At 38.1% G+C, this 283,419-nt stretch overlaps 7 protein-coding genes and 1 non-coding gene across 20 annotated transcripts; 1 reads left to right on the forward strand and 7 right to left on the reverse strand.

Annotated features, from left to right (window-relative positions):
- Positions 1-5,755: 5,755 nt before the first annotated feature.
- On the reverse strand, positions 5,756-19,840 carry LOC127439865 (protein phosphatase 1D-like). Its single transcript, XM_051696134.1, has 6 exons — positions 19,224-19,840; positions 17,144-17,372; positions 16,872-16,996; positions 15,762-15,943; positions 15,379-15,603; positions 5,756-8,057 (listed from the first exon to the last, which is right to left on the reverse strand). Exons 1-6 carry the CDS (start codon positions 19,690-19,692, stop codon positions 7,686-7,688), a joined length of 1,602 nt encoding a protein of 533 aa, XP_051552094.1. The 5' UTR covers positions 19,693-19,840; the 3' UTR covers positions 5,756-7,685.
- A 4,821-nt stretch (positions 19,841-24,661) lies between these two features.
- On the reverse strand, positions 24,662-38,739 carry c4h2orf42 (chromosome 4 C2orf42 homolog). Its single transcript, XM_051696114.1, has 9 exons — positions 38,597-38,739; positions 35,398-36,436; positions 33,612-33,725; positions 33,114-33,230; positions 30,782-30,886; positions 30,222-30,329; positions 28,040-28,140; positions 27,770-27,938; positions 24,662-25,040 (listed from the first exon to the last, which is right to left on the reverse strand). The coding sequence occupies exons 2-9, from the start codon at positions 36,416-36,418 to the stop codon at positions 24,841-24,843; spliced, it is 1,935 nt and encodes a 644-aa protein (XP_051552074.1). The 5' UTR covers positions 36,419-36,436; positions 38,597-38,739; the 3' UTR covers positions 24,662-24,840.
- A 1,797-nt stretch (positions 38,740-40,536) lies between these two features.
- On the reverse strand, positions 40,537-55,404 carry tia1 (TIA1 cytotoxic granule-associated RNA binding protein). Of its 3 annotated transcripts, none has more exons than XM_051696167.1 (12): positions 55,171-55,404; positions 52,954-53,050; positions 48,723-48,821; positions 47,777-47,831; positions 47,528-47,615; positions 46,920-46,995; positions 46,654-46,762; positions 46,395-46,493; positions 44,301-44,385; positions 44,079-44,217; positions 43,750-43,895; positions 40,537-42,089 (listed from the first exon to the last, which is right to left on the reverse strand). In XM_051696167.1, exons 1-12 carry the CDS (start codon positions 55,197-55,199, stop codon positions 41,927-41,929), a joined length of 1,185 nt encoding a protein of 394 aa, XP_051552127.1. In that variant the 5' UTR covers positions 55,200-55,404; the 3' UTR covers positions 40,537-41,926. The 3 variants fall into 3 exon arrangements, with proteins under 3 accessions (XP_051552127.1, XP_051552128.1, XP_051552126.1); XM_051696168.1 differs by having other exon boundaries at positions 40,537-42,065; positions 43,750-43,898; XM_051696166.1 differs by having other exon boundaries at positions 43,750-43,898.
- A 191-nt stretch (positions 55,405-55,595) lies between these two features.
- On the reverse strand, positions 55,596-55,666 carry trnag-ccc (transfer RNA glycine (anticodon CCC)). Its single transcript has one exon. It is a non-coding gene; the product is annotated as a tRNA-Gly (tRNA).
- Positions 55,667-70,960: 15,294 nt separating this feature from the next.
- Positions 70,961-152,154, reverse strand: man2a1 (mannosidase, alpha, class 2A, member 1). The gene is made up of 22 exons (XM_051696068.1): positions 151,509-152,154; positions 148,790-149,047; positions 146,551-146,695; positions 142,851-143,022; positions 133,838-133,965; positions 125,498-125,671; positions 116,727-116,913; positions 113,678-113,855; positions 113,222-113,433; positions 108,036-108,221; positions 103,139-103,253; positions 102,968-103,035; positions 102,608-102,773; positions 95,656-95,886; positions 95,444-95,566; positions 93,060-93,174; positions 89,056-89,189; positions 86,209-86,350; positions 84,472-84,605; positions 81,860-82,057; positions 76,610-76,723; positions 70,961-73,636 (listed from the first exon to the last, which is right to left on the reverse strand). The coding sequence occupies exons 1-22, from the start codon at positions 151,632-151,634 to the stop codon at positions 73,484-73,486; spliced, it is 3,459 nt and encodes a 1,152-aa protein (XP_051552028.1). The 5' UTR covers positions 151,635-152,154; the 3' UTR covers positions 70,961-73,483.
- A 5,294-nt stretch (positions 152,155-157,448) lies between these two features.
- LOC127439850 (E3 ubiquitin-protein ligase Praja-2-like) lies at positions 157,449-187,488 on the forward strand. 7 transcript variants are annotated; one of them, XM_051696104.1, is made up of 10 exons: positions 157,449-157,597; positions 159,725-159,916; positions 163,307-164,291; positions 165,617-165,799; positions 169,587-169,772; positions 174,712-174,826; positions 179,573-179,716; positions 182,406-182,520; positions 184,451-184,566; positions 186,501-187,480. In XM_051696104.1, exons 1-10 carry the CDS (start codon positions 157,531-157,533, stop codon positions 186,618-186,620), a joined length of 2,223 nt encoding a protein of 740 aa, XP_051552064.1. In that variant the 5' UTR covers positions 157,449-157,530; the 3' UTR covers positions 186,621-187,480. The 7 variants fall into 7 exon arrangements, with proteins under 7 accessions (XP_051552064.1, XP_051552068.1, XP_051552069.1 ...); XM_051696105.1 differs by having other exon boundaries at positions 157,450-157,597; positions 165,620-165,799; positions 186,501-187,474; XM_051696108.1 differs by lacking the exon at positions 169,587-169,772 and having other exon boundaries at positions 186,501-187,488.
- Positions 187,489-189,811: 2,323 nt separating this feature from the next.
- Positions 189,812-251,780, reverse strand: LOC127439847 (tyrosine-protein kinase Fer-like). 5 transcript variants are annotated; one of them, XM_051696097.1, is made up of 19 exons: positions 251,447-251,780; positions 237,478-237,760; positions 236,162-236,335; positions 235,970-236,069; positions 234,607-234,790; positions 232,287-232,424; positions 232,021-232,140; positions 231,259-231,381; positions 228,956-229,145; positions 225,257-225,352; positions 224,947-225,150; positions 224,327-224,449; positions 218,859-218,915; positions 218,514-218,629; positions 217,266-217,360; positions 217,014-217,137; positions 209,658-209,812; positions 201,149-201,271; positions 189,812-198,162 (listed from the first exon to the last, which is right to left on the reverse strand). In XM_051696097.1, exons 2-19 carry the CDS (start codon positions 237,685-237,687, stop codon positions 198,026-198,028), a joined length of 2,469 nt encoding a protein of 822 aa, XP_051552057.1. In that variant the 5' UTR covers positions 237,688-237,760; positions 251,447-251,780; the 3' UTR covers positions 189,812-198,025. The 5 variants fall into 5 exon arrangements, with proteins under 5 accessions (XP_051552057.1, XP_051552060.1, XP_051552058.1 ...); XM_051696100.1 differs by lacking the exon at positions 251,447-251,780 and adding an exon at positions 237,238-237,305 and having other exon boundaries at positions 237,478-237,616; XM_051696099.1 differs by lacking the exon at positions 189,812-198,162 and adding an exon at positions 198,176-200,571.
- A 15,522-nt stretch (positions 251,781-267,302) lies between these two features.
- Positions 267,303-280,790, reverse strand: rangrf (RAN guanine nucleotide release factor). Its single transcript, XM_051696209.1, has 6 exons — positions 280,676-280,790; positions 280,387-280,465; positions 273,415-273,531; positions 271,843-272,005; positions 268,667-268,761; positions 267,303-268,441 (listed from the first exon to the last, which is right to left on the reverse strand). The coding sequence occupies exons 2-6, from the start codon at positions 280,449-280,451 to the stop codon at positions 268,330-268,332; spliced, it is 552 nt and encodes a 183-aa protein (XP_051552169.1). The 5' UTR covers positions 280,452-280,465; positions 280,676-280,790; the 3' UTR covers positions 267,303-268,329.
- Between the last annotated feature and the right edge of the window lie 2,629 nt (positions 280,791-283,419).

Here is a 283,419-nt window from a genome sequence, read left to right on the forward strand (position 1 = left end):
GTGTGAAATTAAACTTTTGCTCTACAAATCCAGTGTAAAATTAAGCTACTACTATTCACATCCAGTGTGAACTTAAATTTACGCTGTTCGAATCAAATGAATTCCACTCTCAAACTGAATGTGAACATAACTTCTGCTCTTCAAATCTAGTGTGAACTTAAACGACCGCTCTTCAAATTCATTGTGAACCTTTAACTGCTCTTCAAATCCAGTTTTTACTTAGACATATTCATTCTGACTCATGTTGTTGTGCAGAGGTTGCAGGGGTAGTGATAACATTTTCCAAAGGCAAACTGATCCAACTGCATCTGCATAAGATTTACAACTCATACATTTTAGAATGGAAACATCTGGCCTAACACTAATGCTTAAAATAATAGCACATTCACCATGCCGAAAGGCCATTATCTTCACATTTTATGGTGTTTTTCCCATCATGCAAGCAGAGGTCTCTCTCCTGTGAAGTTTCCTGTCTAAGGGCAGCTACACACTACAGTTTACACTGTCAGAGAATGCTGCAAATGCATTGATTTCAGAGGGGAAATGCAAGGGTTGGCTATAGTGACGCTCCTTCATGCGACCAAAAGCATTACAAATTTTGCTGCAATGCACTCTGACGTAGGCATGCAGAATCTTGGCTTCTGGACCGTATTTTCGGATTCAGGACTAGTTGCACTGTGAAATCGAAAAAAACAAAACAAAAAAACATGCCAGACAAAATCATACATGCAGTGTTTTCATTTTCTGTCCTTTATTTCGATTTCTCTGCCAGGCCAAAAACACAATAATTGTAGAGAGAGAGCCATGAGAAGTGTTTCAGTGTTTACTGAAACATTATCATAGTTATATTTTAAATAGCCATCTGTATCTGCGATTGCCACTTGTTTTCAAACTGAACCACTTCCTCTCTCAAGTACACGCAGGGCCGTAGCTAAAGGTGGTAATGATTCTAGGGGCCCAAAGGTCCAGGGGGGCCCACAACAAATTCAAAACTGTATTTTTAATAGGTAAAGGGCCCAGAGCAATATACAGTCAGAAAGCCCAGAAATCTTTGCTACGGCCCTGAGTACACACTTTCCAAACGGACCTCCTACGCATCAAACGCTCCGTCAGAGCTTTCCCTAGTGTGTAAGTGCCCTAAGGAATTAAGGCAGTAAGGTTTGGCCTGTCAGCATTTATTGAATGGGTAGAGTATTGATTCAACATTGATACACAAGGGCAGAGCATGAGCGAAGCTTCAGGGAAGTCGTTAAATGTCATTTTATCCAAGTCCAATACTTAACAAATATATTTTACCATATGGACCAATTTAAACCTCATTCAGGCTTCCATTTTTGTAATCAGCACATGCTATTTTTGGTTTTTTTCTAGTTCACTACAATTACTTCTTCACAAATCATGCATACATTTAAGTGTGTGAATACTGTTTGTTTTGGATTTTATCATTAGATTTTTTTTTTATTAAAATTGTATTCCTCAGAGGTTCCTCTTTGAAATCTCAAAAAGTCGTAGTTATGTAACATTTTGTCGCAGATGTTTCTTTAGAAGAAATCATATCAGAAACAAATGAGACAATTGTTGACATACAGTAAGAGTATAGAGCTACAAAATGAATGTGCATTGCATGGTCCAAATAATTTAGTCTTTGATGAATTTGAAGAGAAATATTTAAGTTATATAGAAATCTTTTACTTTTGATTGTAGACTTTGGTATCCTGGCAAATCTGAGTGCAGTTTGTGACTTTGTTAAGATCTCGTCTGAAACACTTTTGAAACTCTCCATTTAATGTCATTGCTGACCAGGAGAAACAACTGAGGCATAAGATTTTTTTTTTGCTATTGTTTTTTTCTATGAGCATTTACAGTGGAGTCTCTTAGAAGGCTGTTCATTGCATTTACGTAGTGAAGTACTGAAAAGGTTTGAAGTTTTGAAAGCGGATCATGAATATTGATGTTTATATAAAAGGAAAACAGGACATGTACTACTTGAAAGCATTTAACCCTCAGAAATCCATAAGTCTGAAAAAAATCCATCTAGGAGAGATTGACAGCTATCCAGTCATTTTCATTAAGATGAGCATACTCATGTTGTGATAATGACTGTAAAAGCTCGACACAGAGGATGAGCCAAGGCCACTGAAAGCGAGCAACTATACAAACAGGTGCCGATAGTGCTCCCCATGCTCTCTAAACTGATTTTCAATGGGATGGCAATAGTTATCAGTACTTTAATGGAGAGTGGTTTGGATTAGAGAGATGTTTGATTGTACAGATTTTCCTTTACCGTTTATGGAGATTAACCAGCATACAAATAAGCCACTATTCTGTGACACTGCTTACAAATACTTTGAATGTTTCCAGTTGTGTACCCTCAACATTAAAGCCGGTCGCTCAACTCTCAAATAACATCAGAAGTTCTTAGCAAGCACGATAGGAAATGCAAAGGCTTACAGTTGCCTTATGCATAGTGAGAGTGCACCAGTGACAGGTGTGAGGCCAGTCTCTTGCCCCGGAGCACAGTAATGTAATGTGGGCTTCAGATACAAGTGCTTTACAATGCAGGATTGTTTTTTCTGGGTTAATCCCTTCACTTTGCACCATTGTCCATCAAGTCAGCTGATACAAATCTGATAACCATTAGACACTGAGACTTGATCCTGTGAGGCAATGCTGTAATATGGAGGGAAAGAGTGATATAAAGAGCACTGAAGTGTTTTGAATGATACACACACACACACACACACACAAACACACACACACACACACACAAATCATACATTTTATCTCAATGTAAGTACTTAAGAATTTGTGTAATATCAAGACAGATTGGTGGTGTGAACTCCATTCCTTGCTCTTCACAAAAGCATCATTATACATGTAATTCATCATCGTTATTTTCCAACAGGTTAATGGTGTACTATTGCATGATATTTTATTTTATTTCCTTTGAAGATGTTCAGGATTGGCCAGATTTAGCTAACTCCTGAATTAAATTTTGCCCCTAAAGTCCAACTAAACATTTATATTATTTTATATAAAGCTAATACATACCCAAACACAACATTTAGATCATAAATTATTTCCCTTTGCTTTATTTTTGTCAGATTTTTTAAACTTTTGGGGGAATTTTCCTAAATGTTGTCTCCTATGTATAAAGTGAGTTAAAACAAAGTTACACAAATGCATACTGCATTCAAGAGGAGCAGAAGCCGAGAAGTGTTTTCTAGTCACTTTAGCACCATTATGGAGGGTGTGGGTTTAGCTGCAGTCAGGAACATGTCAGATTCACTCTCAGATTAGCATGCTAGAAAAGGCCAAAAGAAAACTATCTGGCGGCTGATGCGCTGTAATGCTGAACTGTCGGTCTACTTCTTAGTATTGAGTGCCAACTAGTGGCTGATAATGGCAGTACCGTTTAAAAGTGAACGTACTCCTTTGAATGGCGCCAAAAAGTATTTTAGAAACACTCAACACACTTAAATTGTACGAATTATATTGTATTAGATAACACAATTTCAAACCAAGTAGCATTTTTTTAAAATCAAATAAAAAACACTAAAAAGGCCTTGGGACCAACTGGTTAAAAATAATTCCAAAAATTGAGGGCAATTATCTCATGGCGTTATTATTTTGCAGTAGCCACTTTCTGTTATCTAATCCTTTCAAGTGTGATTTAAAGAAACAGTTCACCACAAAATTAAAATTCTCTCAACATTTACTCACCCTCATGCCACCCCAGATGTGTATGACTTTCTTTCTTCTGCAGAACACAAATTAAGATTTGTAGAAGAATATTTCAGCTCTGTAGGTCCATACAATGCAAGTGAATGGTGACCAAAACTTTGAAACTCAAAAAAGCACATAAAGGCAGCATAAAATTAATCCATAAGACTCCAGTTGTTTATTTCATGTCTTCTGAAGTTATCTAATTGGCTTTGAGTGAGGAAAAAAAACTAAATGTAACTCCTTTTCCACTATAAATTTTGACATCAGCAGTCTCTTTGGTGATCATGATTTCAAGCTCGATAACACTTCCTAGTGCCATCTAGTGCTCTGCACATGCGTCAAGCACTAGGAAGTGTAATCAGCTTGAAAACTTGATCGTGCCTAGAGACTGCAATGGCAAGATGTGCAGTGTAAAAGGAGTTATATTTTGGTTTGTTCTCATCTAAAACAGATTAGAATGTGTTAGAAGACATGGAATAAACCACTGGAGTCGTATAGCATACTTTTATGCTGCTTTATGTGCCTTTTGGAGCTTCAAAGTTTTGGTCACACTTCACTTGCATTGTATGGACCTACAGAGCTGAAATCTTCTTCTAAAAATCTTAATTTGTGTTCTGCTGAAGAAAGAAAGTCATATACATCTGGGATGGCATGAGGGTGAGTAAAAAATTAGAGAATTTTCATTTTTGGGTGAACTATCCCTTTAAGTTTCCAGATATTTTCTGGGGCCACTGCAATATACATTTCAGTAAAAGTTATACGTTTGAATACTGTCTCATTCAATGATATAAGGATTACCTTGCATTCATGATATGTTTAAACATTTCTGACTACCTTGTTGACTAATACTGTGTCTTGGTAAAGGGATAGTTTAGCCAAAAATATAATCATTCTGTCATAATTTACTCACTCTCATGTTGTTCAAAACTCATATGACTTCCTTACTTCTGTGGAACACATGAATGAAGATGTGAAGTTGGTAGGGTGACCATTCACTTTCAATGTATGAAAAAAAGATTAACTGAATGTGAATGGTGACTGAGCTATCAGTCCCTAACATTCTGCCAAACATCTTTTGTGTTCCACAGAAGTCATACAGATCAGCAGTTGCAGAAATACTCAAACCAGCCCATCTGGCACCAACAATCATCCATGTGATTATCTAATCAGCCAATCGTGCAGAGCATAAAATCATGCAGATACGGGTCAGGAGCTTCAGTTAATGTTCACATCAACCATCAGAATGGGGAAAAAATATGATCTCAGTGATTTCGACCGTGGCATGATTGTTGGTGCCAGATGGGCTGGTTTGAGTATTTCTGTAACTGCTGATCTCCTGGGATTTTCACACACAACAGTCTCTAGAATTTACTCCGAATGGTGCCAAAAACAAAAACATCCGGTGAGCGGCAGTTCTGTGAATGGAAATGCCTTGTTGATGAGAGAGGACAACATAGAATGGCCAGACTGGTTTGAACTGACAAAGTCTACGGTAACTCATAACCACTCTGTACAATTGTGGTGAGAAGAGTAGTATCACAGAATGCTATTCTGAGATGTGGACTGTCGCTGTTTTGGCAGCACGAGAGGGACCTACACAATATTAGGCAGGTGGTTTTAATGTTGTGGCTGATCGGTATATGTGTAAATTCTGTTGCATATGTATTTGTGTAAAATATATGTTGTTACATTCCCTACTACCCAGTACTTATTTAATTACACTTTTAACAAGGACTCTGTAAATAAAGTGTTACTGGATATTCTGTTTATCTCATTTAGGGCCTTAGTAGAGAAGCCCTAATACATTTGATTAATGTCCTTTTTTCTTCTTCTTTCTTTCTTTCTTTCTTTGGGATCTTTTAATTTATTTGGGTAAAATCCAGTAAATGCACTGGTGCCATTGTCATTTAAGGCAACACCACAAGAATTACTTGAACCAAGACATCCACCACAGCAAAAAAGAAAGGGTTCACGTCTAGGGATAAAAAAAATAAAATAAAAAAAAACTATGGTAAAGTTTAATACCATTTATTCCATATTTAACATTAACCCTGACAAATTATTAGAAAATCTCCATCCAAAGACAATGTCTCAAACATGGGGCAACAAACAACCTGGTAAAAATGTGCTGTACAGTCCGACAAACACCATCTAAATATAAGTATATAACCACACATTACTTTACTTTAGCTCTGTAACTGGTGTTGGAAGATGTTATCAGCATTACATTGATATAAAAGGATATTAAATAATCAAACAATATTGAAATACATAAGAAATTTTGGATCCCATCATACAACAGTTACCAAACAAAAAGGCAGCTTTAAAGGGATAGTTCACCCAAAAATGAAAATTCTCATTAACTCACCCTCATGCCATCCAAGATGTGACTTTTTTTTCTGCAGAACACAAATAAAGATATTTAGAAGATCTTAGCTCTGTAATGCAAGTGAACGGTGGCCAGAACACTGAAGCCCCAAAAAGCAAATAAAGGCAGCATAAAAGTAATCCACATGACTCCAGTGGTTAAATCCATATCTTCAGAAGTGATATGATAGGTGTGTGTGTGAGAAACAGATCAATATTAAGATAACAGAACTGATAACAAATCAATATCCCTTTTTACAATAAATCTCCACCTTTGACCAGCCCTGACAAGTAGGTGACGAACAATGCAATTCACCAAAAAACAAAAGAAGAATGTGGAAGTGAAAGTGGAGATTTAAAGTAAAAAATGAATTACATTTTGACCTTTTTCTCACCCACACTTATCATATTGCTTCAGAAGACATGGATTAAATCACTGGAGTCGTATGGATTACTTTTATGTTGCCTTTATGTGCTTGTTGGAGCTTCAGAGTTCTAGTCACCATTCACTTGCATTGTATGGACCTACAGAGCTGAAATATTTTAATTTGTGATCAGCAGAAGAAAGTAAGTCATTCACATCTGGGATGGCATGAGGGTGAGAAAATGATGAGGTTTCATTTTTAGGTAAACTATCCCTTTAATGGATATGACTGGCCTTCATTCATATGGTAATATGAACATGCAATCCCTACCCCTTTTTACATTTTTTGCAAATAAATAAATACATTTGCTTTGCAATCTGAGATTTGATACTGATTATGTCATTATCAAGTTTCATGTCATGCTCTTTGAAAATGAAAAATGGAGCAACTAAAAATTAGAAAAGCATTTTAACACGACAATGCTAATAAATACATTTGAAATACTAATCGAAATAATTAATGCACAAAGAATGTATATTAACAGGCAATTGTGCACACCAGCATCATGGGACAAGAAAATAAATTGGGTATCTTGAAAATGTTAAAAAAATATAACAAGTACAAAAATATATATTGTTATACCTCCAACAATTTGGTCTTTTTCAGAAAATCTGTACATCTCTTAAGCAATTCATGAATGTAAAAGATGTACTTGAATAATGCTGTTCTTTAATTTAAAGGGAGGTTCAAATATTTCATTTAGGAGTGATATGCAGTCTTTGTTTTTATAAAATACCCTCTAAAAGCTAAAAAGGAAGATTGATTTTCTTATATTCAACCCATTAAAAATGAAAAGAAGAAAATAAAATATGCTAACAAAACTGGACTACAAAATCATAGAATAATGCAGCTTTCACATTGTGACGGATTGCTGTAATTACACGATGATAACTCAAAGATTCTTCTCAGAGCCGTTTATGTTCTCAGAGAAATTATTATTTTATATGGAAACGCTCTTAACGCCAGAATAGATCCATGAACGGCAAAATGTTTAAGAACAAAGAAAGCGCTCCAAAAAGACGATACAGAAACTGTGGCACATCCTCAAAACATGGACACAAGCAATAGCGGTTATTTATTCTAGAGACAATGCAGCATATCAGAGACCATGACGTAGGTAGGTTGGCCATCTGTACACATCTCCGAGTCTGTGTCCAATGGAGGATTTTAGCACGCACAGAGAGTTGCTTTGCGATGCTGTAGTATAGGGACATTGGGTGTGTGCTTGGGACTCTTGGTGCTGTTGCGTTTGGGTACGGAGCGTTCAGTTCTTCGGCGGGAGCTGCTGGGGGTGAGCGGGCTGCGTCGGAGCCTCTTCCCCATCGGACAGGACACATCCTGGGGGGACAGGGGTATCTCTGGGGTCCGGTTGCCCTCGTTGGGGCACACAGTCAAGGCAGCTCTGTCACTGAGCTCAACATAAGGGAGGTTTTCCTCTAAAAGGGGCTCTGCACTGAGACTGACTCCTGATAGACCGTTCCTCCTCTCCAGGGCCGGCAAAGACTCGCTGCTGGCTGAGGACAGGTCTGAATCCGGAGCCTGTAAAGGGGAAAAGACATAGTCATTTTATGTTTTATCAGTTTCTCATTATTATATAAAAACTTCTTATAAGCAGTGTTGAGGAAGATAATCCAAAGCAATTGACCCTTTGTTAAGATCCGCCTCTCTTGAATACAGTTGCTCGCTTTGATAAGCTCTGCAGAACTCCCAATAGGAATGAATGAGAGATTGCCGTGAACAATGTGGTTTTTGGCAAAATATTCTCCTAAACGGAATGGATCATATTTTTTAGGTGGGCTGGTACTGTATGAAGAGTGACATTTTAATGCGTATTTATAAGAAGTTTTTTATAAAATAAATTGTTAAATTGCACATTAATTTGATTGAAAAACTGTGGAGACTGTGAATCAGAATCAAGGCAAATGATTATTAATCACTTGAAAGAGAAAAACTACATTTAATAGCGATTACACATCTAATAACATTAGCATAAGTGAACAGAGCTGTTTACAGTTTTTGGATTATTTTGATAATTAATAGTACTCAAACACACATTACTCCCATAGGTGTCATTGTAAAATAGCAAACGCGTGTCAGATTAATGGCAGCAGGGCAACAGTTGCTAAGACAGGATTGGTCAGAAGCGCTTATAAGGCGGGGCTTTGCGCAGGGTCAGTTGAATTATAGTCAAGCTACCCTTTTTTAAAAAGGTAGTTAGCTAAACTACAAGTTACACAAAAAAATTTAGTTATCAATACTCTCTAATACTGATAGTTACCATAGGACAGAAATAAAGGCAATTCTTTATTGAAATTCCTACTTTACAAACAACATTTTTTGAAGAATATCTCAGTTCTGTGGGTCCTCACAATGCCAGTGAATTGTGGCCAGAACTTTGAAGCTCCAAAAAGCACATAAAGGCAGCATAAAATTAATCCATACGACTCCAATGATTTAATCCATGTCTTCAGAAGTGATATGATAGGTGTGTGACAGACAAAGATCAATATTTAAGTCCCTTTTTACAATAAATCTCCACTTTCACTTCCTGAATGTACCACGTTACTTTTTTGTTAGTAAAGTTAATGTTCTTATCACAGGGTTCGTACAGATGCTTCAAAGTTGAATTCAAGGACTTTTCAAGCACATTTTTATTTGTTTTCAATGACTATGCTTGTGATGTCATTAAAACAATTTATTTGTTCATTTTAAATAAAAATATTTTATTCATTCAGTTAATATATTTTTTATAAAACACCACTTATCACAAGTACAACATATCTCAATGTGCATCTTTAACTACATATTCTCACAGTAACAATTCTTGGTTCATTCATGACGAAATTGATGTGTTATTGTAGTGTGCTCCCTTAAAACGCACTTCGCTTTCCAACAAAAGTGAATAACCGGGTCCTTAAACAGTAGTCCATATGACTCGTGCTATGTTCCATGTTTTCTAGTCACACAACAGATTTAAATGAGAACTGACCAAATGGGTCATTCTCAAAAAATGTTGACTTTCCAAATTTTCCATTCATTTCAGTTCTTGCCTATAAACAGAGAGTAAACATTCTGTAACATGTTGACATTTTTTTTATTCATATAAGACAACTTGGCTGTTGTTCTTTTATTATTTAATTTTGTTTCACAAAGTTAACACTATGTTAACACTAATGAGGGTTAAATGGGTTACAACAAAAACATTTGTGTGAAAATATTGCAGTTAAAATGTGAATTAATAACTTTGTAACATGCTGGGAAAAATCACTATATGCATATTTAAGCAGCCTCTACAGCTCATTCGAATCTACAGCACGACCAGTGTTGTGCGGTTCCCAAACGAATGAATATTTAGGGCTTTAACCCTCCTCAAATTCATCTCAGCCCCCATAAAAATCTGTGACTTTACAAACAAGCAGTTTTAAACAACTATAGCTGCAAACAGAATTTTATTTTTATTTGTTAATGTAACAGGGTGGGCAAGAAGGCGGCGGGAACCGGCTGAACAGTCAACGTAAATTTTAATGATATAAATGAACTTAAAACAACATAAAACATAAAAGAAACACAGATGCACACAATGCGGCCGCGTACGTCTCTCTCTCTCTCTCTCTCTGGAACTGGCACCTCTGGCTCGTCTTTATCCCCCTCCCGGCTGATTAGCCCGATTCAGGGCCGGCCGTGTGTCCTCACGGCCCCACCCCGCCCTCCTCCTCGTCACACTCCTCCATCGCCTGACTCAGGTCGGGGAAACCCCCGGCATGATGCACTCCCCTCCCTTCCCTTCCTGGGGGGGGGGGGGCAGCGTTGCCCTTCCAGCCGTCCTTCTGCCGGCAGGTCTTCCCCGCCTTTCTGGAGCCCTGGGAGAGACGAGGTGAGGAAAAGGGGACAGGGAAAGAGCTAGGCGGAGCGACAGAGAGAGAGAGAGAGATGAGATTGAGAGAAAACTTGCTCGCTGGTTCTCGGACATGCTGTCGCCCGATCCTCAACCACTCCTCCGCCCTCTGGTGGACAACAGCTCACTCCTCCCCCGACGGACGGCAGCGAGCCCTCCGACCCTTGACAGATGGAACCGCTCCTCCCCTTCTCGGCAGATGGCAGCATTTCCTCCGGCTGTCGGCGGCCGGCAGCAACCCCTCCGTCCCCAGGCAGACGGCCGTGACTGCTCCTTTGGCGGACAGCAGCAGCGAGGACTCCGCGAGTCCACTTTATAAGTGTTTTATATAGAAAATTACAATATTCTGAATGTACAGTATATTAGCTGGCTATCTTAATGTAAACACAGTAAAAAACCAAACAAAACACTATCTATGCTAAAGAGTGCCGTGCATTAAATGTGCACATCTAATAGTGTCACTGGGGGCTGGGGCCCCCTAAGATCGAAATCCTAGAATCGCTTTTGGTTGAAATCTTAAATTAATTCATTATTTTGCAACAAAATGCGGAGGGCAATAAATGTAATAAAATTGCATTTATTTCCAAACATATCTTCCTTTAAATAAGAATCGTTAATAGCACAATTAAGGAACTGGAATTGTTAAGAAGAATCAGAACCAGAATAATTCAATTCCTTACGATTCCCATCTCTAGTTAAAAGTAAGAGAAAGTAACGGGCATGGAAAGATTCAAACTGCAAACAAAAGGACAACAACCCCCCAAAACGACAAAATACAAATAAACCGAGCCTAATGTCTGGTCTTCATCACAACTTTACAATAGTGTAAACGTGTCATGGTGCTCTTCTGCATTCTCTTGCCCTGTTCTTTATGTTTCACTTCCCCTCTATCAAAATCATAACAGCACCAGTGGGGCAAACAGGAACAAAAGATCAAAGCAGCCTCCCTAAACCTCAAATCCACTCAACTTAAAAGGATTAAAAACACAAACATCTGTCCACTCTCCAACCCAAAGCAAAAACAGCCGAAAGCAGCTGGAGGATTCATGCTTCAAACACGCTGGAGCCAAACAAACACGGAGACATGGCTTCCATCGGAACCGCTCTGACAATGGAGGCCTCGATAGGGAGGCGAAGAAAGAGAGAAAAAAAAAGAGTGAGAAGATAAAGGCGCTTGAAGGAAGGCAAGCAGGGCCAATGAACAGCATGTCCGAGTCTCTTTTTGTGGGCACAGAGCCAAAGAGTGGCTAATGTGAAGATGAACTCTGTCGAAGGTCTTATCTGAAAAGTTCTGATTAGTTGTGCGTTCTGGACAGTGTAAAAACATCTTTTGAAGTTCAGGCTTTTCATGAACTCCTGTTTTTGTCCGTGCAAGTACAAGTTTAAAGGTTTTCATACTAGTAAATAAACTCTTTCGGAGCTGTGGCCTAGTGGTTAGCATGTGTTCCACAGCTTGAGCGGTGTAGTGCGTAGTATGAGTCTGGCTCATGTCACTTACTGAACTTTGTCACATTTGGCTGAATGAAGAATGAGTACGTGTGACTACAATTTTGACTGGTACTGTATATAGGACTGTTGTGATTATTAAATATCGCCAGAACAATGATTATTGTGCACTTCAAATTACAATTACATTTTACTATCCAAATAAGGGAATTTTAAGTTAAAATAAAAATGTTTTTGTGTCTCATTTTCCAGTATTATTGCATTATGTGAGCACTACAAATGTACTCCGACCGTCTCACTGACCCAAACCATGGACTACGCTCAGAGCAGCTCCTGAAGAGCGTGTGAAGATTAGCCGCTTCGCTTCTTTTGCGCCAAACTCCTTTCACTTTAATTTTACATTCACGTAAGGCAAATGTTCTTGGTCGCTGCTGGTTTATACACGCGGTGTTAATGACAAGCAGTGAAACAGAGGAGGAAACACCTGCTTATTCTGTTTCTGTGGAGATGATAGAATGAAGAAACATGTTTAAAAACAGAATCTCAAAGATCTTCCTTCATGCAAAATAAGGGCTCGTAGATTTAATCAGAGAGCCTTAAATTAACGTGTGAAAGTGCAGATTTTAGGACAAGAATATTTTACTATTGTGTAATATAATATATAGTTGAAGAAAAAAAGTTTACATATACCTTAGCCAAATACATTTAAACTCAGTTTTTCACAATTCCTGACATTTAATCATAGAAAACATTCACTGTCTTAGGTCAGTTAGGATCACTACTTTATTTTAAGAATGTGAAATGTCAGAATAATAGTAGAGAGAATGATTTATTTCAGCTTTTATTTATTTCATCACATTCCCGGTGAGTCAGAAGTTTATATGCACTTTGTTAGTATTTGGTAGCATTGCCTATAAATTGTTTAACTTGGGTCAAACATTTTGGGTAGCCTTCCACAAGCTTCTCACAATAAGTTGCTGGAATTTTGGCCCATTCCTCCAGACAGAACTGGTGTAACTGAGTCAGGTTTGTAGGCCTCCTTGTTCGAACACGCTTTCTCAGTTCTGCCCACAAATTTTATATCAGATTGAGGTCAGGGCTTTGTGATGGTCACTCCAATACCTTGAATTTTTTGTCCTTAAGCCATTTTGCCACAATTTTGGAGGTATGCTTGGGGTCATTGTCCATTTGGAAGACCCATTTGCAACCGAACTTTAACTTCCTGGCTGATGTCTTGAGATGTTGCATCAATATATCCACATATTTTCCTTCCTCATGATGTCATCTATTTTGTGAAGTCCACCAGTCCGTCCTGCAGCAAAGCACCCCCACAACATGATGCTGCCACCCCCATGCTAAACGGTTGGGATGGTGTTCTTCGGCTTGCAAGCCTCACCCTTTTTCCTCCAAACATAACAATGGTCATTATGGCCAAACAGTTCAAATTTTGTTTCATCAGACCAGAGGACATTTCTCGAAAAAGTAAGATCTTTGTCCCCATGTGCACTTGCAAACTGTAGTCTGGCTTTTTTACTGCAGTTTTGGAGCACTGGTTTCTTCCTTGCTGAGCAGCCTTTCAGATTATGTCTATATAGGACTCGTTTTACTGTAGATATAGATACTTGTCTACCTGTTTCCTCCAGCATCTTCACAAGGTCCATTGCTGTTGTTCTGGGATTGATTTGCACTTTTCACACCAAACTACATTAATCTCCAGGAGACAGAATGCATCTCCTTCCTGAGTGGTATGATGGCTGCATGGACCCATGGTGTTTATACTTGCGTTTATATTAACGTGGTACCTTCAGGCATTTGGAAATTGCTCCCAAGGATGAACCAGGGGTCTTGGCTGATTTCTTATGATTTTCCCATGATGTCAAGCAAAGAAGCACTGAGTTTGAAGGCAGGCATTAAAATACATCCACAGGTACACCTCCAATTCAATACACATCCTATCAGAAGCTAACTGGTTAATTCTCTAAAAGCTTGAAATAATTTTCTGGAATTTTCCAAGCTGCTTAAAGGCATAGTTAACTTAATGTATGTAAACTTCTGACCCACTGGAATTCTGATATAGTCAAATAAAAGTGAAACAGCCTGTCTGTAAACAATTGTTGGGAAAATTACTTGTGTCATGTACAAAGTAGATGTCCTAAACGACTTGCCAAAACTATAGTTTGCTCATATTAAATCTGTGGAGTGGTTAAAAAATGAGTTTTAATGACTTCAACCTAAGTGTATGTAAACTTCTGATTTCAACTGTAATTAGGGCTGTCACTCGCTTAAAATCTGTAATCAAATTAATTACATGATATGCCAATTAATTAAATTAATCGCATGTGAAATTGCTGCAAAAGGCCATCAAATAACAATGATTCAATATGTAATTATTAAATGTAGTTATATTTAAATAATTATAAATATATTATAAATAAAATAATTCAGAACTTTAAAATACATTACATTATTGTGGCAGACGAGTAAAGCATTGATAAGACAACATAAAAATTGGTTTTGGAAAGCAAAATATTTATTTCCATATTATTGATCATAAGCATATTTTGGCCTAAGTCCACTGCAGTTCATTCAATTGCAATTGGTCAATCAGTCAGAGATTCATTATAAGGGCTTTTCTAAGGACGCATTAATGTAACATGTCAGATGGACATTTTTGGAGCATCTCACTTTGGTTGCGTCATGTTATGTCACAAACACAGGGTTTTTTTAAGTCACTGAGTCAAGATAAACGTAGTTTGAAACACACCTTGAGACTACTTGCGCTTAATCCAGCTGTGTTTGAAAGCAAGAATGCGCTCTCATCTTGTGCTGTTACTAGTGTCAAGCAAGCCTGAATGTGGTTTGTCTGTACAGCTAGAGTTTCGCTTACTGCCCCCTGCTGAAAGCAGGTGGTACTTCAAGCTTGAATTGATCTGATGGTAGGAATATTCCTTTTTACGGTCCAGGGACACATTTAATTGCATACATTTTTTTTAAACGTTATTTTTTGTAAAGTTAATCGCACTGAATTAACACGTTACATCGAGAGCCCTAAACATAACATATTGTAACATAATTTATGTTGCTTGGGTTCTGAATACAACAGTGTAAATGTAAAATGGACTAAGACTAAAGTTGACCAAAAAGAGAGACATATTTTAAGTATTCAGAAATATCTTGATATTTTAAATATTCTTTTTCATGTCATTCTACCCCAGTGCAATATAATCCAAGTTTTTAAAGCCTTAAAGAAAATCATATATTTTCCTATTTTATTACATAATCCTGGATAAATATGACTAAATGACTTCTTTATGTGTATAAAGAAAACATTTGTATAACAATTATCATCAAAATCGTGAAAGCCCTAAAACAGACAATTAATTGTCATAAATCGCAATTATTTGTATGACAATGAATCGTCAGTCAAATGTTATAATCTTGACAGCCCTAACTGTATATCTTTAGATCTATGTTGTCTCAGACTATCCGAGAATTGTGTTAACACGTTACTTCTTTTACCTTGATGAGAGGTGTGTTGGATCGGGACCCTGATGTTGGGTCGCAGTGCGGACCCTCTGCCAAGCTGAGTATCACCTCGTCTCTGTGCACAGATAGGTGGGGTTTGCCGGGCTCAGGCAGCGCAATAACTATGACGCTGGTGTTGTCTGCACGGAGCATCCGCTGACGCCATCGCATCAATGCATGGCAGCCTAACCGCCGCGCAACTGACATCCCGAAAGGTGCCTTGAGAGTATATAACACAAACACAAACACACACACACACTCTTTAAGCTGACCATCACCAACAGAGAGATGCCAGTCAATCAAATGCATAGATCTGTCAATAACAGAATATATGGAGGTAGAAATGACAGAGGTATACAGTTAAAAGTAGCACGTACCACAGCTTCATCATGGCTCTGGCACACAGTGACCGCCTCCTGGGGTGGCACCATATTCCAAAGCCCATCACTGCCAACGATGATGTACCGATGCCGTCTAAGGTCAAGGGTCACCACACTGGTGTCAGGCTCTGGAGATACCACAAACTCTCCACTGTAAAAGTCATAACTCCATAGATCACCTGCACAGACACATTTACAGAGATACTTGCAATAAAGATCCCCAAGCTTCATGAAAAATCTCTAAATTGTGATAAAGGAAAAGTTCACCCAAAAATATAAATTCTCTCATCCTTTACTCACCCTTATGCCATCCCAGATGTGTATGACTTTCTTTCTTCTGCTGAACTCATATAAAGATTTTATAAGAATATCTCGGTTCTGTAGGTCCATACAATGCAAGTGAATAGGTGCAAAAATGTTGAAGCTCCATAAAAGCACATAAAGGCAACATACAAACAATCCATAAGACTCCAGTGGTTAAATCCATGTTTTCAGAAGCTATATGATAGGTGTGGGTGAGAAAAAGATCAATATTTAAGCCCTTTACTATAAAATTTCCTCCCTGCTCAGTCAATCTCCACTTTAACTTCACACATTCATCTTCCTTTGTATTTGATGATTCACATTCTTCATGCATATCGCCCCCTACTGGGCAAGGAGAAGAATTTCTAGCAAAATAAGGACTTAAATATTTATCTGTTTCTCACCCACACCTATCATATCACTTCTGAAGACATGGATTAAAACACGAGTCGTATGGATTACTTTTATGATGCCTTTATGTGCTTTTTGGAGCGTAAAAATTTTGGCACCCATTCACTTGCACTGTGTGGATCTACAGAGCTGAAATATTCTTCTAAAAATCTTAATTTGTGTTAAGTCATACGCATCTGGGATGGCATGAGGGTGAGTAAATGATAAGATAATTCTCATTTTTGGGTGAACTATCCCTTTAAGGGCCTATATTAATATTGAGGAAGGAATGGGTATTGAATTTGATTGTGACTAAATTTTACAGGGAACAAAGTGTGCATAATATTTCGAAATACTATATTAAAGCAACAACTTGCACATTGTGACATTGTAATAAAGTGTTTTGATTTTTACCCAGAGCTCTGGCGACAGCGAGGAAGGGGATCTGGTCGATTGGGGTGCTCCTCCTTACAGGGCCATTGTGAGTTAATCTGGGTCTCTTCCACACCACACGGTTCACTCCAGACTTTTTCACAACACTAAACAATCAAAGAGGCAAATTAATAAGGACATTATGAAATGACTGTGTTGGTAAGTTGACCTGTTTGAAGACGGCATGTTATCCAAGAGACTTCTATGCTGAATTTAAAGTCACTGAGTGTGGCAGTGACTCGAGCGTGTCTCACCTGCCTCCCAGTCCCTCAATTCTCTGCTTCTCTTTCGGGAGCTCGGGCTTGTGGTCTTGTGTGACCTCCACAGCTTTTATGACTTTATCAGCGGGATCTTCCCTCACGCCGAGCACGACAGACGAGTCCCCGACATGAGCCACAAACATGAGGTCCCCTCTGATGACCACCACACTGGCTGTAGTGCCCGAAGTGCTGGGGAGGCCAGTTAATGTCTTTGGCCACTCAGCTAAAGAACAGATACAGGGTTAATTCAACCTGAAACTGTTTTTAACCAATCCACTTTCATTGTGTAGCAAGATGAAGTGGGGGAAAAAAGTAATGGATTACTTTTATGCTGCCTGTATGTGCTTTTTGAAGCTTGAAAGTTTTGGACCCCATTGACTTGCATTGTATGGACACACATCATACATCTATGAAAATATCTTAGTTTGTGTTATGCAGACAAAAGAAAGTCATACCAGTTCAAGGTGGCATAAAGTGCTGAAATCAATTATGGTGGCTACATCAATAATTTCAAACCTCACTGGCTGTCACTGCATCTCATGACCAAATGTCATTATGTCAATGAGGTTTGTTGTTATCAGCATAGCCACCGTTTTTATTTCAGCGCTTTATCAATGATTTGATTTGACAGTGAATAACGACTTAAATTTCAGTTTTCATACAAAGTGACCGTATGGCTTCAGTAGACTTGGAATGTAGTGCATGAGTTATATTGATTAGTCCTAATTTTACTATGGTCTTATGGTGTTTTTGTCCTTTTTAAAGCTTGACAGACCAGAGTCTCTATTAACTTAATGGCAAATAAACCCTGAGAATACTTTACGAAAAAGTCACCTTTTGTGTTCCATGAGCGAAAAAATAAAAACAAAAACATATGGGTTTAGAAAGACATTAGGCTCAGTAAATAATGACAGAATATTTATTTTTGGGTCAATATCTCTTTAAAGAAACACAAAGGAACCAAATGAATGCTTAAAGGTATATCTCGTGATGCAGCAGAGGGCAGGAATTTCAGCAAAATTACTTGAATTGTAGTGTTTCCCTTCACACAAAGCTGTTGTATAGCTTCAGACGTCTTGGAATATAGTGTGGGGTCGTATGGACTATTTGTGCTAATTTTATGGTGCTTTTTAAATCCTGGCAGTCCCAGTCTCCATTCACTTTGATTGTATTGAAAAGAGCAGCCTGCAAACATTCTGTAAAATATCTTTGTTTGTCTTCCACGGAAGAAAGAAAGTCATCCAAGTTTAAAACAGCATGAGGGTGCGTAAATGATGACAGAATTTTCATTTATAATCAACTATACTGATTCGCATGTTATTTTAGAGATCAATGGATACCAAAAGAAATACTTCTATTCACCGTAACCATACGAAACCAAAGTGAATTGGTTTTATCTATCAACTGTTCGTTAACCCAAAGCCATCACAAAAGAGAACTGTTTGACTACCTATATTTAATTAAAACCAAAGTCACTTTTAAGGCAAGTGAGTCCACTTGGCGGTCATCTTTGTAATGCACTTGGGCAGCATAAAAGTACAGCTCCTATCTACTTGATTGGGGAAAAACCAAATTCTCACTATTTTTTAGGTTGGCTCAGCTAATGCGCATGCTCGTTCTCGCGTTGATTGACAGGCGATGTGTGCATCTTAAAGCTGATTGGCTCTTTCACCTGTAAGGCGGGACTTCCTTTTCTATATCCGCCATATTGGGCGTTCCAGTTTCTCCCATTCATTTTAATGCAAGTGGTCAGTTTTAGGCTAAACAGTCTTTAGTAAAACTCTCTACAAATTGTGATCCTTCAAACCGATTTTCCCCCGCTTTTCAACAGTAAATGCATAGCGTGGCGCCCTATTTCTAAATGTGTATTAGCCCGACAACCAAACTGCATTGTCGCAGCCGCCGTGTTCATCTTTGTGTATCTTATAAACAGAATAACTCTAGCGAGATTAGTCGGATACCACATTGGTTAATCTAGGCTACATAGAGATCTTAAATTACTCAATGATTAATACAAATAACTAATCGGAGCTATAAAAACAACATGGGGAAAAATACACCTGACTGGACTCACGCAGCTTTTTCCACATTGCATGATGACAAGCGATGAAGCCCTTGCGAATTGCGGCGCTAACTTTCCTGTAATCCTTCGACCAAAAGCCCCTTTGTTTCTTGAGAAAGTCCCAGAGGTGATCTCGAGCGAACAGCGCGGCTTCTCGCCCGCCGTGGCCGTCAAACACGGCGAAGAAGGCGACCGATCTCCTGCTGTCCGGTGCTGCCGGTTCAGTCCCGGGCTCCTCCGTACCGTCACTCGATAGTGTGTTGCTCCACGTTACCGTGACGGGAAACGGCTTGTTTGTGCAGTCCGGCGGATCGCTTTCGGAGTCAGGCTCTTGGTCCGGCTTTGCACCGGTCTGTCCGGCCGCTCGCAGCTCGTCATCGGTAGGCTCGAGCTCCACGATCACCTCCGTTAAATCCTCCATGTATTTCCGTCCTCCTTGTTCAGAGAATACGCTCACGCGCAGCGATAGGTCGGGATTCATGGCCGATCTGAAAGTCTTCGTTAATAAATCAACCTAAAGAATGCGAAAGCATGCTTAAAATGTTTTTGTGAACATTGTAAACATTTATTGATCGGAGCTCGTCTTTTGTTTATTTTCTAAGCTGCCCGTCTTCTTCCTGTCCGCCTCAGTCTCGTAGGAAAGTACTGAGCGATAGAGCGCCATCTGTTGGACAGGACCAAACTCCTTTTCAAAGCCAACGGGATTAAAGGAATAATTCACCCAAAAATGAAGATTCTCTCATTATTTACTCACCCTCATGCCTTATTAGATGTGTATGACTTTATTTCTTCTGCTGAGCACAAATTAAGACTTTTAGAGGAATATTTCAGCTCTGTAGTACCACACAATGCAAGTGGATGGTGACCAGAACTTTAAAGCTCCAAAAAGCACATAAATGCAGCATACCCTCACACCATCCAAGATGTATCCGAGTTTCTTTCTTCATCAAAACAGAATTTAAGACTTTTAGGATTTCATTTCAGGCCTCCTCCTCTAAACAATGCAAGTGAATGTCCTCCATTTTTTGACAGTCCAAAATGCATATTTAGGGTGCATCAAAATAATCCACACGACTCTAGTCGACAAATAAAGTTCTTCTGAACGCAAATGATTGATTATTGTTAGAAACAAAAAAATACTTATATACTTTTTAACTTCAAATGTTCACTTCCGTACATATCTGTGACCCGTGCTCATGAGAGTTTCTATTGTAAACAATGACACGCTTCCTGACTCCTCCTCCACGTGACGTGTGACCTTACCAATGAGCTTGCGTCATCCCTCTCATGAGCACACCTCTCAGAGATGTATGGAAGCGAACATTTGTAGATAAAAAGTATATAAGTATTGTTTGTTTCTACACCCTAATGCACCCTAAATATGCATTTTGGACTGTCAAAAAATGGAGTACATTCACTTGCATTGCTTAAAGGAGGAGGCCTGAAATGAAATCCTAAAAGTCTTAAATTCTGTTTAGATGAAGAAAGAAACTCAGATACATCTTGGATGGCCTGAGGGTGAGTAAATTATCAGCAAATGTTCATTTTTGGGTGAACTATCCCTTTAAGATGCATTTTTGGTGATCGGATCACATGTGGTCAGCGCTAAATACAGGTCTAAACGGGGTCTAAAACGTTTTGTGATCGGATCACAAAAACCACATACAAATGTGGTCAAAAACATAAGTAACCGCATCACATTTGAGGTGTAAACACTAATCCGTCCTGTATGCGTCATGGCAGCAGCGAAGCGCCTCCCCTCACCTGTCAATCAACCATTGAAAACAAGAGTTTAAACTTTGCCAGTTACAAGCGGCTTTAAAAGGAAAAAAAGCTTCCGATCGGAAAATTTTAAACAGATATTTGTTAAGGGGGACTTTTGAGCTGTTGTTCAATAAAATAAAATAAAATGTATGCATTTTAAATAATTTTCAACACGGGTCAAAATTACCCGAAGGACAAAAGGAGGGTGCAGTTTCTTAAGACAATAGGAAGGTTAAAATCAGGGACTAAAAATGGTTCAAGGAACAAAAACCAAAAACGAACGAAATTTTTAGCAGAAGGTAACAAAGTGATTTTCAATTGTTCTGGAGTAAAAACTTTCTTTTTAAATGCTGGTAACCAGTTATAACTGGTTAACTACATTCCAATAATTTTTTCATGAAACCAAAGGCCCCCCCCAAAAAAAAGAAACATCTGCATGACAATCCATTTGATAGCATATACATGGTGAGATGATGATGATTATTAAAGCAACAGTTTACCCAAAAATTATAATTCTCTCATCATTTACTCACCTTTATGCCATCTCAAACTCATATGACCTTCTTTTTTCTGCGGAGTACAGACAACACAGATAAGATGTTTTGAAGTATATACGATGTGTTTATATCCATACAATGTAAGCCAGTGTCCAAAACTTCCAAGCTCCAAAAAGGGCATAAAGGCAGAATAAAGGTAATCAGTACAATTCCAGTGGTTTAATCCATGTCTTCTGAAGTGATCCGATCCAAAATACATCTCAAATCTGCACCAAATAACTTGTGTTCCACAGAAGAATGAAAGTCATATGTGTTTGAGACGACATAAGAGTGAGTAAATAATGAGAGATTTATCATTTCAGGGTGAACTATCCCTTAAAAGTATTATTTAACAGGAGTATATTACTGACATTTCTTGTAATTTAGTTTACCAAGTTTGGCTGCAAATGTGCAAACTCTGCCTTGTAAAACACATCACACTAATTATATTAGGAAGTAAACAGATTCACAGACAACCAAGCATAATTGTTCACTACTGCTGAGACTGCAGTGTTACACAGAGCTTTTGGGATCCTTTACAAAAGTATTGTGGCAATGCCAGTACAGTGACGATATCATCAGATAATAACACCATGGTAGTGAGTTTGCCGCAAAGCTCATTTGTATGTGAAAATTAATGAGTGGTGAATTTGCGTGAACTCTAGATATTTTGTAAGGGTCTACAAGGACAGGGGCTCTGTAGTATTGAGCCCTGTTAACCCTCAGGGGCTCCTTAGTAGCCAAAGCTTATTATTCCTACCCTTTTTACCTCTATATTTTAATATTCACTCTTTAAATATTTCCATTTACAGTCCTATACACAACTCATAAGAAAAGAAAATATAAAGAAACAAATAAGAGCAAAATGGCTATATAACATTTATAAATTTAACTTCACCCAAACAAATAAATTATTTGAATCAAACTTAAAATTTAGCATTTGCATTAACTGCTTAATTTCTACTTGACACATACATATTTAGACAAACATATATACATAATACAATGTTTCTATCAACCCATTCTTTCATACTTTTTAAACACTCTTAATTGTTTTACACAATTTGAATAATTTTCTTTTAGCTTAAATACCATTGTATTTGAAGTAAAACCATAACCACAAAATTATGATTTTTATAACCATAGTTTTAATTTTTCTGTATTATTACTATAACTTTACAATGAATATCAAGGTTAAAATATGGTCACTGTAGTAAAACCATGGTTAATTTACTGCGAAGGCACACAAAACTATTTCAGAAAAAAACATTCCTGCCCTGTCCTCAAAGGCAGTGGTTCTCAACCAGGTGGTCGGGACCCATTAGGGGGCCTCAGCACACTTCCAGGGGGTCCTCAAGATCTCTTAAAATGATTGAAAATATGATAATTATAATTTTTATATAATTATTATAATTCAACAGCTTGCTTTTTATGAAGAATATACAGTTCTAGACATTTCTGGAATCACAAGTTTAAAGGAAATATCTTATAATAGATATATCTTATAATATAAATATCTAATAGCCTACATGGGGGGCCTTTGAATATTTTCTCCAACAATGGGGGGGCCTTGGAGTCAAAAAGGTTGAGAACCACTGCTGTAAATGGCTCCGTACAGTACTGCATTCTCTCAATACGTTCTCATTTCTGAGCATTTAGACAAGAATGCAAAAGGCATCAAAAAAATTTCAGGATTTTTGATAACATGAACTTGTCATTAGCACAGTCCAATTGAACTAAACAACTGAACAGTTTCCCAATTAAACAACATTTCTACTGTACGAAGAGTGTGATGATAAAGGGAACATAAAGTCATGCTGAAATAAATAGTTGACTGTGGGAACAATAGTTATATCTGACAATTTCCTGTGTTTCTAGAAGTTCTAGAAATTATTAATTGGTTTTTATTGTATCGCACAAAGCATATATTAATACTGTATAATTTTGTTGTATATTTACATAAACATTTTACATCTGTGACTGTCACTGTCTGGCTTGTCAGATGCTCTATAAACCAAAACTAAACATGACAAATTAAAGTTTTCCTGAGTAGCGCCGAACAGTTTTCTCAATCTATTCAACAACAAAAGCGTGTCCTAACAAGACATGTTGCGATCAGATTCTAGCGACAAGCTATTTGTCTGTCCACACTAAACGTGATAATTCTGCGCGACGCAGCACAATCACAGGCAATTACAACTGATGTTCAATATACTGTTATGAGAATTTGGATTTTGGACCAATGAAAGTTCATGGTGGGCAGGACTACCTGGCGCAATGCCGCAGAAATAGAAACCAAGAGACTACGGCTGGTTAGGAGGACAAAAACTCCTACATATAGAAGAGATAACTTTTAACGATTTTTGCTTTATCGCTACACGTATAGTTAGGACACAGTGTAAGATTTGCACTAAACCTTTTTGGTAAACATCTGAAAATACTCTGTTAAAATTAAAGGGATAGTTCACCCAAAAATGAAAATTTTCTCATCATTTACTCACCCTCATGCCATCCCAGTTGTGTATTACTTTCTTTCTTCTGCAGAACACAAATGAAGATATTTAGAAGAATATTTCAGCTCTGTAGGTCCATACAATGCAAGTGAATAGTGACCAAAACTTTGAAGCTCCAAAAAGCACATAAAGGCAGCTTAAAAGTAATCCATAAAACTCCAGTGGTTTAATCAATATCTTCTGAAGCGATCCAGTTGGTTTAGGGTGAGAACAGACCAAACTATAACTCCTTTTTCACTATAAATCTTGCCATTGCAGTTTCTAGGCACGATCATGATTTCAAGCTCGATTACACTTCCTAGTGCTTGACGCATGTGCAGAGAGCTAGATGGCCCAAACGAAGTGTAAATAAGCTTGAAATCATGATCATGTTATACTTCAGTCTGTTCTCATCCAAAATCGACTGGATCACTTCAGAAGACATTGATTTAACCACTGGACTCTTATTGACTACTTTTATGCTGCCTTTATGTGCTTTCAGGAGCTTCAAAGTTCTGGACACCATTCACTTGCACTGTATAAACCTCCAGAGCTGAGATATTCTTCTAAAACTCTTCATCTGTGTTATGCAGAAGAAAGAAAGTCATACACATCTGGGATGGCATGAGGGTGAGTAAATGATGAGAGAATTTTCATTTTTGGGTGAACTATCCCTTTAATATTCCTTTAAAAACCATCAGATAAGTGCATTATGGAAGATGGAATTGACTTAGATCTTTCCTTATAAGATTCCTTATTGTAACTGATGGAGAATTGTAAATTAATTGTAAAAGTTTCTGATGATCCAGGGACTTGCATCACTTCTACAGCAGGTCTTCACTGGTTTGGGTTGGTCTCTGTAACTGTTTCTTCAGTTCTCTCTGTGCCAGAGCTCTTGCAGTGTTCAGGTTTACTGCCCAGCTGATGGCCATACTCAAACCGGATCCTCAATTCTCCCACCTGTGAGTGTGGAAGGATGTCTGGGATCCATTCGATCACAAAGGGCACCGGCTCCGTCTGCTCTGCAGAACATGTCCCTGAGAGACGATACCACAGTGTCTCAGTCATATAGTGTGGTGCACCATGTTATATTGATAATGCCCCTGGTGGAACTTCCTGAGGTTTAAGACCCCAGCACACTTCATAAGAAATTGACGAACGAATGGGTGTGATGTCATTTAGAACAAATTCTGGCCAAAATGAAGGTGTTTTTTAGTTTGTTTCGGTCGTTCATAACAGCTCACCACTTAAACTTCTTACTGGCTGCTAAGCACACTCTTACTGGCATTTGTCCACGTCATCGGTAGGTGTGACCTGCAGAGCCATCTACTTTGAGGCCGACAGCTCATTCCTGTTCAGTCAGTTAACATCAATCAACAAGAACACACCAGCTAGCTGGTGCAAATATACCTACATCTGTACGATCTTTCAACATAAAGCCACCTTTTCAACGTCTCAGACATTCACGTACGACTGTTGTATTTCTACCGCTAGTGGCAGTCATCATCTGTCCTCTGTCACATTGATCATAATGGATTTTATTCATTAAGGGAGAAGCTACCATAGGTTTACCTCAGAATGACATTACTGTGTGTGATTTTGTTGACAGATGAATGATTATTATTCACTCAGCATTTATTATTAATAATATTATTTATTATTAATACTGTTTTTATAGTTAGTATTATTTTATAGCAACAACAACCATAATTCAGCAGAAGCAGAAATTAATAGATGTGATTTTAAATATGCAAATACAGCATGTACTGTAGATTTTGCATGTGCAGAAATAAATTACACATTTACACTTTTAATCACACATTTACTGTAATAAAAAAGCTTTTTGTGAAATATTTGCAACGTAAACAATCATTTCTGACTTCTATGTTCACAACTGTCCAAAATTTAGAAGTAGCAGGCGTTTAGTATAAAGTTTAGATCTCTGACTTTACGCTGATAGCTTTGCATGAATACATCACATCTGGTCAGGCGGTCGCATACAGTCTAGTTTTACGAGTTGAAATATTTCAATGCAGCCGAAGCTCAAATCGGATCTGAAAATGTCACATTCGGAGATGGTCAGAACCCCACGCAGCCCCCGTACAACTCTCTCCACGGGAAATGACTGACTTCCGGTCTATCGTCTGTCATTGGTCGGATGCAGTGAAAAGGCGGCTTTAGAGACATTTTCCAAGACCATGTCATGCTATTTTTTTGGATTAATTAGTCCTCAAAAGGAATCAAATCTACTCAAATACTCTTAAGTGCCCATTCACTCTATGTTTGATATGCTGTTTCACTCATGTGCTTTGCAGCAAAATCCATTCACAAATCTGCCAAAAGATAAGCCTATAATCAATCTTTTGTGTGTATTCTACCCATTAACACTCTTTTATACACACATCTTGCAGTAGTATCAGTGTCATCATAAATACAATAACAGAGTGTATCGGCCCATAATATAGCCGCGTACAGCATGTTAGCATCATTAATTCAGAATGTAAACAAGACAAATTACGCATTTTCTACAGCATATATATTATTTTAAGTCATCATCAAGTGTTTAAAACAGCTTCTTTTACTGATCTTCTGTGAATTTTACTCATAGAATGAGGCATGAAGTCATTGATAACACATTTTAATGTCATATTAGTTACATGTAGTCTTGAGCGTCCTCGTATTGAAACAGCAGAGTGGCAGGTGTCTGGATGTTCGCAAAGAGTATGTCGTTGCTCAGCTGTTTCAAACTTCTTTTTGGCTCAGATGAAGAATGAAGAACTTATCCATGAGTGTGCTGGGGCCTTAAGTGGCATGTTCAAGGGCACAATGGTGAGGATTCATGTCACGTTCTTTACCAGAGTCATGCCAAATCCTATCTCCCTTTTGACCCTAAAAGGTTGCCTGATCAAAAATGTCTGTTGGGCCATCCTGTTATAGCTGATCACATTAATATGCTAATAACTTAACAGCACTTCAATGCAAATAATATACACTAGCAAAATGCAATATGAAAGGGATAATGTCCAGTCCACCTGTCATGATCAAGAAATAAGCCTTGAGAATAGGATGGCGGACGCTGCAAATAGGGCCCCCTTGGGAGTTGGGGGCCCTGGGCTTGAGACCAGATAATCTCGTGCATGAATGTGCCCATGTAGCTATGTAGGAAATTGTTTATCTGGGACAATAGTCAATTATACAGTTTAACAGTCATAACAAAAATATTTGACCGCGGTATGCCGCAACCAATCAGAATCAAGTATTTCTGAGAGCTGTGTAATAACATATTTCATATAGTTGGTATGGATAATGCATTGAATATTAAGTAATATCTTGTTGTGATGTATTGCTACTTTGACAGATTAGGAAAGTAAATGTTATATGTCACAAAGCACGCACAGCATGTAGCCTAAAACTCCTCCTCAAAACTGGTATGTTAAATTTATTACCCACAGTTGCTTAGACTTTGAATAAAAAAAAACTCAAAAAGATTAATAACAATATCTAAGTCTCAATATCTAGACTTATTGATATAAAAAAAAAATTCTGATAGTAGGTTTATCATTTAACACTACAAGCAACTCCTGAATAAATCATTGAATGCCCCATTCAGGTGTCTTTTATTGCTTAGTGATTTTTGAGTTTCTTGGCTATGGCAGTTGATCAGTTTACTTCCAGTCGCAATAGCTGTCCAGTCAGCAGCTGTTGCTTACTTCAATGAAGTGAACAGATGCACAAGCACTATGTGGATAGATGAACAAGCACTCACCCACTCTGAGGAAGGTGCGTAGCTCCAGTGGTCTGATGGCCAGAGGCTTATTGGAGCATGAATGGTTGCAGGCATCGGATCTAGGATCAGGAGGGTTCTCCCGAAAGCGGTATGGTGAATAAGAGCCATCACTGTTCTTCACAAAACTCTGAGTGAGTTCCAGAGGTAACTGTTCAAACAGAGCAACATAATTTAGAGAATACCAAACAAATTAGTTTGAATAACAGGGAGAAGAGCGGCAGTAAAATCAAATAGAAAATGAGCACACACCTCTGGTGTATCAAAGATACGTTTGACGTGTAATAAGTTGGTGATGTGCCAGGTGTATTTGGAGAAGGAGCCCAAAGGCAATGCGTCACTACGCACAAATACTAAAAATAACAAAAAATAACAAAGCTTAAAGTCAACATGAAATGACATTCGCAACCCACTTTATTTCTGTAATGTGATTTCAGAATGATTGTAATTGCATTTCAGAGTGAAACATAGGGAGCCCCATTTTTTTCTGAAACATTTTAGTGTGCCCTCGCAATAGTTTGCATTCCCTCACAATAGTTTGTTCCCTCGCAATAAGTTTAGCGTTCCCTCACAATAGTTTGCGTTCCCTCGCAATAAGTATAGCATTCCCTCGAGATAAGTTTTGTGCTCCCTCGCTATAATTTTTGTGTTCCCTCACAATAGTATGTGTTCCCTCGTGATGAGTTTAGCGTTCCCTCACAATAGTTTGCTTTCCCTCGCAATAAGTTTTGCATTCCCTTGCAATAAGTTTAGTGTTCCTTCGCAATAGTTTGTGTTCCCTTGCAATAAATTTAGCGTTCCCTCGCAATAAGTTTAGCGTTCCCTCAACAGTTTGCTTTCCCACACAATAAGTTTAGTGTTCCCTCGCAATAGTTTACTTTCCCTCGCAATAAGTTTAGCGTTTCCACACAATAAGTTTAACGTTCCCTTGCAAGTGTTTTGTGTTCCCTCACAATAAGTTTTGGGCTCCCTCGCAATAAGTTTAGTGTTCCTTCGCAATAGTTTGTGTTCCCTTGCAATAAATTTAGCGTTCCCTCGCAATAAGTTTTGTGTTCCCTCGCAATAAGTTTAGCGTTCCCTCAACAGTTTGCTTTCCCACACAATAAGTTTAGTGTTCCCTCGCAATAGTTTACTTTCCCTCGCAATAAGTTTAGCGTTTCCACACAATAAGTTTAACGTTCCCTTGCAAGTGTTTTGTGTTCCCTCACAATAAGTTTTGGGCTCCCTCGCAATAAGTTTTGTGTTCCCTCGCAATAAGTTTAGCATTCCCTCACAATAGTTTACTTTCCCTCACAATAAGTTTACTGTTCCCTCGCGATAAGTTTTGCACTCCCTCGCAATAAGTTTTGCTTTCCCTTGCATTAAGTTTTGCATTTCCTTGCAACAGTTGCAATCCCTCGGAATAAGTTTAGTGTTCCTGCACAATAGTTTGCGTTACCTCGCATTAATTTTAGCGTTCCCTCGAAATAAGTTTTGCATTCCCCTGCAATAGTTTGTGTTCCCTTGCGATAAGTTTAGCATTCCCTTGCAATAAGTTTTGCGCTCCCTCACAGTAAGTTTTGCGTTCCCTCGCGATAGTTTGCTTTCCATCTAAATAAGTTTAGCGTTCCCTCGTGATATCTTTTGCATTCCCTCACAATAGTTTGCATTCCCTTGCAATAAGTTTAGCGTTTCCTCGCAATAGTTTGCGTTCCCTTGCAATAGTTTGAATAAATTTCCTGTATAATTACTATGGTTTCACTACAAATATCATGGTTAAAATATGGTTACTGTAGTAAAACCATGGTAAATTTATAGCAAGGGAACACAAAACGTATTGCGAGGGCACGCAAATGTTCCCTTCCTGTCCTCTAAGGGAGTCTGTAGTAACAGGATAGTCAAAAAGAAAAAGAAAAAGGGCAACACTACAATTTATCCATCAGGAAATAGATTGTGAAAAGTGGTCTCTATTTAGCAGGTGGTTTATGAGGAGGGGTTGAACATCATATAAAAAGGAAAACTGTTTCAGAGGCAGAGCAAGTTGATACATTCTGATGAAAAATTACGAACAAAACTTTTTTTTCTTTAGAATATCATGCAAAGATGAATCTTTCACAATAAGCCTAGGAATGTGTATTAAGAAATTAAGTAGGGTACATTTTGAATTCAAGTTGACCACCAAATTATGGTAAAACAAATTCTGTAAAACACTTTTAATAAGGAGTGCAAGACCGATTTGATAAGTGAAGGGCACAGTATGGCATAGGCACTGACTATCTCCCAAATAAATGAAAACAGAGCATAGATGAACACAGAAAATGTATGAAACTTTAATGGTTAAAGTAATGGATGCTACACCCCTGATCTATTTATAATGATTAGATTGCTAGTACAAAATCGATATAAAATGCGAGGCTAATGGCTCCACATAATTATGTTTAAATTAAGAACTCACTGGTGGTATAGTTGGGCAGTCTTCTCTTCTTTGAGCCCAATGACAAACGCTGCTGTAGGGCATTAAAGAAAGCCTGTGGGATGTGGAACACAAGCGGCTCCGGCTTCCCTGTTCATATTATATTCTTCAACATCAGCATTAACTCAACATTTTAACAACATCTGAACCGAAGCTTCAATTGATGTGAGGAACGCTTAAAAGAATAGTTCACCCAAAAATTCATCATTTACTCACCCTCATATAGTGCTAAACTCCTATGATTTTCTGTCTTCTGTGGAACACAAAAAGAGACACTTTGCAGAATATACAGGCTGCTGCTTTCCATACAATGAAAGTGAATGTCAATAATACTAAAATGAATAATAAAATGAATCCATACAATAGTGTTGCTGGATTCATCATTGGTTCATGTCTCGTAACTGATCGTAATGCAATAAGTTTGAATTTGTTGCACCAGTAAGTGTGAATCAGTAAAAACATATAGTTTTGGAATGACATGGTGAATAGATAATGACATAATTTTCATTTTTGGGTGAACTATCTCTTTAATATTCTCTCACCGTCAAACTGGAAGTGCATTGTCTGATGGATCCTCTCGGTGATGCTGGCCAACCACTGCTGGAACCCCAATGACACATGTGCCTCATTCACTGGCTGGCTGCTTCCTGTTTCATTCACCCAATCACATATAAAACACTTAAAGGAATACTACGGGTTCAATAGAAGTGGAGCTCAATCGACAGCATTTGGTGGCATAATAATGATTACCACAAAAAATATTTCGTCTCGTACTTCCTTTTCATTAAAAAACTAGCTGAATGCACAGAATTACAGAGAGGCACTTACAATGGAAGTGAATGGGGCCAATTTTTGGAGGGTTTAAAGCAGTGTTCCTCAAAGTGTGTGGCCCGCCCCTTGGGGGGGGGGCGCGAAAGTATTGTAAGGGGGTGTGGAAGACTGACCCGTTCTCAAATCACTTTCACACATTCAGCAAAAACAGTGACAATACACGCAAAAACCAATGTGCGCAATTTCTTCACCTCTGCCTTTTCTCCTGCCTTGTTTAAACTATGGGCATGCAGTGCAAATGGCACAAAGCATGTAGCAGTGTCAGGCGCGCTCTCAGCTGTGCTTATGTAGATGTCTCGCGCGGCAGTTTCAAATGGGGGGGGAAACGATGAATTAACACTAATATTTTGGTCGGTCCCTCACACAACACTATCGAATGGCTTCAGAAGAATTGATATATAAGGCACAAGAGTTAAGGACAACTAGTATGGTGCTTTTGGAACTTGGACAGCCTATCTTCATCCTCTCATCCCTCAGTCTTATAACTTTTCTCAGCACTGGCTAAGCTTATTAATTTATAAAAGCACTTACATTAATTCTTCTGTTAAAACTTGTGTATTATTTGAGCTGTAAAGTTGTTTTAAATTGTAATTTTTACAGTCATATTAGGATTACAAGTTGTAAAATTGGAAATAACTTTACTCAGAAAAGGTTAGTAATTCACTTCCATTGTAAGTGCCTTGCTGTTAGCTCGATTTTTGCTCTCTTTTTTTAAAGGAAAAAAAAGGAGGGACAAGTAAAAATTTGTTTTTGTGGTTATAAACATTATGCCACAAATGCTGTCGATTGAGCTTAACTTGTCATCGTCAAACTATTATGAGGTATTGCAATCCATGTGTACATCATCGATTACATTGCATTTTCAAACTGAAAGATGAAAATCTCTCAAAATTAAAGGAATATTCCGAGTTCAATACAAATGAAACTCGACTGACAGCATTTGTGGCATAATGTTGATTACCACAAAAAAAAAAAAAAAAAAAAAAAACAAGGATTGAACTCCTCCCTTGTTTATTTTAAAAAAGCAAAAAGTGGGGGCCTGGGTAGCTCAGTGGTAAAAGACACTGGCTACCACCCCTGGAGTTTGCTAGTTCGCTAGTTCGAATGCCAGAGCGTGCTGAATGACTCCAGCCAGGTCTCCTAAGCAACCAAATTGGCCCTGTTGCTAGGGAGGATAGAGTCACATGGGGTAACCTCCTCATGGTCGCTATAATGTGGTTCGTTCTCGGTGGGGCGCGTGGTGAGTTGAGCGCGGATGCCGCAGTGGATGGCATGAAGCCTCCACACGCACTATGTCTCCGTGGCAACGCGCTCAACAAGCCACGAGATAAGATGCACGGATTGACGGTCTCAGACGCAGAGGCAACTGGGATTCATCATCCGCCACCCGGATTGAGGCGAATCACTACACAACCACAAGGACTTAAAAGCGCACTGGGAATTGGGCATTCCAAAATTGGGTGAAAAAAAATAAATAAATAAATAAAGCTAAAAGTGCGGTTACAGTAAGGCACTTACAATGGCAGTGAATGAGGCCAGTGCATAAACTTTACAGCATTTAATAGATTGAATTTACCAATGTTACATTGTAATGGCAACAAAGTTGAAATATTGGATATAACTTCACACAGATAAGGTTAGTAAGCAATTTTATTACACTACAATCACGTTAACATGTATAATGTTTACATCTTGTGGCTATACTTTTAAAATAGTGTGTATTTTAATGTTTATGGACTGGCCCAATTCAATTCCTTTATAAGTGCCTTACTGCGACCACGATTTTTGACAAGGGACGAGTCAACATTATTTTTTGCTGTAATCAACATTATACCACAAATGCTGTTAATTGAGCTAATTTGTATTGAAACCTGAACATTCTTTTAATCATCAACAGATGTTTATTATCTGTATGAGACATTGAACAGTGAAAAAGAAAAATGAGAGAAAAAAAAAACATGAGTGATGGACAAATGCAATCAGTAACAAAGTCAAAAGAAGACGATGGAAAGATCATTAGGTAGAGGAAGTATCTGGCAGCACCTGGGTTCTTAAGCCCAGTGAAACCGGAGTGTTTTCTGTGAGTGGGCTTGCGCTGGTTGAGGGTGGGAGCAGAATTGTCTTTGACAGCCAGAAGAGATGGAGAAGACACAGACGGAGCTGTGTGAAACAGTGATAAGTCCAGAAAGACAAAGAATAAAAGAGGAAAACAGATTACAGAGGAGGTGGTTAACAACTTCAGAACATTTCAGCAGGAGCTACACATTAACAACAGATTTTAGTGGGTGGGAAACAGAGGTAAGTATCCATTGCACCAGGAAGGATGCATTTTGAACCCAGTGAGCAGCAGCCCAAGTTGAATCAGTGCCCACACAACTCCTGAATTTCCAAAGAATCTGAAAGTTCTACACTTTTCCCACCCAAAACTTATGTTTGTTTATAAAATATTTCGGCTGACTTAATCATGATTTCAGCTATCAATAAGAGTGTAGTTCTGCAGGCACAGATTCTGTACAGACTTGCCCATGAGCTTAGGCTTACCAGTACAGGACTCCACAAGTTTGAGTCTCCTGGAGCGATGAGAGATATTAGGCTCAATGTGCTGATGAGATTCAGATATATTGAGTGCTGTGGTGTCTGCCCTCTCCTGCAATCCTGAACACACACACACACACACACACATATTATTCTGGCATCTCTGATGCAAAGGTAAACACTAAAATCTGTGTGGAATACCCATAAACCCTTGCGATAGACCCTCGCGCTTGAATAAATTATGTTTGGTCGGTCAAAACAAGGGAACTTATGTAGTAAAATAATAGTTTTTAATTTAAAAATGTATTTAGTCTGAATTCTTATGACTATTGTTGTTGTTTTGTTGTAGCTGGTTGATAATTGAGATTTTTGTGAAGTCACCATGAGGGTGATTAGTGTTGCCTCAGGTGAACTTGGAGCCTGTTAAGTTTAAGCCATTCTTCATTACTCAATTGTACTTTACAAAAGTGCAGATTTATGTGCACTAAGAAGTACTAAGTCGAGTCCAGTGTGCCATATGGCTAACCTAGAGTCTAGACATAATTTCCCTTATACTCTATAAGACATGTTATAACACAATTTAAATAATTAAATCAAAACAACAATACTTTAATCATAGATGAGTTAAGCTTACTTGAAACTAGTTATCATTACTTAAAAAAGTTCAGTTTACTTGAACCAAATAATTAAGTTTACTTAGAAAAAGCATTCAAACCGACTGCCTAAGTAAGGTCAACTAATAAGATTTTACAGTGCATGAGACTGACAGCAACAAGGGGTGCCTCGGTCAGAGTGTTGCCTAGGGCCTTGTAAATCGTAGCACAAACATCTCTTTTAAAGATAATTCAGTTTACCGCCTGCTTTCCACGGGCAGTAATAACAATGTTTATGGCGCCGGGTAAATAGTACAAAGTTCGTTGAATAACGTGCATCTATAATGAGCCTAATTTACATAGAAAGAACACGTGTTTGCACAGAAAGGAATGACAATGGCTTAATTTAAATACTGAAGATGCAGCGCAATTTAGGAGCACAAAGCACTTTATTGCTGGAGGTTAGTGAATAAGAAGCAGGTTTTTGTGCTGAAATACCATGCACAAAAGTGGCGCAACTGTTTGGTGAATTTGTCCTTAATGAGTGTACAATTACCTCTGTTCTATGTCTTAATGGGTTTACTGTTGTGTTTAGTATGTTGCAGGGTGTCCTCATGTCTATAGTTTCAAATGTAACTTTTGTCTTTACTGCAAATTATCTGTCTTACATATACTGTGTATACCTTTGTGGTATGTTGTATGGCATCCTTTTGTCCATTGTACTGTTATTTATTTATTTTTATTTTTTTGGTAAATGCAACTGGGAGACTTGTGTGAGTAACTCGGTTTCATTTCTTCGCATGAGAACACAGCAAAATGACAAAGTTGACTTTGACTTTGAAATACACTATGGCTCTGTTCTAAACCCCACATGCTGTTACGCCTTGCGCATGGTCGAGCGTTTTAGCGTTTCAAAATATACACTTCTGACTGCATCCATACTATGACTGCTTTGTGATACTCTTAAATACGGCCAACTCCAGATGCATGCACAGACGACGTGTACCGATGTGAACAGTCTGCTCATCTAGCAAACTGGGCTGATGCAGACAGTCCCCGGCCCACGCACAGACATTTGCCCACAGTGCGTGAGATGTAGCAGCACCGAAGTATACTTTGGCCTTTAGAAGGTATCAGCCTTCTTGGGTTTTGCAACAGAGCTCATGTGTAAGTGTAGACAACCTCAAATGTGGTCTTACCATTCAAACTGTAGTTCAGAAAAGCTGAAAACTCAGAGGCCAGCTTGTCATCACTTGTGAAGGCACAAACACAGGCATAGAAGTGAAGGCAATGTTCAGGTAAACTGTGCTGATGGGAATGTTCTCCTTCCGTGATGCTATGCTGACCCACACTGCTCGGCCCTAATGCCCTCTTGGCACTGGGATCGTGACATGAACAGTGAAAGGGAGCCGAACCCTCACTTTTCATTTTCGCTCCAGACAAGCACACCATCAGATGCAGCAGTCCCAAAGGGTGGGCAGCACTTGGCTGGCACTTCACTATAAGGGTCCCTTTGGAGACCCGCTGCACTAGGGGCCCAGGTGTCTCTGTAGCCAGCCTCCACAACTCTTCCTTAGCCTGGGAAGTGGCCACCAGGGACTCCAGCACAGAGCTCTTGAGTGGCAGTGGTGTCGCTTGGGTCTGACAATCCATGGCTTGCTTTACATGGGTGCAGGGACTCTTGGATGATTGCGACCCTTGTAGATGGCCACCTTCAACTATGGACTTGCTTTCGTTCTGCTGGCATGAGGGCATGTAACAGCGACCGAGATTGACTCGGGTTAGTAGGGTTCCATCTGCTGTAGAAATGGCTGTCTCCGTGAGGACCAACTCAACAAAGCCTCGCTGTTCAGAGCCACGACCCCGTTGACGCACCGAGAACACCTGGGGCCCCCCAGACTTGCTGCCTCCGCTGTCCGTCACAACTCGTACCACTTCAGATGACCACTTCTTTGAATGCTCCATTACATGGACTCCATCCCTGAAGATGGTTCCACAGGCTTTGTTTTTGCAGCTGAGGCCACGGGTGCCATTGTAAATGCCACATTTAGGGCACTTGCGGATGCCTCTTAAGGTAGCCTTGCCCAAGTTTGACAGAAACACAGGAGTCTTCCGTTTGTCCTGAGGTTTACCAGCCAAGTTGCTCGAGATTTGAGTGACAGGAGAAACCATGGTCTGTTTTGCCAGAGGTATTCCCGAGTTCACCAGAGGGCCATCCATTTTGGTTTCACATGTACACTAAGGCCGAAAGAGATAAAGGATAATTTTATTGTTTAGCAACTAAGGGAAGCACTAAGCTAAATTTTAATGTAATTTATCCTAACAAAAAGGCATCATAGGTAATACCATGGTAGAGTGATGGTATCAAATGGAAATACCATGGCACTGAATGATTACATGCTGGGAAAAAAAAAAACATTGTAGACAAGCCTAAAAGCCCCTGCACACTTTATCCGAAATCGAAGAACGAATGGGTGTGACGTCATTTAGAACAAAATCTGCCCTAAACGAAGGTGCTTTTGAGTTCAGTTTGGTGATTTGTAACAACTCGCTGGTGTGAACTTTCAGGAAAACTTCTTACACTTTCTTACACTTTCATACTGCCATTGGTCCACATCATCGGTAGGTGCGACCTGGAGTTCAATCGACATGAACACACTGGCGTGCAGAATTATTAGCGAACTGGTGCAGATTTACCTAGATATGTATGATCATTCGCTTATAGACATTTTCCAAGACCATGTCATGTGTTTTATTTTTTTGGTATAATTAATCAAAAAGAAATCAAATCTACTCAAATACTCTTAAGTGCCCATTCACTCATGTGCCTTCTGCAGCAAAATCCATTCACACATCTGCCCAAAGTATGATATGACAATCATCAATCTTTTGTGTGTATTCTACCCATTAAGACTCTTTTATACACCCATCTTTGCAGTAGTATCAGTGTCATAAATTACAATAACAGTGTAATCGGCACATATTATGGCCGCATATCACGTGTTAGCGCATTAGCGCCATAAATGCAAAAGGTAAATATTACAAATTACATATGAACTACTGCATATATATTATATATAGATACATTAAATCATTATTGATTGATTAAAACAGCTTCTTTTACTAATCTAATTTAAATTCTACTCATAGAATGAGGCATGAAGTCATTGATAAAATTTTTTAATGTCACATTAGTTAAGGTTAATGTAGTCTTTTTTTATTTATTTATTTTTTTATCCCCTTTTCTCCCCAATTTGGAATGCCCAATTCCCACTACTTAGTAGGTCCTCATGGTGGCGCGGTTACTCACCTCAATCCGGGTGGCGGAGGACAAGTCTCAGTTGCCTCCGTGTCTGAGACTGTCAGTCTGCACATCTTATTACGTGGCTCATTGTACATGATACCGCGGAGACTCCCAGCATGTGAAGGATCATGCTACTTACTGCAATCCACGCACAATTTACCACATGCCCCATTGAGAGTGAGAACCACTAATTGCAACCACGAGGAGGTTACCCCATGTGACTCTACCCTCCCTAGCAACCGGTCCAATTTGTTTGCTTAGGAGACCTGGCTGGAGTCACTCAGCACGCCCTGGATTCGAACTCGCGACTCCAGGGGTGGTAGTCAGCGTCAATACTTGCTGAGCTACCCAGGCCCCCAGGCTAATGTAGTCTTGAGCATCCTCAAATTTGTACTTCTAAACGCCTCCCCTCGTGGTATGGCGGGTGTCTGAATGTTCACAAACAATATGTTGTTGCTCAGCTGTTTCGAACTTCTTTTTACCTCTGAACGAAGAAGAACTTCTTAAGTGTGCTGGGGCCTTCAGCTGGTTTGCTGGTTAAATGGCCACCATGATAGTTTCCACTAGTCAGACAGGTCTGGTTTAATAGTTTTAGAGGAGTTTAGGGCACTTGTCAGAGCAGGCTTGAGGACAAGCTTAAACCAACAAAGACCAGCAAACCAACTTTGGTGGTTTTTAGTTTTTTTTTTTTTTTTTTTTTTTCAGAAATGGTAAAACAAGGTATTTTAAAGAATACCATGGTACTACTATGTTCAAGTACAAAGACCATGTTACTTGATATTAGTGTAATTTCTCATTTTAAAGGTTAGCCAACATAACCCATTTAGCATATGCAATGATAGAGGATAACTAAATAAATAAAAACTGATTATTAGGCTAAATAATTCATTCAAACCCCTCATCAGAAAGTAGAATAAATGTTGTAATTGTTTTAGTTCATACTTCAAACTGTAAACAGAAATAACCTAAACAGAAAAAACATGAATATTATACACAAGATTTTTGAAAATCAGTGAAATGCTGTTGCCATTGTACAGTAGTATAGTTTAACAAAGCATGAAAAAGACGTCGATTAGTGTGGGTTAAACATTCACCGTGTGATAATGAATTATGGAGTGAAGTGGATGATAAACGCGAAAACCTCAACAGCGGCGGATCGCGAGCGCTCAGTGGTCAGATCCCATGCAGGATTTCACTTCAGATCTTCAGCAGCCGTCGCCATTCCTCCTTACATACAGACACTCTGCTGCGGCTGTAACGAGCCACATGATTGGTCACACCGCGACCAATCAGAAGCGTCCTGGAAACTGAAGTCAGTAGCGTTTCTCAAGTTATTTACCAGCTAATTAACATTTTGGTGGATTAATTACTTCCTGGTTGTTTATTATCATTTTAAACTGAGATATTGATAATCATGTCACAAAAATTACAATGTATAATAATGCAATATAATTTTTGTATATAATTATATAAGAAACGTCCTCTCACTTTCAACTGCTTTTATTTTCAGCAAACTTAACATGTGCAAATATTTGTATGAACATAAGATTCAACAACTAAGACATAAACTGAACAAGTTTCACAGACATGTGACTAACAGAAATGGAATAATGTGTCCCTGAACAAAGGAGGGGTCAAAATCAAAAGTAACAGTCAGTATCTGGTGTGGCCACCAGCTGCATTAAGTACTTCAGTGCATCTCCTCCTCATGGACTGCACCAGATTTGCCAGTTCTTGCTGTGAGATGTTACTCCACTCTTCCACCAAGGCACTTGCAAGTTCACGCAGATGAACAGGGACCCTGGGCATCTTTCTTTTGGTGTTTTTCAGAGTCTGTAGAAAGGTCTCTTGAGTGTCCTAAGTTGTTATAACTGTTATAAAGCTGTTAGTGTCTTAACGACTGTTCCACGGGTGCATGTTCATTAATTGTTTATGGTTCATTGAACAAGCATGGAAAACATTGTTTAAACCCTTTACAATAAAGATCTGTAAAGTTATTTGGATTTTTACAAAATTATATTTAAAATACTGTGTAATGAAAAAGGGACGTTAAATATATATATATATAAATTTAACTTGTGCAATTAAACTTTGTGAAAATACTGCATGTTTTTGCACCCGTGCTAGTTTTTGTTGCTCTTCGCAGTCGCAGATACTGGACAACTGTGTCCCGTTATTATATCAAATGTCTTTTTTCGTGATATCAAATCATTTCAATTTATATTTCTAAGCAGGAAAACAATTTCACTATACACAGAAAAGCACATTATAGCACACAAATAACCATACATTTTTATGTAGGTTATACAAAATAATGTGTTAGTTAACATTACTACACTCATATTAGCTACAGTGCTTAACAGTTTATTGCGTAATATGAATTAGTTTGAGTAATAATAATGTATTAGCAATTTTAATAGTAGCCTAATAAGAGGAACATTGACACCTATTAATTTAAATACATATTTAACATCAAGTTACCACACCATGGTTTGTGTACTGTACACCAGGCCAAACTTACCCTGATATACATTTTGTAAGTTTATGTGGGACTATCATTATAACAGGCATTTTTTTTTTTTTTTTTTTTTAATGGAAAAAAATATATTTCTTACACATTTTAAATATGGACTTACATGTATAAAATGTATGGGGGCCGGGGTTGTTTAAAAATATTAACTTGTTTTCTTTGCATTATTCGAGGTCTGAAAACAGTGCATCTTTTCTGAAAATTAATGCTCTGAATGACAATAGTTGTATTTGGAATTTGGGAGAAATGTTGTCAGTACTTTATAGAATAAAACAAAAATGTTCATTTTACTCAAACATATACCTATAAATAGTAAATCCAGAGAAACTGATAATTTTGCAGTGTATAATCCATAAAGTGGATAATTATTTTCCAGAGCTGTCTGTGTATTAAATAGGCTATATAAAATGTACAAGTGAGGGCTAGCATTGCAACAAAGATGCTTTTCTGTCTACACAAGGTAAAATGTAGGAAAATAAAGTTCAAAGACTGGACAGACAGGAATTTTGGTTCTTATTTGCATTTTAATGGGACAAAGCAAGAACACGAAAAAAGTAGGATGAATATTATTTAGAAAAATCCTCAAAACATGAGATCTCAAATTATTTTTAGGCACTGCCTATGTTTTATGATCATCTGTTTATTCATCAAGTGAAATCAACGCAAAATAAGGCAACAAAATTGGTCTCGTCTATTAAAACTCCAATGGGCAACAGTGCAAAATTCTGATCCATTCAGGTTTCGGGTCTCAATACTAAACACTTCAATATTTAGATATTACACACAGATTTATTGTACTTCTAACAAAACGTTCAGACTGGATCTTTGCACTGTATTGCAATCCAGCAAGTTCTCCCACGAGACTTCTCAGGAAGAATCCATTAAACCGCTTGGATCAGCATTTAACAGAGCCGCTAATGCTGAAGTTCAGATGAAGCCCAAACCCGACCCTTCATCCCACCCACCCCACTACAAAAAAAAGCAAGCAAACAAGCAAGCATTCATAATCAACACTTGAAATTTCTTTATATAGCGTCCCTGTCCCACCAGTTGAACACGGTTGTTTGGTTATTTACATACAGAACGGTATACGGTACTTACAAGCCCTCAAAATAAGCGGAATGCAAAACAATTTAAAATACCTAAAATTTGCGTAACATCAAATTTGTGAAAACGTATTAATATTGTGCAATATTTATCTGCCGTCAAGAAAAAAAATGTGGCAGTCATCCCTGCAATTGGTTTAGTTTGAGAAAATTGAATGTCTAATTAAAAAAATACAACAGTTGACATCCATTTTATTCATTTTATAAACAAAAAACGGTTTGACATTAAACATGATTCGATGGTGTCATCGCTCCTTTCAAGAAAACAATTTTGCTTTTAAAATGGCAAGTCCAAAGAAAAAAAAAAAGGCAAAGCTTCATATATTACAAAATCAGCAGCTGAAATTGCTCTAAACAAACGAAAAATAAAACAAAAAAGCAAAATGGAAAACTTGCAGTTATAGCTGAATTTTATTTATAGTACTTTTGAGTTTAAAATGGCATAGTCCTCTCCGATTAAGTCAGTCGGACACCAGGCCGATGACCTATGGATTTATGGGGGTGTGCGTTAATGTGTCTGAATACATATTTGTGTATCATGGTGTTGTTTAATCCCAGTGTTGGGCAACTCAAGACCCCGCAATGACGAGCAAGAACGGCCTCATAGTCCACCTAAACTGAAGAAAAATTACAGGTGGAGGGTGGGGAGGGTCAAAAAAATTCTTTAAAAAAAAAATGGAACACCCCCTCCCTATGTCAGGCTTCTTGTTGGGTGGTTGAGAATGAGGGGGTTGTGTGTAAATCCCTGCTGCAGCCGCAGTGGAGTGCTAGAGTTGTCCATTGGCGCATCAGTGTGTGTGGTATCCTGCAGTGCCCATGCTGGACTGGTTGGCTAGCACGGTCCCATTGACTCCCTGTGCAGGCTCCACCACACCACCGTTACTCACTGCACTGACACCAGGCCACCCAGCCCCAGCCTGTAAATGACTACAACAAAGGGAAAAAAAATTGCTGCCAGTTAGTGGCAGAGAAAACCTAGTTAATATTTAGCAGGTACTTTACGTCATTATTAATTGCAAGGACAATTACCGAACTGATAAAAGCAGTGACAAACTTTGCAACAATATACTTAAAACAGTCCAAAAATTGACTATGGTAAATTGTTTTCTCTTTGAATACTTCATCATGACTGCAAACAAACACTGAACACTGTCTCACGTTTAACTAAAAACAAAATTGTTTGCTTGCGGTCAGAAGAGTCAAACTCTGAAAGGCAACTAAGTCGACTGGGTGCGATCCGAACCGGTACGCACAAAAACGAAATATACTTGGACCATAACACAAAAGTGTGTAACATTTTCTGTAAAAAAAAAAATCTCTTATCCCAGCTTAATATGCAGAGACAAAAGTCATTTGTGCTTGGGTAAATTCTCTCAAAAACTGTAAACACTGTTTCTGTGGCAATATAAAAATTCCTGTTTGTTTTGAGTGACCCATCTATACAGACACAATAGCACTGACTCAACCAATGTCGTGATTTGGGGGTTGGACTATTGATTTATTCAATCAACAGTAGATGGAGGGGGGAGTATTCAGAAAGCATATTGCAAGCATTGGACATTTGAAATCAATGCACATTTTCTACCAGTTTCATTGGTGTTGTTTATATAACCTTTCAGATTGGGTAGAAAGCGTTATGATGTGACTTTACGCTTAGTCACAAATTTGAGTCTGCAAGAACAGGTAATCTAATGGTTGAAATAAGTTCTTTACAAGACTTCATCCATACAAAGAGACAGGGTTCTCAAAGTACCTGTACTTCGGTACCAAGGCAGTACTATACTAATAATAAAAAAATGATGTCACGATACCAGTGTTTTTGCAGTACTGGTCGTACCGGCTCAATCCGATACCTGCGGTTTGGCTGACTGTCACACAACTGCTTTCAAATGCTCACACGATTATTTGTGTGTGCGCTCTGTTACTCCTTTTACACTGAAATCCAAAGTTAATCAAATTATAAATCACAATATATCCTAGTGTGATTTATCAAACGTGAAAGTCTGCAATCTTAGTCTGCATGAGCTGGGTGCTTTATATGAATGTGTGAAGCTGACCGCTCATACACTGGAATCTCCATAGACATTGAGAATAATTTGTGTTGTATGAGATGACAAAGCAGAGCACTAACCACCGTGAAGCGTGCAGCACACTCAGACTATATATCTGCACTTAAACGATCACACTGGGTCATGTAGCAAACTGTTTATCCATCAGAAGTAGTGAATCTTCCATCAAAATAAAAGCTCATGTCAAAATAAGTGTGATTCAAAATAATAGCTATACGTCTGAAAATTAATTGCAACAGAAATACATTGCAACTGTATAGTAAAATGTAAAATTTACTATAGTAATATCAAAATTGATAAAACAATGATTAATAATAATAAAAATTGTTGTGCTAAATAAGTTTTAAAAAATGCAATGGTATGTTGAAAAGTAATTGTTCTTTTTTCACTTGTTAAGTTTCACATTACCATGTTTTTGCAGTGGTATCGAAACTGGTATCGAGAACCATGAAATTTCACTGGTATCGGTACCGACTACTGAAATATTGGTATCGTGACAACATTACAAACAAATGGAGAATTGAGGCATGTAGAAGACTTACTTGAAGCCCTGTTGGTTCCAGGCCTGTCCGTACACGCCATAAGTGGGTACCTGCCAGCCATTATGGACATACTGACTAATTTGTTGTGCGTTGCCGTACCACTGTCCCCACTGACCATATGGCTGTGCGGCAAAGCCAACTTTGTTCTGCTATAAAATCAGAAAATGACAGAAAGGTGATTTATACATTTATGAACAGGAAACTTTGATGTTCAACATATTCCTTGGGCATTCCAACAACCAATTCTTTGTCTTAGTGACATTTAGCTGGAACATTTCTAATCCCTCTCTTCTGAGCAGAACATGGGCTGAAAACATACTCCTGCTCACCTGGGGTACCTGCACCTGCTGCATGGGGCTGACCATGTCGGTAGTCTCTTTTCCCCAGTAACATTTCACTACGTGACCTTCTACGGATGTGCCGTTAACAGACACTATTGCATGAGCCGCGCTTTCATGAGAGTTGAACCTGCAGAGGAGAAGAGAGTTTCATCAGCCCCTACAGTTACGACCTGTAAGCGTTGTGTCTTAGCTTGAATGATATGAACATACCTAACAAATGAGTAACCTTTGTCTGGGAACACTCGAACTTCCATTATTTGGCCAAAAGGAGAGAAGGTCTGTCTCATGAGTTGTTCTTTTAAAAAAAAAAAAAAAAAAAGAGGGCATGTTAGAAAACTAAAATTCAAAATATATTTTCATGGATAGATGAATGGGTTTCCTGCATGGTCACTTTTTAGCATGGCAAAATAAATAATATTTTAACCCAGTTGTTTGCAGTGCGATTGCTAAGTAATAAGAGACTGTGTACCACGAAATAACGGACAATAAATAGACAAATGCCTTTTATCATCACTATTTATAAAAAAATAAAATAAATAAATAAATAAAAAAGTGACCAGTAGAGGCCGACCGATATATAGGTTTACCGATATATCTGCACTAATTATTGCCTTTTGCAACTTTCAGTTATCGGCAAAAATCAGAGCCGATAGTTCCAGATAGTTTTATAAATTATTAAATTTTATGGTGTTTATATTGGTATACATTGTAGAGGATTGTAAGATTGCATGTTTTGTTTCCTTTAAGTGTTTGTGTGAGCTGGGAGCACAAACTTTTCAAAATAAGAGTCCCCAGTGTGTTTCGGGCTTGCTTGCAGTTAAAAGTCGTGCTGTATGGACCAAAATATTTTTTGTGTTTATGTTTATTAGAGGTGCACTGATACCAATTTTTTTTTTTTTTTTAAGGCCGATACAAGTAGTACCAAGTACCTAGATTTGGGTATCGGCCGATTAAGAGTACTGATACGAGTAGTTTTGTGTTTGTAAACATAAGCCATTCTATATGCATTTTCAGTAATTAAAAATGACAATTCAGGACCGTTTTAATAATGTGTAGCTTACCTTTAAAATTATCCCAGCTAACACATACACGTTATTCATGCTTATTTTATCTATATTGTTCTGTACATTCTCGGAGAGGACAGTACAGCTTTAGTATTCATTGATTGTTCTGGTTTTGTTGCATTAAGCCTGACTGAGTTCGACGTCTGTTCGATTGCTTTATACTGTGTTGCTATTGGGCTTAAGTGACAGATAGCAACTCCCATCACTTTTTCCAGCTTTGTCTTTACACGTAAGAAATTATTTTTGGAGTTGCGGTGTTTATGGCAACAATGGCCTTCTCACGCGAGCAGAGCCCTCTCTGGGGCGAGTCTGATCATAGCGCTCTTTTTTTCTTTACTTTTTTTTTTCTCCTTCAAACACAAATGTGCATAGAGAGGGAAGGCGAATGAAAACTCACAAGTTAAAAATGATTTCTTTCTATTCTTGCAGTCTTTTATCTGTCAAAATGACAAAACAAATGATGTCTGGCAATCTCTTGGGAACGTGAGCTCTCGTGCCACACACACGGGAGGGAGAGAGAAGGCACGTGCACGTGAGAGAATCCACTTACATCAGGTAAAGATGGATAAAAAAAAAAAAATAATGTGCTAGATTTAAATAGTTTAAACACATTAAAATATTTCTCATGTTTTAGAAGCACAATGCACACGTGCAACCACGTCATTATATTAATGTACTCGAACTTGCGTATTTATCCCCCAGTATCGGCCCGATACGAGTATTACAGAGTAGTATCGGTGCACCTCTAATGGTTATTATTGGGATTATGGTAGCAAAATAAACTGCATCTGGGGTTTCATTCAATTTGGACTCTTGTAGCATCTATGTCTGTCACATTAAGGAATGAAATTTTGACATTCAATACATCGATTTTAAAAATGATCGCCCGATTCATAGGTTTTAATTGGCCTTTACCACCAGCTTAGTTATCGGTATTGGCAAAATCCACTATCAGTAGACCTCTAACGACCAGTGTATTCTGATTCATGAACAAATTAATCTTATGAGCCAGTTCTTTGACTAAACTGGTCAAATTTACGAGTTATCGGTTTTAATGACAGCAGTTACTGTAACATTTGGTTTTCTTACAAAAAAGAGTCCCTTATGCATAATAAACAGATTTGTAAAACATTTATTCAAATAAGTTACCAAAAAAATAAAATCCATTGACAAAAGCAAAAATAAATCAAATCTGTATTGTTAGAAGCTTCCTTTTAATGTTAAATATGGTAATTCTCACCTGTAAGGCCTGTACTGACTCCACCGCAATAGACAGTGCAATTGCTAGGGCTGGACTGGTTCACTACCTCATCAAACGACAAGTGCTTGGTGCTCGATGCTAGAACAATCAAAATTAAATACTGATTAATCCTGATAGGTCTTTGGATGAGTTTATAGGTTACAAATTATATATTAACTCAAAGAGATAGGGAGGTTTCAATATAGCACCTAGATTACAGCTCTTTTCTAACTATAACTTTTCATGAATATGAACTTACTTTCATAAGTGGCTTTGGGCGCTGGGGGTTTTCTTGTAGCCCAGTTAGTCCTGATCTGCCTGCCGCCCAACCACTGGCCCCCCATCTGCTGAATGGCATTCTCTGCATCCTGCCAACAACCAGTGCAACAAGTACATCAGCACATGGCCACAACAGAGACTTCTGGGATTTGAAATTAGGCATTAGATTCACATGAAGATGTTCCACACCCTGACTCTGCTTAGGTAAAAAAATTGGCATTTCCTGATGTTGGGATTACGACTCACCCATTTGTTGAAGAATGAAACAAAACCATAGCCTTTAGACTTCCCCGTCGCCATGTCTTTCACAACACGGGCATCACTGTGAAGAGAGCAAATCCAATAAGAACAGACAACACGCAACAGGGTTCCCACACATTCTGACCCAATGAATTTCCATGACATTTCCTTGACCTTTTCATTTGTTTGTGAATGAAGACTGTTTGGACAAGACACTGATTCAGACTGATTCATTAATGAATCATTCAGATGATTTGTGCACCAGTTTAACCATTCATTTAATCAATGACTCAAGAATGACTCGCTCACAAATCTACACAAGAGTCACATTTAACCAATATATAGTAAAAGTATTTTACATCCACAAAATGAAGTGAAATGTATAAAACATAAAAAAATAAATAAATTTAAAAAAAGCCAGATGGGCTGGTTTGAGTATTTCTGTAACTGCTGATCTCCTGGGATTTTCACACACAACAGTCTCTAGAATTTACTCAGAATGGAGCCAAAAACATCCAGCGAGTGGCAGTTGATGAGAAAGATCAATGGAGAATGGCCAGACGGGTTCAAGTTCAAATTTCTTTATTTCAAAATACATCATTCTGTTCACTTACGATATCCTTCCAAATGGTGCAAAGGCAGCTCTGATGTCGTCAGTGGTGATTTCTGGGCTGAGGTCTCCGACAAAGACGTGAAAGTGATCTAAAAAACATCCAAGAATCAATTAAATTCTCACGTGTCTCTAAAAACATTACAGTTGCTGAACCAGAAAATTTAGTATACGTCGATCAACACTGGACTGCTTGTTCATTACATCTTACAGACATTTAGTGTGTATAAAGAAAACATAGACTGCAACTCACTGCTTGTGTCTTTTTTCTGGCTGCTTGGTGAAGTAGCCCAGTTGACTTTTACCTCCTAAGACAGACGGGTATCGGGAGGGCAGGGTAGAAAGTTTGAGAAGAATGTCAGAATGGATCAAGATTCTGCTTTACATCTAGCCGATAATATATCACTCCTTACACACAGTGAGTGTCTGAATGCACAGTTGAGAGGAGGGAGACCTGACAATACTCAATTCACACTTCACTGTCCTTTGGAGCACTTATTTGAATAGGCACAAAATCTTGGAAGTAAAAAGGTCCAAATAACAAGGGACTTACAAAACAAGTGAAATAACCAACTTGTATTACTCCTCAAATGGTCCTTCATTACCTGTTGAGGATAAAATATTTTGAACTGAATGGGCACAAGAAGCTTTCCTCTAATGTATAATTTATAAAGGACTTATTAAAAGGGGTGATGAGGGATGTTTACAAAAAAATCATGAAGCATTATATAAAAAGCTATGGCCAGAGGTGACATGACTATGAGTGAATGTGGCTGAAGTTGTATGCTTTTCTCATCATTTTGGCTAATACACAAGCCATTTCAATGTGTGTAAAATTCCCATTTCAAGGAAGCACTACATCCAACCAAGGATGTTGATAGGTTAAGTCCATGCCAAAAAGGTGGATCATGTACTATTTTTCACCAAACAACATTACAGGTTATCTGAAAAATAAATCATGATATGCACATGGGTTGAGAATGAAGATTAAGGAATCTCAGGTCAACATGACAAGCCTGTCAAAATCTCCCTCTGTTCACGTTGCACATCCAGGACACAGGCTGATGTTGACCTCAGAGTCACAGGTTTAAGTTAAATATACATTACATGAAACGTGTTATGTGCTTAGTCTGCAGATCATTGTAATCACCACACCCTCCCGTCCCAACCCAACTCACCCTGTAGATACGATAGCTTACCTTACCCATTATTTTACGCCCGTTCATGGCTGCGAGGGAGGCCGCTGCGTGCCTTTGTTCAAAGAACTCCACAAAGCAGTATGGATCGTTACCTGCCGTCTAAAGTGAAGTTATTGTTATTAGACTACACCAACTTCAAAGGAGCCATATTACTGGGGTGGGGGCAGACATTTTCCTTGATCTTTTTAAATAATAATTTGGATGCATCATATAGACATACACAACATATTTATAAACAGACACCTTAATGTATTTAATAAAAACACCTCATACCATCCCAGATGTGTATGACTTTTAATTCTGCTGAACACAAACTAAGATTTTTTTTTAAATATCTCAGTTCTGTAGGTCCATACGATGCAAGTAAATGGTGACAAAAAAAAAAACAACCGTTAAATCTCCAAAAAAGCACATAAAGGCAGCATAAAAGTAATGCATAAAACTCCAGTGGTTTATTCTGTCTTCTGAAGCGATCTAATTGGTTAAGTGAGAACAGACCAAAATATAACCCCTTTTCCACTATGAATCTTGCCATTGAAGTCTCAAAGCTCGATCATGATTTCAAGCTTGATTACACTTCTGAATGCATGACGCATGTGCAGAGCACTAGAAAGACTAATCGAATTTGAAATAATGATTGCCATGTTAATTTATAGTGAAAAATACGTTATTTTTTTAAATCTATTAGATCGCTTCAGAAGACACTGATTAAACCATTGGAGCCTTATAGATTACTTTTATGCTGCCTTTTTGCTTTTTGAAGCGTCAAAGCTTTGGTCACCATTCACTTGCAAATCGCCAAAAACAAAAGAATGTAGAAGTGAAAATGGAGAGTGATAGTAAAAAAGGACTTAAATATTGATCCGTTTCTCACCCACATCTATCAGATCACTTCTGAAGATATTGATTTAACCACTGGAGTCGTATGGGTTACCTTTATGCAGCCTTTGTGCTATTTGGAGCTTTAAAGTTTTGGTCACCATTTACTTGCATTGTATGGACCTTCAGATCTGAAATATTCTTCTAAAACTCTTCATTTGTGTTCAGCAGAAGAAAGTAAGTCAAACATCTGGTATGACATGAGGGTCAGAAAATGATGAATTTTTATTTTTGGGTGAACCATTCCTTTAACCTGGCAGCAAACCTGCAACCTGTAAATAAGCGTTTTACTAGTTTCACCTGTGATGATGTTTATGTAAAAAGTCTTAAAAGATACAGCAGCATGAAATACTTGTTTTATATATATATATATATATATATTGTTAAGTCAGAAGTTTACATATACCTTATCCAAATACATTTGAACTCAGTTTTTCACAATTCCTGACATTTTATCGTAGAAAACATTCCCTATCCTCAGGTCAGTTAGGATCACTACTTGATTTAAAGAATGTGAAATGTCAGAATAACAGTACAGAGAATTATTTATTTCAGCTTTTATTTCATCACATTCCCAGTGGCTCAGAAGTTCACATACACTTTGTTAGTATTTGGTAGCATTGCCTTTAATTGTTTAACTTGGGTCAAACTTTTTTGGGTAGCCTTCCACAAGCTTCTCACAATAAGTTGCTGGAATTTTGGCCCGTTCCTCCAGACAGAACTGGAGTAACTAAGTCAGGTTTGTAGGCCTCTTTGCACGCACACGCTTTCAGTTCTGACCACAAATTTTCTATCAGATTGAGGTCAGGGCTTTGTGATGGCCACTCAGATACCTTGACTTTGTTGTCCTTAAGCCATTTTGCCACAATTTTGGAGGTATGCTTGGGGTCATTGTCCATTTGGAAGAACCATTTGCGACCGAGCTTTAACTTCATGGCTGATATCTTGAGATGTTGCTTCAATATATCCATATCATTTTCCTTCCTCATGATGCCATCTATTTTGTGAAGTGCACCAGACCCTCCTGCAGCAAAGCACCCCCACAACATGATGCTGCTTCCCCCATGCTTCACGGTTGGGATGGTGTTCTTCGGTTTGCACGCCTCACCCTTTTTCCTCCAAACATAACAATGGTCATTATGGTCAAATAGTTCCATTTTTGTTTCATCAGACCAGAGGAAATTTCTCCAAAAAGTAAGACCTTTATCCCCATGTGCACTTGCAAACTGTAGTCTTGCTTTTTTATGGCAGTTTTGGAGCATTTGCTTCTTCCTTGCTGAGCAGCCTTTCAGGTTATGTCGATATAGGACTTGTTTTACTGTGGATATAGATACTCGTCTACCGGTTTCCTCCAGCATCTTCACAAGGTCCTTTGCTGTTGTTCTGGGATTGATTTGCACTTTTCGCACCAAACTACATTAATCTCTAGGAGACAGAATGTCACCTTCCTGAGTGGTATGATGGCTGCGTGGTCCCATGGTGTTTATACTTGCGTACTATTGTTTGTACAGATGAACGTGGTACCTTCAGGCGTTTGGAAATTGCTCTCAAGGATGAATCAGACTTGTGGAGGTCCATAATATTTTTCTGAGGTCTTGGCTGATTTCTTTTGATCTTCCCATGATGTCAAGAAAAGAGGCACTAAATCTGAAGGAAGGTCTTAAAATACATCCACAGGTACACATACAATTCGGTACACCTCGTATCAGAAGCTAATTGCCTAAAGGCTTGACATCATTTTCTGGAATTTTCCAAGCTGCTTAAAGGCACAGTTAACTTAGTGTATGTAAACTTCTGACCCACTGGAATTGTGATAGTCAATTCAAAGTGAAACAATCTGTCTGTAAACAATAGTAGAAAAAATTACTTGTGTCATGCACAAAGTAGATGTCTTAAACGACTTGCCAAAACTAGTTTGCTAACATTAAATCTGTGGAGTGGTTAAAAAATGAGTATTAATGACTAAAGTGTATGTAAACTTCTGACTTCAACTGTATATACATAACTGTATATACATATACACTGATCAGCCACAACATTAAAACAACTGATAGGTGAAGTGAATAACATTTATTTCATTACAATGGCACCTGTCAAGGGGTGGGATATATTAGGCAGCAAGTGAACAGTCAGTTCTTGAACTGCATGTTTTTGAAGCAGGAAAAATGGGCAAGCATAAGGATCTGAGCGACTTTGACCAAGGCCAAATTGTGATGGCTAGACGACTGGGTCACAGCATCTCCAAAATGGCAGGTATTGTGGGGTGTTCCCAGTATGCAGTGGTTAGTACCTACCAAAAGTGGTCCAAGAAAGGACAACCGGTGAACCGGTGACAGGGTCATGGGCACCCAAGGCTCGTTGATGCGCGTGGGGAGCAAAGGCTAGCCCGTCTGGCCTGATCCCACAGAAGAGCTACTGTAGCACAAATTGCTAAAAAAAAAAAAAAAAAAAAAAAACAATGCTGGCCATGACAGAAAGGTGTCAGAACACACAGTGCATCGCAGCTTGCTGCGTATGGGGCTGCGTAGCCGCAGACCAGTCAGAATGCCTATGCTGACCCCCGTCCACCGGTGAAAGCGCCTACAATAGGCACGCTAGTGTCAGAACTGGACCATGGAACAATGGAAGAAGGTGGCCTGGTCTGATGAATCACATTTTCTTTTAGATCATATGGATGGCTGGGTGCCTGTGTGTCGTTTACCTGGGGAAGAGATGGCAGCTGGATGCACCATGGGAAGAAGGCAGGCTGGCAGAGGAAGTGTGGTGTTCTGTGCAATGTTCTGCTGGGAAACCTTGGGTCCTGGCATTCATGTGGATGTTACTTTGACACATACCACCTACCTAAAGATTGTTGCAGACCACATACACCCTTTTATGGCAATGGTATTCCCTGATGACAGTGGCATCTTTCAGCAGGATAATGCGCCCTGCCACATTGCAAAAATTGTTCAGGAATGGTATGAGCAGCATGACAAAAAGTTCAAGGTGATGACTTGGCCTCCAAATTCCCCAGATCTCAATACGATTGAGCATCTTTTGGATGTGCTGGACCAACAAGTCCGATCCATGTAGGCCCCACCTCACAACTTACAGGACTTAAAGGATCTGATGCTAACGTCTTGGTGCCAGATACCACAGGACACCTTCAGAGGTCTTGTGGAGTCCATGCCTCAATGGGTCAGAGCTGTTTTGGCGGCACGAGGGGGGACCTACATGATATTAGGCAGGTGGTTTTAATGTTGTGGCTGATCGGTGTATATATGCCCTCTCTTGAAATCAACAAAACAAGCTGGTTCACATTCAACTAAGTTTGAGAATAGCAATTGACAGTCAAAACTGATGTACTACTCACGTCCATAATCATTTTACAGCTCTTGCAGGGGCCAATTTGACTGAAGAGCTGCATAATAAGGGCCTCGGTCACATCCCGTGACAGGTTTCCAACATACCTGCAAAAAAGGAGTACATAAAGTGACCGACAATGTGAATAACAAACATTCTTTGACATCAGTGATTTGAGTCACTCAAGTTAATTATGTGTTCAAGTGTGCAAACTGACCCCTCTCACACTATCTAAATCTACATTATAATGGAATTAGTAGGTAAGAAGACCCATGGATACAGAGGTCCAGGAGTGCACAACACAAAATTAGCAAAGCAAATAAAAGCCAAAAAAACAATTAAAATAAGCAACACAACTAAATCATCAGAAAAATAGGCTTCAAGTAATAAGTTTTCCCCAAATTGAACATTTTCTCATCATTTACTCACCCTCATGCCAACCCAGACGTGCATGACTTCCTTCTGCAGAACACAAAGGAAGATTTTTAGAAGAATATTTCAGATCTGTTGGTCCATACAATGCAAGTGAACGGTGACCAAAACTTTCAAGCTCAAAAAAGCACAAAGGCAGCACAGAAGTAATCCATGTGGTTTATTCCATGTCTTCTGAAGTTATCTAATTGGTTTTGAGAACAGACCAAAGAGTAACTCCTTTTTTCATGTAAATCTTGACATTCTCCTTGGCAATACATTTTCAAGCTTGATTACACTTCCTATAGCGCCATCTAGCGCTCTGCGCATACGCCAAGCAAGGATATAGCAAAATATTCAGAATTGTGTGTGGTGGGGGGGGGTACCAAATGTAATAATTTATAATCAACCATAGGAAAAAAAAAAAAAAAAAAACATAGACCACCGCTATGAATATTGGGGGGGGGGGGACATGTCCTTCTCAATGTCTATGGTGGTTACGGCCCTGACGTCAAGCACCAGGAAGTGTAATCAAGCTTGAAATCATGATCGTCAAGGAGACTGCTGATGTCAACATTTATAGTGAAAAATGAGTTACATTTTGGTCCATTCTCAACCCAAACTGATTGCATTGCTTCAAAAGACATCGATTTAATCACGGGAGTCATATGGATTTCTTTTAAGCTGCCATTGTGTGCTTTTTTGAGCTTCAGAATTTTGGTCACCATTCACTTGCATTGTATGGACCAACAAAGCTGATATTCTTCTTAAAATCTGTGTTCAGCAGAAGAAATAAAGGCACACACATCTGAGATGAGGGTGAGTAAATGATAATTTTCATTTTGGGTGAACCATCCCTTTGAGTTCGTTTTTTTGTGACTTAATACTGTTGAGCTAGGTCTTTCTTTGTTGTGTTGTGCCTCAATTTCATTATGTTGTGCATTCATTTTATTGTGTTGTGACTTTTCAGTTATGTTGTGGCTTATTTTCCTTGTGTTTCAGCTTTTATGTACTTTGCTAATTTTGTGCTGTGCACTCCTTAGCCACCGCACATTTCTTATCCTTAAGAAACCCCATTAGTCATCCAGCAATGAGCTGCTTGTACTCGTGTATTCAGATTTGAAACAAAGAGAAGACAGCACAAGCGCACAGGCCGCGCGAGCTACCAGCAACAAAAGCTCTTTTACTTTCACATAGGAGCTAATAAACAAGTCAGATACATCTCAACAAGCATGTTAGATTTTATTTATAATCTCTATTTATCATGCTATCTGCATGTAATTCGCGAGTGCATGTCACTGTATATACAAAAACACGCTGGAAACACGCCGGTGAATAAACTAGACTGGCTCTATTGTCTCAATGTAACGACAATGAGCTTTCAGTAAGTGCAGGAAACTTTACACACACGTACATAAACAGCACTGTGTGTGAGAAAGAGTGTGTGTGCGCGGCCCTTCTCCGGCCTGTAAAGGCCTGCAGCAATTATCCAAATAAACTCACTAACTAACACGTGGACTTTGCGATGCTTTGAAATCACACGACTGTGTGTGATCTGTGATGGTCTCGAGCGACAAAACTAGAGTGAATCTCTCAGACCAGCAATCAGAGCTTTTGTTTGAGAGGAACAGAATGTACACGTCCGCTTTGTAGGTGTACATCCATAGTCCTAACATTACACTCAGTGCTTTTAAAACAGAGGAACTATAAATGATGTGATTTAGACGAAAAGATGGCTGGACAGTGCTTCTTCTTCTTGAGCTGATGTGAAGTTGTTTGTCTAAAGTCTTGGCGTACAATGGGGATGAATACGTACAGGGTCTTGGGCTGCTCGTCGTCCATCATATTTCCCCGATTGAATTAAGACACCGAACCCTGAGAGAAAATCCTCTTGTGTCGATTTGGAGATGATCCCGAGTTCCGCGTGTCTCGGTCTTTCCCGTGTTGTTGCCCCCTCTGTTCTACACCAAACGAGTTGTAATGAGAGTAAACGTGAAATGCCGTCTCGGCTGACTCCAGTTATGAACAATGGAAAGGCGACATAAGATGGCGGAGGGACCGGAAATGGGAGTGCGCACGCGCGCAAGTACTATAAAGGGCACAAAATCATGATTTGAAGAGGCATTTGAGTTCTGTGAAGTATATTAAATAATCATTTGTATACATGATGTGAAAGTTTAAGAAGGTATAGCATTCCACAAAATTACCAGAAATGCATGTTTTGCTTCAGCGAAAAATTAGTGCGCCGCCCGGGAATCGAACCCGGGTCGCAAGAATGGGAATCTTGCATGATACCACTACACCAGCGGCGCCATGTTAGCAATAGTGAATATATATAATATATGTATTTTGTCTTACTGTACCGGCAGAGTTTTTATAATCAAAAAGTGAAAAAATCTACCAGTGCTGAAGAAGTAATCCAAAGTATTTACAATACGTTACTGACCTTGAGTAATCTAACAGAATACATTACAAATGACATTTTACAGCATGTATTCTGTAATCTGTAGTGGAATACATTTCAAAATATATATTTATAAAATAGTTGAAAAAATGCATTCTGATTTCTGAACGTGTGAAAGAATGTTTGAATGTGCCGCTTCTCTGTTGTTAAGGAAAATCTGGTTAAAAAAAAACTTTTACAAAGTTTTTAAAGTTAATTTCCGTTCAGTTTTGATTGAGATACATTATCATGCAGAAGTATGACAATCCTGAAAATTCCTGTAGAAGTTTCTCAGTTTCATCTAGTGGATTACAAATCAAGGTTCAGAAAAAACGCAAAAGAACCGAAACAGCAAGAAATGTCACAGGTGTCAGGAGGTATCTAAAAAGATTTGTTACAAATAATTTATTTAATGCCAAACTGAATGGAAGAAAGAATAACGCTGTTCTAAAAAAATCTTCTTCTAAACAAGAATAATTTACATCATCGTTTTCTGCCATATTGGCCAAAACATGCATATCAGTTAAAATGTGTTTTTGTGTTTCGTGAGTTTTGATATTTTACTCAGTAACAGATAAATAGCGAGTACAACACACAAATCATATACATTCTCAAATTCTTAATTAAGTAAGCTTTCATTATTTTAAATAAAATAAAAATTAAGCAGCATTATTTCAAATAGCATAGATTATCCTACTCAAATGCATGTGACATTAAAGGGATCTCATCATTTAATCACCCTCATGTCATCCCAGATGTGTACGAGGTCCGTGTACCTTCGGATATTCATTTTTGTCAAAACGGAATAACCAATAAATCAACCGTTTACTAATTTTTCATCTAGAAAGAAATGATCAAAATTGAGAAAACACTTTATTTTTCTTTAATTAAAAAAAATTAATATAAGAACTAGAAAAACAAGAATTCAGCTCGATTTCTAATTTTTTTCATTCAAGCGCTTAAAATAAGTGTACGAAGTACATGATTTGGCCACCGCAAGAAAGTAGTTGAAGAGCCCTGCCATAATACCTTTAAGTAACGAATCAAGAGAATCTCAGCAAGTTCATCAGAAGTATTTTCCATCTTCAATGCCTTCTGGTGAGATATAAAGTCATCAGCGAAGACTGTGCCAATCAAGTTCTGCATACAAGTGTTTGGTAGATTCTGGTTTGTAAAGCACTACTCAGCTAACACCTGAAACAGAGAGATAAGTAAGGCTAGTTACATTCACAATGGATTGAAAGACATCCCAACAAATGATCAAACTTGTGCATTTACACAACAGTTTTACCTGGACATTTTTATTTCTCTTCAACTTGCTTGGTGGTCAAACAATATCTAAGTCATATTAATTCCAACTAATTAATTCCAACGATGCCCATTTAGATCAAATAAATAAATATGGCTATTTTACAGTAAACACACACTTGTTACTTACTTCGGAGATTTGTACCATGAGAACAACAAAATACATCCACCTTGTTCAAACTAGGGCAGGAAACTAGTCCAAATAAGTCCTTTAAGCCCTCAATATTCTTTAGAATGGGGAGAAAAACAAATAGCATACAGTGCATCAGGAAAGTATTCACAGCGCTTCACTTTTTCCACATTTTGTTATGTTACAGCCTTATTCCAAAATGGATTAAATTCATTATTTTCCTCAAAATTCTACAAACAATACCCCATAATGACAACGTGAAAGAAGTTTGTTTGAAATCTTTGCAAATTTATAAAAAAAAAAACAAAACAAAAAAAAAACACAAAAAAAAAAAAAAAAAATCACATGTACATAAGTATTCACAGCCTTTGCTCAATACTTTGTTGAAGCACCTTTGGCACCAATTACAGCCTCAAGTCTTTTTGAGTATGATGCTACAAGCTTGGCACACCTATTTTTGGGCAGTTTCTCCCATTCTTCTTTGCAGGACCTCTCAAGCTCCATCAGGTTGGATGGGGAGCGTCGGTGCACAGCCATTTTCAGATCTCTCCAGAGATGTTCAATCGGGTTCAAGTCTGGGCTCTGGCTGGGCCACTCAAGGACATTCACAGAGTTGTCCCGTAGCCACTCCTTTGTTATCTTGGCTGTGTGCTTAGGGTCGTTGTCCTGTTGGAAGATGAACCTTCGCCCCAGTCTGAGGTCCAGAGCGCTCTGGAGCAGGTTTTCATCAAGGATGTCTCTGTACATTGCTGCATGCATCTTTCCCTCGATCCTGACTGGTCTCTCAGTTCCTGCTGCTGAAAAACATCCCCACAGCATGATGCTGCCACCACCATGCTTCACTGTAGGGATGGTATTGGCCAGGTGATGAGTGGTGCCTGGTTTCCTCCAGACATGACGCTTGCCATTCAGGCCAAAGAGTTCAATCTTTGTTTCATCAGACCAGAGAATTTTGTTTCTCATGGTCTGAGAGTCCTTCAGGTGCCTTTTGGCAAACTCCAGGCGGGCTGTCATGTGCCTTTTACTGAGGAGTGGCTTTCGTCTGGCCACTCTACCATACAGGCCTGATTGGTGGAGTGCTGCAGAGATGGTTGTTCTTCTGGAAGGTTCTCCTCTCTCCACAGAGAAATGCTGTAGCTCTGTCAGAGTGACCATCGGGTTCTTGGTCACCTCCCTGACTAAGGCCCTTCTCCCCCGATCGCTCAGTTTGGCCAGGCGGCCAGCTCTAGGAAGAGTCCTGGTGGTTCCAAACTTCTTCCATTTATGGATGATGGAGGCCACTGTGCTCATTGGGACCTTCAGTGCTGCAGAAATTTTTCTGTACCCTAACCCAGATCTGTGCCTCGATACAATCCTGTCTCAGAGGTCTACAGACAATTCCTTAGACTTCATGGCTTGGTTTGTACTCTGACATGCACTGTTAACTATGGGACCTTATATAGACAGGTGTGTGCCTTTCCAAATCATGTCCAATCAACTGAATTTACCACAGGTGGACTCCAATCAAGTTGTAGAAACATCTCAAGGATGATCAGTGGAAACAGGCTGCACCTGAGCTCAATTTTGAGTGTCATGGCAAAGGCTGCGAATACTTATGTACATGTGATTTTTTTTCCCGTTTTTTTATTTTTAATAAATTTGCAAAGATTTCAAACAAACTTCTTTCACGTTGTCATTATGGGGTATTGTTTGTAGAATTTTGAGGAAAATAATGAATTTAATCCATTTTGGAATAAGGCTGTAACATAACAAAATGTGGAAAAACTGAAGCATTGTGAATACTTTCCGGATGCACTGTATACTGTAAGTCTATCAGTTAAATTAAACAACAGTAACCTTAACAAAAAAAACGTAATTTAATCTAAAGAATCACAGGCTAACTCCACTGTAACAAGGTAAAGGATGGGCAAGGAGGAGGCGGGAACCGGCTAAACAGTCAATTTAAAGTTTAATGATAAAACTCAACATAAAACAAACATAAACAAACACAGAAACACATGCAACGCGGCAACATGTGTCTCACTCTCTCTCGAACTGGTGCCTCCGGCTAGTCTTTATCCCCCTCCCGGCTGATTAGCCCAATTCAGGGCCAGCCGTGTGTCCTCACGGCACGGCCCTGGCCTCCTCCTCGTCACACTCCTCCATCGCCTGACTCAGGCTAGGGAAACCCCCGGCATGACGCACTCCCCTCCCCTCCCTTCCTGGGACTTGCTGTATGTCTCCTTCCAACATTATGTACTGTTTGGGATATTTATGTAAATACATCTAAATTTAATATTTGTGTAGTTCCCGTATTACAAAAATAATAACAGAAGTTATGATTGAACTTGAGATTAACTTGAGCGAACATTTTGATGGAGGAAAAGTGCACGCTCAGAGACAGCATCCAATCATAAGCATGTGTTTGAACAGAAGTACTGTATATTCTTTCTCCAAAAGAAAACTCCTCTAATTAGAAGCTACATGCATGTAAACCTTAAATGCATGCAAACCGATTTTTTTGCATATGGTACAATAAATAAGTAGATATTATGTCCAAATTAATATGCACAACAATAAAGGTGTCTGTTCCAGTTCAATATTTTAAAGTTTTGAATGTACTTGCTTTGCTTTGCACAATTTTAATTCTTTCAATACACAGTAAGTTCATTTTGTTCATTCAGGCCAAATCCTTTTTAATTGGCATTATACATTGTATTTTGACAATATAGGGCAATGCAAGACAAACAACAGCATTAAAAAACAACAATAACCGTTGTTTGTACTTATTAAAGAAGGCAATCTGCAATCTGAATTGCTTAAAAACACTTTGTAAAAACTTTTGTGCAAACTAAAGGACATGCTACAGTTTCGCCTTACAATTTCAATACCTTTTTAGTGGTTGAACAGATTGCCCTTAAACAACTTTGACAATAAAAAGCACCCTCTAAAAGATGTACTAAACCTCATAGTTTGGGTATTGTCAAATCTACTGAGTTCTGTTGACTTTGTAATGCAGCAACATATTGAGCTCAATAGATTTTACATGGTGGAACAGATGGTTCCAGAATAAGTTAGATTAATTTACAGTATGTGAACTCTACTGAACACACTACACACTACAAGCTTTCATCTCATTTTGGCACTGTTCCTATTTATAAAGATATGTCTGCGCAGATGCAGCACCTCTAAATTTCAACACTATTTCAGTGGTTGCACACATTGCCCCAGGACAGCATTAACACTATCAAAATCACTCTTTTTGATATGACAATGTTTAGGGTTCAGTAGTTTTTGAATGTAGAGTACATTTCTATAAAATGAATTGAAATGCCTAATGTGAAATTTACATTAACAGCTCTAGTTGCATCACTCTCACCTCCAAATTTCAATACCTTTTTAAGTGGTGGCAAAGATTGCTCCAAAACAGCATTAACAATAACATTACTAAGCACCCTCTTAAAGTCATACTACACCTTACAGTTTGTCCATTGTCAACTGTACTCATTTCTGTTGACTTCCCATTGCGGCAACATAAAGAGCTCAATAAATTCTACATGGTGGCATAGATTACTCTAAAACAAGCTGGAAATCCATACATAAACCCTACTGAATATACTACACTTTAAAAACTTGAAGGTTTCACATGAGCTTAATATTAGTGATGTTCATTTTAATCAAGACATGTATGCACTAGGGGTGTAACGGTATGACATTTTCACGGTATGATAACTGTCACAAAAAATGCAACGGTATTACAGTATCACGGTATTGAGGTGCATTCATAATGTTTTTGCAGTTTAATATTTGGTTATAAAATATGTCTGATAAACACACAGAGAAATATTTCAGTTATAACCAATTCTTGAACTTTATTTTGGATGTCTTCAACTTTAATCCTTTAACTTTTGATCTTGAACATCAGGACACTCTCTTAATCTGACATGGTAAAACAAATAAAAGAAAAAAATCATATGTAAAACAATAATAATAAAAAATAAAAAATGCAACATGTACAGTAGTCAGATTAATATAACTAAAAAAATATTTTGTTGTTATTGTATGATTTATGAAACTGAATTGTAATAATTTGTAATGATTATTGCCCAGGTTAACACTTTCAGTAATTTGTTGCATTTGTGATGTAGTTTAATTCTAAACAATACCTACTTAAAAAAATATATTTATTTTTGCAGTTTATTTATTGGCATTTTGTCCAATACTGTCTATTTTCTGCCCCGGTTTCAATGACAATTTCCTGCACAGCAAAAGCCATGCACTTTGTAAACCCTATTTAGTACTATGTTTTATAAATAAGACATATTATTAGTAGTATCAAACACATTGTTGGCCTACCGTTGCGCTGCAGTTAGGCAAATGAACAAACAGTTGACACATCTCGTTAAACAATATACTGTATTTCCACTTACATTCATCTCCGCAAAAAAAAAAAAAAGAAAGAAAGTCATACACATCTGGGATGACATGAAGGTGAGTAAATAAGGAGAGAATTTTCAATTATTGGATGAACTATCCCTTTAAATAATCAAAAGTTATGTCAGAGCTGAGACAATTCAAAAGTAATCCAAAAAATAATCAGATTAGCTCATCTAAAAACATATAATCCAAGAGATTACATTACTCGTCAAAATGTTAGTAATGTAATTGGTAATCAGTAAAATTCAGAAGTAATCCACCCAGCACTATTCATACAATGATACAATCATTTAAATGCTTTTCTTTATACTTTTGTTCATAAAACTCAAAATGTGTTTCTGGGTCAAAGTAACCCAAAACGTTGGAAGCAGGTCACTTATGGTGTTGAATCCTCTATTCTGTACATACTGTACATTTAGCAAACATGTGATTTACCTCCAGTTAACTGGTGTCAAAGTAGAGTCTAGATCTCAAAACCACCTGACACCTGTACAGTAAATTCACTTTTGCCTTGTTAAATTCTATCCAGGAGAAACCCCTTTGAAATAACACACTGCTTCATTGAAAAATACAATGCACAAGGCTCCAAGGAGCAGGAACAGTACGAAAATCTTGCTCGGAAGCTTCTGAATTGATGCAAGGTGGCAAACAATGTTTCCACACCAGTATAAATCTAGTCAATTCCTAAAGTACATGGCCTAAGTAATAAAATGAAAATTGATGCAATTCTATGTGTTGCCACAAAGTGGAGACAAATGTCCATTGATGATAAGGACTATCTTTTATGTCCTCAGCGCCGTGCTTGATTCAGATCTATTGAAGTCAAACATGTTGATCTCATTGTAGCCTGGACACAGATTCTCCTGCTGAGCTTGTGCAATGGAAAATGAGCAATGGTTAGCCAGTGACTTGCAATGACTGCCAGTTTTTCTCTACTGTTACAATATCTTTATAGTGAGGGTCACAAAGTATGGCATGTGTTGACTTTATCATAGAGAGAACACATTGGCAGTGGGACAGTAATTGTATTAAAGGGATAGTTCACCCGAAAAATAAATTCTCTCATCATTTACTCACCCCCATGCCATCCCAGATGTCAGTGGCTTTCTTTCTTCTGCTAAACACAAATGAAGATTTTCAGAAGAATTTCAGCTCTGTAGGTCCATACAAAGCAAGTGAATGATGACCAGAACTTTGAAGGTCCAAAAGCACATAAAGGCAGCATAAAAGTAATCCATACAACTCCAGTTTAATCCATGTCTTCAGAAGTCATATGATAGGTGTGGGTGAGAAACAGATCAATATATAAGTCCTTTTGTACTATAAATCTCAGGAAACCCAAAGTCTTGTGAGATGAAGATGCTTCAGGTATAAACACATATAAACACAATACAAATATCGCTACATATAGGTAACTCTGTAACTACAGGCACTGTTGACCTGATTTATACTCCATAAAAATGGAATGCATTATTTAAGTGTGTAAAACTGATACATGGCACAATTAAAAAAAAAAACTGTTTGTAATGACATCTGGGGTCAGGTATAATTTTGGTGAAAATTAACATATTTGCATGTTAATTGGAATGTTTTTTTTTTTGTTTTTTTTAATAATGTTAATTGACTTTTTTATATTTAATAATAATAATAACAACATATTATTATCATAACGTAATTGGTATGTAAATCTATAACTGGGTCTATATTAACCATTGCAAAGGGGTTTTATTTTTATAAGAGAGAATATTAAGTTTACAGCTTAAGGGAAAGAGGGAGGTACGCTACCAAGATTTACCAAACATGTTATTTTGCTGTTCACTTTGCTGTGTGTTGCGGATGTAAGTGATCCCAAACTTTTGAAGGCCAATTCTGTGTAGATCAACTATTTCACTCTCAGTTTAATAATAATAATAAAAAAAAAATGTTGTGTCTTTGATTGACAGATCGTTGCAGAACAACAGAAGCATGGCTTTAACCAGGTACTATGGCACTGCCTTCTCAGTTCTTAGCTATCACTGTGTAAAACAATGCCAGCTCCCTCAAGTGATCAAACAACTCATGTTGCTGAGAGATACACTTCAACAAGACAACTGGTAAGTGAAGCATTTGAGTTTTTATGTTATATAAAATGCTTATAGGCAGAAATGTACAGTACAATCCTGAAAGAACTTTAGCTTTTTTTTCTGTATATCCTCTGTGGGTTAGGACTGATGATTATCGGGGAGGCTGCCAAATCTAGCATGCTGTGCCTGCGGAACCTAATGAACCTTCACATGCCCTGAAGACAAGAAAGCACTCAGCTGCATAAGAAGGTAAAAGGATGAAAGAAATACAACCAACTGATTTAAAGGAATATTTCACCCAAAAATGAATGGTCTTCTCACCCTCATGTAGCTCACAACCTGAATGATTTTCTTTCTACTGTGGAACACAAAAGATGTTTTGCAGAATGTCCAAGCTGATCTTTTCCATAAAATAAGTATAGACATTGAGCAGTCACTACCAAGCTCAGAAAAAAACACTCTAAATGTACTATAAATGTAGTGCATATCATACAATAGACTGAAATTTAAAGGAATAGTTCACCCAAAAATTACAATTCTGTCATTATTTACTCACCCTCATGTCCTTTCAAACCTGTATGACTTTCTTCTGTAGAACACAAAAGGAAGAATTCTAAAGCATTTCTCATTCGCTAAATTTCAATACAATGGCAGTTGATAGGGACTCACTTTAAAGCTTATTAAAGGACCCAGAAGTATCATGAAAGTAGTCCATGCGACTCATGCTTCATATTAAGTCCTCTGAAGGGATACGATAGGATTAGTTGAGAAAATCTTGAATTCTGCCACAAAAACTCTACTGTCTGAGATCCGCAGAGGAATGAAAATTAAATGGGTTTAGAACGACATGAGGGTGAGAAAATAATGACATTATTTACATTTTTTTGGGTGAACAATTTGCTAAAAATCACCCCTTCTGCAGTAGTTTCATATTTCATTCATACTTGCGAATATCCAAACTTGGTGCCTCAAGATGCATCCCATGTTTAATGACAATGACGTCAACTGGTTCTCGAGTGTCTTACGACCGTGATTTCCTTTAGTGTTCCACAGAAGAAAGAAAATCATACAAGTTTTGAATGATATGAGTGTGAGTAAATTATGATAGAATTTTCATGTTTGGGTGAACTATTATTTTAAGTAAAGTATGGGTTACACTTTCAAAAACATTCTGATAAAGCAATTATCTATTCACATGATTCATTAATTCTCATTTGCGTTAGTGTTTTTTTTTTTTTTTGCTTAAACAGGAAATTATTTTCCATTTTCCAGCTTAAATGGATAGTTCACTCAAAATGAAAATTCCCTCATCATTTACTCACCCTCATGCCATCACAGATGTGTATGACTTTCTTCAGCTGAACACAAACAAAGATTTTTAGATGAATATCTCTGCTCTGCAGGTTCATACAATGCAAGTGAATGGTGATCAGACCTTTGTAGCTCCATAAATCTCATAAAGGAAATATAGAAGTAATCTGTATGACTCCAGTATTTAAATCCATTTCTTCAGAAGTGATATAATAGGTGTGGGTGAGAAACAGAACCATATTTAAGTAATTTTTTTACTCTAAATCTCCACTTTCACTTTCAGATGTGAAACTAAACATGCACCATATGTGACATTCAGATGTAAAAGTGAAGAATAAAAAAAGGGCTTAAATATTGTTCTGTTTCTCACACACACACCTATCATATCACTTCTGAAGACATGGATTAAAACACTGGAGTCATATGGATTACTTTTATGGTGCCCTTATGTGCTTTTTGGAGCGCCAAAGGTCTGATCACCTTGCATTGTATGGACCTACAGAGCTGAAATATTCTTCAAAAAATCTTCGTTTGAGTTCTGCAGAAGAAAGAAAGTCATACACATCTGGGATGGCATGAGGGTGAGTAAATGGTGAGAGAATTGTAATTTTTGGGTGAACTATCCCTTTAAGAAGCACAGTCAATTGTGTTGTTCAGGTTGTATTCTAAATCCTGGAAGAGAATTAGCATTTTTGAGTCATGGGATCCTTCGGGATTTTCCCAGTTCCAGCCCTACTTATTAAACATCATAAGCTGCTGCATAGGGCCCCGCCCCCGCTACCACCAGGGGTCCCCCTATCATGGGCTCAGTGTAGCCAAATAATTATTTGCAGCAAGTGTAAATAGCAGTGGCCACACAGCTCAGCTATATGCACACCAGCAGTTCAATGGAACCTGTTAAAACAAACCAAAAAAATAAATAAATAAATAAAATGAAATACTGTAAGCTTTGAAGAAAAGGCTCAGAGACACAAGTATGTGAATTTGACCATCACACATTAAGGAAATGCCGTAGAGACATTAGTATGTCAATAGACTTGCGATACGACAACCCAAGTTTGATGTCCCCTTTTGCCAACTTTTCTCTTCTACCCAAATCTATCCCATGTAGGTGAAGACAGACAGCTGCTGTATGCTGTCAGCTGTTGGGGAGTCATTTATTTAAAATTTAAAAAAGAACACAAAAGATGTAAATAAGGGGAGTATAATATAACTGAAAGTAAACGCGTGTCGTCGCTGTGGTCGTATAGAGAAGGGGGACAGGTGGACGTGAACACTAACGTTCTAAACCGTTTATTTGTGTTGTTGGCAGTATTAGTGCAAGAACATGCAGCGCAAAATTGGAACGGAACACACGTTTACTGCTGGCACAACACAACGTGCCATAACAGTTGCTTCCAGTGTAGACAGCTTCATGGATTATAATGGGTTCTATTGCTTTTGACGTGACGCGCTGCTCACGTCCGGTGTTCACAGGGTGTTAGAATGTGTCCCTCCCAGTTTTCAGATCGTTCCTACGCCCCTGAATCTGAGTTATTAAATACTTTTTCAGATTACTTGATTGATCGTCAGAAAAATTGTTAGATTACTCAATTACCAAAATAACTGATAGTGTATTTATTTATTTGGTTAGTAGCCAATTTATTAGCGGAATAATGTAGAGTCAGCCGGTTGTTATCTCAAAATAAATCCCTTCAGGGTGAAGACTGATCTTGATCTTGATAACAACCAGCTGACTATACATGATCCTTAATTATTAATTTGAGCATGTGATTGGTGCGTTTTATTAGTTTAAAAATATATGTCCTTTCATTTTTGTACTTCTGAAGCAGTTATGCCTGTGCTAAAAAACTAATTAACATTTGTGCATATTGTACAGTACCTGTAGGTTTTTAGGGCTTATTTTGAAAATCTGCTTAGGGCCCCCAAAATGCTAGGGGTGGCCCTTGATTTTCCATTGTGTTTTTGTGATGGCAGTTTTGGATTTGTTAGTAAAATAAGGTCAATGGTTAACATTACTTTAAAATCCTTGGACATTTTGTTCTACAACATAAATGACTCACAGTCATACTCCAAATGTGAATTTTGAAGCCACTGTGTTTAAAAAAATATATATATTTTGCTAACAAGTTGCTAGATGGTTACCCATGGTGAACCCATTGCGAAATAGCCTTCCTGCGAATTTGCCTAGAAAGTGACGTCACGGCGGAACAGCTGTATCATAAATAAGCCACTGGTTGATTGATTTAGTCTAAAAGTGTAACACTGTGGCTCTGTGGCACTATCAAAACATTCCTCTGTTTGTTTGAGTGACCCATCCAGCCGGTCCCAGCAATATCGACTCAACCAATGGCATGAGTTTGAGGCGAGACTATCCATTTGTACAAACAATGGGAGACGGGGTAGTTTTCTGGAATCTGTTTGAAAACATTGTTTTTTGCAGTTCCGTTCTGTTGCTAGTGTTGCAGAAATGTCAAAATTCAGCTTAAAATGTGGCTTTTTGAGGTAATGTAAAGTAAACCAGACCTTTTGAATCCCAAATCCCCAGTTGTTCAGAATGGTTTCCTTCTATTTCAGAGGGATTTATCCATTCAAAGTGTGCAGACATTAGATACAAGTATTGACTTAATTGACTTGAAGGGATAGTTCACCCAAAAATACAAATTCTCTTATCATTTACTCACCCTCATGATATCCCAGATGTGTATGACTTCCTTTCTTCACCTGAATACATTTGAAGAAAAATAGAAAAATATCTTGGCTCAGTAGGTTCTTAAAATGCAAGTGGATGGTGATTCGACTTTTGAAGCTCCAAAAATCAGAGACAGTCAGCATAAATGTCATCCAAATGACTCCAGCTGTTAAATTAATGTCTCCTAAAGTGACACCATCGCCTTTGGTGCGAAAAAGATCAATATTTAAGTACTTTTTTTTAACTCTAAATCATTGCTTCTGGTCAGCAGCAGTATGTACGTGTGATGAAATCATGTTGGCATGTGAGACACGTGGGAACTGAGGCACGTACGTCACATACGGAAAAGCAGCGCTGTTCATGAGTAGGAGGAATGCTGTACAGTAGCTTCGTAGGTTTTGGTTTAGATCTGTATTTGTATCTGTTTCTTTACTCACAATGGTACTTTTCTGTGCTCATCCTGGATGTCTCAACCGAGAGAAAAATGTGAGATTACGTCCGTAACTTTCCAACGCGAATACGTCATACAAGAAACCATGTGAAGTTTTAAAGTTTTAAAATATATTGGATTGCAGAATAAACACTGTAAAATTTTATTTAAATTACTCAAAGTCTTTGGATTACTTCTTTAGCAATGGCATATTTTTCTTACTTCTTTTGTCTATGAACAAGTGAATAACAACTGAAAAAAATCTGCCAGTACAGAATACATTTATAATAAAAATACATTTTCTGAAAAAAGCCGAAAATATAATAGGATTTTTGCAGTAAAATTTTCCCCTAATATCAAATGTCTTACTAGAAAAATAAAATGATCTGGCTTCAATTTTCTTAATAAGAAATTAATAATTAATAATAAATTATAATCATGCCTGGTAACAGGTACATCTAAAAGAGCTTGAAATAGCATTTTAGCTTAGCATAAAGCGAAATGTTTTATTTCAGCTGCACCAACCTTACTTCAAAACCCCACAAAGTGTAATATAGTATCTTTTTCTGATCTTATTTGGATACTTTTCATAGAATTAGGGAGAAAATATATTAATTGTAGCTACTCAAACCAGCCCATCTGGCACCAACAAACATCCATGTGATTATCTAATCAGCCAATCGTGTGGCAGCAGTGCAGTGCATAAAATCATTCAGATACGGGTCAGGAGCTTCAGTTAATGTTCACATCAACCATCAGAATGGGGAAAAAATGTGATCTCAGTGATTTGGACCGTGGCATGATTGTTGGTGCCAGACGGGCTAGTTTGAGTATTTCTGTAACTGCTGATCTCCTGGGATTTTCACACACAACAGTCTCTAGAATTTACTCCGAATGGTGCCAAAAACATCCAGTAAGCGGCAGTTCTGCGGATGGAAACACCTTGTTGATGAGAGAGGTCAACAGAGAATAGCCAGACTGGTTCAAACTGACAAAGTCTACGGTAACTCAGATAACCACTCTGTACAATTGTGGTCTCAGAATGCTTTTCTGAGATGCGGGTTGGCGCTGTTTTGGCGGCACGAGGGGAACTACACAATATTAGGCAGGATATTTTAATGTTGTGACTGATCGGTGTGTGTGTGTATGTATATATATATATATATATATATATATATATTAAGCTTCTAGCTGAATAATGCATGAGCCTTATCAGGACTACATTTTTAAAATTATATCATACCTAATCCTGAGGTGGCATGGTAATAGCATGTTCATAAAACATCAGACAGGAAAATACATTTGAATGTATACAAAATTCTGAAGCACACCATTTGGCTTTAAACATTAATCTAGTGGAATGCACTCAAACAAGTCTAGAACCGTATCTTAATTCAAGTCTCAGCAACCCCGCTCCTATGCTATGTGTGTGCGTGCACAGAGCGAGCGGATCATTTGGCGGCTAGCACAGAGTGTTTCACACATCTGGCTCTAACCAGCACAGCTCACCACTCATTCTGCAAACCTCCAGCAGAGAATAAGAACCGCTGCTCCTGCCAAACCACAACTACGGTTAGGACATGCTTCCCCGGGATAAGTTTTTTGCAAAAACAACATTAATGCGTTTAATTCTGGTGACTTTGAGAGAAGCATTTTTACTTTTGTATTTGTAGCATTCATGTAACCATTGGCTACAAAGAATTTCTAAAAACTTGTTCAAATGACACAGCACTAGCTGAAGTTTTGAAAAAGAATCCTTTTGTTTTCATTGATTGTAGGTAAATATCCACTTCATCCAGCTCTCTGTTTATTCTCTGTGTTCTAAACTAAAGTATCCCGATACTGTTTTACTGCATGAGAATTGCGTAATGTCATGTAAAGCACACGAGTATGTACTGCATTTGATGAAGAACGCTTTTCTCAGCTGGCAAAACAATTCGTTAGCTGTGTCCAAAATGGCTCACTTGTTCACTCATTCACTCCAATGCATACTATATTGTAGTGACATATCTACTGTATATTCGGGTGCAGCCAATGATTCATTAGTGAATAAACAGGCATCATTTGTTCTGATTTTAAACTGCTGACAGAGATGCGGGACACACATCATGATTGCTGAAATTTTTACCAAGGAAATGTTTCTTAATTTCTTATATGTGTGTGGCGAGCAGGGCGGGGCCGAGTGGCGTCTCGGCAGAGCGACGCCGGGAAGATTAGTGGTGAATGAGTTCCACATGTGTGCCACAATGTGTGACAATGCTACCAAAATATTTGTGTTACTTTGTCAACGTACATAATGTGGGTGCAACATTCTTTCATCACAGTTATTGAATTTCTATTACCATTGCTCATTTAGAGATATGAACAAACCCCTAACCCTAATTATTAAGCGTATGCACATAACTCATCCACCAACACTTACTCTACGGACATGAATGATCCCTTAAATTGTATGGATTATTAGGAGAGATGTGTTAATACTTTTCTAAGTGACTGTATTTATGATTTTCACCTTGTGGACAATAAAAACAATCACAAAAATCCCATAAACTTGCATTGAAGTAAGGACCCAAGACTAGGGACCATGTCATAGAGACTTGGAGGTGGGCTCTCTTAAATTGGGCCAGTAAGCATCCACCTAGCAACCACCTCACAGCAACACCCTGGCATCAACTTTTGCCCAGGCTAGCAACACAATAAAAATCAATTCCTTTTTACAATAAGTGATGTTATTTTGTTTCATGGGCATTAGTTTTGACCTCATTATATTGGATTACATAGATATCTGTCAATCAAACAAAATCCAAACAAAATAAAACTACACAATTTTTATTTTCCTGACAGACAGACATTCGCTGATGAAGATGCACACTCTTCAGACATCTTTCAGTATATTAAAAAAGAGGAATGTTCTCACAGGGTACAAAAAGCATCGTTCATAGTCCTGATTCACTACAGTCACAGACCAATTTGGTCATAAAAGAGAAGAGTGAATTAAGCAGCTATGTTGGAATACAGTGATCAAAAAACATTTGGCTGACCAACAGAACGACATGCCAGTCAATATTTTAACAAACAGAAAAAGAACAACAGGCTGATTCAATTAACATTCTAAAAAAAAAATCACAGCAGCAAGTCAACAAATGATCATCCTTCATCACACTTAAGACAAGTGGTCAATGCTATTCACTGCTTAAAAGCTGATTAAAAGAATAAAAGAAAACAGAAAGAAAAAAGAAAAACAATACACCCCAAAAATAGAAGTTAGGACTTGCAATAATAATGCATGGCAAATTTGACTGATCTCCTACATATGAGAGTGTTACAAAAACTATGTCAGGTAAAAACTGTGATCGCTTGGACAATTTCTATCTACAGGAAGTCTATGATATAAAGGTAAAACTCCCACATAATGTGTGATCACTCAAACCTGCAGGTTAAAAAAAAATAAAAAAAGATCATTGTTGCATAAGATTAAAAAGTAGATTTGCATAGTGTGTAATTGTGTTATGTATACAACAGTTTCAGTTCTAAAAAAGATTATTTCCATTCTTAACTAAACTTCAACACAATCAAATGAAGTTTAGTTTTACAAATCCATAGTAATCGCGACCCCATTTTATAATCAAGCATCACTTCAGACTAAATCAAATCCCCATTGCTAGAGTTGTATTAATATTTGTATAAATACGTATTTATATTCAGATAGCCTAATATATTAAATAACACATTTAATATCCTCTCGGATATCTATCTTCTCTGGGTATAACAACTGATGCAAAAAAAAAAAAAAAGAAAAAAAAAAATCACTACACATCTTTTGTACACAATCATTCAACCACCTTTAGTGGACTTTTTTTAAACCCGAACCTATTTGCAATCCTTCAGACTGTGTAAAATAGACAAATTAGGGAAAAAAGGCTGACCAATATATACTAGGTATACACTGTAAAAACAGACAATAACAAGAATCCCTCAAAAAAAGACAAAAGATATTTGAAAGTACAATCTGACAAGTGTGAAAAAATAAAGTCATCTCCATTTCATCTTCTTGAGTTCTATTAAATGACCCATTTCAATTAATGTGATTAACACATGTAACTTGCAGTCATTTGCATTGCTAATAATGATCAAAGAACATTTAAAGTATGCATGGCTCGATATCTGCATTTGTAAATTGCAAAAAAAAAAAAAAAAAAAAAAGAAAAAACACTTCACAAATGTTTGATTGTGGAGATACATCGTTGTTTAAAGATCATAACCTAAAACCTGTGTGGCATTTTTCTATTTTAAAAGTAACGGTGAATGATTAAAACAAATGTAGTCTGTTATCATAAAAGCTTTCAGCATTACTTATTTGATCACTTTAAAGGCATAGTTTACCCAAAAATGAAAATTCTCTCATCATTTACTCACCCTCATGCTATCCCAGATGTGTAAGACTTATTTTCTTCTGCTGAACACAAATGAAGATTTTTAGAAGAATATCTCAGCTTTGTAGGTCCATACAATGCAAGTGACACCTATCATATCACTTCTGAAGACATGGATTTAACCACTAGAGTCTTATGGATTACTTTTATGCAGACTTATGTGATTTTTTTTTGAGCTTCAATTTTGGCACCCATTCACTTGTACTGTATGGACCAAAAGAGCTGGATAATTCTTCTAAAAATCTTAATGTGTTCAGCAGAAGAAAGAAAGTCATACACATCTGGGATGGCATGAGAGTGAGTAAATGACAGAATTTTCATTTTTGGGTGAACTATTTCTTTAAGACAGATCCCACCCTCTAAGACTAAGGCACAATTCTGAGTAAGAACTTTGGAATATCAAAAAAAAAAAACAAACAAACAAAAAAAAACAATTCTGCCAAGATTCCAATTGTTTTACAATTTAGATTTTAAAAAACTTTAATTCAGGAACCTTGAAAATAAAATGAACAGAGCATAAGCCCTCTGATCACACAGGCTAAACTTTTCTGGTAGTCGAGTAACATAAGCAAGAACAGCGATTTTGTGCACCAACCACTGTGGCAACGTTTTTAAAACGGTACAAGAAATTTGTATATTCCCAGTACAAAAGAAGTCAACTGCCAGCACAGTGAATCAGGCATAAGAATTTTCACGTTCTATGTTATTTTAAAATATCCTGAGAGAACTGGTTGGGAATTCTTTTAGATTTCATATTGCACTTTTACCGTGAAGCTTAAGGTTTATGTTGACAATCACTCAGAGTCCTTAACTGAAGGCAACAACTACAGAGTCATGTGTAAAATGCTGAGAACATGAGCCGAGTAATGACAAAAGAGGGAGCGACTGCGGCCGTTGCATGGCTCAGCTCAGCTGCAGGCGGTAAGTCCTGATTTCCATGGGTTTAAGGCTGATCTCCTGCTGGTCTGTCTCACTGTTGTGTGTGTGCATCAAAGACAGTGAGGCAGGAGTGATGCTTTTCACCTTAAGGTCTGTCAGGAACTTCTCTAAATGAATCTACACACACAGACACAGACAGCAAACACGGTGTATGTTGATTAGTGCTTTTCCATTGCAATAACATGCAACATTGCAATACCATCCAAACATGCATTAAGTAACAGCCTTAGAATTTTATATTTTACTTGTAAAACAGCTAAGCCTGCCAACAAATTAGAAAGTAAATCTCTAAATATTCTGTATCTACATGGTTTCGTCTGTGAATACCTTCTTTACTAATTTACATGAACATGTTAAAGGTGATGTGTGAATTTTTGGCATAATATATATTTATGAAATATGCATATTTGAACGCAACCTCTGTGATACTATCAAAACACTGATCTATTTGTTTGAGCATCCCAACCAGCTCATCATAGCAACATTGGATCAACCAATGGCATGAGTTTGGGGCGGGACTAACGATGTCAAAAGTATCAGTATTTCGATACCTAGTCGATACTGGTCGATACTGATACTGCAGTACATGTAGTACAGAGATCCGACTTAATTCGGTCCCAGCGTGCCATCTGACTGACACCAGGCCACTTTTAAATGCTCACACGCTCATTTGAGCATGTTTTCTGATACTCCTTTTACACAGAAATGCACGATTAATCAAATTAAAATTGTGACGTGTCCGAGTGTGATTATTAAACTGCGAAAGGCTGCAATCTTAGTCTGCGTGAGCGTGAGCTTTAAATGAATGTGTGAAGCAGACCGCTCATTCACTGGAAACTCTACAGACATTGAGAATCATTTGTGTTGTAATAAATATATAAAATATATTTATATAATTAAATCACCGGATTTGTGCTTTAACAATCACACTGGGCCATGTAGCGAACGGTTTATCCGGAGAAATGAAGCTTCAGTCAAATCATGCGTCAAAATAAAATCTAGACGCCCGAAATTGAAGAAATTGCAACAGAAATAATTACAACTGTAAAGTCAAATGTAACATGCACTACAGTAATACACAGTATGTGTGTGTGTGTGTGTGTATATATATATATATCATAAAGATATAATAAAGATTAATAAATAATAATAATAATAATAATAATAATAATCAATATATCACAAGTAAGATTGTTACTTGCACAACTAAAAAATGGTATGTTGAAAAAGAGTTGTTCCATTTTCACTTGTTAAACGTTTTAAGAATTATTTGATTAGACACCATTTTAATGATGAAATTAAATTAAACTTTTAATCATGGAATAAAAAAAAGGAAAACAGGATTTGGGAAAAAAATAAAGGCACTACTTAAAAACATTTAAGCAATTGTGACGACCCCTGCTGGGCTCATGGTTTTTCTTCTCCCTGGTGTTTGTGGGCTGTTGCTTCACTTTGAGTTGATGAGCCCTACTCATTAAGCCTACCCGGATTCACCTGTGCGAAGGGCGGTGAGGGCTTTTAAAAACCGGCTCTCATCATTCCTGGAGGGCCTCTCTCTGATCCAGATTTGTGTTGTTTGGTTTTATTATTGTTTTGTTATTATTTCATTTCCTGTACATATTCTTTCCCTTTATTATATTATATTCTTTGAGCCTGTATCCAACGTGTAGTCTCCCTTATTGTTGCGGCTTACGAGCCGGCCATGACACAATGCAGACTTAATCGAGAAACGCTTGAAGGAAACATTCATTTATTTTCATTTATTAATAACATTGAAATTTAACTTTAGGCTAAATAGGCTTTTCAGTTTGAAAGCTGTCATTATTTAGCAAATTGGTTTGGTAATACAAATCACTCACCTTTAAATCATTATACTATAAAATGGATAGTTTCAACCCATAAATTTGATTGGATGAGCAGTGTTCAATTCTGTTCCAAATCAACTGATCAGTTGCTAGGTAACCATATTAACAGTTTTATTATTAATAAAAAACGTATTTATTGAGCAATGGTATCTTTTATTATTTTGCTCAAGAAAATCTCTTACTTTAGGAAATATTGCTGTAACACATGGCATCTCGTGGATTACTGATTTGAGTGTTTCTATAGTACACTAGAATGTTTTTTTTCTCTATTAATTTATTGGCATGTATATTAATAACCACCTGTTACACTAGAATGGATCAAAATTTGCTATTGCACAAGTGAAGCTTCATTGGTTTTAACAAAAATACAAAAGTAAATGTATGTAGAAATGTACATGTATGAGAGAAAACAAAAGGCTTCATCGCTGTAACACATTAATTCAGTTTGATTAACTATATTAAAAAAAGTAACATATTAAAAAATTCACAATTAATCTTGCCCCATGACCGTACATACTGTAAGTTCCACAATAAGAAATGTTCCTACCAAAGGTGCAATTCAAGCTTTTAGTACCACCTTCATGTATTTTGCAGCTCGTAGTCAGCAGGGGGCAGTCAGCGCAACTGCAGCTGTACAGGCAACAGACAGACAGCTGGACAAAGCAGAGCACAGGGGTCTCGAGGTGCGTTTTTTTTAAGTTTCAAACTACATTTAACTTGACACATCCTCCTATAAATGCGCCGTTTATGCGCAAGGCACTGAAAACGCGAAGCAACCACAGTGAGATGCTCCAAAAGCGTCCATCTGATGCATGACAAACAAAAAGCGCATTCAGAACACAAATTTGATGTTAATTTATTGACAGCCCTAGTTCTATACCCATACCATGTTCTATCCCAGTAAGCCATTCTTAGGTTGATTTTCTTTGTTCGAGCAACCCGACAGCAACATTAGCTAAACCAATGGCATGAGTTCAGGGTGAGACTATCTGCTTGTCAGATCAATGGAAGATGTGGGGAGTGTTTGAGAAACCTGTTTTGGAAGCAGTAATTATTTTGCAGTTCTGTTTGAAGATGCTGGTAGCACAAAAATTACACACTGCACCTTTAAGAACACATACAAATTCTAAAATATGAACTCAAAACCAACAATTAATCAGCACTGATGAAAATCTCCTTTTGAACTTTTGTTGTGTGTGTGGGCCGCCGCATGATCTGTCTTTACCTTGCCACGTGTGGTGGTACACAGTAGACCAGTGTTCCGATTGGAGAAGCCACAGTCAAAGCCTTTTCTGTGCAGTATCAAAGCAGCTTCCTCGGATGGACCACCCCCTTCCTCCTGTAAGAGAAGCGAGACAGAGCCTCAGGCCCCATAAACACAACAATGTTTCTTCTCAACACACACACACTGGGCCAATTATGGAACGCTGCTTTTCACTCATCAGCTGCAGCTCAGCAGCAAATTGGCTGTGAGAGTCTCTCCCATCACAGAGCGAAGGCAACACACCTTGAAATAATCTCGCAGGACAAAAAGTCTGGATTCTGACTTAACTTTTGTCTGTCAGAGTTCATAATAAACCTGCATCTCATCAAGCTTGTCTGAGTTTAAATGTTTACTTGCCCTTTCATAAAAGTCAAAAGGGTCTTGACCTCCTCGACTGTATCCAACAATAAAAATCAAATGTCATAAATCTGACATCATCCGTTGAACCAGTATACAATTAATTATTGAAAACATTTTTTTTTTTACATTGCATGTAAACTTTGATCATTTTGATTTTAATAACCAAAAACGTAACATTTAGCTGTGCCCCACATTTTGCATGCAACCCTTTTATCTCATGATTTCCCTCTATAATAAAGGTAGCAATTTATGAAATGAACAGTGACATCACTGGAAGCCTTTCTAGAGCATGGTGAGAAGATCTCATTCCATTTTCTAAATTTTTACAATTTTTGATTTGATCCAGATTTCCAGATTTGATTAGATTCCGATTCACAAGCTCTTGATTGCGGTCGGCTAAGGAACGTCGCCTTGTTGTTCCAACACAAAGAGGCACCAAAACACTTTCCCGGACTTTCGGCTTCATCGTACCACATTGGTGGAATGACCTTCCCAACTCCATCCGTGAAGCTGACTCATTCTCTGTCTTCAAAAAATGGTTAAAAACACATCTTATCCATGAACACTTAACCAGTCACTAAAAAAAAAAAACATTCTTGTGCACTTTCATCTGTTTTGAATGCTATTCTGATGCTAGTGAAACTTTGTAATATAGCACTTTTTCGTACCACTGTCTCCTTATGATGATTCGCTTATGTTTTCCTCTTTTGTAAGTCGCAGTGGATAAATGCGTCAGCCAAATGAATAAATGTAAATGTAAATGAATAAATGATTGAATTTTTATATGATTTGATTAGATTCTGATTCATTTGGGTGTGTTTCATTGATAATGTCCATTTTGCTTACATATGAAATAAATTCTTTCTATACTAATTTTGTAAATTATATATGGAACCTTCTAACATTTTGCATTACAAAAATATTCATTTTAAAAATTAGCAACAATGTCCAAACTATGCAGTTCAATTGCTATTGATCTTACAGATGTAATAATCAACACAACCAAAACTGAAGTAAACTTAAAAGTAAAAGTTACGTAAAAGACCAATCTTGGTATTTTAAAAGATTTTAAAAGATCGATCCTGGGAAGTAAAGTAAAAGTAAAGGATCGATCTTGAGATTTTAAGAATTGTTATATGGGGCCTGGGTAGCTTAGCGAGTATTGATGCTGACTACCACCCCTGGAGTCACAAGTTCAAATCCAGGGCGAGCTGAGTGACTCCAGTCAGGTCTCCTAAGCAACCAAATTGGCCCAGTTGCTAGGGAGGGTAGAGTCACATGGGGTAACCTCCTCGTGGTCGCTATAATGTGGTTCTCGCTCTCGGTGGGGCGCGTGGTGTGTTGTGCGTGGATGCCACGGAGAATAGCGTGGGCCTCCACACGTGCTACGTTTCCACGGTAACGCACTCAACAAGCCACATTATAAGATGTGCGGATTGACGGTCTCAGATGCGGAGGCAACTGAGATTCGTCCTCCGCCACCCGGATTGAGGTGAGTCACTATGCCACCATGATGACTTAGAGCGCATTGGGAATTGGGTATTCCAAATTGGGGAGAAAAGAAGTGTCAAAAATCAAAAATGATATTGGGATCTTTCAAATAAAGGTCGTGATTAAATTTATATTTTTACCCAGCCCTTATTGTGGTGTAACAATGTTACTTGCAACCCAGTTACTGATTCTGGTATATTATTTATTGAAATATTTTGTTTACATTATTTATTATTTAGATGTTAAATGTTTATTGCTAGAAAAATAACAAAATCACATAAATCAGAGTTTTAAACTGTATTTATTTATGTCACAAAATTTGGTAATAAGGTTGCAAAAACAGCAAATCTCATATAAAATAAAAAGAAATACAAAACAGCTCATATAATGTGTTTTTCATATAATGTATAACTCGGAAGCTTAAGCACATCCTTTCACTGACCGTTTGTTGAAAAAGAAACAAAAATGTACTTAATTTAAATGTTCAAGCTCTGTTTTGTATCATATTTTTGGAAAGTGGCAAAACAGGAAAATATTTATTACGTCCAGACACCTCAGCATAGCAGAATCTCACTTTCATCACAGTAAAACCTACAGCACTAGATTAACCACAGAAACAGTAAATCACTCGGCACACTCGATAAAGCCCTCGCAACTAAGATGAGTTTTTCATCGTGCAAAAACATAAATGGAATGTAATCAATGTCCTCTATGCTTGAAAAACAAGTTTTTTTTTTTGTTTTGGTTTTTTTTTGCATTTGTATAAAGGGTGTCCTTGAATGGATACTGCCGCTAGACACAGAACAAAGAAACTTCCTGCTGTTGTTAAATGACTTTATTCCATTTTGGCTACTAAGTGTAATACTAGTCCTTCTGCTGTCCAGACAACTGCCCTATCCATTTGATTTAATAATTACAGAAATTGGAGTGAATTCATTACATCTTAGTAATTAAAAAGTTTTCTGTCTTTCTGAGTGTCTATAAATTATAAATGAGGCAAGAGACAATAACAATGATGATGTCATCATCGCTCAACCAAAACAAAAGATCAGATCAATGCTCAGATTTTTTTAGATCACTTTAAATCCTGTTGATTTACTCCTTTTGGACAAAATTGGATACCTAGTTTTGGCCTAATTCTGAGGCAGCATTGCATAGAGACTTTGCGACAAGTTTAGTTAAAATTTTCATCCAAGATAGCAGAAGGTAAATGAATAATATATGTAACTGTACTGTATATTTATTATAAATACATTTTATTCAGTTCAGAACAAGAATAAATTAAAAAACTGTTATAATAAAAATGGACAGTCAAAATTGTGTTTGCTATATATTCTTTGTACTTGTTAGAGCATTCAGTCGTTATATTAGCAACATGCTAACACCAAAGACCCAGTGGGCTTCATTTGAGGGGTGCTACTAGAGAAGCGTGCTTTTCATTTATGTGACTTAGGGGCCATTCACACAGAGTGCATTTTTGCTTGTCTTCACTGTTTTGTGATTGTTTTTCTATGTAAATAGCAGCAGACAGATGTCTTTAACCATTGTGCCGTTTCTGGCTACTTTTTCAGGGTCTCGTGCAGGATTGGCTCTTTTTAAAGAAGCCATTTCAAGATGAAAGAACTTCAACTTTTCAAGGGCTTGAGAATACTTTGGTAAACCTTTGTCGTACAACACCAAATCGCCACTGCATCCTCAGATACATGTTAAGGCTTCACTATGCAAAGCAGAAGCCATACATCAACACTGTCAAGAAGTGCCGCCAACTTCTCTGGGCTCAGTTTCATCTAAGATGGAAAGTAGAACAGTGGTATCGTGTTTTGTGGTCCAACGAGTCCACATTTCAAATAGTATTTGTAAAAAATTGCCATGGTGTTCTCAACTTAAGAAACTTGTGTCTTCAGTGCCCAAACTCTTAATAAGTGTTATTAGAAGAAATGGTGATGTTGCACAGTGGTAATCACTCGACTGTCCCAACTTTTTTGGAGCGTGTTTCAATCATGTGATTTGAAAATAGTGAATATATATAAATAAAAAATAAAAAAAATTATTTAAAAATTAAAACATCGAATAATATGTTGTTGTCGTGCTTTCAATATAGCACAGAGTGAATTGAATTTACAAATAACTTCTTTTTGTATTTATTGGCATTTTCCATACTGTTCAAACTCTTTTGGAACTGGGGTTCTACATTTAGCACGTTTACATAGACCAAAAATTAAAAAGCAATGCAATTGGATAAAACAATGTGTCCAGTGTAAATGACCCATTTAGAAGGCAGCCTTCTCAGAAGATTTCGAGGCAGCTGACTAGGTTTGGGACAGATGCATTATGCAGCCAAAACCAAATAATGCAAACAGCAAGGAGTGTTGTTTTGTGTCTTTATTACTTGTTATTACAGGGTTCCCACTCTTTTCAATGCACAAATTTCCAGGACATTTCCAGGACATTTTATGTGCCCAACAAGTGTAAAATTTAAGCAAAAACACATGCGTCCATTTAAATTGAGCTTTGTTTTTTGGCATTTCTGTGTGATTTTGACGGTAGTTTCTCACCTCCAGATAAGCAGTTTGCTCCATGGTCCAATGTGATTATTAATCCCCATAAAGCTGTGATTTAATTAAATAAATACATAGTCTGTATGTGCTGCACACTTCAGAGTGCTCACTGTCTCTATCATTTCACACACAAGAGTGAGCCTGATGATCATGATGAGGTGTTTTCAGTGTATGAGCAATGGTACACATTCATTTTGAAGCGCACATCACTTGCAGATTATTTATTTATTCAATTAAATCAGATACTTTTTTTAGTTCAATTATAACACTAGGACATATCACAATTTTAGTCGGTCAGTAAATGTACCAGATCAGTTTGTTTATTGAATGAGAAGTTTCACGAATGCTGCTTCTCACTATGCACGTGCCAAGCACCCAATTGGCTATAGCAGTAACCAATCAAGCGATCTGCCTCGGTTGGACTGCGAAAACCAAGCACACGATTGGCTTGGTATTCGCAGTCCAAGGTAGTATTTAAGTATCATTAATTATCATTAAGTATTTAAGTATGAATCACAGCCTCCCATCCTCTACTCCTGAAATCTATAGCAGTAAGATCCATACTTTCAAACTGTCCCCTAAGCCCAATTCTGAGCATTTCTACCTTTATCTTGTCATGTGTTAAAATATTTCTGCTCAGCCCAGGAAAATGGGACCCTGAGATATCAGTTGGAAGTTCAATGTACTTTATGGCCCTCTCAGGAACTGAGCCAGCAGTCCTCTGCTCCCTATTACGACCAAAACAGCTTTCTGCTTCCTCTTTTAGATCCTCTATCAGAAGACAGCATAACTGAAAACATACCTTAGACTGGATGGCACGTAGGTTGACCAGATGAATGTCGCAGGGGAAGGATGTACTCAGAGGATTGTAGGGGGTCAAGGACAGGGCAGCTGAGTCTAGACTGGTTGCCATTGAGATGAGGGGGTGGTTGAGATACATGTAAGACATGTGACTCAGCATAGATGGGTAGCTATATGGAGCAGTCTCCTCATTGTGGCCCTAAGAAAGACAAAGGATGGATACTGTCAGCAGAGCACACACAAGAGTACGTTTTCATGCGCAGTTATAATCCAGCTACAGTGGGGTTTTTCGTAGTCAAGCAAGAGTCTTCCATTTGTTTTTCAAAGTATACATGACACAATGCGTAATTGAATATTTGAAGGTAGGACATCAGCTGAGCAAGTGTTAAATATGAGTTGCATGTCACCTGTATTTTGGAACATGCATGCAGACAACGCTAAGGCCAGTTGAAGTCCGATTAATGTGTATGCATGCTGGACGAAGCCAAACTATAATCAAATTATTTAGGACAAATAGTTCGCAAAAATTTTAAAAAGACTAATTTTAGTTTTTGTCTGACAGAAATCAAACTTTTACAGTGCGTGTAAACGTACTGAGCTCACTTGATTGTTCTAAGGCACAAAATATACACGAACGCAAATGCTTCTAGCAACGTAAGTTTGATTTCACGCATCACTGCATTCTGAAATGTGTCAGAACAAAATTCGTAATACAACACAATTAAATGTTGCATTCTCAGCATTGCTACAAGGTACGCTAGAGTGTATATTGGTGTAAACTGTATCCTATGGTTTTCTCTTCCAGGTAAATAACAGATGGAGCAACAGTTTAAAGAGAATCATGATAAACAAGTTAGTTACACTTAGCTACTATAGATATGTTTATAGCTAACTACCTGACTAATAACAAGTGCTGTCAGTCGATTAAAATATTTATTCGTGATTAAATCACATGATTTTTCATAGTTAATTATTAGCAGATTATGAAAGTGCTGAAATCTTTCCTTCTTTGGAAAGAAAACAAAACTATATAATAATGTTTATTAACATTTAAATAAAAATTCTATAGTATAAAGATAGAAATGCACTAAAATAGCACCAATTCAAGTCACCAATTTCAATTCATTAAATGTTTCCCAAAGTCTAAGTGGGAGGTTGACTAATTGAAAGAACTATACCTATTAGTTGTGTATTCCCTGTAATGTAAAGAATTAAATCTCTTAAACCCTCATTCTACAAAGTATTCATCTGCCGGCAGGTTGTGGCTATCCACTTTGTTACAGCAATCGTGAAGCTGCATTCAAATTTGAGTGAAAAGCGCTGCAGAGAACGGCAGAGTTCAAGAATGTTACACTATCCATACTACTCATATTGCTTCTGCCATATCTATATGTATGGCAGAACTAGAAAGAGTAGTATGGAAGTATGCCACTCCAAACACAGCCAAAGTCATGTTCTACTTTTAACACTGGCACTATCCACGTAATGACACGTATTGTCTGGTAATCATTAGTTGACGCTTCGAAAGATCAGCTGAAACTGGGTCAAAATTTAAATAGTTTGAACTTTGAGCATAGCGTCGACAGACATTCAACGGGAGAACTCTAACAAGTTAGCCGGCCGTAGCTGTCCCTCATCAGTGCCATTTATCATGTGTTTAGCTAATAAGTGATGGTAAAGACATGACGTGTTTCTGTTGTAATTAACTTCCACCTTACAAAGGACACAAAGATCTTTATTTTTGTCAAGTCCCATCTGGATTTGTTTTGTATGAGGTCCTTTCTCGATCACTAGATCGTTGTGTGTTTTTATGGTGTGTGCTTCAGTGTAATGTCCCCGAACACGTCGCAAACACAACGCCTAATTCCAACCAGTGTGTAGAACTCAAAGGACGCTGAATAAAATGTCAGAATCTAATGTCGAAATTGGTAATCGGTTAATCGTGTTAGAAAACGTGTTAACCTTTTTTAATTAATCGCATGCGTTAACGCATTAACTTTGACAGCTCTACTAATAACACATCATGTTTATGACATTTGAAGCAAACTATCGCCCCCCTTGCGTACTGAGGTTTGTTTCCGCCCCAGTAATGCTTGCAATGCGATGGCACATACATCCACGTTAACAATGTTTCTTGCCTAAGCAGATGATAACCAATGTGGTCAAGCTTGTTTTAGGAACATGGTAGCCGTTGGTATTTTGTTGTTGGTTAAAAGTGGTCTACCAGCTCTAATTAGGTTAAACAAGATGGTCTACCAGGTTGAAACCAGGTCAACCAGGTGGTAGTTCAACTAATCCAACATTTAGACCACCTTTGACAAGCAAATGACCATAAATAGACAGCGTGGACCTTAGGCTGGTATTAGCTGGAGCATCAAGGAGGAACTTGTGTTTAAAGTCTAGAGACATCTGGTTATCAATCTCAAAGAGAGTGGTCACAGTTGGTTAGAACATGAACTCAGAATAACAGGGATCAATTATGAAGCAAATTATCTGAAATGCAACAGAATTTCAAAGTCCAAACACTGAGAGTAAACAGTCAATGCAACATTCAGGCTACATTCCCTAATGTTTGGTGTTTCTTTAGTTCAATAATTTCTCCATCCTGATTACCTCCTCCGCAGAGCTCCTCTTCTCCAGCAGTAGGCGGAAGGAGTTAGCAGTAATTTTATTGTCCAGCACTCCCTGACCTAAACCTCGATTATCATCCTGATTCAGTCTGCGGTCCAAAATCACCTCCAGCTGACCTGTGGAATCAACATCATTGAGCTTCTTAAGCATATCTCATACATTATAATTACTGCAGGCTAATGAACAATAGCTGGCAGAATTTTTTTATTGTTATTATAAATAAGAAAGTCAGTGCCTTTAATCATATTGTAGTTGCCGCGTAATCGAGATTACATGTGCACTCCAACAGAAATCCGCTTCTTAGGGTGAAGGTGAAGTGTGTAATTTTTACATCTATCCCAAAGACAACTATAGGCAAGCCATTTGTAGGTAGACTTCTCCAAAGAGTGTAAACACTGTGGCTCCTTCAAAGAATTGCTCAGGGCTGTGTTCTTAGAATTAAGGACCATTTCTCAAAAGCATTGTAACTTAGGTAGTACTTGGCAATCATTGTAGCTCTACAAGTGCTCTGGGGTAACTGTAGAGTGCGTAAGTGCATCAGTAAGCAGACGGACTCATGCAGTCACCTGCAGAACAATCACAAAATTACACCTAAACTTAATGCAGTCATTACTGTGATGCTGACTTTAATAATAGATATTTTATTTACTATTACTCTATATTATATTTAAAAATAAAATAATGTAATAAATGCATAAAATATATACATAAATGGACGAACAGGTAATGAATAATGAGTAAATAAAAAAAGATAAATAAATAATAATAAAAAAACAAACATTTACCAACTACCTGTGTACTAACATGCACCTCGACTTAAAAATGAATTAGTGAGTATTAAACTTTGCAAACACACCTCAGATGAACGAAAGAGAATGTGTATAAAGTGATTGTCTAAAAGTCATAAATCGTTCTGCACAAAATAATGTTTAATTCTGTAGATAATCAGGCTGAAGCATATTTAAGAAAATAACTTTAAATATTCCATTAGGTGACATTTCAATACTTCACTAACAGACAGCGACTCTTAAGTAGTACGTAAAGCGCATTCTTGCGCATTTGTGCTAAGTGCACCTTTGAGAAACGCATGTAGAAAAGTAATGAACGTTCGTAACTTTGCAAGTAGAGAACGCTCTTAAGAGTTAAGATCCATCGGTATCGGGAAAAGCTGCCCTGTTTGTTTGAGCGGTTCAACCTGTCAACTTCTGGCTCAACCAATGGTTTGAGTTTGGGGCGGGACTACCTGTTTGACCAAATAACAGCAGACACGGATTGGGGTTGAAGGGATGTTAGGAATGTTCAGGAAACCAGAAATTCACTTTTAAAGTTTTAAAGTGTAATTTCTGGCACCACTAGCGCCACCAACCACAACAGAAGAAATAAACATAGTTTTCAAACAGCTTTTTCAAACACTCCCTGTTTGCAGTTGGTTGAACAAACAGACAGTCCTGTCCCAAACTAACACCGCTAGCGAGTCAGACGGGACGGTTCACACAAACAAACCAAGCAATTTTTACAGAGCCAGAGAGTTTTCGAGGAAATCAACACAAGAATGGCTTGCTTATAATTGTGTCTGGATATAAGCTTAATAATACTGAAAAAGTTACACACTTCAGCTTTAAAGACAAGAAACTTTAAAAAGCTCATAGAGTTACAGCAGCATGTTGGCTTTTAAAAACTCCACTGAAGAACTTGAATGTGAATTTGAAAGAATCTGACCACTCTTGAGGCTGGCAGCTCCCAGTGACTGTGCGGTGAGCAGAGAGAGTCTGGCGCTGGAGTCTTGCAGGTAGGCCATGCTGGACATCGGGTAGAAGTTTGCCTGCAGGGGGAGTTTAGCCATAGTTTTTCTTGGTTGCACCTGTGAAAACAGCCCAAGGCATGTTTAGAGCACTGCAGGGAGGAAACGGTCCAAACTTCTCCTGTTCAGTGCCCTGATAACACAGAGTGTGGGCATGTGGAGACACTAATCTGAAGGTAAAACTTTATTGTTTTTGCGTATGTGCGTTGATGTGACTGGGAGGGAAAAGTTTTTGATAGTGCAATGTTTTTATTCATGAGGAATTTGTTTTGTGAATGCAATTAATTAGTTTAGATGGAAGAAAAGCACTTAATCTCGCCAAGGCTAGAGAGACATTATCGGCTAACTGAATGCAGCACTAATTCGCAAACATGCCAAAGAATATGACAGTTATATTGATTTGAATTGGCACTTTGCTTTGTTCAGTTTTTGATTAATATTTTGTCAAGAAAAATGACATTTTCATTATGCCTTTCAAAAACAACAACTAGCCGCTCTGAGTGCTATCAACTGAAATCAAACACAACTGTCAAAACAAATCACATTAACAAACTAACTGCTTTATTGATTAGTATTACATGTCAGTAAATAGAATTAGTCCAACTATCCGTCTTTATCCTAGACCATGAACTGGATTCATGTAACTACAGTACATGCCAACCATCAGTATTGACCGATAAATGACCAAAGTTCAGCCATGCAACTCTATGTGGCGCAAGCTGATAGGATCTTTGAACTTGTTATCTGTTAGCCATTGGCTCGCTCACATGTGAAATGTTAAGCCAATCGGCTCGCATGGTGTAAACTGATTGGTCCTTTGACCTGTAACCGGGTAGCCAATCAACTTGCGTCTCTGTTTGTCTTACTGTTCATTTAAATGACTCAGTTTTGCAGATAAGCCGGTTTCACTGCAGCATGCTACAAGAGTTTTTCTCTGAAACCCTCCTCCACCCCAGCTCCACAGTTCTAAATCTGCTACCTGGGGGTTGTTTGGGAATGTCTATTTGTGCAGCAGCATGTCATACATGCTTTGTGTAGCATGTCTTGCGTTTTTGTGTAATTGTGCAGAAGCAGCAGCATGCTGACTCAGGATGTCTGTGCATTTTCTAGCATTAGCAAGTCTCCGTACTTGCTCTGCAGCAGCAGCACCAGGAGTGCAGCAGATCTTGTCCACCAAGACCAGTATCCTAACAATATGTCTTACCTACATTAACATGCAAAATCTTTCAGAGAGTTGTCATGACTGCGATGCAATTATATGCACTATCGGAGATTAGATTGTTTGATTGATTAAAAACAGCCGATGATCAGAGCTGAATATTTTCTCTCAAAAGGGGATGGAAAAAAATGTCGAACAATTAGCCTACTCATGCTGTGTGAAAGAAAATGTCTTGTGTGGAATTACTTTAAATGGGTGACAATGACTGCACTTTGTAAGCTTTTCACTGCTAGAATTTCACGAGGTGGAACTACTGTTAAAACTTAAAACTTTTAACTAATTTGATTATTTAAAGCTTGACACAGCAAGAAATATGACGAGTTTGTTCAAGCTAAAGCTGAAGCTGCATCATCTAAAAAGTGACAAGCTTCAACATTCAGAGTTAAGAACAGTAAACTCCCACCCCCCCAAAAAACAAGAAATCTTACCAATTTAATGTGAGCCTAACAAGAGGCTATTCAGAATTTAGTTCATGTGAGTAAAGAATGTTAATGTGAGTTAATGTGTTTTTTGTTTCAGTGTTTTGTTTATAACTGAAATCAGTTACTCTGACACATGAAAGACATGTAGGGACATAAATAATAAAGTTTTAGTAAAATTTCGTTCAAAGTTGTGTAATTCATTCCCAGTGATTTGAAACAGGGTAGCATTAAAAAAGCAGAACCACCGAACTTTCAGTGTCGGCATTTGTTGTTCTAAGTAATTGTATATCGGTATTGGCACACAATTTTGTTTATCACCGCTTCCGTAATTATTAAATGTGTTATGAATGCATTCCACTTTCATTCAACCATGAAAACCTTTTTCAGAGATTTATGAAAATTAGCAACAAATAAGAAATCAAAACATCTGTGATTTTTGTTCGCAATTTGTTACAAATTTTTTGAAGCAGACTTTGTCGCAAATCCACTAAACAGATGTACCAGTTTAGCGTGTAATATTTCAGAGCAAAAATCCAGTTTAAGCAGGCAGGAAATGTGCTACAATAGTGCTACAAATGTTTAAATTAAATCATTGTCATTCTTTTCAGAGCAAACATGCCTCCTTTCAGTGCAAACGAGGCTTATTATAGAATGTGCCATATTCACAAAAGTCAATGCAATTTGCTAATGGTTTTTGGGCATAAAAAGTATTCATTCTCATACATTATTTATTTACTGTTGGGAAAAGAGTCCAAAAGTGGATTGCCTTTTTAATGCCAGGTGCAACACAACAAGTTACCAGTTATTTCAATTTGCAAGTACACACTGAAAGAGTAAATGGTGCGTGATGCCACACAATCCCAGCCAATCAGAACATTACTGATGCTTTAAGTACAGCTTTGTGAAGCAGGATTTTTAAATAATGAGATTTCACTGTGGGTGGGGCTACACGATGCAGAAATATATAACAAGTGACTGACGAAATTTCTAGGTTGCACGTTGTGATCGCAGGTGGTTAGGACATTAACTCAGATTAACTGGGAAGCAACGTGCCTGGTTTTGACACGTGTTAAAGTGTGTAAGTGTTTCAAGGAGAGAGAAAAAGAGATATATTGAGGCCCTACCTGGTAGCCATTGAGGTCGGTAAAGAATCGATCCTCACTATTCAGATCTGATGTTATCCTCATTGCAATTTCACGGTTGAATTCGCCCCTTATATCTACAGTGTTACAGATCTCAACAGACTGGCCCTCTACACCTGAGAAACAGAAAGAGAGAGAGAGAGGTCAAAAAAGAGCTTAAAAAGTAATGACAACAAAGGGAGGAAACTGGACATCTGTTTCCCATAATTTTGAAAGTTTTGCGTTTGCCTCGAGGTCAGCTGACTTCCCAAAAAATGCTGCCTTTTTACTTTTAAATAAACATTGTAAGTTGATGCCAGACTTTAAATACAATGTCACATGTCCTCAGTATTTGCAGGGAACCCCCTTTCAATAAAAAAAAAAATGTTTGTCTTAGTCCTGGATAATAATACCGATTTTCCGATGCATTGAGATCTTTGTTTGAAAGATCTCAATATCGATTCTTAAATCCTAAGGTTGATCTTTTACTGAATGCGCAACACACTACAATGAGAGTAAATCACTCACATATAAGACCAAATTTGGCGCTATGCGACTGAAAATGTCTGTGATTGGCTACTGGATGGAAAATGTTCAGTTTTCACTCAAAAGCGAGTAGTACATTGGTGAAGAAGTTCAGCATCCTTGCACTGCGTTTTGAGAGTAAAAGTTTGGTTTGACTCATTCTGTGTAATGCGTGTCCAAAGACAAGATCCACGCAATCCATTTGTCAATTAATAATGTTACTTTTAATACCCCCTCTGTTCTTTATAATCAGTTGTTATCAAAAACAACAAAACATAAACATTTCATTCTTATCACGAATAGCACGGTCCTTTCTCATTAATATGCGCTCATTTACAGACGCTCTTAAAAGATCTGCCGGTTTTCTTAAAGAGACAGTACCAATATCTAACTCATGTTCTACAAATTAATGAAAATACTTGTAAATAGGATAAATTATGCATTAAACAATAAAGATGTAACAAAATATAATATATGCAATATAATATTATATTTTTTGATGGAATACGTGGATTTGTACATTTTTAAAAAGTGAAAATGTGACTAAAAAGATGAAAAACTAATAAAATACAATTTTTAAAATGAATATTTATAAAAAGTACCTAGTTAAAAGGTCCCCTGAATAATTAACAGCATTAGCTGGTAGAGGTCTGTACAGGACTTAAAATGAAACCCGATCCCAACCCGTACCCGAGACCGTGTGGCCCGACCCTACCCGGCCCGAGCTGGGCGTGCGCGAAACAAGTTCGGTATATATATATATATATATATATATATATATATATATATATATATATATATATATATATATATATATATATATATATATACACACAGGTGCATCTCAATAAATTAGAATGTCGTGGAAAAGTTCATTTATTTCAGTAATTCAACTCAAATTGTGAAACTTGTGTATTAAATAAATTCAATGCACACAGACTGAAGTAGTTTAAGTCTTTGGTTCTTTTAATTGTGATGATTTTGGCTCACATTTAACAAAAACCCACCAATTCACTATCTCAAAAAATTAGAATATGGTGACATGCCAATCAGCTAATCAACTCAAAACACCTGCAAAGGTTTCCTGAGCCTTCAAAATGGTCTCTCAGTTTGGTTCACTAGGCTACACAATCATGGGGAAGACTGCTGATCTGACAGTTGTCCAGAAGACAATCATTGACACCCTTCACAAGGAGGGTAAGCCACAAACATTCATTGCCAAAGAAGCTGGCTGTTCACAGAGTGCTGCATCCAAGCATGTTAACAGAAAGTTGAGTGGAAGGAAAAAGTGTGGAAGAAAAAGATGCACAACCAACCGAGAGAACCGCAGCCTTATGATTGTCAAGCAAAATCGATTCAAGAATTTGGGTGAACTTCACAAGGAATGGACTGAGGCTGGGGTCAAGGCATCAAGAGCCACCACACACAGACATGTCAAGGAATTTGGCTACAGTTGTCGTATTCCTCTTGTTAAGTCACTCCTGAACCACAGACAATGTCAGAGGTGTCTTACCTGGGCTAAGGAGAAGAACTGGACTGTTGCCCAGTGTTCCAAAGTCCTCTTTTCAGATGAGAGCAAGTTTTGTATTTCATTTGGAAACCAAGGTCCTAGAGTCTGGAGGAAGGGTGGAGAAGCTCATAGCCCATGTTGCTTGAAGTCCAGTGTTAAGTTTGCACAGTCTGTGATGATTTGGGGTGCAATGTCATCTGCTGGTGTTGGTCCATTGTGTTTTTTGAAAACCAAAGTCACTGCACCCGTTTACCAAGAAATTTTGGAGCACTTCATGCTTCCTTCTGCTGACCAGCTTTTTAAAGATGCTGATTTCATTTTCCAGCAGGATTTGGCACCTGCCCACACTGCCAAAAGCACCAAAAGTTGGTTAAATGACCATGGTGTTGGTGTGCTTGACTGGCCAGCAAACTCACCAGACCTGAACCCCATAGAGAATCTATGGGGTATTGTCAAGAGGAAAATGAGAAACAAGAGACCAAAAAATGCAGATGAGCTGAAGGCCACTGTCAAAGAAACCTGGGCTTCCATACCACCTCGGCAGTGCCACAAACTGATCACCTCCATGCCACGCCGAATTGAGGCAGTAATTAAAGCAAAAGGAGCCCCTACCAAGTATTGAGTACATATACAGTAAATGAACATACTTTCCAGAAGGCCAACAATTCACTAAAAATGTTTTTTTTATTGGTCTTATGATGTATTCTAATTTTTTGAGATAGTGAATTGGTGGGTTTTTGTTAAATGTGAGCCAAAATCATCACAATTAAAAGAACCAAAAACTTAAACTACTTCAGTCTGTGTGCATTTAATTTATTTAATACACGAGTTTCACAATTTGAGCTGAATTACTGAAATAAATGAACTTTTCCACGACATTCTAATTTATTGAGATGCACCTGTACACACACACACACACACACACACACACACACATATGCAATAAAACATATTCAATTTCAAGACATATTTATTGATGGAATAATGGAAGACATGGACTTTGTATATTTTTTTACAAAGCTAAAATGTGACCAAAATAATGAAAATCTAATGATAACATAAATTTAATAATTCCGTAATTTAACAAGTTAGAAGGTCCACTGTATAATTAATAACAGCATTAGCTGAAAGAGAATTTCTTTCACACTGTCAGAAAAATGGACATTATAAATGAAACATACCCAAATGAATGGGAACTGAAAGCTTGTGAATGAGAATCGAATCATGATATCGTGATGTATTATGATATATTGAATTGTGACGTGTCGCAGTACGTGTCATTTCGTGAGGTGGCTGGTGATAGCAATCATACTTTTGATTTTTACCTATCAGACAATAAAAGGCAAAAAACACCCATAGATCCGAGCCATATCTAGGGACCTGACAATCACAGAGACTCGAAAAGGACATAAAGAGTTGAAAGAGCCCACGGTCAAGAAATGAGCCCACAATGATCAGCAGATCATTAACCTTTAACCGGACTGGCTTTTCTATAATATCAAACATGCTTTTTTGTCTGATTTTAATTAAAGGCATTTAATTAAAATAAAATTATTTATCATTATCATTATCTCACTCTGATTCTGTTTGGAACCTGTTAAACTTTAAGATACTTCTGGGACCTTTTTTAAGCTTTAAAGAGAGGCATTATCCAATCCTATTGTATTGAAAAGACGGACTGGAGTATTCGGACTGGAGCATAATGCATATGTTAAAATTTCTCCACTTGTGTTCTGCATAAGATAGTAAGTCATACGGGTTTGGAGCGACATGAGGGAGAGTAAATTATGACACAATTCAAATTTCTGGCTGAACTATTCCTTTAAGGGACCACTGAGTATTAGCAATAGTAATAGTTTTGCTTGCCTTAGCAAACACCACTAATGAATGATAGACTAAAGCTGACTGTAGATAGTGGTCACTGCAAAGTGAAACTGAGAGCAGAAGTAAAGGCGTTGCCCCTCACTCTTACCCTTAATGTTGTAGAGGCGGAGAGTGTGTGTGATGTGTGTAAAGGTAGTGGTGACTTCAGAAAACAGCGGCCCTTTAGTGACTCTTATCACAGCTGGCTGAGAGGGAGAGTAACTCTAAGTGAGAGAAAGAAAATCAATGAGAATCAAATCACATTCATAAAATCCCCACAGAGCAAAGTGATAGAGAGAGAGAGAGAGAGAGAGAGAGAGAGAGAGAGAGAGAGAGAGAGAGAGAGAGAGATTCCATGACAAAACTGCCTAATGTTCTGATGAAAGAGTTCTGCTCTTATGAGGTTTCACGGTTCCAGAGCGGGTCACAAATAGTGTCGTGAGCATTGACCAAATTGCAGTTACATTCATAACTTTGATCAGTGAATAGCTGAGTGACACACTTTGAGGTTGCAGGTTAGAATGAACCAGTGGTGTAGCCAAGGGTGGGCCGGGGTGGGCCTGGGCTCACCCAAATTAGACCCAGGCCCACCTACAATATTAAAGATTATTCTTTGACTTTAAATACATATTTATAAAATAGTTAAAAAAATTATAAATTCCGATTTCTGAAAGTGTGAAACTGTTTGAATGCGGCACTTCCCTGTTAAGGAAAATGTAGTAAAAAAAAAAAATTTTTGAGACCCAACCACAAGTAATTTCCTGGCTATGCCCTTTCAATGAACCCTTAGGAAAAACATACTGTTCTGTGGTCTGGCAATCAAAACGTTTGCCAAAATTTGCCACAAATTAATCACAAGTTTGCCACAAATAAACAGGTAGTTTTGCAGGTAGTTTCGTGATATAGGCCTAAGCAAAAATGTTTTCTTTTGTCAGTAACAATATTTTGTTTACTGTAAACATATTTTTATGGAAAAGTTATTGAAAACTTACTGAACAAATAATGAAAAGTCCTTTAGACTACCCCCCCAAAAAAGGCCTAATCACACATTTTAAGATTTCGTTTTTTCAATCAGTCTTGTAAATTGCAATGAAACAAATTTATAAAAAATAATAATTACTACTTTATCTGCTTAGCATTTTTCTTAATCCAAACAAACCTATGTAGCTGTTCTAAGCATTTGTTTTGATTCTTAAAGAAACAGTTCAGCCCAAAATAATTCTCTAATAATTTACTCACCCTTATACAGTCTCAAACTCGCATGACTTTTTATCTTCTGCGGAACACAAACAACAATATTTTGAAGGGGATATGATGTCTGTTTGTCCATACAGTGCAAGTCAATGGGGTCCAAAACTTTGAGGCTCCAAAAACCACATAAAGGTAGCATAAAGGTAATCCATATGATTTAAGTGGCTTAATCCATGTCTTCAGAAGTGATACAACTGGTTTATGGTGAGAAACAGACCAAAACAACAAAACACAAACAAACAAAAAAACTACTTGAAATCTGCAGTCTCCTTATATGAAGCTCAAATACATGTCCTCTCACTTGACATATGCGCAGAATGCTGTAAACAAATGTGTCAAGCATTACATTTTGGTCTGTTTCTCACCCAAAATCGATTATATCGCTTCAAAAAATGGATTAATGGATTAAACCACTCGAGTCGTATGGATATGCTGTCTTAATGTCCTTTTTGATGTTTTGGACCCCATTAACTTGCATTGTATGGACAAAGAGACATTACACATCATTCAAAATATCTTTGTTTGTGTCCCACAGATGAAAGAAAGTCATATGAGACAGCATAATGTTGGGTAAATGATGAGAGGATTATCATTTTTGGGTGAACTATTCCTTTAAGCAAACATCTCTATCACGCATTTCTTTGCCCAATTTCATGTTTTTGATGTAGCTTTCCATGGCACACTGGAGACTTATTTATATAGGTTATGATAACTACACATAAATGCACAGTTAATCATAGTATTATTTAATAATTCCAAGATAATTAAAGTGGGACCAGAACAAACTATCGAGCAGTATATTCAACCAGTATCGTCCATTTTTTAAATCAGTACACCGTAAAATGCAACAAAAAAATAAAATAAAATTAGATGCTTTAATTAGCCAGTAAAATGTTTGGACACACTTGACAGAATTCATGTTCTTCTTGGTCATAAAACCTTTTGTTTTAAATGCTTCCGTGCATGAATTAGTTTTGTCGACAAACGTTTATTTATTATTTTTTTTTTTTAACGAATGGACCAGAAAGTGAAGGAAAAGCATCCTTTGATAAAACAGTCCCAGGACTCACCACATGAAGTTTGTTGAGAGAATGCCCAGAATGTGCAGAACTGTAATCTAGGTAAAGGCTGAATACTTTGAAGAAGATAAAATACTGCATACTTCCATTTGTGTTATTTTGTGAGCAGAAACACCACTAATAAACAATGAGTAGGTGTGTCCATAATTATGGGTTCACTTACTGTAGCTTCTTTGTCTGGCAGGAACAGGTAAGCGCCGCTTTTGTCTTTGTTGCTGGTGGTGCCGTACCAAACAAACTCCACCCTGACCTGGTGCTCTGAGTCATCCTCCTTCAGCTTCATAGTCTGTTCATTAGAGACATTTTACATGACAAAGTAATTCCTAAACTCATCACCTAACAGCAAAGCCAAAGAGTAGTACTCTAGGGTCTCACCTCTAGAAGACCTGTCGCTGCAGAGATGGAGAGTTTCAGGTGTGGATTTTCAATCTGCACAGGAGCAGCATCGTCCTGGTAGGACAATCTGAAATGTTCCAGTCCGTTGACTGTAATGTGCTTGTCTTCTGTTAAGAACGTGTATTTGGCAGCTCCTGTCCTCGGCTCCATTCCTTCCGTCAGCTGGTATACGCTAAGACCCAGCGGAGCAGCGTGACCCACAAACGACAACTGTTGATATGTATACAAAAGCATTTAATATGTTGAGGTCATGGGAACATATCACTACATCAGTACAGTGTGCAAGAATTTTGTCTCAAGCACTCTTCTTTACTATTTTAACAAAGTGAGCAAGGCTGTCCTCACTTTACATATGCGCACTTGTAATTAACAAGATCTACAGTACTACAGAGCAAATGCCTCAAAAAACTTCCAAACCTCTCATCATGGGACATACAGACTAGCATTGGTTCTTACCAGTGTTGGGGAAGCTAACAAACAAAGCCAAACAAAGCTACAAATTCAAAGTAGTTAAACAACTGTGAAGCTAGCCTTTTAACCCTTTAATGGATACCGTCCTGGTTACTTGCGTAACCTCTGTTCCCTGATGGAGGGAACAAGACATTGTGTCGATGTAGTGACACTAGGGGTCACTCTTGGGAGCCCGAGACACCTCTGGTCTTTGATAAAAGGCCAATGAAAATTGGCGAGTGGTATTTGCATACCACTCCCCCGGACATACGGGTATAAAAGGAGCTGGTATGCAACCACTCATTCAGGTTTTATGCTGAGGAGCCGAGACAAGGTCCCGGCCATTTCAGAGGGTAGTTCAGCGTTGTGGCAGGAGGGACACAATTTCTCATTCCCTCCATCAGGGAACGGAGGTTACGCAAGTAACCAGGACATTCCCTATCTGTCACTCACTCGACGTTGTGTCGATGTAGTGACACTAGGGGTCCCTATACAAAACGCCGCAACTGGCTGAACTGTGTTATGTGAACTGGCGGTGTGTGACGGGCAGACCACTGTGTGCCTCGTAGCCAGCGTACCAGGCCGACACGTAACCTCCCCAACACTGTTTTGAGTGTCGAATGTGATGTGAGTGGCTCGCAGCAACTTGAGGTGCTGCTGACTCCAGAGGAGGAGACGGCGGACGAGTTGTGACATACAACGGGAGCGCAGACTGCCTTGACGGTTGACATATGCTACCGTTGCCGTGTTGTCTGTCCGAACTAACACGTGCTTGCCCTGGATCAACGGCCGGAACCTCCGCAGGGCGAGCAGAATTGCCAATCAACTATAGGCAGTACCTGTTGCAAACAGCGCCCCAGCCCGTCTTGGAGGCGTCTGTCGTGACCACGACACACCTGGAGACATGCTCTAGGGGAACGCCTGCCCGTAGAAACGCGAGGTCGTTCCAAGGGCTGAAGAGTCGGTGACAGATCGGCGTGATGACCACGCGATGTGTCCCGCGGCGCCATGCCCATCTCGGGACTCGAGTCTGAAACCAGTGCTGAAGCGGTCTCATATGCATCAATCCGAGCGGAGTGGCCACCGCTGAGGATGCCATATGCCCCAGGAGCCTCTGAAAGAGTTTCAGTGGAACCGCTGTTTTCTGTTTGAATGCCTTCAAACAGGTCAGCACCGACTGTGCATGCTCGTTCATGAGGCGCGCAGTCAACGAGACTGAGTCCAACTCCAAACTGAGAAAAGAGATGCTTTGAACCGGGAGGAGCTTGCTCTTTTCCCAGTTGACCCGAAGCCCTAGTCGGCTGAGGTGCGAGAGCACCAGGTCCCTGTGTGTACAACATATCCCAAGAGTGAGCTAGGATTAGCCAATCGTCAATGTAGTTGAGAATGTGAATGCCCACCTCCCTTAACGGGGCAAGAGCTGCCTCTGCGACCTTCGTGAAGACGCGAGGGGACAAGGACAGACCGAAAGGGAGGACCTTGTACTGATACGCCCGACCCTCGATTGCAAACCTCAGGAAGGGTCTGTGACGAGGTAGAATCGAGACGTGGAAGTACGCATCCTTCAGGTCTACCGCCGCGAACCAATCTTGATGCCGGACACTCACCAGAACGCGTTTTTGTGTCAGCATCTTGAACGGGAGTCTGTGTAAAGCCCGGTTCAATACTCGCAGGTCCAAGATTGGCCGCAACCCACCACCTTTTTTCAGTACAATGAAGTAGGGGCTGTAGGGAGGGAGGGACAGGTTCTATTGCATCCTTCCGTAGGAGGGTAGCGATCTCCGCACGCAAGGTAGCAGCTTTTCGTCCTTCACCGAACTGAATTGCGTAGCCGAGTCGGACGGTCCGGAGCCATCGCGACGGATTGGAAAGCGCAAGCCACGCATCCAAGCTCCGAGCGAGGGGGACCAAAGGGACAATCTCGTCTGACGTACTGGCAGGTGGGGCCTCGCGGCGGGGCCCGAGGTGCCACGCCATGTTGTGGCCGTGCTGAGTCCAGGGACATCAAAGCACTTACCTGGCTCCTTGTGACCACCCCAGGAACAGCCTGGGATGGGGGAGGAAGAGGCCTATCATCGCGACCCATGGAGACTGTCACATTGGGGGTGGATTTGTGCCACAGCTGGGCATGCAGGGGCGGGGAGACCGCCGCTGGAGCGCCAACCCTGCAAGAATGAAAAGGTGGACGGTGGTCGTGATGACGGCCGTTCACACCGGTTATGTGACCCAGGGAACAAGGAAACTGCTCTTTTGCTAAACTGTTGGGTACCGCAGCCACTTGAAATTAAATGAAAAGGCAACAAAAGATTCTCCTCCCGGCCCTCCACTGGGGGATGGAGTGGTCTGCTTACCAGCTCCAAGGTGGGTTTTGTCGTCCCTGGGTCGCCCGTCTCAGGGGCGCTTCATAGTCTTCCGTGGGTTCTTGGCAGCCGGCCTGGCCCCTGGCCGGGCTGAAGGGACGGACTGTGGCAGAGCTGGTGCAGTCACCGCAGGGGGACGCCATTGACGACGAGCAGGCGGGGTGCGGGATCTTGAGCCGCGCCGGGGCAGGATGTGCCGGATAGCCTCCGTCTGCTGCTTCACCGTCGAGAACTGCTGGGCAAAGTCCTCGACAGTGTCGCCGAATAGACCAACCTGGGAGATAGGGGCAGCAAGGAACCGTGCCTTGTCGGCCTCACCCATCTCGACCAGGCTGAGCCAAATGTGGCGCTCCTGGACCACTAAGGTGGACATCGCCTGCCCTAGAGACCGCGCCGTGACCATCGTCGCCCGGAGAGCGAGGTCAGTCACCGAGCACAGCTTCTGCATCAAATCTGGTGCAGAACTACTCACGTGCAGTTCTTTTAGCGCCTTGGCGGCACTGTAGGCTTTGGCCATCAGGGACGACATGAACCTACAGGCCTTGGATGGGAGCTTTGGGCATCTGCGCCAGGTAGCGGCGCTCAGCGGGCATAGGTGCACCGCGAGCGCCTTATCCACCGGGGGAATCGCTGAATAGCCCCTGGCCGCCCCGCCATCGAGGGCAGTGAGGGTGGGGGAGCTGAAAGGTCGGGACCAGGCAGTAAAAGGTGCCTCCCACGATTTTGTCAGCTCCTCGTACACTTCCAGGAAGAAAGGGACTGGATCGGGGCGTGGCTGCTTTGAGCGGCGCCGCGAGCCCAGGAACCAATCATCGAGCCGCGAGGGTTCAGGGGAGAGCGGAGGGTTCCACTCTAGCCCGACGCTCGCGACCGCCCGGGAAAGCATGTCCGTCATTTTTGCATCAGCCTGTGACTGGACAACCGTCCCCGAGGGGGGGAGCCCAGCTGAGGCTTCTGCGTCCGACTGGACGAGCCCACTCTCCGATGCTGCACTTGAGAGCTCATCAGCTTCACGGGCTCTGAACAAGAGGTCGAACTCGCCGTGAGACGAGCCGGTGGACTCCTCCGGAAGCCCGATCGGGGCAGACGAGCGTGCTGGGAAATGGGAGGTCCGTGGGGGGATACCCGGCAGAGGGTACGAAAGCAAGCCGCGACCGCAACATTGCCATGGTCATGTTCTCGCAGTGAGAACATGATCCATCCACGAACGCTGTCTCTGCGTGGGTCGCGCCCAGACACGAAAGACAGCAATCGTGACTGTCCGAAGTTGAGGTAACGACCGCAACCAGGAATAACACACAAACGGAAAGGCATCTTTAAAAAGACGCGTCTTTAAAAAGACGTTCCATGTGTGACGCTCTTTTAGAAAAATATACTCTCTTATTTCTGCTGAAGCGCCCAGGGGCGTTCTCTGCAGTGCACCAGTGCAGAGGAGGGAGAAGCCGCTGAAATGCGCCGTCAGATCCAGCAGAGGTGAATGAACAGTCAGCTCAGTAAACATCGAGCATTCAGCTCCGAAGAGAAAATCTGAATGAGTGGTTGCATACCAGCTCCTTTTATACCCGTTTGTCCGGGGAGTGGCATGCAAATACCACTTGCCAATTTTCAATGGCCTTTTATCAAAGACCAGAGGTGTCTCGGGCTCCCAAGAGTGACCTCTAGTGTTACTACATCGACACAATGTCGAGTGAGTGACAGAAAGGGAACTTGGATCTTTAGTGACCCGCTTCTTGGATCACTGTGTGATCTCTACAAGAAAGCTAATAAAATAATTTAAACTCAAATCAAAGTTTCATGTCCATTTATTTGGCGAGTAGTCTTTAAATGAGCTGGATAATGAATCGTCAGAAAGTCACAGAACTTGCAAATGAAGCAAACCGGAGGTGGATTTCAGCTGTTTAGTAACTAGTTTTTTCAATGCAAATCAATATTTAATGTCCATTTATTTATTAATTTTGTTAGTAGTCATGTAATAAGCTTTACGTCAGGGTCCTGAAATATAGTTCAAATAGGCAAATAGTTCACTGGAATATGTATATATTCTCATTCTCAGGAACGTGCAAAACAATAAATGCATCACCGACATTACACAGTCCATTCCGAATGGCATTAGAATTATTAATAATATTTTGTAGGGCCTGGGTAGCTCAGCGAGAATTGACGCTGACTACCACCCCTGGAGTCGCGAGTTCGAATCCAGGGTGTGCTGAGTGACTCCAGCCAGATCTCCTAAGCAACCAAATTGGCCCGGTTGCTAGGTAGGGTAGTCACATGGGGTAACTGCCTCGTGGTCGCAATTAGTGGTTCTTGCTCTCAATGGGGCATGTGGTAAGTTGTGTGTGGATCGCGAGAGTAGCTTGAGCCTCCACATGTTGTGAGTCTCCACGGTGTCATGCACAGCGAGCCACAAGATAAAATGCGCAGATTGACGGTCTCAGAAGCGGAGGCAACTGAGACTTGTCCTCCGCCACCCGGACTGAGGTAACTGCACCACCACGAGGACCTACTAAGTAGTGGGAATTGGGTATTCCGAATTGGGAGAAAATAATAATATTTTGTCAGTCTCTAGATTATAGCAGCTGCCTCACGAAACACCTGCTGACAGAGCTGAAATTTTTTGTTTTACAGAGAGCAGCACATCTACAGCTTATCTTGCAGCAAATGACACGCAAATCTCATCAATGCGCTAACTGTCACACGACACAAAGCTATTTTAGACATGTTTATTGTGACACAAGTATTTTGCCCCATGGATGTCTTTGCATTTACGGCAAACTTTTACTCGAATGGTGTTGTGAGATAATTTATTTCCACAGAGCTGCAATCATGCAGATTATGATTCATAGCGAAATAAAGTTTAATAGTAAATGTTTGTATAATTTAAGGAATTTAAGCGGATCATGTTAAAAGCTGCGCAGGCATACGGTGGCCATTCTGGTATACGGCCAGTCATTCCATTGGAAAATGAGCATCTACGTGAATGGCAACTTTACAAGACTGATAAACACAGCCAACAGAGAATTAAATTAAACCGTCATATTTCCAACATGTACTCATCCAAGGCTCTTCGAGTTGATTAATGTGAAGTAATGTTACGTCTTTGGGACTTTGCAGGATTTGTCTTTACATGAGGTCGTCTCCATTTCTACACACCAAGCTTTTATGTTACACATCTCACTAGAGCATGAATGGCTGTTACTTTTAATAAAATGCATTAATTCAAGTAATATAATGCAAAAGCAAGTTACTGTACCTGTGGACAATCCCCAGCATTGTTTCCTCTCACACGCACTGATGCAATTGCCTTATTGCATTCAATTTCAGAAACGACTGCCAGATAGCGGCAGTTAATGGTGGATCCGATATTACAAAAACTATATCTGATTAAACAAAAATGCTTGAATATCAGAAAAAATACCGGAAAATCCGATTATCGGTTGATCTCTAATTCAGACCAGAGCATGACATCATGTTGGTTCTTCATTACAAGAAGCTCACTGGTCACTTGACAAGACCACAAGTATCCGCTTTGGTGACTTTTTCTATCATGTTTGATCTGCTTTCCCAGTTGTCGGAGCCGTTAAATCAGAAGGGAGTCCTGTTGGTCAAGGAATTAATGACCTCCCGCTGGTAATGCTAATTAGAGCTCCATCTATCTCCTACTGGCTGGCAATTATGTAATGAAGGTTACGCCTGAAAATCATTGGAAAAATCGGCTAGTGTGACGCCGGCAAAACTAGAGGGAGAATTTATGCTGAAGTGGAATATTAATGTTTAATTAAAGACAATATACCAGGTTTTACATTCATGGCACACTTATTTTAACTCTAGTCTATACGAACGCACACTATAAGAAGTGCCCTACATCAACAAGTGCTCCATCAAATCACACAGGGGACCATATTTGGTAGATATTTTGGTAGACTGAAACTAGGTCAAGAATTGTATTTTGGATAAGAAATGAATGCATTGGGTTTTACTGTAGTAATCAGAATCTAGTAATAATTATTATATTCTGTAGATAAAATAATCTATGCACTGAATTTGCATTGTCAGTTTGATGCATTGCAATTTTTACTCACCTAAAATGTGATATAATGCAGCAGTCCAAAATATCTCACCTGGAAGACATCAGTGGCAGGGTGGGTGGCATCATTCCATACTGCACTGACCTGTGCGTGTACCACATGGCCAAGAGCATCGAGCACGCGCACGTGAAGAGTGTTCACGTACACCGAAACCATGGACGACCTGGCCTGCTCTGTGGGGTTGTAAATCACAACCAATCTGGGAACAAAAAGCATTTCTCTAGCATTCTTAATCATTATTTTTGCCTTGTTTTCCTGTTGAAAATACATAAATAAAACACGATAAATTTACATGAAGCAAAGTAGTTTTAAGAGAATATTACGGTTTCTCCACCAAAGCAACCAAGAGCAAACATGTTCCAAATAATAGACACCACATTTTCAAAGAGTTACCTCGGCTTATCATGAACCTCCAGAACAGTCTTGCGAGGTAAGGCATCTTGCACTGGCTGAACATCATCCTGTAATGTGTATTCAGGGAAAATTTGATATAATACAAGGATAACTGCCAAGTGTAGGAGGCGTGATGCCAACATATTGTGGATCTGCAGTGAGAACACTGACCATTTGAAGAAAGGGATTTGAAGCATCATGGCTGTATGTTTGTTTGTCCTTGAGCACCAGCCAATGGGCTGAACTGACAATCACTCGCTTCACATTCAGAATGGAGTGAAACAACCTTCAAAAAAACAAAGAATCATTTATTACAGTAGGAAAACATGCTCCAACTTGCCTGGGTTAATTAAACTGGTTCTAATAGCGCCAGTAATGGACCATATCGATATCAGAAAAAAAAAAAAAAAAGATTTTTAATTAATTTTTTGCCCGATATTGGAAACAGATAATATGGGTTCTAATTCAAGGTGTATACTAATTTTCTGTGCAAGGTTCAAAAGCATTAAATAGTTAACAAATGCAAAATTCCCCGTTGTCACTTTACTGTGATTTAAAAAACAAGAGAAAAACAAAATATATTTATGTTACTAAATAAAAAATTTGATTTTACTTTCAAGCTAATACATTTCTAGATTAGAGAAAAAACAACAGAAAAAAATGGTAAGTACAATAAGGTTCCATTTGTTAACATTAGTTAATGTGCTATGAACTAACATGAACTAAAAATGAACAACTGTATTTTTATTAACGTCCTGGTTACTTTCGTAACCTCCGTTCCCTGATGGAGGGAACGAGACGTTGTGTTAATGTAGTGACACTAGGGGTCACTCTTGGGAGCCCCAAACACCTCTGCTTTTTTTTTTAAAAAGGCCAGTGGAATTTGCATGCCACTCCCCCGGACATACGGGTATAAAAGAAGCTGATATGCAACCACTCATTCAGATTTTGTGCTGAGGAGCCGAGACAAGGTCCCGGCCATTTCAGTGGGTAGTTCAGCATTGTGGCAAGAGAGACACAACGTCTCGTTCCCTCCATCAGGGAACGGAGGTTACGAAAATAACCAGGACGTTCCCTATCTGTCACTCACTCGACATTGTGTCGATGTAGTGACACTAGGGGTCCCTATACAAAACGCCACAACTATCTGAACTGTGTTACTTGAACTGGTGGTGTGTGACGGGCAGACCGCTGTGTGCCTCTTAGCCAGCACAACACGCCGTCACGTAAACTACCCCAATGCTCTTATGAGCGTCGAACGGTCCCGGAACTTACCTGCTCGTGCCTGCCAATACACGGGACGAGACCGACTCAACCTGGAGATTGTCCGGTCTTCGCATCAGGAAGAACACCACTTAGCGAACAGACGCCACTTCAAGGCATATAGGCGCCTCGTAGAGGGCGCCCAGGCCTGAGTGATCATGTCGACCACCGCGGGTGGTAGGCCACTAAGGTCTTCTGCGTCCCGTCCAAGGGCCAGACGTGGAGATTCCAGAGGTCTGGTCGCGGGTGCCAGATGGTGCCCTGTCCCTGAGAAAGAAGGTCCTTCCTCAGGGGAATTCGCCGGGGGGGCTGTCGCAAGGAGCGTGAGATCCGAGAACCACGTCTGGCTGGTAGGGTGCTACTAGGATGATCTGCTCCTCGTCCTCCCTGACCTTGCACAGGGTCTGTGCAAGTAGGCTCACTGGTGGAAACGCGTATTTGCGTAGTCCAGGGGGCCAGCTGTGTGCCAGCGCATCTATACCGAGAGGTGCCTCGGTCAGGGCGTACCAATGCGGGCAGTGGGAGGATTCCCAAGAAGCAAACAGGTCTACCTGTGCTCGACCGAATCGACTCCAAATCAGCTGGGCCACCGGTGGAGTCTCCACTCTCCCCTGAGGGTAACCTGACGTGACAGCGTGTCCGCTGTGGTGTTGAGATCGCCCAGGATGTGAGTGGCTCGTAGCGACTTGATGCGCTGCTGACTCAAGAGGAGGAGACGGCGGGCGAGTAGTGACATGCAACAGGAGCGGAGACTGCCTTGACGGTTGATGTACGCTACCGTCGCTGTGTTGTCTGTCCGGACCAACACGTGCTTGCCCTGGATCAACAGCCGGAACCTCCGCAGGGCGAGCAGTACTGCCAACAAATCTAGGCAGTTGATGTGCCAACGCAGCCGTGGGCCAATCCAGGAGCCGGCGGCTGTGTGCCCATTGCATACGGTGCCCCAGCCCGTCTTGGAAGAGTCTGTTGTAACCACAACATGCCTGGAGACCTGCTCTAGGGGAACCCCTGCCCGTAGAAATACAAGGTCGGTCCAAGGACTGAAGAGGCGGCGACAGATCGGCGTTATGGCCATGCGATGCGTCCCATGGCACCATGTCCATCTCGGGACTCGAGTCTGAAGTCAGTGCTGAGGTGGTCTCATATGCATCAACCCGAGCGGTGTGGCCGCCGCTGAGAATGCCATATGCCCCAGGAGCCTCTGAAAAAGTTTCAGTGGAACCGCTGTCCTCCGTCTGAATGCCTTCAGACAGTTCAGCACCGACTGCACGCGCTCTTTCATGAGGCGTGCTGTCATTGAGACTGAGTCCAACTCCAAACCGAGAAAAGAAATGCTCTGAACCAGGGAGAGCTTGCTTGTTTCCCAGTTGACCCGAAGCCCCAGTCGGCTGAGGTGCCGGAGCACGAGGTCCCTGTGTGCGCACAGCAACTCTCGAGAGTGAGCTAGGATTAGCCAGTCATCGAGATAGTTGAGGATGCGGACGCCCACTTCCCTTAGTGGGGCAAGGGCTGCCTCTGCGACCTTTGTGAAGACACAAGGCGACAAGGACAGGCCGAAGGGGAGGACCTTGTACTGGTACGCCTGGCCTTCGAAGGCAAACTGCAGGAAGGGTCTGTCAAGGTAAGACCGAGACGTGGAAGTACGCATCCTTCGGGTCTACCGCCGCGAACCAATCTTGATGCCGGACGCTCGCTAGAATGCGTTTTTGCATCAGCATCTTGAACGGGAGACTGTGCAAAGCCGGGTTCAGTACTCGCAGGTCCAGGATTGGTCGCAACCCACCGCCTTTCTTCGGTACGATGAAGTAAGGGCTGTAGAACCCTTTCTTCATCTCGGCTGGAGGGACAGGCTCTATCGCACCCTTGCACAGAAGGGTAGCGATCGCCACACGCAAGGTAACGGCGTTCTCGCCCTTCACTGAGGTGAAGCGGATGCCGCTGAACCTGGGCGGGCGCCTGGCGAACTGAATCACGTAGCCAAGTCGAACGGTCCGGGTCAGCCATCGCAACGGGTTGGAAAGTGCGAGCCACGCACCCAAACTCCGGGCGAGGGGGACCAAGGGAATGATCACATCGGCGGGTGGGGCTGAGCTCGAGGTGCCACGTCGAGGGGATTCAAGCCCCGTGGCCGTGCTGAGTCCAGGGACATCGAAGCACTTACCTGGCTCCTGCCTCCCACCATAAGATTGGCCGAGGAGGGGGGAGGAGGAGTCTCGTCCCCGTAGTCCACCGAAACCAATCCCATGTGGGCGTGTTTGTGCTACAGCTGGGCGCACAGGGGCAGGGGGTCTGCCGCTGGAGTGTCATACCTGCAAAGATGGGACGGTGGACGGTGGTCGTGACGACGGCCATGCGCACTGGACATGTGACCCAGGGAACAAGAAAACGACTCTTTTGTTGAATTTTTGGGTATAGCAGCCTCTTGGACATGCACCGGCTCACCAGCTCCAGAGAAGTGGGTCTCCTCGCCCCTGGGTCGCCCGTCTCAGAGCCTTCCTCGTGTTCTTAGCGGCCGGCCGTGAGACGGGTGGCATCTGCTTCCTGCGTTGGGCTCCACGCCGGGGCCGGGCCACGGGGGCGGGCTATGGAGGAGCCGGTGTTGTTGCTGCAGGAGGACACCCTTGGCGACGAGCAGATGGGGTGTGGAGTCTTGAGCCACGCCGGGGCAGGATGTGTTGTATGGCCTCCGTCTGCTGCTTCACCGCCGAGAACTGCTGGGCAAAGTCCTCGATGGTGTCGCAGAACAGGCCAACCTGGGAGATGGGGCGTCAAGGAACCGTGCCTTGTCAGCCTCTCGCATCTCAACCAAGTTGAGCCAAAGGTGACGCTCCTGGACCACCAGGGTGGACATCGCCTGCCCGAGAGACCGCGCTGTGACCTTCGTCACCCGGAGAGCGAGGTCGGTCACCGAGCACAGTTCCTGCATCAATCCCGGGTCAGAACTACCCTCGTGCAGTTCTTTTAGCACCTTGGCTTGGTGTACTTGCAGGAGAGCCATGGTGTGCAGGGTGGAGGCGGCTTGTCCAGCGGCACCGTAGGCCTTAGCCATCAGGGACCACATAAACCTACAAAAATCTGAATGAGTGATTGCATACCAGCTCCTTTTATACCCGTATGTCCGGGGGAGTGGCATGCAAATTCCACTCGCCAATTCTCATTGGCCTTTTTTCAAAAAAGCAGAGGTGTTTGGGGCTCCCAAGAGTGACCCCTAGTGTCACTACATCGACACAACAGCGAGTGAGTGACAGATAGGGAACTAACATTAATAAGGATTAATAAATGCTGTAAAAATATATATTATTCATTGTTAGTTCATGATAAATAATGCATTAACTAATGTTAACAAATGGAACCTTATTGTAAAGTGTTACCAAAAAAATAAATAAATAAACAGATTTATAATTTTGCTATCCTCTCAGTTATTGGCCATAACATAAAAATAATTATTGGCTATCAGTATCTGCTAAATTTTCTATGCATCCCTATAGTATAAATTAAAATTACAGCCTTCTGTCATCCTGCAATTAAACCCCAAATTATGAACCATAAGGGTTAGAGATATTTAAGAGTTAAGATCATTTATTTTTACTTAAAATAATTCTTTTGTGGGTGGTATGGTTCACTGGTTAACAATCTGGGCTGGTAACCCGAAGGCTGAACGTTCGAAACCACAGAAGGAGAGATTGCTTAACTATTGGGACTTAGACCCAGTTTGCTATAAGGGAACAGATCCTTTACTAAGTGAATTGGATAAGAAAGCATCTTCTAAATAATAAATAATGTAACTTCTCTAATAATGTGCTACCTGGTTCCATAGTCCACAACCACCCAGTCTTTGCCTGTGCCCGTGATGGCATCATGGTGCTGGAAGAGACCCAGATTGCGTCTGGCTTCTGTCAGTAACCTATAATTATCTACCGCAGGGTAATCACCGGGTTTGCCAGTCTTCTGAATGTTGGCCAAGGTCAAAGAGTAGAGGATCTCAGCTGCCCTGCAGACAAGTTGAAAAGACATCTTAAACTTGATTTAAAGTTCTCTAGAACCATGCTGATACACAGAAGAATAAATCCATATTCTTTTATTATTCTTTTATTCTTTTTATATTCTTTTAAAAATCTTTGTTTGTGTTCAGCAGAAGAAAGTCACACATCTGGGAAGGCATGATGGTGAGTAAATGATGATAGATTTTAATTTTTGGGTGAACTATCCCTTTATCGTTTTGAGGTTTTAAATTGATAATTTTATTTTGAGATGTGTGGCAGAGCTCATTTCATGACCACTGGTGGGAAAAGCAATGGTAAAGAAAATGACAGAAGTTTGAGGTAAATCTTGTTATGGCTATAAAAAAGTAAAAGTGAACTTATGTACAAAAAGCGAAAAACTGGGTTACGGTGTGGCACTTACAATGGAAGTGAATGGAACCAATCTGTGTTGTTAAAATACTCATTGTCTCAAAAGTATAGCCACAAGACGTGAACAATATGCATGTGAAAATGATTTTAGTGTGATAAAATCACTCACTAACCTTTTCTGTGTAAAGTTATATACAATTTTAAAACTTTGTTACCATGATGACATAATTGCCTAAACCCTAAAATAAAACGTAAAAACTTTGATTTAAACAATTTTACAGTTCAAATAATACACAAATTTTAACAGAATTAATGTAAGTGCTTTTATAAAATTATAAGCTTCACATTTCTGCCTTTAAACCTTCCAAAAATTGGCCCCATTCACTTCCATTGTGCCTCACTCTAACCCAGATTTTTACTTTTTTTAAAGAAAAGAAGGGATGTGTCAAAATGTATTTTTGTGGTAATCATTATTATGCAACAAATGCTGTCGATTGAGCTTGACTTGTATTGAACCCGGAATATTCCTTTGTCATGAAAATACTGTCACAATGCAAAAACTCACAATGGTCCTAAAATAGAATCCATTTTCTTGAAGCAAAACATAATTTCCCATTTCTTTCTTTAATTTTTTGGGTAAAATTTGACCTTAAAATGTTTCTTGTGAGATTGTATTGATATTTCATTGACAATCAACAGCTGAACAGCAGTTTGAAGTTATTCAAAGTTTAAATAGACCTTTGAAATCAGACTCTTTAGCTGAGAACTTACAAAATCGTTCAATCCAAAAATAAAATTGTCTATCATTTACAGCTGGATACACACATAGCACATAGCAACATAACGAAAAACCAACATACCTCACACCAATTATACTGCTTTCCATTCCATCGTGAACAACCAAACACTGACTTAATAATTAATTAAACATTAAATGACCTTGGAAAAGATCTCTCATAAATCTGATGTGTATGTGTGTCAGAATGTATTTGCACATTTGTGCATGCAAATGTGTGTGTGAGTGTGTGTGTAACTGAGCAGAGCTGAACAAAGTCCTATTTGCAGTGTGAAAGAAGCCATCGTGTAGAACGGGGAATAGTTTAACAACTGCATACTGATGAACATTTAGACACCCATCAAAATGTAAATCGTGTGTTAAAGAGAGTTTGCAGCGCGCTGAAGGTGTACCTACTCTATTCACTTGTGTGATGAAGTGCGGCCACCTCTGAGGGAACGGAGTGCAGACTTACAATGCAGAAATTTATATCCATATCACGTTCCTATACTAAACAATGACAGTAGGCTAGCTGCTGGCATACACAAACAAATACGCACATATTTACAAAATATCTAAAGAATACATACAGCAAATCCCTTACAAAAAAAGTATTGTGTTGGTAAAATGGTACTTTGATGGTACCAGATGGTCACACCATGGTGCTGAATGACTACCATATTCATATGCCAGGGTGTTTACATGGTACTTCAAAAAATACATTGATACAATGATATGCTTCCTAAAATCATGGTATTACCATGGAAAATGTCCAACAATATGGCGTTACCATTGTACATGTACAAAAATCTATGGTATTACTATCAGGCATGCTCAACTAACCATGGCATTAAAATGGGACATGGCCAGAAACATGCTAATACTAGGACATGTAGATTTACCATGATATCACCATGGTACTACCATGGTACATGATAAAAAAAAAAGATATGGCAACAGCATGCACTTACAAAAAGTACCCTCAAAGTACAGAATCACCTTGGAAGTACCACAGTTTTTGTTTTTTGATGATGTCCATAACATTACCATGATACATGTCTATAAAACTATGGCAATACCATGGTACATGACCAAACAAACATGGTACTACCATGGGACATCTCCAAAAATACTTCAAAACAATGGTAAATCTACCAAAGACAAATTGCCAAACCATGGCAATACCATGGTACATGTCCAAAGAACCATGGTACTACCATGGAACAAATCTAAAAAGAACGCAACAGTGCCCGCCCACATTTTCAGTCATCTTGGTTCTGGAAGTATTTTTCCCATTAATTTTTTCCATACAGATTCCATAAAATCAAAAAAAGTATTTGAAAATCAGACAAAAAGACAAAGGTAAAAGAGTGTGTACTCACCATTTTTAATGAGGAAATGAACCACAAGCATTGCAAATGATGTAATCGAATTAAAAATTATGAAACAATATACAACTATTGATTCAAAGTTGCTGATTTTAAGTGTGTAAACAATATATTTAAATTGAATTGTAAAATATTCAGTTAAATACAAATTATATAAAGTACACTGAGAGTGTAGCGGGACCGATTCGAATGCGTCATTCACAGTGCGTCTTGGAAGTGGGCGGTCATTGCAGAGCTCTTTTGATGCAGTTTGTTTGCTGCAATTCTCTGATTGGTGGATCTTCTCTTCACGATCATGGATAGGCTCTTCACCAGGAATTCCGCTTAGTTGAATTAACGCATACTGATGTCTTCAACAGAAGCACATACCATTGATTAACAACCTCGGAACTCAGACTAGGTCTGCTTTAAAGGTTTATAAGTTATCGTTATAAATCAGTTCACCTATAGAGAAAATGAAGGGGATTTTTACTTCCAGAACCAGACTGCTGCACTCTATAGCACTGTACACGTCCAAAAATCATCATTCAAAAATGGACTACCAAGGTACTTTCTTGTTAGTTATATGGCTTTAAAGGTAAATTTCTATACAAAAGAGACCCTTATGGTCAACTTTCATCATTGTGAGTGAGCTGTAATAGGTGAGATGAAGTTAGCATGCAGTTAAGAGAGAAAAAGTCAGATATCCAACTTGTGTCTTTCACCGCACAGTATGTGATAGAGCACAATGCAGGCAATCAATATGTACCAGAACAACTTCTCAATCTCTACAACTGAGTCAATAAATAAACCTGCACAGACGTTTAACAATTTCTCGCAAGCAAGAACAAGCCATTTCCTTCAAAGTCCACATATTAGCATTACAAATTTTATAAAGGACATTTATGCGATGAGATTATTTTGTTATATTCTCTGACTGGGTCAGTGTCGTGTTAGAAATTATCCAAAGAGTAAAGTTTGTGAAGCGTACACAGATGTGAAGGTGCCATAGTCAAAGCTTATGGTCCAATAAATACTGCCACTGAGCCATTTGAGTGGCTGGCTCAACACTGGCTGCTTTAATTTGCTGTGACCTTGTCATTGGGCTTCAGTTTTATCGTGACAACACAGACAGTTCATCTGATCTACAGCTTCGTGTGTAAGTTAACAGCGTATACAGTGCTGAAAAAATAAGCACTTCGTTCCCTAGACAGAGACGTTTGAAGCTTTGTGTGTTTGTTAGTTTAAAAAAAGTCATCTTATGGTGACCTAGTTTTAACAAAAAAAGTACCCAAGTATAATTTATGGCACTACCATTGTTCTTTGGAAGTGTTATAATGGTAATGCCATGTTTTTTTGGACATGTCCGACAATCTTGCCCTTTTTTTTTTTTTTTTTTTTTTTTTTAAGTCTTTGAGGTACCATGGCGATGTCATGACTTTTTGGACTTATTTTAGTAAATATTTTTGGATATATTAGGACTGTCAATCCATTTAAGTTTTTAATAAAATTAATTACCTGATGTGCCGATTAATCACTTGAATTAATCACATAAGTCAAATTTATTCTGAGAAAGGCCATCAAATAAAGATAATTATATAATAATAATAAATATAATATGTAATAAATATTATAATTCACATAATTCAAATACATTATACCATATACATATATTGTGGCAGAAGACAAGTTAAGCATTTCTACAATACCAAAAAGTAGCTTAAGTGTCAAAATATTGTTTTCTTTATTTCCATATCATTGAACATAACGCTATTATTGGCGTATTTTCATCTGAGCTATTTTTAATTGTTGGTCTATGTACTCGTGTCTCACGGACGCTTTGAGCGTTTCACTCAAATTCCATCATTAGTTAACTAGTTTTCAGTGTCTATCGCCGTAAGCGCTGTGTTTTAGGACCTTGTGTCAAGTTAAATGTAGTTTGAAACGTTGAAAAAACACGTCTCTAGATACCTGCATTCTGTTGTGCTCGGTCCAGTTGTCTATGAGCGCAAAAGCATGACTGTGGAAGGCTGTGCTTCCTGTTGCTTTCGTTGGTTTGACAAAGAATGTTGCCTGTAAAGCTGGAGTTGCGCTGACTGCCCCCTACTGCCACAGAAGGTGGTACATCAAGCTTAAATTGCTCCGATGGAAGGAACATTCCCTATTACAGAATCTACGTACAGATTGGGGCCATGATTAATTGTGTACAATTTTTTAACGTGTTATTTTTCATATAATGCATTACACTAAATTAACACGTTAAATCGACGGCCCTAAAATATATTAATCATTCAGTACCATGGTGGATATCAAAGTACCAAGGTATTACCATTTTCTTTTTTTTTTAAATGTTCAATGGTATTGCCAAATGTACCACGTTTTTTTATTTTTTTTTAAATCAATAAAATGCCATGTTCTTTTGGATTTGTATCATGGTAAATAAAAAGTAAAAAGTCATTACGGAGACAGATGCAGTGGATTTGGTAACCTTGGTTACCTGAGGTGTGATTCCAGTACTCGGTCCAGCTGTTTATAGAACGGTCGTGAGGTGAAGTATCCGCTCCAGTAGTGGTCATCCCGATCTGCATAAGTAAAGAAGTCTCCACTTAACACGGGTAGAGCTGGCTCGCCAACATTCATGCCAACTGGATCCATGCCAGTGCTTTTACGCAAGGCCTCAAAATAATCTGAAATGGTGCCAAACTGGGCCTGCAAAGAAAACCCAAAAAAGTTATGCTGTACTTGAAAAACGTATACATAAATAATTGAAAATATAGTGTTGCTACATGAAAAGTGAGCATTTAAACACTCCATGAAATCAAAGTTGGAGTTTTGTGGCTTTTAGTCCATATGCATGAGCTTTGAGGCCATCTACATGCTATAATTGACATTAACATGTCTATTTCGTGGGTTCTTTAAGCAAGCTTTGCTGTCCTTTTTAAGGATGCAAGACCTTGACGTGGAGCTCAGGGTGAGAATTCATGTAGTCAAAAAGTTTCTGGTAGTTCTCAAACTGCTGGTCCCATTCCACAGCTTCAGTGTAGCGGAAGTCATCTCCAAGAGGAGCCAGCAGCACGTTGGTACGAAACAGCTTGGATTTTTTCCTGTACTGGTCCAACAGCACCTGAACTCTACAAATGGAGACACTGAACTAAGTGGAGGAAAATCTCAATCTGGTCAGTTTTGAGGGAATATGACTGCATTGACAATGTCAAATTTTTTTGGTTTTCTTGACTTGAAGGCTAAAAACTGTCATTCTTATGTTAAGTTTACATAGGAAGTAATGACTATATTGAAATACATGCTTCTGGCTGACTACAGTGTCCTCATTGTGAAGTGCTAGTTATATGAGCTAGTTGAAATTCGTTTACATGAACTGCTATGTATCTACGATAAGGAATTCGCTGTTTTAAAAAAGCACATCAAACAGACTTTTTCAAAGTTAGAAACATGCCTTATCTAACAAATCCAACAGCCATAACTAGATAGGTAAAGTTTTTTAAGACAAACATTGATGTTGGCTTGATAAAGCCTAGTCTGAAAGTTTAAACTAGTTTTAAAACTTTTAAGTTTGATGGTTATAAAGACATTACAGTAAGACAAACAGCCATCTGGCTAGCTAAATAGATAGATAGTCAGACAAACTGTGTCCAAAAACTGAAAAATGCTGTCTTCGGAGGCTGAATATAGAGGTAGAAAGGGATCAAGGGAGGTCCGAATCCAAAGTTTGCATCACATCCTGTCTACTGAGATACCTTCATCTGATCGATTTTTGAAGGCAGCATAGATGTATCCTTTGCTGCCTTTGAAATCCCAAAATCCTGTGTGTGCGGTTCCACAGCGGTTGAAGTGAAGAAAGAAAATGGCGGCTGAAGTGGCAGTTTATAGCCAGTTTGTGCACAAATAACATGTATATATATATATTTTTTTTTAAACTTTTTTACAACTTTTGATTTCTAGCGAGAAATTAGTAATGTAGTTATTAAAAATATGCTTGATCATCACCAAAACTCTCTTGATTTAGATTATTAGACCTTTGTGGTTCAATCGGTCTGAATGAATGCTGGTATCCTAGCAATGATGTGACGTAGCGCTGCCTCGGAAGCCTGTCCGAAACCAGATGTTCAGAGGTACCTTCATACGCAAACGCTGTCTGTTAAGTCACTGACTGATAGGTCAGCGAGGCAACAAGGCAGCTACCTTAGGATTCAGACGCAGCCACTGTCACATAGTCTGATAAATGATATCTATGAGACAGATAGATAGACAGACAGACAGAGAGAGAGAGAAAGAGAGAGCGAGAGTGAGAGAGAGAGAGAGCAACTTATCCATAGTTTTCCTGAGCAACCACTGTCCGGCGCCAAGATGATTCTAATTGTCCAAACTGACCGAAACTAGCGATCCAGAAGGAGAACAACAACCATTTAAGTGTTATTTGGAGTAAAAATGAATTTCAGGCTAAAATTGTGCACTTGTTGGCTGTCATAACTCAAGGTGAAGTGTGTAACTTTTTTTTTATGTCAAAATATGTTCTAATATCCCAGTTTATTGTTCACTGACAAATATAAGTAAGCCATTCGTGGGTTTACCTCCCCAAAAAGTATAAACACTGCGCCTCCCAGGCACTATCAAAACATTGATGTTTATATTTTGAGCGGCCCGCTCAGCTCCACCCATCCCTTTCTATCTAAACCTGTAGCATGAGTTTGGGGCGTGGCTACTTACAGTAAACTGTTCAACCAGGAGAATATGAACGTCCATGGCAGACGTGTTACAGAGGAAACTAAACTTAGCTTCGCCAAAATTTGAAGACTTGCTAAAAGACAAAGTGACAGAGAATGGAGGAAAACTTTAGGGGAATTTTTGGGGTTTGATTCTTGTGTTGCTTCTCGACAGGTAAGCAAGACTCTGGTGATGCCACACAAGTTAGCTCATTACTGTCGAGCTTCAGATAAATTCGTAAGATACTCTGAATTTTTTTTGTAATGCTGTGATACAGCAGTATTTTTTGTGAAGGTTATTGTACCATGAACATTTCACACTGTTACACCCCTAATTATGACATTAAATGTTTATCACCTTTTATTTAGTATGGCTTATTTGTTCATTGGGAATCAGAAAGGGCGAAAGGGCATGATGAGTCTGAAGGGTGTTGGCAAAGGTTGTTTGAAAACATACATTATTTTTGTAATTCCATTTGGTGCCACTAGTAGCACAGAAATTCCACACTTCACCTTTAATGATATCAACGTAACTAACCTTGGACTATCGCTTCAAGACATCTACCCACTCAGGTGAGCCACTGTCAAAAAAATGGTCACCTCGACTTTGTAAAAAGTATCGGCACTATAGGGCAAATGGTTTTTGTCCATTTTTCTGCAAGTAATATTTTAAACATCACATTTCCTGTTAAGAATATATGCTGATGCAAGTAAAAACCCTGGAGGCCGGAAATTGAAAACAGGAGGATCGTGGATCACTTCCGCATTCATAAAAAAGGTGGACAGCAGATTAAAGGCTTTTTTGTAGGTTAGTTTACATTTGAATTTTGACATTCGGTGTTTGAATTAATGAGCATTCCGTTGGCCCATTTAAACATTCCATCAATCTAAGTCTATGGGACTTCTGCGATTTTTTTTATCGTCCACTGTGCAATAATTGTATGTCCGATCAGTTCGAAAAGACAAAACACACTATTCCAGAATGGTCTGAAGGTATGCGCTGAGTTTGATGGATGCAGCTTGAAAGCTAAAGGAGGATTTAGCATTAGAATATTTGGTCTCAGTTTTGGGATTTTGGAAAACAAGTTTGTAGAATAACAATATGTTGGCTTCATCAAGCCAACATAATAATTCAAATGATTAAAGCCAAGGTCAATCATTATGAATTAACTAAAGAATTAACTAGCTAAATAACTAAAGAAATGTATTATCATTATTATTTGTATTTCGTCATGTGTAAACATGGTCACCAATGCCAATGACTGGCATGTAAAGTTGTACCTCTCCTGGACGTTGGTTTCTGTAATGGCTTGAGGTGGGATTCTCCAAGGACAACTGACTCTTCCACCCGGGAGTCTTTTGAAGTCAAACTGGCAGCAGATCTTTGGGTCAGGTCCGCACGTATGAGGAATATCATAGCTGTAGAACGGCATCATGTGACACAAAATGTCTGAACTAGAGTCCTGATCTGTTGGAATAAAAAAAGAAATGCAAATTTAAAAGGTAAAAAACAGAATCGACAAAGTAAGATTGTTTTTAAAAACTCCATTTTTCATTGGTCGATAAACAGATAGTGCTGCCCCAAATGTTACTGTATTGGGCTGGTTAAGATGCTCAAAAAAACAAAGCAAAGTTTTTAAGAAGTGCCAATATTACTGATACTTATCAGAGAAAATCAATCTTCCAGTGGCTTAAATATAGTTGATAGCACATTAAGCTAGGATAGGAGATCGTATTTGAACTTTAAAAAAAATTATATATTTAAAAACATTTTAAAGTCTGGCCCTATACCTTCCTTGTTAAATATCCTTTATAACTGATTACGGATATAAAATGGGTTAGAGCCATTTCATGTTGACTTTTCTTTCTTTCTTTATCAAACCGCTACTAGACCGGAACCAGGATAGCTTACACATTGCTTACACATAATCCCCAGTGCCAGTTTCATAAACAACGATGAGGTGTGTAATATCAGGGAAAAATCATCCAGTTTCAAAGCAGCAAATCATGAAATTATCCACTAATGTCAAAATCAAATCACATTTTATTTGCAAAAAAAAAAAATATTCAATTATCCATTCAGCACAGCAAATGCACCAGAGTGACCTTCATAAAAGCTGTGCAAATAAATAATGCACGATTTTCCTTTAAACAAGAGACCAGATGTGAAGCAGAGAGCAGGCTGCCTGTCTGTTTAATGGTGATATATGGAATTACATAAAGTAGGAAGCTAATTCAGCCTTGCACAGAGTGTACACTGCCGCAGCCAAATGAACTGTAATCATATTTGTCCTATGTTGCCTATGATCAGAGCTCTAAGTTACAAGTCCATTTTGCCAGTGATTTTTAGCACTAGGTCTGGGGAAAACAGTTGCATCCCAAACAGATGTATTACTTTGAACAGAAAGACAACGGAAAACAATAAGATGTGGATGTGGGAGGACACTTCCCCTGACCTCTCTTTTGTCTGCTGTTTTGAGAAAAGCTGGCTCCAGTTCAGCCCTTGTAATGTTCCACTCATTTCCCTCAACACTCTTTTTTTGTTGTTGTACAAATCATTCGAGAACAAGTGCCAAGAGATCAATACATCTTGAAATTTACCACTCAGCCCATTTACTCTTCAGCTCAAGCAGCTGAAGAAGTGTGAGATATTTGTTTATTGTGCAGAACACATCATTAAAGGTGAAGTGTGTAATTTCAAGTGGAACCAAACGGAATAGCAAAAATAGTATTTTATTAAAAAGGTTTCCAAAGCACTGCTCAATCTGCCATCGGTAGAGCAAAAAGATAATACCAAACTTACACCATTCACTTTTTCCATAGGGGAATTGATTTTTAATTACTTATAAGCCTTTAAAGACACACCTACAGTGAGCTCTGAGGTTGTTAATCGATAGTAAATTCTTATGTTGAAGCCATCAGTCTGTATATTTAATCTTTTTTAATTACAACTTAATTTTAAAAACACATTTAATGGGGGGCCTGGGTAGCTCAGCAAGCAAAGACGCTGACTACCACCCCTGGAGTCGCGAGTTCGAATCCAGTGTGTGCTGAGTGACTCCAGCCAGGTCTCCTAAGCAACCAAATTGGCCCGGTTGCTAGGGAGGGTAAAGTCACATGGGGTAACCTCCTTGCGGTCGCGATTAGGGGTTCTCGCTCTCAATGGGGTGCGTGGTAAGTTGTGCGTGGATCGCGGAGAATAGCATGAGCCTCCCATGCTGTGAGTCTCCGCGGTGTCATGCACAATGAGCCACTTCATAAGATGCACGGATTGACGGTCTCAGAAGTGGAGGCAACTGAGACTTGTCCTCCACCACCCGGATTGAGGTGAGTAACCGTGCCACCACGAGGACCTACTAAGTAGTGGGAACTGGGCATTCCAAATTGGGAGAAAATGGGATAAAAATAAATAAATAAATAAAAAATGTGTTTAATAGCAGAATTTGTGCTGAATAACTACACTACCCATAATCCTGCAAAGAATCCACCAATCAGAGAAACGCGGAAAACAAAGTGCGTCAAAAGAGCTCTGCAGCAATCACATACTTCAACAGCTATCTTGCAAATTTAGTTGCGAATTTAATTTATGCAAAACAACTAAAACAAACAAAAAACAAAAATAGTATTGTAAAAAAACAATGTGTTTTCATCCCATGTGTTCAAAGGAACAAAATCGTCACTTCTGGATAAATTGTATCCACTGTGCCTCTTTTCTTAATAAAATACCCGCGGTTTAAAACATGCAGACAAAATACTGTAAAGAACTTTTCTAGGAGCACTATGTGTTTGCTTTCCTCCATCTTTATTACTTTTCCGTGTGGATCTATAATATATTTTTTAAAAGTGTCAATAAACCTTCTCCTCGGCACAGTTCAAGTCTGTATTCGACTTATTTGCTCTACAAACTCTATGCAGGCTTTGGATTTTCGGGACACCATTATTTCAGGATGAACAGAGCAACTTTTCAGATGCGATGATTGGTCCGCTGGTTAGTCCAGTTATGAACGAATTATTCAGTCACATGACTTTTTTATTTCTTGTATTACTAATTAATTCAATATTATTCAGTAAATGTGTTTCCATCATAGTTTATGCGCATTTCTTCTAATTGAAAAAAAAAAAAATTATCCACCTCAGGCGAGTGTATGAATTTTTTTAGGCACATTTTGGAGATTTTATTCGCATGTTGGGGTTTCCATCCAGCAGTTTTTATGCGATATCCCAAAATGCACATACAAATATGTGGATGGAAACCCAGCTAATGACACACTGTGAATGACACAATCAAGTTGGTCTCCCTACACTCTCAAACTACTTACTGTTTTAATTTTATTGTAAACTATACAGATATATTTGTATATATATATGTTTATGAAGGATTTTATAAAATCCCCAAATGAAAAAACTGAATGGGAAAAATACTTCCATAACCAAGACTGCTGAAAAAGTGAGTGGGCATTGTCACAGTGTCCAAACATTGCTCTGCCATTCTTGTAAAGCTCCACTGACAACAGCATGCTTTAAATATTGGATAATTTGATGCACGTGTTGTGTGCACATTTTTACGTTTAATTTTTTTGTTGTCAAAATTAAATTAATTGTTAAATAAAATAATAATAATTATTTTATTTTTTTTGCATTCATAAATCAATAATATAAAAATAAATATCCTCATCAGATTTTTCAGGCTCTTCTCTGACCGCACACAACTCATGGTCTGCTACCCCCTTAAACTCGGAAATGTAATCCCGTGCCCACAATAAATCTGATCGGGTCCCGCGGGTCCTGTGGGAGTTCAGCGGGAATGCAGACCTCTACATTGTTGTGCTCAATAGAAAGGCGATTGTTTATTTATGCTTTTGTTTTATGTTGCAGTACCCTGTCATCTTATTACAGTTGATTCAGACTCAATTTTTTTCAGATGCAATTTCTTTTGCCCTGACACTTTAGATTTTGCAGCGTTTATTTTAACATAGCAAAAAAGTAAACTGAAGCAGAACACTACATGCAGGTTGGTATTGAAACAACAATTATCAAGCCATATTTCCTGAACACTGATGGCAGAGTCGAGATTGTGTGATGCTTTGGTGCACTGATGCAGCATCATTAATTTGACTCTAATATCCCAGCTTCCAGTGCGAAAGGCTGTGAGCTCCAGGCCATTCTGAAGAGTCTGATGAGCGCACAGATTTCTCCGTCAAGCAAAGCGAAGCACTGGACTCAATTCCAACTGAGCAGAATGTTCCCATGAATAACAAATTGAATAGGGTGCACATCAACTGGACAAGATATATCAACTCATCTCATACCCACAACATCCATCGTTTGATACTAAAAAGAGTTTCAAGCACATTCTGTTGAGGAAGGTCATTACGCCGCCTGTCAAATGCAGCATTTGTGCAGTTATCTTTCGGTGCAAGAGGCTGAATGACCTCCAGTGGTGGAGATGAATATCTGGAGCAGGAGAGAGCTTGGACTAGGCACACACAGTGTTGTGTCTGTTACCAACAGCTTCAGGTGCAGCTGCAGATGCTACATGAAAAACCTCTATTTCTCAATCATAAGGCTAAATGTAGAGAGCAGCCCACCTAGCCAGGTTTTAATCAACATAATTGCAAAATAAAGAGCATGAATGTTGGCACAGATCTGCACTAATAACTATCCGAGCAGCTCATGTGATTAGAAAAGACTCCCATAGAGGTTTCAAATCAAATGTGTGATTCTGACAATGAGCACTCTCATCAGCTTTGAGACTTAAAGGGATAGTGCACCCAAAAAAATTACAATTCTGTTATCATCTGCTATGACGGAATATTTGAAGCCAGATTTACAAGATGAACGCACATGTATTTACATGTTGGAAAATGGAAAAAGCTCTCACTTTGAGGTGGAGGACCATGTCACTCAAACAACTGTGGCAAAAATTTAGTCTATACACAATTTGAAAGGGAATAACGATAAACCTATAAATCATAAATCAATACCTATTTAACCAGAAAATACAACTTATTTAACCCATTAATGCCGTACCAGGTTTGTGCAACAAAACTACCAGGGTCCAAAATTAACACCCGGCAAGCGCAAAATGTGGGTATATTTTCTGTTTGGCCGGTGACTCACTGAAACTGAAAAGTGTAGAAATTAAACTCACGTTGGATTGTTTACCCAGCTCCCGCTTCCTCCTTCAGAAAGAACTCAAGAAAGTCAGAGACTTTGTCACAGTGGTGCCAAAACCCGACATTGTTTGGAGGAAGGATCCATCATTATGGAGTCCTCAGCGCTGGCCGAAATCTTCAAGACCCTCGCTGGCATCCACCAGGCTCAACATCAGGCCCTGCAGGTGTTACGGTGCTTAGTATTCCAGGAGGGATCTTCCACCACAACCCCAGCCGCGACTACGGCCACGCTCGCTAAGATGGGGCCGCAAGATGACCTGGAGGCTTACATCGAGCTGTCCGAGCGGATGGCCGAGGCGTGGAAGTGGCCGAGTTCCCAGTGGGCGGTCCGTCTACTGCCGCTGCTGACTGGGGAAGCCCAACTCGTGGTCCATCAACTTCTGGTCAGCAACCTCGTCAGCTCCACGTCAGTATGACGCAAGGGATGGTGGTTAAGGAGGGGGAGCAGCTCGGACCAGAGGTGAACTTAAAAGCCACCGAATGAGTCACAAGTCACGGAGGTTGCCAGGTTGCAAGGAGAATTCTCTGACGTGTTCTCGCCTCTTCCCGGTCGTACGAATCACATAGAGCACCATAACGAAACGACCCCAGGGGTAGTGGTACGCAGTCATCCCTACCGATTACCGGAGCACAAAAAAAAGAAGAGGTTCAGGAAGAATTAAAGGCCATGCTAGATATGGGGTTAATAGAAGAATCCCAAAGTGACTGGGCCAGCCCGGTGGTGTTGGTTCCGAAGAGTGGTGGCTCGGTCTGTTTCTGTGTGGATTATAGAAAAGTCAATGCGGTGTCTAAATTTGATGCGTACCCAATGCCTCGGATTGATGAACTGCTCAATCGGTTAGATGCAGCTTGCTTTTATTCGTCACTGGATTTAACAAAGGGATATTGGAAGATCCCCATAACTCCCATGTCCTGTGAAAAGACGGCATTTTCCACACCATTCGGATTACACCAATTCATGATGCTTCCGTTCAGTTGTTCGGGACTCCTGCTACGTTTTAGTGGCTTATGGACCAAATGCTCAGACTGCACGCTGCTTACGCCGCTGTCTATCTGGATGATTTCATTATTTACAGTAATGATTGGCAGCGTCACCTGCAGCCTCTGAGGGCTGTCCTGAGGTCGTTGAGATGAGCGGGACTCACGGCAATCCCAAAGAAAAGCGCAAGGTGGAAGTATGGTATCTGGACTTCCACTTGGGTCATGGGCAGGTGCGGCCCCAAATTGATAAAACCGCAGTGACTGCAGCCTGTCCGAGACCTAAGACCAAAAAGGAGGTGAGACAGTTCCTGGGGCTGGCTGGCTATTATCGTAGGTTTGTGCCTAATAATTCGACCGTCACCAGCCCGCTGACAGATCTCACTATAAAGGGGGCATCAGATCTGGTCCAGTGGGGGGTGGGGGGGGGGGGTGGAGTAAGTCACAGGCTGGATGGCTCCCCGGCCTGAGTCAGGTGATGGGGGTATGTGGTGATGTGGCCGTGGCCGAGCGACGTCTGTGGAGTGCGAGGCCAGGAGAAGGAGGACTGTAAGGATTGACACCTGTGGAAAATTATCTCTAACAGCTGTTTTATGTTTCAGAAGGATAAAAAGGGTGTCCAGACTGCCGGAGGGGAGAGAGAGAGACGCACAACGCTGACTGTGTGCTCATGCATTTTATGTTGTGCTGAAAAGCGGTTTGTTGATTGACGCTGAAAAGTGTAGACTTTGTCACAGACATCATTGCTTGTGTACTGAAAGCTAATAGTAGAAAATACACACCGGCTTTGCATATTATAAACTCTCCCTGAAGCGGCAGTTCTCTGGCATGGTGAGCGGGGCAGAGCGGATTTCTTCCACGCTAGTGGGCACGTACCATTAGCAGTACATCTCGATGCAAGATGAAAGTAATGTTCAGGAGCGTTCATGCCGTCAGGATGAAGGGAAGACCACTCTTGGATTTACAGTGGATGTGCGAGTACGTTTTAATTACCCACAACCACACACACACATTCTCTGGTAATGATTGCATTATAATAAAAACTGAATGATTTTCATGACATTCGGTTTCGTTAACGGTTCTTGAACGTGCATTATTCCGGTGATGCAGACAGAAAACCAGAATAAAATACACAGACAGTGTTTACTGTATTACTGTTAAGCGCCACAGCAACACTACTGAATCTACAGCATGAGACGAGGCATAAAGCACTACCAGTAGACAGATTCCTAAACAAAATACTCTTTTGAGCCAGTTCTTTTGAATCTACACCGCGAGACATAACAAGCGACAGTGTAATCGGATTCTCAAACAAATGACTCTTTTGATCCAGTTCTTTTTAGTGAATCAAAAACTGCTGTCCGATTCCCAGATGCACGACTCTATGAGGCGGCTCTTTTTAGTGAATCAAAAAGACTTATGAACCGTTGGAGCTAACTGAATTAATTGACTCACTCCAAGTAAACCAAGAACTGCTACTGTGTTGTGTTTAGGCTGATGAGAGTTACTAACTTGTCATTCATATAACAACATGTACTTTTTTGGGGGGGGGGGGGGTTTCTCCCCTTTTCTCCGCAATTTGGCATGCCCAATTCCCAATGTGCTCTAGGTCCTCATGGTGGTGTAGTGACTCGCCTCAATCCGGGTGGCGGAGGACGAATCTCAGTTGCCTGTGCACATCTTATCACATGGCTTGTTGAGCGCGTTATCGTGGAAATGTAGCGCGTGTGGAGGCTCACGATATTCTCTGCAGCATCCACGCACAACTCACCACGCGCCTCACCGAGAGCAAGAACCACATTATGGTGACCACGAGGAGGTTAACCCAACGTGACTCTACCCACCCTAGCAACCAGGCCAATTGGTTGCTTAGGAAGCCTGACTGGAGTCACTCAGCACACCCTGGATTCGAACTTGCAACTCCAGGTGTGGTAGTCAGTGTCTTTACTTGCTGAGCTACCCAGGCCCCCGACAACATGTACATTAAAATACAAATTCAGTTTTGTTTTAATAAGTGAATAATCTGAAAAATAATTCTAAACAGACTATCTGGCAATTACATATTTCATAAATAATAAAACAATACAATTCTTTAAAAAGCAGTTCACTTTTAAAAATACAGTATTGTTTATTTGTCTCATATGCCAGTAAAATCCACTTGTAAAATGCAATAAAAAAAAAAATTGGCTAAAAAGTTAATTTCACACCCTGAAAACTACCCAAATAAAATGTCCCATCATTCTCTTTGGCAGCATAAGAGTGATAAAATACACTGATACGCCGTCAATTACAAACCAAATTTACAACTATTGATCATCATTTTGCCGTAATAAAATGTTTCCAGTCTTTGTTGGGAAGTGAAAATTAGAAAGAAAATTACTCTGAAATTGACCAATAAGCCCATTTTATTCAAACCAAAATCATGTGAACTTCACACCACACAGTAATTACAACCTGCAAAGTAAGAAATTCCCAGAAGGCAGCAATACCTTTGTATGAAGAGTGCATAAATCATATGGACTACTTTTATGGAGCTTTTTTGTACTTTTTGGAGCTTGACAGTCTGAAATCATCAATCTACTTTCGTTGTATGGAAAAGACCAGCTTGGACAGTCTGCTAAATAACTCCTTTTGTGTTTCACAGAGGCAAACAAAATCATGCAGGTTTCGAAAGACATCAGGGTGAGTACATTACGATCAAATGTCATTCTTGGGTGAACTATCCCCTTTATGCTTATTTTGCCTCTGTCTGTTGTGTCAAGTTTAATTAGTAACCGGCAAACAAATATATAATAATTACTAGTTTACATTAATATGGCAATAACATAATAAATATGCTTTAATAATAAAGTATCCTTGTTTTATAACCCATCCTACATAGATCGATGGCAGGCTCACCCCAATTCTGCCTCCAGAAGAACTCCAGAGTCTTCTGAGAGGAGAAGTGTTTCTTCACTGAGTAGTGTACTCTCTGGATCAGCATGTTAGACAGACCGGCCTGTCTGAGCAGATAAGCCTGGGTAGGAGTGTGACCGAACGGATCCACAGCCCAGCCAGTCTTGGGCTTCACTCCTATTAACAACAGAAAGAAGAAGAATAGGCTTTAATGAATAAAGCTAAAATGAATGACCGTTTAAATATTTAATTGACTAATTAATTAATGAGCTTACTTTTCCCACAGTCATTAGCTGAAACTATCGTCTTAGGTCAAACATGGGACACATCTGACAAAGCAACAGCTGTGCACAAGTTAGAACTTAGCCTTGTTAAAGAGTAAAGTTTTAACGTACTTTACGCACTATTACGACTTACACACTATGTATTAATATTAGTTAAAGCTTAACCCTACATATAAACTAAATGCACAGCTTTTCAACACGAGTTCCCGCTTACAAATGTAACTTATTTCTGACTTTAAAGCTGAATCATCGATCCACACCGAGTGATCGTGTTCTGTGTTGTTGTGCAAACACAAAGTTCGTCGCTCTCCTCTTCAGGTGCAAAACTAGTTTCTCCACTGAATGATGATGTTTGTGAGGATCAGAGCTTATTGTGTTCACTGCCACTAATTGAAAAGATTCTACAAAACTACATTAGGTTACACCAGCATCATGTAAACAAGGTTTCAAGACAATAAAGTTAGACTTATCAATCGCCCACACCTGATAACCATTTTATAAGTTGTGATTATTAATAAAGGAAATACTCAACATAGTTACTCGATTCTTAAATCCCAAGATCGGTCTTTTACTCTATGTATGTGCAACCTTCCATTAAAATGAGAAAATCACTCACATTTGCAAACAAATTCCGTGCTATGCAAGTAAAAGTCTTTGATTAGCTACTGGCTGGTAAATGTTCAGATTTCACTCACCACTGATTGTGTACTAAAGTGGTGAAGAAGTTCAGCACCGTGTTGAGAGTAAAAGTTTGGTTTGACACGTTCCATGTGTGTCCAAAGACGAGATCTACGCAACCCATTTGTCATTTAAAGTCACTTTTAATACCCTTTCTGATCTTTATAGTCAGTTGATGATCAAAAACAACTAAAAATTAATATTTGATTTAATCGCGAATAGCACGAATGAGATAAAGCCATTTCAGTCCTTTCTTGTTCATTTGCGCTCATTTACAGACGCTCCCTCACATGTTGGACAAATCAATGTAAATACTTGTAAACAGTACAAATTATGCATGTAAACAATAAACATTTAACAAAATATAATATGATGCAATACAATACCATATTTATTAATGGAATACATGGATTTCTTCATTTTTAAAAAGCTAAAATGTGACCAAAATGATGAAAAACTAATAAAATACAATTAGTAAAATGTATATTTTCATAATGTACACAGTTAGAAGGTCCCCTGGATAATGAACAGCATTAGCTGCGTGAGAGTTGATTTGTAAACAATGTGGACATTATAATTGAAATATACCCATATGAATCAATATCGAATCGAAACTGAATTGAGAGCTTGTGAATCAGAATTGAATCAGAAAATTGGTATCAATTCCTAGCCCTAATAGTTACATACAGTTTATTTTCAGTACAGAGCCACGGCTGTAACGCTGTAAAAAAAATAAATAAAAAACCCCTCTAGCGAGCCTGCATTTGTAGTTACGATGTATTCACATACGCCTTACTCACGCTCGTGATGTGAAACAGGCATTATGATGCGATGCAACCAAAGTGAGACGCTCCAAAAAGTCTGTCTGACGCAGGTGCAAAATGGATTGCTGTGGACTGTAGGCCAATGATAGGCTTATGTTCAATAAAATGGAAAGAAACAATACACTGCCTTCTAAAGCCACGTTTTGTCTTATCAATGCATTACTTGTCTGCCACAATAATGTAATGCTATTTGGTTATCTGAATAATTTTTTTATTAATGTGGTCACGACACGCAGCGGAGTATGTGTATGTGTGTGCGAGCTTATGTGTGAGCGTATGTGTGTGTGCACATGTGTGTGTGTGAGCATATGTGTGTTTGTGTGAGCACGTGTGTGTGGGTGTGTGAGCATATGTGTGTGAGCATGTGTGTGTATGTGAGCGAGTGTGTGTGTGAGTGTATGTGTGTGTGTGAGCGTGTGTGCACGCACGTGCGTGTGAGCATGTGTGTGTGTGTGCGAGTGTATGTGAACGTGTGCGCGCACATGCATGTGTGTGTGTGAGCGTGTGTGTGTGTGAGCGTATGTGTGTGTGTATGACCGTATGTGTGTGTGAGACCCTATGTGTGTGTGAGTGTGTGCGCACACGTGCGTATGTGTGAGCGTGTGCGCACACGTGCATATGTGTGTGTGTGTGTGTGCGAGCGTATGTGTGTGTGCATGCCTATGTGTGTGTGTGAGCGTATGTGTGTGTTTGTGCGAGCGAGCATGTGTGAGCGAATGTGTGTGTGTGAGCGAATGTGTGTGAGCATGTGTGTGTGAGCGTGTGTGTGTCCCTATGTATGTGTGAGCGTGTGTGTGTGTGTGTGAGTGTGTGCACACACGTGCGTATGTGTGTGTGTGAGCGTGTGTGTGCGCGCACATGCGTGTGTGTGAGTGTGTGTAGGTGCGGGGGAGACAAGGGAGCGTGTCTCTTTTTAACCGAAATTGAAATAAATGTAGGATAATTTAGACACTGTTTTGACGTTCTTAACCGATTTACTTTAACCAATAACTTTTAATTAGTTATTTTGTTGTGGTAGCCTGTACGGCTTTTTGAAATAACTGAAATAATTCGGCGAAGTGACATGGAACCCTTATGCGTTCAAGACCTGGAACTACTTTATAGCCGTGTGTTTCCTTGAAAAATAACTGTACACCTTAGAACGTCCGTGAACCAATCAGAATCAAGCATTTAACAGACCCGTGGTATAACTATGTATTATTATAATTATTTATTACTTATATATTGAATTATATATTGAATTATTTTAATTATGTTATTTGAAGGGCTTTCTCAGCAAATATTTACTATATATGCGATTAATTGCGAATAACTGAATTAATCTGAATATCATGTAACTCATTTGATTGAAAAATGTAATCGATTGACAGCCCTAGTTACAAAAAAAAACTATTTAGAAGTTACAAAGCCCCCAGGAAATTAAAACTGAATTTTGCATTGTCGTTGTCTTCAGTTGTGCTGGTTTTGCCAGGCCGTACCATGAACTAAAGGCTATTAGCTATTTATGCACCAACACAAGAAAAAAAAATGCATCAAACCATTTCATGTGGTCTTTACATAAGAACTTATGAACAGTTGGTGCAACCCCAACCTGAAGCTAAAGTCCAGATCGGGCTGATTTCTGGAAGGGTCAGATTTTTGGGCATGGATAAAGAAAAAAAGGCTTAAAAATTCAGTTAGAATTCGGTAGAGTATTCAGAAAAGAAGTGATACACTGAACACGGAAGCGAGTGGAATAGAGAAGACACAAGTAATTTTGAAAAGCAAGTGCATCCTGAAGAGATCGGTGTCTATATTCATGACCACCTGAGCATGAGAAACCCTCAAAGCAGCACCATGGAATTCTGCTCAAAGTAATACAGGTAAATAAGGTTGTATGGCATCATCTGCAAAGTCAATGTGATTTGGAAGCCAAAGCCTCAATGTAGTACCTGACTCGCTAATCAATCTATATTTGACATCTGGTCCACTGTCACATGAGAGATCAGGACAGCAGATGGTAGAGTGGATGTTGGGTAATGAGAGCCAGGGCTTTGCTCCATGCTTTAATATACTAATAATGAATGGTTAAAAAAAAATCCTCCCAGAGCTCTTTGAGCCAATTTGGCTTGCATAAAAATGTAGAGAAGCTAAAATTCCTTATAGTATTGCAGTTAAGAGGTTTAAAATTCAGTTAGGGGTTACGCAAACCCACAACTCTGAGCTGAGGTTGATTCAGAATGTAAATGGGTTTGAAATAGATATTATTACACAGTTTAACCCCGCAAACTTCTTTTTCAGAAACTCAGCCTCTTCAAAGAGGAAACATTTTATAAATGTGGTTCTGAGTAGGGATGTGCATTTGGGTCACTTGAGTCCGCTTCAGATAACTCCGTTGAGCACTCGGGATGGGACAAGGGGCGATAGAATGAGTTTGCACTATAGTTTTTAATTGATTGTCAATGTACGTAAGTATCAGATGTATGTTATTTGCTGTTGTACTGCTCTATGCTCTTTAATTTTATTTATTTATTTTGCAATTTTAAGAGTTTTAAGTATATTGCACAAAAAACTAGAAAGCGCTTTCTCAATCTGTCAGGCTCTAATCTGCCTGGCTTACTGTACGCAACTTTCGGAATCAAATCGTTTTTTTATTCAGTTGTGTTTATAAGGTACCAAGTTGATACAATGAACGCTTCTAATCATGAAATAATCACTAGATTTGCCAGAGTTTGCCTGATTTGATAAAAATCTTTAAAACACTATGTGTTTTTTAAGGCACGTAGTTGTAGGGTAACTAGATATCCATGAGTCCAAACTATAGTCAACTTTGTTTTTTGAGTAATGTCTGTGAAATAATATCTGGAATACTCGATTCTGATGGGCTGATCCCGTTAGTCAGCACTCTGCTAAAGTGATATTGACCAATCATCCGGGTATTGCGAGTCATCTTTCCTTCTTCTTGAATAACTCTGGAATCTCTACAAGTTAGCTAATAAAATAATTTCAACTCTAATCAATATTTCATTTTCCATTTATTTATTTGGCAAGTAGTTGGGTAATAAATGAGATAATTGACTAAAGCACTGAACTGGTAAGCAGAAGATTGTTGGTTCAATCCCCACAGCCACCACCATTGTGTCCTTGAGCAAGGCACTTAACTCAAGGTTCCTCCAGGGGGATTGTCCCTGTGATAAGGGCACTGTAAGTCGCTTTGGATAAAAGCGTCTGCCAAATGCATAAATGTAAATGTAAATGTAACAAAACTTTGTTTTATTCACACTTCCTTTGTGTTTTCTGACTTTTTCAAAGTTTATTATCACGCGATGTCATCACACAATGACAGTAATCGATGTATGTCGTCATGAAATCAGAGACCCTCCTATCCGATCACAAGTGGTCACAGGAAACGCATTTAAGCGACCTGGTTTAAATAACGATGTGTCTCGCCTGACCAAATGTGATCAGATCACCCGAGACGCATCTTAATACCAGGTGTAAACGCGGTCATAAACGTACTTTTAAAATTATTATACAACTTTTAAAAATGCAACTCAAGACCACTGCATTCTGTTCCATTCTATTCAATCTTTGGTGCTCTGTCTAGCTGTTTTTGAATATAAGAATGTGCGCTGTGTGAATGCCCCCTGTTTTCAAGTACTCTGGTAATAAGGGCCATCCCTTGTTCTGAGGCTATTAGATTTATGGTGGAAATATAAACAACCATTTGCTAGTTAACCTCGTTAACCCAGGCGTTCTTATTCCTAAATGACAATGATTCAGCTATGCATGTTAACATTCCAGTGGCGTGCCTTTGTAAGGCGGTCAAATTGAATTTTGAAATTTGCTTCGAGACTCGTTTTTATGGGTGAAGTTTAAACTCCTAACTCCTCCTGAATAAACTAGGAAATGCAGTGGCCAAAGACGTTAGATTAGCGCAGTGTTTCCCAAACTGCAGGGTGCCACAGCGACTGGCTAAGGGTGGCAAGAAATCCCTGCTCATTTCTGTCATGATCCTGTTCTGTCTGCCCTTCGGTCTCTGCCTGTTTTCTGTTTGGGTGTGTTTGTCATGTGTATGTGTAATTGGCTCTGTCTGTGTTTCTGTTCGCCATGTGCTTCCCTATACCCTTGTCACTCTCCCTCATTTAGTCCTTGTTATGTTAATTGCCTTCACCTGTTCCTCATGTGCCTTGCCTATATATTGTGCCCTTTTCCCTCTTGTATTTGTCAGATCACTTTGTGAGTTTTGATAGTAGTCAGTCTGTTCCTGTCTTGTTCCCTGTTCCCGGTCGGTCTTAGTTATTATACTTTTTCCAGTTTAAGTTTTGTTTTCTTTCCCCGTGTGAGTTTTGTGTTACCTGCTCTGTTTTTAGTTGTTCTAATAAAAAATGTATTTTCACTCATTCCTGCATTTGGGTCCTCATTCCTGACCCATTCCTTGACATGGTCAATATTTTAATAGCTATGGATGCTAAACAAATATTGGCAGTATCGAGCTCAGACTCAATTCGGTCGTTTGATTTCAGCTGGCTACTTTCAAAAGCTCACATGCGTACTGTGTGTCTGCGTGCCCTTGTGTCCTGTGATGAATGCAGCTGCGTGCGTGAATAGCCAAATGGTCTTTTTTAGTCAAAATGCTTGACGGGATATTAATGTAAATAATGTAAACTGCAGTTAATATATAAGCAGATGGGACAAAAATCATATATTTGAAAATGCTGGATCTGTCTGATGTGTAAATGATTTAAGTGCTGCTCTCTGTTATAGACATTCAGACATTCTGACTGCATCAAGTAGTACTCATGTATATCTAATAATCACACAGTAATGACTGTCAATAATTTAAGTAGTTTTATTTTGCATTAGATTACTTGTTTGAATGTTTTTATATTATTTGTATATACATATACAGGGTTGGGGAGTAACGGAATACATGTAACAGGATTACGTATTTAAAATACAAAATATAAGTAACTGTATTCCACTACAGTTACAATTTAAATCATTGGTATTTAGAATACAGTTACATTCAAAAAGTATTTTGATTACTGAAGAGATTACTTTGCATTTTGTTGTCATTTGTTTCATTTAATATTTAGTCCTTTCAGATGGAAAACATTTATACATATAAATGATGTGATCCAAAGTGCATTTGAACAGCAGTGAAACACTTTCTTATGATGTGTTACATTCATACGAGCAGACAGAGAAGTAAGTTTGAAGTATGATTGGAGCAGAAGAAATAGAAATAAACCTTGCGTAAATTGTCAGCTTTACTCTAAGATAAAATGTTATTTCTAGCCATTTTACATGCACGTTACCAGGCACGATCATATTTTTTTATCAAGAAAATTCACATTGGATCATAATTTCTTTTTTTCTAGTAAGACCTTTGATATTAGAGCAAAAATCATATTCTTGATAATAATTTTTGTATTGTTTTCCAGTAAAAATATCTAAAAATCCTTAAAACAAGATCAATTAGATTTATCTTGTTTTAGAAACAACACTGCATAAGATATTTAGGTTTTTCAGAGAATGTATTTTTAACATGTGTATTTTGTCTTACTGTACTGGCAGAGTTTTTATAGTCAAAACAAGTGAAAAAAATCTACCAGTGCTGAAGAAGTAATCCAAAGTATTTAGAATACGTTACTGACCTTGAGTAATCTAACAGAATACATTACAAATGACATTTTACAGCATGTGTTCTGTAATCTGTAGTGGAATACATTTCAAAAGTAACCCTCCCAACCCTGTAAATACTGTATATATATTTTTTTAAATGTTTAATTGCTACTGTTACTGAAAACTTAAAGCACTGTTTACTCTGTTCTCCATTTAATTACTGGGTCTTGAATAATTCCTTTAAAAGCTGGAAGCAACGTTTTTAAAAGAAACACTGAAGGCTCCATCGTTTTACTTTAAAGAGTGTTTTTTAAAGCATATTTACTTATTTATTTACCAGTGCAAGACAATAATGCTCAGGTTTTGTAAATCACTGAAATAAAAAAATTGTTCAAAATTGTAAAAGAATCGTGATCTTTATTCCAAGCAAAAAAAATCCAGGATCGTGCAGCTCTACTATGCAGCCAAGTGAATTCACTTCTAAAATGAGGTTAGGAGTTTAATACTAGGCTGCAGATGACATTTTGCACAGATCAACATGATTGGCAGTCACTGGACTATGTTGACCATTAATTTGATTCAGAATTGGTGAAGCTCATTTCTGATTTTACAAATGTAATGTTACAGCACTGGCTACCACTTGTTTGTTTGACAATGTAGGAAGAGAAACATTGAGATTTATTTGCTAAAGTAGAGAAAACATTATTTAAAAAAGAAAATTGTATTGGTATTAATTAGAAATCCCATTACATAGAACCGCTGTCCCCAAAATGTTTAGGCAAACCATTTGTTTCTCTAAGAAACTGCTTTGTTTGTATGGTTATCAGGTGCTACAAGTTACAAATCATAAAGGGAAATGGTAAATGCACACAGCAATTTCACCCGGGTCTCAAGAGGTTAACATAAGCAGAAAGGAGGTAAAGGGGGCTTCAAGGAATGAATGTACATACCCAAATTTCTCTCAAGCCATTGGTGGCCTTCAATTAACTGATCTATCAATGCAAAGTAGTGCGTGTTGGCTTCATCAGGCATCACCCAGCCTCCTGTGGCCACCTCCAGCTGACCGTTGTCTACCAGTCTGCCGCATAGAGAGAAAGAGAGAGAAACATTTTATCATCTTAGATAGTTCACCCAATAAAAATATTTCCATCATAATTTACTCCACTTCCATTCATTTCAAACCTTTATGCTTTTCTCCATTCAAGAGCAAACAAAATGAGATGTTTTAGAGAATGTATGGTAAAGAAGGGTGTCATGGCACCATAACTACTGTTATGGTCGTTTTGCTTGTTGTCCTTCTTTATGTTTGACAGCCCCTGGTCACTGTATGCTTTAAATATATTGGAAAAAGAGCAGCTTGGGAGATTCTCCAAAATATCTTAAAGAAAGTCATTTTTGGTTGATCTGTGCCAGAGAAAAGAGAATCTTTGAGAAAGAGTGGAGCTAGAAAATGTTTCACCACTCACAGTCATCTTTTCTTTAAGGTTTTCACAGTAAAGCACTTCCCACATCTACAGCATTACAGTAACTAACATTTCAGTTTTTTCAGATTTATTGTGCTTTTCCGCTCCGTTTTTAGTAGCACAGCTGCAGAATAATTATTTCCTTCAGCAGACAGTAGACACTTGGGTAATGCCTTCCCTTATTAGGACAAGTGTTCTCGAGCCCTGATCGCCAGTCAGCAGCTTTTCTCTGTAATGCCGCCTATTTCAGTTGGTGAATCGTACAGCACAGCCCTCTGGAGGACGGTAATAAGAGCGACGGCAGCAAAATAAAGAGCACCAGCTCAGCATGTTATTGACAAAAATTTTCAAAATGACTCTTTATTTCCCTGTCTGAAATTATGATTTTATTCTCGAATCAATCATGGCGCTTTATTGGCCAAAAGGATGAGCCAATGGCCAGCTGTGGTAGGATTATTAACAACCTTTCCTTAACCGTAAGACTTCAAAATTTTGCCTACTATGACCTTTTCTTTGTCATATTTGATTCAAAACAGTACTTGCAAGAAGTGCTGTCTATTTTTGCTTTTTTATAAATTAGACTAATGTTTGAAAGTCTCCCATAAGAATGTTCACCATTTAAAAAAATCGAAATGACAGCAATGACGTCACTGTAATTAGGGTTAAAAATGTACAGGGGCTCAGGGCAAAATTGCCCCCAAAATTCAAAATGTGGGGGCCAAAAATGCCCTCATAATGGGTTCTGTGTTTTAATTGTAACATCTGATCAATTTCTTAATATTGTATTCTAGATCTAGTCCTAGATATACATATTACTGCATAAAACATAAGATATAATTATAGATAATTTATGTTAATATACTGGTTATATTTAAGTATTTGACATTTCTTTATATGATTAGAAAACACATGCCCATATAAAGGTAAACAAATGCCCATGAAAATCAAATTCAGGAGGAAAATATTGCCCCTCCATGCAAAAGTTAATTTCAGACACCGATTGTAATATTTGCATACTGAATTGCGATTTGTCTTCTTTCTTGTATTTATTGCGTATTGTATTGCGGGTGGTGATTGCATAGTCACAATGGCCACATACACACTGCAAAGTTTCAAGTGACAACTGCATTTAAATGCTGGAGTGAATCCCATAAATTACCGTTCTGTGTCCGTACGGAACACAGGAGCCACTTTCAAAATTACGATGATTGAAATTTGGCTTCTTGCAGCTGTAAACAAGAAACATGGATTCCAATAATTTAACTCATTTGGTGTTAGCTATTTTTTAATTTTAAATTAGTATTAGCTATCAGAGACATATTATCATCAGGCAATTGTTATTAGGGCTTTTGATTTAGCATGTTCATTTAGTGTGATTAAATATATAACAAAAGAAAATTAAAACCATAAAAAAAATCAATACAAAAATGTACGCAATTAATCATGCCCCCTGACCCGTACGTAATTCCGTAAGAAGGAATATTCCTACCATCTGAGGAACTTGACTAAAAAAGCTTTGAGTGCCACCTTCATGTTTTTGAAAGTTGCAGTCAACAGGGGGCAGTCAGCGCAACTCCAGCTGTACAGGAAACGTGCAGTTGTACATGCAAAAAACAACATTTGTTGAGGGCAGGCAACAAGATGAGCTTTTAAAAACATTTGGATACAGTGCAACAAAATGAAGGGGTCACGGGACATGCTTTTCAAAGTTTAAACAATTTTTAACTGGACACAACTTTAACTCCCCAAATTGGGAGAAAAAAAAGAAAGGGGAGTCCTAGGCTACACATTTCCTGTATCAAGTGTCTATGTCGGGAGGATGTGGAATTGATTTAAGTTATATCGGTTCAATGGCAGTTAGACCATTTCGAAAATATGTTGACAAATGATGTTCAACAACACATATTAGCATGGCAGGAAAATATAAAAAGTGTCATTCCCACTACCTAACATAAAAAATAAAAATAAAAAACTGTGCCAGCACAGATTGGAATTTATTGACTTATCTGCAGTTCCCACATTCCATAACGCACTGGGCAGCCTCTAGAGCACAGACAACTTGATTTATTCCGAAGATACACCTCTATGTATGTGGCAGAAAAAGAAATTGAATCATTATGCTAGACCTGATTCGGCTAAATAAAACCTGCTCATGCCTGCCAAAAAATCTTGATTCGGTGTCAGCCAAGGCCATCTTGGAAAAACACTTTTTCTACATGTCTAATCAATAGCGAATTAATCTTGGTGTTGGATTTTTAATTTGGCTTCAGCTTGAACCTAGAGCTGTTTTCAAAGATACTTTAATTGGAATTCTAACCCAAAGCACTAATGTATATTACATTCCCACATGCCACTTGCCAAGGTTAGCACTACATTCCTCAACAGTGAATGCTGCCTGTTCTGTATGTTTAACATATATTCCCAGCCCATCCCCTCCTGTTACTCTCAATGCGAGTGTTGACCTTGTAATTATATGTAATATTTACCAATGGCACAAAGTCATTTACTTCTTTGAACACGTAAGATTGATAATAAATTGAAAGATTGAAAATAACATGCTGCTATTTAATTAATTTCTAAATATTTACTAGTAGAGTGGTTCTCAAATAGTGGGTCACACAACTGAAAAATTGGTAACAGGTCTGTTCTAATAGAGGGAAAAAAACCAATGGTAAAGGCAAAAAAATAAAATGCAATGAACCATTTAATCACGCATTGTTAGGTTAATAACAGCAAAATAAATAGGAGAGATTATTTTTCCAATTTTAATTTAAATTTTTTTTTTTTTTTTTTTACGTCAAACGCAGTGCTTCCAGTAAAGCTCTATGGTATTTTGTGACTTGGTAGAAGCTAGCAAAGTCAGACAGATGCCAACATGCCCTCATTCTTGAAAACCATGAACAACACTACGCAAGATGAAAGAAAACATGACCCAATATACAGTATACAGGTTCACTTGCAACAAAGATTTACAGTTGAAGTCAGAAGTTTACATACACTTAGGTTGAAGTCATTAAATCTAATTTTTTAACCACTCCACAGATTTCATATTAGCAAATTATCGTTTTGGCAAGTCGTTTAGCACATCTACTTTGTGCATGACACGAGTAATTTTTCCAACAATTGTTTATAGACAGATTGTTTCACTTTTAATTGACTATATCACAATTCCAGTGGATCAGAAGTTTACATACACTAAGTTAACTGTGCCTTTAAGCAGCTTGGAAAATTCCAGAAAATGATGTCAAGCTTTTAGACAATTAGCCAATTAGCTTCTGATAGGAGGTGTACTGAATTGAATGTGTACCTGTGGATGTATTTTAAGGCCTACCTTCAAACTCAGTGCTTCTTTGCTTGACATCATGGGAAAATCAAAATAAATCAGCCAAGACCTCAGAAAAAAAATTGTGGATCTCCACAAGTCTGGTTCATCCTTGGGAACAATTTCCAAACACCTGAAGGTACCACATTCATCTGTACAAACAACAGTACGCAAGTATAAACACCATGGGACCACACAGCAATCATACCGCTCAGGAAGGAGATGCATTCTGTCTCCTAGAGATGAACGTATTTTGGTGCATAAAGTGCAAATCAATCCCAGAACAACAGCAAAGGACCTTGTGAAGATGCTGGAGGAAACAGGTAGACAAGTATCTATATCCACAGTAAAACAATTCCTATGTTGACATTACCTGAAAGGCTGCTCAGCAAGGAAGAAGCCAATGCTCCAAAACCGCCATAAAAAAGTCAGACTACAGTTTGCTAGTGCACATGGGGACAAAGATCTTACTTTTTGGAGAAATGTCCTCTAGTCTGATGAAACAAAAATTTAACTGTTTGGCTATAATGACCATTGTTATGTTTGGAGGAAAAAGGGTGAGGCGTGCAAGCCCAAGAACACCATCCCAACCGGGGTGGCAGTATCATGTTGTGGGGTGCATTACTGCAGAAGGGACTGGTGCACTTCACAAAATAGATCATGAGGAAGGAAAATTAAGTGGATATATTGAAGCAACATTTCAAGACATCAACAATGAAGTTAAATCTCGGTCACAAATGGGTCTTCCAAATGGACAATGACCCCCAAGCATACCTCTAATGTTGTGGGAAAATGGCTTAAGGACAACAAAGTCAAGGTATTGGAGTGGCCAAAACAAAGCTCTGACCTCAATCAGATTTTCTGGGCAAACATCTCAACCACAAATTTTCTGGGCAGATCTGAAAAAGCATGTTCTAACAAGGAGGCCTACAAACCTGACTCAGTTACACCAGTTCTGTCTGGAGGAATGGGCCAAAATTCCAGAAACTTATTGTGAGAAGTTTGTGGAAGGCTACCCAAAATGTTTGACCTAAGTTAAACAATTTAAAGGCAATGCTACCAAATACTAACAAAGTGTATGTGAACTTCTGACCCACTGGGAAAGTGATGAAAGAAATAAAAGCTAAAATAAATCATTCTCTCTACTATTATTCTGACATTTCACATTCTTAAAATAAAGTAGTGATCCTAACTGACCTAAAACAGGGAATGTTTTCTATGATTAAATGTCAGGAATTGTGAAAAACTGAGTTTAAATGTATTTGTCTAAGGTGTATGTAAACTTATGACATCAACTGTATGTGGTTTGTTTTGACCAAAATGTGTTTTAAGTAGTGAATTATTGGCAGCTGGGAATGTGAAACCATTGAAATTCAAGACACATTTCAAAACTAAATTTTCAAACTATAAAAAAAAAGCTTATGTCATGTTAACAATTTTGCATATTGTTGGGCCTCCGCAGCTCATGGTAACATTACTGTTACAGGTAAAGGTGGGCAAGGAGGAGGTGGGAACTGGCTGAACAGTCAACATAAAGTTTAATGGTAAACATAAACTTAAACCAGCATAAAACATAAAAACACACACACACACACACACACACACACACACACACACAACGCGGCCGCATGCATCTCTCTCTCTATCCCGAACTGGCGTCTCTGGCTCCCCTTTATCTCACTGGCCGTGCATCATCACGGCTCGTCCACGCCCTCCTCCTCTTCACAATTACATTTCAATGCTTCATTTTAAGGATACTTTTTTTACTTTTGTTTTGATCTTGATGTCCAATGTAAAACCTGAGCCCTGAAACAAAACCGGTTAAAGGAATATTCTGGGTTCAGTACAAGTTAAGCTCAATCAACAGTGTTTGTGGCATAATATTGATTACCACAAACATTTTTGACATTTTAAAAAAAGCTCAAATCTGGGTTAAAGTGAGGCACTTACAATGGAAGTGTGTCCAATTTTTTAACGTTAAAATACTTTTTCAAAAGTATAGCAACAAGACAAACAATATGCGTGTAAACCACTGATATATAAATAGAACTGGATCGCTGATGCAACGTTTAACTGCCAGCAGGAGGTGAAGCCACCAGAAGTGTTCGTGCTGCCATCTTAGTATGCCCAAACTCTCATAGAGCATCAATGACTGACAGGAGAAAACCCCATTTCACCATCTCTGACCTCTGGATACGACAGTTGCATTTTGCCTTCTAGTGACAATCATGTTTAATGTTTAATTTAGCTTGTTATGGATAATATTCGTTAGGAGGGAGAAGATATATGCAGATCGTGATGTCAGAGCATTCATCTGTTCAGTCATCAGTGCAGCACAACAATCACCAAAGGAAGTGGGAAAACTGTCCACAAGTTGTAATGCAAGTAGGAAAAGCTGTAATGTCTACTTGTTTAGGGTGACAATACGTCCTTACCCCCGAAAGGGACTTTAAAAAAGTCAGACCGAGATTTCTAAATCGCCTTACATGCCCGGGATTTGCCTGTTTTTACACTGAAGTGCTCTCTATAGTCAGTTTAATTCACTGTCCTCCAGTTGAACCCGTATCAGTTTCATTTTAATCAGCTTTGCTTTGCGTGCCTTCCACAATCTCAGCGCCCGCTGCGTGTGTGATAGAGGGAGAGAGCGCATGCGCTCTTATTCAAGTGACTGCGTGAACAATGCACTTTTTGATAAAAACATAAAACAAGTAACTCTGAACAAACACTTTGATTATCACAATAAATAAGTCTGAAAATGTCTGTTAGGGCATTTTCACACCTAGTTCGTTTGAGCACTCCAAGCGCTCTCAGAGCGGTACAATGTGTATATGTGAACAAACCAAATGGTCTCAGACCCCCCTAAAAGGACACCTCAGGAGGTTGTCCGAGTAAGGTCTGTTTGTGGGTCCTTTTGTGGTGCGATGTGAAAGCGAAGAGGTACCAGTCCGCTTTGCATTTTATAACATAAGTACCTCGTTGCTTGCCATATATAGCTGCAATACATAATTCATATTCCAGTCACAATTTACTGTCCACATATGGGAATTTTAAGCGATTATAGATATATCATGATTACCATGACGTGATTTTGTGTCTCATATTCCGTTCTTGTTGTATTATTTGAGCACCTAAAATGAACAGACCGGCTGCATTCAGAGCAGTACATTAAGATGAACCGCTTTAAAGTGCTCTGATGGGCGTACCGTCTACGGAGGTCCTGCCAAACTCCCACGAAAATACAAGCGAGGATTTTTATAGTTTCACTTTCATTTTATTTGCGCAATGGCAAATGTTCTTGGCTCATACACACAATGTAAATGACATGCAGGAGGAGATGCTTGCTCGCTCCATTACTCTCAAGATGATAAAGAAACATATTTTCAAATGCACATAGAATTTCAAATGTTTTCCTTCATGCAAAATAAGAGCTTGCAGGTTTTATCGTAGAGCCTTAACATAACGAGAGAGAGTGAAGAATTTAAGACAGAAATACAGCATAAATTATTACTATTGCATAATGTAATATAATTGGCAGTGTTGTCTGAGTTTCATAAATTATATAACATATAAAATATAACTTTTTATGTAATTCTATCCCTGTGCAATAATTTTTAAAGAAAAATTCTATATTCTTTAAAGCCTTAAACATAATCATATAGACCCATTTTATAATATGATTTCAAGTTAAACATCAATAAATTACTACTTAAGGTGTAGGCCTATCTGTAATAAGAAGTATGACAATTTGTATGAAAATTGCTTATCATAATACTCACAATTATTTATGAAAAATTATTGTCAGCCAAATTTCATAATCATGACAGCCCTAGCTGCAATGGAGTCTGAGTTCTTAAGGAGCTGTGGTGTGAACAACAAGGGGTTTGAGACCACATTAATGTAAAGAGGACCAAAAAAGAAACTTGGTCCTCTTTTAAGTCCACTTAAATTGTGAACACCAAAAGCACTGAGGTCATTTCCGTCTGGTTCCCTTTCTGGTTCACTTTAAACGAACTGGGTTTGGTTCACTTAAAATGTACTATATGTGAAACCACCCTTTGTACCTTACCTCAGTTTCAGTGAACTTGTTTACATTCAGCTGATCTGTTCGCTGATTAAGTTTGTTAGAGGTGGATACTGTTTGATATAGATATACATAACTCACTCGGGCGTTCAAGAAACAGGAACTTTAACTGTGGATATAGATACTCGTCTACCTGTTTTTATATCTGAAATCTGCATGTACATCCCTTCAACGCAAACGTCCTACACATGTAATTATTTATTATAAATAAACAATTACATGTGTAGGATGTTTGCGTTGAAGGGATGTACATGCAGATTTCAGATATAAAATCGGTGACTGAATGACTATTGTTTTCTTGCTGAAATGAGATGATTTCCTATTAAGTCAATAGGGATATTGGAATATTTGGGCATTACAATATGGCGGCACAGTGGCTTCACTGATATGACGTCATGAGCAATCCAGTTTTATATATATATATTTCAGTGGTGTAAACATGATTTTAGTTTGATAAAATCGCTTACTAACCTTTTCTGTGTAACTTTATAACCAATTTTACAATTAGGTTGCCATGATGATGTAATGTCAACAAACACCAAAACTCTAAAATGACTGTAAAAATTACGATTTGAACAACATTACAGCTCAAATAATACATAAGTTTTAACAGAAGAATTAATGTAAGTGCTTTTGTAAAATTATAAGCTTCACATTTCTGCTTTTAAACTCTCCAAACATTAGTCCCATTCACTTCCATTTTAAGTGCCTCAATGTTACCAATATTTTTAAAAGGAGGGATGAGTCGAAATAAATTGTGGCAATCAACGTTATGCCACAAATGCTGTCGATTGAGCTTTAAGTGTATTGAACCCCTATCATTCCTTTAAGAACCGCTGTACTAGAATGCCAATTTCTTATCATTATCACCATTAAAACATTGTTTTTTTTAAAGCCTCACAGAAACTGTCACCTGAGATGCAATAAAATCCAAAAACCTTATACTTAATTAAAATGTGAGCGAAAGCACAGTGGAGTTCTTCAGAACTCCTCAACATCTCCCAGTCTTGCTTACATCAGAGTGTGAACAAGGCAATTAATGAATCCATAAATTACACTGACACATGAGAATAAACGGATAAAGAGAAAAGCCTCACCTCCTGACAGTATCTCGTTTTTGCTCATCGATACTCTCCCACCATTTTGAGAAATAAGAAATCTCAGACCAGATCATTTTACGCCGGCTGTCCTCACTTAACTTGACCACCATGTTGTTGAGGATGTGCTGCGTCTGGTCTCGATAGTAGTCGTTGAATGTCTTCAGCCAGCCTGATCAGAACAACACACAAACTTGTCAGAAAGGTTGATGAGGAAGATCACAAACATACTAATCAACAGCAAATCTTTCAAATATTTTGGAAATATTTCAAATGTCTTTAACAAGAGTATGACTAACAATTACAAAAAAACTTTTTGGACATGTAATGTACACCCTAATGTTGTCATTACTGGAAAACTAAGCTGTCATAATTAAACATAACTTGAAATGTCAAGTTTTGGGCTCATAACTCAAATATCTATGCTCCTTGAACTGATTTATCTTAAAAATCCGTAGACTTGAGATTCTAAGTGTTAATAACTCAAACTATTGAGTATAAAATTGAGGCTATGGGGAAGTCAGGTTGGACCCTGTTAACTCTTTCTCAGGACTCCATGTGCATGTGCAACTGAACTACAGGTATTTATGCATTTCTACGATGCGTGGATGCCGCGGAGAATAGCGTGAAGCCTCCACACGCGCTGTCTCCGCGGTAACGCGCAATAAGTCACGTGATAAGATGCGCGGATTGACGGTCTCAGATGCGGAGGCAACTGAGATTCGTCCTCCGCCACCCGGATTGAGCTGAGTCACTAAGCCACCACGAGGACTTGAAGCACATTGGGAATTGGGCATTCCAAATTGGGGAGAAAAAGGGGAGAAAATACAAAAATACAAAAATACAAAATAAAAAAAATATAGTAATCTCTGCACATTTATTGGATAAGCGAAGGTATTTTAACAACAACAAATGACATGCTTCACCTTCAAGCAATCATTCTCCTGCATGTTTTAAAGGAGACAGAGTGAGCAGTGACACTGGCAACCATGACTTACAGGAATTACATGTACTTCATCTTGAGCATAACACATAACAACCGTTTCTATAGAAAAATAAAACACAACATGATCTCAGAAGAACCGGTTTTCCCAGTGAAATCCAGTTGCCCAGTATGTTAACCTGAGGGCACTAAATGACACCAAAGCTATTCATGCTCAGCTATTCTTATTTGGCTTTTTCTTTATAAGGTCTTATTGGAATGAGCTGATTTTGTCATAAAAGTGTTTTCCAGTTGTTACTAATGATTAAAAAGTTTGCAAAAACACTCGGATTGCCTACTGGAACATGCCAAGCTCAAAACTACGCAAAGACGGGTTTTTGGAGTTATTTTTATATCAACGACTGTCATTTGGTACAGATCCAATGGTGTAATCAAATAGGTCCAAATAATTGCTCTCCAGCTAAATTCTAGCCAATATAGTGAATTATCTATAGGAGTTGTGAATTGAAAGTGGCTGCACAACAACTTGTGTTTCCACATGCAATTTTCTAACTTGACATTTTTTAACAATTACAAAAACAACAAAAATTGCACAAGGAAATAAGAACATTTCAAAACAAGTCATATCAGGTTACAAGAGACATAAATAATGAAATCCAGCAACAAAGGGAAAAGACATGGCTAGTGGTTGTGTTTACGTGTATGTGAATGTGTGAAGAACAGCATGTTTATTTAGCTGGTAAGGTTTGCATTAAAGGAACATGCCGGGGTTTTTTTCAACATAAAAAACTAACTGCTTTGTAACTGCTTTACAAAACTAATATTGAAAACTCATTTCTGGTGATTTTGGACTGCTGATGGCTGTCTCTCAGACAATAATTTCCTTCCTGTCATTCCATCTGAATGTAGAATATAAATTGCACACTTGGCAATTCACACGGGAGGGTCAGGTAATAAACATCCTGTATTTGCAGGATGCTGTTTACAACATTAGCTCTGTAGCACTGAGTTCGACGACTGTAATAACCTGGTGAATGGAAGGGTTTGTCAAATCTTGTCTATCACAGCTAATGAAATACAGTGGTAAAAATGAAACACAGAATGGAAAGTCCATCCTATTAGCTGATTTATCTGCTAACGGTAAAGATGGCTGTGCATTTCAATAAAAGTTGGCAGTCTGAGGCGACGTGAGCAACAGTGGCTGTTGGCGACGTGACAAAGAATGCAAAAAAGCAGTGATGAAGCAGTCGAGTAGGAACGTCTACTAGCAACCAACAATACAGCAACTTGCGACTTCCAGTGATTTAATCGCTGTCAGTGTGAATGCCCCTTAAAGGTGAAGTGTGTAATTTTTTTTAAAAGGTAAAAGACTTTGTTCTATCAGGGCTTGATAGACTGAGACAACTATAAGCAAGCCACTTGTACGCTGATTTCACCTAAAAGTGTAAATACTGTGGCGCCTTCAAAACATTCCTTTGTTTGTTTGAGCATCCACAACTGCCCTACACAGCAACATTCATTCGACCACTGGTGTGAGTTTGGGGAGGACAATTTGTTTTTAAGTCAAATGGCAGATGGGGAGAGTGTTCAAAAATCCTGCTTGAAAACCAGTTTGAAAGTCATTATTTTTCCAGTTCTGATTGTTGACAATATTGGAAGAGAAATTACACATTTCAGCTTTAAAAAGTGCAATGAAGTCACTTCACTTCACTGCAAAAAATATATATATATATAAAAAAATAAAAAATTATATATATATATTATTTTGTTTTACTGAGAATTTTTTTATATATATATATATATATATATATATATATATATATATATATATATATATATATACACACACACACACACACATATACACACATATACACATACAGTATATATTTTCTTATTGAGTATTTCTGCCTTTCCAGTAAAAATATCTAAACATTCTTAAAACAAGATAAAAATACTTTAAGATATTTTGTCTGGTTTTCAGAGAAATCTAACAGAATTTAGTAACGTTTATACTTCTAACAAGAAAAAACTGTTTTCTTATTTTAATCATAAAGCCCACCAAATTTTGTTAGATTTTAAAAAAAAAATGTAAATAACAAGGCTTGATTTCTTACATCATTCTGCTTCCCAAGTATTTTTTTTTTTCGTGCTTTAAGAACTTTTAGATGTTTTGACTGGAAAATAAGACAAAAATACTTTTTTTTTTTTTTTTGCAGTGTTTGGATAAAAATGGATGCTAAATGTTTTCTTGCTTACAAAAATCCCAATGATTTTTGCAGTTTCTCTAAAAACACTAAAACTGATTCTTACAGAAGCATCTCCAGTATTACGAAACGAAACAACTCAGTCAGGGCATACAAGTTAACTGCAAATGAATGAGCTGCCAAACAAACAGAGTGGCATTCTGTGATGTGAAGACCACTGATCATAGAAGGTGACTGTTGATCTTGTATGTAATCAGGTCAACAACCTCAGATGTAATCACACATGGTGATGAAACTGCTTCCTGAACGATTTTACCCACACCAACAGTCCAAAGTGTCTGAAAACTGATCAAACACCCCCTTTATTTCAGCCATTATTTACAAATGTTCGAAATATCCAATGTATATAAACAGTGGGCCTATGCATCCTAGTCATAAACAACACAAGTCTATTCTTGATAAATAAATGGCAATTTTCAGCAGCTGAAGCACATCTGTGGTAATGATGCTGCCCATTATTACAAGATCAACAACCAACTTTATGACTCACCTGGGTCATTATGTGAATGGGGCACAACAAAGACTTGCAGTGGTTCATTGTCCCATTCATTCTCCTCATAAGAGATTTCAAAGCCTTGTTTCCATACTCCACCATCAGGGTTATCAAAGCTGAGCAGATCGTAAACATCCAGCATCTGAAATAAAGCAGGAATGAACACTGTTTTATTTAACTGTAACCTGCATTGAGTGAAAATATTTTTGATGTCCATGTTCCAACAAGTCAGTTTATAATGTTATATACACACACACACGTATTGTGTGTGTATATATATATGTGTGTGTGTGTGTGTGTGTGTGTGTGTGTATATATATATATATATATATATATATATGTACATATAGTGTATTGCACAATTACTTGAAGTCTGGGGAAATAATTAATAATAAAAATGAATTTATGATAATGAAAGAGGACAACAAAGACTGCCAAAAATTGCAGACAAACAATTCTCACACATGGTACATGCATTCAGTACTACGATACTGTATCTCGAAGTGCCACGGTACTATTACCAGCAGATGTTATTACTGTACCATTGTACCTTTACAATTTGTTTTTGTAACAGTAGAATAATCTATCCAGAAATGTTTACTGCAACATGGTTCAAGAAAACCTTCCTTTAAAAAACATATTGTGTATAAAACTGCACATGGTTTTCCACCTTTTAAGGTGACATGATAAATTGTTTGTCTATTGCCAAATGATTCTTCATAAAACTAGTGTCTTCTCTCTGCTTATCCCCCACACACACCTTTCATCTTGCTCAAAGAATGCCGGTGAATCTGTTTCTTACACAGATTAATGGAAACTTCACCTCTGTAAATGAAGTTAAGCACCCACACAAGACAGCAGACAGATAAAAACACATGCAGTGCAGTTGTGTCTATTTGTGATCAATGCGTTAATGGAATATTCCCGGTTCAGTACAAGTTAAGCTCAATCGACAGCATTTGTGGCATAATGTTGATACCACAAAAAAAAAAGTACAAATCAGGGTTACAGTGAGGCACTTACACATGGAAGTCAATGGGACCAGTCCATTCACGTTAAAATACTTGCTGTTTCAAAAGTCCACAAGACGTAAACCGTATGCATGTTAAAATGATTTTAGAGTGATAAATCGCTAAATAACCTTTTCTTTGTAAAGTTATATTCAATTTTTATGTCAAACTTCGTTGCCATAAGGACGGAATGCTGTAAATACGAAAACAACTGTAAAAACAATGATTTAACCAACTTTACAGCTCAAATAATACATGCGTTTTACAGAAGAATTAATGCAAGTGCTTTTATAAAATTATAAGCTGCAAAACTTGCCCCATTCACTTTCATTGTACGTGCCTCACTGTAACCTCGATTTATGCTTTTATTTTTTTTTTTAATCAAATGTATTTTCTGTGGAAACCAACATTATGCCACAAATGCTGTCGACTGAGCTTAACTTGAATTGAACGCAGAATATTCCTTTAACTCATCCGAGATAGTTACTACAGTATTTAAGTTTCTTTCCAGGTTAGAGAATGATAGTGATATTTTAAAATAATATGCAATATAATGAATCATATAAAATTTCAACAAATGAAAGACATTTGGCAACTTGCCCGACCAGACATGCATGTAAAAATACCCTTGTCCTGAGAACACAGTTTAACCTTTTAGTTCAAATCTACCTTATAACACAACTGAAACTGTCCTTATTAATGTATGTCAGCGACCATGTTTACATGAACATTCTGATTAATATTAGAGTTTAGTCATCTTCTGATTATGTACAGTATGTATCATGTAAACACATTAACGTGATTGCTGTTACCTGATTAAGACAACATTCTGGCTTCTAGATATCTGAATAAGACAGCTGGAATATGCCTGTTTAGTCAGAATTGTCTCATGTCATTTGGAATGGTTTAATAACTTCAATTGTATTTGTGAATCTGAGCATTATGAGTGCTATGAGACACAGTGAGTTGTGAAGAGGCATTTCTGTGTGGAGGATAGATTAAAACAAAAACACAATAAGAAAGTTTTAGTTTGAAACCAACATAGATAACGACTTCTAGAGAAAACAACCATGTATGCAAATGATTCTGAGATATAGCTCTCATGACAATTTCCCATGGGACAACTTGCCCCAGTAGCCCCTGTACAAACAACAGGTGGTGAATGGAACAATCAATCAATTGGTCCACTTGCTCTTTACAAGGCTTTAATATTTTTCCCATTATACCTGCACTCCATCCGCTGCCTTTGAGTATGTCCGGGCTGCAAACTGGCAGTCCTCGGAGTCGATGGGGAACAGCGCAGGGGTAGGGGGAAGCAATTCAGAGATCCCCTGACTGATGTTCCCTTCAGGAAACACTTTCCCCTCTTTCACATTTTCCCTGAGGTTAATCACAGAGTCCCTGATGTTGGCAATGATCTCATTGTTCTCTGCAAGCAGTCTTTCTAAGTGGTCTATTTTGTCCTGCAGAATACCAATCTGGCCCTGTAAAATATAGAGTAACATTGAGATGAAACCTTATCATGGAGCAGAACATTCTTAGTCACGATTATTTAGGCCTTTATCAAAATCTTCAGATAAGAGGTTATAAACAGTTTAAAGGGCTAGTTCACCACAAAAATGACAAATTTGTCCATACAACTTGTGCACTTTATTCCAAGTCTTCTGAAGCCATCCGATAACTTTGTGTGGTGAACAGACTGAAATTTAAGTTCTCATTCACTGAAAATCTTTCCCTCCACCAAAGCTCTCAAATCTTATTTGCACTTGTACACATATATGCCGCCTCAAGATGCTTCATGCCAAGTTTGATGTCAATGGCACATTTTGGTTGTGTATTCTCAAAACTCTAGTACATTTCGCTGCTACCAAGGTTATGGTTGCTTTGCGATCGCAACACGTTTGAAAGTTCTGAATTGCTTGCAACCATGTAAGAGATTTGATAGCTATTTTCCGTGAATAACAACTTACAGTTCAGTCTGTTCCTGAGACAAATCTATGGCATGTCTTCAGACGACTTGGAATATACACCGATTAGCCACAACATTAAAACCACCAGCCCGTGTCTGGCACCAACAATCACGCCACTGTCCAAATCACTGAGATCACATTTTTTCCCCATTCTGATGGTTGATGTGAACATTAACTGAATCTCCTGACCCATATCTGCATGATTTTATGCACTGCTGCCACATGACTGGCTGATTAGATAATCGCATTGATGATTGTTGGTGCCTGGTGGGCTAGTTTGAGTATTTCTGTAACTGCTGATCTCCTGGGATTTTCACACACAACAGTCTCTAGAATTTACTCAGAATGGTGCCAAAAACAAAAAACATCCAGTGACCAGCAGTTCTGTGGATGGAAACGCCTTGTTGATTAGAGAGGTCAACATAGAATGGCCAGACTGGTTTGAACTGACAAAGTCTACGGTAACTCAGATAACCACTCTGTACAATTGTGGTGAGAAGAATATAATCTCTGAATGCTATTCTGAGATGCGGGTTGGCGCTGTTTTGGCAGCACGAGGGGGACCTACACAATATTAGGCAGGAGATTTTAATGTTGTGGGTGATTGGTGTATAGTGCACAAGTTGTATGGACTATAGTACTTTTATGGTGTTTTTTCTGTCCTTTTTAGAGTTTAAACTTCACAAAATGACTTCTTTTGTTCCACAGAACAAAGAAAATGATATGAGTTTGGAATTACATAACAGTGATTAAACTATAAAATAATTTCCATTTTTGTTAAAATTACTTTAAAGTAAAATGTGTTTGTCTATTAGCAATTTCTGTGACTACTAAAGACCAAACAGAATTGCAAAATAATGCCTGTTTCCGTACAGGTTTCCCAAACACTACTCCTCATCTTTCATTGGTTTGACAAACAGGTAATCCCACCCCAAACTCACACCATTGGCAGAGAGTCCCCTACCAGTTTTCTGATTGGCTAGAGTCTTTTTCACTGTTTACAGAGACTGTTAGACAAGTATGATTTCTCAGGAACACCCATTTCAGATATATTTGTTAAGAAATAGGGACATTTGTGCATGATATTAAAAAAATGCTTTCAGCAGCTTTAAGAAATTGCTTCTTAATGGAGCTTGTGCGCATATTATTCCACACAAACTTTGAAGCTTAGGTAACGAAACAGGCTTATGGAATGAAATATGTGCCATTGGGACTTGAACTTGAATTTGTGTATAACATTTATTTAATGCATCTAACAGCCTGTTTACCAATCTAACTAATTACGTCTGGAGTTCAAATTCAATTTCAAATTCAAGTCCTCAAATTCAAGTTCAAGTCCAAATGGCACATATTTCATTCCATACAGGCCGTGTCTTAAAACTTTGTGGACTGCCTACCTAGTCAACATGTTTGGGCATCATAGAGACACACAGCACAGTGAGGGTGTTTGGTCATCACTGGCGAGTGTAGGATTTTGTTATTATGTTTTTAAATGGATACCTATGACGAACAAAAATGCTGCCTAGGTAGGCAATTCACAAGGTTTTGAGACACAGACATAATGACTGCGAGTCGTTGAACTTTGACAGCAGTTCATTGAACTTAACAAACAGCTCCTTCAGTTAAAAATGTTTTCTCAAAAGCTGTTTAATTCTTAGTGACTTCATAAACATTATGCGATAAAATACTTGAAAATCCGGAAATGTATTCGTTAAGTTCTACGGATTACAGTTGTACCACTACATTATTTTAACAGTGTAGGAATGTGACTTTAAAAGAAAGAAACTACTATAACAGTGTCTCGACTCCACCACATCACTGTAGTGTTAATATTATAAGTTCACTAGCCAGCCGTGTGATGCAAACTGTCGAGAAGCACACAGCAGCTGTCATTATCGCTGGGTCTTTCATTTCTCTCTGTGCAACATGTATTGATCCACTGCACACGATATGCAACAGTACAAGGAGTACTTACGTTTTGAACTCTCTCTCCATTTGGGTTTTTGCTGTGGTCTATGTGATCCAGCATCAGGTATAAGGAAAATACCACCACACAGAATATGGCACTGCCACAAACTGTGAACTGTCTGCTGAGCTTCATGTCTCTGATGAGTGTTGTCGAAGGATCCTCTACATTCACGTGAAATCCAAACTTTTAAGTGCGTGGATTGTCATAAGTCGAGCACGCGGAGGTCCCGTACGTGACAGAAGGCAAGAGTGAAAAAGAAATATCTATCCGAAACACACGAGGAAGTGCCACTTTTCGCCATGAAGTGTTCTCGGAAGTAGGATAAACCTTCTCTCTGTCTCTCTTTTACGGAGGAAAAATCCCTCTATCTATCCATGGAACTAATTCGTGCGCGATCTGTCTTCAAAGTTTTGACGATGCGGAAGAGTTTGTGTGATTCAGCAAATTGTGATGGGCAAACAGCGAAAGGAAAGCGACGCGTCAACCCTGCCCCCTTCCTGCGCTCACAAGCAGCTGAAAGTGTGTGTGGAGCTGCGCCACCTAACGAGTGAACATCTCCACACACACACACAAAGACACTCACTCACTCTCTCTCTCTCTCTCTCTCTCACACACACACACACACAAAGACACTCTCTCTCTCTCTCTCACACTCACACACACAAAGACACTCTCTCTCTCTCTCACACTCACACACTCACACACCTCCACACACACACACCCTCCACACACACACACCTCCACACACACACACAGACATTCACTCACTCACACACACACAAACATTCACTCACTCACACACACACACACACACACACACACACACACACAGACACTCACTCACACACACACACACACACAGACACTCACACACACACACACACAAAGACACTCACTCTCTCTCTCTCTCTCTACACACACACACACACAAAGACACTCTCTCTCTCTCTCACACTCACACACTCACACACCTCCACACACACACACCCTCCACACACACACCTCCACACACACAAAGAGACTCACTCTCTCTCTCTCTCTCACACACACACACACAAAGACACTCACTCTCTCTCTCACACACACACACACACACACACACACACAAAGACACTCACTCTCTCTCTCTCTCACACACACACACACACACACACACACAACGACACTCACTCTCTCTCTCACACACACACACACACAAAGACACTCTCTCTCTCTCTCACACTCACACACCTCCACACACAGACACAGTCTCTCACTCACACACACACCTCCACACACACATACACAGACACTCACTCACACACACACCTCACACACACACACATACACACACAGACACTCACTCACACACACACACACAGACATTCACTCACACACACACACACACACCCCTCCACACATACATATATGCTATATTTAACGACATTCAATTCACAAAAACCCCGAAATACTACTTTGTATAATAATTTTTGAGGAAACATGATAGATCTAATTCTTAATTTAAATTATTAGGGGCTAATGCCTTCAATTTACAGATCCAGAAGGCTTCACATTTTAACAACTCTACATTTCAATTTCCTCCTCTCCGGGATCCTTGAACAACCTCTGTGCCTATGCATTCTAACTGTTTTATATGATGACCTATTTCAATGAAATGTCTAGCCACTGGAGAAGTTATATGTTATCATATAATGGTCGATTTATGTTTGTTAATTTTTAGTTTTAATTGACGTGAACATTTACCAGTATATATCTTCTGGCATGGACATCTTAACATATAAATGACATTACGAGTTGTGCAGGTTATACATGTTCTTATAATATACAGGTGCATCTCAATAAATTAGAATGTCGTGGAAAAGTTCATTTATTTCAGTAATTCAACTCAAATTGTGAAACTCGTGTATTAAATAAATTCAATGCACACAGACTGAGGTAGTTTAAATCTTCGGTTCTTTTAATTGTGACGATTTTGGCTCACATTTAACAAAAACCCACCAATTCACTCTCAAAAAATTAGAATACATCATAAGACCAATAAAAAAAAAAAAAAACATTTTTAGTGAATTGTTGGCCTTCTGGAAAGTATGTTCATTTACTGTATATGTACTCAATACTTGGTAAGGGCTCCTTTTGCTTTAATTACTGCCTCAATTCAGCGTGGCATGGAGGTGATCAGTTTGTGGCACTGCTGAGGTGGTATGGAAGCCCAGGTTTCTTTGACAGTGGCCTTCAGCTCATCTGCATTTTTTGGTCTCTTGTTTCTCATTTTCCTCTTGACAATACCCCTTAGATTCTCTATGGGGTTCAGGTCTGGTGAGTTTGCTGGCCAGTCAAGCACACCAACACCATGGTCATTTAACCAATTTTTGGTGCTTTTGGCAGTGTGGGCAGGTGCCAAATCCTGCTGGAAAATGAAATCAGCATCTTTAAAAAGCTGGTCAGCAGAAGGAAGCATGAAGTGCTCCAAAATTTCTTGGTAAACGGGTGCAGTGACTTTGGTTTTCAAAAAACACAATGGACCAACACCAGCAGATGACATTGCACCCCAAATCATCACAGACTGTGGAAACTTAACACTGGACTTCAAGCAACTTGGGCTATGAGCTTCTCCAACCTTCCTCCAGACTCTAGGACCTTGGTTTCCAAATGAAATACAAAACTTGCTCTCATCTGAAAAGAGGACTTTGGAACACTGGGCAACAGTCCAGTTCTTCTTCTCCTTAGCCCAGGTAAGACGCCTCTGACGTTGTCTGTGGTTCAGGAGTGGCTTAACAAGAGGAATACGACAACTGTAGCCAAATTCCTTGACATGTCTGTGTGTGGTGGCTCTTGATGCCTTGACCCCAGCCTCAGTCCATTCCTTGTGAAGTTCACCCAAATTCTTGAATCGATTTTGCTTGACAATCATAAGGCTGCGGTTCTCTTGGTTGGTTGTGAATCTTTTTCTTCCACACTTTTTCCTTCCACTCAACTTTCTGTTAACATGCTTGGATACAGCACTCTGTGAACAGCCAGCTTCTTTGGCAATGAATGTTTGTGGCTTACCCTCCTTGTGAAGGGTGTCAATGATTGTCTTCTGGACAACTGTCAGATCAGCAGTCTTCCCCATGATTGTGTAGCCTAGTGAACCAAACTGAGAGACCATTTTGAAGGCTCAGGAAACCTTTGCAGGTGTTTTGAGTTGATTAGCTGATTGGCATGTCACCATATTCTAATTTATTGAGATAGTGAATTGGTGGGTTTTTGTTAAATGTGAGCCAAAATCATCACAATTAAAAGAACCAAAGACTTAAACTACTTCAGTCTGTGTGCATTGAGTTTATTTAATACACGAGTTTCACAATTTGAGTTGAATTACTGAAATAAATGAACTTTTCCACGACATTCTAATTTATTGAGATGCACCTGTATTATAATTTTTGACCCAGGACATGTGAACTCTTTGCATTTTTTAAAGTTCTGGCATGCAGCACAACTTCTGCAGGGATACAGCCTTGTTCGTGTTTGGATAAAGGCGGAAGCGGGAGCCAGTTTCCACAGTCCAAGTGAGCTGACCACACCCTCACCTCCACATAAAGAGCTCATAATTTATCAGACATATTGGTTAAATCAGATGTTGTTAACAAGTACAAACCTTCTTTCATACAAGGCTGTTGTTCTATCATGTTTCCTCTAAAATTATTATACAAAGTAGTATTTCTGGGTTTTTGTGAATTGAATGTCGTTAAATATAGCACAATAAAGAGTTAATTCTAAATATTTGATCATAGATATCTTCTGATATGTACATTGATGTGTATTTTCTAAAAGTTAAGATCTATGTTGATTTATGACCATTTATACCTGATGCTTCAATGTAGAGAGCTTACTTTTATTGATGATTCTTTTATTGATGATTCTTTCTTTTATTGATGATTCTTTTATTGATGATTCTTTCTTTTATTGATGATTCATTTATTGATGATTCTTTCTTTTATTTTGATTCTATTATTGATGATTCTTTATTTTATTATGATTATTTTATTGATGATTCTTTTATTGATGATTCTTTATTTTATTATGATTCTTTTATTGATGATTCTTACTTTTATTAATGATTATTTTATTGATGATTCTTTCTTTGATTGATGATTCTTTTATTGATGATTCTTTCTTTTATTGATGATTCATTTATTGATGATTCTTTCTTTTATTTTGATTCTATTATTGATGATTCTTTCTTTTATTGATGATTCTTTTATTGATGATTCTTTATTTTATTATGATTATTTTATTGATGATTCTTACTTTTATTAATGATTATTTTATTGATGATTCTTTCTTTGATTGATGATTCTTTCTTTTATTGATGATTCTTTTATTGATGATTCTTTCTTTTATTGATGATTCTTTTATTGATGATTCTTTTATTGATGATTCTTTATTTTATTATGATTCTTTTATTGATGATTCTTACTTTTATTGATGATTCTTTATTTTATTATGATTATTTTATTGATGATTCTTTTATTGATGATTCTTTATTTTATTATGATTCTTTTATTGATGATTCTTACTTTTATTAATGATTATTTTATTGATGATTCTTTCTTTGATTGATGATTCTTTTATTGATGATTCTTTCTTTTATTTTGATTCTTTTATTGATGATTCTTTTTTTTATTGATGATTCTTTTATTGATGATTCTTTCTTTTATTGATGATTCTTTTATTGATGATTCTTTTATTGATGATTCTTTCTTTTATTTTGATTCTTTTATTGATGATTCTTTTATTGATGATTCTTTTATTGATGATTCTTTCTTTTATTTTGATTCTTTTATTGATGATTCTTTTATTGATGATTCCTTCTTTTATTGATGATTCTTTTATTGATGATTTTTAATTTTATTGATGATTCTTTCTTTTATTGATGATTCTCACCTTCATTGAAGGTTTTGATTAAATGATAGAGAATACTTTATATTTGTATAAAAAATCTACTATGTCTATACGGATATCTTGTTGGGATTGGTATATACAGTATGTATATAGTTACTCATACCTTATTTAATATTATTGAATGTATTTTGTAACAAAACAAAAATGGCATTTCTAATTATGTGATGACGTCATGACATGTGGTTTATATAAGAAAATGGGTGGATAGATATTGTTGAACACGCTCAGGAAGGCCTAGTAGCCGAAACGTCTGTGTTTGTTCCCCCATGTGCATGAAAATAGAAGCAACAAAAAGCTTGGAGTGCGGATCATTATTTTAATGTTTTAAACTATAACCTGACCACTGAATATTTGCTTCAAAGTCAAAATGTGCATTTCCTGAAGAATGCGGGTGATTGCTGCTGCAGTATAGTTCAATTCAATTCAACAGGGCTTTATTGGAATGAAATTTTGGACAAACAATGTTGCCAAAGCATCACAATAAAATGTTGTCCAAATTTTGTTTAGTACACAATAACAGTAATATAAACATTAATATACTACTATATTACTATACTACGCTATATTATGCTATACTACACTATACTACTCTATTCTACGTTATATTATTCCGTACTATACTATACTATACGATACTATACTATAATATGCTATACTATACTATACTATACCATCCTATCTCATCCCATCCTATCCTATTCTATACTATACCATTCTATTCTATTCTATATCTCGTACTACTATACTATTCTATTCTATTCTATACTGTGCTATACTATACAAGTCCATTCCATTCTTTCCTATACTACTACATCTCTGCTCTCCTCTCCTATATCCTTTCATTTCATTTCATATCCTGTCCTATTCTATTCTATTCTATTCTATCTTGTGCTACTATACTGTTATATATGTGTACTGTTCTATAATATACATGTCCATTCCATACTACTGTCTATATCCTATCCTATTTTCCAGGTGGGCTTTAAATTGCACATGTGGTGTTGCAGTTGTCTAACAGCTGCCGAGCAGCAGCCGATTTAATCCTGCCCACTGTTGTCACCGCTAATTGGAGGAGACGTGTCACATGACCTTAAGTTTGGTGTTGACGTTAGCAGAGTTAGTTGTGACACGAGAGGCATCCAGGAACACAGGTACAGTCCTTTAACAGATGGTACATTTATTAAACGAAAACACTGTGTGAGGTTTCTTCATGAATATACAGCATTAATGGTGTTGAAATTAGACGCTAAATACACTTAGTAGAGTGAGCTGCGCTTTTCGACAGACATTAGTTAGCTTGTTAGCTGCATTGAACTTGTATCAGCTAGGGCCCGACATTTAGCTGATATAACTGATCGTATTTATTACACTGTTTATATAAATAATATTCAGTTCCGGCCCCTACATCTTGTATTAATTATAGGGAATTGTCTCCAGCTAAAGTGGCATTTATTGCAAGCGATGTCTTATGTCAAACACCAATAGCGTAATAATGCTGACAGTTGTGTTGATGTGTTTCCTGCAAACTACACAGACAACACAAACATGACAGTAGTGAGGTCTTGTGCTCAAGAAATGCTGTGATGTTACTCTATGGATCTGCATTAATGCGACCTGTCTCAAGTTTAGTAAGCGTTAAACCATTGCATCTCAATCCTGGCTCCTGAAAGAGCACAGCACTGCGCATTTTGGATGTCTCCCTCATTAAACTAAACACCCCTGATTCATTATTGAACTCCTCCTTAATCTGAACTGGGCCTGATTAATAAGGGAGACGTCCAAAATATGCAGCAGAACAGTGCTAATTTGTTTTGCTCTTCTCACATATTTTATTACCATAAACCCATCCACTTTGTTTGTTTTTATCCTAAAACTATCAAAACATTTACTTGAAAAGCTTGTTTGAGATGTTGCCTACATACGTTTAAAATGCATGAAAGCCATTGCATTAAAAGATAACAATTTTGTTTTTCATCACCTGTTTTAAAACATGAAATACTTTCTACTGTCTCAGCCCAGTGGTTATGACTGCTCTTTCATTTGTAAAGAATGACATGCTATTCAAAATCCAAAACAACAGCACTGTTTCCCAGCTGTCGGTGATATGAATGAGTGTGCACAGGTTAGGAATCGGCAACATGATTGTGAGTTACTCCATTAAAGGGATAGTTCACCCAAAACTGAAAATTCTCTCATCATTTATTCACCCTCATGCAATTCCAGATGTGTAAGACTTTTGTCATTTTGCTGAACACAAAGGAACATTTTTAGAAGAATTTTGCAGCTCTGTAGGTCTATACAATGCAAGTGAATGGTGACCAGAACTTTGAAGCTCAAAAGTAATCCATACGACTCCAGTGGTTAAATACATGTCTTCAGAAGGGATATGATAGGTGTGGGTGAGAAACAGATGAATATTTGTCATTTTTTATTAGAAATTCTCCTCCCTGCCCAGTAGGTGGCGATATGCACGAATATTGTGAATCGGCAAAAACAAAAGAACTCCTCTTAGGAGAGAAGAGTGCTTAGGATGGCTGTTTGAAAGTGGAGATTTATAGTAAAAAGGACTTAAGTATTGATCTGTTTCTCACCCATACCTATCATATCACTTCTGAAGACATGGATTTAACCACTGGAGTCTTATGGATTACATTTATGCTGCATTTATGTGCTTTTTGGAGCTTCAAAGTTCTGGTCACCATTCACTTGCATTGTATGGACCTACAGAGCTGAAATAATCTTCTAAAAATCTTCATTTGTGTTCTGCAGAAGAAAGAAAGGGATGTTTCCAATCTGGGATGCCATGAGGGTGAGTAAATGATGAGAGAATTTTCATTTTGGGTGAACTATTCCTTAAAACACCTCCATATTCATTTACTGCTGATAGAGTTCCCTCAAAGAATAAATTTATACACTTCACAAAAAGTTAGTTGGGGGATTAATTGGTCCCTTTCTGGTGGTCAAATGTTGGTGGAAAATGTCCACAATGAATGTGATGAACTGGACCTGTGGTTATTCTGCTGGGACATCTGTGTGAACTTGAGGGGAACTGACTTCATACATCTACTAAAAATGATCTTGGTACCAGTTTATTAAAATCTGTTGTAAAAATGGCTACAAAATGATGTTAGTTCTTTGAAATGTTCTAGCATCATCTAGTTTTCATATTTTGTTATCTAATGTAATGTCAGAAGTCTTCAAATACTTTTAAGACTTTAAAGCAGGTGTCAAGTAACTTGTTGGTACTTTACATTTAATTCCAGCTTTTTTTCCCATAGGAATGGGTCAAGAAACAGGCAAGTCTGCATGGCCCAAGCCAGCTGGAGGATACCAGACCATCTCAGGCAGGAGATACGGCCGGAGACACGCATACATTAGCTTCCGCCCGGTTACAGTCAAACGCAGAGCCACATCCACTGTGGACTGTCAGAGCATGAAGAGGACCAGTAGTCATAAGGACCATGCAGTGGGTATGTGCCAACTAATAATGGGGATCTTTTAAGGAATGTGTACTGAGTTGGGTGAAATATGCGATCAATAAATGTGGAAGAAAGAAATTTGATATTATAGTGTTTCTCATGGTGAACAAACAGCAATGTGAAGTGCAATAAGGATTTAGTAGAGCTGAAATACAGTATGCTTGTGTGGGTTGCTCTGTTTTAGAATGGGATATTTGTCACCTTTTGAAGGTGCAGAAAGAAACCCTGTAGGTGTTGCGAAGATCATTATACAAAATTGTAAGAAAATGATGAGGGTGGGTGGATAGTTGTTTTAAATTGTATGTGAAATAGTTATTTGTTTTATGTTTTCTGATGTGAAGTAGAATTATAGGGTGAATCTCATGAAAACCTGTCAGCAAATGTTGGGGTCATAATTTGTTCTAAAATCCTAAAGAAAAAAATAAGAAAATATATTCTGCACAAAGAAAATGAAGCCTTTTTTAGGGATATTAAAGGAATATATACGTGTTCAATACAAGTTAAGGTCAATCAACAGCTTTTGTGGCATAATGTTGATCGCTGCAAAAAATTATTTTGACTTGTCCCTTGTTTTTGTAATAAAAAGGCAAAAAAAGCAAAAATCAAGTTTAAAGTAAGGCACTTATTGTGGAAGTGAATGGGGCCATTCCATAAATATTAAAGGGAAAGTTCATCAAAAAATGAAAATTCTCTCATCATTTACCCACCCTCGTGCTATCCCAGATGTGTATGACTTTCTTTCCTTTGCAGAACTCAAATGAAGAATTTTAGAAGAATATTTCAGCTCTGTAGGTCCATACAGTGCAAGTAAATAGTGACCAAAACTTTGAAGCTCCAAAAATCATGTAAAGTCAGCATTATAGTGATCCATAAGACTCCAGTGGTTAAATCCGTGTCTCCAGAAGCAATATAATAGGTGTGGGTGAGAAACAGACCAATATTTAAGTCCATTATTACTATAAATTCTCCTCCCTGCTCAGTCAATCTCCACTTTAACTTTCACGTTCACATTCTTCTTCTTGTGTTTTTGGTGATTCACATTCTTCATGCATATGCCCCCTACTGGGCAGGAAGAAGAATTTCTAGCACAAATGGACATACAGTGCATCCGGAAAGTATTCACAGCGCTTCACTTTTTCCACATTTTGTTATGTTACAGCCTTATTCCAAAATGGATTAAATTCATTATTTTCCTCAAAATTCTACAAACAATACCCCATAATGACAACGTGAAAGAAGTTTGTTTGAAATCTTTGCAAATGTATTAAAAATAAAAAAAACGAAAAAAATCACATGTACATAAGTATTCACAGCCTTTGCCATGACACTCAAAATTGAGCTCAGGTGCATCCTGTTTCCACTGATCATCCTTGAGATGTTTCTACAACTTGACTGGAGTCCACCTGTGGTAAATTCAGTTGAGTGGACATGATTTGGAAAGGCACACACCTGTCTATATAAGGTCCCACAGTTAACAGTGCATGTCAGAGCACAAACCAAGCCATGAAGTCCAAGGAATTGTCTGTAGACCTCCGAGACAGGATTGTATCGAGGCACAGATCTGGGGAAGGGTACAGAAACATTTCTGCAGCATTGAAGGTCCCAATGAGCACAGTGGCCTCCATCATCCGTAAATGGAAGAAGTTTGGAACCACCATGACTCTTCCTAGAGCTGGCCACCCAGCCAAACTGATTGATCGAGGGAGAAAGGCCTTAGTCAGGGAGGTGACCAAGAACCCGATGGTCACTCTGACAGAGCTCCAGCGTTCCTCTGTGGAGAGAGGAGAACCTTCCAGAAGAACAACCATCTCTGCAGCACTCCACCAATCAGGCCTGTATGGTAGAGTGGCCAGATGGAAGCCACTCCTCAGTAAAAGGCACATGACAGCCCGCCTGGAGTTTGCCAAAAGGCACCTGAAGGACTCTCAGACCATGAGAAACAAAGATTGAACTCTTTGGCCTGAATGGCAAGCGTCATGTCTGGAGGAAACCAGGCACCGCTCATCACCTGGCCAATACCATCCCTACAGTGAAGCATGGTGGTGGCAGCATCATGCTGTGGGGATGTTTTTCAGCGGCAGGAACTGGGAGACTAGTCAGGATCGAGGGAAAGATGAATGCAGCAATGTACAGAGACATCCTTGATGAAAACCTGCTCCAGAGCGCTCTGGACCTCAGACTGGGGCGAAGGTTCATCTTCCAACAGGACAATGACCCTAAGTACACAGCCAAGATAACAAAGGAGTGGCTCTGGGACAACTCTGTGAATGTCCTTGAGTGGCCCAGCCAGAGCCCAGACTTGAACCCGATTGAACATCTCTGGAGAGATCTGAAAATGGCTGTGCACCGACGCTCCCCATCCAACCTGATGGAGCTTGAGAGGTCCTGCAAAGAAGAATGGGAGAAACTGCCCAAAAATAGGTGTGCTAAGCTTGTAGCATCATACTCAAAAAGACTTGAGGCTGTAATTGGTGCCAAAGGTGCTTCAACAAATTATTGATCAAAGGCTGTGAATACTTATGTACATGTGATTTTTTTTATTTTTTTTTTCCGTTTTTTATTTTTAATAAATTTGCAAAGATTTAAAAAAAACTTCTTTCACGTTGTCATTATGGGGTATTGTTTAGAATTTTGAGGAAAATAATGAATTTAATCCATTTTGGAATAAGGCTGTAACATAACAAAATGTGGAAAAAGTGAAGTGCTGTGAATACTTTCCGGATGCACTGTAAACATTGATCTGTTTCTCACCCACACCTATCATATCGCTTCTGAAGATATGGATTTAACCACTTGAGTCTTATGACTTTTATGCTGCTTTTATATGTTTTTTGGAGCTTCAAAGTTCTGGCCACCATTCACTTGCATTGTATGGACCTACAGAGCTGAGATAATCTTGTAAAAATCTTCATTTGTGTTCTGCAAAAGAAAGAAAGTCATACACATATGGGATGGCATGAGGGTGAGTAAATGATGAGAGAATGTTCATTTTTGGGTGAAATATCCCTTTAACTTGAATTGAACCTGGAACATTCCTTTTAAGATTTTTTTTGTTATTATTATTTTCATGAAAATTAAGCACCATTGCCCAAATTTCCAGTAGTCTACTGTAATGCAAAAAATATATATATATATATTTACACTTTTTAAAATACATTTGTAAAATATAATTGTATAGGTCATGGTAGCATCTGTTGTATTGAATTTTAATATGCAAATTTTTAAATACATTTTTGTATCCAGGCAGGATGATTTTCATTATAACTCAGAGAATGAGATATTTTTTCACTTACAGTTTTTCATGAGATTCAGCAATGAGTGCACAAGCACTTGATAACCAGTGAAGGGGAAATGACAATTATTGAACTCTCTTCCTTCTAGCCTCAAAGGGCAACATTTCTTCAGTGCTTCAGACCATCATCCCAATGGCATCCTCAAATTCACTGCGGCCTGATTTAAACGCAACATCAAATCGGGATGGCCATATCAGGAAACAGTCCTTGTTGTACAAAGCCCTAAAAGCCCCCTCGAACCATTTCAAGAGACCAAAAAGTGACCAAGTTGTGCCATATGAGAGTAACTATCATTCTGATATAGATAGAAATAATCAGACAAGAGTTTGGCCCCAACATGAAGAACCCAAGACCCTAACAAGCCCTGAAGTTCTGAGCTATATCAACATTGACGCCTATGAGCCTGACAGTAGTGGTGCTGAGGAGGAGGACTTGAGTTCAAACCCATCTCAGGCTGCTCAGGAGAAGAGACTTGATGGTTTGATTTGCGAACTGGGAGTAAATGTAGATTCCCTTGAAGATTCAGAACATTCACCACAAGTGGCACCTTCTAAAACATCAACAGAACTCAGTTGTGGGGAACCAGATTCACGCAGAACTGTAAAAGCAAACAGGAAAGTTGCTCAGTTGTTGGTTGGTGAAGACCATGTTCCGAAATGTCAAGGGGTGACAGCCAGCGCCGGCCCCGTTTCCTTCAAAAATGTAGGAAATACGGATCCTGAAGAAATATTTCAGTCAGAAATGGTCGTAAGGCCAAAGATCCGCAAACAGACGAGCGAGACACGCCTTGAAAGGAGGAAACGGCCTGAAAAAGAGGAAAAGGGTCATTTGTCAGGCTCGGTGGTCAGAAACAAATGTGGCTCGGCACCTCCGGGTTTCCTCGCACAAACAAGCCCTGAAAGGGAGTTCCTCTTTGATTTCCCACCCTTGACCCTGAACGACCTCAACCCTCTGCAGAGGACACGAGAGGATGGTTGCAACACTACAAAAGATGACGATGATGATGAGATCTGGGAAGATCTAAAGAACTTTGGAGAGAAAAGGGTGGACATATCTGAAAAGGGCCATGAAAGGTACAGTAGAATTACCTGGAATACTTGACTCCGACTGGTCAATCGCACCATTCAGCGGTCAAATATTTTTGTATAATACCTGCTAAACTGTGTAATTGACCTTCGTCCCAGGCAACCAATTTCCTGATGAGCTGTGCTATGCTATAATACTTTAAGAAAAACTTTACAAAGAATAATAACCTTATTGAAAATACTAAATGTGTATGGATATCTAATTGGCCAAATTTCTGCATTCATGGCAAAGGTTGCATTTGCAACATAATCAGTTTGTTAAAGGAATGTTCCGGGTTCAATACGTTAGGGCATAATGTTGATTACTACAAAAAGTAATTTAGACTCGTCCCTCCTTTTCTTTAAAAAAAAGTAAAAAACTGGGTTACAGTAAGGCACTTACAATGGAAGTGAATGGGGCAATCGGTAAATGTTTCAAAAGTATAGCCACAAGATGTAAATAATATGCATGTTAACATGATTTTAGTGTGATAAAATCACTTACTACCCTTTTCTGTGTAGAGTTTACAACTTTGTTGGCATGACGATGTAACGCCGTAAACCATAAAAGCCTAAAACGACTGTAAAAATGACAATTTAAACTACTTTACAGCTCAAAAAATACACGAAATTTAACAGGAGAATCAGTGTAAGTGCTTTTATAAAATTATAAGCTTCACATTTCTGCCTTTTTAAACCCTCCAGAAATTGGCCACATTCACTTCCACTGTAAGTGCCTCCCTGTAACCTCCATTTTTGATTTTGTTTAGAGAAAAGCTGGGACGAGTCCAAATCAATTTTTGTGGTAATCAGTATTATGCCACGAATGCATTTGACTGAGCTTAACTTGTATTGAACCCAGAAAATACCTTTTAACTTAAAGCAAAACATTTCGCAAAAAAAGGTTTGTTACATTTGTAAATTATTTATATATGTCTGTACTGTTCAAAATGAAGACAATGTATTTGGATACTTCCTGGTTGAGAGAAATGGTCTGAGAAAAGGTCTAGCATCATTTGTCCATGGTTGACATTTGGGTTGATATCTAGCTTTCTAATGCAATAGCATTCCTACATTTTAAGTCTATAAGTGTCAAAGTAGTTTTTGGGGCCACTGTACCACAATGCATGTGCCATTCATGCAAGATGAATTTGTGCATTTACTGTGAATGCTTGATAAGGTAAAACGGCCAGCAGCAAATGACTGAAGTGCCGAAGGTGCTCTCTGTGGGTGCTCATTCTGCATGCTAAGACGCTTCAGCTAAGAGGATTAGTTTGACTTTTACGAGGTGGGCTCACGTGTGTTTGTGTGTGTGTGCTGGTGTGTGTTCAAAGCAGCAGCGAAGAATGCAGCGAGGGCGAGTGGTCGGCCTCATGGACGTCTGACTCGGGGCTGGAAAAGGAGAGGTGCACCAGTGAAGAAAGCTGGGAGACTCTGCATGGCATGGATGAGCTGCCTGGTTGCAGCAGCAGTAGCAGCAGTCTGGAGGAAGTGCCTTCTCTCAACCTCGCTCTAGAGTAGGCACACATCCACTGACAGAACAAACTCTAAACACTGTAGTGAAACTTTGGATAACACTGAGTCGCATTCACTAATACTGCACATGTGTAAAAGTTACGTACTTGTGTGTGCTGAAAAAGTTATTCATAACAGGTGCGTATGCACATAACTTTGTTCTTACTCTCATTCTAATGTTGATGAATCCAGATTATTTCTAAATGAGGGAGCGTATGCTCGCAATAAGTAATCTGCATGAAACAGAGCCATTCATTGCTCATGCAAATGTACACTTAATATTTTGTCTGAAAGCATGCGCACCAAGATCATCGTGCAAAGCCAAAGTGTGCTATTCTCAAAAACAAAATACATAAATAATAAACATAATAAATACCTTTTTTAATAGACCTAGACTACACGTGAATGGCTGGATTTTTAGGATTTAAATGTATATACCTTTAACACCATAAAAACATACCAAATGTCTTAATCATAACACACCTCAAATTAATGCACACACTCACACAAACAAAATGAAAAATGAAACTTAACTAGTTTTAGTAGTAAAAGAAATTGTTCACCCAAAAATGAAAATTCTCTCATTTACTCACCCTCATGCCATTCCAGATGTGTATGACTTTCTTCTGCTGAACACAAATTAAGATTTTTAGAAGAATATTTCAGCTCTGTAGGTCCATACTGTGCAAGTGAATGGGTGCCAAAATTGTGACGCTCCAAAACGCACATAAAGGCAGCATAAAAGTAATCCAAATGACTCCAGTGGTTTAATCCATACCTTCAGAAGTGATATGATAAGTGTCTGTGAGAAACAGATCAATATTGAATTCCTTTTTAACTAGAAATTCTTCTCCTTCCCCAGTAGGGGGCGATATGCATGAAGAATGTGAATCACCAAAAACACAAGAAGTGAAAGTTAAAGTTGAGATTGACTGAGCAGGGAGGAGAATATAAAGTAATAATGGACATAAATTTTGATCTGTTTCTCACCCACACCTATCATATCGATTCTGAAGACATGGATTTAACTACTGGAGTCTTATGGATCACTTTAATGCTGACTTATGTGATTTTTGGAGCTTCAAAATTTTGCCACCTTTTTAATTGCATTGTATGGACCAAAAGAAAAAATCTTCATTTGTGTTCAGCAGAAGAAAGTAAGTCACATATCTGGGATGCCATAAGAGTGAGTAAATGATGAGAGAATTTTCATTTGTGGGTGATTCCTTTATTCCTTTTAAGTTCTAAGAATTTTTGCATAACAAATTCAATGTTTTTAGGGAGTCTCCTTGTGAGTCTGTTTTTACCATTGCCACATTCACATTAATAAGCCTTCATTTGAAAATGAAAACCTCTCCATAACAGTATATATTGGAAACTGAAAAAGGAGTTTTCAAATGAAAACTGATTAGTGTGGATGCGGCCTAAATTTGATCATAAATTTAGAATAAGTTTAAGTGCGAATGTATTGATCAATGTATTGATCATGTTTTTTTGTCATTTTTGTGTTAAAGCAACTCCAATATTTTGTGCATTTCTAATATAAAGGCACAGGCAGAACTCTCTGTCTGTGTCTCAAAACCAATTGAGTAATTGAGCTGTCTACCTGAACAGTACTTTTGGGCATCATGGAAATGTCCTGAGTCAGCTCGGATCACACACACATACAGCTCCGCTGACTTGAAACGCATTTATGGTGCAAGCACAATGCCGTCTAGGTAGGCAAACTCATTAGGTTTTGAGACATTGAATAAGGGTATTGCAGAATTTTTTTTATACAACTTTGCTTTCAAAAACTCTTTTGTACTGCTTCAGTGACTTTTTCATATAGACCCCGTTTTCTGGTATTAAGATGCGTCTCCGATCACATGTGGTCAGGTGAGACATGTCGCTGTTTACACCTGGTCGCTTAAATGCGTCTTCTGTGGCCACTTGTGATCAGATTTGGAGGGGAGGGATTCTGTTTCATGACGACATACATCAGTCACTATGTCAACGTGTTACACCATGATATTAAAGTACAACAATGTCAGAACAAACAAACAAAGCGTGAAAAAATAAATGGCTCGCTATTTCTCCCAGATGCAGCTGAAATTTAATCTAAGCACAAAAGCAACATTTCGAGCAGAAATGTCCATTGTTTTAGTGGATTGCCTGTATTAATGTTCGTGCTTCTCATAAGTGTCTCTGCATGTTGATTTCAGACACACTGAAGAAGATCAGTGAAGTTCCCATGCTTGTGTATACTGTATATCCGCTTTTTTAAATTTTCCAATCAAAAGTTTTTTTTTGTTTTGTTTAAAGCCACTCATAACCGGCAAAGTTTAAACTCTTGTTTTAGTGCAGTGGTTCATTGACAGGAGAGGGGAGGCGCTTCGCTGCTGCCGGGACGCAATCAGGACGGATTAGCGTTTACACCTCAAATGTGATGCGTTCAGATGCGTTTTTGACCACATTCATATGTGGTTTTTGTGATCCGATCACAAAACATTTCAGGCCCCGTTTACACCTGTATTTAGTGCTGAACACATGTGAACCGGTCACTGAAAACGCATCTTAATTCCAGGTGGAAACGGGGTCTTAGATGTTTTAGAACAAGCAAAAAAGGACATTATTGATATAGTACTTCCTTCATTACTGTTTAAACTGTTCTGCAATCAAACCTTTACTTGGTTGTCCAGGCTGTGTATTTGTTACCATGTTAAACTATTATGGCAGTCAGTAAAGTAATATTAATACTATATACTGTGTGTATATACTGTATATATTTTTTTCTGTTAAACTAAACGGGATTGATAAATTATAGTCTGGCTATAGGAATGCTAACACCTGTGCAACCTGTCTTTAGCAGTCAGATAGAAGAGAATGTAGCCGTTTTAATGTTATATTGGGTTAATGCATTAACTGTGTTAAATTTTACGGAGTTAAACCCATTAATTATTTAACCCATATTAAACGCATGGGTGTTTCATCAAACATTATTTCATACCTCGGGTGTTTTACGATCCAGCAAGTATATCAATCACTAACTGAACTACAAAATTCCCAAATGGCAATTGCCATATCGTACTGTTCATGTATTACACTTGCTATAGTTTAATTCTACGTTGCATTGTCATCAAACGGCAATGTCAAATATAAATCCAGTCAGTCACTGAAACAACAGTGCAGTGATAAGCAAAGAAGTGTGTTGTAGATATCCAGTGATAGTAAACTTATATAGATATGAAATAATCATAAAAATATGATTGATGGAAGTGCAAATATATTACATATCTTGGGTCACTAACGATCCTATATGCTTTTGGTGATTAAGCAAAAGGTTTTGCAACGTTGGCACTGTTTTAATTGTTACACTACTATTAAGAGAATAGTTGAGAAATATTATACAGGTTGGGGCATAACTCCAACAAATGGATGAGGTAAAGGGGGTGGAATGAGGTCCTGGGTCACATAGACCCGAGCTATGTACTTAAGGCATAAAGGTGCACTCATTTATATTTTTGTATATGTTTTATGTGTATGTATGTGGAATCGGTCCATTCCCAGTCAGCCATGATTCATTTATTCCACAAATGAAAGCCTCAGGGGATTATTGTAATATTTTTCAAAAACACTATTCATTTCATCCTGTTTAAAATTTAGCAATTGGCCAAAAAATAATAATAATAATAATAATAATTGACAGCAACTTTAATTAATTTCAAGGGTTAATGCTTTAACTTTGGCAGCCATAAAAACTATTGAACAAACTTGTTCTGCTCTGTTTTTGTGTGTGGTGTTGGTCAGGGAGCAGACCCCTCTGGAAGAGGGTGAGATCCCCTGGCTGATGTACAATGAGGACTCGGGCAGCAGCAGTGATGAGGATCCGGATGGTGTGAGTCAGTTTGTCCACCCTGGACTCTTTATCCTGGATGGCAACAACAATCTGGAAGACGACTCCAGCATGAGTGAAGATCTGGACACGGAGTGGAGGTCAACAAACCTAATATACAATATCAAATAATACAGATAATGACCCATTTTTTGGAATCATTACTCCCCAAAATAGTCATTAAAGGAATATTCCAGGTTCAAAACAAGTTAAGCTAAAACAACAGCATTTGTTGCATAATGTGGATTACCACCAAAAATTATTTTGACTTGTCAAAAGTTGTAATATTGGATATAGATTTACACAGATAAGTGGAGAAAGCGATTTTAGCACATTTAAATCATGGTAGCAGGTATAATGTCTTGTGGCTATACTTTTGAAAAAGTGTATTTGAATGTTTTTTACTGTAACCGTGATTTTTGTTTCTTTTTTTTTTTTTCATAAATGAGGGGCGAGTCTAATTTTTTTGTGATAATCAACACTGTTATACATAGTATGATACATAATTGTGTTTAACTTGTTTTGAACTCGGCAACAGTCCTTGAACCTACTGCGCAAAAATCTCATTCAAATAACTGTGATTTGAAACAAATTATATATTATTTTAATTGTAAAGGATTTCATACATCATGGTAGTATTTTTTGCACTGCCTTTAGTTTATGCTGATTTAAATGCAGTATATTTTATATTTTCTTTACTATTTAAGTAAAAAAAAATTATCATGCAGTAAGGAGACTAACAAGAATCACCTTTGAGAATAATGGGAGTTAAAAAAACTAAAAAGTGAAGAAGACAATATGTCAAAGAATTCAAAATCCTCGGGCTCTGGAGACATTAAAAGACACTTACATGCTCAAGCTGATTCCCCTCAGCGGCAGGCCGAAAGCCCCGGACTCAATTCAGACGGTGAACTGAAAGAAATCCGGCGTGAATTGATGAATGTGTCTGCAATGCTGACGAAGGTCGTTGCAGACTTGGAGGATCCTGCTGTAATACGTCGATTGATCACTTCCATGGAGAATTGTAGCCGGCAAAACAACGTCCGAATTGTTGGAATTCCTGAGCACAAAAAAGGCCGAGATATGGTGAAATTCCTGGACGGGTTCTTCCCGAGTTTGCTCGACATAATAGGCCATAAGCTGGAAATCGAGCGAGCTCAGAGATCCATGGAGGGAGACAGGCCCCGATCATTTCTGGACAAATTCCTGAGATGATCTGATAAAGATCTCGTGTTACGCGAGGCGAGGAGTAAAGGAAATCTTTCTTGGAAGAACTGCAGCATTTTCTTGTTCACAGACTTTGTGAATTCGACGAGAGAAATGTGATCAATTCAAGGAATGCAAGAAACTCTTACATCAATGGAAGATCGCTTTTGCTCTGATGTTTCCGGCCAAACTGAGAATAGATACTAAGGATGGCCGTAAAATATTTACATGCCCACAGCAAGCATTGGCCTACATAAAATCATTCGAGTGAGTAAGCCATTTGGTGATTTTCGTGTTGCCGCCTAGTGGACTTGTTTCGCTGAACATAGTTTCCCCGGACAGTCAAGTGTGAGTGCCTTTTTCGTATCTTTTTGTGCTGGTTCCACCTAGCCAACAAATGTTAAAGGCTGAAATCAATGTTTATATGGAGACCAACTGGTCCTCAGTATCCTCTGTAGGCGTGGCTTGGGAGGCACTTCAGGCGGTTCTTAGGGGTCAGATCATACAGTATGCCTCATTCATCAAAAAATCCAAAGCACGAGAACTCGTGGAGTTGGAAGAGAATATTAAAGCACTGAGGCAGAGCTGAAGTGCCGAATGTCATCTGATGGCCTCGGAGAATTGACCCGATTGAAATACAGATATAATACTATTTTGTCGCGGAAGGAGTTTTGGTTATTCAGGGCAAGACAGTCATACTTTGAGTCGGGGGACAAAGCAGGGAAGCTTTTCGCTAGATATATAAAGCAGAGAGTCTTTTTCTACCATTCCCTAAGTGAAATCTGCTGGTGGTGAAATTTTTACCTTGGCTATTGATATTAATAATGCTTTTAAAGAATTCTATCTTGATCTGGGGCCAGATGGCTTTGCCACTGAATTTTTTAGATCCTATGCTGCAGAACTGGCTCCACTTTTGTTAGAAGTTTATACAGAATCATTAAAGAATGGAAAGCTTCCGCCAACCATGACACAAGCCTGGATCAGTCTGATTCTTAAAAAGGACAAAGATCCAAGTGAGTGTAAGAGTTACCATCCAATTTCCCTGATCCAGCTAGACGTAAAATTATTGTCAAAAATTTTGGCCAACCGATTAAGTAAAGTTATGACATCACTTAAACCCTACCTGTATGTACTATATTCGGGGCCGTAGCTCTTCTGATAACATTAGGCATTTCATCAATATCATGTTGTCAGTGACGAATGATCAGACTCCGGTCACGGCCATCTCACTTGACGCCGAAAATGCATTCAATATGGTGGAATGGGATTATCTTTTTAAGGTTTTTGAAATATACGGGTTCGGGAATACTTTTATTGGGTGGATTAAGTAACTTTATAGACACCCGGTAGCGGCGGTACAAACAAATGGATTAATTTCAGATTATTTTACTCTGGATAGGGGCACCCGGCAGAGTTGCCCTCTTTCCCCATTATTGTTCTGTCTTTCCCTGGAATCATTAGCTGCCGCGATAAGAAAGGAGGATGATTTTCCAGGAGTGGTGGCGGGAGGTATGGTGCATAAGCTTGTGCTTTACGCAGATGATATTTTATTTTTTGTCTCTGAACCTACTAGATCTATGCCTTGCCTCCACAGAATTATTAATTCCTTTTCTAAATTCTCATGATACAGAGTTAATTGGTCTAAATCCAAAGCTTTTGCTCTGACAGCGTACTGCCCAGTAATGGCTTTTCAGCCGGGCGCCTTCCAGTGGCCCAAACAGGGCATTAAGTATTGGGCATCTTATTCCCAGCAAATTTGTGTGTTTTTTTTTTTTTTTTTTTTTTTTCATTTCGACCCATTAATAAAAAAAGATGTTCGAGCGATGTGGGCAGGTGGGCTTCATTACATTTATCTATGATTGGAAAGGTTAATGTTATTAAAATTAATTGTGTTCCAAAATTTAACTACCTGCTACAATCTCTCCCTATAGATATCCCCCTCTCTTATTTCAAGCAATTTGTTACCATAGCGAAGTTCCTCATTTGGAATGGTAAACATCCCAGATTACATTTCAGTAAGCTGCATAGGCCGATTGACAAAGGTGGGCTAGACCTACCCAAGATTTTGTTTTATTATTAAGCATTCGGTCTCAGACATTTGGCTCATTGGTTGCTTCCACCTGAGAGAGCCCCTCCCTGGTTTTGTATCGAACAGAAATCCTTGCCCCTATTTTGCCATTGCAAAGCCTTTCTATTAAACTAACTGGAGTTAAGTCACACCCTGTTATCTCCTATTTGCACGCGGTATGGACAAAAGTGTCCAGAGTGTTTAATTTGGACATTTATTTAAATGTTGTCTCGAGCATATGGCGGAACCCAAAATTACGTATTAATAAGTCCCCTTTCTGCTGGTCAGAATGGATTGTGAGGGAGGTTAAGACACTCTGTGACCTATATGAGATTGTAGTGCTGAGATCTTTTGAAAATATGGTTCAACATTTTAGGATTCCCAGATCTCAGTTCTTTAGGTATTTACAACTGCGCCACCTGCTCTGTACTATTTTTGGGAGTAGCATACCCCCCCCCCCAAAGTGGCAGATACTCTGGAAGTGGTGATTTACTGCTTTTGGAATAGGTCATGAGGCATCAGTGTATTACTCCCTGCTAATTCAGAGTCTTGGGGACGGAGCTTCAACTTCTCTCAAGAGATTATGGGAGAAAGATTTAAACTTGGTATTGGAGGAGGGAGTGTGGGCTAGGATTCTAAAAAACATCAAGTCTGCATCTAGAGATGCAAGGATGCGTCTGATGCAATTTAAGATTTTGTATCGATTCTATTGGACCCCTTCTAGATTGTATAGGCTTGGTCTTAAAGACACATCCACCTGCTGACGATGCCAGTCAGAAGACGGGGACACAACCCATGATTTTTGGGGATGTGTTAAGATCCAAGAGTTTTGGTTGAGGGATCAGAGCTTCGTGTGTGACGTGGTGGACACTCGGGTTTCCTTTTGCACCAGACTGTGTGTTTTGGGTGATGGGTCGGTCATGAATGTGGGTGATGGATATATGGAGAGCTGGTTCCTGACCGGCGTGATGATTGGCAGGCAGGTAATCCTCAGGGGATGAAGGTCATCTGGTGCGCCCTTATTTCGTGAGTGGTGCGTTGACTTGGGCATGGTTGCAGCGTTTGAGGAGATGGTATATAGAAGGCTGGGCAACCTGGATATATATACATCAGGAAGTGGGGTGGCTGTCTGGCCTTTTGGAGGGCTCTCTGGGAGGGGCAGCGGAGAGGGACTAGTTTTTTTTTTGTTTTTTTTTATGTCTCTAAATATTTCTGCTGATTTTTTTTATCTATTTGTGTGTCTTTGTCGTTTGGCTTTTGACCACAGGAGTGCTTGTTTATGTCGAGGGGGGTTAATGTTCGGGGGAAAAATTATGATTTCATGTGGTTTGATTTTGCATTTTCTGTTATGTCTGTTTGATTTGCTACATGGAATCAATGAAAAATTGTTAATAAAAAAAAAAAAAAAAATTGTGTAAAAGTAAAATGTGTAAATGCATTATGGTAATGAGAATATGGGGGTAAATGTGCATACTTGTCATGAAAATCATGTCACGATGTAAAAATAGGCTTATTACTTTGTGCAAAATATTTTTTTCTTTTGAACATGGACATGTTTTCATGATATTCACTCTAAAAACTGCATATCTCATATATATGAAAACACTAAAACAGTGATAATTTACAATTACCATTTACAGTCATGCAATAAGAAGAACATTGTTGCCTTATTGTAATTGTGTGTCAGCTGAAAAAGCTATGAAAATATTAGTTATTAATAGTTACTAAGAGCTGCTTAAACTCTTTTTTTTTTTTTTTTTTTTTAGGTTTCTTGATGAATTTAATGAGGGTTTTGGGATGGCTCAAGCAATCTCTTACGTGGATCATTCCCAGCTCCTCACTTACATGGCACTGGAGGAGCGTCTCGCTCAGGCTATGGAGGTGAGGTACCTCTGCCCTAATGTATTTATATTAACATTTTTAGCAAATCAAAGAGAGTCTATATCGCCACTTTAGGGTCGCAGTATTGCTGTTTGACTCAATGGACAGGCTGTATGTATGTGTGTGTGTGTATGTATATATGTGTGTGTGTGTATGTATATATGTGTGTGTGTGATGTATATATGTGTGTGTATGTATGTGTATGTGTGTGTATGTATATATGTGTGTGTGTGTATGTGTATGTGTATGTATATATATATATACATATATACACAGTACTGTGCAAAAGTTTTAGGCACTTGTGAAAAATGTTGCATAGTGAGGATGTCTTCAAAAATAATGCCATATATAGTTTTCCTTTATCAATTAACATCATACTAAGTCCAGTAAACATAAAAGATCTAAATCAATATTTGGTGTGGCCACCTTTGCCTTTAAAACAGCACCATTTCTCCTAGCTACACCTGGACACAGTTTTTCTTGGTTGTTGGCAGATAGGATGTTCAAAGCTTCTTGGAGATTTCACCACAGTTCTTCAGTCTATTTCAGCTGTCTCAGTTGCTTCTGTCTCTTTATTTAATCTCAAACTGACACGATGTTCAGTGGGGGACTTTGTGGGGGCCATGACATCTGTTGCAGGGCTCCCTGTTCTTCTATTCTAATCTTTTCTGTTTGCTTGGGAGTCTAAAATTTATTTTACCTATTGACACACTAAAGCTGAAGATATAAATAATCATCTTATGACAAATGTTTTTGTGAAACATCTTAAGTGCCTAAAACTTTTGCACAGTACTGTATACATACACGCATATATATATATATATATATATATATATATATATATATACACACACACACACACACACACACACATACACACACACACACACACACACACACACACTACCGGTCAAAAGTTTTGAAACACTTACTCATTCTTTATTCTATTTTTTTTATTTTATTTTATTTATTTATTTTCACATTTTAGAATAATAGTAAAGTCATCAAAACTATGGAATAACATAAATGAAACTATGGGAATTATGTTGTGATTAAACAAAATCCAAAATAAATCAAAACTGTGTTATATTTTAGCATCTTCAAAGTAGTCACCCTTTGCCTAGATTTTGCAGACATGTACTCTTGATATTTTCTCAACCAACTTCTTGAGGTATCACCCTGGGATGCTTTTTAAACAGTATTGAAGGAGTTCCCATCTATGTTGGCCACTTATTGGCTGCTTTTCTTTATTTGGTCCAAGTCATCAATTTCAAAATCATTTTTTTTTATTTTATTTTTTTTTATTAAATTTTAGATTTATAATGAAATAAATTAATATGGTGGCACAATTATATTTTTGTCTACAAATCTAATTTCAAACATTTAAGCATACGCCTTCAGATCAAAAGATTTTTAAGATCATGAGAAACATTTCAGGCAAGTGTTTCAAAACTCAGTATATATATATATACAGTATATCAGTGTATGTGTGTGTATATATATATATATATATGTGTGTGTGTGTGTGTATATATATATATATATATATATATATATATATATATATATATATATATATATATATATACATACATATATATATATACATATATACATACATATATATAGTGCATCCGGAAAGTATTCACAGCGCTTCACTTTTTCCACATTTTGTTATGTTACAGCCTTATTCCAAAATTGATTAAATTCATTATTTTCCTCAAAATTCTACAAACAATACCCCATAATGACAACGTGAAAGTAGTTTGTTTGAAATCTTTGCAAATTTATTAAAAATAAAAAGTGTAAAAAATCACATGTACATAAGTATTCACAGCCTTTGCCATGACACTCAAAATTGAGCTCAGGTGCATCCTGTTTCCACTGATCATCCTTGAGATGTTTCTACAACTTGATTGGAGTCCACCTGTGGTAAATTCAGTTGATTGGACAAGATTTGGAAAGGCACACACCTGTCTATATAAGGTCCCACAGTTAACAGTGCATGTCAGAGCACAAACCAAGCCATGAAGTCCAAGGAATTGTCTGTAGACCTCCGAGACAGGATTGTATCGAGGCACAGATCTGGGGAAGGGTACAGAAACATTTCTGCAGCATTGAAGGTCCCAATGAGCACAGTGGCCTCCATCATCCGTAAATGGAAGAAGTTTGGAACCACCGGGACTCTTCCTAGAGCTGGCTGCCTGGCCAACTGAGCGATCGGGGGAGAACGGCCTTAGTCAGGGAGGTGACCAAGAACCCGATGGTCACTCTGACAGAGCTCCAACGTTTCTCTGTGGAGAGAGGAGAACCTTCCAGAAGAACAACCATCTCTGCAGCACTCCACCAATCAGGCCTGTATGGTAGAGTGGCCAGACGGAAGCCACTCCTCAGTAAAAGGCATATGACAGCCCGCCTGGAGTTTGCCAAAAGGCACCTGAAGGACTCTCAGACCATGAGAAACAAAGATTGAACTCTTTGGCCTGAATGGTAAGCGTCATGTCTGGAGGAAACCAGGCACCACTCATCACCTGGCCAATACCATCCCTACAGTGAAGCATGGTGGTGGCAGCATCATGCTGTGGGGATGTTTTTCAGCGGCAGGAACTGGGAGACTAGTCAGGATCGAGGGAAAGATGAATGCAGCAATGTACAGAGACATCCTTGATGAAAACCTGCTCCAGAGCACTCTGGACCTCAGACTGGGGCGAAGGTTCATCTTCCAACAGGACAACGTCCCTAAGCACACAGCCAAGATAACAAAGGAGTGGCTCCGGGACAACTCTGTGAATGTCCTTGAGTGGCCCAGCCAGAGCCCAGACTTGAACCCGATTGAACATCTCTGGAGAAATCTGAAAATGGCTGTGCACCGACGCTCCCCATCCAACCTGATGGAGCTTGAGCGGTCCTGCAAAGAAGAATGGGAGAAACTGCCCAAAAATAGGTGTGCCAAGCTTGTAGCATCATACTCAAAAAGACTTGAGGCTGTAATTGGTGCCAAAGGTGCTTCAACAAAGTATTGAGCAAAGGCTGTGAATACTTATGTACATGTGTTTTCTTTTTTTTCTTTTTTCTTTTTTTTTTTTTTAATAAATTTGCGAAGATTTCAAACAAACTACTTTCACGTTGTCATTATGGGGTATTGTTTGTAGAATTTTGAGGAAAATAATGAATTTAATCCATTTTGGAATAAGTCTGTAACATAACAAAATGTGGAAAAAGTGAAGCGCTGTGAATACTTTCCGGGTGCACTGTATATATATATATATACACACACATACACTACCGGTCAAAAGTTTTGAAACACTTGACTGAAATGTTTCTCATGATCTTAAAAATCTTTTGTAGACAAAAATATAATTGTGCCACCATATTAATTTATTTCATTATAAAACTAAACTTAATTAAAAAATTAATTGATGGCTTGGACCAAATAATAAAGAAAAGCAGCCAATAAGTGCCCAACATAGATGGGAACTCCTTCAATACTGTTTAAAAAGCATCCCAGGGTGATACCTCAAGAAGTTGGCTGAGAAAATATCAAGAGTACATGTCTGCAAATTCTAGGCAAAGGGTGACTACTTTGAAGATGCTAAAATATAACACAGTTTTGATTTATTTTGGATTTTGTTTAGTCACAACATAATTCCCATAGTTCCATTTATGTTATTCCATAGTTTTGATGACTTTACTATTATTCTAAATGTGAAAAAAAATTATAATAAAGAATGAGTGTTTCAAAACTTTTGACCGGTAGTGTGTGTGTGTATATATATATATATATATATATATATATATATATATAATGTAATATACAGTTGAAGTCATAAGTTTACATCTTGGCCAAATACATTTAAACTCAGTTTTTAACTTGGGTCAAACGTTTTGGGTTGACTTCCACAAGCTTCTTACAATAAGTTGCTGGAATTTTGGCCCATTCCTCCAGACAGAACTGGAGTAACTGAGTCAGGTTTGTAGGCCTCCTTGCTCGCGAACCTTTTTTCAGTTCTGCCCACAAATTTTCTATCAGATTGAGGTCAGGGCTTTGTGATGGCCACTCCAATATCTTGACTTTGTTGTCCTTAAGCCATTTTGCCACAATTTTGGAGGTATGCTTGGGGTTATTGTCTATTTGGAAAACCCATTTGCGACCAAGCTTTAACTTCATGGTTGATGTCTTGAGATGTTGCTTCAATCAATCCACATAATTTTCCTTCCTCATGATGCCATCTATTTTGTGAAGTGCATCAGTCCCTCCTGCAGCAAAGCACCCCCACAACATGATGCTGCCACCCCCATGCTTCACGGTTGGGATGGTGTTCTTCGGCTTGCAAGCCTCACCCTTTTTCCTCCAAACATAACAATGATCATTATGGCCAAACAGTTACATTTTTGTTTCATCAGATCAGAGGACATTTCTCCAAAAAGTAAGATCTTTGTCCCCATGTGCACTTGCAAACTGTAGTCTGGCTTTTTGTATGGCAGTTTTGGAGCAGTGGCTTCCTCCTTGCTGAGCAGCCTTTCAGGTTATGTCGATATAGGGCTCGTTTTACTGTGGATATAGATACTTGTCTACCTGTTTCCTCCAGCGTCTTCACAGGGTCCTTTGCTGTTGTTCTGGGATTGATTTGCACTTTTCGCACCAAACTACGTTCATCTCTAGGAGACAGAATGTGTCTCCTTCCTGAGTGGTATGATTGCGCGTGGTCCCATGGTATTTATACTTGCGTACTATTGTTTGTACAGATGAACGTGGTACCTTCAGACATTTGGAAATCGCTCCCAAGGATGAACCAGACTTGTGCAGGTCCACAATTTTTTTTTCTGAGGTCTTTGCTGATTTCTTTTGATTTTCCCATGATGTCAAGCAAAGAGTCACTGAGTTTGAAGGTAGGCCTTAAAATACATCCACAGGTACACCTCCAATTCAGTACACCTCCTATCAGAAGCTAATTGGTTAATTGTCTAAAGGCTTGACATCATTTTCTGGAATTTTCCAAGCTGCTTAAAGGCACACTTAACTTAGTGTATGTAAACTTCTGACCCACTGGAATTGTGATATAGTCAATTAAAAGTGAAACAATCTGTCTATAAACAGTTGTTGGAAAAATTACTCGTGTCATGCACAAAGTAGATGTCCTATAGATAAACTATAGTTTGATAATATGAAATCTGTGGAGTGGTTAAAAAAAAAAGAGATTTAATGACTTCAATTTAAGTGTATGTAAACTTCTGACTTCAACTGTATACAGGTGCATCTCAATTAATTAGAATGTCATGGAAAAGTTCATTTATTTCAGTAATTCAACTCAAATTGTGAAACTTGTGTATTAAATAAATTCAATGCACACAGACTGAAGTAGTTTAAGTCTTTGGTTCTTTTAATTGTGATGATTTTGGCTCACATTTAACAAAAACCCACCAATTCACTATCTCAAAAAATTAGAATATGGTGACATGCCAATCAGCTAATCAACTCAAAACACCTGCAAAGGTTTCCTGAGCCTTCAAAATGGTCTCTCAGTTTGGTTCACTAGGCTACACAATCATGGGGAAGACTGCTGATCTGACAGGTCAATAATTGACACCCTTCACAAGGAGGGTAAGCCAGAAACATTCATTGCCAAAGAAGCTGGCTGTTCACAGAGTGCTGTATCCAAGCATGTTAACAGAAAGTTGAGTGGATGGAAAAAGTGTGGAAGAAAAAGATGCACAACCAACTGAGAGAACCGCAGCCTTATGAGGATTGTCAAGCAAAATCGATTCAAGTTTTTGGGTGAACTTCACAAGGAATGGACTGAGGCTGGGGTCAAGGCATCAAGAGCCACCACACACAGACGTGTCAAGGAATTTGGCTACAGTTGTCGTATTCCTCTTGTTAAGCCACTCCTGAACCACAGACAATGTCAGAGGCATCTTGCCTGGGCTAAGGAGAAGAAGAACTGGACTGCTGCCCAGTGGTCCAAAGTCCTCTTTTCAGATGAGAGCAAGTTTTGTATTTCATTTGGAAACCAAGGTCCTAGAGTCTGGAGGAAGGGTGGAGAAGCTCATAGCCCAAGTTGCTTGAAGTCCAGGGTTAAGTTTCCACAGTCTGTGATGATTTGGGGTGCAATGTCATCTGCTGGTGTTGGTCCATTGTGTTTTTTGAAAACCAAAGTCACTGCACCCGTTTACCAAGAAATTTTGGAGCACTTCATGCTTCCTTCTGCTGACCAGCTTTTTAAAGATGCTGATTTCATTTTCCAGCAGGATTTGGCACCTGCCCACACTGCCAAAAGCACCAAAAGTTGGTTAAATGACCATGGTGTTGGTGTGCTTGACTGGCCAGCAAACTCACCAGACCTGAACCCCATAGAAAATCTAAGGGGTATTGTCAAGAGGAAAATGAGAAACAAGAGACCAAAAAATGCAGATGAGCTGAAGGCCACTGTCAAAGAAACCTGGGCTTCCATACCACCTCAGCAGTGCCACAAACTGATCACCTCCATGCCACACCAAATTGAGGCAGTAATTAAAGCAAAAGGAGCCCCTACCAAGTATTGAGTACATATACAGTAAATGAACATACTTTCCAGAAGGCCAACAATTCACTAAAAATGTTTTTTTTATTGGTCTTATGATGTATTCTAATTTTTTGAGATAGTGAATTGGTGGGTTTTTGTTCAATGTGAGCCAAAATCATCACAATTAAAAGAACCAAAGACTTAAACTACTTCAGTCTGTGTGCATTGAATTTATTTAATACACGAGTTTCACAATTTGAGTTGAATTACTGAAATAAATGAACTTTTCCACGACATTCTAATTTATTGAGATGCACCTGTATATGTGTGTTAAAATTGTTAAAAACTGTTACATGTCAAAGTAAATTTTATACATGGCAAAAAAAAATTTGTTTTATGTCAAAGCAAATTTACCCAGATATTTACTGTACATGTTGGTGAATTGCCATTGTGTAAACCCAAGTAAATTGATTTGGGATCAGGAGATATTAAATGAAGCATTTTCTGCTAAAAGATAGCTGTGGGGTAAGCTGTGCCAGTGGCTCAATTAATGGTGATTAAAAGTGTAAACATTGCAGCCAATGCAGGAAATACTATTAAATAGATTTTGTTGAGAAACTTAAAGCGGGACCGAATTTTTGGTCAATTTGAGGGAGTGCTGGCAAAGAAACCCACCTTTCAGCATTTCATATTTCCCTGCAACCTCGATAGTTGAAATGTAGAATAGTAATGTTTTTTCAGTCCAATGAAGTATATATTTTACGTGCCCAACTTGAAAGAATTGTAATCTTTCAGAATGTGTGATGAAAGATTTTTTAGCATTAAAGTGTTTGCACAAACAGCTTGACTTTAATTCAACCTTATATTTAAGGCTTAGTTTTTTGATCGCCTTAATATTATTTTTTGGTCCAATTAAGCAGTTGGTCTTTGAAGTCTTTGACAACCCAATAAACTTCCATTGATTTCAGCCAATTGGAGAAGCCAGTTGAAATGTAAGGCTTAATGTATAATTAACTTGCTTCTATCTTTATCCAGAGGAAATTAAATATATGCTAATGTATTTTGTTGTGTTGCAGGCAGCACTGGCTCATCTGGAGTCTTTAGCTGTAGATGTGGAGCAGGCCCATCCCCCCGCCACCGAACAGATCATCAACTGCCTACCACAGATCACAGTGCAGGCCGACAACACTGGTACTACTGCCATTATTTGAAGCTATACAATCTAAAGTATAGTACAGTATAGTGTTTAAGCAAGAAAGTACAAGAGCCGAAGGCTAAATGCGTTTTTCGGCATGACATGTGGCAAAGTGCCTGCAACCCATTTAGCCATGACTATATTCACAATCTAGCATGGCTCCGAGTACCTTTTTGCTTTTATAAAATGGTCCGATTCTTTGTTTAGCCAATAAGAAGGATCATTTTCTGTGTTTACAAGGATATGGGTTTGGCGGAAGTTCCAGAAAAGCTAATATTGCTTACAGCACCTTTAAATTGAATAAAAAATGTATATATATATATATATATATATATATATATATATATATATATATATTATTTTTTTTTTAAATAAAATGTTTAAAAAATAGATATAAATATAAATATATAGATAAAATAAGTAGATAAAAATATATATGTAACATTTATAAAAAAAAGATATTTACAAAAAAATATGAAGAGTGGTGATATTTTATACAGCGAGTCATTAAATGTAGTCATGGATTTATATTTATAGTTTATATTTAATATTTTTAGTACTTATAAAATCTCATAGGGTAACTTATCCAAGTAAATAATTTAGATCATATATCAACCCTTGATATACCTGTATACATAGATAATTCTCACAAAACCTGTCAAGAAAATGTCCTGGTCATATTTAACCCTAAATAAAATAAAAAATAAAAAAAAGAAGAAGATGGAAAGAAAGAAAGAAATTTAGATTTTGCATAAAGAAACTGAAGCCTACATTTAGGACCATTCAGATTTTTTGCATTGTGACACTATTTCAGGACACTTCAGCACATTTTACCCCATAATCCTCATTACCTTAATGTGTCCGGACATTTTACTTATACTATTCCCATTGTTTTCAATGATAAATCTCATTAATGTAACACAGAAATTTTTCTTTTATTTTTTTTTTTTACTGTATTACAAAAATATATTGTTGTATAGTGATTTTGCAAACATTAAAGTCAGTACCAAGGGATTACTATTACTGTATGATCGCTAAATACTTCAGATGTAAACATTATAATTTTTGTCACATTGTGGAAATGAAAATGTCATACTGACCACTTTTTTCACATTACGGCAAAGAGAATCAGGGGGGTAAAATGAGCATAACTGTCGTAAAATAAAGCCCAAATGTAAAGCACCTTAATGGCTTTAAAAATAGGCCTAACTTTCTACATGCAAAATATAAGTTCTTAGTTTCTTTTAAGTTTTGCAGTAAAAAACGGACCAGGAAATTTTCTTGACCAGTTTTGTGAGAATCAACCACACGTAATATAGCAATTATACACCTATACACTTTCTCCAACAGACAGATTTTATGTGCTTTTCTGCTTTTATCTGCGATATTATGGACAAGAGCTGCATTACAGCTTCTATAGAAGTATTACGATTATGGCTGTGTGGTTACATAATTGCACATACAACTTGCTTTCTTGTTTCTTACTGCTGCCCATGTGAAGTGTTTTTCAGATGACAAATTGCATGAATGTTGCTGTTCCTGGTATTCAAGTATAGAAATTGAAAAGATTGAGTACACAAACCTTTCTGTAAAACACAAGTCAGAGCGATACGAGATGACCAGATGAGAGATGTGTTTTGCACAAAAAGCAACACCACGCAGGCGCAGATTGAGCGACAGGGAAAGCATGCAAGCACACTAATGTCATACTTCATCTTTATGGCACGAGTGCATTTGAGACTATAAACCTGCCACGGAGATCATAAAATGGCCTCGGTTTCACATCTGTTGACTAAAATGAACCATTTGATGTGTGCGTGACTCGACCGTGACGTGTTTGAATATTTGCTTTGGTCTCGTAGGTTTTATAATATGATGGAGAGATCCAAGTTGAGTATTTTACATGCACTCTGTTTGGTTTTGCAGAGCAGGAGCAGTGCTGTGCCATCTGCTGCAGTGAATATGTCAATGATGACATTGCCACTCTGCTGCCGTGCCGCCACATGTTCCATAAACTCTGTGTCACTCTCTGGCTCAGGAAGGTATTTGTGTTTTTCTTGGGAGCTTTTGAAAGGGAGAGCAAAATAAGGGGCACAATTTCATAACTGCATAGAATTGTTAATATTCTGCAGGAAGATAATAAAGCATACATTTCAAGAGAGAGTTCACACAAAAATGAAATTTCTCGCACTCATTTCGTTCCAAACCCACATGACTTTCTTTCTTCGTGGAACACGAAAGAGATGTTTTAATACATACAGTAGACCAGTCCATCTTTTCAAAACAATGGAAGTTGACGGCAACTTTAAAGCTGAAGCCCAAAGTTTACTTCAGTTGTGACGCAAACGCTAAAGCCTCGTTCACATTGTCAGAGATGTTGTCGCTAGTCTCTGTCGCTCTAACGTTATTGGTTGGCTGCTTAACTGGCCATAGCTTTAGAAAATCTGATCACAGATGAGCTAGATTGCCAGTAAAACAAATATATCATTTTTATTTCACTAGGAATCATTTGTTTCGCCTCTAATAATGAACATTCTGCAGGGGAAAGTGCTTTTATATAAACTGCAGCTGTGCTCAATGCATCCTATCATGAAGAAGACGAAAAATCTATTAATGTCGACAATATTGGACCTGGGTAGCTCAGTGGTAAAAGACGCTGGCTACCACCTCTGGATTCGCTAGTTCGAATCCCAGGGCATGCTGAGTGACTCCAGCCAGGTCTCCTAAGCAACCAAATTGGCCCGGTTGCTAGGGAGGGTAGAGTCGCATGGGGTAACCTCCTCGTGATCGCTATAATGTGGTTCGTTCTCGGTGGGGCTCGTGGCGAGTTGAGCGTGGTTGCCGCGGTGGATGGCGTGAAGCCTCCACATGCGCTATGTCTCCGTGGCAACGCGCTCAACAAGTCACGTGATAAGATGCGTGGGTTGACGATCTCAGACGCGGAGGCAACTGGGATTTGTCCTCCGCCACCTGGACTGAGGCGAATCACTGGACTGAGGCGACCACGAGGACTTAAAAAGCACATTGGGAATTGGGCATTCCAAATTGGGAAAGAAAAAAAAAAGAAAAAAATTCGACAATTTCTGGTATATTATCCAATTTGATAAGAAGTCAGTTTACTTGCTGCTAAAAATTAGCATTCTGGATGGGAAAGTGTTATAGACAGCAGCAATACTCAGTGCATTATATCGACACAAGGAACGATCTTTCAATGTATAGATGAAACACTCAGAATGCTGACAATTTCTGACACGGTTTTCCACGCATCGTTTTATCGCTGCACGATATTGCTCTGAATTTGCATACAGGTTGACGCATGCGTGCCACAACTGCTATGAGATACTGGACTTTTTCTCTTCAGGAGTTTAGACCCATAAAGAAATCATTTTATTCCTTCAGACTCGAGTTATACAAATGCAGGTATTTCCTGACCTCCTCATACACGCGCTCTTGACGTGCATATCTACTGTCGTTGTTTCCAACTTCGTCTCCTGTTGTTTAGTGGCGATTACATCTAGCGCTTCTTCATGACAACGGCTCAATTGTGAGTGTTGCCACCTTGTGGACACACTAATTAGTGTAAATAATTCCAGGTGCATGCGCATTCTGTGAAAAATTCGGAAGAAAAATTGGGTCGCACACATTCCGTGCTCGAGCCCTCTGCTGATGATGAAATTTGCGGCACGCATTCCTGTACGCAGACGCCTAGCATTCACATCAGACCGAAATGTACTTTGGGCTTTAAAAAAAATTGGAAAAGAACAGCGTAAACATTCAGCACAACTTCTCCTTTTGCGTTCTGCAAAAAATCATATGGATTTGGAACAATATGAGGGTGAGTAAATACTGACTCATTAAATAGGTTATTGGATAACTATCTTTGACTCATTTTATTTTTTTTTCATGATTTGACATCTGTCCCTTTATATTGAAAAGTCTTTTCTCCTTGTGATTATTATTCTTATTTTTGTTTTAGTCTGGTACGTGTCCTGTGTGTCGGCATGTTCTGACCTCTGCTGAGACCGAATCACCGTCTTTAAATTCTGAACAAGACACGTCACCGTCCAATCACAGCACACCTGGAGGAACATGCTGATCTCTTCGCACCCATCAATCTAAACATCCCGCAGAGTAATATTCCAATAATAATAAAAAAAAGTAATCATAGTTCAACAAAAGAGATTTCCATCTGATATTTCTTTGCAGTCAGGCTACAGGCCTAGTGTTAATAAGCATCGCTTTTATCAATTCAACGTCAAATCTTTAAGTGCTCTGACAAAGCAGCTTCCCAAGAAGGTTGCTACCCTGAACTCTCTCGATAACAATTCAGCTATCCATTCAGAGGTAATTCAGTTGGCTGAGGTGCATTGTAACTTCCTGATTAAAGCGTACATACCTGGAAAATAAATGATAATGGCTGTGCAATATATTTCATTGCGGTTCATAAACACATTTGTATAAATCATTGAAATGATGGCCACTGATTAGGTAGCTTTCACAAAAGCACCTTCAGGAGCAATATCATTTCCAAAAGAATGTGTGAGAGTCTGAGAGTCTGAACTGGAAAATATGATGGTGCACGACTATAAATATGAGACGGCTTTGTGCCGTTTTTTTTGCAAAGGCAATTGGCATGTATTCAGTGTCATGTTATTTAGAGGGGCAGCTCGTATCAGCTCAGAATAATACACAAAGAAAGGCACAGGTGGGTAGCTCACCCAAATCACTTTCTTTTTTATTTATTTTTTTTTTATTGAAGATTTCAATGAATTATATATAGGAATCATACAAGCCAAAGAGTTTCTCTGTATATGTGAAAGACACTATCAACGACTATGACTATTATCAGTTACACTTAAAATGTATGTGTATAAACCATTCAGCAGTTATAAATGGTTAGTGAGATATAGAAGGTATTGAGAACCAGTCACCCATACACCGATCAGCAATATAATATAATATTGTGTAGGTCCCCGTCATGCCACCAAAACAGCGCCAGCCCAGATCTCAGAACAGCATTCTGAGATGATATTCTTCTCACTACAATTGTACAGAGCGGTTATCTGAGTTACCGTAGACTTTGTCAGTTCAAACCAGTCTGGTCAATCTCTGCTGACCTCTCTCATCAACAAGGCATTTCCATCCACAGAACTGCTGCTCTCTGGATGTTTTTTTGTTTTTGGCACCATTCTGAGTAAATTCTAGAGACTGTTGTGCTTGAAAATCCCAGGGGATCAGCAGTTACAGAAATACTCAAACCAGCCCATCTGGCATCAACGATCATGCCACGCTCCAAATCACTGAGATCACATTTTTTCCCCATTCTGATGGTTGATGTGAAAATGAACTGAAGCTCTTGACCCGTATCTGCATGATTTTATGCACAGCACTGCTGCCACATGATTGGCTGATTGGATAATTGAATGGATGATTGTTGGTGCCAGATGGGCTGGTTTGAGTATTTCTGTAACTGTAACAAAGTCTACAGTAACTCAAATAACCACTCTGTACAATTGTGGTGAGAAGAATAGTATCTCAGAATGCTATTCTGAGATGCGGGTTGGCGCTGATTTGGTGGCATGAAGGGGACCTACACAATATTAGGCAGGAGATTTTAATGTTGTGGCTGATTGGTGTATGATCAGTGTTTAACCATCACTGACCCCATTTGATTTCTTAATGCACATTTCTGGTCTTCTTGCATATGATTTATCAGTGCACGTTAATCCAAAGAAAAAAAAAGTTCGTCTTTGAAAACTTTCATCAAAATGTAATAATTGCTCAGCCTCTGAAACGACTTTCCTTTTTGGCTGACATCCCCAAGGCCGAATCTCATAATTATGACTTGTAATCTCATTATGACTTACTATCTCATAATTTTGACATTTTATCTCTAAATTTTTACTTTTTATCTCATAATGATAACGATCTCATTTTTTCAACTGTTCATATAATTTGACTATTAATCACAGTTATTACGTAATTATCTCATAATTTTGATTTATCTTAAGACTTAGTATCTCAATTATGACTTACTATGTAATATTTTAAACTTTTTTTTTACAATCTCATAATTTTGACTCATCACATTTTCAACTTTTATCTCATAATTATTACTTAATCACGTGATTACAATTTACTATCAAAATTTGACTCTTAATTTACTTTTATTATCAAAATTTTGATTTACTATCATGTTTTTTACTTTTAATCTCATATTCTGTCTTTTGTCAGTATTGTTGATTTTCTATCTCATAATTTTGACTATCATAATACTTTTTTTTTTATCCCATTTTTATCTGTTATCTCAAAAGTATTACTTTTTCATAATTATGATGGTCAAATATGACTTAATATCTCGTAATTTTAAGTTTTAATAATTATAAAATTATCCCAATATTGACTTTCTCATATGACGTAATCTCAAAATGAAAAATCTCATTCTAATACTTATGACTTTCAATCTCATATTTATGACTTAAAGCACTTTTTTTCCCCCCATGTGGTGGAAATGGGCTTCATAAAAAAATTCCATGCCCAGAACTAAGTTGTGTACTTTTCGCTGGTCATGTGCCAGCCATCAATCTGCAATTGACGTGAATGTGAAAGCTAGCTCTCTCCAGGTATAATCCACCTCCTTGCAAATACATCAGATTATGGAAATAAAATAGGTTGCGAATGCGTTTCATGGTTATTTTAAAATAATTTCAAGAAGCTCAGTTCAAAGACTCAAAAACCTTTATTGCAAGTGTACAATATAAACAATGAGCAGACATTGTTGTAGTTGAATGTCCATCAGAGAGATGTTATGAGCAAACAGAGACGGGTGAAAAAAGACTACATGGAAAAAAGATCAAGTCAACCGTTTATGTTTCCATATTTCCTCTTTCAGTGGGCAGGGCTGAAATAATCACTTTAAGCAATAGTTTGACAATCGTAAGTCCAGTGTTGCTTTTCTGCTCTTGTTCATGGTCAATTCAAGACAATTTTGAGCCGATCATTACCTGAAACAGCACTACTATGCTGTTATATATACATAAGGGGTTCTTTTAAAAAGCATACAACAGGCCAAAAGTGCAATCAATATATAAACTGTTTCCATCACAGAAATAAATAGTCCAGCACAGGGCAGTAGAATTCAAGGAAGGAGAATTGTCCACATGAATGACCAGTGAAAACACATTTACTTATAATTGTGTAATTTACAAATGGTCTTTCGTTATGAACGCATTAATAATGTATCCATAATGATCTCGCATTGCTATAGCGGCAATACGCAAGACACTGTTTTTTTTTTTTTTTTCAAATTGTAAGTTTACTTGATCACTATGAGCAAGTTAGATGTAGGAAAGTGAAATTAAAAACTAGTCTCTTGGAATAACACAAATACTGGTGATCACTTTAATACACTGACAGTAGGAGTTATGGTGAATGGCACAAAAAAAAAGCAAAGATTCAAATTCTAGGATAATATTACAGTATTTCAAATAAATAAAAACTATAGGGATAATTGCTTTGATGTTAAAAAGGCAAAAATAATAAGAGCTCACTCAAGTAGTTAAATTAATGTAAATTAATAGGGGGGGCATCTTTAATCTGAACCCAAAGGTGAAGCTCTATCATGCAAAGATACTACTCAAAACTGTATTATACAGTAGCTTTACGTATGAATTGTCACCAGTTCTGCATGATTAGCACATTTCATCACATTGATGTTTGGTCACATTAGAGTGATGGCAACAGAGGGGGAAAAAAATGGCAGACTAACAAGAAACAGTCATGTCTCTCTCTCTCTGGAATTATATATATAATTCCAAATGTGCAAACATTAGTGTAGAACTGATTCTGGGTCTTCACTGCGACTATTATAGCTGGAAAGACAATCAAAGTTGAGGCATATTCCATCCTGACAGACATCAACACTCTAATATCATTAGTTTGTGCAGTAATATAAAAGGAGAACCTACAAAATTACATTACTGAATCTACAAAAAAGTATTTACAAAATACAAAAGGAATGATATTAATAAAGTAAACCTTGAAGAAACCATTTAATTTTGACATATTTATGTGACTCAGGAGCTTGGAGGAGGTTGCTGGTTAAACACTGTTTGAGCAGTCTGCATGGACTCACGTGCAGGATATGAATTACAGATACCTACAATTCAATGCTAATACTTGATGTCACCGGCATAATTACTTCTAGTGAAAATGCTATTTTTTTTAATGAGTAATTACATTTGCACTAGTAAAAATGCAAATTCTTGATATAAAAATGATTACTCACGGAAATACCCGTTCTTGGGGGACAAAAGTACTGATATATGTTACTGCATTTTCACGTCATTCGCTCCTTTTCAAAAATGCAATTACGAATATCTAAAATTATTTTCTTACTAGTTGAAATTCCAATTTCATATATCAGCAATGTACTACTTGCTGGTAAAAGTGCTAATATATTTTTATATCAATAATTACATTACTAGTGAAAATGCCCATAACTGATATTAAAGGGATAGTTCACCCAAAAATGAAATTTCTCTCATCATTTACTCACCCTCATGCCATCCCAGATGTGTATGACTTTCTGTCTTCTGCAGAACACAAATGAAGATTTTTAGAAGAATATTTCAGCTCTGTAGGTCCATACAATGCAAGTGAATGGTGACCAGAACTTTGAAGCTCAAAAAAGCACAAAGTCGGTATAAAAGTAATCCATAAAACTCCAGTGGTTAAATCCATGTCTTCAGAAGTGAGATGATAAATGTGGGGGAGAAACAGATCAAAATGTAAGTCCTTTTTTTACTATAAATTTCCACTTTCACATTCTTCTTTTCTTGTTTTTTGGTGATTCGCATTTTTCGTGCATATTGCTACCAACTGGTCGGGGCTGAACAAAGGTGGAGATTTATAGTAAAAAAGGACTTAAATATTGATCTGTTTCTCACCTACACCGATCATATCACCTCTGAAGACATTGATTTAACCACTGGTGTCATATAGATCACTTTTAAGCTGCCTTTGTGCTTTTTGAGCTTCAAAGTTCTCATCACCATTCACTTGCATTTTATGGACCTACAGAGCTGAAATATTTTTCAAAAAAATCTTTGTTTGTGTTCTGCAGATGAAAGAAAGTCACACACATCTGGTAAGGCATGAGGGTGAGTAAATGATGAGAGAATTTTCATTTTTGGTGCCTTTAATAATTGAATTAAAAATAGTTAAAAAGAAAAACCCATAAATTTATTTTAACATGTTTGATTCAGTATTTCATACCATTCAGTTGAAGAGTTAAGATATCTTAAAAGGCTTTCTTAATAGTCACAATCACGGTACAGATATCTGAAACAAACATTGCCACTGGTGAAAACCAAATAAGCATTTTTTTAACTAGTTCAACTGCTGATTTCAGGAATGGACATTTTACTAGTAACAATACAACCATTATAAAAAAATAATAGAAGTAAACAGTAAGAAATACATATCAGCTCTGTATATTTGAAGAACAAAATAAATGACAGATCTCTGTAATTGAGTTTTGAACAGGACTGAATTGAGAGATCACTGTGAAATTCTGTTTATGAGAATTCAGTTAGAGACAGGGGTGGAAAGAGTACTGAAAAATAATACTCAAGTAAAAGTACTGTTACTTTTTAAATACTCTACTAAAAGTACTACTCTCTTACTCAAGTAAGAGTAAAAGAGTAGCTCATTTAAAAGTACTCATGAGTAGTGAGTATTGAGTACTGAGTTGTGAAAGCTATGCCCCTTTATAATAAAAACTCTGTGCTGCAATTTAAAAATGTAGCACACATACCGTAATTTACATTCCCTTCTATGGCTGTTTGCCAGAAAGAATAAAGAATATAGGTATTTTATAGGTGTTTGTGATTGACAACTTTTAAAATACATCACTTATGATACTGTAAACACTACATGAATCTGATTTAAAAAAATAAAAGGGTGACATGATTACAGAAATGAAAAGATAAAGTTATTTTCAATGTCATAATGTATGAAACAATTACATTAAAATCATTTTACATGCAGGGTCTAAATTTCCCTTAGTTATTGTTGCGCATAAAACATGTTCAAAACAATGCAAGGAATGCAAAAAAAAAAAAAAAAAAAAAGCACAAAAAAAAAAAATCAGGGCCACCTGGCGCGTCATGTCCCGCACAATAGAAGCTGTAGAGCAGTTGTTTGGTACAGGGGCCACATTGGGCTTCAAAGGAATAATTCACACAAAAATTTAAATTCTCTCATTATTTAGTCACCCTCATGCCATCCCAGATGTGTATGACTTTCTTGTTTCTGCAGAACACAAATTAAGATTTTTAGAAGACTATCTCATCTCTTTTGGTCCATACAGTGCAAGTGAATGGGTGCCAACATTTTGAAGCTCCAAAAATCACATAAGTCATCATAAAAGTAGCCTAATCCGTGTGACTCCAGTAGTTAAATCCGTGTCTTCAGAAGAGATATGATAGGTTGGGTGAGAAACAGATCAATATTTAAGTAAATTTTTACTATAAATTCTAAAAATCTTAATTTGTGTTCAGCAGAAGAAAGAAAGTCATACACATCTGGGATGGCATGAGGGTGAGTAAATGATGAGAGAATTTTCATTTTTGAGTGAACTATTTCTTTAAGTAGCACATGGGGGGGCCACATTGTCCTCCTTTTGAGATACAATTTTCCACATTGATTTAGTTCTTGTATCTTTTAAGCCCAGAAATAGATGTATTCTCATTCTCATGCATGATGCACAATTTCCTTTAGTTTGTGACTGGTGGAATATCCTGCCTGAAGTATTGCTCTACAAAGGTTGATACTTTTCTATTAGGCATTAGAAAAAACTTGATAAAGGCTAAGCATAATTATAAATTATTTTATCATCTCTACTTTCCTGGTAATTTATTATACAAATTAACACACTCTCTACATCAGGGGTCGGTATTATAAAAGAAACTAACAATATTATTAAATTTATTCTATTACATTAATACTTTTAAAGCTACTCAATTTATTCAGCCAAAAGTAGTGAGTGGTTTTCTCGTTTCCTTGTTATTGTTGTTTGATTAATAGCCTTTATATGACATATCCTACTAGACAGTGCTCAATTCGGTTACATGTACACTTCAAGTCCAACATATTGATACAAATATGATTTTTGTCCCACTGTTTACGTTCACTTTAGACCAAATCGTCTGTGTTCACATACAGTGGTGTGAAAAAGTGTTTGCCCTCTTCCTGATTTCTTATTTTTTTGCATGTTTGTCACACTTAAATGTTTCAGATCATCAAACAAGTTTAAATATTAATATCAAAGATAACACAAGTAAACACAAAATGCAGTTTTTAAATGAAGGTTATTAAGGGAAAACAAACCTACATGGCCCTGTGTGAAAAAGTGTTTGCCCCACCTGTTAAAACATAACTTAACTGTGGTTTATCACACCTGAGTTCAATTTCTCTAGCCACACCCAGGCCTGATTACTGCCACACCTGTTCTCAATCAAGAAATCACTTAAATAGGACCTGCCTGACAAAGTGAAGTAGACCAAAAGATCTTCAAAAGCTAGACATCATGCCGAGATCCAAAGAAATTCAGGAACAAATGAGAAAGAAAGTAATTGAGATCTATCAGTCTGGAAAAGGTTATAAAGCCATTTCTAAAGCTTTGGGACTCCAGAGAACCACAGTGAGAGCCATTATCCACAAATGGCGAAAACATGGAACAGTGGTGAACCTTCCCAGGAGTGGCCGGCCGACCAAAATTACCCCAAGAGCGCAGCTACAACTCATCCAAGAGGTCACAAAAGACCCCACAACAACATCCAAAGAACTGCAGGCCTCACTTGCCTCAGTTAAGGTCAGTGTTCATGACTCCACCATAAGAAAGAGACTGGGCAAAAATGGCCTGCATGGCAGAGTTCCAAGACGAAAACCACTGCTGAGCAAAAAGAACATTAAGGCTAGTCTCATTTTTGCCAGAAAACATCTTGATGATCCCCAAGACATTTGGGAAAATACTCTGTGGACTGACGAGACAAAAGTTGAACTTTTTGGAAGGTGTATCCCATTACATCTGGCGTAAAAGTAACACCGCATTTCAGAAAAAGAACATCATACCAACAGTAAAATATGGTGGTGGTAGTATGATGGTCTGGGGCTGTTTTGCTGCTTCAGGACCTGGAAGACTTGCTGTGATAAATGGAACCATGAATTCTGCTGTCTACCAAAAAATCCTTAAGGAGAATGTCCGGCCATCTGTTCGTGACCTCAAGCTGAAGCGAACTTGGGTTCTGCAGCAGGACAATGATCCAAAACACACCAGCAAGTCCACCTCTGAATGGCTGAAGAAAAACAAAATGAAGACTTTGGAGTGGCCTAGTCAAAGTCCTGACCTGAATCCTATTGAGATGCTGTGGCATGACCTTAAAAAGGCAGTTCATGCTCGAAAACCCTCCAATGTGGCTGAATTACAACAATTCTGCAAAGATGAGTGGGTCAAAATTCCTCCACAGCGCTGTAAAAGACTCATTGCAAGTTATTGCAAATGCTTGATTGCAGTTGTTGCTGCTAAGGGTGGCCCAACCAGTTATTAGGTTTAGGGGGCAATCACTTTTTCACACAGGGCCATATAGGTTTGGATTTTGTTTTCCCTTAATAATAACAACCTTCATTTAAAAACTGCATTTTGTGTTTACTTGTGTTATCTTTGACTAATATTTAAACTTGTTTGATGATATGAAACATTTAAGTGTGACAAACATGCAAAAAAATAAGAAATCAGGAAGGGGGCAAACACTTTTTCACACCACTGTAAATGCTTCACCAAGACGGACATTGGTGGAATTATAAAGAGTATTTGACCATTTAAGCGTGTACCCGCATTAGCACACACAAATTAACTGCCTGTCAATCAAGCACGCAGCTACAGACGTCAGGAAATAAAAAGTCAATCTTTAATATTTTATCTAGATCAACCAACCAGTGTTTGTCTTGCTATCGTGATCGATGTAATGAACACCCCTGGTCTAAATGTAGAACACAGGCTAAGTGTAGAAAATTACTCAAAAGTTTATCATCGATATCGATCTCTTTTGATTCCCTATTGACAACATTGCCTTAATCTCTCACATCAAACCAATAATCTCAGTGATAGATAGCTAAATTACAGGCTACATTATAGACACAGAATTTAGTAAGCGGAAATATGAAATTTACCTCGATATGTTTCTTCAAATTAGAGGCAGGATTAATGCTGATATCTGGCTTGAGCAAGCTAAACTCACACGACAGTCATGCAACTGGCCTTTTTCACTGCGAAAAGCCCGTTCAGGTGTTGAACTGTGCTTGAGGCATCCTCCACAGTTGGCGCCAGATCTACAGCTGCCATTCAAGTTTTTTAGCTGTGATTTGATTTGACGGGAGTCACGAGACTCTCCCTAGACAATCACGTTGATAGATACAAATAAAATCAGGACAGGGAAGTAGCGAACACAGACGGTGGGAAATTAGCGCATTAAAAGTACAGTTACAGCACTTAAAATGTACTCAAGTAAAAGTATACAATTTTTAAACTACTTAAAAAAGTACAATTCTTGGGAAAAAGTAGTTAATTACAGTAACGTGAGTATTTGTAATTCGTTACTTTACACCCCTGGTTACAGATATCAAGAACTGTTTTTTTTTTTTACAAGCTGAAATTCCATTTTTGATTTCAAGAATGGCATCATTTTTTTATATCAATAATTGTTTACTTGTCCAAACGTAACATAAATTAGCATTTTCACTAGTAGTAATTTCATTGCTGATAACGAATTAACATTTTAACTAGTAGAAAAATGTAACTATAGATATCCATAATTCATATCCTGCACATGATTAAAAGTCAATTTGGCTTGCCATACATGGGAGCATGGGTAAATAAAGAGCAATATAAACATGGAAAACAATGGCACCTGTACAACCTGGGAAAGTTTTAATACAGAACAAATCCTTGTCAAGCCAGACCTGTAATACTTGTGTAGGTAAATACATGTCTATTAGGTCTCAAGGATTGTTTGCAAAAGAAAACCTGATCGTAAAGGAGCAACAACATACGAACAGCACAAGAGTAAGATAGATACAAATAAACGTGCCTGTGACTAGTTTTGGTTGCTGGTTTTCCATACAGAGATCCCACAGTCAGTTTTGGACAGAGCTTGAGGTGATGGCCACATGGCATCTTTGTTGAATGTTAACGGGATAGTTCGCCCATAAATGAACATTCTGGCATCATTTACTCACCCTCATGCTGTTCCAAACCTGTATGAGTTTCTTTCTTCAATGGAACACAAAAGGAGATATTCAGCAGAAGGGAAGGGGAAGATTTTATGCAAACAACGGCTTAACTTCAGTCTCTTTCTCACACAAAGCTATCAAACGGCTTCAGAAATCTTAGAACACCACACACAAGGAATATGGACAACTTTTATGGTGCATTTGTGTCCTTTTTGGCAGTTTGAAAGCCCATGAGCATCATGAACATACTGCTAAACTTCTCCTTTTGTGTTCCATGGAAACAAACATGTCATAAGGGTTTGCAACAATATGATGGAGTAAACAATGACAGAATTTTTCATTTTTGGGTGTAACCATTCCTTGAAGTGAGAGGTATTTGGAGTATTTTGTGTAGACTGATGCTGTGTCCATTCAAATGGTCTCAAATACAATACATAAGCATACAGCCCGCCAGAATCATTTGATTTTGCATTAAGGCCATCTGACTGTACTATGTACTAAATTGCACTTAGGTAAACCTATGCATTTGGTCTCCTTGCTTTGATGAGTGCCGAAATGTTGGAATGTAACACACTGAAAGTCTTCTTACTGATGTAATACACTTCTTTTTGTGGAACCAATGCAGAGTTCCAACTCATTTACAGACATCAGCATATATGTCTGTTATCTCCCCAGAAAATATAAATGACATAAAATGACTTGAATATAAAACACCCAAAACCATCAAACAGGCTCAGGACTTAAAAAAACACACACAAAAAAACAGATAATCCTGTCTTATTGGGTGGACAAACGGTCCGATTTCCAACATTCATCCACATAGTGTTTTTTAATTATTTGAGAGAGTCACTAGTGTGGACACAGAAATACTCAATGGCATACTGACTACTCCTCTATAGGACAACATACATCTCACGTTCTGTCTGACCTAGCTTAACTGTTGCTCGATGGAGACTTACAGGACAAAATACAGGGGAAACCTGCATCATTTTGTCATCAGAGCAAAGCGGAGAACTCTCCCCATGCTAATGGCTCAAAACAGCTGGTGCATAGGCAGTTCACACAGTGATTATGTGACAGAGTACTCTTAAGTACAATAAAAGCATGTGATTTGGAGGGCGAAACATTGGTTATGTTGTTCTCTGTAGATTCAGGATCACCTGGAAGTATAGGATTGGTTCGGCCCTCTGGCCATGTCCTCATCAAAGGCTATTTTTTCTTGACGGCAGCCAGTTCTTTCTGAATGTCGGCGAATTTGGGTCGGTTTTCAGGCTTGTACTCCCAACACTGCTGCATGATCCTGTACACCTCATCTGGGCACTTCTGCGGGCAGGACATTCTATAACCTAAATTTGACACAAACATACTTTCTATAGCATTGTTGATTGTAAAAGATACAGACAATGGATATGCAAGAAAAACAATCAAAAAGCTAACAGTGAAAGAGAAATTGTCCGACGACAACTTGCCAACATGATATGAGCACCATCTTGACTTGTGGCTACATACGGAATGTAATTCTGGCATACGGTGTTCTATGTGTTTCCCATTAATTACCTAGACTGTGGCGGCCTAAACTAAACTAAACTGCTGTCCCGCACAGTTTCATAATGAACCGAAAATGTTTTTACACTTCTCATAATAACATAAAAGATCTATAATGTTGTGTTTTGCGCCGTACGCATGCATGCTCGCTCACTCACTCACTCACACACACACACACTGGAACCACCTGGCTGCATCTGAGACACCAAGGCATTTTGAAGACACAACATCGTTTGTAAGTAAGTAACGTTAACTAACGTTACAGTATCTACTGCAGTTATCCACTAGTCCAAACACACTTTTATCATTATCTATGTACGACAGCAAACAGATAATGTTACTGCAGAAGTTATCATTGATAATTAACGTTAATCTAACGTTAGCTAAGCGCGAGGTCTTGCTTTCCCACCGCAGGCACATCTCTCTCTGCATCAGCTCTGTTCAGTGAGTGGCAGAGAGGAGCAGCACATTCAGTTGACCGCACGGCAGCTGACATACACGTGAATGAGCTGCGCATGTGCAAACAGTGTTGCCAAGGACCAATCACTAATCTGTATTGTTTGCTCCTTTGTTTTAAACAATTTAATTTGACATTTTATTTTTATTCTTCTCATGCGCTTATCACTGTTTTATCACTCACTAACACAGGGGTTTAGTTCATTCCCGTTTCTGAACTCTCTGAATTCAGATCATTTATTTAGACATGACATAAAATACAGTGTACTTTATTCAAACACATAATAATAAACTTTATTAAACTTATATACACATGATACAAATATAAATACAAATACACGCAACCTTGGACATTACACACATATTCAAAAAATAGCGAACATATCACACTCTAAAATATACTCCCAAAATTATAGAAAAGAATGGGAGTTAATCCCTGAATTCAAGGGGTTGCTGAAGCCTTATGTGGGCAATGACACAAGGACTTACTGTCTTTACCAGAGGTGCCCAAGCTAGGGCCCGTGGGCCAAAGTTGGCCCGTGATGACCTTGGATTTGGCCTGCCTTGCCATAGGTGACGAGAGAGAAAAAAAAAAATGGCATTGATGCAGCTCTTCGTTTTTAATGAATCTTTTTGTTTTAACATTTTTTAGTTTTATTTTTGCATTACAAAAACTATAGCTTATTTGAAAAGAAGAGAGTATAAGTGATTTGGTTTTTAAAAATGTATATGCGTATTTCAGTGACCTTTAAATAAGTGCTGTTGGAAAGTTCACTCCATTGGCCATCCCAGGTGCCACCCCAAAATCTTAACTATGATTGGCCAGCTCCAAAGTCGGAGGTGTGCCTTCAATAACACCAGACTGAGCCTAGTTGGTTTAAAACGGAGTGGGAACGGAAGCAGTGTCAAGAAATGACAGGTAATTAGGTGGACTCGCGGAACAGTGCGTACAGTCATCCGAAATGAAATATGGCTTGAACGCACGCTATACGTTGTGCATTATATCATATCCGCATGAATGCGGAATTTTTAATAACCATATGATACAAAGGCATATTTCGGCAGGTTTTTAATCATAATCATATTTTGGAGTCAACTAAATTAATAGGCCTCTCAATTTTTTTATTTGCAGAAATGTGTGTCGTAGCTTTTATTTCCTTTCATAATATAATGCATTCAGCATAATCACTTCTTAAGAAGCAAAATAGGCTACAATTCAAGTTTTTGATATCACAACAGGAAAACAGTTTTAATGTCAAATAAAAGTAGGCTAAATGCATTAACTACGCAAAAACATTTTACAGCATTGTTTAATTAAATAATCCTATTACATTTGGCATTCCCAATAAATGATAATACTGAATGAAATCCAGGACAATGTGTAGCCTAGGTCTATGATAAGAAATATCTTTAATATCTTCTTTGTCACAAAACAAAACAATATCCTACTTGATAGTATTACGTCATGCCATTGTATTTTCATCTCTCCAAAACGGCACAGAACTACCATGTGTTAAATGTGAGGAGATGTGCTGTTCTTAAAGAGACAGTAACCATGTTTTAAGAGACGCGTACATTTAGTCGTTTAGCAGACATTTGATCCAAAGTGACACACAAATGAGAAAGAGACACAACATTGGGCACCTCTGGTCTTTACCGTCCCTGACTGAAAACAGAACATCCTTCTTGTGGTTTGTTACCGTCTTGATTAAATGACTACTAGAGCAGACCACCCACCACAGTCTCACAAAATCCTGTGGGAAACACGGAGCATACTGTATAGTATATACTGTATACAATGCAAACAAAAAATTATTTTGCCTTTTAATTATCAAAACTTAAAATGTACTGTTAAAATAACTGCCATGAATTGATCTTGTTGAGATAACTCAATTATCCAAGTTTTTGTTGGCTGAATCAAAAGTGTATTTTAGAGTGTACTGCTCACTACTTTTAAGAAATACTATGTGAAACAGTACACATTATGCAGAGATAATAATACACTATTGTCACATTAGCTCATCACATTGCATGTTTAATTCAGTGAGTGGCTTCCAGCTGTCGTCTTGGAGATAAAATTTGTTACATCACATTTTTAATTCAATTTTTACACATTTATAATCCAATTGTGTGTAATAAATCTCTTAACGCTTGGCAGACTTATCAAATATTGAGTCAAGAAGATTCCTGGTTGATATTACTTCCAGTTGATTCGTCAAGTTGGAAATGGAAGGTGCGAACTGCGTGGGATACAGTACTTGTGCCTAACAGTTGTTTACATTGACACATTAGGCTGCTTGTGTGCTGACGTCACCAACAAATGGGTTTTACCTTTCTCCACTTGTTCTCGAGCCTGCTGGTTGGTCATGCCTGGATAAGGACACACTCCTAGACTAAAGGTTTCCCACAGGAGGATCCCATAGCTCCACACATCACTCTCTGAGCTGTATCTCCCTGTAATTCAAACAAATCCAAACATAAATCTAGAGCTAACCTGAGAAGCAGCACTGCTCAACTGAACGGAGTTACCTCTGGTGACAACCTGATGGCTTGACCAAATACAGTGCATCCGGAAAGTATTCATAGCACTTCACTTTTTCCACATTTTGTTATGTTACAGCCTTACTCCAAAATGGATTAAATTCATTATTTTCCTCAAAATTCTACAAACAATACCCCATAATGACAATGTGAAAGAAGTTTGCTTGAAATCTTTGCAAATTTATTACAAAAAAAAAAAAAAAAAAAAAAATCACATGTACATAAGTATTCACAGCCTTTGCCATGACACTCAAAATTGAGCTCAGGTGCATCCTGTTTCCACTGATCATCCTTGAGATGTTTCTACAACTTGATTGGAGTCCACCTGTGGTAAATTCAGTTGATTGGACATGATTTGGAAAGGCACACAACTGTCTATGTAAGGTCCCACAGTTAACCAAGAAGTCCAAGGAATTGTCTGTAGACCTCCGAGACAGGATTGTATCGAGGCACAGATCTGGGGAAGGGTACAGAAAAATGTCTTCAGCATTGAAGGTCCCAATGAGCACAGTGGCCTCCATCATCCGTAAATGGAAGAAGTTTGGAACCACCAGGACTCTTCCTAGAGCTGGCCACCCGGCCAAACTGAGCGATCGGGGGAGATCGGGGCCTTAGTCAGGGAGGTGATCAAGAACCCGATGGTCACTCTGACAGAGCTCCAGCATTTGTCTGTGGAGAGAGGAGAACCTTCCAGAAGAACAACCATCTCTGCAGCACTTAACCAATCAGGCCTGTATGGTAGAGTGGCCAGACGGAAGCCACTCCTCAGTAAAAGGCACATGACAGCCCGCCTGGAGTTTGCCAAAAGGCACCTGAAGGACTCTCAGACCATGAGAAACAAAATTCTCTGGTCTGATGAAACAAAGATTGAACTCTTTGGCCTGAATGGCAAGCGTCATGTCTGGAGGAAACCAGGCACTGCTCATCACCTGGCCAATACCATCCCTACAGTGAAGCATGGTGGTGGCAGCATCATGCTGTGGGGATGTTTTTCAGCGGCAGGAACTGGGAGACTAGTCAGGATCGAGGGAAAGATGAATGCAGCAATGTACAGAGACATCCTTGATGAAAACCTGCTCCAGAGCGCTCTGGACCTCAGACTGGGGCGAAGGTTCATCTTCCAACAGGACAACGACCCTAAGCACACAGCCAAGATAACAAAGGAGTGGCTCCGGGACAATGTCCTTGTGAACAATGTGTGAACATGTCCTTGAGTGGATCAGCCAGAGCCCAGACTTGAACCCGATTGAACATCTCTGGAGAGATCTGAAAATGGCTGTGCACCGACGCTCCCCATCCAACCTGATGGAGCTTGAGCGGTCCTGCAAAGAAGAATGGGAGAAACTGCCCAAAAATAGGTGTGCCAAGCTTGTAGCATCATACTCAATAAGACTTGAGGCTGTAATTGGGCCAAAGGTGCTTCAACAAAGTATTAAGCAAAGGCTGTGAATACAGGTGCATCTCAATAAATTAAAATGTCTTGGAAAAGTTCATTTATTTCAGTAATTCAACTCAAATTGTGAAACTCGTGTATTAAATAAATTCAATGCACACAGACTGAAGTAGTTTAAGTCTTTGGTTCTTTTAATTGTGATGATTTTGGCTCACATTCAACAAAAACCCACCAATTCACTATCTCAAAAAATTAGAATATGGTGACATGCCAATCAGCTAATCAACTCAAAACACCTGCAAAGGTTTCCTGAGCCTTCAAAATGGTCTCTCAGTTTGGTTCACTAGGCTACACAATCATGGGGAAGACTGCTGATCTGACAGTTGTCCAGAAGACAATCATTGACACCCTTCACAAGGAGGGTAAGCCACAAACATTCATTGCCAAAGAAGCTGGCTGTTCACAGAGTGCTGTATCCAAGCATGTTAACAGAAAGTTGAGTAGAAGGAAAAAGTGTGGAAGAAAAAGATGCACAACCAACCAAGAGAACCGCAGCCTTATGATTGTCAAGCAAAATCGATTAAAGAATTTGGGTGAACTTCACAAGGAATGGACTGAGGCTGGGGTCAAGGCATCAAGAGGCACCACACACAGACATGTCAAGGAATTTGGCTACAGTTGTCGTATTCCTCTTGTTAAGTCACTCCTGAACCACAGACAACGTCAGAGGCATCTTACCTGGGCAAAAGAGAAGAAGAACTGGACTGTTGCCCAGTGTTCCAAAGTCCTCTTTTCAGATGAGAGCAAGTTTTGTATTTCATTTGGAAACCAAGGTCCTAGAGTCTGGAGGAAGGGTGGAGAAACTCATAGCCCAAGTTGCTTGAAGTCCAGTGTTAAGTTTCCACAGTCTGTGATGATTTGGGGTGCAATGTCATCTGCTGGTGTTGGTCCATTGTGTTTTTTGAAAACCAAAGTCACTGCACCCGTTTACCAAGAAATTTTGGAGCACTTCATGCTTCCTTCTGCTGACCAGCTTTTTAAAGATGCTGATTTCATTTTCCAGCAGGATTTGGCACCTGCCCACACTGCCAAAAGCACCAAAAGTTGGTTAAATGACCATGGTGTTGGTGTGCTTGACTGGCCAGCAAACTCACCAGACCTGAACCCCATAGAGAATCTATGGGGTATTGTCAAGAGGAAAATGAGAAACAAGAGACCAAAAAATGCAGATGAGCTGAAGGCCACTGTCAAAGAAACCTGGGCTTCCATACCACCTCAGCAGTGCCACAAACCGATCACCTCCATGCCACGCCGAATTAAGGCAGTAATTAAAGCAAAAGGAGCCCCTACCAAGTATTGAGTACATATACAGTAAATGAACATACTTTCCAGAAGGCCAACAATTCACTAAAAATGTTTTTTTTATTGGTCTTATGATGTATTCTAATTTTTTGAGATAGTGAATTGGTGGGTTTTTGTTAAATGTGAGCCAAAATCATCACAATTAAAAGAACCAAAGACTTAAACTACTTCAGTCTGTGTGCACTGAATTTATTTAATACACGAGTTTCACAATTTGAGTTGAATTACTGAAATAAATGAACTTTTCCACGACATTCTAATTTATTGAGATGCACCTGTACTTATGTACATGTGATTTTTTTATTTTTAATAAACTTGCAAAGATTTCAAACAAACTTCTTTCACATTGTCATTATGGGGTATTGTTTGTACAATTTTGAGGAAAACAATGAATTTAATCCATTTTGGAATAAGGCTGTAACATAAACAAAATGTGGAAAAAGTGAAGCGCAGTGAATACTTTCCAGATGCACTGTATATAATACATAACATTCACAGTAGTCAATTCACACATATGATATTTTTCAATCAGAGCAATTTATTTAAATCAGATGGGAAAATTAAAGTGGCTGGAGTAACAAAAAATAGGAACTGGGTGTCTGTCAACTCAATCTTGACAGGCACTTCCACTGTAGAAAACGTTGTGGTTATAACGGGAGCACAGAAATCTACATTTATGTGACGTAGTTGTCTTGCGATAGTCTAGCCCAAGGGGTTTCCAAAGTCTTAAACAGTAAGCCCCCCTTCTGACAAAATTTACAAGACTGTGCACATTACAAGGTACATGTACATATATATAAACATTTTGCACATTCTTGTCCTTAGAACTTAAGTCCTAATGTAATGCTCAAGATTGCTCAAAGTTCCACTTTCAGGGTCAATTTATAATGGGAAGGGTTTTAATTTTTTTAGGAGGTACCTAGGTAAGTATAGTGTGCATGCAGAACATTTCAGGTTTGAGACTTCTCTTTTTTTTTTTATGGGGGCGAGAAAGTGCAATTTGTTAAAATTCCCCTCACTTTCGTGTTGAATATCTCTGGTGGGGGACCAGATATGAACCTGAAATTTTCACATAAATAAGTCCTCTCTTACAGCAGAATGCTACTATAATGTTGAGTTTGAGCTTCCACTGGTTACAGAGCTAGGGCTAGTAGAAATCTGGGGAAAAGCCTACTTTATTCATGCATTTTGAGAAATGAACAGATGTAATATAAGCATAACAAATAATAAAAATGAACAATATTTTACAGTAATTATGTTTATGACTGACAAACAATAGCTTATGCTTGTCAATGAGGTCTAAAATGTTACTACTTTTGATATTGGCAACAGTGAATCATGATCTATCACAGGGTTCTTCAAAATATTTTACTAAAAAAAGCATTTAGTTTTAAGTAACCTTAATGAACTGTATGTGGAGTTTAACTGTTGGAACTGAGTTGGAACTGAGGCTAAAATGGTGTGTGCTGTCAGGAGTATCTGGAACTCACACTGTTTGTGTCTGCAAACAACATCAGAACATCAAGCTGATGGTTGAGTCAGCAAAGCTAAAAGTGGACAACAAGGGGCCTGCTGGAACTTCTAGTCTGTGACATAAACAGTAATGACTGCATGCTCAACAAGTGTGACCAGTGTCCAGGTATAGGGGCCTTACTGCAGATGCTTGAAGAGTCAGACAAAGACGACACACTTCCTGATAATATCACCTTTAAGCAGTGGGCTATGACTGACAGACCAGATATGATCGAAGTCGTTCTCCCAAGGGATGAATTCTGTTTCTCTGGCTGAGAAACTCAATGTGTTAAAGACACACCATTGGTTGAGGACATCAGTGTTCAAAACTGTGATGTTTTTGTAAAATTCTTCCACCCACCTGGAACATCATTCAAAATGTCTACTGAGGACAAATTGTGGGTTCCCATGAACAATGTTCTCAGACAACTGACACCTGCCGAATTGAGTACTGTCACCGGACGCTTCCATAACATTTCAGAGAGACTGAGTGAGGAAATCTTACAGCTTCTAATAAAACATGTAAAATACTGTTCGTTTTTATTATGCTAACATTTCTCAAAATGCATGAATAAAGTAGGCTTTCCCCCAGATTTCTACCAGACCTAGCTCTGTAACCAGTGGAATCTCAAAATTTTTACAGCAGAATGCTACTATAGAGGGCTTATTTCTGTGAAAATGTCAGGTTCCTATCTGGTCCCCAATCAGAGATATTTAACCCGATATTGAGGGAAATTTAAAAAAATTGAATAACAAGAGAAGTCTCAAACCTGAAATGTTCTGCATGCACACTATACTTACCTAGGTACCTCCTAAAAAAATTAAAACCCTTCCCATTATAAATTGACCCTAAAAGTGGAACTTTGAGCAATCTTGAGCATTACATTAGGACTTAAGTTCTAAGTCTAAGGAACAAGAATGTACAAAATGTTTATATATGTTCATGTACCTTGCTTCAGAGATCAATTTTTGTTCCAAGGAGCCAGGACCATTCTGAGCCGAAATATTGAGGTTTCCTTAAACAGCTGTGTAACTAAAATTTGTTGTGTGCCATGACACAAAGATGGCCGTTGTAGTTAAAGTAAAATAAAAATAAAAAAACAGGTGGTTTTGCAATACCAATACATAAAGATAATCAAAAAATTAGGAAAATTAAAAATGGTCAAGCAACTAACTTTACAATTATTGGACCACTTGAGATGGACTGACCCAATTGCGATTATGCCGATTAATTGTCTGTTTTAGGGCTTTCGGGTCATATAAATTGTCATATTTATTAAGGTGTATGTGTGCTTCAGACACCTTAAGAAGTCATTTTTACATATTAAACTTCAAATATACAAATCAAATAATACAATAGGGATATATGATTTCCTTTTAAGGCTTTAAAAACGTATGAATGACAAACATTTTTTAATACCAAAATATTTCTAAATACTTGAAATATGTCTCTCTTTTTGGTCAACTTTAGTTTTGGTCAATTTTACATTTACACTTGTTTTTGGAACTCATATTTTACATTATATTTTTTTAATAAAAAAAAGTATGTATATTTTTAATATATTTATATTATGTATATTATATTCAAATAAAATTCTTAAAATTCCCTTATTAGGGCATTGAAATGTGATTGGAATTTGAAATGCACAATAATTGTGGCTATCTCAAATAACCCTGATCAGACGATTATTTTATTTATTTTTTATTTTTTTTTGGATTTTTCCCCTTGGATTCGAACTAGCGAACTCCAGGGGTGATAGCCAGCGTCTTTTACCACTGAGCTACCCAGGCCCCCTGATCAGACGATTATTTAGTAATTGCAACAGGTCTACTGGTGCATGATTAATGGCTATAAGTATTTTATACAATATATAAAAATGTATAAATTATATGTATGTAAAATTTATAAAATGTAAACTGTATATTGCATTATTTTTTTATTAAATGTTTGTCCTAATGACAATGGGATTACTTAACTGTTTTTAGCATTTGCTATATACATTTGTTATAAACAATGAGCCAGTCTCTTTCTTTATGTGAAACTTCACTTGTTACAAACACATGAAGCCCCGATATTATGTTGAACTCATATCATGTTGACACGTCGTGATTTCCACATATTTTCGGATTTTCTACATAAACTGGCAACCAAAAGTTTGGCATAATGTAGAGATTTTGCTCTTATTAAAAAAATGTTCAGAACATCTTAAACTACAAAAGTGTTCTTATCAAAAAATCCTCCACGTGCAGCATTAGCTTTGCAGATCCTTGGCATTCTAGCTGTCAGTTTGTCCAGATACTCAGGTGACATTTCACTCCACACTTCCTGTAGCACTTGCCATAGATGTGGCTGTCTTGTCGGACATTTCTCACGCACCTTACAGTCTAGCTGATCCCACAAAAGCTCAGTGGGGTTAAGATCCATAACACTCTCTTCAATTATCTGTTGTCCAATGTCTGTGTTTCTTTGCCCACTCTAACCTTTTCTTTTTGTTTTTCTGTTTCAAAAGTGGCTTTTTCTTTGCAATTCTTCCCATAAGGCCTGCACCCCTGAGTCTTCTCTTTACTGTTGTACATGAAACTGGTGTTGAGCGGGTAGAATTCAATGAAGCTGTCAGCTGAGGACATGTGAGGCGTCTATTTCTCAAACTAGAGACTCTGATGTACTTATCCTCTTGTTTAGTTGTACATCTGACCTTCCACATCTCTTTCTGTCCTTGTTAGAGCCAGTTGTCCTTTGTCTTTGAAGACTGTAGTGTACACCTTTGTATGAAATCTTCTGTTTTTTGGCAATTTCAAGCATTGTATAGCCTTCATTCCTCAAAACAATGATTGACTGATGAGTTTCTAAAGAAAGCTGTTTCTTTTTTGCCATTTTTGACCTAATATTGACCTTAAGACATGCCAGTCTGTTGCATATTGTGACAACTCAAAAACAAACACAAAGACAATGTTAAGCTTAATTTAATGAACCAAATAGCTTTCAACTGTTTGATATAATGGCAAGTGATTTTCTAGTACCAAATTAGCAATTTAACATGATTACTCAAGGATAAGGTGTTGGAGAGATGGCTGCTGGAAATGGGGCCTGTTTAGATTTGATCAAAAATGATTTTTTGTGATCAGTTGAATGCCACTTTGGTGAATTAAAAGTACCAGTTTCCTTCCGAAACAGCAAAATCTGTACATTATTCCAAACTTTTGGCTGCCAGTGTATGTGCCGCCACATGAGTTCTGAGAAAATCCTTTATGTGTCCTAGATAAACTTGTGCAGCTAAGTTTTCTACTGAGTCACAACAGATGTTCTTGACGGTTTATGTCATTTGATTTACTCATGTCTCTTACATCGTCAGAGAGCATCAGAATATCATTCTTACAATAAGAATTTAACCATGTATTATGTTGCAGTTCGTAAAAAATGTACCAGCCAAATGCTGCATTGATTCCTTAATCTCTGGTTCTCCCTCTATACACCACACCAGAATATTTGTACAAATGTACAGAGGCAGAGCTATATGGCGTTAAAATAGATCTGCGAGTGCACAGAACACATTTTGTGCAAGAGTGAATGGAACCCACGTTAAAGCAGAGAGATTTGTGCTCATGCAACTGGTACATGGACGCTCTCTCGCTTGACATGCATGAGGTCTCGACATTATATATTTTATAATGCCACAGCGCTACGGTCTATCAAGCTATTAATTTTCATTTATCTTCACAATACATTTTATTGTTTATTTATCTTTTGTTTTTACAAGGTGAATTTATCTTCATTCTCTGCGCCTCCCCTTTTTGAAAACGATGGGTCTAGCCAGATTGAGTTGTATGAAAAACTTTATGTAGTGCGGACTCTTTTTGAGTGCAATTTCCATAAAATTATCCAGTAATCACAAACAACTGGAAAAGTCAAGGAAATTCATCAGTCAAAAGGAGTGGGAACCCTGAGACACTTCAGAAAAGTAATCTTACTGGAATAAGGAGCAAACTTTCAAAAATGTTACAAACATGAACATGGAAACCTGTCTGCATTACCATAGTTCAGTGCTTCTGGTGCAGTCCACTTGATCGGGATCTGTTTGAGGCCAGATGAGGAGTAAATGCCATCATCCTCCTGCCGGGACATCCCAAAATCACTGATCTTCAGCACGTTATTTTCTCCCACAAGGCAGTTCCGAGCAGCCAGATCTCTGTAAGATTAACAGCAACACTGTAACGTGACCACAGCAACAATGCCCAGGAACATGTATTAAGAAATCAGTTAAATTCTGATGCTGTTTAGCTTCATTAGCAAATGGTAAACATGAACAGACTGCAACGTATTTTCAAGTAGAGTGCATATGATGTCACAAAGAGCCAAGACTTCTATGGAATCCAAAAGATGATGTTAGGCATAATGATAAAGGTGTAGTATGTAAAAATTTTCATGTAATATTCAACCTTTTTTTTTGCCAATGTGTGAACGGCTTGTAACGCAACTTAAAAAATGAGCCCTTCCCGGACTTCCTAGGTCGCCTATTAAAGCCTGCAGACTGATTATCATGCGAAGGGAGCGGGTCGGTTTTGCCGGGAAAATCCAAATGATGTGACGTTTATCTGCGCTCCCGAGAGCCTTGCCTCAGTGCTTCTCTTCCACTATTCAACAGCTACAACAAACAGTTGCAACACTAGGTAACGTTATCTTAGAGATGGAATCCAGCAAATGGCCAGCGCCCAGCAAAACACCGACTCCTACACAAACTCCGAGTAAGCAAAAATTAGCTACTGAATCCCGTCTGGCTAAGCGGGAACGTGATCATGGTCGAGTGAAAACTAGAGTGAACATCGGCAGGGTGTTTGATTCCTGGAGGGACCTTCATTCAGTTTTGGGGATCAAAACCAACCCTGAATTGGCACTGGACAGGTAAGCTTACATAACTGCAAAGCATGTGAAATCTGCCATAAGGACTGATCTGTGTAATTTTAGCTAACTTGATCTTGCCTGCTAATGCTGACGAATTGCATACTACCTTGCTTCGTAACTTTCAAATAATTTCAACGATCTTCTCTTTGTACTAAAAGTCAGGTATACAGGATAAATTTAGGCAAATATGCTGGTTTCTTTTCTTTTTTATGGAATTTTCCCCTTTTTCACCCAATTTGGAATGCCCAATTACCAATGCGCTTTTTAAGTCCTCGTGGTCGCATAGTGATTTGCCTCAATCCGGGTGGCAGAGGTCGAATCCAAGCTGCCTCCGCGTCTGAGACCGCCAACCCGCACATCTTATCACATGGCTTGAGCGTGTTGCCACGGAGACATAGCGCGTGTGGAGGCTTCACGCCATCCACCGCGGCATCCACGCTCAGCTCACCACGTGCCATACCGAGAACGCACCACATTATAGCGACCACGAGGAGGTTACCCAATTGGTTTCTTGATTGTTGTACAACATATAACATACAAAACATACATAACAGTGCAGTGCAACAGTAAACTGTCTAGTATAGTTTGGTAGTATGTAGCTGTATGTGTGTATCAGTATTCTATGTTAGCTGATAAGTAGTTTTAGTTTAGTCTCAAAGTTTGTAGTAAAACAATCATAACTGTGTAATTTTAATTATGCTACCTGCATCTGTCAGCATGATGCCGGTGAATCACGTTGTCTCTTTGTACATTACGTCATTGTTTTGGTCGATGCTCACATCTCTGTGGAGTGTGTAGCACCAGGTAGCTGGCTGCAGTTCACTTAACAGCCACAGGTGTCATTAATAACAAGGGTTTCTGAATCTTACATACTGCACCTTTAAAGACTGACAGTCTCAGTCACCATTCACTTCCATTGTATGGATAAAAGATGCAATGAAAGTGAATAGTGAGTGAGACTGTCATTCTGCCTAACATCTTTCTTTGTACTCCACAGAAGACAGAAAGTCATACAGGTTTGAAACAAAATGAGGTAGAATTGAAGTTAGTTTATGGCACTAATTTTAAGAGTGACTGGGTAGATCAAATCATAAGAAACACATCTTCATCATTCAAAATTTAAAACAGGACCTCATTTATTTTTATTGTGCTTTTTGTCATGCCTATCTCTACACCAGGCTCATCATCACATTCATAAAATAACATAAACGTAGTATTTCCAACCAGCCATTTGTGATTCAAGTCTATGGCTACTGCTGTGGCACACACTGGCGTTTATGCTGAGCATACATCCTCAGCTAGAGAAGCACATTAGGCTACCACATCTCAAAAATTGCCTTGCTGACAGAGACAGTGAGGGGGGGAAGTGGAATAGAGAAGGGTGATCTGACAGAAAGGTGTTCAAACCACGACCGACCCCTAAAATGATCATGTCTGATGGTAAATGGATTTTAGCAAGGTGCTGATAGAGCCGTGGCTTTGAGAGCGGTGAGAGCTCATTTCCGAGCCGAGACTCTCAGCAGGCTGGCCCCGGACTCAAACAGCACAATGCACCAAAGCTCATTTCACAGTTTAAAAATCACCAACAGAAAGCAGCAAGAAAAATGGGGCAGGAAGGTGCTGCAAGGTCCTGATGTTTTATTGGGTTGCTGAGTTGTTTAGATAAAGAGAAACTGTTGTGCCACTGGTGATGCCGTACCATTTCTGGACAGTTCAAGAGGATATCAATGCATTATAAGCAACAAATGTCTAACTTGCATTATTACACAGTTTCCGGAATACTTGATTCTGATTGGTCAATCGTAGCATTTTGTGGTCAAATACTTTTGTACAAGGTGTGCTAAAATGTATAACTGACCATTATCCCAGACTATGGCTATGATTTCTTACATAGCCACACAAGTGTAATGTCTCTCGTATCACTTTGTGGTCTGTTTCTTCTCACATATTAAAATAAATTAAACTTAAATCAATATTTCATGTGCCTCTATTAATTAATTTGGTGAGTAGCCATGTAAAAAGGGCCCCACTTCGTGTCAGGGTACTGATCACAGTGTCGAGGTTTATTTTTCAGTAACGACCTGCTGACACATTTAACACAGTGTCAGTACTTGATACAATGCGATGAAATGTAAAGCAATGAATAACATTCTTTCATGTTCCATCTTCCAAGTCAAACTTGCCATTGAAAATCATGTGGGTTTGGAACTACAAGAGAGTGAGTATTGATGACAGAATTGTATTTATGGGTTTGATATTCCTTTCAGTTTTTGTCGTAACCAGCCACGACTGCCAACGATTTTCAAAGAGTTTTAGTATGGACAGTGAAAGATTTTTTTAATTATCATAAAAAATAAATAAATAATAAAACTTACAAAATTGGAAAAAAACATAACTATATACTAATTGAATACTACCTAAATCTATAAAAAAAATAAAAAAAAAATCCTTAATGGTCCTAAAAATAGTCCTCATTTTCTTTATGCAAAATATAATTTCTTAATTTTACTTTCTTTTTTATTTTCCTAAACTAACAAAAAATAGAAACTTACGAAATTGGAAAAACAAAACTAAACTAAATATAGCTGCAAGCAGCGATGACGGGCCCAAGCACATTGGGTCCATTTCCACCCGATGGCTTTTGGAAAACAATGCAAGGTGGACACATGCATTTGGCATTTGACATTGTTCTAAACAATTCTGAAGCAATTTGGGTAAATATGTATTTCTCCCCAATTTGGAATGCCCAATTCCCAATGCGCTCCAAGTCCTCGTGGTGGTGTAGTGACTCGCCTCAATCCGGGTGGCGGAGGACGAAACTCAGTTGCCTCCGCATCTGAGACTGTCAATACGCGCATCTTATCATGTGGCTTGTTGAGCGTGTTACCGTGGAGACATAGTGCAAACGCTTTGTTTTATATCAAAAACTTCATCAATGTTCACAAACTTGGTATCAAATTAAAGCTTAAAAACGTAACTATCATCTTCTGCAGTCTATTTTGCAATTAGAACATTACAGTGAAAACATTTTAAAATGTTAAAAGAGTGCATTTTTAAAAAATGCGACATGTGAGCGACAGTATTTATGATTCATGTTCTCTGCTTATCCGATCCAATGATTGAAGAAAAAACAACATGCATTTCATTGTGTCCCCACTGATGAAAATGCAACAACCACCTCAGATTGGTTAAGTAACATTATTACCTTCTAGTTGAAGTTCTGTTAATATTTTTGCATCTGTGATTATTTGGCAGCTTTAAATCACCTGAAACGTCTGCTAACATTATGCCAAATGTTTTTAACAGAAGTGTATTATACAGGATAAGCTTTTATGTATGTAAATATGTTTGATGCTGTTTGTTAAAATAAATGTATACATATTATATATGTGAATCAATCTATCTATCTATCTTGTGGCGTGCAGGGCGTGGCCGAGCGGCGTCGGTGCACTGCGAGGCAGGAGAGATAAATGGTAAATGAGTTCCACCTGTGTGCCACACTGGTCTCACGTTCCAGGGAGGAGTGGCGGGAGTATTTAAGGGGAGAAGACAGCGGCAGATGGGAAGAGAGAGACGCACGGAGCTGTGTGTGTGACTGTGTCACAGTGACTGCTGAAAAGCAAGGCTGTTGAGTGTTGTTGAATGTGTTTCTTTATTGTGCTGAAAAGCACATTTATGTTTTGATGTACAATGAAAAGTGTGGCATTAAAGTCTTGTGTGGATTGTTTACCCGGCTCCCGCTTCCTCCTTCATAGTTAAGGCAGAGGTCTGCCACACACACACACACACACACACACACACACACACACACACATTCATTTTCAATTGTTAATTTTTTATTTTATTGCTAACTGATTAATTTGAAATCTTGAAATCATTTTGCTATAATTTAATATATTTATTGAACGAATATGTAGATCTGAAGATTATATTGTAATGAAGTCATTTACCATTTTTATATATCCTTAAAATTGCTTTAAATTAAATTAACAGATGTAATTCAGTGCATTAGGTGTAAAGTTGGTCTAAGTAGATTTCTTAACTTCATCTCTATATGTGCTATTGTTGGTCATGAGATATTGTAAGTCAGTGGAAAAGTACATCAATCAGTAAAAGGAGTCTGACTCGGTGGTCTAGTGGTAATTAATTCTCTCACTGCATAAGAAGTTAAAGGTTCTAATCCGTCCATATGAAACTTTATATTTTAATTAACAAATATTGCATCCGCATTTCAGTGGATGTATATCTTGATTGGGGACACATTTGTTTGCATTTTTCTCTGGGATTTGACTGGAAAAGAGCGCAAACTGCGGAACTCGCAGCAACGAGGAGCGTTCGCTGTCCATTCTCAATTCCTCAAGTACATCACTGCGGCACAAATGTTGCTATCTTCTTAATACTGTATAATTAACGCTTATGTTGTTTAAAATTAAAAGCCATTCATGAGCATGACGTTGCTATTTTGCTAGCCATCTTAAACAGATCTTTAACTTTATATGTCATTCTTTTGATAAACATAATTAACTGATGAACGTAGTTACACAAACTTAGACTATACATAACGTACGAAAGAGGGATCCTTTCTAGACATGATCTGCAAAATCCTAGAGGAACTGAGAAGTGGTATTTTTGGAATCATTCAACAATGGAGCTTGGCTGCCCTCTTTTGGAAATGTCTGGTACCGCGTCTGAACAAGTTAATTGCCACTCAGAACTGGGTTAAACATATGGCTTTGATTTTCTAGTATTTTTACATTTCAGTTGATTTTTTTATATAAAAAATAAAAAGTTTGTGCAGTACATTTTCATTACAATAAACTTCTATAGCTTTTCTTTATTTCACTTTAAAAACTGCTTTCCCTTACACAATAAACTGCCATGGCAACAGTATTTAAGATATCAAATATTCCTTTACAATTTTACATCAGCAGTGTCTTGAAATTATTCTTTTGAAGCAATTCATGTAAACACAAGAGGGCTACTTCTGTTATGCCTGATAAAATTGCCTTACTTCCTGGTGCCAGTTGGTGGCGCTATGACCGTGACCCATAATAGCCGCATAAATGTGATCAGCCCCCATTACCAAACATCCAGCTGAATTTTCATCAAAATCATACAATGCACACAGAAGATATAAGGAACTTCCCATTTCACATTTGTGCCCTTAATTTATTGCCTCGCCATGGCAACACCGTTCAATATATCAAAAATCCATTCATATTTTAACGTCTTCAATGTCTTGGTGTAATATTGCCTAAGTTTTGTGCCAGTCACATGAATCCCCTAGGAGGAGTATTCAAAAGTTCAGGGCCTGCCATTTTCAAAAAATGCACATTCAATCCAAAATGGCCAACTTCCTGTTGGGTGGAGCTAACGACTGTAATTTTTAAAGTTGTCCAGCTTGATGAGAACAATATATGTAGCAAGTTTGGTGACCGTAGAAGAAACTGACAGCACCACTTTTGTCAAAAGGTGGCGTTACATAGCTCCCCAGCCACGCCCATATGTTAACTTTTGCCCAGGCCTAATGGCCGAAAAATCTGATGTGTCTGCAAAATATCATGAAAATTCAAGCATGCCAAGTACCTCAAAAACATGTGAATATACAGTACATACATAAAAGTAATAATGACATTTAATGTGTTGCCAAGGCAACACTGTTTAAGATATCAAGAATCCATTCAGAATTTTAAATCTGCACTGTCAGCAATTCAGGTAAACATAAGAGGGATATTTCAAAGTGTGTTAAAAGTGCCACACTTCCTTCCGCCAGTTGGTTGCGCTACGACCATGACCCACAATAGCCACATCAATGTGATCAGCCTCAACATTGTACAGCTCAATTTTGATGATATGAGAAACTTCCTTTTTCATGTTTTTTAACGTTATTTTATCGCGTCACCATGGCAACACCACTCGCTATATCAAAAATCCGTTCACAATTTAGCATCATCGATGTCTTGGCATGATGTCGCCCACATTTGGTACCTGTAACATGAAATCCCTAGGAGGAGTATTTCAAATTCCAGAGCATGCATTTTTCAAACAATCCCAAATGGCCAACTTCCTGTTGCGCAGAGCTTATGACTGTCAGCGCGAAAGTTGTCTGACTTGAGATCTATTTGTGTACAAAGTCTGGTGACGGTAGCTCAAAAGGGATGTGCTACAGAGCCCCCGAACATGCCCATCTTCTAGGTGGCGCTACAGAGCCACCGCACTTTCAGTGCTTGGGCCCTAAATACTAATTTAGTACTTACTAAATACTAAAAATTATTTAAAAAAAAAAAAAAAAAAATTTATAATCTTAAAAAGAGGCCTAATTTCCTTTATGCAAAATAATTTCTACATCTTTCTTTATTTTCTAAATTTATTTTTTATTTTGGGTTGAAATGTGACCTGGACATGTTCTTGACAGGTTTTGTGACATTCACCCAGAAAGGTGTAGTATATCACTATTAAAACTACAGAAAAACTTCAGTTCTTCTTACCTGTGTATACAGTTCTTTAGCTCCAGGTATGCCATTCCTGCAGCAGCATCCAATGCAAACTTTACCAGTTGTTTTGTCTTAAGGTCCTCCTTTTTCTTTCTTAAGAAAGATAAAAAGTCGCCACCTGTTGAAAAATGGCCAAATTATATGAGCTATGTGTATGCAATATATTAAAAACAAGTGTACGACACAACTTGTGATAAGGAAGGATTTCAGTGGCTAATGGCTGAGGCAAAGATCTAGTTTACTGACCTGGTACAAGTTCCATTACTATATAAATGGGCTGCCGTTGGGTACAGACGCCTATTAACTTCACAATGTTGGGGTGATCATACTGCTTCAGGATCCTAGAGGTGGTGGTGGAAGCATAAATGAATATGGACTGCATTGTTTATCTTTATTTTATTGACTTTAAATTTTATTTCTAGATGTTTGAGGGTTTATAAACAGTATATGTAGGTCTGAGGTAGGGTTGCACCGATACCAAAATTTTGGCTTCGGTACGATACCAGCCCTGGTACCTCGGTATCGATACTAAATCGATACTATAAACAACAAATAAAAAGCCTCAGATTTTTTATGAAATTACACAGAAAATAACTTGATTAAAATAACTGCATAAAGTCTCACAGATACAAATTATGCGTTTTCTGATTTAATTTTTCTGGATTCCATGTTAAATGTTTTAATTAAATGTTATGATCAAATGGTGTTTCATCAAATTGATACATACAGCTTTAATCAAAAAAAAATAAAATAAAATAATATATATATATATATATATATATATATATATATATATATATATATATATATTTATTTATTTATTACATAAAAATTGCAATTTTATTTTTGGTAAAATAAAATGCTGCACAACGAGCTTCACAGTATTAATGAAAACATTAATGGGGAAAAAAATCTGATTGCCTGTGGCACAAGGCTGCTATGGCTGAATAATTATAATTAATTATAATAATTTTATAATTATAATTTTCTTTATTTATCACACATTATACATTTGCACATATACAGTGAAATTCTTCTTTTTCACATATCCCAGCTAGGCTGGGGTCAGAATAACAACATGCTGATAAAACACTTGCATTTGTGATATTGCTTAAAGATAATAAAGAGTTTGTGTGAGTGTGTGCACATGAGTGATGACAGAGCAGAGGTTCATTCTGTAGCATGCAGCGCATGTGACTGTATAATATTTAATTAAATTACATCCTTCTGCTGTTTAATGATCACACTTGGCCATATCCAGAGGTTTTTTATTTTATTGTCAAATTGTCACTGATTTCTTCTCAATTTTGTCACATCTCATATAATTTTGCTAATGACAACATACTGTAATATGGTACCGAAATTAGCAACAAGTTGATATTGTACCGTTTTAAATTTTTTGGTATCGCAATACTTCGTTAGTACCAGTAAACTGCGAAACCCTAGTCTGAGGTAAAGATAAAGGTTTTGGATAAACAGTGGATATGGGTTCACCTGGCTTCTGAGAGGAACTTTATCTTGAGGTCTTGTGGTAGATCTTCCTTACAGGTTTTCACCGCCACAGGGGTTTTATCTCGCAGTGTTCCTTTGAAAACCTCTCCAAAGTTTCCCTAAAAATATTTTCAGTTCCATGTTTGATTTTTGAAATAGTACAATAAAAAAAAATAACAAAAAGCAACATAGTAATACCATGTATTTTGGACATGCATCACGGTATTCTTTGAAGTACGTTGGAGTAACATAAGTACAAAGGATGGGTCAAGATGAAAAACTAGTCGTCCATCAACCGACTTGTCGATTATTTTAGTAGTTAATATTTTAAGTGACTCTAAGGCTTACTTTGCCGAGGAGTTCTCCAAGAATAACATCCTCGTGATTGAGGATCCATTTCTTATCCTGAGGAAACAAAAGCAGTGAATTAGCATTCTGACACATGTTCATTAATGAACTAATGACTCATACGGAGACAAACAGAGAAACAGAGATGAGTGCTCTATGGGTCAGTTCCTGTGGTAATGGTCCGGTCTATGATGATGCAATTATCACTTCATTACCCAACACATGCACATGTGAGATATCCTGTCTTTTGAAGATCTGAATACCTGTTTTGTTACCTTTTGATGCAGAATTTGATTTGCTAATTAATTCATCCATTAAAAGTTTAATCTAACAGTTCCTTTTTACTGATCACAAACTAATAATGAGTGTAGCGCTGTAGGACAACCCACTAGAGAAAGCTCAGACAGAGCGCTTGAAAGATAAAAACGCGTAAGCTCCGTGTCAGTTTGTAATCAAGTGGGAATACAGTAAGAACACAAATGGACCCGCCTCTTTGAGATTCCTATTCATCAACGGATCCCTACAGAGTGTGTTCCATCAAAAGTTGAAATGTCATCAACTTTTGGTTGCATGATGGAGCATTCATTTTACAAACTTGAGTTTTCCCTCTCCATCCTTGCAACACACCATCCCAATTGAAATCAATGGATTCACAACTCTAGCTGCAACTCCAGTGAGTAGGCAACCAAATGCTACATTTGAGAGGTCAGCGATTCAAAGACATTTAAAACCTAAAAATAAGAAAATGTATTTTATTTTGGAAGATCTTACAGTTTGACTAACATTTAATTATATGTATGTCATTTCATTCCTTAATAGGGATGTACCGTCTTGTTACCTGGATCGGTATCGGTCCAATGAGCCCGATCCAAATCCGATACCGTGTGTTAATCATGGTAGTTACCGTCAAGCTCCAAAAATGCCATAAAAGCACCATTAAAGTAGTCCATTTGACTCGTGCATTTTAAAGTCTCCTGAAGACATACGACAGCTTAGTGAATCTCAAAAGGCTGCATTTAATAAATACATGTACAGTCTGCTTGTGCAGCATGCTTGAAGAAACAAAAAAGAAATGTCCTCTCACTTTCAACTGCTTTTATTTTCAGCAAACTTAACATGTGTAAATATTTGTATGAACATAAAAAGATGCAACAACTAAGACATAAACTGAACAAGTTTCACAGACATGTGACTAACAGAAATGGAATAATGTGTCCCTGAACAAAGGGGGGGTCAAAATCAAAAGTAACAGTCAGTATCTGGTGTGGCCACCAGCTGCATTAAGTACTGCAGTGCATCTCCTCCTCATGGACTGCACCAGATTGCCAGTTCTTGCTGTGAGATGTTACTCCACTCTTCCACCAAGGCACTTGCAAGTTCCCGGACATTTCTGGGGGGAATGGCCCTAGCCCTCACCCTCCGATCCAAAAGGTCCCAGACGTGCTCAATGGGATTGAGATCCGGGCTCTTCGCTGGTCATGGCAAAACACTGACATTCCTGTCTTGCAGGAAATCACGCACAAAACGAGCAGTATGGCTGGTGGCATTGTCATGCTGGAGGGTCATGTCAGGATGAGCCTGCAGGACCTTACAACAGGCCAACAAGCCCTCAGTCCAGCCTCTCTCATTCTATTGCGGACAGTCCGAGCACTGATGGAGGGATTGTGCATTCCTGGTGCAACTCGGGCAGTTGTTGTTGCCATCCTGTACCTGTCCCGCAGGTGTGATATTCGGATGTACCAATCTTGTGCAGGTGTTTTTACACATGGTCTGCCACTGCGAGGACGATCAGCTGTCCTTCCTGTCTCCCTGTAGTGCTGTCTCACAGTACAGACCACGCAATTTATTGCCCTGGCCACATCTGCAGTCCTCATGCCTCCACGTTGCATGTCTTAGGCACGTTCATGCAGATGAGCAGGGATCCTGGGCATCTTTCTTTTGGTGTTTTTCAGAGTCAGTAGAAAGGTCTATTTAGTGTCCTAAGTTTTTATAACTGTGACCTTAATTGCTTACCATCTGTAAGCTGTTAGTGTCTTTATGACCATTCCACAGGTGCATGTTCATTAATTGTTTATGGTTCATTGAACAAGCATGGAAAACTTTGTTTAAACTCAATGGTCCCCGTCTTCCTGGAATGTCAAAATGAAAGCCCCAGAAATTACAACTGAAATGCATTAGAATTGTATGATAAAATTCAAAATAAATATTTACTTATTACTATATATATTGTTGTTATTATTAATAATAACAACAATAAAACAAATTATTATTTTTATTATTATGGTTGTTGTTTTTTTTATATAAGATTACAATAATACTTAAATTGGACTGATATCGTATTACAAATAAAGTGAACAAAAAGACATCTCAATCCATTTAAGTCCAGATAGAAGTTGAAAAAATGTGTAAAGAGAACTTCCTTTCTACTGAAGACTTTCGCTTGAATTACTGTTAATTCTGCCATTGCATTATCCAGTAGACTATTTAAAAAAAAAAAAATCTTAATTTATGTAATTGTTTTTGTTTTCTCTATTTTATAATAAAATGTGTATTTAGAGGTTTGTTTCTTTCCATATAAAATAGTACCCCCAATAAGTTACACACAGTGAGGTATAGCTGTTCTAAATCGATTAAGAAAAACACCACTAGTATCAGATCGGGATCAGCTGATACAGAGAGTTCAGGTATCGGATCGGATCAGACTGGAGAGAAAAATGATATCAGCGAATCCCTTTAATGGAAACAATTGCTGACTAAATAGTATTTTGCTGTGTGACCTGTATTCCCCCCTCTTTGTATGTACACATTTTTATTATTATTTTGAATATGGTTATTATTATTAATAGTTTTATTTCATTATGTTTTTTGTTATGTTAAATTAGTGGCTAATTTTAATGTGCATTTTGCATGGAGGTGAATATAAGTACTTACAATGTCATGTGAAACCTAAATAAATTTAATTGATTAAAAAAAATAAAAAATAAAACACTTTCTAAAATCTCAATACAATTATAGCAGTGCTAATGATAACTAACATTAACTATGACACTGATAATGGTGTCAACTAAAGGGCCATTGCACTGAACATCATGAAGAAGAGTGTCCTGTAGTGTCATCATTAACCTGAACAGTAATGCACTACACTCAACACACATATCAAACACTGAACAAAACAAGCTGCAGTATCTGCATCGAAACACTGGGTTTAGAGAGCTTAGTTTGAATACATCAAACTGTTCAATTAATTTAGAAAGAATTCACTACAAGCTTTGCTTTGTGTCTGATTAGTCTTAACATAGTCCAGCTTTTCACGGTAAGGCTGGGTGATGTGCCTAAAACAATGACATATCAACACTTCCCAGCCTTTTGATAAGATTCAAAACGTTACAAGAAGTACAATACAGTTAAAAATGATCATGTTTCTCACTAAATGAACATGCAGGAATGATTTTTAATTCAAATTACATTTTCATATATATGCGCCAATATAACCATCCAAAATAATGAACAAAAAATTTTTTAGCATATCATTTTATTAAACAATTTAAAACACTCTGTCTTAGCACTTTCATATTTGCAAACTGCGCAACAGAGAGAGATTGCGAAACAATTATACAGCCTTTAGGAAACGTAATGGCCTAAAAAAAATTTAAATTCTATTTTACTTTATTTGAATACATTCTATTCATTATTTACTTTAACACTGATATTTTACCATTGTTCACCTATCTATATTTTGCATTTGCTACTTACAGTATACATGTTTTTGTTTAATACTTTCTAGCATTCGTTCAAATGCAAATATAGTTTAACTTTGATTATTTAAAAACCCTTAAACTCTATGGACCTGCCAGCAGGTCCACGGGGGGCACCATGTAGAGAAATACATTTAGAAAGTGCAATTTCCATTGAACATTTCTGTATTTATGTTCAGCCTACATAAAATAGCAAAAATAAGGCCTGAAACATTTGCGTCGCAAATAAGCGCCACCTAGAGGGAATATGGTAGAAATATTAATATGAATCTAAAAGTTTGCATAGCAATTAAATAGACAAGTCATATATCAAATGAAAGCTGTCATCATCAGGAATGCTACTATATAGTTTACATAAAATACAAACTTTGTCTGCTCCAACCTTAGGCAGTTTTCTACAAAGAGACATTTTTTACTTATCTGTGAGCCTGCTTGAGTGAATAATCCAATGTAATATCTTAGATGTCCAGGGAAAAATATGCTGTCCAGCAGGAAAAGCATGCTAAACAAATCATCGAAAATATGTCATCGACTATTGATGATAAAATGCTATATATCATCGCAAAGGAAAGGATCTCAGCTTTCTAATGACATCTAGATTGAGCTTCTAGTCCATTCAGAGGCCGAAATATTCAATGAAACAATGGGGGTGGCACATGAATTGAAAATTAATGTCTATGGACGAGCACATCTATGAGGGATGAGATGCGTTAGACCGCCATCTACATTTCAGATCCGCATATTGTGATGAAAGGTGATAGAGATTTTTTTTTTTCTAGTTCTTGCTGCCTTTTAATAGAATGAAAAAATACTTTTTGCAGGGAGATTTACATGCTTACAAAGATAGGACAACATTTTTTTTTTACATTCTATTCATCATAACATTGTAAACATATACAATATTATTTATGAATAATTTAAGTCTTTTTTTTATTTGGGGGGTGTCTGAAAAATAACACCCATTTTTAGCAATTATTCCACAGTGTGTGTGAATGGTGAGCTTTTAAATTTGAGTTTAAAACATTGCAGGCTGAAGCCCAAAAATGCACCAGAGTTGAAAGGTTAATTTATCACGATACTTGCTTAGTTGCTTAATTTTATACCACCAGCAAAATCATCAACATTTAATGAATTTTCAATAAATCACACAGCCCTAATTCCCAGGGGTCTTGTGGTGTTTGTCAGCAGCCCTGATCTCGCATGCACGCTGTAGCAGAAACATCACCACTATTATGATTTCAGTCAGCATGTTCGGCTGAAGTGCTTTGCTCCCGTCATCAAAAACCCATCAGATGAACACAGACGCAGGCAATCATCCAGACTGATAGATGCACACATGCACACACACTCCCCAGGGGGATACCAGCCAGTGTTGAGCAAAGGAGTCTAAACGTACTTCTTCTAAACCGCCACAATCTCCTTGTGTAGCCAAGAGGAAATCAGAACACACACACACACACACACACACATCAAATCACAGGACTTTACATCACCCAGACATGTTCATTTGAGAACTGCACTGCCTGACATTCAGTTTTATGTCCAGCTGCACACATTGGTCCAACTGAGCAATCTACACTTTGATCATTTCTGTAATAAGAAACTTTATGGTCTCACATTGGAATTGCAGTGATGGCTTTAGTGGAGATGTATCAAATGACCGTATACAGAGCCGATCAACTTGTTAAAATGAAGAGCGAGAGCATGTTTCACCTTTATGAGGGGGTTTAAGAGTATGACCCCAGATTTCTTGGTGATGACTTGTTTAGTTGTGTAATGATGCTCTATGAGCTGTGGGATGGTGGGGAAGCCAGTGCCTTCAAATCTGTACTGATTCTGTCAACAAAAAGAGCCACAAACAAAATCAGATAGTACATTGAGCTCATATACAAATCATATACATTAGGGCAGTGTAAAGGCTGATATCAAAACAAGTAAAAACAACTACAAAAAACAATAAAATAAAATAATATACCATACTACTCTTACTATTTCTGCATTATGCAGTATGTACTGTATACTGTGCAAAGTATGCAAATTATCTGTGTGCATGGAATACCCGGACAACCGGTGACTACACTTGCAAAAGTTAGAAGTAAACGAGTATGAGGCAAGTACATCCGTAAGACCCAAAGCCTAACCCACTCGTACCCTAACCTCACCTCAGTAGCAGCAATAAGTATGCTGCGATAAGTATGCTGCATCAAATGCTTAATTATTCATGCAAGTGCATAGTAGTTGAAGACACGTAATCTGAAGTGGGACCGTGTTTATACTTGAATAACTTGGGAGTTTTTCATCATGACAGAGTCAATAAGGTGCAAATCACTCACATCAGCGAACTGAATGATGAAGTGTCTGCGCTGTCCGTCTGAAAACACCGACAGCACATACTCTCCAGGTTTGCCGTGGCTCTCACGTACCAGGAAGTCTCCCTGCTGCTTCAGCAGCTCCTGAGCTTCTGTCCTGGGAATGGCACCATGATACCACTCCTGCTCACCCAGCGGTTTCTCACTGGTGGGAATCACGTCAAAAAACTAATGGGGGAAAAAAAATAGGAGGTAAAGATGGATAAATTGCACTGTCAGGATAGACAAATAAGGAGATGTTGGAGAAAGCAGGAGTTTAAGTTTTGAAACTTACTGAGGAGGAGCTCAGAACTGACTTGGGCGAGCGGATGATTCCGGCGATGGAGTGCCTGAGGGTCTCAAACTTTGATATCTTGTCTTTGCTTTTATCCTGCAATGTACAGTATGTCAATGACAAAGTCCTGTAATACATTTACTGAGCACTACTAATAAAAATCTCATGTTTTACAGAAACCGTACACCAACAAAAAAAACTACCATGGTACTACCAAGTTGTTTTGGACATGTATGATGGTCATACAATGGTATATTAACATGCTAGTCACGGAGTACCATGGTACGCAAACAGTCAAAAGTCTGGACACACTTAATCATTCTTTATTACTACTACTTTCCACATCTTAGAATAATAGTTAAGTCACCAAAATGATCAAATAACACAAATGGAATAGAATGGGAATTATGTAGTGCCCAAAACATTTTATACAAATCAAAAGTTCTTCTTCAGAGTAGCCAGCCTTTGTCTAGATTACAGCCTTGCACATTCATAAAACAGTGCACTCTTTTAACAGTATTTAAATGAGTTCCCCTGTATGCTGGGCACTTGTTGACTGTTTTCCCTTCCTTATCTGGCCAAAAAATTTAAAGTTAACTTTTGTAAAGTATATATATAACAGTTGAGAGCATATGTTTGCATACCCCTTTTGTTTCATAAGTTTACACACTGCTATCAGAATTTATAAAAATTATAAGAGATAAAAGATAATATTTTTTATTTAGAATTCCCCTTAGATGCTCTATAATAGATATTTACACATATCCCACAAGACAAAATAATAATAATGATTTACACAAATCATCTTGTTCAAAAGTTTACATCACCTTGGTTCTCTCTTCTTGAGCACCAATGACTGTTTGCACCTTTTGTAAAAGTTGTGTATGTGTCCCTCAATTTACTGAGTGTCAAAAGCTGGATCTCAACATTCTATAGCCACTTTTGGGAAGAACTCAAATGTGCAGAAGATGCTGGGAAACCAAAAAACATGCAGTACCTGGAAGATTATTCTTAAGAACGGTGGTCAGCTTCACAGCTCAGGACAAAGCATGGACTCATGCACAACTATCACAAAAGATACAAACAGTCATTAATCATCAAGGAAGCAACACACCATTTTAAGTACCGAGGGGATGTAAACCTTTGAACAGGATAATTTGTGTAAATTCAGATATTGTTTCACCTACCTTTATGTTACTAAATAAGAAACAACATGCAAATGGATCCCTCTTTTCTTTTTTTGAATGATAAACATCTTGCAAATTCTGCAAGGGGGATACAAACTTATGCACACAACTGTATGTAGGAACAATTTATATTTGACTAAAAATGTATTTCAAGAATTTAAGCATTATCCTTACGATTAAATTTAGAGTAATACGGTTTTAAGATCATGAGTAACATAATTTCAGTCCACACTTTTTACTTGTACTGTATAACTCAAAGTACCTCGGTATTACCATCTAATGCTATCACTGTACCATGGCACCACCACCGTAATTAAAAAAAAAAAAAAAAGTAAATGAAATACTTGTGCTTGTCTATTCTGGTGCAAACAATCATATAAAAAGTTAAAGAATTATTAAAAAAATTCAAGGAAAAAATATCTACATTTTTTTTTTCTAGCAGCAGTTAATTTTTTTAAACAGTATTAATAAAACATACAATGCATCAATGCTCTGGTTGGAAGAGACTGATAAAAGTGAGAACACACTGCCCTCTTCAGCCAACTTCAACACCAGCAGCAAGTCAAATCTAACTACATTCATATTTACAACTGCACATGCACCAGGAAACAAATCACAGGACTCTGATATGTATTGCGATGGGATGCAGTTCAAATAATTTTCATGTGTTGCAGAGGGGTTGATGTGTCAGCATGTGGTCTATGACCATCTACCACACTCTACCACACAGTGCTCCATCTTAATCTAAAGCAGAGCTACAGCACCGATGGATTAAATGAGACATACTGTACTGCTTCAAAATATATAATTCTCTTTGTGCTGAACTGTGACTCATGATTTACATTTACAGTATGATAAATGCTTTGTTCTCAGAATAAAACGAACAAACTGGGCAGACTCCCAACACCTTTTTGAAAAACAATACTTGATGTGACAAGGAGTTGGCAACTAATTAAAATGGAAGGTCTGATGTTTGCTGACATGCTGAATTAGTCTACCTTTTCATGTTCTAGTTTCATCAATAAAAAATAAAAAGCTGGTCAAATTCTTCACTCAAGCCGTTTCAATTTGTACTCTATTACGCGCTAAAAGTAAGTATTTCACTGGTGATGGGAAAAGAAACATTGTATATGCACCAATATAACCATTAACTTTGAGTAGAAAAGTATGCAGCGTTGCATACTATCTGCATTTGCATTCAAACACAAATCTGAATTTGAAGGAATCCATTCCTTTTGTTCATTTGAAGAGGACCATCTTAAACCTCTTCTCTTCTGTAGCGCAAGGAGATGTGGGCAGTATGAGCCCAAAAATCATGCATGGATGCACATTTTGAAAATTTACCAGAAATGGTATGCAATCCAGGGAACTACAATTTTGCATCTGTGGGGAAATACCTGGGCAGATAACCAAAAGGTTGGTTGTTGGTTTGAATCCCTCATGGGACACCACCCCTTAGCCACTACCATTCTGCCCCTGAGCAAAGTACTAAAGCCCTGGTTGTTCTAGGGAAATTGTTCCATCTTTGGACAAAGATCTGGGTATATAGCCAAAAGATTGTTGGTTTGAATCCCACATGGGACAACACCCCTTAGTCACCACCATTCTACCCCTAAGCATGGTACTTAACCCCAGGTTGCTCCAAGGAGATTGTTGCGTGTGTGGATAAAGATCTGGATGGATAACCAAAAGGTTGTTAGGTCGAATCCCACATAAGACGCCACCTCTTAGCCACCATCTTTTAGCACCTGAGCAAGGTACTTAACCCCACATTGCTCCATGGGGAATCTTGCGTGGATAAAAGGTCTGGGCGGAACCCCAAAAGGTTGTTTGTTGGAATCCAACATGGGACAGCACCCATTAGCCACCACCTTTCTGCATCGGAGCAGAATATTTAACCTCAGGTTGCTCTAGGGGATTGTTGCATATGTTGATAAAGATCTGGGTGGATAACTCAAGGTTGTTAGTTCGAATCCAACATGGGACAACACCCTTATCCACCACCATTCTGCCCCTGAGCAAGGTAGTTAAACCCCAGGTGGCTCCTGAGGAACTCTTGCTTATGTGGATAAATATTTGGGCGGACTACCAAAAGGATGTTTGTTCGAATCCCAGATGGGACAACACCGCTTAGCTACCACCTTTCTGCCCCTGAGCAGAATACTTAACCTAAGGAAGCTTCAGGGGGATTCTTGTATATGTTGATAAAGATCTGGGTGGACTATCAAAAGGTTGTTGGTTTAAATCCCACATGTGACAACAACCCTTAGCAACCAACATTCTGCACGAGGTACTAAAGCCCAAGTTGCTCTAGGGGGATTGTTTCAAATGTGGATATAGATCTGGTTATATGACCAAAAGACCGTTTGTTTGAATCCAACATGGGACACCACTCCTTTGCCACCTCTATTCTGACCCTGAGCAAGTTACATAATCCCAGGTTGCTACAGGAGGAATTGGGACACTGCCTTGGACAGCACTGAGCTGTGTCATATAAAAATTTGTGCCATACCATTGAGTTGACAGAGCGGGCATCCTCTTCATAATTGACGACAGGCGGTGGTTCTTTGCCCTCGTTTTCTTGCATCTTCTGCTCCAGCAGTTCTCTTTGCGCCGTGAGTTTGGCCTCTGAGCAGCGCAGCAGCTGAACCGTCTGTCTCAACTCTTCCAAAGACTGCTTTTGACTGAGCAACAACACCACACTAAAGAGAAAGGGAGAGAGAAGGGGGGAGAGAGAGAGAGATCATGTTATTCAATCCACAATGAATGCTTCTCTTTAATCTCTTTTTAAGGATATTAGTTTTTTCCCTGAATGTTATGTCAGAAGCATTTGTACTGACAGGGATATTTTTGTAAACAATTTTAACAACAAAAGAGTGAAACTGAACAGAAATACAACTAAAAAATTAAAAAAGTTCTAAAAATGCCTTTAATAAATATTGTCAAAGTTAACGTGTTAACATGCAATTATCTAAATGTGTTTAATGCAGTTAATTGTTTTTAACATTGTTAATGCATTTATTAGGGATCCAAATACATATACACAGAGCAGCAGATATGAGTGTAAGCCACACAAATTGTAGAAAGCAATAATTTCACATACATTTTTTATTTTCTTAAAAAGGAAGTGAATGCGTCAACGTGTTAACTACAAATAAAATTATGATATTAATCTTTATTAAATATCTTAATCGATTAACAGCCCTTATAAATACCCCAAAGAACTGTAAAAATAAGATGGTCAGCTTTTTGGCATGAAATGGTAGTTCTTGCAGGACAAACAGAAAAGTTGAGGTTTCCAGTGTGTGTGGCAGTGGTAATTATATCAGCATCTCTTGTGAAGGATTACCCAGCAAACCTTAAAGAATGTGCTGAGCCTGGACAAATCCCCATCCATCCATCCAGCACAACTTAACAGTTCACTGAGCTCTATCAGTCCAAGCCCTTTCATCTTCAGAGAGGCAGTGAGGTCAACATGGGCTAGTCTGCTCAGCCTAATGAAGCTCTTTGGAATCACTTCAGTTCTTGACACTTCACTACTGTATTTATTGTTAAAGCTGACACACACAGAATGACCTACACTGGAAATTAATGAAATTATATGATTAAAGCCTGGTGCACAACGCACAATTTAATCCATGATTTTGCCATTTAAGAAAAATTACGGGAATTATAAAAGATTTCTTTAGTCGATCAGCAGTCCTTGATTGTTTAGCATCATAGTTGATTAATTGTCTTTGCAATGAATCTTAGTCTTTGTTTTAATGGCAGCGGAGATGAGGCTATATTCACATCAGGTGCGCCTCATCATCCTCTGCCCAAACAAGGCTTATTAAACTACACCTCTCCTCTCTCCTGCCCACTCCCTTTGTGAGCCTGGCCGAAGGACGGCCCTCAAAGGCGGGGTGATGGTGACGAAAGGGAGAGGCAGGTCGTTCTGCCACAATATTATATACAACATAAATTTCTTGTTGTTAGCATTCTTTTCAAGCTATGATCATACTATCAAAATGACCTCAAGTTTGCTCTCAAATTTCCAGTTTCGTCCAGCCATCAACAGACTTCAAACACCCTGACTTCTTTATTTCTTTTCTAGGTAAAACATTCCCAACATTAGCGCAAGGACTTGCTTGGGTTTGTGCAGTGCTATTTCAATTTTGTGTGTCAATGAGGATGTCAGAACATGATTGTGACACGCCCAGTCAACACTGTTAATCATGACCATGATCATAATCATACAGACCGACACAAAGGCCAGTTGATATTGTAGTCTTGGCTTTTACTGTACGCAAGCAAGAATGGTTAAGGACAGAGGGGAAAATGGCAAGTGCGTACCCGGCATTAGATCTGATGAGCTTTCAAGTGCGGTTGAATATCATGATTTTGGGTTACGTGCACAAGAATGGCTATGGAACTTGAGCATTGAGAACTTAACATTTTGATACCCATATTGCTGAGTTACACTGAAAGAGATGTTTCAAGATAAACAATGGCAAACAGCAACTCTTTAGTAGATGGAAGTTATTATTTTTATGATTTTGTTATTATTGTAAGTTATTTCAGTGTTATTACACAGCTTATAGTGAACTAATGCTCATGACTAACCCTTTGCAGTTTGGTTTATGCAAATAAACATTATTCGTTAAATACCACATATAAATAAATGTAAAAAATTACCTAAATTTTTTACAACTGATGCTTAACGACAACAACAGAAATAATAGCTTTTGTCAGGTGGTTTAATGTTGAGACAATACACTGCTTTCATTTCATCTGTGCAGTGGTTAAATATATTTTAGAGGTTCATTCACTTACTCTGATTTCTTCTCATATGTTTTGGCAGATTCGTCTATTTTATTCGCCAGGTCCAGCATGAGGTCCTCTTTGCTGCGCAGACTCTGCTGGGTTAACAATAGCTCCTCTGAGGTGGATTTCAGCCTGACCAGAGATCAGTCAAACACACAGCTTCACCAACTAATATCAATTAACATTCAACCGTACCAGAGAGCAGTCATAACTAGAATCATGACATAAGTCAGAATCAGTTCAAATAAGAGTCATATCAACCTGACAAGGATTTATTTATTGGAAACCATCTGAGACAAAGGTCAAATCACATTTCTGATACACACACACTACCTGTCAAACGTTTGAACACACTGAACTGAATTTATGTTTCTCATAATCTTGCAAATCTTTTTATCTAAACGCTTATGTTTTAATGCATAAAAGAAGCTAAAAATATAAGATAGCTTTGGCTTGTAAACATTTTTGGCTACTACATAATTGCCATACTTGCACTGTGTTATTTCAAAGTTTTAATGACTATACTTTTAGTCAATAAAACTGTTTTAAGTACTATATTTCTAAAATGTGGAAAATTTTAATAATAAAGAATGACTAGGTGTGTCCAAACATAGAATTTGGCGACTGTGGAAAAGGCTTAAATTCACTAATGTTCAACTAATGCTACCAAGTGTTTATATTAACGTTACCAAGGTTTAAAGCATTCATGCAAATCATTATTTGACCCAGCTAATACATAATCTATTTTACATCGACAAGTGACCAACTCACATTGTTTGTAAACTGTCCGCTGTCAAACTATTCCACAGAATCTCATTTGCTTGAAGATTCTCAGTTTCGTCTAATAGCGTTACATCAAAGTCTACATTTGGTTCCTTGGCTTCTGGTAAACTAGACACAAGAAAAGTTAAATGATGATTAAAATGTTGACTCAATATGTTTTTTTAATACATTTCAAACAAAACAACATTCACACCTTTAACATATTATAATTTACAATTCAATATGGAATTTTTATTCACAGGCGTTTAACATACCTATACACTTCGATGAAGTTGTCATACTCTGAAAGAGGATCGATTTGGTCGATTGAAGTGTGTATTTCTTTATGGACCTTTACGATTTCATCTGTTAACAGGCTGGTGATTTCACTGTACTCCTCCAGAATCCCCTTACTAGAACACATGTACACAGCAAAATGAAAAACGTAGTCTTTTTTTAACAAAGCGCACCCATTTGTGTTTGTTCCGCTTCATTGCAGTGAGCCAAATCTAATGTTTAGGCAGATGTTTGAGCTATGAACATGAATGATACCTCAATTCATGTGGCTTGTTGAGGAGAGGTGTACTGTTACTTGACTAAGAGAGGTTTTTGCCTAGCAGACATTAAAAAAAGCTGTCTTGAAAGTAATTTTTACAAATAAACTGACATTTATGCTTCTCAGCGGTTCTAAATAACAATTAACGATTTTTTTCTGACTTCACTTCCAACATTGAACAGACCTTTGCATGGCTTGTTTGGCCCTTGCTGAATGGCCATACAGAAATCGGTGCGTTTTAAGTCCAGAAGGCTCTTGCAATTGTTTCCTTCATGTGGATTAACCTCCACTTCAGATTACTGCAAACTGTGTGATTAAGAAACAGCTTAAGAAAGAAAAAACCCAAAGAGACTTCTGTTCTCTGCTAATCCTCTGACAGCAACTGGACAGGTTGTGCATTGTCCACAACAAAAGAGTTTTACGCACAAGGCTGTCCAAAGCGTTCACAATAACCAGACACAGTTCGAGGAAACACTGCCCTCCACAGTTGAAAGGGAGACTGAATTTTCTCATAAAATTAATGCTGAAATCTTTATAGTTTCAATCATGGTTTTTAAAATGCAACTTATTCTAATTTTATTTTTCACATGCAAATACTTTTAAATTACAGCTATAAGTAACTCCCTCCCGTTTGTTTTCATATTACATTTATGCACTGACAGATGCTTTTATCCAAAGCAACTTACAGTGCACTTATAACAAGGACAATCCTCCTGGAGCAACCTGGAGTTAAGGGCCTTGCTCAAGGACACAATGGTGGTGGCTGTGGGAATTGAACCAGCAACCTTCTGATTACCAGTTATGTGCTTTAGCCCACTACGCCTCCACCATTCTCATAATATATTTTTATTGTTTTGTATTGTCTTGACTATCTGCAACTGGGTAAAAATATAAATTTTCCGATGCATCGCGTTCTTCATTTGAACAATTTTGATATCGATTCTTAAACCCCAAGATCGATATTTTACTCTCTGCGCAACTCTCTACAATGCGAGTAAATCACTCACATATGTGACTAAAATGTCTTTGATTAGCCACTGGCTGGTAACTGTTCAGATTTCACGCACCAGTGATTATGTAGCAAAGAAGTTCAGCACCGTGTTGAGAGTAAAAATTTGGTTTGACTCATTGTGTGTAATGTGTGTCCAAAGACAAGATCCACGCAATCTATTTGTCAATGAATAATGTTACTTTTAATACCCTTTCTGTTCAGTTTCTAGTCAGTTGTTGATTAAAAACAGAAAAAATAATCATTTAATTCTTATCACAAATAAAATGGATGAGGAAAATAAGCATTCGAGTCCTCTTTCATTAATATGCGCTCATTTGCATTCGCTCTTAACAGAACTGCCAGTTTTCTTAAAGAGACAGGTACCGATTTTTAGCTTGTGTTGCACAACTCAATGTAAATACAAAGCACAAATTATGCATGTAATCAATAAACTTGTAACAAAATATCATATATGCAATAAAATATCATATTTACTGATGGAATACATGGATTTTTTATCTGAAAAATAAAAAAGCTAAAATGTGACAATGCTGAAAAAAATTATGATAAAATATAAATTGTAACATTTATATTTTCATAATGTATCAAGTTTGAAGGTCCCCTGTTTAACAGCATAAGCTGAGAACAAATTCTTTCATACTGTATGTAAGCAAAATGGACATTATAACTGAAATATACCTACATGAATCAATACTAAATCGAATTCGGAATCGAAAGCTTGTGAATCAAAATCGAAAAATCTGCATCAATACCCAGCCCTACAAGAAACTATTGTTTTGTTAGGTATGTACTTAAAACAAACTTTGATGGGGGTGGGTGGGGGGTTTTGGCTTGAGGGATGCACAAAGAACTGTAAATTACTGTAAATGTGTTTCCCGTTTTGCCGCAAGTAGCTTCATTCTGTCAAACATCTCTTTTTGTGTTCCACAGAAGAACAAGGTAATATGGGTTTGGAACAATGCGAGGGAGTAAATGATGACAGAATGTTAATTTTTGGGTGAACTATCCTTTTAAATGTTTTACTCACAGTGCACTGATCATCTCCTCCTGCATCTTCTGCAGGGAGTCGAGCAGCAGGGGCAGCGCAGTCTCGTGGTAGTGCTCCTGGTGTAGTTGCGCGCTCTTCACCGCAAGCACGTACTGGTTGTGCAGGTTATGCAGCTTCATGGTGGCTTTGTCGTAGCGCTCTCGGGCTTTCTCTGTCTCTTTGCCTGCAGGGGAGAGAAAAATGGGTGACTCAATAGGATAAAAGACAAAGAGGAAGTCATTTGAACAACTGCTTTTGTTGTGAAAGTCTTCATTCTTCTGTCATGATGCTTTAAGTGCTCTTAGTTTCTTTACATGCATTCCAGAGAAATTCTCTCATCATTTACTCACCCTCATGCCATCCCAGATGTGTCTGACTTTCTTCTGCTGAAAACAAATGAAGATTTTTAGAAGAATATCTCTGTAGCTCCATACATTGCAAGTGAATGGTGGACAGAACTTTGAAGCTCCAAAAAGCACATAAAGGCAGCATAAAAGTAATGCATATGACTCCAGTGGTTAAATCCATATCTTCAGAAGCAATATGATAGGTGTGGGTGAGAAAAAGTTACACATTTAAGTCCTTTATTACTATAAATTCTCCTCCCTGCCAAATAGGTGGCGATATGCACAAAGTATGTGAATCACCAAAAACACAAATAGAATGTGAAAGTGGAGATTGATAGTAAAAAATGACTTAAATACTGATCTGTTTCTCAGCTACACCTATCATATTGCTTCAAAAGATATTGATTAAACCACTGGAATTGTATGGATTACTTTTATGCTGCATTTATGTGCTTTTTGGTCCTTCAAAGTTTTAGTACCCATTCACTTGCATTGTATGGACCTACAGAGCTGAAATCTTCTTCTAAAAATCTTAATTTGTGTTCTGCAGAAGACAGAAAGTCATACACATCTGGGATGGCGTGATGGTGAGTAAATGATGAGAGAATTTTTATTTTTCGGTGATGAGGCAAAACACACATCAGGTGTGTCTCATTCACCCGCTGCCCAAACGAGGCTTATTATTTATAACTCTTCTCTTCTTCTGCCCAACTCCCGTCGTGAGCCTGGCTGAAGGACGGGCCTCAGAGGCAGGGCAACGATGATGAGACGGAGGGGCAGGTCGGTCTGCCACACAATGCTATTTTACACAGTATTTACAGAAAATGTTTATTATCATTGAAAAGGCTGTCAATTTTGGACATTTCAGATAGATTTCTTTTGAACTAACATTTCTGTTAATTGGTCAAGATGGCAGAATTATCGACTGATGCTGATATATCAATAATTGTGCCGATATATCGTCCTATCACTAGTTAAAGTGCATGACAATAATAGAGAATCCATAAATACTGCACCTTTTACAACAGCCTCTTTGTATTTGTCTCTTGCAATAACAGCGTCCTTAGTTAACTGCCTGTAGGTGCCTTTTAACTTCTCAAGATCACTTTTGGTTACCTGTGAGGGAGAGAAGCAAAGTCAGAACTGTGCACTGATCCATCACAGTGATATTTCCTCAAAGAGCAGTGGTGACTTGAACGGTGGCTCACCTTATTCATCTCGGAATCGATCTGCTGGTGGAGGCTTTGGTAGCTCTTCTTCACCTGCTGCTTGTCTTTGATCATCATGGTGAGGCGATGGAGAGGTCCTGAGTTCAGCTCCTCTGCATGAGACTTCATGATCTTACTTAACTGCTCCGTCTGCTGCACCATGTGAGTCCACGACTGAGAGCAAAACCCACAACGATGTAAAGAGAGAGAAAATAAGAAAGAGATGCATGTGTGGGTGAGAGAGTGAATGTATGAGGGTGAGAAATAGACAAAAGAGATTACAAAAGAGAGCAGAAACAGAGAGAAACAGATCCATGAAGTAACACAAAACAGCAGGGAGGATACTTACAGAAAAGTACCATGGTAGAGTTATGGTATTAGATGATAAGACCATGATACTTTGATAGATACTATGGTCTTGAATGATTATCATATTCATATACCATCATGGCTAGACAATAGAGCTAAATTATATATTACATTTTGATATTTTTAAGACCTTTTAATGATATTCAATATACAGGCTCTCTATATTTAGGCTAAGTATTTGTTTTGAACAGTCTTAAAAGTGAATGTGCGAAGCCGGCCACTCAAACACTAAAAACAGCGCATCATAAATATCACGCATTTTCTGTGTGTGTGTGTGCGCGAAGATGACAGAGCACTTATTCACTGTGAAGCACGCAGCACATGCAGCCTTTTGTGGTTTAATAAGCACATTAAGCCATATAGCAAACTGCTAATCCAGAAGTGAGAGGCGCTCATTAAAAACATACAAACTTAAATTGCTTCATTTGGTTCTCCCTCAAAATAAAAGCATAAATTAAATAGATGTGTGAAATTGAAGAAATTGCAACAGAAATATATTACTAATGTATAGTCAAATTTAATATTCAATGTAGTATTAATACATAATAGTAATAAAAATAATAAATAATATATCAATAATAATAACATTATATTTAAGCAATATCTCACAAACAAGAGTGCTGTTGTACTAATTGAAGTTTTCATCAATGCTTTCATTAATACTGTGATGTTCTGCTGTGCAGCACAGTTTTTGACCAAAAAAATACCTCCCATTCGCTTGCATTGTATGGACCTACAGAACTGAGATATTCTTCTAAAAATCTTTGTTTGAGTTCTGCAGAAGAAAGAAAGACATACACATCTGGGACAGCATGACAGTGAGTAAATGATGAGAGAATTTTCATTTTTTAGTGAAAAAAACAACATTTTTGTGCACACTATAAAATCCTAATCACAATGTAAACATCAGTTCCATGTGGCAGTTGAGAGGACCAGAAGGCTGTTACCTTGGAGACACTGCTGACATAGTGTATCTGAGAGGAGTTGTCGTGCTTGTCCACCTGCTGGCTGATGTTGAGCAGGAGAGAGGCGTATTCCTTATCACTCTTCACCCGGAGGGTCATGAAGCGCTTCACTGTTTCCAGCAGCTTCAGCTCCCAGTCCTGCAGCTTCATCAGACCCTCATGGGAGTTCCGCAGGTCCCGGCCGAACCCCATCTTACTCGCAAGGCACACTGTCTCTCTCACTCTCACTCAACTGGGTGTCCCACTCAGGTCTGCATTGTTTCTACTGCAGAGAGGGAATATGGGTAGTAAATAATGACATGTTAATCTGAGTGGTCCAAACCTGTTGAGGAGGTCTTTGATGTGTGTCAGTTCATGGTCTTTTTCTTTTATAGTCAATAAGAAAAAGAGTTGCACAATTATTTGAAAAAATAACTGAGATTACAATTGTCAATGAAATTTTCATTACAATGAAAAGTGTCAGTTGCAGCATTCCATTTAGGTCTCCTTAACTTTTTTTTTTTTTTTTTGGCAGTGGTTACCAACATTGTAACGCATTACAGATATGTGAATTTTTGAAAAAATTCAAAAATCATTTAAATGAGTCTAAAGTTCTATCAGTAACATATGATGAACTGATGTGTAATATAGCAAGTAATTCAGAAACACATTTCTTAGCTTGTTTTGGATGTACAGCCTACATAAAGAAACTGGCATGTTGTTGCCCCACACAAAAGTACTGTGAATTAAAGTAAAAGTAATGTAAATTCCATCAAAAATTAATAATCGCAGTTATAATATTAAAGGAAATAATCAACAACAGGGCTGAGTATTGATGCAGATTTCCTGATTATATTCCAATTAATATATAGTTCAGTTATAAAGTCAATTTTGCTTACAAATGAAAGAAATTCTCTCCCAGCTAATGCTGTTAATTATTCAGGGGACCTTCTAACTGTGTACATTACGGAAATATGCACATAGACATGTACAAATACAGTATGTATATGTCATACGTCTTTAGCTGCTGTATTGTGTCTCTTCATTAACGTTGGCTGTTATAATGTAGTCTGTTACAATAAGTACAAAAGAGGGCATAATCAAAATATAATGCATTATATTTTGTCATTATGTGAAGACTCGCTGGTCAATTCAATGAAACAATGCTCAGAACATGCATCTCTGTTCTTCCTTCAGGTTACCGTAATAAGTTTAGTAAGTGCGCACCACTGTTTCTGAACAGTGTATATGCAAACCGTGGTTTCCGTGACACCATAATCATCGCATTTTTAAAACGCAGAGATATGTTGAAAATAGCTTTGAAGACCCTGCGTTCTGTTACATTCAGCTGTGCTCCATCTAGATATTCGAAAGAAAGATTTTGCTTTGTGTGTGTGTGTGCGCGCGCACTTCTCGAGTGTAGAGCACCGTCTCTGCCCCGGACAGAAAGTCACGCTGAGCTCTGTTGGAGTTTGTTGCTGTGATGATTCATGCTTCCTCCCATTTAACTTGGCATACTGGGAAAACTGCAATGGAATGCCACTTTATGTTGTCTGACGTGTTGGTTAAGTTACTTTCAAAAAGTAATCCACAACTGATTACTAATTACTTTTGTAAAGATTGTAATTAGATTACTTTACTAATTACTTCATCTGGAAAGTAGATTACTAATTACTTTACTTTGAAGTTATTTTCTAAAACCAATCAAACCTGTGGGGAAAAAAAACAAATGTGACACTAATAGCTCTTTTAGTACTTTAATATTGACTGAAATATTAACCAAATTACAGCAATATGACAAAGACAGCAACTTGGCTAAAGAGATCCAATATATTTCTAAAAATGCAACTTAACTTTCTTATCTCAAATATGCTGTAGTAGTATCTTCAGGTATATATGTGTGTGTGTGTGTGTGTGTGTGTGTCCACTATCTACAACCTTCTTAGCTGTGTGTGCATGTATGTGTACAGTAAGCTTGTTTACCTGTGTTTGTGTTGGTGTGAAAAACAGAAAAAAATACTAATGAACTGAAAACATTTCTGAAAACCCATTTGCAAACAGCTTTGATAGTAAAACCATAGTGCATTTGAATGCTTGTTGATTATTTTGGGTGTGCATATACAGGTTTGCTTGTGTGTTGCATCATGCATGTCTGTGTGTATGTACAGTTGTGCTCAAAAGTCTGCATACCCTGGCAGAAACTGTGAACTTTTGGCACTGATTTTGAAAATATGACTGATCATGCAAAACTATCTTTTATTTAAGGATAGTGATCATATGAAGCCATTTATCATCACATAGATTTTTTGCTCCTTTTTAAATCTTAATGATAACAGAAATCCCCCAAATGGCCCTGACCAAAAGTTTACATACCCCTGAATGTTTGGCCTTGTTACAGACACACAGGGTGACACACACGGTGACACACACAGGTTTAAATGGCAATTAAAGGTTAATTTCCCACACCTGTGGCTTTTTAAATTGCAATTAGTGTCTGTGTATAAATAGTCAATGAGTTTGTTAGCTCTCACGTGGATGCACTGAGCAGGCTAGATACTGAGCCATGGGGAGCAGAAAAGAACCGTCAAAAGACCTGCGTAACAAGGTAATGGAACTTTATAAAGATGGAAAAGGATATAAAAAGATATCCAAAGCCTTGAAAATGCTAGTCGGTACTGTTCAATCACTTATTAAGAATGGAAAATTCGGGGATCTCTTGATACCAAGCCAAGGTCAGGTAGACCAAGAAAGATTTCAGCCACAACTGCCAGAAGAATTGATCGGGATACAAAGAAAAACCCACAGGTAACCTCAGGAGAAATACAGACTGCTCTGGAAAAAGATGGTGTGGTTGTTTCAAGGAGCACAATACGAAGATACTTGAACAAAAATGAGCTGCATGGTCGAGTTGCCAGAAAGAAGCCAATGCCACAAAAAAGCCCAGTTACAATATGCCCGACAACACCTTGACACGCCTCACAGCTTCTGGCACACTGTAATTTGGAGTGACGAGACCAAAATAAAGCTTTATGGTCACAACCATAAACGCTATGTTTGGAGAGGGGTCAACAAGGCCTATAGTGAAAAGAATACCATCCCCACTGTGAAGCATGGTGGTGGCTCACTGATGTTTTGGGGGTGTGTTAGCTCTAAAGGCACGGGGAATCTTGTGAAAATTGATGGCAAGATGAATGCAGCATGTTATCAGAAAATACTGGCAGACAATTTGCATTCTTCTGCACGAAAGCTGCGCATGGTACGCTCTTGGACTTTCCAGCACGACAATGACCCTAAGCACAAGGCCAAGTTGACCCTCCAGTGGTTACAGCAGAAAAAGGTGAAGGTTCTGGAGTGGCCATCACAGTCTCCTGACCTTAATATCATCGAGCCACTCTGGGGAGATCTCAAACCTGCAATTCATGCAAGACGACCAAAGACTCTGCATGACCTGGAGGCATTTTGCCAAGACGAATGGGCAGCTATACCACCTGCAAGAATTTGGGGCCTCATAGACAACTATTACAAAAGACTGCACGCTGTCATTGATGCTAAAGGGGGCAATATACAGTATTAAGAACTAAGGGTAAGCAGACTTTTGAACGGGTCATTTCATTTTTTTCTTTGTTGCCATGATTGTTTTATGATTGTGCCATTCTGTTATAACCTACAGTTGAATATCAATCCCATAAGAAATAAATGTGTTTTGCCTGCTCACTCATGTTTTCTTTAAAAATGGTACATATATTACCAATTCTCCAAGGGTATGCAAACTTTTGAGCACAACTGTATGTCTGTTTGTGTGTGTACATGTGCAGCATGTGTGTTTACACAACTTCACAGCGAGTGGATTATTTCTACCTCCCTGCTTGTGCTCGGACAAATTAAGTATCCTTTATCACTTGCGCATCCAGGCGCGGACTGGCCACTGGAAGAACCTGGACTTTTCCCACGAAATGGGGCCGCTGCATTATGCAGAACGCGCCACAAAACGGCACCGCGATATGCGGAAGGGGGCAGCGATATGCAGAAAAGGACAGCAACCCCCCCCCACTCAACAATTTTTGTGCCAGTTTCTATGTAAAATCCTGGGCCAAATTTTCTTCCCAGTCCGCCCCTATGCGCATCTGTAACGCTATAGCATTGTGTTTGTTTTTTATTATGTACAGCACATAAAGAACATAAAAAGCCATTAGCTTAACGATGTCTTTTTCAAGATGCTGTTCTGCAAATGTTCCCACCTTGTGAGCGATAGGCTACCTCTGTCAGACGGGAACGAGCACTGTTTTCCATATACACCCAAAACTGATCCCCTCTCCTCCCGCGGCAGCTGCAGAGGGACACCTGAGGGAGACGCGAGAGGATAGGGTAGAGCGCGGATATTTAAGTAGGATTTGTCGGTGGCCCAGCCTTGCGTGCCTCAGCCAGGGTTGGGAGCATACTGACACAGAGCTCGCTGAGATTGATTGCGAGTGCTTGAAAACTTGAAACGCTTCACTTTCATTTTCAATTTGAATAAACAACTATACTCCATCCAAGTAGCTTAGTTTTATTCATATCTGTAACTGTAATCAGATTCCTTAATTTTGTTAAGTAACATGTTACATTACTGCGTTACCACAAAATGTAATCAGATTACAGTAACGCATTACTTTGGAACGCACACCCAACACTGCTTACAACTTGTGCGGAAATCTTCAGCTCTGATTTCGCTGAGATGCAGGTGTCACGCAAACATATCGGCATCGAGGGAGATTTACAGTCAATGATAAACCTTCACGACCGTAAAAATTATGATAAAAACAACTTTACAGTTCAAATATTACTTGAGTTTTAACAGAGGAATTAATGTACCAGTAAGAGCTTTTATTAAATTATAAGCTTCATATTTCTGTTTTTAACCCCTCTAAAAACTGGCCCCATTCACTTCCATTATAAGGGTCTCACTGTAACCCAGATTTTTGCTTTTTTTAAAGGAGGGACGAGTCTAAATTTATTTTTGTGGTAATCAGTATTATGCCACAAATGCTGCCGACTGAGCTTAACTCGTTTTGAACCCGAAATATTCCTTTAAGGGGTGACACCTTTTTCATATACAAAAAGTTAAAAAATCTAAAGAAGAAACTGATTTGTCTCAAAAGGTTTTTAGAAGTCAACTAGACAAGTGGCAAGCTGCACTCTGAAGTGGCCATCAGAGCATTGCATCAAAAACATGACATGTTTACCCCAAAAAGCCCTGAATAACCACAAAACATTCTTATCTCATTATCAAGCATGTCTACATTCCACTAAATAACCTCCTCCAACCAGTGTGTGAACTGTGAAACCAAGTGAAACTAAGGAATATAAAATGGCACATAATGCAGCAAATGCATGATGAGTCTTAAAGTTCAGAAAGCTATGCAACTCCACATTATTAACAACTCTAGTTTTTCTTTGGAAGTAAAATATATAAAAACAACTTTGGGCATTTGTGTCCCGAGGCTAAAATGTAACACCATGCCATACACTAACAATGCTGCTGGGACATACAATAGGCCTATGATACAACCACTTCAGTGAACTCAGAAATTAACTTTTTAATGGTTCATCTGTTTACAGTCTGGACTAAAGCAGAAGGCTGTTTAATTACTGAGATTAGTAGTGTAGTGTAGTTTAATACTTCAGAAAGCCCCTCAAAAACCCCTTTATCTAAAGAGTGCATTCCTTCTGCTACACTTGTTCACCAAAAGGAACGCTACAGGGTCACATTTAACTAATAGACGGATAAATTGTAGTGGCTTAATTGTAGCAACTGTAGTAACTGTAAGAAGCGTAGGGGAAGGCAGTTGAGCTCTAGACGCTTTAGAGGATATTTGCCATTTTCATCACTAAAGGTGATGTTGTAAAAAAGGTTTTTGTATTCTATTAAAAAAGACTGAATAGTGAAATTCGACAAACATTGTTTTATTACCAAAGGTACTTGATTTATATGGTTTTGGCCTGCTTTAAGGGATAAAGTGGTCAGTTGGTCATTATCGCAAAATAAACCCTGAAGTGAAGCAGAAAGACTGATATGAGAGACATGAAACACTGGTTGCCAGGGACAATATAAGTCAAATATAAAGTTTAGCGGTCATATTCAAATAGGCCTATTTTTGTGATTAACCAATTATATTTAAAATATTAACTATAATTAAAATATTAAACAATAATTAGCACATAGCAAATCATTATTTAGACTAAACCAATAAAAGTGATCGTATCATACCTAGGAGACGTCAATGCTGAAAAAGTCTGCTAAACTACCGTGCAAGGGTTATTTTTATCCTGTCCAACTAGGCTACTTCTAAAAGTTCACAGTGATAGTAAGGATTGTAAAGTTTTGTCAGAAAGCCGCAAGAAGAGACCAAAGCGGCAAAACAAATAGAGGTGAAAGAATAAGCTGATGTCAGTGAGCGTAACGGCCATATGTGGTTTCCTGTGATCATTTACTGTTCTGAAAAACACAGCCAAATTGATGACTCGTGTTAGATGTACTAGCAAGTGCATATTAAATGTCATTATCAACACAAAATTATCTTTGCACGTTAGTAATGAGACAGAAAATGACTTAGAGATTGGTTCCTGGGTATCTGACAGAATACACAACGGTGCCTCTGAAGCCACTTCTTTATTAAACATGAAATGCAAAACCTTCATGTATTATGTTGTTGTTGCAGGATGAATTTTACATCAACTAATGACAGAACTGCTCTTGAAAACAAGATCATAAAAATGTCTTTTTATAAATGCATGGTTTATTTGAAATGACATTATGCAAATAAATTGTTAACATTTGGTGCTTTTGAACAACCAATGTTTCATTTCGATCATATCAGTCTTTCTGCTTCACTTCAGGGTTCATTTTGCGATAATGACTGACTGACTATTTTATCCCATAAAGCAGGCCGAAACCATAGAAATCAAGTGATCATTCAAGAAGTGGAATATGACTACCACCCCTGGAGTTCGCTAGTTAGAATCCCAGGGCGTGCTGAGTGACTCCAGCCAGGTCTCCTAAACAACCAAATTGGCCCGGTTGCTAGGGAGTCACATGGGGTAACCTCCTCGTGGTCACTATAATGTGGTTCGCTCTCGGTGGGGTTGTGCGTGGATGCCACGCTATGTCTCCGCGGTAACGCGTTCAACAAGCCACGTGATAAGATGCATGGTTTGATGGTCTCAGATGCAGGGGCAACTGAGATTCATCCTCCACCACCCAGATTGAGGCGAGTCACTACGCCACCACGAGAACTTAGAGTGCATTGGGAATTGGGCATTCCAAATTGGGGAGAAAAATTTATAAAAAATAAAAAGTGGAATATGTAACCATATTGGCTAAAAATCTACTTTTACAACAACTATAAAGTCCACTTGAATCAGCACTCTCGTTATGTGTCCTATTTCTGAGTGAAACAGGATATTAAACAAGAAAACAAAGTAGAGCAGGACATTATTTTATCCATCAGAAAATTACTGGATCCCCTGCCTTCCTATGTTTTGTGATTTTGATTCAGATTTCTGAATCGATACACCAAACTAATCAACCAGACTGCTTTTCGAACCGATTTGACCAATTCTAAAGAATTTTTCCTTCTGAAACCAAAAATTAAAAATGGGACACCTTATGATCTCATGGATTTCTCTGACAAGCACACAATGTTAGCAATCCCAAGTCCACATCAAGTGTGCCACTTGGGACAGGGCCAACACACTCTCATGGCAAAATCGTCAGGATTCATAAGTTTTTTCTAAATTCGGCTAATTTGTATGATATCGTGCGACTGCACTCGTTTGAATTCCTACGACTTTCACTACACCCAATGACGTCGCTGGACATCATTTCCATCTAATACGCAACAATTACTTGCTTCTGTCGCACACAACAGCTTCCTATCATGTTTACACACTCTACTGATCGGTTAAGTTTAGATAAGGGGTTTGGGTAAGGGTATAATATAAATAAGTATGTCCTTAACGCCGCGTGCGCGCAACTCGCGCTTCCACGTTAGACATCTGGGAATTTGCACGTGATGAAATCGAGTTTATGCGAACAACATCGCGCAAGACCATACAAAATAGCCAACTCGTAAATTACGTATGAATCAGGTTGAACAGGGCCCACTATCACTGTGCCGCATACAGTTTACATTTGCATACGTGTAATTTTTTGCAGTATTCAGTTGCAAAAGTAACAAAAGGGTAAGGAGAAATGTTTCGGAGTAAAAGTATCAATTTTCTCTTCAATGAGAAGTGAAGTATTTTAAATATATATACTTCAGTACAGTAAAGCCAACGCTACACTAGCAGACTCAAAACAACTAAATTTTGGTCAAGGGTGTCAGACATGTGGACTGTTTTGCTAAGATCTCGCTCTCTTCAGTCGGTGGTATGACACACTTGCCGATATAAAATGGTGCAGGGGAGACAAACAGATCAACTCACAGCAACTCTATTTTTCTGATTCCCTGTCACATGAAGCTCGTCGGAATAACATCAGGAGTTTTATGTGAGCATTAACAATTGTAACATTGTGATTTAGGGTGTTTTCAGACCTGTAGCTTGCTTGATATGTTCCAAAACAGGGGCTAAAATAGTTACAATGTTGTTGCATTTTCTTCATCGCTCAGTTCACTTTCACAAGGTTCTGTTTTTAAATGGACTAAAACTGTAAAAATTCTGTTGTGGATATTTAAATCCTTTATATTATTCTCAATTTCTGCACTGAAAAGTACCTGTTCTCACAGTCACAGAGCTCTCTCTCTCTCACTCTCGAGCTTACATTTGCACACACACACACACACACACACACTCTTGCACACACAGAGAACATTTGAAGCAATGTTTTTTCCTGTCAAAAAATTGCTGATGCCGTCCTACTTGTGTCTGTTCTGCCACTATCAAAAAGAGAAGCGATCGTGAAGATCGACCTATATAATACAGCCACCAAAAGGCTTTCTCCATGTTGATGATGATGAATTACACTGACGAGCTGACCTACACATTTCTTCTCCACCCAGGTGGTGTCGGACCGACTGTTTTGGTGCGGATCCGAGTGTGAGTGCTGTATTCATATAAGCCTATACGAACTGAACCAAAGGAAAAAAAAAGCACCAGGTTCCCAAACAAATGCTCCAAATGAGCCAAGTGTGCAAATCATGGAGTAAAGATAGCCTACATTGTGAAAGTGCATGACTGTGTTGTGTATTTGTATGCGATTGTGTATGAATCCCATTGGCCTTGCGGTAGAACGTATATGTCCATATGCAGCTTTCAGTGAACAAAGAAATTACGTTCAATAAAAACAGACTGTTGTGGCTTCGCTTTCTGATGTCGTTTTATTCAGAAACGGCAGGAAAAACGCTTGGTGACAGAATCACTCTGGATTACAATCAGCGTTTGTGATGATATGCAGCTGAGTGTGATCACAAATGAAAACATTCAGATCAGCTTGACGACTTGTCAGTTCTTCAGTGAAAGAAGAAGCTCATTGGTCATTTGACGAGAACACAAGACCCTGCCTCGACAACAGAAAAACAAAAATTCAAGCTAGCCGGATGTGTTTTTTCAGTTTTTAAAGCCATTAACTCAGTGGGGAGTCACGACGGTCAAGTGATTAACGACCCCCCCTGACAGACTCTAATGTGTGCTTCGTCTCCCTCCGCCTGGCTGTTTCAGTAGCCTGAAACAATGGCTAAAAAGTTATTTATTAATGATTATTTATTTAATGTAATTCAATCATTTATTTATGTATTTAGCCTGCATGGGCTGGCTAAACATTTCATTACAAACCACTGTGAACATGCAGGTCTGGCTGTATATGTCTCTGCTACCAGTAACACAATTAGGGTGGTTAGACGCACATCAGTAGGAGTTTAGCTCAACAAAGATTTTCTGTGTGTTACAAAACAGCTCTGTGGGGGCACAACAGCTTGAATATCACTTCTGGGCACACTGGCTGAGGAATGTCCATCCTCTATATGAGCTTCTGAGGAATGAGACACCAAATAAAATATGTAAACAAAGTCAGCTGCTCGTGACCTCCATTGCTAAATGCTTTGTGGGCATTTGCTAATGTGTTTATTTGCCGCAGATAATAGGAATCAAAAATATACCAAACCAGTCAATGTTTGGACACACCTATTCAATCTTTAATATTACCATTTTTCACAGTTTAGCATAGTAGTGAAGTCATCAAAACAAATTGAAAGATGGAAATCATGTATTGATCATAACATCTAAATCAAAACTCTCTTATATTTTTAGCTTAACAAGCTAGCCACCCCACACAGGTTAAAAGGTGTTGAAGGTGCTTTCATGTATTCTGGGCATCCGTTGGTTCCAGTTCAAACTCATTCATTTAAAGAACAACAATAATAATAATTAATATTTTAGTAATTAAACGTTTTCCTTGAGTAGGTTAGGAAAATTTGTGATTCACAGACGTAGTTTTGTGATATTAATCCCGTCTGTGTTTTTCTCGAGCAACCTCTGTAAAAATTCCAGAGCAAATTTACTACTGTTTTTCGGCTAACTCTAGGGTCCTCTGAGAAATCGAATCCCGTTCGAATGCGAATATCTGTGATTGCTGATATCGAATTTTTACAACGCTTCTCTTTATGCATTTTGGCCTACATGAACTACTGTTAAGATTCTTCTTAAGCACGTCAATCTTCTGCCTGCTGCGCCTTTCAAGATGTAGATTTTTTCGCCCTTCCGACAAAAAAATAAGAAAACAAAATCAACAAAGACAGCCAAATCGCGGAAACTTCTAAGAATGGCCACTGTAATATCAGCGTCAGGTAAAATACTCACCTTAATTTCTCAGCTCAATTACATAATGTTATAATTATATCATTCACAGATAAGTCTTGTTTATTTCAACTGGTTTATTATAAGCAGCCACTTCTATAAACTCATATGAAATTTATTTTGATAGGGTTTTTAATAATATGTCATTTATAATGTATGATAAATTAAAATTAAATCAATAAATAAAATTAATTATTAAAAATATATCTTTAAAACTATAAGTAATTTAAAATTTAAACGGATAAAGTTTAAATCACCTAAATTAATTCAATGTCTCTTCATTGGACCTGGCCATGGCATTACAGCAAGGAAACAGTGCTGGAGTTTTGGATTTTGAGAACAGAGCCATTCATTACCTGTGACAGAGCTATCACAACCACTGGGCTGAGACGTTTGAGAGAATTTAATGCTTTCAATGGTGAAAAACATTTGTAATGCCCTTTGGCTGGAGATGAATGAAAAGCACAGCGTAAACTAGTGATGTGCCATGGTGGTTGACTAATCGACTAGTCGTCCAACAGCTGACTTAGTCGATTATTGGGGCCGACTATTAACATTAATATTTTTTGTGGCGGTGGTTTTTAAGGGAGACATAATTCTCAAATTAATTAAGAGCAACTTTTCAGAGAGCATTTTTGCATAATTATAGCCTGCTGTGCTTAAAAGTGAATAATATTCTGCTTTCAGCCCAACAGAACAGACAGCTAGCAGACTGTGAGGAGATATTTGCAGAATTTCACAAAAAGTGAATTGATTAGAATTACTGAGTGCACCTTTAACTGAGACTCACTTGTGGTAGGAGTGTGGTAAAATACGTGGCTGATTTTAAATTCATAACATGTTTAAATTTAGCAGTAAAAATGTAAGTGATGCGCTGGAGATAAACAACTCCCACGCATCAAACAGCACAAGCAATCTGTCAACGCACCTGATGCATTGACAAAACTCCAACACTGTTTCCTGGCTGTCGGTGATACAAATGGATCGGCACAGGTCAGACTCAGCGAAACAAGAGTGATTTACTCCAGTATAACACCTCCATGGTCACTGAATGCATATTCATATAATTCCATAGAGATGGCATTAGGCATTTACCTAGTTCTCACATGGAACAATAGTAATGCCATGGCCCGGTCTAATGAAGAGACAACTTGCCCACCCTAAAGACTCAAATGCACCCCCCCCCCCCAGAATTGCATCTTAGTACAGCTACATGATGAGTACGGTAACCATTCAGTAACATGGTATACACTGGTGGCCAAAAGTTTGGCATAATGTACAGATTTTGCTCTTATGGAAAGAAATTGGTACTTTTATTCACCAAAGTGGCATTCAGCTGATCAAGATGTATAGTCAGGACATTAATAATGTGAAAAATTACTATTACAATTTGAAAATAATGTTCAGAACTTCTTAAACAAAAGAGTTCTCATCAAAAAATCCTCCACGTGCAGCAATGTTAGCTTTGCAGATCCTTGTTATTCTAGCTGTCAGTTTGTCCAGATACTCAGGTGACATTTAACCCCACGCTTCCTGTAGCACTTGCCATAGGTGTGGCTGTCTTGTCGGGCACTTCTCACACACCTTACAGTCTAGCTGATCCCACAAAAGCTCAATGGGGTTAAGATCCATAACACTTTCTTCCAATTATCTGTTGTCCAATGTCTGTGTTTCTTTGCCCACTCAAACCTTTTCTTTTTGTTTTTCTGTTTCAAAAGTGGCTTTTTCTTTGCAATTCTTCCCATAAGGCCTGCACCCCTGAGTCTTCTCTTTACTGTTGTACATGAAACTGGTGTTGAGTGGGTAGAATTCAATGAAGCTGTCAGCTGAGGACATGTGAGGCGTCTATTTCTCAAACTAGAGACTCTGATGTACTTATCCTCTTGTTTAGTTGTACAACTGGGCCTTCCACATCTCTTTCTGTCCTTGTTAGAGCCAGTTGTCCTTTGTCTTTGAAGACTGTAGTGTACACCTTTCTATGAAATCTTCAGTTTTTTGGCAATTTCAAGCATTGTATAGCCTTCATTCCTCAAAAGAATGATTGACTGATGAGTTTCTAGAGAAAACTGTTTCTTTTTTTGCCATTTTTGACCTAATATTGACCTTAAGACATGCCAGTCTATTGCATACTGTGGCAACTCAAAAACAAACACAAAGACAATGTTAAGCTTCATTTAATGAACCAAATAGCTTTCAACTGTGTTTGATATAATGGCAAGTGATTTTCTAGTACCAAATTAGCAATTTAGCATGATTATTCAAGGATAAGGTGTTGGACTGATGGCTGCTGGAAATGGGGCCTGTCTAGATTTGATCAAAAATGACTTTTTTCAAATAGTGATGGTACTGTTTTTTACATCAGTAATGTCCTGACTATACTTTGTGATCAGTTGAATGCCACTTTGGTGAATTAAATTACCAATTTCCTTCCGAAACAGCAAAATCTGTACATTATTCCAAACTTTTGGCTGCCAGTGTATTTCAAAGTACCATGGTAGCATCACAGTACTTTTTTTTAAAGAGCGTTTTGTAGAGTTTATGGTCTTTACATAAATGAGAAAATGGGAAATATGACTAAATCTCTTTTTTTTTTACTTCATCAAAATGATCCAGGTAATGAACGATTGGAATGACCAATGTGCTTCTGCACACAACAAACTGAAAACAGTCCTCTTTATTCCTCAAGTTTGCACATAGTGACAAATGTGGCAGGATACACCATTACAGACTAACAATATGCAATGAGTTGAGCTGGTCCAGGTGAGTAAACAACAGTTCAGCTGGTTGTCTGCACAGTCTCTTAGCTGTATAACGCTGTTGTCAAAAGTTCAAGAAGAGTGGCGCGCGACTCTTTCGTTGCCTTTATGTACAACTCTACGCAATATAAACAAACACAGCGATAACCACCACAAAAGACAGCTGACAAGCTGCAAAGTACATTTTATCACCAGACTGAACGCGTCCCTGTGTTGGTGGGACGTTAGCCGCTGCTAGCGCTGCCCTGCTAATCCTGGCTGGCCTTTTCCTTTGGAAAAACAGCTAAACAATGGAATACAAATGCACATCAGCAAGACTTTCACCACACAACACCATTCACGTACCAACAAAACAGTGTATGTGGTGGAATAGGTTATTCACTTACTGTAAAGGTGTAGTGTGGTATTTGTCCGTGTTTCCTGATTCCTCGGTATTCCTCTTTTCTTTGACTGAGTTTGGAGTAGTTGAGTTGGGATCGGGAGGGGTTTCCGTTCAGCTCCACTGCTGCCACAGGCTTATGACGTTTACCACACGACCCTCCGAGCCCTGCAAGTGTGTTGTCAAGAGTGAATACTGTCTGCCCTTGGAATATATCTGTCGCCAGAGTAAGACAGGTGTTTGGTGTGGGATAAGAGTCTGCAGACGCTTCTGTTGAAGTGACTGAAAATCGTATTTTATTATACACGATTTAATCTAGAGAGAGGCAGTCACTCGTCTACAGCCAGTGTGCTCAGATTATATGGCTGGCTTGTCAGAGTCGCCACACACCTATATGGGCGTGTAGAGATGTCAGGTTCGCTAAAGAACCGTTCATTTGAATCGGTTCCTTGTAATGAATCGATCGAAGCGAATAGCAAGTGAAAGACCCGTCTGAACCGAATTAGTGTTATCGGTTGATCGCGAGTGGGTTATAAATCCGTGCGCGTTGTTAAAGGGACAGTTCACCCCAAAATGAAATTTCTCTCATCATTTACTCACCCTCATGCCATCCCATATGTGTATGACTTTCTTTCTTCTGCTGAACACAAATTAAGATTTTTAGAAAAATATTTTAGCTCTGTAGGTCCATAAAATGCAAGTGAATGATGACCAAAACTTTGAAGCTCCAAAAAGCACGTTCATATGCGATATGATAGGTGTGGGTGAGAAACAGATAAATATTTAACTCCTTTTTTTAATTATTATTATTTTTTACCACAAATCTCCCCTTCACTTTCACTTCCACATTCTTTTTTTTTTTTTTTTTTTTGGCGATTTGCATTCTTCGTGCATATCGCCACCTGCTGGTCGTGGCTGGTCAAAGGAGGACTATTTCAAGACGGTTTAAGGAAGTGACTTTTTTCGTTCCTTGAACATTTCCTGCTAGCTGTGCATTCCAAATGGGATAAATCACCCTGCGAAGGGTGCTTTGAAAGGAGAACAGTCATGATAGGCATGCTGTAAGATCGCTTCAAACAGAATTTCCAATAAAAATTACTTCAAAAATGAGTTCCGAATGACCCTTATTTTTGAGCCCCACACCTTTTAGCCTTTCAATGCTCTCACAGTGAATGGTAAAATCTTTGAAGTGTATAGGGATGATTACTTCTAAATATAACGTACCATCATTCAAAATAACAGCGCGAGACTCTTCATTCATAGCACCTTTAACACGATTACTAAGCTCTGCAATTTACTTTTACATTGAGTCATTTAGCAGACGCTTTCATCCAGAAGTAAGAGATAAGAAAAGTATTTTAATCATTAAAAAAAAAAATCCTTACCTTGGGTCGCGCAGACAGCTTCATTGAACGGCTTCATTGATTATAACCAGAGACCATTTAGCAGAGACGGGTCACTTCTGTTAAAATGAATGGGAGAAATTGGAACGCCCAACGGTCAACGGATGCAGAAAGGAAGTCCCGCCTTACAGGTAAACAAGCCAATCACCTTTTAGATTCAGACATCATCTGTCAGTCAACTCGAGAACGTGCATGCGCACTAGCTATACAAGCAGGGAAAATAATTTTTCAGTGTAATCTGAGGTAAAGAAGCACAATTGATTATACCAGTGTTGTCAGATTTTACTGCTGATTTGTAATTTGTTCTTTAATAGACAGTAACTTTGATCAACCGTTTTGGGGATTTTGGTCTTTCCCCATTCAAGTAGCTTGGAACTGCACTTGTTTACATAGAAAATAGCTGTGTAGCTCCAAAGATGTCCGCCGAGTGACCTAACTTGCCTAAAAGACTTTGTTATAACAGGAGCAATCATTCCTGAGCTTTCCACTGAGGAAAAATTATGAGCATCTAAACTATAATACATTGGGAGTGGTGGTGGTGTAGTGGGCTAAAGCACATAACTGGTAATCAGAAGGTTGCTGGTTTAATCCCTACAGCCATCACCATTGTGTCCTTGAACAAGGCACTTAACTCCAGGTTGCTCTGGGGGGATTGTCCCTGTAATAAGTGCACTGTAAGTCGCTTTGGATAAAAGCGTCTGCCAAATGCGTAAATGTACATTTTTGCCTCTCTCGTGTAGACGCATAAGTCACCTCAGGTAAACCTTTGACGTTATTTGAAGAAAATATGTAACTCAGAGCCCTATCAAAAGGATTTGTTAATGATACCGGAAGTGCTGCAGGAAAACTTGCATTCAAATTCCTTGTTATTGTTTACATGCTTAAAATGGTCTGTAGTAAAAAGGGAGAATACAGCCTTCAAAATGAGATACAGCCTTTGATCTGTTTCTTTCATCTTTCATATCGCTTCAGAACACATGGATTAAACCACTGGAGTCTAATGGGTTACTCTTATGCTGCTTTTATGTGTTTTTTGGAGCTTCAAAGTTCTGGTCATCATTCACTTGCATTTTATGGACCTACAGAGCTGAAATAATCTTCTAAAAATCTTAATTTGTGTTCTGCTGAAGAAAGTAAGTCATACAAATCTGGTATGGCATGAGGGTGAGTAAATGATGAGAGAAATTTCATTTTTGGGTGAACTATTTCTTTAATGTGCTCATTTATGTCTACTGTAAATCAAAATGGAAAATTGTAAAAAAAAAAAAAAAACCAAACAAACAAAAAAAAATATTATATTTGGCTGTTGTGTTTGTGAAAGGAGTATTGTTTGTAGAAAACGAATCCTTGAATCAGTTGGTTGAAATGATTTATTGAAACGATAAGTTCAAATGAACCGATTCGCGACATTGAGTCGGACGTCCCAACGGGCAGAGTAAATTTTGAAATGTGTCCATCAGATGGCACTATTTCCTCGCTTTCTGCAGATCGACGAACAAAAATCATCATCATGGCTGGTGTGGGACTTTTTTATAATGCACTGGACCACTAACATTACTGTGCTTCTAAATGTTTCTTTTTTTTTTTTTTACATTTGAAACTCTTTAAATCTTCAGTCTGCAAAATTACCAAAACACTTTTTTTTTCTTCTTCCAAGGCTTTCTGTAAAAACAGCAAAACAATCTTTCCTGCCACAAGGGAAAAGGGGAGTATTGTGTTTTTTTTATGGTGGGGGGCTGTGCTTGTAAGTACCATATATGTATAGGTGTGTATGTACAGTATGCATGTGTTTAAATATATGTATAGCCTACACATGTATGTATATTTTATCTTAGTACTATGTACTTTTTATGGATTTCTTGGTGCTCTTTTTCTTAACAGTTCTTTGGGTGTTTCATGTTTTATCTCCATGTTTATTTTAAAGAAGGCCCATGCTGAAATTCAGTGAAAGAGAATTTCCCCAATAGGATAAATAAAGACACTACTACGACTACAAGTGCGGATTAAACTTTATTGAATACAAAATTAAATAACAATCTTTAAAAAAAAAAAGAAAAAAAAAATCTAAATACAAATTTAAGTTGGCAAAAGTATCACAATAGACCATAACAAGTAGCAAATATCCTATTCAATGAATGAACCTTTCCAGACAGACCTATCATGAGCTCAGAGGTTATTAGATGACATGTAGAAGACAAAACATATGTCAATATGATTTCAAACTTATTTAAATAAATCGTGTTTAATTGCTGAATTCCCAGTGAAGTACTACACCACCCACAATCCTAATGACAGATCCACCAATCACAGGAGTCATGGATGACTATACACCGTCAAACTTGAAAGATTTGAAAATAGTACATATAACTATAATGGCACATAGAAACATTATTTAAAATGTAATAGTAACTAAAAATGTTAATATGTAAACAATTATTTAGTTAAATGTAAGATTAAAAATCATTTTTTTCATCAACTTACACAAATTGGATGTTAGGGCTATCGGTCTGTAACTTTTGGGACTTGTTGGATCTTTTCCAGGCTTTGCAAATGGAAGCACAAATGCCCTTTTCCAGTTTGTTGGAATCTTACCATCTTTCCATATTCTAAGAAATAGCTTTAGTATACTTTTACAGCTTTTCTCAATCGCTTTGGCTCATTCTTTGAAACAGTCTTAACATTCTCTAAACAGTAAGTGCAATTGTCACAACTGTTTCATGGGACATCACAACTCTATTGCATGTCTGCGAGATGTAGTAACTCACCCAAAACATTTAATTCATGATTCAAAACCTAGTTATTGTATAAGTAAATTGGCCAATGCCACCTAAATGAAAAGTTTTTTTGTCATCTTACCATCTTTCCATATTCTAAGAAATAGCTTTAGTATACTTTTACAGCTTTTCTCAATCGCTTTGGCTCATTCTTTGAAACAGTCTTAACATTCTCTAAACAGTAAGTGCAATTGTCACAACTGTTTCATGGGACATCACAACTCTATTGCATGTCTGCGAGATGTAGTAACTCACCCAAAACATTTAATTCATGATTCAAAACCTAGTTATTGTATAAGTAAATTGGCCAATGCCACCTAAATGAAAAGTTTTTTTGTCATCGTGTGAGCCGTACTGGTCAAAATGTTTAGATGTTTTTTCACCATGGCAGTCATCCCTGGAATTTTTTGTTATATACAATTCATTTTTGTTCTACTTTTTTGTTGACACTGACTGCTTACTGTACTATACAAGAATGTCATTTTTGTCTAGCTGAATGCAATTGTCTATCACACTGAGCTTTTTAGATATGACAATTTCACTGAGAATCAACTCATCAGTTTTGATCAGCAAGCCATGTGCATTTAGTTATTGTGCAAAGTGTAGACAATTGTCCTTACTCTTTTGCACACATGTGCCAAAACACATGCAATTTGCTTAAATGAATAAGAAATTCACATCTGGTGTGAACAAGAAACTAACTGTTCAGAGATTTTAACTTATTGTTTTGTTACAATAACTTGAAGTGTTTCTGTTGGCATATGTTTGAACATGATATAGCATATTTGGTCTTCTGTATTTTTTGCATCCATTAATTGCCAGGTTTAGTTCACCCTAGCTAAAATCAACATCTAATGTGTCCTCGGATGGCTTCCTTGACATTTTAACATCTGGATAGCTTTTTAATATTTCCTCTTTTTTATTACAATATTCACTGTCCTTATTCAGTTTGTATTCTTCAGCAACGTCTTTCCCATTAAATTAGCTTTGTCCTTATCATTTGCATCTACAGGCAGGGTTGGGGAGTAACGGAATACATGTAACGGGAATACGTATTTAAAATACAAAATATAAGTAACTGTATTCCACTACAGTTACAATTTAAATCATTGGTAATTAGAATACAGTTACATTGAAAAAGTATTTTGATTACTGAAGAGATTACTTTGCATTTTATTGTCATTTGTTTCATTTCATATTTAGTCCTTTCAGATCTAAAACATTTATACATATAAATGATGCGATCCAAAGAGCATTTGAACAGCGGTGAAACACTTTCTTATGTGTGTTACATTCATACGAGCAGACAGAGAAGTAAGTTTGAAGTAAGTTTGGAGCAGAAGAAATACAAATAAACCTTGTGTAAATTGTCAGCTTTACGCTAAGCTAAAATGTTATTTCTAGCCATTTTACATGCACGTATTACCAGGCACGATCATATTTTTTTATCAAGAAAATTCACGTTGGATCATAATTTCTTTTTTCTAGTAAGACCTTTGATATTAGGGCAAAAATTGTACTCTTGATTAAATTTTTTTTATTGTTTTCCTGTAAAAATATCTACAAATCCTTAAAACAAGATCAGTTTGATTTATCTTGTTTTTGAAACAACACTGCATAAGATATTTAGGTTTTTCAGAGAATGTATTTTTAACATGTGTATTTTGTCTTACTGTACTGACAGAGTTTTTATAGTCAAAACAAGTGAAAAAAATCTACCAGTGCTGAAGAAGTAATCCAAAGTATTTAGAATACGTTACTGACCTTGAGTAATCTAACAGAATACATTACAAATGACATTTTACAGCATGTATTCTTCAAAAATAACCCTCCCAACCCTATCTAGTGATCCATTTTCTGTCATTATTGGTATAGGTGTGTACTTTCCTTTACCACCTATTCTCTTTAGCATGTTCCATACTTCCCTCATACTGTTCTCTCTCCCAGTGGTTGAACAAAATTTTCTCCAATATTCTCTTTTAGCTGTTTTAATTGTTCTGCTACAACTTGCTTTTAATTTCTGATATTCCAATACATTTTCTAAACTAAGATTTTACCTTAGTGTTTTAAATGCATGAATGCATTTTCCTTTTGCCTGTTCTTCTATGAATGCTATTTTCATCAGCATTATTTATACATGCTACCATACTTTTAGCCTGTTCATCTATAGATCCATTTTCATTTATGATATTACTATTTGTTACAAATAATGATTTAAATAACTCCCAGTTTGCTTTATTAAAGCACCACGTTCGCCCATATATTTGCTTATATTGTAATACTCTTACATCTATTGTGCAACACACTGGGAAATGATCACTACCCATGGGATTTTCTAGTGTACTCCATTCACTTCTGTTTGCTAGGGAGACAGACACAAGTGTTAGATCTAGACTTGACATCTTACCTGTTGTTATATTTATTCTTGTGCCAGTTCCATGTTTCAGACATACTAATGTTCGATCTTCCATAAAGTCCTCAACTACTTCCCCATTTGTATCAGTGTTTATACATTTACATTTATGCATTTGGCAGACGCTTTTATCCAAAGTGACTTACAGTGCACTTATTACAGGGACAATCCCCCTGGAGCAACCTGGAGTTAAGTGCCTTGTTCAAGGACACAATGGTGATGGCTGTGGGGATTGAACCAGCAACCTTCTGATTACCAGTTATGTGCTTTAGCCCACTACGCCTTCACCACTCCATACTACCCCATAGTTGCATGCATTAAAATCCCCACACCATATTTCCAGCCCTTTAGATTTATTGATTTTCTTTAAAAAAAAAATAATTAAAAATAAAATTAAAAATAATTGGCAAAGACTTACATGGATTATATAGGTTGAATCCCATAATACTTCCTTCTTCCCTATACATCTCCACAGCAACGCACTCTGTTTCCTTAGATACTCTTTCTTCTCTATAAGTCAAATTATTTCTGATACATGTAATCACTTCTCTTCCTTGACTTCTATCTTTTCTGACAGCACTATAGCCATTAATTATTAAATCACATTGTAGTTGTAAACATGTTTCTTGTAGACATATTATATCTTGCTTACTAATTACATCATTAATGTGCTTTTTAAGTTCTTGTCCATTTGCAAAGATACTTCTAATGTTCCATTGTAAGATGTTTAGCACTATTATACTAATTAGACATCTGAGATTCATTAGCAGAATGCATCAGTAGGTTATAAATGCTTTCTTCTGACATATTCAGGAATTCAGCCGCTGTATCAATTATAGTCTTTAATCTATCTGATCATCTCTTCTGATTAGCAGTAATGTTAACAACCTTAACCATAAATCCCACAAATTTAGCCTTGTCGACTACGTGTATTTTCAGGTACTACATGTTTTTGTGAAAAGTTTGTCTGTTCTTTGATGTTATGTTCTTTTGCTATACCTGCATATGATTCTCTCGAGGGTTCTTCTACCATGTTATTTTGTTTTATTCCTTTCATTTTGTTACATACTTTTACAGCTTCTACGTATGTAGTTTTGTTTACTGTCTATTTTTTTTTGTACTTCACATCCTCTGTATGCTGCACTATGTTCTCTACTGCAAGTACAGCATTTCCTAGTCATTGCCTTACATTGTTTGCATTCATGCTCATCTCCACATTTTATACATTGTTGTTTCCCTCTACAGACTGCTGCTACATGCCCTATTCTTTGGCATTTTAATGGTGGTGGTATGTATTCACTTGATAGCTCATCATACCAAGACAGACCTGATTAGCTATTGGATCTCAAAACTGTATTATTACACTGTCCTGTTCTTTATCTCTGTGATTCGAGTCGTTTAGCATCTAGTACTATCCCTCCTTTTAAGTTTGCTTTGATTTCTTAATTCGAAACTGATGTTGGAACACCTGAAATTACTCCTATTTCCTTCACTTTTCCCTAACTCTTTCCTAATTATTGAGTTAAATGTAAGATTAAAAATCATTTTTTTCATCAACTTATACAAATTGGATGTTAGGGCTATCGGTCTGTAACTCTTGGGACTTGTTGGATCTTTTCCAGGCTTTGCAAATGGAAGCACAAATGCCCTTTTCCAGTTTGTTGGAATCTTACCATCTTTCCATATTCTAAGAAATAGCTTTAGTATACTTTTACAGCTTTTCTCAATCGCTTTGGCTCATTCTTTGAAACAGTCTTAACATTCTCTAAACAGTAAGTGCAATTGTCACAACTGTTTTATGGGACATCACAACTCTATTGCATGTCTGCGAGATGTAGTAACTCACCCAAAACATTTAATTCATGATTCAAAACCTAGTTATTGTGTAAGTAAATTGGCCAATGCCACCTAAATGAAAAGTTTTTTTGTCATCGTGTGAGCCGTACTGGTCAAAATGTTTAGATGTTTTTTCACCATGGCAGTCATCCCTGGAATTTTTTGTTATATACAAATTTCATTTTTGTTCTACTTTTTTGTTGACACTGACTGCTTACTGTACTATACAAGAATGTCATTTTTGTCTAGCTGAATGCAATTGTCTATCACACTGAGCTTTTTAGATATGACAATTTCACTGAGAATCAACTCATCAGTTTTGATCAGCAAGCCATGTGCATTTAGTTATTGTGCAAAGTGTAGACAATTGTCCTTACTCTTTTGCACACATGTGCCAAAACACATGCAAGAAATTCACATCTGGTGTGAACAAGAAACTAACTGTTCAGAGATTTTAACTTATTGTTTTGTTACAATAACTTGAAGTGTTTCTGTTGGCATATGTTTGAACATGATATAGCATATTTGGTCTTCTGTATTTTTTGCATCCATTAATTGCCAGGTTTAGTTCACCCTAGCTAAAATCAACATCTAATGTGTCCTCGGATGGCTTCCTTGACATTTTAACATCTGGATAGCTTTTTAATATTTCCTCTTTTTTATTACAATATTCACTGTCCTTATTCAGTTTGTATTCTTCAGCAACATCTTTCCCATTAAATTAGCTTTGTCCTTATCATTTGCATCTACAGGCAGGGTTGGGGAGTAACGGAATACATGTAACGGGATTACGTATTTAAAATACAAAATATAAGTAACTGTATTCCACTACAGTTACAATTTAAATCATTGGTAATTAGAATACAGTTACATTGAAAAAGTATTTTGATTACTGAAGAGATTACTTTGCATTTTATTGTCATTTGTTTCATTTAATATTTAGTCCTTTCAGATCTAAAACATTTATACATATAAATTATACGATCCAAAGTGCATTTGAACAGCAGTGAAACACTTTCTTATGATGTGTTACATTCATACGAGCAGACAGAGAAGTAAGTTTGAAGTAAGTTTGGAGCAGAAGAAATAGAAATAAACCTTGTGTAAATTGTCAGCTTTACGCTAAGCTAAAATGTTATTTCTAGCCATTTTACATGCACGTATTACCAGGCACGATCATATTTTTTTATCAAGAAAATTCACGTTGGATCATAATTTCTTTTTTCTAGTAAGACCTTTGATATTAGAGCAAAAATCATATTCTTGATAATAATTTTTTTATTGTTTTCCAGTAAAAATATCTACAAATCCTTAAAACAAGATCAATTTGATTTATCTTGTTTTTGAAACAACACTGCATAAGATATTTAGGTTTTTCAGAGAATGTATTTTTAACATGTGTATTTTGTCTTACTGTACTGGCAGAGTTTTTATAGTCAAAACAAGTGAAAAAAATCTACCAGTGCTGAAGAAGTAATCCAAAGTATTTAGAATACGTTACTGACCTTGAGTAATCTAACAGAATACATTACAAATGACATTTTACAGCATGTATTCTTCAAAAATAACCCTCCCAACCCTATCTAGTGATCCATTTTCTGTCATTACTGGTATAGGTGTGTACTTTCCTTTACCACCTATTCTCTTTAGCATGTTCCATACTTCCCTCATACTGTTCTCTCTCCCAGTGGTTGAACAAAATTTTCTCCAATATTCTCTTTTAGCTGTTTTAATTGTTCTGCTACAACTTGCTTTTAATTTCTGATATTCCAATACATTTTCTAAACTAAGATTTTACCTTAGTGTTTTAAATGCATGAATGCATTTTCCTTTTGCCTGTTCTTCTATGAATGCTATTTTCATCAGCATTATTTATACATGCTACCATACTTTTAGCCTGTTCATCTATAGATCCATTTTCATTTATGATATTACTATTTGTTACAAATAATGATTTAAATAACTCCCAGTTTGCTTTATTAAAGCACCACGTTCGCCCATATATTTGCTTATATTGTAATACTCTTACATCTATTGTGCAACACACTGGGAAATGATCACTACCCATGGGATTTTCTAGTGTACTCCATTCACTTCTGTTTGCTAGGGAGACAGACACAAGTGTTAGATCTAGACTTGACATCTTACCTGTTGTTATATTTATTCTTGTGCCAGTTCCATGTTTCAGACATACTAATGTTCGATCTTCCATAAAGTCCTCAACTACTTCCCCATTTGTATCAGTGTTTATACATTTACATTTATGCATTTGGCAGACGCTTTTATCCAAAGTGACTTACAGTGCACTTATTACAGGGACAATCCCCCTGGAGCAACCTGGAGTTAAGTGCCTTGTTCAAGGACACAATGGTGATGGCTGTGGGGATTGAACCAGCAACCTTCTGATTACCAGTTATGTGCTTTAGCCCACTACGCCTTCACCACTCCATACTACCCCATAGTTGCATGCATTAAAATCCCCACACCATATTTCCAGCCCTTTAGATTTATTGATTTTCTTTAAAAAAAAAATAATTAAAAATAAAATTAAAAATAATTGGCAAAGACTTACATGGATTATATAGGTTGAATCCCATAATACTTCCTTCTTCCCTATACATCTCCACAGCAACGCACTCTGTTTCCTTAGATACTCTTTCTTCTCTATAAGTCAAATTATTTCTGATACATGTAATCACTTCTCTTCCTTGACTTCTATCTTTTCTGACAGCACTATAGCCATTAATTATTAAATCACATTGTAGTTGTAAACATGTTTCTTGTAGACATATTATATCTTGCTTACTAATTACATCATTAATGTGCTTTTTAAGTTCTTGTCCATTTGCAAAGATACTTCTAATGTTCCATTGTAAGATGTTTAGCACTATTATACTAATTAGACATCTGAGATTCATTAGCAGAATGCATCAGTAGGTTATAAATGCTTTCTTCTGACATATTCAGGAATTCAGCCGCTGTATCAATTATAGTCTTTAATCTATCTGATCATCTCTTCTGATTAGCAGTAATGTTAACAACCTTAACCATAAATCCCACAAATTTAGCCTTGTCGACTACGTGTATTTTCAGGTACTACATGTTTTTGTGAAAAGTTTGTCTGTTCTTTGATGTTATGTTCTTTTGCTATACCTGCATATGATTCTCTCGAGGGTTCTTCTACCATGTTATTTTGTTTTATTCCTTTCATTTTGTTACATACTTTTACAGCTTCTACGTATGTAGTTTTGTTTACTGTCTATTTTTTTTTGTACTTCACATCCTCTGTATGCTGCACTATGTTCTCTACTGCAAGTACAGCATTTCCTAGTCATTGCCTTACATTGTTTGCATTCATGCTCATCTCCACATTTTATACATTGTTGTTTCCCTCTACAGACTGCTGCTACATGCCCTATTCTTTGGCATTTTAATGGTGGTGGTATGTATTCACTTGATAGCTCATCATACCAAGACAGACCTGATTAGCTATTGGATCTCAAAACTGTATTATTACACTGTCCTGTTCTTTATCTCTGTGATTCGAGTCGTTTAGCATCTAGTACTATCCCTCCTTTTAAGTTTGCTTTGATTTCTTAATTCGAAACTGATGTTGGAACACCTGAAATTACTCCTATTTCCTTCACTTTTCCCTAACTCTTTCGCCATTAACTTGCCTCCGTTTAATGTTTTACATTCATAATTTTGTCTTGTTGTTTTTGAGTATTAGCTACCATGATCACTCTGCCACCTCTCAAACACCTGGTGCTTTCTACTGCTCCAAAACTCTTTTCTACAGCCTCCGACAATCTTAATGGATGCAGATGTCATCCTGATTTTTCCTCAAACTCTAGTAAGACTTTGTACTCCTCCTCATTCTTCTTGTGTTCACTTGAGATCAGTGGTGGATTTACGCATGGGTGACATGGGCAGCCACCCGGGGCGGCATCTTGCCAGGGGCGGCGCAGGGTGCTTGCCCAGGGTGCCATACATGCTAGCACCACCACTGCTTGAGATGCCTGGTTCGGTCCTAGCCTTTTTCTGTAATCTTATTGTATCATTGCTGTTCATTAGCGGTGATGAGCTGCTTGATCCTTTGCGCTTCGTATTATATATCACTTCTTGATATCCTACCTCTTCTTCATCTATCACCCATGTTGTTTGCTTTGAATCCAGCGTTCAATTCCATACCCAAGCACGATTCTGTCCCTCAGCCGTACTATATCCTCATGTGCATTATGCACTTCATGGTTCAGTTTGAGTGGTTTCTCTCAATTTATAGGCGTTCTTCCATGACATCATAGAATGTACCACTGTTACAAGTAATGGAACAACCAAACATTCTAAAGGGGGTCGCACACTGGACGCGTCTGGTGGACGAAAGTACACACGCACACCGCCACCACTGTTAGGCATCTGTTGGCGGCACCCAGCCACAACACTGGAGGCAGCTCAAATTTCTGCTGCGCCACGGAGCGCAACTTGCATATTTTCCATTAAATTCGACCCAAATCATTATCAAATGACGAAAATTATTTACTCTAGCATTGTTCATTCTCAAAGAAGGGGAAAAACCTTTGTAACTTTTGTGTGTACTATCTGCCACCTGAACCACATCAACGTGCCATGCCTGTGCCTTGTCCTAGCTGCAACGGGTGTGTATGGCGTGGCGTTTCTCGCCGGTGTGCGACAGCCTTAATACAATTTATATTCTATACTATAGGCCTAAATTAAGCTTCATATGCTTCAAATAAACTTTCAAACAGATATTTGAATAATTCTGGCTTATTTTTGTTTGTGTAATAATGCAGCGTTATTCTGATTCTAATACTATTGAAACCGAAATGTGAGTATTTTATTCAACACATCTACGCAGATACTTAAAGGAATATTCCAGGTTCAATACAAGTTATGGTCAATCGACAGCATTTGTGGCACAATGTCGATTACCACAAAAATTAATTTAGAATTGATCATCCTTTTATTTAAAAAACAAAACAAAAATCGAGGCTTCAGCGAGGCACTTATAATAGAAGAGAATTTAAAGGCAGAAATGTGAAGCTTATAATTTTATAAAAGCACTTACATTAATCCTTCTGTTACAACTCAAGTAATATTTGAGTTTTAGGGTAATAAAGTTTGTTGACATTACATTGTCATGGCAACAAAGTTTTCATCAAAAAGATTTCATCACACTAAAATCATTTTAACATGCATATTGTTTACATCTTGTAGCTGTACTTTTGAAATGGTGAATATTTTAAAGGCTTCGACTGGTCCTCATTCACTTCCATTGAAAGTGCCTCACTGTAACCCACATTTTTGCTTTTTTTAAAAGAAACGGATGGATGAGTCTAAATACATTTTTGTGGTATCAGTATTATGCCACAAATGCTGTCGATTGACCTTAACTTGTTTTGAACCTGGTATATTCATTTAACTCAAAGAATTTCCCAGCAGTTAGCAGGCTGATTATTATGTGACTAGCTACTCTGTAAGATTTAATAAGTAAAATTAGTATCCGTAGTTTAACAATTTCCCTTCTATTGGAAAATCATTAGTGCCATTGACACCCTGTGTTGTGGTCAAATACGGTCAATTAAACAAATCCTTTGGAGCTGTTTTTGTTTTACAGATGAAACCTGTATCGGTGTAGGAGGGCAAAATGAAGGTGTGCAGGCAGAGGTGATTTCTGTCGTTATCATGATAACTAATAAAAATCCAGCCTGTACTAACTCCTACTAACTGCTAATTTGTTACTTAAATCTTAAAGGGACAGTTCACCCAAAAATGAAAATTCTCTCATCATTTACTCACACTCATGTCATCCCAGATGTGTATGACTTTCTTTCTTTCTTTTTTTCTCCCTATTTTGGAATGCCCAATTCCCAATGCACTATTAAGTCCTCGTGGTCACGTAGTGATTTGCCTCAATCCGGGTGGCAGAGGACAAATCCCAGCTGCCTCCATGTCTGAGACCAACCCACGCATCTTATCACGTGGCTTGTTGAGCGCGTTGCCACGAGATATAGTGCGTGTGAAGGCTTCACGCCATCCACCACGGCATCCACGCTCAACTCACCACACACCCCACCGAGAACGAACCACATTTTAGCGACCACAAGGAGGTTACCCAATGTGACTCTACCCTCCCTACCAACAGGTTGCTTAGAAGACCTGGCTGGAGTCACTCAGCACACCCTGGGATTCGAACTAGCAAGTTAGCGAACTCCAGGGGTGGTAGCCAGCGCCTTTTACCACTGAGCTACCCATGCCACCTCTGCAGAGCACAAATTCCATACAAGGTCCATACAGTGCAAGTGAATGATGACAAAAACTCTGAAGCTCCAAAACCCACACAAGGGCAACATTGAAGTACTCTAGACAACTCTGGTGGTCAAATCCATGTCTTCTGAAGAAATATGATAGGTGTGGGTGAAAAACAGATTAATATTTAAGTCCATTTTTACTAAAAATTCTCCTCCTGCTCAGTCAATCTCCACTTTACTTTCACTTTCTCATTCTTCTTTTGGTGATTCACATTCTTTGTGCATACGCTCAAATTTATTGAATTATTTTTCTTTTTTATCTTTATTATTATTTTGTTTACATTTATGACTTTTAAAGTATTTTATATAGATTTGGTAGGTCTTACAGTCTTCTTTTTGCTGTAATAAAGAATTAAATGTATTTTCTTCTTGTATTTTTATATTTAAATGGTACAAGACTATCCTACTCAAAGGCATCAGTCATGTGACATCAAATAAACCAGAGTTAGGTCAGAATTAATCCAAAATTAATCTGATTATCTAAAAAATGTAATCCTAAGGATTACTGGTTACAATTTTAGTCATGTAATTTGTAATCAGTACCAGATTACAATTCAGAAGTAATCTACCCAGCACTGTAAATAACGTGCAGCTGATGTTCAAAATTCTCAAGGTTCTTTCTTTCTCTTGGATTAATCTTATTTAGGCCAAAAAAATAAATAATAATTTACAAATACAAATAAATCAGCATTGTGTGCCTTTTATAATTTCATTTGAATTATTATTTATACAGTATATATATATATATATATATATATATATGTGTGTATGTACACACACACACAGTATATTATTATTATTACTATTATATGTTAAATTCCCAAACTGTACATTTTGTTGTTTGTTTCATTTACATACAAGTGTCCTAGCACAGTAACCACAGGTGTCGTTCATCACATTAACTTCGGACATGTTCCATTAACATTTGGTCTCCAAGTTTAACCATAGATCAATTGGTTTAACATATCATTCTAACGAACTTCTTTTTGTGAAATGTTTTACTTATAACATGTACTTGTGCTATCTCCATCTAAAATAAATGCCACTTTGTTTAATTTTTAGTTTTTTGATGCAATAACATATATACATAACTGTAACTATTAAGATGGAAAAGGAAGAAGCTGGGACCAGCTTGACAAACACAGACATTTAATGACACTTTTCAGTGATTAAAGAAACAAGCTTCATACATCTCTCTCCAGTCTGCCGCTGTCTCTTCTCCTTAAATACTCCCACCTCCCCTCGGCTTCCCGGCCTCCCTCTGCCCAGACGCAGATCCGCCCTGCTCACCACAATAACATTTCCAAAAACTTTTTGGGGCCACAGTACACAGTAATATTAGAATGATGGGGAAGTCTACGATATAAAGGATAAAGTGTGTCGCATTTCCTAGTTAAGGAAAAACCTGACTTTTAACATCTTTGTGGGGATGGGGCATGGTCGTGTGTCTGTTTGCAGGAGAGGGGGAGTGGTGTGGCTCATCAAGCTGGTTGGTATAATTTCTAACAGCTGTTTCTCATTACAGTGATGGCGGAGAGAGCCGTTAAAAGCAGTGAAACACGCCAGAGAAGGGAGAGAACGACACGAGAGTGCAGCGACTGGCGTGTCTTATTGAGTGTATATGTTTGCGTATCGAGAGTTTAAAGAAATTTATGTTTACTGAGAGTTTGTGTTACACTGAACAAAGAAAAGCACAGAGAAGAGTGCACAAAGAGTGTGAAGGCAGAAAATAAAAGCCTACCTGAAGCGTGTCACTGCTCCCCGTCTCCTCCTTTCCATACCCGAACCTGAAGTTGTGTTACAATCTTATTTCCAGTGAAGTTGTTAAACATTAGTTTAGAGCTGAAGTGATAGAGATGTTTGAATCTGATTACGTAATTTGTCATTTGTGAAAATTACTTAGGGATAGAAATAAGTAAAAAAAAGTTTTTCTTAAATAAAATTTTTTTTATTTACACACCTATACATTTCTCACACAGGTATGAGACAAATGCAAAGACTTGCACTACAAAGGAAAATGTTTTCGATAGAGACCTTTTCTAGCATTTTAGCGAGTATAAACCTGTTTAGTCCTGCCATTTGAAAGCTTCTCAAAAATGAAAAATGTATATGTTTTCTATGTATGAGTGAATCATCTATCCAAACACTCCAGGGTCCAGAAGACAGAAGGACTGCAGAACACTGTGGAAGTCTTGTAGTGTCCACGGTACAGCAGCTACATTTCCAGCTGCACTGCTGCTGAAGGGACTAAAAGAGAATACAAAAATTAACATCGTACCTCAACAATCAATCATCCCTATACATATCTTGAACACATCTCACTTCTTAACTGCCCTTTTATACATAAAACTATAATGAGCTTCCAATATTAAGGCAGTTATACTTGCAGTCTCAAGAATCAAAGTGTCTAGTTTTAAGGGATGGTTCACTGAGAGGTGACTGACATAACCAGTGTGGGTATGAGCAACTCACTTGATACACACAGGATCGTTGAATGTCACTAAGATATCAGTGGTGTACTGCGGCAGGCGGAACAGGCACAGGTGAATGTTTACAGTGTTCTTTGCCTGAGAAGCAATTGAATTCAAAGATTGATACAAAGCACAAATCTGAACATGTTTAAAATTAGGGAACAGATGAGTATTGTCCAGAGAATAATTACACTGTTGTGACCTTTGGAAATATTTTGAGCCCAAAATGATCTGCAATTCTAACACGGCTCTCTGGAATACCTAAATATGATTGGTCAATCGTGGCCTTCAGTGGTCAAGAATATGAGAATAGCAACACTGTATAACTAACTCATTAGTGGAACCTATGTTTCCTATAGCTCTACTTGCATCCTGCTTCTCAAATCACTCTGTGGCCTCTAAAAGTAATCTAATAAAATGCCAGATGGGCTGGTTTGAGCATTTCTGTAACTGCTGATCTCCTGGGATTTTCACACACAACAGTCTCTAGAGTTTACTCAGAATGGTGCCAAAAACAAAAAAACATCCAGTGAGTGGCAGTTCTGCGGACTGAAATGCCTTGTTGATGAGAGAGGTCAACGGAGTATGAGATAACTCAGAAAACCGCTCTGTACAATTGTGGTTGATCTAATCAAAATAACAAAACATGCAAATCAAAACAATAAAAACAAAAATTAAATCAATCTGATCGAAATAACAAAATATGCATTGAAGGCCAAAAATATGGACTAATATCGTCAATGATGACAGATTTACATAGGCCGTTGTTACACTGGAGAATGAAGCCGTTCTAACTGTAGAGTTCTCCAGCACCAGCCACAGAGGAACACACAGGAATAATAATAATAATGAATAAAAATAAAACTATCAGCATTTCCACACGCACAATGTGACGAGAACTTACAGGATTGGGACTAAACAGCTGTGTGGCCACAAGAAAGCCATTTGTTAGTGAGGCTAATCGGAAAAAAACAACTTCAATTTGCTAGGGAGCATAAAGATTGGACTGGAGCAATGGAAAAAGGTCATGTTATCTGATGAGTCCAGAGTTATCCTATTCCAAAGTAATGGTCGCGTCAGGGTAAGAAGGGAAGCGCATGAAGTGATGCATCCGTCATTCATAGTGTCCACTGTACAAGCCTCTGGAGGCAGTGTTATGATCTGGGGTTGCTTCAATTGGTCAGGTCTAGGCTCAGCAACGTTATGCAGCAATAAAATGAAGTCAGCTGACTACCTGAATGTACTGAATGACCAGGTTATCCCATCAATGGGTTTTTTCTTCCCTGATGGCACGGGCATATTTCAGGATGACAACGCCAAGATTCATTGGGCTCAAATTGTGTGAGAGTTGTTCAGGGAGCATGAGGAATCATTTTCACACATGAATTGGCCACCACAGAGTCCTGACCTTACCCCCATTGAAAGTCTTTGGGATGTGCTGGAGAAGACTTTACAGAGTGGTTTGACTCTCCTGTCATCAATACAAGATCTCGGACAAAAATTAATGCAACTCTAGATGGAAATAAATGTTGTGACATTGCATAATTTTGTCGAAACAATGCCATGACGAATACACGCCGTAATCCAAGCTAAAGTCAGTCCAACAAAATATTGGAGTATGCAACTTTCTTTTTGGCCAGGCAGTGTATCTTATAAATTCAGCAAAAAAAAAAGAAACATTGTACACTGTATTTTAAAGATAATTTTGTACAAATCCAAATAACTTTACAGATCTTTATTGTAAAGGGTTTAAACAATGTTTTCCATGCTTGTTCAATGAACCATAAACAATTAATGAACATGCACCTGTGGAACAGTTGTTAAGACACTAACAGCTTTATAACAGTTATAACAACTTAGGACACTCAAGAGACCTTTCTACAGACTCTGAAAAACACCAAAAGAAAGATGCCCAGGGTCCCTGTTCATCTGCGTGAACTTGCAAGTGCCTTGGTGGAAGAGTGGAGTAACATCTCACAGCAAGAACTGGCAAATCTGGTGCAGTCCATGAGGAGGAGATGCACTGAAGTACTTAATGCAGCTGGTGGCCACACCAGATACTGACTGTTACTTTTGATTTTGACCCCTCCTTTGTTCAGGGACACATTATTCCATTTCTGTTAGTCACATGTCTGTGAAACTTGTTCAGTTTATGTCTTAGTTGTTGAATCTTATTATGTTCATACAAATATTTACACATGTTAAGTTTGCTGAAAATAAAAGCAGTTGAAAGTGAGAGGACGTTTCTTTTTTTTGCTGAGTTTATTATGTTTCTCAGGTAAATGGATCTTGTTTAAAGGATGTTTAAATATTTTTACATTAAAACAAAAATGTTTTTTTTTTAGCAACAGTGCTAAATCTCCACTTTCACGTCCACATTCTTTTTCTTTTGTTTTTTAGCGATTAGCAATCTTCGTGCATATTGCCACCTACAGGTTGGGACTGGTCAAAGGAGGAGATTGTTACTTAAAAATGACTTAAATATTGATCTGTTTCTCACCCACTGCCGTCTTATGGATTACTTTTATGCTGCCTTTATATGCTTATTGGTGCTTCAAAGTTCTGGCCAACGTTCACTTGCATTAAATGGACCAACAGAACAGAGATATTTTCTAACAATCTTCATTTTTGTTCTGCAAAGGAAATAAAGTCACACATCTAGGATGGCATGTGGATGAGTAAATGATGAGAATTTTCTATTTTTGGGTGAACTATTCCTTTAAATGCAGTAGTATTCCGTGTCTGAATGGCAATCTGCATATGGACTTTATAGGCAGATGTGGAAAAGCATAGTAAAACAGGTGTTGTAAGCTCCATATATGGTTATTTTGGGGAGGAGAAGGGGTGGGGAATAAAGCATGTGCATGTATGCACAATCTTCCACTAACTGGAAATTATAAAGTGAACTTTGTAATTCACTTTTGAGGTTCTGGCATACATACTGTTTTATAAATCTTTAAAACTTCTGTGTGAATGTTAAATCTGTCTTTTGTGTGTACACACACTTTTAGGATGTTTTATACATGATGCCCCAGGTCACTTAAATCACAAGAGCCAACAATATCTGCAGTGTTGCACTGCCAAGTTTCAAGAGCAATCTAGAGAAGTACAGAAACATGCAATCTGTCTCAGCTGTCTAAGTTAATACCAGGTGAAAACAATGTCTGACAGACACACCTCCTCATTGAATTTTGAGACTAGTTGAGCTCCAGACAGTAGCCAGGCAGAGCTGCATTCCTGTAATGACAGTTCTGATTGCGGGAGCTGCTCCACTCCTCTGATCTCCCAAGAGCCTGAATCTGCTGCTTTGTTACTAGCAGCCACATCTTCAAAGTGATACCTGTCAGAGTACAGACCAGGTAATTCATAGGCAATAAGTAAAAGTGATGATCTTAAAAAGACAATGCATAAAAAAAAAAAAACAAACAGCACTAATATGAAAAAAGAGTAATAATCAAAAATGCATATTATGTGGGTATAAATGAAGAAAAAGTGATGAATCTCTCTCACTATTATAATCTCAATCTTTAAAGGGACAGTTCACCCAAAAATGAAAATTCTCTCATCATTTACTCACCCTCATGCCATCCCAGATGTGTATGACTTTCTTTCATCTGCTGAACACAAATGAAGATTTTTAGAAGAATATTTCAGCCCTGTAGGTCAATTCTATGCAAGTGAATGGTGACCAAAACTTTAAAGCTCAAAAACACATAAAGGCAACATAAAAGTAATCCATACGACTAAATATTGATTTGTTTCTCACCCACACCTATAATATCACTTCTGAAGATATGGATTTTTTTGCTTTTCTGAGCTTCAAAGTTCTGGCCACCGTTCACTTGAATTGAATGGACCTACAGAGCTGAAATATTCTTCTAAAAATTATGGTTTGTGCTCAGCAGAAGAAAGTAAGTCTGTGAAGGAACACATCTAGGATGGCATGAGGGTAAGCAAATTAATTTTCAGTTTTGGGTGAACTATTCTTTTAAAGGCAGCACACATTAATCAGGTACTAAGACCATCTGATACTATCCCTGTACCATGATGCGGTCAGAGTACTTTCTAAAGGGGCAGCAATGCTTTGTGTACAGCATGAGGAACTGAAGAAAAAATAAAACGTAATAAACAATCTTATTTTGTCTGATCATTTTATACATATCTAATAAGTTAGATTACATTTTTAAGTTATAGTTGAGATTTATGCTTAGATTTAACATTTGTGCTTTTAATTAATGCTTGTGTTGTTTTTAATCAAAAGCACTTTATTTGACATTCTGAACCCCAATGAGCCCTAATGTTGATGGTTGCGATCTGCTGTCATTCTATTCTTTATCTTTTTCACACCCACATGTCTGACCTGCCGACTTCCCTGTTCACACTTTACTTTCCCTCTACCTTTCCATGTGTGACATTTCACAAGAGGTGTCATGTGTGCATGTACTGCATTTATTGTTGGTGACTTTTATAGTTCTTTAATAAGAAATTATACTGGAGGTCTAAAGCTTTATTTGTTGATCTGTAGGAAATTTACATTTATGCATTTGGCAGACGGTGCACTTATTACAGGGACAATTCCCCCGGAGCAACCTGGAGTTAAGTGCCTTGTTCAAGGACACAATAGTGGTGGCTGTGGGGATGGAACCGGCAGTTTTACCAGTTATGTGCTTTAGCCCACTATGCCACCACCGGGAAATCTAAATGAAATAAACTCAAGGTGGCTGTGAAGACCGGGGTGTAGTAACTTACCTGGCTGCATCAGCATTCTGCACCTGGCTTTGGTACTCCAGCAGTTCAATGATGATACTTTGATCTGTCTGAGAATTACCAAACACTTCTTGATTATCAGGGATCTGCCTCAGATCACTGCAGGGTATGGGGGAGGGGACAAGTAATAACATGTTTATTATACAAATCAGGTCAATGGCAGCAACAGCAATATGATAACATACACAAATATTAAACAAATAATTACCTTTATTATAAGTTATGGCAAAAAATCAATTAGCCGAGTAATGTAGTCAATTGGTCAAATGTAGGCTGATTGTGGGGCTATCCAGCAACTTTGTGCACAGAGAATTTAATATCTGTGCGGGCTCTGTTGTGGGTGTGTGTGTGTGTGTGTGTGTGTGTGTGTGTGTGTGTGTGTATCAGGGTCAGAAATTAAGGGGGCTCTCCAAAATGAAACAAATGCCAACGAAATTCAAAATGTGGGGGCAAAAAATGCCCTTGTAATGAATTCTTCTGTTTTATTTGCAACATTTGATACATTTTACATTTATGCATTTGGCAGTTGCTTTTATCCAAGGTGACTTACAAGGCATTCAAGGTATTAATTTTATTAGTTTGTATGTACCCTGGGGATCAAACCCATGATCTTGGCATTGCTAGCGCCATGCTCTACCAGTTGAGTTTCAGGAGCCCTACATATAGAGTCATATGATATAGTTCTTAATATTCTATTATAGATTTAGTTACACATATTATGGCAAAAAATATGAGTTGATGTTGATTTAATTCTTAGGGTAAGAAGTTTTAATTCTCATTCTTGTGAATTTGAATTAATTGATTAAATTGATATATTTGACAAACAGATTAGACAGGGGTTTTTTTTTTTTAGAAAAAATATGCACTCAAAGGTAAAAAATGTCTCTGAAAATCAAATCCAGGGGCAAATATTGCCCCTTAATGTGTAAGTTAACTTTTGACACTGGTATAAGCAATTACAAGCACTTTAAATGCAGCTCATTCCATCAGAATTTAGACCTGGAATGATTTTATAAGTTTAAGCACATACACACACTCGCACTCGCACTCACACTGTCAAAAGTTTTGAAACACAATCATTCTTTATTATAATTTTTTTTTTTCCACATTTTAGAATAATAGTAATCAAAACTATGGAATAACATAAATGGAACTATGGGAATTATGTTGTGACTAAACAAAGTCCAAAATAAATCAAAACTGTGTTATATTTTAGCATCTTCAAAGTAGTCACCCTTTGTCTAGATTTTGCAGACATGTACTCTTGACATTTTCTCAACCAACTTCTTGAGGTATCACCCTGGGATGCTTTTTAAACAGTATTGAAGGAGTTCCCATCTATGTTGGCCACTTATTGGCTGCTTTTCTTTATTATTTGGTCCAAGTCATCAATTAAAAAAAAAAAAATGTAAATTAATTTTAGTTTTGTAATGAAATAAATTAATATGGTGGCACAATTATATTTTTGTCTACAGAACTAATTTCAATCCTTTAAGCATACGCCTACAGATCAAAAGATTTTTAAGATCATGAGAAACATTTCAGTCAAGTGTTTCAAAACTTTTGACCGGTTGTGTATATACAGGTGCATCTCAATAAATTAGAATGTCGTGGAAAAGTTCATTTATTTCAGTAATTCAACTCAAATTGTGAAACTCGTGTATTAAATAAATTCAATGCACACAGACTGAAGTAGTTTAAGTCTTTGGTTCTTTTAATTGTGATGATTTTGGCTCACATTTAACAAAAACCCACCAATTCACTATCTCAAAAAATTAGAATACATCATAAGCCCAATAAAAAAAACATTTTTAGTGAATTGTTGGCCTTCTGGAAAGTATGTTCATTTAATGTATATGTACTCAATACTTGGTAGGGGCTCCTTTTTGCTTTAATTACTGCCTCAATTTGGCGTGGCATGGAGGTGATCAGTTTGTGGCACTGCTGAGGTGGTATGGAAGTCCAGGTTTCTTTGACAGTGGCCTTCAGCTCATCTGCATTTTTTTGGTCTCTTGTTTCTCATTTTCCTCTTGACAATACCCCATAGATTCTCTATGGGGTTCAGTTCTGGTGAGTTTGCTGGCCAGTCAAGCACACCAACACCATGGTCATTTAACCAACTTTTGGTGCTTTTGGCAGTGTGGGCAGGTGCCAAATCTTGCTGGAAAATGAAATCAGCATCTTTAAAAAGCTGGTCAGCAGAAGGAAGCATGAAGTGCTCCAAAATTTCTTGGTAAACGGGTGCAGTGACTTTGGTTTGCAAAAAACACAATGGACCAACACCAGCAGATGACATTGCACCCCAAATCATCACAGACTGTGGAAACTTAACACTGGACTTCAAGCAACTTGGGCTATGAGCTTCTCCACCCTTCCTCCAGACTCTAGGACCTTGGTTTCCAAATGAAATACAAAACTTGCTCTCATCTGAAAAGAGGACTTTGGACCACTGGGCAACAGTCCAGTTCTTCTTCTCCTTAGCCCAGGTAAGACGCCTCTGACGTTGTCTGTGGTTCAGGAGTGGCTTAACAAGAGGAATACGACAACTGTAGCCAAATTCCTTGACACGTCTGTGTGTGGTGGCTCTTGATGCCTTGACCCCAGCCTCAGTCCATTCCTTGTGAAGTTCACCCAAATTCTTGAATCGATTTTGCTTGACAATCCTCATAAGGCTGCGGTTCTCTCGGTTGGTTGTGCATCTTTTTCTTCCACACTTTTTCCTTCCACTCAACTTTCTGTTAACATGCTTGGATACAGCACTCTGTGAACAGCCAGCTTCTTTGGCAATGAATGTTTGTGGCTTACCCTCCTTGTGAAGGGTGTCAATGATTGTCTTCTGGACAACTGTCAGATCAGCAGTCTTCCCCATGATTGTGTAGCCTAGTGAACCAAACTGATCATTTTGAAGGCTCAGGAAACCTTTGCAGGTGTTTTGAGTTGATTAGCTGATTGGCATGTCACCATATTCTAATTTTTTGAGATAGTGAATTGGTGGGTTTTTGTTAAATGTGAGCCAAAATCATCACGATTAAAAGAACCAAAGACTTAAACTACTTCAGTCTGTGTGCATTGAATTTATTTAATACACGAGTTTCACAATTTGAGTTGAATTACTGAAATAAATGAACTTTTCCACGACATTCTAATTTATTGAGATGCACCTGTATATGTGTGTGTGTGTATGTATATATATATATATATATATATATATATATATATATATATGTAGTAGTGGCCAAAAATATTGGCACCCTTGGTAAATATGAGCAAAGAAGGCAGTGTAAAATTTTTTTTATTGTTCATCCTTTTGATCTTTCATTAAAATAAATAAATAAATAACAAAATAAAATAAAAAACAAAATAATCACAAAGTTCTAACCTTTAATTTAAGTAAAGCAACTGAAACAGGGGAAATATCTCATTAATAAATATTTTTCTCCAAAACGCATTGGCCATAATTATTGGCACCCTTTTATTCAATACTTTTTGCAACCTCCCTTTGCCAAGATAACAGCTCTGAGTCTTCTGTTATAATGCCTAATGAGGTTGGAGAACACATGGTAAGGGATCTGAGACCATTCCTCCATACAGAATCTCTACAGATCCTTCAAATTCAGAGGTCCATGTTGGTGGACTCTCCTCTTCAGTTCACCCCATACATTTTCAATGGGTTTCAGGTCAGGGGACTGGGATGGCCATGGCAGAACCTTGATTTTATGGTCAGTGAACCATTTTTGTGTTGATTTTGATGTTTGTTTTGAATCATTGTCCTGCTGGAAGATCCAACCAAGGCCCATTGTAAGCTTTCTGGCAGAGGCAGCCAGGTATTGATTTTTTTTATCTGTTGGTATTTGATAGAGTCCGTGATGCCATGTATCCGAACAAGATGTCCAGGGCCTCTGGCAGAAAAACAGCCCCACAACATTAAAGATCCAGCACCACATTTAACCATGGGCATTGGGTACTTCATCTCTATGTGCACCAAACCCATCACTGGGTTTGCTGCCAAAAAGCTCTTTTTTTAAAAAATTTTATTTGACCATAGAACCCATTCGCATTTGAAGTTTCAGTAGTGTCTGGCAAACTGAAGACACTTGAGTTTGATATTGGATGAAAGCAGAGGCTTTTTTCTTGAAACCCTCCCAAACAACTTGTGGGGATGTAGGTGATATGTGATATATATATATATTGTTTTTAGACTTTCTGACCCCAAGACCCAACTAATTTCTGCAAATCTCCAACTGTGATCCTTGGAAATTCTTTGGGCACTTGAACATCCTTCTCACTGTGCGTGGAGACAATATAAACACGCGTCCTTTTCCAGGCCGATTCTTAAGATTTCCAGTTGATTGGAACTTGTTAATTATTGCACTGATGGTGGAAATAGGCATTTTCAATGCTTTGGCTATTTTCTTATAGCCACTTCCCATTTTGTGAAGCTCAACAACTTTTTGCTGCACTTCAGGACTATATCCTTTAGTCTAACCCACTGTGATTGATGATTAAGGGAATTTGGCCTGTGTGTTACCTCATATTTATACCCCTGTGAAACAGGAAGTCATGGCTGAACATTTTCATATCCCTAGTCACCCAGGTGCACTAAAAATTTAAAATATGAATGGGAATATACTTCAGAATTTCTAGGGGTGCCAATAATTGTGGCCAACGTGTTTTGGAGAAAAATATTTAATAAAGAGATATTTCCCCTCTTTCAATTGTTTTACTTCAATTAAAGGTCAGATTTTTGTTACTTTTTTTGAATGAAAGATCAAAAGGATAAACAAAGCAGATTTTTTTTTCACAGTCTTGTTTGCTCATATTTACCAACGTGCCAATATTTTTGGTCACTAATATATACATGTATATATATATATATATATATATATATATATATATACACACACATATACACACACACACTGCCGGCCAATAGTTTGGGAATAATGCACAGATTTTGCTGTTTTGGAAGGAAATTGGTACTTCAAAGTGGCATTCAACTGATCACAAAGTATAGTCAGGACATTACTGATGTAAAAAACTACTTTAACATCACTATTTGAAAAAAGTAATTTTTGATCAAATCTAGACAGACCCCATTTCCAGCAGCAACCACTCCAACACCTAATCCTTGAGCCAGCAGCCATATCACCCTGTAGCTCTAGACCAGTTGCCCACTGAAGTTAAGCAGGGTTGAGCCTGGACAGTACCTGGATGGGAGACCTCATGGGGAAAACAAATGTTGCTGCTGGAAGAGGTGTTAGGGAGGCCAGCAGAGGGTGCTCAACCTGCAGTCTGTGTGGGTCCTAATGCACCAGTATAGTGATGGGGACACTATATTGTAAAAAAAAAAAAAAAAAAGGCACCATCCTTTGGATGAGATGTTAAAATGAGGTCCTGACTCTCTCTGTGTTCATTAAAAATCCTAGAGCACTTCCCATAAAGAGTACGGGTGTACCCCGGTGTCCTGGCTAAATTACCCCATTGGCCCTTCTCAATCATGGCCTCCTAATAATCCCCATCCACTAATTGGCTCTATAACTCCACTCTCTATCAATAGCTGATGTGGGGTGAGTGTACTGGTGCACTATGGCTGCTGTTGCATCATCCAGGTGGATGCTGCGCACTGGTGGTGGTTGAGGAGACTCCCCTGTTCACTGTGTAAAGTGCTTGGAGTGTAGTGTCAGAAGTGCGCTATATAAATGTAACATTGGTTCATTCATCAAGTAATCATGCTAATTTGGTACTAGAAAATCACTTGCCATTATATCAAACAGCTGAAAGTGATTTGGTTCATTAAATGAAGCTTAACATTGTCTTTGTGTTTGTTTTTGAGTTGCCACAGTATGCAATAGACTGGCATGTCTTAATGTCAATATTAGGTCAAAAATGACAAAAAAGAAACAGTTTTCTCTAGAAACTCATCAGTCAATCATTGTTTTGAGGAATGAAGGCTATACAATGCTTGAACTTGCCAAAAAACAGAAGATTTCATACAAAGGTGTACACCACAGTCTTCAAAGACAAAGGACAACTGACTCTAACAAGGACAGAAAGAGATGTGGAAGGCCAGATGAACAACTAAACAAGAGGATAAGTACATCAGAGTCTCTAGTTTGAGAAATAGACGCCTCACATGTCCTCAGCTGACAGCTTCATTGAATTCTACCCGCTCAACACCAGTTTCATGTACAACAGTAAAGAGAAGACTCAGGGGTGCAGGCCTTATGGGAAGAATTGCAAAGAAAAAGCCACTTTTGAAACCGAAAAACAAAAAGAAAAGGTTAGAGTGGGCAAAGAAACATAGACTTTGGACAACAGATAATTGGAAAAGAGTGTTATGGATCTTAACCCCATTGAGCTTTTGTGGGATCAGCTAGACTGTAAGGTGTGTGAGAAGTGCCCGACAAGACAGCCACACCTATGGCAAGTGCTACAGGAAGTGTGGGATGAAATGTCACCTGAGTATCTGAACAAACTGACAGCTAGAATAACAAGGATCTGCAAAGCTAAAGCTGCACGTGGAGGATTTTTTGATGAGAACTCTTTGAAGTAGTTTAAGAAGTTCTGAACATTTTTTTCAAATCGTAATAGTAATTTTTCACATTATTAATGTGTTGACTATACATTGTGATCAGTTGAATGCCACTTTGGTGAATAAAAGTACCAACTTCTTTCCAAAAGAGCAAAATCTGTACATTATTCCAAATTTTTGGTTGCCAGTGTGTGTGTGTGTGTGTAAAATCCGCAAGTTGTTTATAAAACATTTTTAAATGAGGGATCATAAAACTTTTACTTGTTATTATTTACAGTAGTACTGCTCTGATGAGGCTATTTGACATAATAGATATTTAAATTCCACAAAACAGAAAATAACCAAATTTATACAATTTGTCCTGTTCCAAAGTTTGCATACACTTTGTTTTTTATATGTTATTATATGAGAAATATAATTACCTGATATCTTGGGCACTGGGTGGAATAACAGCTGATAAAGCGCCTCCAAACAGAGGTCGAGCCATCGCTGTGATACACACTGAAATGATAAAGCCACACAATAATGAACAAAAGTCCTTATTATTGAGTGAAAGTGCAGTCAAAGAAACTAACAAACATCTTGAGACTTCCAAACGCAACATCAGTCAAATACGTTTTAATCGAACGCGTAATTTAAACACAAATTAAGATAAGCATATTTGTCGAATTATAATAATCACGCTATAAATAAACTATTAAACAGGCTCACCAGTGCTGCTGCTGCTGCTTCTTCTTCTTCTTCTTCGTTTATTGGCGGTTGGCAAACCAGCTTTTGGTGCATTACCGCCACAATCTGAACTGGAGTGTGGAACAGACGCACAAGTTCTTCTTCTTCTTTTATTTTAATGGCGGACTGGTGTCATGAGCACATGCCGCCACCTACTGTTCAGTTTAATGCATCGTATTCCATGCATTTCTCTTAATCCCTTAAAATAAATAAATAAATAAATTAATAAATAAAACTCGTTTACCTCAAGTCTAGATCCACCAGGACCCAGGTATCAGCTGGCGCTGCGTGTTCAGCTCCTCCAGCTTCCACAGTCTGGATCCAGACTGACACAACACAAATCTGTTCTTTGATATATTTAAATTCTATCACTCAAACCTGTACTGTACATGTATTGTATTAAAACCCTGTATCCTAACCTATCTCTATTAACCTCTGTTCCTAATAGATACTCCAACTCCCTATCTTTATGTCCATTATTGTTTACATATTGTATTAATTCCCTTCTCTCCTGTATATACCTTCTACAATCAAATATGACATGCTCTACAGTTTCTTTTTCTCTACAATATTTGCATAAATCATTTCCTTGGATTCCTATTAAAGCCAATGAAGAGTTCAATCCTGTATGACCAAGCCTTAATCTAGTTATTATAACCTCTTCCTTCTTGTTTCTGCCACATACATTTTTATTCATTTCTACCTGTTTTTTTATTTTATTTTATATAAATGTCTTCCCTTCTTGTCCTTATCCCATATTTCTTGCCACTCTTTCTTAATATTTTTCTTAATAATAGATTTTATTTCCCCTTTACCTAGTGGTACTCTAATATCCTCTTCATTTCTTTTTAAAGCCTTCTTCGCTAACTCATCAGCAGCTTCATTTCCATGAATCCCTTTATGTGCTGGTGTCCAAACAGAATCCGACTGACCCTCCTTTCCTTTGAATACGATACGAGAGCATGAATATTTCATTTATCAAATCTTCTCTGGATGATCATCAGGTAGCTAATGATGTTAATACTGATGCTGAATCAGAACATATAACTACTCTGTCAGGTGTTATTTCCTCTACCCATGTTAAACCTATTATGATGGCAGTTATCTCTACAGAATATATAGATAAATTAGCTGTTAATCTTTTTTACATTTCTACACTTACTACTGGAATATACACTCCTATTCCTGTAATTCCTGTGGCTGGACCTTTTGATCCATCTGTATATATTTGTAGACTTTCATACAATTTTCCCTGAACATGTTTTTTTTTTTTTTTTATTATTATTATTTTTTTTACATTAGATGTTATCATGCCCATTTCCTCCCAATCCCTTATCTTTTCTAACATCTCCAGATCAGTTTTGACCTCAGGAAAAGTCCATGCTGGTAGACTCACCAGTTACCAGCATAAGCTTCCCTTAATCAGCCAGCACCGGATGTGACGTAAACGAGATGATGCGTGTCCTCTAGTGGGGTAAAACAGTACAACATTTTTGGACGATTTCATATACTTGTGACTTTTACAGAATGGCAATTATTTAGCTCCCATTGCATCCCTTCATTTTATAGATGTGTATAGAGTGCTCACAGTATATATATTAAGAATGTAAAGAGGCTCCTTTGATTTGATTTTCTCCCAAAACACTAAATAGCATCAAAAACTATCACAGGACTTCCCTAAACACCTGTTTGTTGTCACTATGTACTACAACATTTCCCTGATCCATGAGACCACTGTGTGTATTGTCTAAAGGTTGATTTTTTTTAGGCAATTTGATCTAATTCTTATAATTTTTTAAATGTTGTACATTTATGTAGCTAATGAAAATCCTTGAATTTAACACATTTCTTTTGAGACAAAATACTTATTTATCATTTTCAGTTTTGTTTAATGTCCTTAAATCAAACATTTTTCAATAAATGTCCAATAAGTGTAAGGATGGTATTTGGGGTAAAAAATGGTATTTGGGGCCTTTTACCCCAAGTGAGGGAGCCTTTTAACCCAGGTGTGGGACCCTTTTACCCCAGGTGTGGGAGCCTTTTACCCCAAGTGAGGGAGCCTTTTACCCCAAGTGAGGGAGCCTTTTACCCCATGTGTGGGAGCCTTTTACCCCAGGTGTGGGAGCCTTTTACCCCAGGTGTGGGAGCCTTTACCCCATGTGTGGGAGCCTTTTACCCCAAGTGAGGGAGCCTTTTACCCCAGGTGTGGGAGCCTTTTATTCCAAGTGTGGGAGCATTTTACCCCATGTGTGGGAGCCTTTTACCCCAGGTGTGGGAGCCTTTTACCCCAAGTGAGAGAGCCTTTTACCCCAGGTGTGGGAGCCTTTTACCCCAAGTGAGGGAGCCTTTTACCCCATGTGTGGGAGCCTTTTACCCCAAGTGAGGGAGCCTTTTACCCCAGGTGTGGGAGCCTTTTATTTCAAGTGAGGGAGCCTTTTACCCCATGTGTGGTAGCCTTTTACCCCAGGTGTGGGAGTCTTTTACCCCAAGTGAGGGAGCCTTTTATTCCAAGTGTGGGAGCCTTTTACCCCATGTGTGGTAGCCTTTTACCCCAAGTGAGGGAGCCTTTTACCCCAGGTGTGGGAGCCTTTTATTCCAAGTGTGGGAGCCTTTTACCCCATGTGTGGGAGCCTTTTACCCCAGGTGTGGGAGCCTTTTAATCCAAGTGAGGGAGCCTTTTACCCCAAGTGAGGGAGCCTTTTATTCCAAGTGTGGAAGCCTTTTAC

Source organism: Myxocyprinus asiaticus, chromosome 4, assembly GCF_019703515.2.
Source record: "Myxocyprinus asiaticus isolate MX2 ecotype Aquarium Trade chromosome 4, UBuf_Myxa_2, whole genome shotgun sequence".
NCBI lineage: Eukaryota > Metazoa > Chordata > Actinopteri > Cypriniformes > Catostomidae > Myxocyprinus > Myxocyprinus asiaticus.

What these genes read in the sequence shown, in the direction of transcription:
- LOC127439865 (XM_051696134.1), bottom strand. Translation starts at nt 19,692, where the DNA reads ATGAATCCCGACCTATCGCTGCGCGTGAGCGTATTCTCTGAACAAGGA. An exon ending in TGCAATGTGGAAAAAGCTGC is followed by an intron (nt 17,373 to 19,223) that starts GTGAGTCCAGTC and finishes TCTGTTCTTTAG; the next exon opens with CTGAGTGGCCAAAGACATTA. An exon ending in ATTGAGGGACTGGGAGGCAG is followed by an intron (nt 16,997 to 17,143) that starts GTGAGACACGCT and finishes TTGATTGTTTAG; the next exon opens with TGTTGTGAAAAAGTCTGGAG.
- c4h2orf42 (XM_051696114.1), bottom strand. Translation starts at nt 36,418, where the DNA reads ATGGATGGCCCTCTGGTGAACTCGGGAATACCTCTGGCAAAACAGACC. An exon ending in ACTTGTGGAGTCCTGTACTG is followed by an intron (nt 33,231 to 33,611) that starts GTAAGCCTAAGC and finishes TGTTTCACACAG; the next exon opens with CTCCGTCTGTGTCTTCTCCA. An exon ending in CACTGGGCTTAAGAACCCAG is followed by an intron (nt 30,887 to 33,113) that starts GTGCTGCCAGAT and finishes TGAATGAAACAG; the next exon opens with GAAGCAGCCAGCCAGTGAAT.
- tia1 (XM_051696166.1), bottom strand. Translation starts at nt 55,199, where the DNA reads ATGATGGACGACGAGCAGCCCAAGACCCT. An exon ending in GCACCATTTGGAAGGATATC is followed by an intron (nt 46,996 to 47,527) that starts GTAAGTGAACAG and finishes CTCTCTTCACAG; the next exon opens with TGATGCCCGTGTTGTGAAAG. An exon ending in AGCAGGTGCAGGTACCCCAG is followed by an intron (nt 43,899 to 44,078) that starts GTGAGCAGGAGT and finishes CTGATTTTATAG; the next exon opens with CAGAACAAAGTTGGCTTTGC.
- man2a1 (XM_051696068.1), bottom strand. Translation starts at nt 151,634, where the DNA reads ATGAAGCTCAGCAGACAGTTCACAGTTTGTGGCAGTGCCATATTCTGT. An exon ending in CTGCCACTGATGTCTTCCAG is followed by an intron (nt 95,887 to 102,607) that starts GTGAGATATTTT and finishes ACATATCAACAG; the next exon opens with TTGTCGTTTGTGGGTCACGC. An exon ending in CCGACCTCAATGGCTACCAG is followed by an intron (nt 86,351 to 89,055) that starts GTAGGGCCTCAA and finishes CTGTTTTCACAG; the next exon opens with GTGCAACCAAGAAAAACTAT.
- LOC127439850 (XM_051696104.1), top strand. Translation starts at nt 157,531, where the DNA reads ATGACCTTAAGTTTGGTGTTGACGTTAGCAGAGTTAGTTGTGACACGA. An exon ending in AGAGGCATCCAGGAACACAG is followed by an intron (nt 157,598 to 159,724) that starts GTACAGTCCTTT and finishes TTTTTCCCATAG; the next exon opens with GAATGGGTCAAGAAACAGGC. An exon ending in AGTGCAGGCCGACAACACTG is followed by an intron (nt 182,521 to 184,450) that starts GTACTACTGCCA and finishes TTGGTTTTGCAG; the next exon opens with AGCAGGAGCAGTGCTGTGCC.
- LOC127439847 (XM_051696097.1), bottom strand. Translation starts at nt 237,687, where the DNA reads ATGGGGTTCGGCCGGGACCTGCGGAACTCCCATGAGGGTCTGATGAAG. An exon ending in GCGGACAGTTTACAAACAAT is followed by an intron (nt 231,382 to 232,020) that starts GTGAGTTGGTCA and finishes ATCTCTGGTCAG; the next exon opens with GCTGAAATCCACCTCAGAGG. An exon ending in CCCGCTCTGTCAACTCAATG is followed by an intron (nt 225,353 to 228,955) that starts GTATGGCACAAA and finishes TGTACATTGCAG; the next exon opens with GATAAAAGCAAAGACAAGAT.
- rangrf (XM_051696209.1), bottom strand. Translation starts at nt 280,451, where the DNA reads ATGGCTCGACCTCTGTTTGGAGGCGCTTTATCAGCTGTTATTCCACCC. An exon ending in CAGAATGCTGATGCAGCCAG is followed by an intron (nt 272,006 to 273,414) that starts GTAAGTTACTAC and finishes GTACTCTGACAG; the next exon opens with GTATCACTTTGAAGATGTGG. An exon ending in AACGATCCTGTGTGTATCAA is followed by an intron (nt 268,442 to 268,666) that starts GTGAGTTGCTCA and finishes ATTCTCTTTTAG; the next exon opens with TCCCTTCAGCAGCAGTGCAG.